Source organism: Rana temporaria, chromosome 1 (genome assembly GCF_905171775.1).
Source record: "Rana temporaria chromosome 1, aRanTem1.1, whole genome shotgun sequence".
Classification (NCBI taxonomy): domain Eukaryota; kingdom Metazoa; phylum Chordata; class Amphibia; order Anura; family Ranidae; genus Rana; species Rana temporaria.
This window is the reverse complement of record NC_053489.1, coordinates 10,309,255-10,597,612: the sequence shown is the minus strand read 5'-3', so window position 1 is coordinate 10,597,612 and position 288,358 is coordinate 10,309,255. Positions and strand designations below refer to the sequence as shown.

Here is a 288,358-nt window from a genome sequence, read left to right as displayed (position 1 = left end):
TATAGGTAGATTCAGGTAGAGTTAGGCCGACTTATCAGTAGATAAGCCGGCCTAATTTAGAATCTACGCTGACCTATGTTTAGGCGTATGCTCAAACAGAGATACGCTTAAACATATCTAAGATACGACGGCTTGCGCCGTCCTATCTTAGATTGCAATATTTTGGATGGCCGCTAGGTGGCGCTTCCATTGCGGTCGGCGTAGAATATGTAAATGAGTTGATACACCGATTCCCGAACGTACGCCCGGCCGCCACAGTCGATTTACGCCGTTTCCGTAGGGCATTAGCAGGCCTAAAGTTATTCCACCTATTAGGTGGAATAACAATGTTAAAGTATGGCCGCCGTTCCCGCCGCGAGATTCGAATTTTTTACGTCGTTTGCGTAAGTCGTCCGCGAATCGGGATTTACGTTGTTTACGTCCACGTCTAAATCAATAGGCCCGTGCGGCGTACGTAGCCGCAATGCACACTGGGAAATGTAGGCGCCCGGCGCATGCGCAGTATAATAAAAAACGTGAGGTCAAGCCTCATTAACATTAAACACGCGCCCCCAACGCATTTGAATTAGGCGCCCTTACGCCCGCCCGCTTTAGGCTACGCCGCCGTATATTAGCAGGCAAGTATATTGAGAATCATTACTAGCCTAGCTAATTTACGGCGGCGTAGCCTAAACACGCTAAGCTACGCCGCCGTAACTTTAATCCAATGTACCTGAATCTACCTACTAATCTCTAAACCTACAATACGACTGATCGGCACTTCTCTCCCCTTTTTTTTTTTACTTTCCAGGCTCAGCGGATGAAGGAGGAGCTATCTTCCCTACCGCTACTGCATGTGCCTAAACTGACCCTCCCCAAAGACCGCCAGCGGGAGGAGATCATGTCTGGGACGCTCTACCGCAAGACCAGTCAGCTGTTGGATACCCTCCATCAAATGAGCGCCAACGCCAAGGTGGTTGACATCACACACAAGAAAGGAGGTCTGTTCTATCATCACGGTAAACAACATATAGAGCCTTTTAGAGGGAACCTGTTGTGAATACCCTGTGGTTGTTGCCTCCACTCATCTCCCTCTAGAAATGATGCTTGCTTGGCTTAGAGCTTAACCAAGGCTAGTCCAGTGGCTGTGGTACTTCGAGTCGTGGACTCACTACTGCTGATCAGGAGTACTGATATCACTTTTTTGTTTGTGATATTGTTCAATATAAGAAAGTCCAGCAGTTACCTTTTTAACACCTTTGTGCCCGGCCTATAGTAGATTGACAGCCGGTCGGGACTTTCCTCCTCTTGAGTGGACATCATATGACCTCCTCTCAGAAGGTGCCACACAGCAGCACGATCTGTCACCGCCTGTGTCCATCGGATTCAGCCGATGACTGATCAGTGTACTGGCTCGCTGCTGGTATCATGTGACCACTGTGACCAATCACGCAGGTCACATGACTGTTGTAAATCATGGATGCCTTTCCTTTCATGCCAACCATTGTTTACAAGTGATTGGTCACATGGTACTTGCAGCAAGCCGGTACACCCATCAGTGTGATCACATGGTACAGATGCCCATGTGATCACACTGATCGGTGTACCGGTTCAGTACCAGTACCATGTGACCGCTGTGACAAATCACAGCTAGCAACACATGGTACAGCCCATCTGTACCATGTGATTGGCTCTGGACAATCACAGCTAATCGAAACAAAACAATGGCCCGTATTCTTAAAGCACTTACGCCAACGTATCTACTGATACGCCGCGTAAGTGCACGGATGCGCCGTCGTATCTATGTGCCTGATTCTTAACGCTAGATACGCCTGAATTGTGGCTTCATCCGACCGACGTAAGTTTCCTACGCCGTCAGAGCCTGGGCACATATTTACACTGGCCGCAAGGGTTGCTTCCATTGATTTACGCGTTGAATATGCAAATTACCGAGATACGCCGATTCACGAACGTACTTGCGCCCGTCACTGTAATCTACGCCATTTACGTAAGGCGTACGTCCGGCGTAAAATTATTCCACCTATAGGAGGCGCATCCCATGCAAAGGTATGGACGACGGAACAGCCGTCGTATTTTACGTCGTTTACGTAAGGCGTACGTGAATGGGGCTGGGCGTAGGTTACGTTCACGTCGTAGCCATTGAGCCGTCGTATCTTAGGGAGAGTATGTTCGACGTGATTCTGAGCATGCGCCGTTCGTTCGGACCATCATTTGCATGGGGTCACGGTTCATTTAAATGAATCACGCCCACCGTCTACCTACTTTGAATTACGTTGGCTTACGCCGAAAGATTTACGTTACGCTGGCGCAACGTAGGGAGCGAGTGCTTTGTGAATACTCAGCTTGCCTCTCTGGGATACGTCGGCGTAGCGCATATGAGATGCACTACGCCGGAACAAAGATGTGCCGATCTACCTGAATCCGGGCCAATCAGTTTCATTCTGTAAAATGCTTGCTTATTTTAAACTCTTTTTATTAAATAAAAATAAAAAAAAACATGACATTCTAAATCACTTGTATATGTAGCATTCCTAGAATATGCATACTACCAAACATTCTAAATACCCCATAATATACATTTAATTCCTATATTCTCTCGCTCTTCCTCCTCATATTAAAAAAAAAAAAAAAAATCACCAAACTTCTCTGTCAAAGAAACTCCTCCCCCAATGGGGGGGGGGGGAGTTAAAAGTGAAGGTAATATTTACTAGTTCTGGAAGGGAGAGCCAGGGGGCTACCTATCAATTCCCATTACCCCCCCCCCCTTTTTTTTAAATTACAAATAATTGTGACAAAAAAAGTTCAAAAAATTTGCCATGCTTCTTACTACATACCTCAGACTGTCTACTTTCTAAAAAAAGGGGACGTTTCGGGGGTATTTCTATTGTTCTGGCTTTTTGGGGCCTCAAGAAATGAGATAGTCCATCAGGAAACTGATTTGTTTTGTTTAGCTGTGACTGGCCCTGTCTGTACCATGTGATCACACCGATCAGTGTACCGGTTGGCTGACGGTACCATGTGACCACAGTGACCGATCACAGCTAGCAACACATTTGTAAACAATGGATGGCGGGAAAGGAAGCCATTCATGGTTTACAACAGTCATGTGACCTGCTGTGATTGGTCAGATCGATCACATGGTGCCAGCAGCGAGGAAATGCAGAATTTTGCACACGTGTGTGTGTTTGTATATAATATATATATATATATATATAATATTCCCTTTCACGCCGACGGAACGCATATATGCGTCCTCGGCTTTTGGGGGTTATACCGGGATGATGATATGCAGCCGCAGGCATCATCCCGGTACCGTTGTTTAGAGCCGGCGATCGGCTATCCAAACATAACAACCGATGCGGCTAAAAGCTGCTCGGTTGTTATGTCGGGGGAGCGGGATAGGACATCCCACCACCTCTCACCGCTCTGACCGGGCCTCCCGTCCCACCGGGAGACACGATCCTGCGCCTCCATCGTACAGGCGCGCTCTGAAACAAAGCCGTAAACGGCTTTGATTCAGTGTCCGCATTGAAAACACGGAAGCGACGTTATGACGTCACTTCCGGGTTTCTCGGCTGCCAATGGCGCCGGATTTAAAAAAGTACACAGTATTCAGAATCGCCATTTTCGGCGATCTGAATACTTTGAAGTGCAAAGGAGGGTTCAGGGGTCTTTTAGACCCCCGATCCCTCCATAAAGAGTACCTGTCACCACCTATTACTGTCACAAGGGATGTTTACATTCCTTGTGACAGCAATAAAAGTGATCAAAATGTAAAAAAAAAAAACACAATTTAATATTATAAAAAAAAAAAAAAAAGAATAAGAAAAAAAATATATATTTTTTTAAAGCGCCCCCCTCCCCGCGAGCTTGTGCAACAAAGAAAACGCATACGGTTGCGCCCGCATATGAAAACGGTGTTCAAATCACACATGTGAGGTATCGCCGCGATCGTCAGAGCGAGAGCAATAATTCTAGCCCTAGACCTCCTCTGTAACTCTAACCTGGTAACCGTAAAAAAAGTTTAAAGCGTCGCCTATGGAGATTTTTAGGTACCGTAGTTTGTCGCAATTCCACGAGTTGCGTGCGATTATAAAGCGTGACATGCTTGGTATCTATTTACTCGGCGTAACATTCATCTTTCACATTATGCAAAAAAATTGGGCTAATTTTACTTTTTCATTTTTTTTTAATTCATGAAAGTACATTTTTCCCAAAAAGTTGTGTTTAAAACACCGCTGCACAAATACCGTGTGACATAAAATATTGCAAAAATCGCCATTTTATTCTCTAGATTCTCTGCTAAAAAAATATATATAATGTTTGGGGGTTCTAAGTAATTTTCTAGCCAAAAATATGGATTTTAACTCGTAAACACCAAATGTCCTAAATAGGCTTAGGCATGAAAGGGTTAATATATATATATATATATATGATTCTGCATAGCCGGTTCGCACTGTCGCAGTATATGTACAATGCGCGGAAGGCTAATAAATAAAAAAAAAGGTTTACTTTTGTCTTTACAAATCAATATTCTAATCTCTGGCTGTAATATATCTGTACACAGGGACTCCATCAGCGCAGCTCCTTGAACAGGCCGCTCGCCTCAAGTCACTCAGCGAGACGATCGACAAACTGAAGGTAAATCAGAGTGACGGCCACCAAAATCCGTACAGATGTGGCGTTTTCTTCTCATCAGTTGCAAAGCAACATCTGATAATTTGTCATTTTTGTGAAAGTTATTTCAAGGGAAGGAAATCAAAGCGGAGTTCCGCCCCAAAAGTGGAACTTCCACTTTAACCACTTAAGGACCGGACCAAAATGCTGCCTAAAGACCCAAGGGGTTTTTACAGTTCGGGACTGCGTCGCTTTAACAGACAATTGCGCGGTCGTGCGACGTGGCTCCCAAACAAAATTGGCGTCTTTTTTTCCCCCACAAATAGAGCTTTCTTTTGGTGGTATTTGATCACCTCTGCGGTTTTTATTTTTTGCGCTATAAACAAAAATAGAGCAACAATTTTGAAAAAAATGCAATATTTTTTACTTTTTGCTGTAATAAATATCCCCCAAAAACATATATAACAATTTTTTTTTTCCTCAGTTTAGGCCGATACGTATTCTTCTACCTATTTTTGGTAAAAAAAATCGCAATAATCGTTTATAGGTTGGTTTGCGCAAAATTTATAGCGTTTACAAAATAGGGGATAGTTTTTTTTTGCATTTTTATTTATTATTTTTTTTTTTACTACTAATGGCGGCGATCAGCGATTTTTTTCGTGACTGCGACATTATGGCGGACACTTCGGACAATTTTGACACATTTTTGGGACAATTGTCATTTTTACAGCAAAAAATGCATTTAAATTGCATTGTTTATTGTGAAAATTACAGTTGCAGTTTGGGAGTTAAACACAGGGGGCGCTGTAGGAGTTAGGGATCACTGTGTATGTGTTTACTAGTGTAGGGGTGTGTGGCTGTAGGAATGACGTCATTGATTGTGTCTCCCCTATAAAGGGAATGACGCGATCGATGCGCCGACACAGTGAAGCACGGGGAAGCCGTGTTTACACACGGCTCTCCCCGTTCTTCAGCTCCGGGGAGCGATCGCGACGGAGCGGCTATAAACAAATAGCCGCGCCGTCGTCCCGGATCGCTCCCCGAGCAGACCCGACCTCCGCATGTACCGGGGGGGGGGGGGGGGGCCCGATCGGACCCCCCACCCACGTCTAGCAGAGGACGTACAGGTACGTGATTGTGCCTGTCCGTGCCATTCTGCCGACGTAAATGTACATGAGGAGGTCGGGAAGTGGTTAAATACTCCTTCGCCACATTTGGCATGTAATATTTTTACCTTCGAATTAGTGGGACTTCCTGTCCCACTTCCTGCTTCCTCTTTTTGGCCGCATAGGCGGCGACTCCTCTCGCCCCTCCCTGCACAGCTCGACTAAGCCGTAAGCTGTCACGGGCAGATGACCACAGTTGCTATGACCATGCCGAGGTGAGGAGGGGGAGAGGAGCGAGCCTCCGGGTGGCCGCACCGATGCACCGTGGGGGCAGGTAAGCGTTGGTTTATTAAAAGTCAGCAGCTATGCTTTTTGTAGCTGCTGACTTTGAAAGGGCTAAAAAAAAAAAATGGTGGAGCTTCGCTTTAGATAAAACTTTCAGGTCTCAAGGAATCCCTGCTTGATAGATATATCTACAGCTTATGGGACATTGGCCTGAACGGAAAGTTGTTAATATAATAATAGGAAAAATAAAGAATTTTGTGGTTGTAAAGGTAAAAAAAACAAATCCCCTAAATAGCTTCCTTTACCTTAGTGCCGTCCTCCTTCACTTACCTCATCCTTCCATTTTGCTTTTAAATGTCCTTATTTCTCCTGAGAAATCCTCACTTCCTGTTCTTCTGTCTGTAACTCCACACAGTAATGCAAGGCTTTCTCCTTGGTGTGGAGTGTCGTGCTCGACCCCCCCCCCCCTTAGACTACAGGAGAGTCAGGACGCCCACTGATACACAGCTCCTTTCTCTATCTGCAACATAGAGAGTGTCCTGACTCTCCTGTAGTCCAAGGGAGGGGTCGAGCACAACACTCCACACCAGGGAGAAAGCCTTGCATTACTGTGTGGAGTTACAGACAGAAGAACAGGAAGTGAGGATTTCTCAGAAGAAATAAGGACATTTAAAAGCAAAATGGAAGGATGAGGTAAGTGGAGGAGGACTGCACTAAGGGAAAGGAAGATATTTAGGGAAAAAAAAATTATACCTTTACAACCCCTTTAAAGCAGTTCCAGTCATTTTTTATTTTTGTTTATTGAAAGTCAGCAGCTACAAAAAGTGTAGCTGCTGACTTTTAATAAACACACTCGTCTGTCCCACGATGCAGCGGTGCACTCACCCCATTCGTGTTCTCACCTTTTTCCTCTCTCTGCGGTACCGGCACCTTCACTATGGGCACCCGGCTGTGACAGCTTGCAGCTTCACAGCCGGGTGCCTACTGCGCTCTCTGATTGGTCCTGAAGTCTTCTAGGACCTGTCGTGTTCCAGAAGACTTCAGGAGGGGAGGTGGGGGAAGGAACACTTCTGCTTCCAAACGCCTAAGGTGACCAGAACGGAAGTGGGAGCGGGTACCTGTCAAAATCGGGTACTTGCTCCCTCTCCTCCCCAAAAGCTCCATTTTACAAACGGGAGCCGGGGGGGGGGGGGAGGCCCTAAAGGGGAACATCCACTTTTGGGTGGAACGCCGCTTTAAGAGTATTGAAATAAATGATAATAATAATGACGGGAGAAGAAATGCAGACCATAAGAGATGTACTGATCCCCGCACATTGGTGTTTAGTGGAAGAGTTCACCTTTTGTATATTAAAAAATCACAATAAATGCACATCTTTTTGCAAGAAAAAAATGTGCATTTATTATTTCACTCTGCAGTCTGTAAAGCATTGCACCCCCTCATCAGCAGATCTCTGGTGCAATGCCAGGAACCTTCTGTACGGGCAGACCGTTGAAATGTAGGAAGAATCCATAAACGACAAGCGTGCTTGCATAACGCCCTTGTAGTCCATTGAGAAGTACAAGCTCTCTGCAGCAATGGAAGACGTTGGTTGTAGTTCATTCACATGAAACTGTGAATGAATGCTGCGGCCATTTTGGGTGGAGCGTGCTTTTTTGAATTGTGACAGATGGTGTGGGGAGAAGATCCCCCACTTGTTGTCACAATGAGGGATCAAGGGGGGTGCAGCCAGGTGATCTTTGGTAACCTGTTATTCTTTAACATTAGTGGACAGTGTATGGCCCCCTTACATTGGTGGTCTTTGTGGTGCCCTTCTACATTGAAGGTCAGGGTAGTCCTCCCTTTGCATTGGTGGTCACTGTACTGCCCCTTTGCATTGGCGGTCATGGTAGGTCCTCTTTGCGTTGGCGGTCATGGTAGGTCCCCTTTGCATTGGCGGTCACGGTAGTGTCCCTTTGCATTGGCGGTCACGGCGGTGCCCCTTTGCATTGGCGGTCACGGCAGTGCCCCCCTTTGCATTGGCGGTCACGCTAAGTGCCCCCTTTGCATTGGCGGTCACGCTAAGTGCCCCCTTTGCATTGGCGGTCACGCTAAGTGCCCCCTTTGCATTGGCGGTCACGCTAAGTGCCCCCTTTGCATTGGCGGTCACGCTAAGTGCCCCTTTGCATTGGCGCTCACCATAGTGCCCTCTTATGTTGGTCGCCAATGAAGTGCCCCCCCTACGTTGGTGGTTAGTGAAGTACTACGTTTTATTGGTGGTCAAAGTAACAGTCTCTTTAAAGTAACTAGATTGTTTTAGTTAATTGACCATATTGTCTTTCTACACCCTGGTCTGTTGTCTGTTCACAGGATGAAGTCCTGAAGGAGACGGTATTGCAGTTCCCTGGTGCAAACGTCCCAACAGATTTTGCCACCTTCCCATCATTAGACTTTATAAAGGTGAGTCTGTAGGCTTTGTGGATACTTGTAGATGGCACGTCTGTGTTCACCCTGTGACAAGTAACAGCCAACATCTGCAGCAATCAGTCTGGACTGGCACCAACGGCACATAAATCGGAAACCACTCTCATTGTGATGACACAATATTCATATGAAGGCTGGAGGTTTATTCACAAATATAAGCCTACTGCAACTTAATGCTGTAATTGTCAGATACAATTACCATATTAAAAAAAGTTATATAGCTTGATAGAGATCTACTGTATATAAAGATGGAGAAATGGATCCTTTTTTTCTAAATATGCCCATACATACACATTTTTTGTGTCAAATAGCCTAGTTTTTGCCAGAGTTTTATAGCCAATGAACAGCTGATATATAATTTGGCCTGAGCATTTAACCATTCTCCATTTCTTTTCAACAGGCCAAAGAAGAGAAGAGAGAAGACACCGTTTACATCGGCAAGGTGATGCTCCCCTGTCAGGCCGGGGAGGGACAGATCCATCGCCTGGTGCTGACCCCGGAACAACTAAGCGAACTGCATGGTCGCCTCATCAGCTAGAGAGAAGTGGGCTCTGCAGGTTGGGGGGAGGGGGGGAGGGGTCACCCACTATATACAGGGACGGATCAGAAGCGCCAGGTGGGGTCAGTACACACGCCTGCCTCGCAAGCACTGGCCTGCTGCTTTTCTCCATTACCACTGAGTACCTGGAGTGCCGATAACTGCATAATGACACGACAGGTAGTAGTTGTCCCTCTCCTCCATCGCAGACCAAATAGTAAAGCATGGCTAAGGAGTCGCCAATCTGGCAAACGTAAGCAGGAAATTTAAAGGTGTTTTCTAGCTCCTTTCACTGCAGGAGGCTTCTCTGCCACTTCGCCTGCTTTACTGGCGAGGTCATCAAGGACCCCGCTGCCCTGAAGATAACCTGTCACCTACTATTATGTAGCAGGCATATGAGCATCCAGATAGATGCCTTATCTGCCTGGATATGAGCATCCAGATGCCTCATCTACCTGTATATGAGCATTCAGATGCCCATCTACCTGGATATGAGCATCCAGATGCCTCATCTACCTGGATATGAGCATCCAGATGCCTCATCTACCTGGATATGAGCATCCAGATGCCTCATCTACCTGGATATGAGCATCCAGATGCCTCATCTGCCTGGATATGAGCATCCAGATGCCTCATCTGCCTGGATATGAGCATCCAGATGCCTCATCTGCCTGGATATGAGCATCCAGATGCCTCATCTGCCTGGATATGAGCATCCAGATGCCTCATCTGCCTGGATATGAGCATCCAGATGCCTCATCTGCCTGGATATGAGCATCTAGATGCCTCATCTACCTGCTTTAAACTTGAATGTCCTCTGACAATATGTCTTCCCCTATGTCTGGCACTATTGCAAAAGTTGTCAAACCTGCAAAAAGTATTTACATATGCCATCCCCTTATGTCTTTACAGGCTCTTTATTAAGCCCACTGAGAAATGCTCTTGTTTTTGCTCAGGGCACCAGTGTATAGAACACGTGATCAGATGCATCATTCAATGGGGGGCATTTATCAAGCAAATTAGTGACACGGTTAACCCCGGATTCACACTACAACTTGCATGTCAATCGCACAGGAAACGCAGCGCATTCCTGTGGAATTCACAAGTGATTCAGTGCGGTGTGATTTAAGCATGGTCATTTTGTATTATGCCACCAAGTGTGGGCAAACCACACAGCGTTGGCGATCCTTTTGCGGCTGTTATTGCCTTTTTTGTGTTGACACCTGCAGCGGATCGCAATGCAGTGTGGGAAATACACAGGGATCGCTGCGTTTTCCCGCACTGCATATGTGTGAACTCGGGCTTAGCCGCAAACCAGGCGGTGGCTCCTTCAACAAAGTCTTTGCAACAAGTTTACAGAACTGTGTGTTTGTATTCCTGGGCAGCCAAGCGTGACAGTTTGCAAAGATTTCCACTCAGAATGAAGACGTGGTCAGGGTCAGGTTTACCTCAGGAGCTTATGACTCCAGCTGAGACATTGTAGTCTGTGTCACAATGCATTTTACTGCTCCTGTTTAGCATCGCTATGCCTTGTGACAGGATTAATGTCCTCCCCATGTGTCTACAGTTTCTTTGTGACCTCAAAATAAAAGAAAAATTAGAAGAAGAATTTTCTACAAATTATATTCCAAGAACCTGTACAGCCATAAGGAATCGGACACATCAATGTTTTACAAAGATGTTGTTTTTTTTTTTGTTTTTTGTTTTTTTATTTTACCGCTTACCAAAATTGTCAGGTTACACTTGAGAAGAGAACCACTTAATGAATGACAGCACTCAAATTCAACACTAACGGTGTAGCTTTGTTCCCTATTGCTTGGATCATGCAGACTTGTTTAATGACGTCACTGAATTGGGTGTCCCGTGTCCTGGATGGGCGGGGGGGGGGTCCCGTGTCCTGGATGGGCGAGGGGGGGGTCCCGTGTCCTGGATGGGCGGATGAGTCCCGTGTCCTGGATGGGCAGGGGTCCCCATGTCCTCCTTTGGATTCTGTCTTCGGTGTGCCTACACTGCACAGCTGTGGTTCTTACATACTATATTTATCAGCGTTGGCTTTTTCTGTATGCACTCTAAATAAACTGAAAGATATAAAGTGAAATCGGTTGGTGGTCACTTCTTACTGCTAAGGCTGACAGATCTAGGGTTACTAAACACTTTTATATACCCTAGAGCAGTGGTGGTCAACTTACTTTGATATAAAGGAGTGCAGCTCCTAAAACCTACAGAAGGAGCAGACATTCTGTTCTGTAAATGCAGTGCTACAGAGAGTTGTCAGACTGCAGACATGCTAGGGGCAGGGGTCGGAGACCGCAGACATCCTAGGGTCAGGGGTCGGAGACTGCAGACATGCTAGGGTCAGGGGTCGGAGACTGCAGACATGCTAGGGTCAGGGAGACTGCAGACATGCTAGGGTCAGGGAGACTGCAGACATGCTAGGGTCAGGGAGACTGCAGACATGCTAGGGTCAGGGAGACTGCAGACATGCTAGGGTCAGGGAGACTGCAGACATGCTAGGGTCAGGGAGACTGCAGACATGCTAGGGTCAGGGAGACTGCAGACATGCTAGGGTCAGGGAGACTGCAGACATGCTAGGGTCAGGGAGACTGCAGACATGCTAGGGTCAGGGAGACTGCAGACATGCTAGGGGCAGGGGTCGGAGACTGCAGACATGCTAGGGGCAGGGGTCGGAGACTGCAGACATGCTAGGGGCAGGGGTCGGAGACGGCAGACATGCTAGGGTCAGGGAGACTGCAGACATGCTAGGGTCAGGGGTCGGAGACTGCAGACATGCTAGGGTCAGGGGTCGGAGACTGCAGACATGCTAGGGGCAGGGGTCGGAGACTGCAGACATGCTAGGGGCAGGGGTCGGAGACGGCAGACATGCTAGGGGCAGGGGTCGGAGACGGCAGACATGCTAGGGGACGGAGACGGCAGACATGCTAGGGGCAGGGGTCGGAGACTGCATACATGCTAGGGGCAGGGGTCGGAGACTGCAGACATGCTAGGGGCAGGGGTCGGAGACTGCAGACATGCTAGGGGCAGGGGTCGGAGACTGCAGACATGCTAGGGGCAGGGGTCGGAGACTGCAGACATGCTAGGGGCAGGGGTCGGAGACTGCATACATGCTAGGGGCAGGGGTCGGAGACTGCAGACGTGCTAGGGGCAGGGGTCGGAGACTGCAGACGTGCTAGGGGCAGGGGTCGGAGACTGCAGACGTGCTAGGGGCAGGGGTCGGAGACTGCAGACGTGCTAGGGGCAGGGGTCGGAGACTGCAGACGTGCTAGGGGCAGGGGTCGGAGACTGCAGACATGCTAGGGGCAGGGGTCGGAGACTGCAGACATGCTAGGGGCAGGGGTCGGAGACTGCAGACATGCTAGGGGCAGGGGTCGGAGACTGCAGACATGCTAGGGGCAGGGGTCGGAGACTGCATACATGCTAGGGGCAGGGGTCGGAGACTGCATACATGCTAGGGGCAGGGGTCGGAGACTGCAGACATGCTAGGGGCAGGGGTCGGAGACGGCAGACATGCTAGGGTTGGAGACGGCAGACGTGCTAGGGGCAGGGGTCAGTGGTGTAAGAGATTTGTAGCATGGCCCCCTAAGGGGCTGCTTGGATTTACCTGCTCATCTGCACCGCCATGGCCTGATGGACATTCCAACCCACCTGACACTCTGGGTTCAGACATCTTTGCACCACCTTAAAGTAATAAGTGCGACAACTCTGTGGGTTTATATTCTGATAATGTTTACTAGAACAGTTCAAAGAAGATGAGTTTTAGGCAACAGGGCCAACTCGGCAAAAGAATTCTTCTCAATAACCCAAGTCAAGATATTTGCAGGTGAAAGTCTCTTATGTACAGTGGAGATCTGCTTGCACCTGAAAGGATAAACAAAGATAAATGGTTATACTGCCAAACGTCTAAAGGGGAAACCTCGGCCAGCCTAGAAACCTTTAACCCTAATGAGGTCGCACTTCATGGCATAAGGACTTTTGTAGCAATGACAGCTATATCCCCGTTGCAGATCTGATGGTCTTCACCGGCACGTAGGAGCTCATTAATTGTATCCAATAAGGTGTAACCAATAAGGTTTCTTGGAATGGTAGAAGATAAAGATGTCAATGTACAGTGTTCAAGATAGGTTCAGTAAAGTATTGCCTAAGTAAAGATATCTGTGCAAAGTGTCCTTAGTGAAACCCTAAAAGGATTTGTAAAGGTGGGCGACTGCCCTTTCACCAACGACCAGGCCGATTCAATGCCCTCCAGACAGCAGCCCCCTAGGGTGCCCACGTGTCCCGGATTGCCCGGGACTGTCCCGCAATTGACATGTCTGTCCCGGGTCCCGGGCACCTTCATTCTGGGACAATACAATGTCCCGGGAATGAAATGGAGGACACAGTCACCCCCTACTAACTAATAACTACATTTCTGGAACTGGTTGCAAGGGCCAGGGCTGCCTGGCGTCTTGCAACCAGTGACAATTTACTCTCAAACAGTGAGAACGGGAGCGAGGCCTGCACCTAGTGCAGCACTGCTGTCCCCACCCACCTCGGCACTTCCTCCCGCACCCAGCGGCAAGCAGCAGGGACTGGTGTGATCTTCCAGATAGCGACTCCCCTCCTTTCCTTCAATGCACGCGGCTCATGCAGAGGGAGTGACAGCAGCACTGCATCTGGTGGCAGGCTACGGGTGGCAAGCGGCACATTCACCTGACAACCCGCCGCCAAATTCCCCATCAACCCCAAGACTACATTTCCCCCCGCCCACCCATCTTTTTTTGGGGAAGGTGAACAGGGGGGGGGGCAGGGTGTCCCTGAATGGCAGTTTGGAAATATGGTCACCCTACAGCCCCCCCTGTAGTGACACATCTGCAGCAAATCCGCCGTATCGATCCTGATGTGAAGCTCAGAACACAGGTTGGCAGGCGGCCGGAATTATGCTGGATCGGTGTCTGATGAACAGCAAGCAGTGCTAGGCCCCTCTCATTCAGGTTGGAATGTTTTTTACACCGCGTGGTAGGCCACGACCTCTCTCTCCAGGCACGGGGGGGGGGGGGGGGGCCGTCTTGCGTCAGGCCCAGGAGGAAGAGAGCTCAGGGGGCAGGCCTTTGGCTTCTTATATAGTTCCTCCCAGCAATCTCTCCGATGGTAGCAAAGAACCCTGGGATGTGTAGTCCAGGCGAAGCAATTATCAGTCTGTGGAACTATTCGTCCCACAATCCCTTTAGCTTGGCTCACTAATATGATGTCAATTGATAACACTGAGCACTAGAGGGACACTGTACTTTATAATTGTAGTCCACATTGCTACAGATATAAACAAAAATCTGTTGACTACTAGAAGCCAGTCTACAGGATATTTTTCTTTCACTGGCCTGAGGAAGCACCAAAGCATAAAATACTATCCGCAGGTATCTGGAAAGCTGCGCAATAATTTTCAAAAGGCTGCATGTGAACCCCCCCCCGGGGCCTAGCTGCAGGGTGGGCTCTGGGGGGATGGAGGGAGATGTGCAAAGATGAGTGCACAGTGAATCAGGTAACTCTACAGTCTGTGATTTAAAGGTAAACCCCCATGTTCCAGTGAGGCCCCTCAACCTCCCATCCATGTATGTTATGGTATTTTTATACATACAGTGGAACCTCGGATTGTGAGCATAATCCGTTCCAGGAGAATGCTTGCTATCCAAAGCACTCGCATATCAAAGCGAGTTTCCCCAGTCAATGGAAACGAAAATATTTTGTTCCGCATTGACTTCTATGGCATGCAATACCGCATGTGGCCAGAAGTGGGGGGGGGGGGGCGCCGGAGAGACTAGGAAATAGATCATTCGGCTGCCATCGGAAACCCCCGCAAAGGGAACAGAGCATTTACGAACAGCTCCTGCGCTGATCGCCGCCATTTCTAGTAAAAAAAACAAAAAGTTAAATCTACCCCTAATTTTGTAGACACTATGGGCTAGATTCAGCATTGATTTACGCCAGGGTATCTATAGATGCGCCTCGTAAATTCAAAGCTGCGCCGGCGTATCTTCTTTCTGTATTCAGAAAGCTAGATACGCCGACACTAGCCTAAGATCCGACTGGCGTAAGTCTCTTACACCATCGTATCTTAGGGTGCATATTATTTACGCTGGCCGCTAGGTGGCGCTTCCGTTTTCGGCGTAGAATATGCAAATGGCCTAGATACGCCGATTCACAAACGTACGTGCACCCGGGGGAATTTTTTACGTCGTTTGCGTAAAGGCTTTCCCGGCGTAACGTTGGTCCTGCTTCTATAAGGCGCACGCAATGTTAAGTATGGACGTCGTTCCCGCGTCAAATTTTGAATTTTTTACGTCGTTTGCGTAAGTCGTTTGCGAATAGGGCTGGACGTAATTTACGTTCACGTCGAAACCAATGACGTCCTTGCGGCGTACTTTGGAGCAATGCACACTGGGAAATTCCACGGGCGGCGCATGCGCCGTTCTGGAAAAACGTCAATCACGTCGGGTCACCAAGAATTAACATAAAACACGCCCCCTCATCCTCATTTGAATTGCGAGCGCTTACGCTGACCCCATTTACGCTACGCCGCCGTAACTTTGGAGGCAAGTGCTTTGTGAATACAGCACTTGCCTCTCTAACTTACGGCGGCGTAGCGTAAATACGATACGCTGTGCCGCCGTAACAATGCGCGCCCCGACCTGAATCTAGCCCTATAACTTTTACGCAAACCAATCACTATACGCTTATTGTGTGTTTTTATTTTTTTAAATATGTAGGAGAATACGTATCGGCCTAAACCCGAATTTTTTTTAATTTTTTTATATATATGTTTTTTTTGGGGGGATATTTATTATAGCAAAAAGTAAAAAATATTGCTTTTCTTTTTTTTTAATTGTCGCTCTATTTTTGTTAATAGCGCAAGAAATAAAAACCGCAGAGGTGATCAAATCCCACCAAAAGAAATCTCTACTTGTGGGGAAAAAAAGAACGTAAATTTGATTTGGGTACAACGTCGCACGACCGCGCAATTGTCAGTTAAAGCGGCGCAGTGCCTTTAACGCAAAAAATGGCAAGGTCATTCAGCAGCCAATTCTTTTCCGAGGCTGAAGTGGTTAAGGGGGGTAAATCCTTCCGGGGCTGGAGTGGTTAAGGGGGGTAAATCCTTCCGGGGCTGAAGTGGTTAAACAAATCCTTGCTGGAAGCTTTGGAGGAGTAAAGGAATCTTCTCTTCAGTTCCCAATTTACATTTGTATTCATGTTGCCTCCACCCCCCCCCCCCCCCTTTTTTTAATTTAGTCAACAAATTTTCTTGAATTTTCTTAATGAATTGAATAATAATTGAAGAAATTCTATCGCGCTTTCCTAATCATTGTTAAATCCGTAGACGATTGTGCGGAGAGACGGTACGATGAGATTTTAAGGTGTGGCCAGGTTTCAGATACGATTTGGCGTGAGTGTAATACTTCTTCTGACCACTAGAGGGGAGTGTGGGGGTTGGAAAGAAAAGCAAATTAAGTCACTCTCTACTAATTACAAGCAGCTGTGTCTTGGCATCGGAGGGATCTGCACCGCCTGTCCTCCTCCTCCTCTAATAGAAAACATGTGTTTGTGGATTAAACTGCAATTCTAGTCTTTCAAATATTGTATAGAAGAACAGCTGAAACAAAAGTCTGTTTAGGACAGTTTCACACGGAGGCGGTTTTAGAAACGGCCTCAAAATAACGCCTGAAAACCGCCTCCCATTCATTTCAGGGTGACTTCTCACACTGGGGTAGTGTGCTTGTGGGACGTTAGGCCAAGTCCGGCAAGTAGCATCTTTGGGGCGATTTGGAAGCGCTCCCAAAATGCCCTGCCCATTGAAATGAATCGGCAGCGCTTCCAAAGCGTTTCAGAAACGCTGCAACACGGGCGCTTTCAGCACACAATAGGGAAGAGGGAACAAATGTAATAAGGGTGTGTTCCAATAATGTACACAGCTTCAAGTCCCACTGTTACCAATACCGAACTACAAGGCCCACTGTTACTGAAGGCAGCCAATACTGAACTACGAGTCCCACTGTTACTGATGGCAGCCAATACCGAACTACGAGGCCCACTGTTACTGAAGGCAGCCAATACCGAACTACGAGTCCCACCGTTACTGATGGCAGCCAATACCGACCTACGAGGCCCACTGTTACTGATGGCAGCCAATACCGACCTACGAGGCCCACTGTTACTGATGGCAGCCAATACCGAACTACGAGGCCCACTGTTACTGAAGGCAGCCAATACCGAACTACGAGTCCCACTGTTACTGATGGCAGCCAATACCGACCTACGAGGCCCACTGTTACTGATGGCAGCCAATACCGACCCTACGAGTCCCACTGTTACTGATGGCAGCCAATACCGACCTACGAATCCCACCGTTACTGATGGCAGCCAATACCGAACTACGAGTCCCACTGTTACTGATGGCAGCCAATACCGACCTACGAGGCCCACTGTTGCTGATGGCAGCCAATACCGAACTACGAGTCCCACTGTTACTGATGGCAGCCAATACCGACCTACGAGTCCCACTGTTACTGATGGCAGCCAATACCGACCTACGAGTCCCACTGTTACTGATGGTAGCCAATACCGAACTACGAGTCCCACTGTTACCGATGGCAGCCAATACCGACCTACAAGTCCCACTGTTACTGATGGCAGCCAATACCGACCTACGAGTCCCACTGTTACTGATGGCAGCCAATACCGACCTACGAGTCCCACTGTTACTGATGGCAGCCAATACCGACCTACGCGTCCCACTGTTACTGATGGCAGCCAATACCGAACTACGAGTCCCTCTATTACTGATGGCAGCCAACACCGAACTACGCGTCCCACTGTTACTGATGGCAGCCAACACTGAACTACGAGTCGCACTGTTACTAATGGCAGCCAACACCGAACTACGAGTCCCACTGTTACTGGTGGCAGCCAATACTGAACTACGAGTCCCACTGTTACTGATGGCAGCCAATACTGAACTACGAGTCTCACTGTTACTGATGGCAGCCATCACCGAACTACGAGTCCCACTGTTACTGATGGCAGCCAATACCGAACTACGAGTCTCACTGTTACTGATGGCAGCCAATACCGGCCTACGAGTCCCACTGTTACTGATGGCAGCCAATACCGACCTATGAGTCCCACTGTTACTGATGGCAGCCAATACCGAACTACGAGTCCCACTGTTACTGATGGCAGCCAATACCGAACTACCAGTCCCACTGTTACTGATGGCAGCAAATACAGAACTACGAGTCCCACTGTTACTGATGGCAGCCAATACCAAAACTACAAGTCCCACTGTTAGGCAGACCATACATGGGTCGAGTTTCGAAAGAATTTTCTTTAGAAATTTTATCTAAGAATTTTCGTTTGTATTTCGCACCATTAGTGGGCTGCAGCAACAGCCGATTTCTCATGCGCCCACTGAATTTTAATAATCAGACATGTTGGAAAGTTTTTGAAAAACTAACGATTTTTCTAATCAATGATGGTAGAATCGTAGAATCAAGCAAGAAATGTAATCGAAAAAAATGTGAATGTGCAAGAAATGAAACTTCCTGGAAAGAAAAGAAGATTCCCAGACACAATTTTTTTTTTCTGTAGGAACATGAGGTGAAATTGAAGATTTAATTGGTCGAATTTCAAAATCAATGGTGGCACCATCGGATTACAAAACACACAAATTTTCTGATTTTTCAAAAGAAAATTATTTCGAAATCCGACCATGTATGCCTTACTAATGGCAGCCAATACCAAACTACGAGTCCCACTGTTACTGATGGCAGCCAACACCGAACTACGAGTCCCACTGTTACTGATGGCAGCCAACACCGACCTACGAGTCCCACTGTTACTGATGGCAGCCAACACCGACCTACGAGTCCCACTGTTACTGATGGCAGCCAACACCGACCTACGAGTCCCACTGTTACTGATGGCAGCCAACCCCGAACTACGAGTCCCACTGTTACTGATGGCAGCCAACACCGAACTACTAGTCCCACTGTTACTGATAGCAGCCAATACTGAACTACGAGTCCCACTGTTACTGATGGCAGCCAACCCCGAACTACGAGTCCCACTGTTACTGATAGCAGCCAATACTGAACTACGAGTCTCACTGTTACTGATAGCAGCCAATACCGAACTACGAGTCCCACTGTTACTGATGGCAGCTAATGCCGAACTAGGAGTCCCACTGTTACTGATGGCAGCCAATACCGAACTAGGAGTCCCACTGTTGCTGATGGCAGCCAATGCCGAACTACGAGTCCCACTGTTACTGATGGCAGCCGATACCAAAATACAAGTCCCACTGTTACTGATGGCAGCCAATACCGAACTACGAGTCCCACTGTGTTACTGATAGCAGCCAATACCGAACTACGAGGCCCACTGTGTTACTGATAGCAGCCAATACCGAACTACGAGTCCCACTGTTACTGATGGCAGCCAAAACCCACCTACGAGTCCCACTATTACTGATGGCAGCCAATACCGAACTACAAGTCCCACTGTTACTGATGGCAGCCAATACCGAACTACAAGTCCCACTGTTATTGATGGCAGCCGATAACGAAATACAAGTCCCACTGTTAGGCAGACCATACATGGGTCGAATTTCAAAAGAATTTTCTTTCGAAAATCTTATCTAAGAATTTTCGTTCATATTTCGCACCATTAGTGGGCTGCAGCAACAGCCGATTTTTATGCGGCCACTGAATTTTAATAATCAGACATGTTGGACATTTTTTGAAAAATTATCGATTTTCTAATCAATGATGGTAGAATCGTAGAATCAAGCAAGAAATGTAATCGAAAAAAAATGCGAATGTGCAAGAAATGAAACTTCCTGGAAAGAAAAGAAGATTCCCAGACACAATTTTTTTTTTCTGTAGGAACATGAGGTGAAATTGAAGGTTTAATTGGTCGAATTTCAAAATCAGTGGTGGCACCATCGGATTACAAAACACACAAATTTTCTGATTTTTCAAAAGAAAATTATTTCGAAATTCGACCATGTATGCCTTACTAATGGCAGCCAATACCAAACTACGAGTCCCATTGTTACTGATGGCAGCCAATACCGACCTACGAGTCCCACTGTTACTGATGGCAGCCAACACCGAACTACGAGTCCCACTGTTACTGATGGCAGCCAATACCGAACTACGAGTCCCACTGTTACTGATGGTAGCAAACACCGAACTACGAGTCCCACTGTTACCGATGGTAGCAAACACCGAACTATGCGTCCCACTGTTACTGATGGCAGCCAATACCGACCTACCAGTCCCACTGTTACTGATGGTAGCCAACACCGAACTATGCGTCCCACTGTTACTGATGGCAGCCAATACCGACCTACGAGTTCCACTGTTACTGATGGCAGCCAATACCGAACTATGAGTTCCACTGTTACTGATGGCAGCCAATACCGAACTACGAGTCCCACTGTTACTGATGATGGGCAATAAGGAAATACGAGTCCCACTGTTACTGATGGCAGCCAACACCGAACTACAAGTCCCACTGTTACTGATGGCAGCCAATACCGACCTACGAGTCCCACTGTTACTGATGGCAGCCAATACTGAACTACGAGTCCCACTGTTACTCATGGCAGCCAATACCGACCTACGAGTCCCACTGTTACTGATAGCAGCCAACACCGACCTACGAGTCCCACTGTTACTGATGGCAGCCAATACAGAACTACGCGTCCCACTGTTACTGATGGCAGCCAAAACCCACCTACGAGTCCCACTATTACTGATGGCAGCCAATACCAATATACAAGTCCCAATGTGTTACTGATGGCAGCCAATACCGACCTATGAGTCCCACTGTTACTGATGGCAGCCAATACCGACCTACAAGTTCCACTGTTACTGATGGTATCCAATACCGACCTACGAGTACCACGGTTACTGATGGTAGCTAATACTGAAATACAAGTCCCACTGTTACTGATGGTACCCAATACCGACCTACGAGTACCACTGTTACTGATGGTAGCCAGTACCGACCTACGAGTCCCACTGTTACTGATGGTAGCCAGTACCGACCTACGAGTCCCACTGTTACTGATAGCAGCCAAAACCCACCTACGAGTCCCACCATTACTGATGGCAGCCAATACCAATATACAAGTCCCAATGTGTTACTGATGGCAGCCAATACAGAACTACAAGTTCCACTGTTACTGATGGTATCCAATACCGACCTACGAGTCCCACTGTTACTGATGGTAGCCAGTACCGACCTACGAGTCCACTGTTACTGATGGTAGCCAATACCGAACTACAATTTCCAGCAGTTCTTAGCTGCTTCTCCTTTTAGTGTCCTGCTAGCAAGACTGGGCAGCTATGAGTTTCTCCATGTCTACCACTGGGATTAGGCCTCATTGGCACGGGGCTAATTAATGCATACTCTGTGCATGGCTGTGTATACCTGCACCGGTTGTACAGGCATGGGGGGGATAGAGGCACTTCAACATCAGCGCTAACTCTGTGCCTCACGTTCTGGCATTCCTACCTGATTGGTCTCGGCCAGAATTTTGGCCTTAAGCACTGGAGAGGTCTTGGCTTGTCCATTCTCTTTCAATGACCTCTGGCTTCACTCTCCCTTTTAAAGACTTTTCTCCAAGGTGTATCTTGCATTAATCTCCCATTTGCAGTACACTGTGCCTCCCTGTGATCTCAACTGTGTTCTCTCTGCCCTGCAGAACCCCCCCCACCACCCTTTTGACCCCATCAGGGATATTCCTTTGGATGACTTTTCCTGTAAAGTAGCCTTCTTGGTTGCCATCGCATCTGTTAGACATGTCTCTGAGTTGGTGGCTCTTTCCTCTAAGGCAGGCATGTCCAAAGTCCGGCCCGGGGGCCAATTGCGGCTCCCGCTCCAGTTTAATGTGGCCCCCCTGGTAATTTGAATATATACTGTATTTATCGGCGCTGCCTCGGAGGGCAAAGGGAGGGGGGAACGAGTGCTGTCAAATTACATACAGGAGAATCTCCTGTTTACTCGGTGGCATCTGTAATAGGAAGTCCCGTCTCCTGGGCTGCCATTGGACGACTCCTCTGTCTATCATAGGAGGCGGGACATTGTATTAAAGAGGCTGCTGTGTAAACAGGAGATTCTCCTGAATGTAATCTGTTGGCGCTCGTCCAGCCCTCCGAGGCTGCAGATGGGCATCGATCAGGCTGCTTTCGTGGCAATGGAAAGGCTGCATTCATGGCAATGGCGAGGCTGCAGATGGGCTCTGATTAGGCTGCATTGATGGGCAATGACCCTTATTTTGCTTCACAGTTCTTTTATTTACATTTTTTTTCCCCTGAAACTTCCTTCCTAAAGTGAAGGTGCGTGTTATACACTGATAAATACGGTATATCCAAAAAACACGCCCAAGCTCATCTCTTGACCACACACAGCCACAAAGGCAAGAGAATTCTTGTTGGGCCGTGTATTAGTTGCTCGGACAAACACACTTAGACCAAATTTTATTGGTTCAAAGAATGTCGGGCAAAATGGTCGGCCCTTACGCATGTTCAATTCATCAAAGCTGGCCCTCTTTGAAAAAACTTTGGGCACCCCTGCTCGAAGGAACAATTCCTTATACAAAGTCGAGGTTGTTTTACAACCAAGACCATCCTTCCTTCCAAAGGTGGTATCGGTATTCCTCGTTCCCTGCACCAAAGGAAATCTCTTCAGTGCCTGGACATTGAGCCATTGGAGTCTACCTCTTAACCACTTAACGCCCGCCGCACAACTATTTACGTCCGCAAAATGGCACGGACAGGCAGATGGGCGTATATATACGTCCTTGCCTTCTAGCGGGTGGGGGGTCCGATCGAGACACTCCCCGCTGCGTGCGGCGGGCGGATTCCCTTGGGGAGCGATCCGGGACGACGGCGCGGCTATTCGTTTATAGCCGCTCCGTCGCGATCGCTCCCCGGAGCTGAAGAACGGGGAGAGCCGTATGTAAACACGCTTCCCCGTGCTTCACTGTGGCGGCGCATCGATCGTGTCATCCCCTTTTATAGGGAGACTCGATCGATGACATCAGACCTACAGCCACACCCCCCTACAGTTGTAAACACACACTAGGTGAACCCTAACTCCTACAGCGCCCCCTGTGGTTAACTCCCAAACTGCAACTGTCATTTTCACAATAAACAATGCAATTTAAATGCATTTTTTGCTGTGAAAATGACAATGGTCCTCAAAATTGTCCGAAGTGTCCGCCCTAATGTCGCAGTCACGAAAAAAAATCGCTGATCGCTGCCATTAGTAGTAAAAAAAAAATAATTAATAAAAATGCAATAAAACTATCCCCTATTTTGTAAACGCTATAAATTCTGCGCAAACCAATCGATAAACGCTTGCGATTTTTTTTAACCAAAAATAGGTAGAAGAATACGTATCGGCCTAAACTGAAGGGAAAAAAAATTTATATATGTTTTTGGGGGGATATTTATTATAGCAAAAAGTAAAAAATATTGCATTTTTTTCAAAATTTACGCTCTATTTTTGTTTATAGCGCAAAAAATAAAAACCGCAGAGGTGTTCAAATACCACCAAAAGAAAGCTTTATTTGTGGGGAAAAAAGGACGCCCTGCTTCTAAGTCCACTATGGTGAGATGGATAAGAAATCTGATCAGCCATTCCACCAGATTGGATGGGAGTTGTCTGGGCATTTCAGCCACAGGCCTCTGTAGCCCAGCTTTGTAAGGCAGCTACCTGGTCCTCCGTTCAACCCATTGCAAAGTTCTACTAGGTGGATGTCCAAATCTGAATTTGGGTCTGTTGACCCTTGTTGTACTTATTGGCACAGTTCCACTTGCCTAGTTGTTGACCACTAGTGTTGGGCGAACGGTTCAGCCCGAGCATGAGTTTGGGCCGAACATTTGCCTGTTCGCTGAACACCCGAATTTGCAGGTTGTTTGTCGGGTGTTCACCCCGCCAAACACCCTGCAAATGCACTGTGTGCGGCACAGCGTTGGTCGGAGAGTTGGGTGCAGGCAGGGCCGTCTTTAATATTGATTGGACCCTGGGCAAACTTTTTTTTTTTTTTTTTTTTATGTAGCTATTTACATATGAATGCCGCCACTACTTACCGGCGTATACCGCGCACTTTTTTCCCCCCTTAAAATCAGGGGAAAATCGTGGGTGCGCGATATATACGCCGATCCCCGCTGTCTCTGAGCCACTAGCCTAGAGCCGAGCCGAGCAAAGCCGAGTGTACTGCGCACTTGGCTAGGCTCGGCTCCGCCCGCAGGAGCCGAGAGGAGCCGAATACCCAGGAAATCCGGCTCCTCTCGGCTCGCGCCAAATCCAAAAACAAACACCGCAGCAACCCCGGGCAAGGTGCGGACGGACTCGCAGATGGACACGCTGGACGGAGACGGACACCTGGGTGGAGGCCGGAGACGGACACCTGGGTGGAGGCCGGAGACGGACACCTGGTTGGAGGCCGGAGACGGACACCTGGGTGGAGGCCGGAGACGGACACCTGGGTGGAGGCCGGAGACGGACACCTGGGTGGAGGCCGGAGACGGACACCTGGGTGGAGGCCGGGGACGGACACCTGGGTGGAGGCCGGAGACGGACACCTGGGTGGAGGCCGGAGACGGACACCTGGGTGGAGGCCGGAGACGGACACCTGGGTGGAGGCCGGAGACGGACACCTGGGTGGAGGCCGGAGACGGACACCTGGTTGGAGGCCGGAGACGGACACCTGGTTGGAGGCCGGAGACGGACACCTGGTTGGAGGCCGGAGACGGACACCTGGTTGGAGGCCGGAGACGGACACCTGGGTGGAGGCCGGAGACGGACACCTGGGTGGAGGCCGGAGACGGACACCTGGGTGGAGGCCGGAGACGGACACCTGGGTGGAGGCCGGAGACGGACACCTGGGTGGAGGCTGGAGACGGACACCTGCTTGGAGGCCGCAGACGGACACCTCCAAAGCCGCAGACGGACCCAATGCAAGGAAGCCGCAGACGGACACCCACAAGCAGGGCCGATCCTCCCTATAGGTTCACTATGCAAGCCGCTTAGGGCCCCGCAAAGCTGCAAAGGGCCCCCCAAATTACTAGAGGCCCCGCCTGGTGAGAAGTCATTTTCGCCCCCTCACCCCGCTTCTAAACTGGCTGGCTGAGTCATTTCCGACAGCAGAACGCCCCCTCCCCCCGCTTCTCAACTTTCTTTAATGTGACATGTCACTGTCGTCAGCGCCCCCTGCTTCTCATTTTTAATGTGCCATGTCATTTTGCTTAGGGCCCCAGGGAGGTCAGGATCAGCACTGCCCACAAGGCTGGACAGATCCTGCGCCAGGCTAGACGGACGCCGGACAAGGCCGCCGATGGACGCAGGGCAAAAATGTAAGTTTTCTTTTTTTTTTCCTTAACCACTTAAGCCCCGGACCTTTAGGCAGCTAAATGCCCAGGCCAGGTTTTGCGATTCGGCACTGCGTCGCTTTAACTGACAATTGGGCGCTCGTGCGACGTGGCTCCCAAACAAAATTGGCGTCCTTTTTTCCCCACAAATAGAACTTTCTTTTGGTGGTATTTGAACACCTCTGCGGTTTTTATTTGTGGCGATCAGCGATTTTTTCCGTGACTGCGACATTATGGCGGACACTTCGGACAATTTTGACACATTTTTGGGACCATTGTAATTTTCACAGCAAAAAATGCATTTAAATTGCATTCTTTATTGTGAAAATGACAGTTGCAGTTTGGGAGTTAACCACAGGGGGCGCTGAAGGAGTTAGGGTTCACTTAGTGTGTGTTTACAACTGTAGGGGGGTGTGGCTGTAGGACGGACATCATCGATTGTGTCTCCCCTATAAAAGGGATCACTCGATCGATGCAGCGCCACAGTGAAGCACGGGGAAGCCGTGTTTACATACGGCTCTCCCCGTTCTTCAGCTCCGGGGAGCGATCGCAACGGAGCGGCTAGAAACGAATGGCCGCGCCCTCGTCCCGGATCGCTCCCCGAAGTAAGCCGCCCGCCGCACGATTGGACCCCCCACCCGCTAGAAGGCAAGGACGTATATATACGCCCATCTGCCTGTACGTGCCATTGTGTGGACGTAAATAGGCGTGCGGCGGGCGTTAAGTGGTTAAACTACCTTTCTAAGCTTGGGGTGCGCGTTATACGCCGGCACGCGGTATACCCCGATAAATACGGTACATATGATTGCTGGTTATTTACATGTAAACACAGGGTCTGCAGGTGAGTCATCTGTACACAACAATAATGCAGAGCTAAGCAGCATTAGTAGCAGCACTTCACACTGAGATATCAGGACACAGCACAGGACTAAAACTTCAAGGAACAAGGGAAGTTAAACTGGGATAGTTGGCAAATATGAGGCAGCTGCTTTGGGCCCCATAACAATGACAGGGCCCAGGGCAGCTGCCCCTTTTGCCCTGCCTTAAAGACGGCCCTGGGTGCAGGATATATTTAAAAACAATGGCCCAGATTCAGTAAGCAATTGCGCCTGCGTAACCATAGGTTACGCAGCGCAATTGCTGACTTCCGCCGGCGTAACGTGTTCTCCTAAATTAAGAGAATTGGTACGCCGACTGCAGCCTAAAATCTGCGTGGCATAAGGCTCCTATGCCACGCAGATTTTAGGCTGCATTCTTGCGTTGAGCGCTAGGGGGCGCTCCCATTGTGGTCAGTGTATAGTATGCAAATTGCATACTAACACCGATTCACAATGTTGCACGGGCCCTGCGTACGCAAGGTACGGAGTTTCCGTACGGCATCTTTAGCATTGGCTGCCCCTACTATTAGAAGGGGCAGCCTTACGCTAAAGTATAGCCGCCGTTCCCGCCACGTGAAATTTGAATTTCACGTTGTTTGCGTAAGTGATTCGCGAATGTCGCTGGACGCCATTCACGTTCACTTTGAAGCAAATGACGTCCTTGCGACGTCATTTGCCGCAATGCACGTCGGGAAAGTTTCCCGACGGAGCATGCGCTCTACGCTCGGCGCGGGAGCGCGCCTAATTTAAATGATTTCCTACTGCTCCGTGAATCGAGGGCAGCGCAAAATATTTGCGTGGGCGCAGGGCAAAATCGTTGCCCTGCGCCTCCGCAAATATAGCGCAGATCTCTTTGAATCTGGGCCAATTTAATCAAGGCCACTACCGCAAAGCTCCCCCCCCCCCCCCACTGCTGTCAGATCCAGTATTATAGATTTCTATTCCACAAAGAAATAAGCGCACTTGCTTCATGTAAACACTTAAGTAACTTTGGGCGCACAATGGGACAGAAAACAAATGGCCGATCCCGAGGCCGGGATAATCACATGTTGGCTGCCGTACCTGAGGAGAAGCAGATGAGGAAAACGTTCCCCCGGCATCTCTCCAAGGCTGCAGATATAAATATTTACCCAGCCGGGAACCTTTCCGCAGAATCCCCCCCCCCCCCCTCCGGGGAAATGTCGGAAGTCATCTATCCTCCGCGTGCTTCCTGTCCTTCCGAGAGGGCTGCGGCCGGCCGACGCTTTATCCCCGACTGCCGTTCACCTAGGGTGACCACATTTCCAAACTACCAATCGGGGACACCCCTCCCTTCCCAAAAATCAGCTTGTGCTGTAACGAATCACAGCACAGTGATTGGACACAAGGGGCGGGATTTTCATGGTTTCTCCAATCACAAGCAGGGGGCGGGGATTGTGCTCCTGCAGGCATTCCCGGGCTTTTTTGGGGGCATCAGATTGGCCCGGGGGGGGGGGGGGGGTGGCTGTGTCAGTTTCATTCCGGGACACTGTATTGTCCTGGAATGAAGGTGCCCGGGACAGACCTGCAAAATGCGGGACTGTCCCGGGCAATACGTGGTCACCCTACGTCCGCATGAGGACAAATCTAGGAAAAAGTTGAGAACGCAGAGGCAGAAAATAGTGTATGGGGAAAAAGGGGGTACAACCGGGGCCCCCAGCCTTCCCTTCAGTCTCTCACCCTGCACCATTTGTATCCCCCTTTCCTAATCTAGGATGATTGTCTGGTGAAGGGAATCCGCGGCCGATTACAGACAAAAGGAAGGATCTGGAAGTTGTTCTCTTTGGGCCGGATTCAGAGAGATCAGAGGATCTTTAGATCCGCGTAACCTATCTGATTTACGATCCGCCGCCGCAAGTTTGAGAGGCTAGTGCTGTATTCAGAAAGCACTTACCTCAAAACTTGCGGCGCCGTATCGTAAATCCCCCGGCGGAATTCAAATTCCGCGGCTAGGGGGGAGTGTAGTATTTAAATCAGGCGCGTCCCCCACGCCGATTTAACGGCGCATGCGTCGCCCGCGAATCTTCCCGGCGTGCATTGCTCCCAATGACGTCGCTAGGACGTCATTGGTTTCGGCGTGAGCGTGACTTGCGTCCAGCGCTTTTCCGAATCGACGTAAAAATTCAAAACTCGGCGTGGGAACGACAGCCATACTTAACATCGGATACGCCTCACATAGCAGGGGTAACTATATGCCGGAAAAAGCTGAACGCAAGCGACGTAAAAAAAAAACGACGGGCGGGCGTTTCTGAATCGGCGGTAATCGGCATTTGCATATTTGTCGCGTAAAAAAACGAAGCGCCACCTAGCGGCCGGCGGGTAATTGCAGCCTAAGATCCGACGGTGTAATCATTCATAGAAAATGACCCCCACCCCCCCCCCCCCCGCCAGGCGAGTGAGAAGAAATTACTTTTTTGGCGCATGTCCTCTATGGCAATCAAACCCCCCACGTTCCATTTGTTTAGGGGGAGGAATAGTGCCCCATTATTATTAAGGGACGGAATGGTGTTCCATCATTGGTGCCTCATCGCTGGTGTCAGTGGGAGGAATGGTGCCTCATTGTTGGTTTAATTGAGAGGAATAGTGTATCGGTGTCAGTGAGCGGAATGGTGTCTCGTTGTTGGTGTCGGTGAGAGGAATGATGCCCCATTGTTGGTGTTTGTGGTTGGAATGGTGCCTCATTGGTGTCTGTGGTTGGAATGGTGCCTCATTGGTGTCTGTGGTTGGAATGGTGCCTCATTGGTGTCCGTGGTTGGAATGGTGCCTCATTGGTGTCAGTGGAGGAAATGGTGCCTCATTGTTGGTGTCCGTGGTTGGAATAGTGCCTTGTTGGTGTCCGTGGTTGGAATGGTGCCTCGTTGTTGGTGTCATTGAGAGGAATGGTGTCTCATTGTTGGTGTCCTTGGTTGGAATGGTGCCTCATTGTTGGTGTTGGTGTCGGTGAAAGGAATGGTGTCTCATTGTTGGTGTCGGTGAAAGGAATGGTGTCTCATTGTTAGTGTCCTTGGTTGGAATGGTGCCTCATTGTTGGTGTCCTTGGTTGGAATGGTGCCTCATTGTTGGTGTCGGTGAAAGGAATGGTGTCTCATTGTTGGTGTCAGTGGGAGGTATGGTCTTCGGGACTGGGCGTTCCTATTTGATTGATAGCTAAATGCCCGTGACTCGGGGCTTTACGGGGACCCATTCGGGGGGCTCCAGCCTCCTAAGCCCGGGTCTAACCACGCCCCTGCCTAAGGCCTCACAAAGTCTAGAGCCGCCACTGCACTGCTGCAAGCACAATTCTCCAGCAGGACCGCTCTTCAGAAGTCGATCGATGGATCAGCTTCTCACCAACAGGGAACGGCCATAGATGGATTGAAGCTTGTCCAGTTCCTGCCGCCATCTTTGACCAGCTTCGCATTCTCCCCTCCCGGCGCCTCAGATTGCGGGAACCTCCCACTCTCCCGACAAGCGGCCGTATTCTTGCCTAAGTCTTTAAAGGGGCGGAGCTCCACCACAACCAATTATCTTCCTCTACTGGAACTTCAATAAACTAACATCTGTTGCTCCTTGCATCACCCTCTTTAAATAACCGCAAATACGCCAAAATTTCTGTAGAAAGTTGTGGAAGTGGCGGAAGTTACACACTGGGTGTTCTGTACACACATTGCACAACGTTTCTGTTACCACATGATGTAACTCTGTTTATTATGTACTGTATTGCGCTTATTTTCCTGGCCATGTTATGTGCTGATATTATTACGCTTTTGTTCTGAAAGCCTTTAGTAATGGATAGCGGGAGGAAGAGTTCAAATGTTGTCCCCCCCCCCCCCCCCCCCCCCCCCCCCCCCCGTTTATGGAGATTCCCCTCACTTCCTGTCCCTGTGCCCTAAAATAAAATCCCCCCCTGAAGTACACAGCATATGTCCTGTGCTCTCCGGCACCTTTTGTCGGCAATTCCCGGCCGTCAAAATGACAGCCTGAACTAGAACTGCTGTGTAATGTAGCAGCTACTACTGTGGCCGATGTCAATGGTGGCCTATTGAACAGTGTTTATAAACAATTAGCCAGATTCAGGTAGCTTTACCCCCGGCGTATCAGTATATACGCCGTCGTAACTCTGAATCTACGCCCTCCTAAATTTAAGCGTATTTTGGAAAACAGATACGCTTAAATTAGGCTAAGATACGAGCGGCGTAAGTCTCCTACGTCGTCGTATCTTAGGGTGCAATATTTAGGCTGGCCGCTAGGTGGCGCTTCCGTTGAGTTTGGCGTAGAATATGTAAATGACTAGATACGCCGATTCAGAAATGTACGTGCACCCGGCGCATTTTTTTTTACGACGTTTGCGTACGGCTTTTTCCGGCGTAAAGTTAGTCGAACAAATAGCTGGCCTAGTCAATGTTAAGTATGGCCGTCGTTCCCGCGTCGAAATTTTACATTTTTACGTCGTTTGCGTAAGTCGTCCGTGAATGGGGCTGGACGTAATTTACGTCCACGTCGAAACCAATACGTCCTTGCGGCGTACTTTGGAGCAATGCACACTGGGATATGTACACGGACGGCGCATGCGCCGTTCGTAAAAAACGTCAATCACGTCGGGTCACCACCCATTTACAAAAAACACGCCCCCTCATCCTCATTTTGAATTAAGCATGCTTATGCCGGCCCCATTTACGCTACGCCGCCGTAACTTAGGAGGCAAGTGCTTTGTGAATACAGCACTTGCCTCTCTGACTTACGGCGGCGTAGCGTAAATACGCTACGCCGCCTGAAAGATGCGCTGCCGTACCTGAATCTGGAATAATTCTTCCCCAAGTACACGACGACTGACGCAAACGACGTAACTTTTTAAAATTCGACGCAGGATCGACGGCCATACTTAACATAGGATACGCCTCATATAGCAGGGGTAACTATACACCGGGAAAAGCCTTACGGAAACGTCGTAAATGTACTGCGTCGGCCGGGCGTACGTTCGTGAATTTGCGTATCTAGATGATTTACATATTCTAGGCGTAAATCAGCGTACACGCCCCTAGAGGCCAGCGTAAATATGCAGTTAAGATCCGACGGCGTAAGAGACTTACGTCGGTCGGGTCTTAGTCAAATCTAGGCGTATCTGATTCTATGAATCGGGCGCATCGATACGACCGGCCGGACTCAAAGATACAACGGCGTATCAGGAGATACGCCGTTGTATCTTCTCTCTGAATCTACCCCATTGCATTTTTTTCAAAATTGTCGCTCTATTTTTGTTTATAGCGCAAAAAATAAAAACGCAGAGGTGATCAAATACCACCAAAAGAACGCTCTATTTGTGGGGGGAAAAAAGACGTCAATTTTGTTTGGGTGCCACGTCGCACGACCGCGCCATTGTCATTCAAAGTGTGACAGCGCTGAAAACTAAAAATTGGTCTGGGCAGGAAGGGGGTGAAAATGCCCCGGTATGGAAGTGAGTGAGTAACTTGTATAGCGCAACAAATGCAGACTTAATCGCCTCAAGGCGCTTGCATCCAGCGTTGTCCTCATCCTTCAGAAGAGGTGGGTCTTTAGTTTTTTCCTAAAAGCCCGATGGTTTTCTTCCAATCGGATGGTCGTGGGTAGAGCATTCCAAAGCCGGGGTCCTTGGACTGCAAATCTACGTTCTCCCTTAGATTTGTAGCGGGATTTAGGGATTTGGAGAAGGTTTTGGTTGGTTGGCCGGAGCACGCGCTTGGTGACGTAGGCTTTTATTTTCTTGCTTAAGTATTGAGGAGTGTTACCCTGTGTACATTTGTGGGTGAGGCAGAGCGTCTTGAAAGTCACCCGGTCCTGTATGGGCAGCCATTGGAGGGACCTCAAGAAGTGGTTAAGGGATTAGTTAATTAGCTCATGTTAATTAGGTTTCTGGTCACAGGTGTATTTTCAGACTAATATGAGCAGGAGTTATGCACCTCCTCTGTTACTGTATATATTTTGTTTGGGAGCCACGTCGCACGACCGCGCAATTGTCAGTTAAAGCGACGCAGTGCCGAATCGATAAAAGTGGCCTGGTCATTATGCAGCAATGTGGTCCGGGGCTGAAGTGGTTAATTAACCTTCGCCGTTGGCTGAAAACCTCTGTTCTCGGTCTTGCGTGCAGATCTGCAGGAAACGCCAGAAAATAAAAAGAAAAGCTTGCAGACAGCAATGAGAGCTCCCCCAGCTCTGTGCACGGCCGTCCACACGAAATAATGCTGATGGCGGGATATAACCGGAGCTGTGACCTCATGCGTTTTCCTCCAGTCACAGTTTATTATAAGAAGTGAGAGCGAGGTGTCGGCTCCCTGATGGGGAAGTTAAAACAATGAAACAATATAGAGAATTGTATTCTAGAAGAGGAAATAACAAACAGGTCTTAGCCACTTGCTACAGGGGTTCCAGAACTAAAAATGTAACGTGGTTTAGAATGTTCACCCCGACCCCACAGACACACAGAGAATCGGCGGCAGGGATGGACTGGCCATTGGGACTACAGGGAGTTTCCCAGTGGGCCGATGGCTCGGTGGGCCTTCTTCAGTGACAGCGGACTGCCGCCTCCCTCCGCTCCTCTGTCTCTCCCTCCCCGCATCGCTCACCTTGGGGGAACAAAGAAGCAGGAGGAGGACCAGAGGAGCAGGGGGGACGAAAGAGGAGCATGGGGGGAGGGGACAGACAGCTGACTCAACAGCTATGGTCTGGGAGTTTCTCACTTCTGCCTAATCTTGTCCCATAAGGTGGGGGGCACCGAACTAATTCTTTGCTCCGGGTAAAATAATGTCTAGCTTCCCCACTGGTACAGCCTACAAGAGTACCAGTACCAGCCGTTCTACTCTAATAAAGTAGAACGGCTAGTGAAGGGGGAGTGGGGGTGCGGGTGGCCCTGAGTTGTCCGGCCGCCATTGGAAGAGACCTGTCAAAGTGGGCCAGTCTGGATGAAGTCCAGGGCCAAATTTCTGTCCCAGTCCAGCCCTGATCGGTGGTGGAGTCTAGGTGTTGGTGGGTTGTCTCCACTGTACAGTAGAAGCCAGCACAAGTCTAATGACTCCAACCTTGATGTCCGGAGCTGGATAATCCACTTGGTAACCGAGGGAAGAACCTTGGGCTCTTTGGATATTCAGGGGGCCCAGCTGCAACCTTAATTCTCCTCCAGTAGAAGCCAGCACAGGTCTATTGACTCCAAAATTGCTGGCCGGAGCTGCATAATTCACACTCTCTAACCTAGGCAAGAGCCTTGGGCCCTGTGGGTGTTCAGGGGGCCCTGCTACAACCTTCGATCTCCTCCAGTAGAAGCCAGCACAAGCATATTGACTCCAACCTTGTTGGCCGGAGCTGTATAATCCACTTGGTAACATGGGCAAGAGGCTTGAGCTCTGTGGATGTTCAGGGGGCCCAGCTACAACCTTCATTCTCATACAGCAGAAGCCATCACAGGGCTAATGACTTCAACCTTGATGGCCGGAGCTGGATAATCCACTTGTTAACCTAGGGAAGAACCTTGGGCTCTTTGGATATTCAGGGGGTCCAGCTGCAACCTTAATTCTCCTACAGTAGAAGCCAATACAGGTCTAATGACTCCAACCTTGATGGCCGGAGCTGTATTATCCACTTGGTAACATGGGCAAGAGGCTTGAGCCCTGTGGCTGTTTGGGGAGGCCAGCTACAACCTTCAATTTCCTCCAGTAGAAGCCATCACAGGTCTAATGACTCAAACCTTGATGGCCATAGCTGGATAATTCACGCTGTAACCTAGGCAGGACCCCGGGGCCCCGTGAATGTTCAGGGGGCCCAGCTACAACCTTCATTATCTTCCAGTAAATCGGGGGGGGGGATTGAGGAGCACCCTTCATCCTCCAATGTTATGAAGCTGCAGAGAGCGAAACACGTTCTGTAGTGCTGTCCTCGGGGGGCGATGCTGCTCCTCCATAGATACGCACTGTATCTATGGAGGAGCAGCATCGTCACCCGAGGACAGCACTACAGAACGTGAGTGAGCGTTGTCATCCTGGAATAGATCTGTTACTGGCAGGATCACCAGGAGAAAATAAAGGGGCTTCAATCTATCTCCGTTCTCTGGCACATTCAGCACATTATTTTTTTCTCTCTGTAAAAATGAGATTGTAGGTGTAGATTTCGGATTTGATTGAGGTTTGGATCTCTGAGGAGTGGGTGGGGTTTCCAGGGTGCGACGCAGTGCAGAGGATGTGGTGGGGGAGCTGCGGTAAATGGTTGGGTTCTTCAAGGTGATGGGGGGTGGGGACACACAGATGGCTTGTCTGACATCTATTATTTCCGGTGATGCAGAACCCGCGACTGAAATCTCTGAGCGGGAATCCCGGGAGGGCCAGAATCCTCCGACAATGCAACAAAATTCCAACCTATGGGAGGCGAGTACGGCGTCTTTCCAGTGAGCACAGCGTCTTACAGCTTTCTATTGGGCTTGTTTAACCACCTCAATGCCGGGGGGGGGGGGGATTTCACCCCCTTTTCCTACCCAGGCCAATGTTCAGCTTTCAGCGCTGTCACACTTCGACAATTGCGCGATCGTGCTACGCTGTACCCAAATAAAAGCGTTCTCATATTTTCCACGCCAATAGAGTTTTCTTTTGATGGTATTTAATCATTGCTGAGTTGTTTATTTTTTGCTAAACAAATGAAAAAAGACTGAAGGAAAAAAAATACAGTTTCTGTTATAAAATTTTGCAAAAAAGTTATTCTTCTTTTTCACTGATGGGCACTGATGAGGCTGCACTGATGGGCACTGATGAGGCTGCACTGATAGGTACTCATGAGGTGGCATCAATAGGCTGCACTGATGGGTACTGATAAAGCTGCACTGATGGGTACTTATGAGGAAGCACTGATAGGCTGCACTGATGGGCACTCATGAGGTGGCACTAATAGGCTGCACTGATGGGCACTCATGAGGCAGCACTGGTAAGGCTGCACTGATGAGGTGGCACGGATGAGGCAGCACTGGTAAGGCTGCACTGATGGGTACTTATGAGGCAGCACCAATAGTCTGCACTGATAGGCTGCTCTGTTGGGCACTTATGTGGTGGCATTAATAGGCTGCACTGATGGGTACTGTTAGGCTACAATGATGGGCACTCATGAGGCGGCACTAATAGGCTGCACTAATGGGCACTTTTGAGGCGGCGCTAATAGGCTGCACTGATGAGTCTGCACTGATGGGTACTCATGAGGCAGCACTAATGGGCTGCACTGATCGGCACTCATGAGGCAGCACTGATGGACACTCATGAGGCAGCACTGATGGACACTCATGAGGCAGCACTAATGGGCTGCACTGATGGACACTTATGAGGCAGCACTGATGGGTACTCATGAGGCAGCACTAATGGGCTGCACTGATCGGCACTCATGAGGCAGCACTGATGGACACTCATGAGGCAGCACTGATGGACACTCATGAGGCAGCACTAATGGGCTGCACTGATGGACACTCATGAGGCAGCACTGATGGACACTCATGAGGCACCACTGATGGGTACTCATGAGGCAGCACTAATGGGCTGCACTGATCGGCACTCATGAGGCAGCACTGATGAACACTCATGAGGCAGCACTGATAGGCTGCAGTGATGGGCATTAATGAGGCTGCACTGATGGGCACTTATGAGGCTGTACTGATAGGCTGCACTGATGGATACTGATGTGGCTGTACTTATAGGCTGCACTGATCGGCACTCATGAGGCAGCACTGATGAGGCTGGATTGATGGGCACTGATGGGAAATTATGAGGCGACACTAGTAGGCTGCACTGATGGGCACTGATAGGCTACACTGATGGGCGTTGATTGGCACTGATTATTATACAGGAATTACACTGCGCTTTACAATATAGAAGGGAGACAATACAGTAATAATGCAATAAAATACAAGAGTGTTAAGAGGGTCCGGCTCAGAAGAGCTTACAATCTAATAGGGTGGGGCCGGTGGTACAAAAGTTTGTAACTGTGGGGGGATGAGCTGATTGGAGGAAAGGACTGCTGATAACCGGCAAGTCTGTTTACATGTGATCGGCTGTGATTGGACACAACTGATCACATGGTAAAGGGCCGCTGTAATTGGCCCTTTACCCCAATCTGTGATCAGCTGTGTCTGAAGGATGCAGCAGACACAGAGCGCTCCTAATGCACGCCAACCGGAGGACCGCGCCCGATGTGCCCCGCAGGGAAGCTTCTATCAAATTCTCCCAGATCTAGCCAATTGCGCTGTAGCCATCTTTTGGCTATAGTGCAGTTGGTAAGTGGTTAAAAGGGTGGCCCCCGGGGGGGGGTAGCAAAAGCAAGAGATTGAGCTGTGGTTTTACCGCCCACCTAAACACAGCAATGCAGCCACAATACTTAGAGTTGCGGCAAAAATTAAACTGCTGTTGATTGCGACGTATCCAAGCGAGTGGGGCCGTGCCAAAACCACCCTGCAGATGTGCAGAGAGAGTTGGCATTTTGAAGGTTAAAGCTGAATTCCAGAAATTCAGCTACTTTGTGGAAAGTGCCGGCACACTATGGATTAAATCCAAGGAGGTGCATGGCATCTCCTGGGCTTGGCTTTATTACTTCTATCTGAAGTTTATGGCGTTTTCACAGCTTACACCGGCACTTGGGGCTGTGAGAGGGGATCGAGAGGCACGCCGAGCAGCTGTGCCCACCCTTCTGCCCATTCAGTGAAGCCTTTGTATTTTGTGAATGATTTTACATAATACAAAGGCTTCTGTGATTGGGCAGGAGGAAGAGAGGGGCAGACGATGCAGCTGCACTGACTCTAATGTTGAAGATGCTTACACCGACACTTGGGGCTGTAAGAGGGGATCGAGAGGCACTTCGAGCAGCTGTGCCCACCCTTCTGCCCATTCAGTGAAGCCTTTGTATTTTGTGAATGATTTTACATAATACAAAGGCTTCTGTGATTGGGCAGGAGGAAGAGAGGGGCAGACCATGCAGCTGCACTGACTCTAATGTTGAAGATGCTTACACCGACACTTGGGGCTGTGAGAGGGGATCGAGAGGCACGCCGAGCAGCTGTGCCCACCCTTCTGCCCATTCAGTGAAGCCTTTGTATTTTGTGAATGATTTTACAATAATACAAAGGCTTCTGTGATTGGGCAGGAGGAAGAGAGGGGCAGACAATGCAGCTGCACTGACTCTAATGTTGAAGATGCTTAGACCTGAAGCATCTGCGTTGGGCAATAAATCTGTCGCGTGAATAATAGAGCCAAGTGCAGGAGATGTCATTCACCTCCTTGGACTTCATCGTGTGCCTTCGCTTTTTCCAAATGGTCAATTCCAGGAATTCAGTTTTTTAAACAGGTGGTGAGGAGGTGATCTATCCTACATTGGCTCCTCCCCCCCAGTCAAATACCCTCTTAAAAGCGACCCAGCGCAGATTCCTTTTCAGAAGGGGCGCAATAATAGCCACACGCGTGGACCAGCACCTTGCAAAGTCCCACAAATACCTTTTGGATTCTGCCAGTGAACGCAACTTCCTGCGACGGGGGTGACAACAATGCTGCACTGCTTCTGAATTCAGAGCAGAGTTGTCGCTCTCATATAGGCGGTGGGAGGCAGGAGGTGTGGCTATCGGCGCTGTCACTGCTGATTCACAAGCCGAGGTTGTCAATCATCACCTGGCCACGCCCAGTCCAGCCCACCGCTTTCTAGATCAGCAGCACTTCCAAAACCCTCCCACTGTGAGCTGCAGTGTCTGGAAAGGAGAGCGTGTGAGACACAGAGGAGGATGTGGCTCAGGGTCAGGGAAAGTGACGTTTTTGTTTTCTTTATGAGGCTTTAGTTGCACTTTAACCACCTAAGGCCCGGACCAAAATGCAGCTAAAGGACCCGGCCAGGTTTTGCGATTCGGTACTGCGTCGCTTTAACAGACAATTGCGCGGTCGTGTGACGTGGCTCCCAAACAAAATTGGCGTCCTTTTTTTCCCCACAAATAGAGCTTTCTTTTGGTGGTATTTGATCACCTCTGCGGTTTTTATTTTTTGCGTTATAAACAAAAATAGAGCGACAATTTTTGTGATCAGGAGGGTGCGTGTGATCAGGAGGACTATGGTGTTCTCGGGAAGGATTCTGGGTTAGGATTGGGTGGGCTCATCTACTGTCTGTACAGGAACTCCGGTGATCTATATCTATATTGTGTGATCTGTACAATATTCCTCTTATGTCACGTTTTCTGCTGCTTTTTACAATTCTTCTATAAGGAGAAGTGAGAGAGGAAGACGTGGCGTGCCAGAGAACCCACCAAAGATCATCCCTCTCCTTCCGTCTATGTGAGTGTGTGGGCCCCGCCACAGACCCGTGTGGTCACTATGAGTGCAGAACTGAGCCACAGATCCTCACCAATGTCCACAACTTCTATCTATACAGGGGAATTTTGGATTACGAGCCTAATCCATTCCAGGAGAATGCTCATAATCCAAAGCACTTGCATATCAAAGCGAGTTTCCCCATAGAAGCCAATGGAGACGAAGATAATTTGTTCCACATTGACTTCTATGGCATGCAATACCACATGTGGCCAGAAGTGGGGGGCGCCGAAGAGCCTCGGAAATACTCAGGAACAGCTTGGCTGATCTCGAAAACCCTCAGAAAGATTCTGCGTTTGCTTGGCCAACAGTAAGATCTATCTATCTATCTATCTATCTATCTATCTATCTATCTATCTATCTATCTATCTATCTATCTATCTATCTATCTATCTCTCTATCTATCTATCTATCTCTCTATCTATCTATCTATCTATCTCTCTATTTATCTATCTATCTATCTATCTCTCTATTTATCTATCATCAATTAATCTTTTATCTATCCTTCCCTTCTCAGATTCTCAATTTGCTTGGCCAACAGTAAGATCTGTCTATTTATCTATCTATCTATCTATCTATCTATCTATCTATCTATCTATCTATCTATCTATCTATCTATCTATCTCTCTATTTATCTATCTATCTATCTCTCTATTTATCTATCTATCTATCTATCTATCTCTCTATTTATCTATCATCAATTAATCTTTTATCTATCCTTCCCTTCTCAGATTCTCCATTTGCTTGGTCAACAGTAAGATCTATCTATCTATCTATCTATCTATCTATCTATCTATCTATCTATCTATCTATCTATCTATCTATCTATCTATCTATCTATCTATCTATCTATCTACTCAGATTCTCTGTTTGCTTGGCCAACAGTAAGATCTTTCTATCTATCTATTTATCTATCTATCTATCAATTAATCTTTTATCTATCCTTCCCTTCTCAGATTCTCCATTTGCTTCGTCAACAGTAAGATCTATCTATCTATCTATCTAGTGGAACCTTGGCTAACGAGCATAATCCATTCCAGGAGAATGCTTGTAATCCAAAGCACTTGCATATCAAAGCGAGTTTCCCCATAGAATTCAAGGGAGACAGAGATAATTTGTTCCACATTGATTTCTATGGCATGCAATACCGCATGTGGCCAAGAGGTGGGGGGAGCTGAAGAGCCTGGGAAATACTCAGGAACAGCTCTTCCGATCTCAAAAACCCTCGGAAAAAATCTGCGTTTGCTTGGCCAACAGTAAGATCTATCTATCTATCTATCTATCAATTAATCTTTTATCTATCATTCCCTTCTCAGATTCTCCATTTGCTTGGTCAACAGTAAGAACTATCTATCTATCTATCTATCTATCTATCTATCTATCTATACGGGGGAATTTTGGATTACGAGCCTAATCCATTCCAGGAGAATGCTCGTAATCCAAAGCACTTGCATATCAAAGCGAGTTTTCCCATAGAAGTCAATGCAAACGAAGATAATTTGTTCCACATTGACTTCTATGGCATGCAATACCGCATGTGGCCAGAGGAGGGGGAGGGAGAGTGGAGGGTGTCGTGAAGGTTCTGGGGGAGCAGAGTGGAGGGTGTCGTGAAGGTTCTGGGGGAGCAGAGTGGAGGGTGTTGAGGAGGTTCAGGGGGAGCAGAGTGGAGGGTGTTGAGGAGGTTCAGGGGGAGCAGAGTGGAGGGTGCTGAGGAGGTTCAGGGGGAGCAGAGTGGAGGGTGTTGGGGAAGGTTCGGGGGGAGCAGAGTGGAGGGTGTCGTGAAGGTTCTGGGGGAGCAAAGTGGAGGGTGTCGTGAATGTTCTGGGGGAGCAGAGTGGAGGGTGTCGTGAAGGTTCTGGGGGAGCAGAGTGGAGGGTGTCGGGAAGGTTCAGGGGGAGCAGAGTGGAGGGTGTTGGGAAGGTTCAGGGGGAGCAGAGTGGAGGGTGTTGTGAAGGTTCAGGGAGAGCAGAGTGGAGGGTGTCGGGAAGGTTCAGGGGGAGCAGAGTGGAGGGTGTCGGGAAGGTTCAGGAGGAGCAGAGTGGAGGGTGTCGGGAAGGTTCAGGGGGAGCAGAGTGGAGGGTGATGGGAAGGTTCAAGGGGAGCAGAGTGGAGGGTGTCGTGAAGGTTCAGGGAGAGCAGAGTGGAGGGTGTCGGGAAGGTTCAGGGGGAGCAGAGTGGAGGGTGTCGGGAAGGTTCAGGGGGAGCAGAGTGGAGGGTGTCGGGAAGGTTCAGGGGGAGCAGAGTGGAGGGTGTCGGGAAGGTTCAGGGGGAGCAGAGTGGAGGGTGTCGGGAAGGTTCAGGGGGAGCAGAGTGGAGGGTGTCGGGAAGGTTCAGGGGGAGCAGAGTGGAGGGTGTCGGGAAGGTTCAGGGGGAGCAGAGTGGAGGGTGTCGGGAAGGTTCAGGGGGAGCAGAGTGGAGGGTGTCGGGAAGGTTCAGGGGGAGCAGAGTGGAGGGTGTCGGGAAGGTTCAGGGGGAGCAGAGTGGAGGGTGTCGGGAAGGTTCAGGGGGAGCAGAGTGGAGGGTGTCGGGAAGGTTTAGGGGGAGCAGAGTGGAGGGTGTCGGGAAGGTTCAGGGGGAGCAGAGTGGAGGGTGTCGGGAAGGTTCAAGAGGAGCAGAGTGGAGGGTGTCGTGAAGGTTCTGGGGGAGCAAAGTGGAGGGTGTCGTGAATGTTCTGGGGGAGCAGAGTGGAGGGTGTCGTGAAGGTTCTGGGGGAGCAGAGTGGAGGGTGTCGGGAAGGTTCAGGGGGAGCAGAGTGGAGGGTGTCGGGAAGGTTCAGGGGGAGCAGAGTGGAGGGTGTCGGGAAGGTTCAGGGGGAGCAGAGTGGAGGGTGTCGGGAAGGTTCAAGAGGAGCAGAGTGGAGGGTGTCGTGAAGGTTCTGGGGGAGCAAAGTGGAGGGTGTCGTGAATGTTCTGGGGGAGCAGAGTGGAGGGTGTCGTGAAGGTTCTGGGGGAGCAGAGTGGAGGGTGTCGGGAAGGTTCTGGGGGAGCAGAGTGGAGGGTGTCGGGAAGGTTCAGGGGGAGCAGAGTGGAGGGTGTCGGGAAGGTTCAGGGGGAGCAGAGTGGAGGGTGTCGGGAAGGTTCAGGGGGAGCAGAGTGGAGGGTGTCGGGAAGGTTCAGGGGGAGCAGAGTGGAGGGTGTCGTGAAGGTTCTGGGGGAGCAGAGTGGAGGGTGTCGGGAAGGTTCAGGGGGAGTAGAGTGGAGGGTGTCGGGAAGGTTCAGGGGGAGCAGAGTGGAGGGTGTCGGGAAGGTTCAGGGGGAGCAGAGTGGAGGGTGTCGGGAAGGTTCAGGGGGAGCAGAGTGGAGGGTGTCGGGAAGGTTCAGGGGGAGCAGAGTGGAGGGTGTCGGGAAGGTTCAAGAGGAGCAGAGTGGAGGGTGTCGGGAAGGTTCAAGAGGAGCAGAGTGGAGGGTGTCGGGAAGGTTCAGGGGGAGCAGAGTGGAGGGTGTCGGGAGGTTCAGGGGGAGCAGAGAGGAAGGTGTCCGGGAGGTTCAGGGGGAGCAGAGTGGAGGGTGTCGAGGAGGTTCAGGGGGAGCAGAGTGGAGGGTGTCGGGAAGGTTCAGGGGGAGCAGAGAGGAAGGTGTCCGGGAGGTTCAGGGGGAGCAGAGTGGAGGGTGTCGAGGAGGTTCAGGGGGAGCAAAGTGGAGGGTGTCGGGGTGGTTCAGAGGGAGCAGAGTGGAGGGTGTCGAGGAGGTTCAGGGGGAGCAGAGTGGAGGGTGTCGTGAAGGTTTAGGGTGAGCAGAGTGGAGGGTGTTGGGAAGTTTCAGGGGAAGCAGAGTGGAGGGTGTTGGGAAGGTTCAGAGGGAGCAGAGTGGAGGGTGTTGAGGAGGTTCAGGGGGAGCAGAGTGGAGGGTGTTGAGGAGGTTCAGGGGGAGCAGAGTGGAGGGTGTTGAGGAGGTTCAGGGGGAGCAGAGTGGAGGGTGTCGGGAAGGTTCAGGGGGAGCAGAGTGGAGGGTGTTGGGAAGGTTCAGGGGGAGCAGAGTGGAGGGTGTTGGGAAGGTTCAGGGGGAGCAGAGTGGAGGGTGTCGTGAAGGTTCAGGGAGAGCAGAGTGGAGGGTGTCGGGAAGGTTCAGGGGGAGCAGAGAGGAAGGTGTCCGGGAGGTTCAGGGGGAGCAGAGTGGAGGGTGTCGGGAAGGTTCAGGGGGAGCAGAGTGGAGGGTGTTGGGAAGGTTCAGGGGGAGCAGAGTGGAGGGTGTCGGGGAGGTTCAGCGGGAGCAGAGTGGAGGGTGTCGGGAAGGTTCAGGGGGAGCAGAGTGGAGGGTGTTGAGGAGGTTCAGGGGGAGCAGAGTGGAGGGTGTCGGGAAGGTTCAGGGGGAGCAGAGTGGAGGGTGTCGGGAAGGTTCAGGGGGAGCAGAGTGGAGGGTGTTGGGGAGGTTCAGGGGGAGCAGAGTGAAGGGTGTTGGGAAGGTTCAGGGGGAGCAGAGTGGAGGGTGTCGGGGAGGTTCAGGGGGAGCAGAGTGGAGGGTGTTGGGAAGGTTCAGGGGGAGCAGAGTGGAGGGTGTCGGGGAGGTTCAGCGGGAGCAGAGTGGAGGGTGTCGGGAAGGTTCAGGGGGAGCAGAGTGGAGGGTGTTGAGGAGGTTCAGGGGGAGCAGAGTGGAGGGTGTCGGGAAGGTTCAGGGGGAGCAGAGTGGAGGGTGTCGGGAAGGTTCAGGGGGAGCAGAGTGGAGGGTGTTGGGAAGGTTCAGGGGGAGCAGAGTGGAGGGTGTCGGGGAGGTTCAGCGGGAGCAGAGTGGAGGGTGTCGGGAAGGTTCAGGGGGAGCAGAGTGGAGGGTGTTGAGGAGGTTCAGGGGGAGCAGAGTGGAGGGTGTCGGGAAGGTTCAGGGGGAGCAGAGTGGAGGGTGTCGGGAAGGTTCAGGGGGAGCAGAGTGGAGGGTGTTGGGGAGGTTCAGGGGGAGCAGAGTGAAGGGTGTTGGGAAGGTTCAGGGGGAGCAGAGTGGAGGGTGTCGGGGAGGTTCAGGGGGAGCAGAGTGGAGGGTGTCGGGAAGGTTCAGGGGGAGCAGAGTGGAGGGTGTCGGGAAGGTTCAGGGGGAGCAGAGTGGAGGGTGTCGGGGAGGTTCAGGGAGAGCAGAGTGGAGGGTGTCGGGGAGGTTCAGGGGGAGCAGAGTGGAGGGTGTCGAGGAGGTTCAGGGGGAGCAGAGTGGAGGGTGTCGGGAAGGTTCAGGGGGAGCAGAGTGGAGGGTGTTGGGGTGGTTCAGGGGGAGCAGAGTGGAGGGTGTCGAGGAGGTTCAGGGGGAGCAGAGTGGAGGGTGTTACGGTGGTTCAGGGGGAGCAGAGTGGAGGGTGTCGGGAAGGTTCAGGGGGAGCAGAGTGGAGGACAAGAAAACCCTGACTACTACCATGGGGGCGGCAGAGACGCGCCACATCAAGAAAGTGACTATAGGATTCTGCCACGGAAGACCACCATAGAGGAGCGCAGATTATTTCTACCACCAGCCCATTCTATGTAAAGCTCAACAATGACAGGTTCTCTTTTCTTCCTGATTTTCATTAGTGACCACAGCCCTTCCTAGGATGTGAGGAGCGGCGGCGCCACAGCTGGAGTTCTAATGTATTACATGTGTTATTATTATTGACACAACTTCTTCCCCAAAGTGATACATTGTGTTCTACATGTCTAATGATTGCGGTGAGGACCACACGGCTTTGCAGCCAATAGAATCTTCCCCTCCAGCACTGTCTACTGTGCAAAAGTATGAGAGGGTGCTGAAAACCCCCGCCGCCGCCCTCACCCGATTTCCAAAATCTGAGCATAATTCTGTTATTGTAGATGGGAGAGGTCTTTTATATCAGCCGTATTTACTTAAAGATTAAGAAGGTCCAGCCAGTAAAATGTTCTCCTAGCAAAGAGCTAAATCTTACACAAAGTGTCCCCATCACTGTGCCCCCTTACATCCAGTGCCCACATCACTGTGCCCCTATACATCAGTTGTCCCCATCACTGTGTCCCCTTACATCCAGTGCCCACATCACTGTGCCCCTATACATCAGTTGTCCCTACCACAGTGCCCCCTTACATCAAGTGCCTCCTTACATCAGGTCTCCTCATCACAGCTCCTCCTTACATCATGTGTCCCCATCACAGCGCCCCCTTACATCAGGTGTGCCCATCACAGCGCCCCCTTACATCAGGTGCCCTCATCACTGTGCCCCCATACATCAGTTGTCCCCATGATGACAGTGCCGCTTTACATCGGGTACCCCATCACAGTGTACCATTACATAAGGTGTAACGGTTCAGAGTGAAAAGAGTGGAGGGTGTTGGGAAGATTCAGGGGGAGCAGAGTGGAGGGTGTTGGGAAGGTTCAGGGGGAGCAGAGAGGAAGGTGTCTGGGGGGTTCAGGGGGAGCAGAGTGGAGGGTGTTGGGAAGATTCAGGGGGAGCAGAGTGGAGGGTGTTGGGAAGGTTCAGGGGGAGAAGAGAGGAAGGTGTCCGGGGGGTTCAGGGGGAGCAGAGTGGAGGGTGTTGGGAAGGTTCAGGGGGAGCAGAGAGGAAGGTGTCTGAGAGGTTCAGGGGGAGCAGAGTGGAGGGTGTTGGGAAGGTCCAGGGGAAGCAGAGTGGAGGGTGTTGGGAAGGTTCAGGGGGAGCAGAGTGTAGGGTGTCGAGGAGGTTCAGGGGGAGCAGAGTGGAGGGTGTTGAAGAGGTTCAGGGGGAGCAGAGTGGAGGGTGTTGGGAAGGTTCAGGGGGAGCAGAGTGGAGGGTGTCGAGGAGGTTCAGGGGGAGCAGAGTGGAGGGTGTTGAGGAGATTCAGGGGGAGCAGAGTGGAGGGTGTCGGGAAGATTCAGGGGGAGCAGAGTGGAGGGTGTTGGGAAGGTTCAGGGGGAGCAGAGTGGAGGGTGTCGGGAAGGTTCAGGGGGAGCAGAGTGGAGGGTGTCGGGAAGGTTCAGGGGGAGCAGAGTGGAGGGTGTCGAGGAGGTTCAGGGAGAGCAGAGTGGAGGGTGTTGTGAAGGTTCAGGGGGAGCAGAGTGGAGGGTGTCGGGGAGGTTCAGGGGGAGCAGAGAGGAGGGTGTCGAGGAGGTTCAGGGGCCGCAGTGGAGGGTGTTGAGGAGGTTCAGGGGGAGCAGAGTGGAGGGTGTTGGGAAGGTTCAGGGGGAGCAGAGTGGAGGGTGTCGAGGAGGTTCAGGGGGAGCAGAGTGGAGGGTGTTGAGGGGGAGCAGAGTGGAGGGTGTTGGGAAGGTTCAGGGGGAGCAGAGTGGAGGGTGTCGAGTGTAGTGAAGTCATATATAGTGGAGTCCGGTTAGATAATTGATATTTAGGTGTTAGTATGATGACTATAAGTTATGTTGTTCCGCAGCAACCTCAAGTTCTCCAGAGAGTGCATTTATTTGACTTCCAATACAGAATAAAATCCAACTTCCACAGATGATACAAATCCAACAGAGTAATTCAAAGTCCCATTTGACTAGATCAGTTCTAGACCTGTGCCATATTCAGAGAATATACAGAGAATATTCTGAGTAACAAGATTTACCTCCAGAATTATATTCCCTATCCACTGAATAGCTGAGCAATTTGATTGGCCATCTTTGATCTACATCCTGTCTTTCAGAGTGACAGATAATGACCCCCAACCAAATGTTTCTCATGAATGAATACCCCCTCAAGTCTAATTACCATCAATAAATACTTCCTAACGTATGTAAACAATATAACCTGTGAGGTTAACGGGCCATACCTCACACACACCTAGGTAGTCTTGCATAAGATTAACACATCTAAGGGTCTTCTGTACCTTTGATATGTTAGAATTCAGCTGGCTTGGACAGTTCAAATGAATTCCTGGTCAATATGGTAATGCAATACAATATATTGTGCCATACATACCTACACATATATATTAATATTACAATATCGAGGAGGTTCAGGGGGAGCAGAGTGGAGGGTGTTGGGGAAGTTCAGGGGCAGCAGAGTGGAGGGAGGTTCAGGGGAGCAGAGAGGAAGGTGTCCGGGAGGTTCAGGGGGAGCAGAGTGGAGGGTGTTGGGAAGGTTCAGGGAGAGCAGAGTGGAGGGTGTCGAGGAGGTTCAGGGGGAGCAGAGTGGAGGGTGTTGGGAAGGTTCAGGGTTAGCAGAGAGGAGGGTGTCCAGGAGGTTCAGGGGGAGCAGAGTGGAGGGTGTCGGGGAGACTCAGGGGCAGCAGAGTGGAGGGTGTCGGGGAGACTCAGGGGGAGCAGAGTGGAGGGTGTCGGGAAGGTTCAGGGGGAGCAGAGTGGAGGGTGTCGGGAGGTTCAGGGGGAGCAGAGTGGAGGGTGTTGGGAAGGTTCAGGGAGAGCAGAGAGGAGGGTGTCCAGGAGGTTCAGGGGGAGCAGAGTGGAGGGTGTCGGGGAGACTCAGGGGCAGCAGAGTGGAGGGTGTCGGGGAGACTCAGGGGGAGCAGAGTGGAGGGTGTCGGGAAGGTTCAGGGGGAGCAGAGTGGAGGGTGTCGGGAGGTTCAGGGGGAGCAGAGTGGAGGGTGTTGGGAAGGTTCAGGGAGAGCAGAGTGGAGGGTGTCGAGGAGGTTCAGGGGGAGCAGAGTGGAGGGTGTTGTGAAGGTTCAGGGGAAGCAGAGTGGAGGGTGTTGTGAAGGTTCAGGGGGAGCAGAGTGGAGGGTGTCGTGGAGGTTCAGGGGGAGCAGAGTGGAGGGTGTTGAGGAGGTTTAGGGGGAGCAGAGTGGAGGGTGTTGTGAAGGTTCAGGGGGAGCAGAGAGGAGGGTGTTGGGAAGGTTCAGGGGGAGCAGAGTGGAGGGTGTCGAGGAGGTTCAGGGGGAGCAGAGTGGAGGGTGTTGAGGAGATTCAGGGGGAGCAGAGTGGAGGGTGTCGGGAAGATTCAGGGGGAGCAGAGTGGAGGGTGTTGGGAAGGTTCAGGGGGAGCAGAGAGGAAGGTGTCCGGGGGGTTCAGGGGGAGCAGAGTGGAGGGTGTTGGGAAGGTTCAGGGGGAGCAGAGAGGAAGGTGTCCGAGAGGTTCAGGGGGAGCAGAGTGGAGGGTGTTGGGAAGGTTCAGGGCAAGCAGAGTGGAGGGTGTTGGGAAGGTTCAGGGGGAGCAGAGTGGAGGGTGTCGAGGAGGTTCAGGGAGAGCAGAGTGGAGGGTGTTGTGAAGGTTCAGGGGGAGCAGAGTGGAGGGTGTCGGGGAGGTTCAGGGGGAGCAGAGAGGAGGGTGTCGAGGAGGTTCAGGGGCCGCAGTGGAGGGTGTTGAGGAGGTTCAGGGGGAGCAGAGTGGAGGGTGTTGGGAAGGTTCAGGGGGAGCAGAGTGGAGGGTGTCGAGGAGGTTCAGGGGGAGCAGAGTGGAGGGTGTTGAGGGGGAGCAGAGTGGAGGGTGTTGGGAAGGTTCAGGGGGAGCAGAGTGGAGGGTGTCGAGTGTAGTGAAGTCATATATAGTGGAGTCCGGTTAGATAATTGATATTTAGGTGTTAGTATGATGACTATAAGTTATGTTGTTCCGCAGCAACCTCAAGTTCTCCAGAGAGTGCATTTATTTGACTTCCAATACAGAATAAAATCCAACTTCCACAGATGATACAAATCCAACAGAGTAATTCAAAGTCCCATTTGACTAGATCAGTTCTAGACCTGTGCCATATTCAGAGAATATACAGAGAATATTCTGAGTAACAAGATTTACCTCCAGAATTATATTCCCTATCCACTGAATAGCTGAGCAATTTGATTGGCCATCTTTGATCTACATCCTGTCTTTCAGAGTGACAGATAATGACCCCCAACCAAATGTTTCTCATGAATGAATACCCCCTCAAGTCTAATTACCATCAATAAATACTTCCTAACGTATGTAAACAATATAACCTGTGAGGTTAACGGGCCATACCTCACACACACCTAGGTAGTCTTGCATAAGATTAACACATCTAAGGGTCTTCTGTACCTTTGATATGTTAGAATTCAGCTGGCTTGGACAGTTCAAATGAATTCCTGGTCAATATGGTAATGCAATACAATATATTGTGCCATACATACCTACACATATATATTAATATTACAATATCGAGGAGGTTCAGGGGAGCAGAGTGGAGGGTGTTGGGGAAGTTCAGGGGCAGCAGAGTGGAGGGAGGTTCAGGGGAGCAGAGAGGAAGGTGTCCGGGAGGTTCAGGGGGAGCAGAGTGGAGGGTGTTGGGAAGGTTCAGGGAGAGCAGAGTGGAGGGTGTCGAGGAGGTTCAGGGGGAGCAGAGTGGAGGGTGTTGGGAAGGTTCAGGGTTAGCAGAGAGGAGGGTGTCCAGGAGGTTCAGGGGGAGCAGAGTGGAGGGTGTCGGGGAGACTCAGGGGCAGCAGAGTGGAGGGTGTCGGGGAGACTCAGGGGGAGCAGAGTGGAGGGTGTCGGGAAGGTTCAGGGGGAGCAGAGTGGAGGGTGTCGGGAGGTTCAGGGGGAGCAGAGTGGAGGGTGTTGGGAAGGTTCAGGGAGAGCAGAGTGGAGGGTGTCGAGGAGGTTCAGGGGGAGCAGAGTGGAGGGTGTTGTGAAGGTTCAGGGGAAGCAGAGTGGAGGGTGTTGTGAAGGTTCAGGGGGAGCAGAGTGGAGGGTGTTGTGGAGGTTCAGGGGGAGCAGAGTGGAGGGTGTTGAGGAGGTTTAGGGGGAGCAGAGTGGAGGGTGTTGTGAAGGTTCAGGGGGAGCAGAGAGGAGGGTGTTGGGGAGGTTCAGGGGGAGCAGAGTGGAGGGTGTTGAGGAGGTTCAGGGGGAGCAGAGTAGAGGGTGTTGGGAAGGTTCAGGGGGAGCAGAGTGGAGGGTGTTGGGAAGGTTCAGGGGGAGCAGAGTGGAGGGTGTCGAGTGTAGTGAAGTCATATATAGTGGAGTCCGGTTAGATAATTGATATTTAGGTATTAGTATGATGACTATAAGTTATGTTGTTCCGCAGCAACCTCAAGTTCTCCAGAGTGCATTTATTTGACTTCCAATACAGAATAAAGTCTAACTTCCACAGATGATACAAATCCAACAGAGTAATTCAAAGTCCCATTTGACTAGATAAGCTCTAGACCTGTGCCATATTCAGAGAATATTCTGAGTAACAAGATTGACCTCCAGAATTATATTCCCTATCCACTGAATAGCTGAGCAATTTGATTGGCCGTCTTTGATCTACACCCTGTCTTTCAGAGTGACAGATAATGACCCCAACCAAATGTTTCTCATGAATGAATACCCCCTCAAGTCTAATTACCATCAATAAATACTTCCTAACGTATGTAAACAATATAACCTGTGAGGTTAACGGGCCATACCTCACACACACCTAGGTAGTCTTGCATAAGATTAACACATCTAAGGGTCTTCTGTACCTTTGATATGTTAGAATTCAGCTGGTTTGGACAGTTCAACTGAATTCCTGGTCAATATGGTAATGGAATACAATATATTGTGCCATACATACCTGCAGATATATATTAATATTACAACATCGAGGAGGTTCAGGGGGAGCAGAGTGGAGGGTGTCGGGAAGGTTCAGGGGACGCAGAGTGGAGGGTGTCAGGGAGGTTCAGGGGGAGCAGAGTGGAGGGTGTCTGGAAGGTTCAGGGAGAGCAGAGTGGAGGGTGTCGAGGAGGTTCAGGGGGAGCAGAGTGGAGGGTGTTGGGAAGGTTCAGGGGGAGCAGAGAGGAGGGTGTCCAGGAGGTTCAGGGGGAGCAGAGTGGAGGGTGTTGGGGAGACTCAGGGGGAGCAGAGTGGAGGGTGTCGGGGAGACTCAGGGGGAGCAGAATGGAGGGTGTCGGGAAGGTTCAGGGGAAGCAGAGTGGAGGGTGTTGGGGAGGTTCAGGGGGAGCAGAGTGGAGGGTGTTGGGGAGGTTCAGGGGGAGCAGAGTGGAGGGTGGCAGGGAGACTCAGGGGGAGCAGAGTGTGTCGGGGAAGTTCAGGGGGAGCAGAGTGGAGGGTGTTGGGGGGGATCAGGTCGGAGGGTTACATGGATGATACACTGGCATAGAGGAATAGTGGAAGGAGATTATTATAGCAGAGCTGGGATGGAGGTTGGAGGTGGAATCACAGCGGGGTTGGAATCAGAGTGGAGGTACAGTAGCTGAGCTCCGGCATTTCTCACATTCCACAGAGATTATTACAGAGAGCCGGAGGACAGAAATACTTTATCAGCTGTGTAATGCTGGGTGATAATGTGTGGCCCCTATATGTGGCCCTTATATGTGGTGGACAGACAGACGGCCTGCCCTCCGGGTGTCATTGAAAGGAGAAGACGAGGCTGATAACATTACTTATTCCTAACCATCCAAAAGTCGTATTTCACTTACTGGTGGGAATTACCCGCTGACTGCTCGTCTATTGGGGAGACCAGTAATGAGCTGCCATTGTGGTCGGGTTCTGTCCCCAGTTATACTGGGACCTTCTGCCCCCTCTCGTCATACTGGGATCTTCTGCCCCCTCTCGTTATACTGGGACCTTCTGCCCCCTCTTGTTATACTGGGACCTTCTGCCCCCTCTCGTTATACTGGGACCTTCTGCCCCCTCTCGTTATACTGGGACGTTCTGCCCCCTCTCGTTATACTGGGACCTTCTGCCCCCTCTCGTTATACTGGGACCTTCTGCCCCCTCTCGTTATACTGGGACCTTCTGCCCCCTCTCGTTATACTGGGATCTTCTGCCCCCTCTCGTTACACTGGGACGTTCTGCCCCCTCTCGTTACACTGGGACGTTCTGCCCCCTCTCGTTACATTGGCGATGTATTTTTGCCTGGTAAGACGCATATAACACATTTTAGTATTGCTGTGCTTTAAACTGTATACAACATTTGTATAAAGAGTTTGTGATGCGGTGCCCAAGCCCCCCCCCTTTGAGACCACGTGCGCAACAAGTAAGCCACACCTACCAGTGGTCCGTCCGTGGTCGGGATTCAAACCAGCGACCCTTTTGCTGCTAGGTGAACGTGCTAACCACTACACCACCGCGCTGCCCTCATGGAAGATCTTTCACAAGACTTATTTTTAGATGTTTAGATCTAAATCTTCGATTTCTTCAGAACTTTTTTCCGCAACGGCGGTTTTCTTCTGAACAGACCTTTCGTAACATCTTCTGAGGAAACCTCCGACTGCACCCTGTGAAATCTGCATCTGAACTGCAGCAAGTAGACTGTTTGTGCGCCAATGAACGCACAGCAAACAGCTTCATTACCCAATGGAGGAGGAGATTAAATGTTCACCAATTTGGTGGATGCAAATGAGTAATCATATAAAAGTGCAGAATGGAAGAATACTAATTTCACACTGGGGACATGCTATGGGTGTTGTGTGGAGACTGGGGACATACTATGGGTGTTGTGTGGAGACTGGGGACATGCTATGGGTGTTGTGTGGAGACTGGGGACATACTATAGGTGTTGTGTGGAGACTGGGGACATGCTATGGGTGTTGTGTGGAGACTGGGGACATACTATGGGTGTTGTTGGAGACTGGGGACATGCTATATGTGTTATTGGAGACTGGGGACATGCTATAGGTGTTGTTGGAGACTGGGGACATACTATGGGTGTTGTGTGGAGACTGGGGACATGCTATATGTGTTATTGGAGACTGGGGACATGCTATAGGTGTTGTGTGGAGACTGGGGACATACTATAGGTGTTGTGTGGAGACTGGGGACATGCTATGGGTGTTGTGTGGAGACTGGGGACATGCTATAGGTGTTGTGTGGAGACTGGGGACATGCTATGGGTGTTGTGTGGAGACTGGGGACATGCTATGGGTGTTGTGTGGAGACTGGGGACATGCTATGGGTGTTGTGTGGAGACTGGGGACATACTATGGGTGTTGTGTGGAGACTGGGGACATGCTATGGGTGTTGTGTGGAGACTGGGGACATGCTATGGGTGTTGTTGGAGACTGGGGACATGCTATGGGTGTTGTGTGGAGACTGGGGACATGCTATGGGTGTTGTGTGGAGATTGGGGACATACTATGGGTGTTGTGTGGAGACTGGGGACATGCTATGGGTGTTGGAGACTGGGGACATACTATGGGTGTTGTGTGGAGACTGGGGACATACTATGGGTGTTGTGTGGAGACTGGGGACATACTATGGGTGTTGTGTGGAGAGTGAGGACATATTATAGGTGTTGTGTGGAGACTGGGGACATACTATGGGTGTTGTGTGGAGACTGAGGACATATTATAGGTGTTGTGTGGAGACTGGGGACATACTATAGGTGTTGTGTGGAGACTGGGGACATACTATAGGTGTTGTGTGGAGACTGGGGACATGCTATGGGTGTTGTGTGGAGACTGGGGACATGCTATAGGTGTTGTGTGGAGACTGGGGACATGCTATGGGTGTTGTGTGGAGACTGGGGACATGCTATGGGTGTTGTGTGGAGACTGGGGACATGCTATGGGTGTTGTGTGGAGACTGGGGACATACTATGGGTGTTGTGTGGAGACTGGGGACATGCTATGGGTGTTGTGTGGAGACTGGGGACATGCTATGGGTGTTGTTGGAGACTGGGGACATGCTATGGGTGTTGTGTGGAGACTGGGGACATGCTATGGGTGTTGTGTGGAGATTGGGGACATACTATGGGTGTTGTGTGGAGACTGGGGACATGCTATGGGTGTTGGAGACTGGGGACATACTATGGGTGTTGTGTGGAGACTGGGGACATACTATGGGTGTTGTGTGGAGACTGGGGACATACTATGGGTGTTGTGTGGAGAGTGAGGACATATTATAGGTGTTGTGTGGAGACTGGGGACATACTATGGGTGTTGTGTGGAGACTGAGGACATATTATAGGTGTTGTGTGGAGACTGGGGACATACTATAGGTGTTGTGTGGAGACTGGGGACATACTATAGGTGTTGTGTGGAGACTGGGGACATACTATAGGTGTTGTGTGGAGACTGAGGACATACTATGGGTGTTGGAGACTGGGGACATACTATAGGTGTTGTTGGAGACTGGGGACATACTATGGGTGTTGTTGGAGACTGGGGACATACTATAGGTGTTGTTGGAGACTGGGGACATACTATGGGTGTTGTTGGAGACTGGGGACATACTATAGGTGTTGTTGGAGACTGGGGACATACTATGGGTGTTGGAGACTGGGGACATACTATAGGTGTTGTGTGGAGACTGGGGACATACTATAGGGTGTTGTTGGAGACTGGGGACATACTATGGGTGTTGGAGACTGGGGACATACTATAGGTGTTGTTGGAGACTGGGGACATACTATGGCTGTTGTTGGAGACTGGGGACATACTATGGATGTTGGAGACTGGGGACATGCTATGGGTGTTGTTGGAGACTGGGGACATACTATGGGTGTTGTTGGAGACTGGGGACATACTATGGGTGTTGTGTGGAGGCTGGGGACATGCTATGGGTGTTGTGTGGAGACTGGGGACATGCTATAGGTGTTGTGTGGAGACTGGGCACATACTATGGGTGTTATTGGAGACTGGGGACATACTATAGGTGTTGTTGGAGACTGGGGACATACTAGAGGTGTTGTGTGGAGACTGGGGACATGCTATGGGTGTTGTGTGGAGACTGGGGACATGCTATAGGTGTTGTGTGGAGACTGGGGACATACTATAGGTGTTGTGTGGAGACTGGGGACATACTATGGGTGTTGTGTGGAGACTGGGGACATACTATAGTTGTTGTGTGGAGACTGGGGACATACTATGGGTGTTGTTGGAGACTGGGGACATACTATGGGTGTTGTGTGGAGACTGGGGACATACTATTGGTGTTGTGTGGAGACTGGGGACATACTATATGTGTTGTGTGGAGACTGGGGACATACTATAGGTGGTGTTGGAGACTGGGGACATACTATAGGTGTTGTGTGGAGACTGGGGACATACTATAGGTGGTGTGTGGAGACTGGGGACATACTATAGGTGTTGTTGGATACTGGGGACATACTATAGGTGTTGTTGGAGACTGGGGACATACTATGGGTGTTGGAGACTGGGGACATACTATTGGTGTTGTTGGAGACTGGGGACATACTATAGGTGTTGTTGGAGACTGGGGACATTCTATAGGTATTGTTGGAGACTGGGGACATACTATGGGTGTTGGAGACTGGGGACATACTTTAGGTGTTGTTGGAGACTGGGGACATGCTATGAGTGTTGGAGACTTGGGACATAATATGAGTGTTGTGTGGAGACTGGGGACATACTATGAGTGTTGGAGACTGGAGATATGCTATGAGTGTTGGAGACTGGGGACATGCTATGAGTGTTGTGTGGAGACTGGGGACATCCTATTGGTGTTGTTGGAGATTGGGGACATACTATGAGTGTCGGAGACTGGGGACATACTATGAGTGTTGGAGACTGGGGACATACTTTAGGTGGTGTGTGGAGACTGGGGACATACTATAGGTGTTGTTGGAGACTGGGGACATACTATGGGTGTTGTGTGGAGACTGGAGACATGCTATGGGTGTTGTTGGAGACTGGGGACATACTATAGGTGTTGTTGGAGACTGGGGACATACTATGGGTGCTGTTGGAGACTGGGGACATACTATAGGTGTTGTTGGAGACTGGGGACATACTATAGGTGTTGTTGGAGACTGGGGACATACTATAGGTGTTGTTGGAGACTGGGGACATACTATGGGTGTTGGAGACTGGGGACATACTATTGGTGTTGGAGACTGGGGACATACTATAGGTGTTGTTGGAGACTGGGGACATACTATGGGTGTTGGAGACTGGGGACATACTATTGGTGTTGGAGACTGGGGACATACTATGAGTGTTGGAGACTGGGGACATACTTTAGGTGTTGTTGGAGACTGGGGACATGCTATGAGTGTTGGAGACTGGGGACATACTATGGGTGTTGGAGACTGGGGACATACTATGGGTGTTGGAGACTGGGGACATACTATGGGTGTTGGAGACTGGGGACATACTATGGGTGTTGGAGACTGGGGACATACTATGGGTGTTGGAGACTGGGGACATACTATGGGTGTTGGAGACTGGGGACATACTATAGGTGTTGTTGGAGACTGGGGACATACTATAGGTGTTGTTGGAGACTGGGGACATACTATAGGTGTTGTTGGAGACTGGGGACATACTATGGGTGTTGGAGACTGGGGGCATACTATTGGTGTTGGAGACTGGGGACATACTATAGGTGTTGTTGGAGACTGGGGACATACTATGGGTGTTGGAGACTGGGGACATACTATGGGTGTTGTTGGAGACTGGGGACATACTATGGGTGTTGTTGGAGACTGGGGACATACTATAGGTGTTGTTGGAGACTGGGGACATACTATAGGTGTTGGAGACTGGGGACATACTATGGGTGTTGTTGGAGACTGGGGACATACTATGGGTGTTGTTGGAGACTGGGGACATACTATAGGTGTTGTTGGAGACTGGGGACATACTATGGGTGTTGGAGACTGGGGACATACTATGAGTGTTGGAGACTGGGGACATACTATAGGTGTTGTGTGGAGACTGGGGACATGCTATGGGTGTTGTGTGGAGACTGGGGACATGCTATGGGTGTTGTGTGGAGACTGGGGACATACTATAGGTGTTGTGTGGAGACTGGGGACATACTATAGGTGTTGTGTGGAGACTGGGGACATACTATGGGTGTTGTTGGAGACTGGGGACATACTATAGGAGTTGTTGGAGACTGGGGACATACTATGGGTGTTGTTGGAGACTGGGGACATACTATAGGTGTTGTTGGAGACTGGGGACATACTATGGGTGTTATTGGAGACTTGGGACATACTATGGGTGTTATTGGAGACTGGGGACATACTATGGCTGTTGTTGGAGACTGGGGACATACTATGGATGTTGGAGACTGGGGACATGCTATGGGTGTTGTTGGAGACTGGGGACATACTATGGGTGTTGTTGGAGACTGGGGACATACTATGGGTGTTGTGTGGAGGCTGGGGACATGCTATGGGTGTTGTGTGTAGACTGGGGACATGCTATAGGTGTTGTGTGGAGACTGGGCACATACTATGGGTGTTATTGGAGACTGGGGACATACTATAGGTGTTGTTGGAGACTGGGGACATACTAGAGGTGTTGTGTGGAGACTGGGGACATGCTATGGGTGTTGTGCGGAGACTGGGGACATGCTATAGGTGTTGTGTGGAGACTGGGGACATACTATAGGTGTTGTGTGGAGACTGGGGACATACTATGGGTGTTGTGTGGAGACTGGGGACATACTATAGGTGTTGTGTGGAGACTGGGGACATACTATGGGTGTTGTTGGAGACTGGGGACATACTATGGGTGTTGTGTGGAGACTGGGGACATACTATTGGTGTTGTGTGGAGACTGGGGACATACTATATGTGTTGTGTGGAGACTGGGGACATACTATAGGTGGTGTTGGAGACTGGGGACATACTATAGGTGTTGTGTGGAGACTGGGAGCGGAAGGCGCACCGACCTCGTGTGATACTGATAAAAAATGTATTTATTCCAATAGTAAAATCAATGGTTATACTCACAAATTTGGAGTTAAAAACAGGCTTTAAAAATGAATACAGCAGATATCCAGCATCGTCAGTGGAACACGAATAATCGTTTGAACCAATCAGTAGAAATAAAAGCTGACGCGTTTCGGGGGCGTACCCCTTTCCTCAGAGCTGACGTGGCACTGCAGACCACGTCAGCTCTGAGGAAAGGGGTACGCCCCCGAAACGCGTCAGCTTTTATTTCTACTGATTGGTTCAAACGATTATTCGTGTTCCACTGACGATGCTGGATATCTGCTGTATTCATTTTTAAAGCCTGTTTTTAACTCCAAATTTGTGAGTATAACCATTGATTTTACTATTGGAATAAATACATTTTTTATCAGTATCACACGAGGTCGGTGCGCCTTCCGCTCTTTTTCTTCTCTTTTATAGTTTCATGAATACCCACGATTCTGAGGAGGGCTGCAAGACTCTAGATGATAACTTTTAATTGAACTGCACCACTGCATAGTATTCCCTTCAAAATATCAGAGCGCAGGAGACTTGTTCTTGTGTGGAGACTGGGGACATACTATAGGTGGTGTGTGGAGACTGGGGACATACTATAGGTGTTGTTGGATACTGGGGACATACTATAGGTGTTGTTGGAGACTGGGGACATACTATGGGTGTTGGAGACTGGGGACATACTATTGGTGTTGTTGGAGACTGGGGACATACTATAGGTGTTGTTGGAGACTGGGGACATTCTATAGGTATTGTTGGAGACTGGGGACATACTATGGGTGTTGGAGACTGGGGACATACTTTAGGTGTTGTTGGAGACTGGGGACATGCTATGAGTGTTGGAGACTTGGGACATAATATGAGTGTTGTGTGGAGACTGGGGACATACTATGAGTGTTGGAGACTGGAGATATGCTATGAGTGTTGGAGACTGGGGACATGCTATGAGTGTTGTGTGGAGACTGGGGACATCCTATTGGTGTTGTTGGAGATTGGGGACATACTATGAGTGTCGGAGACTGGGGACATACTATGAGTGTTGGAGACTGGGGACATACTTTAGGTGTTGTTGGAGACTGGGGACATACTTTAGGTGGTGTGTGGAGACTGGGGACATACTATAGGTGTTGTTGGAGACTGGGGACATACTATGGGTGTTGTGTGGAGACTGGAGACATGCTATGGGTGTTGTTGGAGACTGGGGACATACTATAGGTGTTGTTGGAGACTGGGGACATACTATGGGTGTTGTTGGAGACTGGGGACATACTATAGGTGTTGTTGGAGACTGGGGACATACTATAGGTGTTGTTGGAGACTGGGGACATACTATAGGTGTTGTTGGAGACTGGGGACATGCTATGAGTGTTGGAGACTTGAGACATAATATGAGTGTTGTGTGGAGACTGGGGACATACTATGGGTGTTGGAGACTGGGGACATACTATGGGTGTTGGAGACTGGGGACATACTATGGGTGTTGGAGACTGGGGACATACTATGGGTGTTGGAGACTGGGGACATACTATGGGTGTTGTTGGAGACTGGGGACATACTATAGGTGTTGTTGGAGACTGGGGACATACTATAGGTGTTATTGGAGACTGGGGACATACTATGGGTGTTGTTGGAGACTGGGGACATACTATGGGTGTTGTGCGGAGACTGGGGACATACTATGGGTGTTGTTGGAGACTGGGGACATACTATGGGTGTTGTGCGGAGACTGGGGACATACTATAGGTGTTATTGGAGACTGGGGACATGCTATGGGTGTTGTGCGGAGACTGGGGACATACTATGAGTGTTGGAGTCTGGGGACATACTATAGGTGTTGTGCGGAGACTGGGGACATACTATAGGTGTTGTTGGAGACTGGGGACATACTATAGGTGTTATTGGAGACTGGGGACATACTATGTTGAAGAGCAGGGGCATGCTACAACTGTTGTTGGAGACTGGGGACATACTATGAGTGTTGGAGACTGGGGACATACTATAGGTGTTGTGTGGAGACTGGGGACATACTATGAGTGTTGGAGACTGGGGACATACTATAGGTGTTGTGTGGAGACTGGGGACATACTATAGGTGTTGTGTGGAGACTGGGGACATGCTATGAGTGTTGGAGACTGGGGACATACTATAGGTGTTATTGGAGACTGGGGACATACTATGTTGAAGAGCAGGGGCATGCTACAACTGTTGTTGGAAACTGGGGACATAGTATAGGTGTTGTGTGGAGACTGGGGACATACTATGGGTGTTGTGTGGAGACTGGGGACATACTATGGGTGTTGTGTGGAGACTGGGGACATACTATGGGTGTTGTTGGAGACTGGGGACATACTATGGGTGTTATTGGAGACTGGGGACATACTATAGGTGTTGTGTGGAGACTGGGGACATACTATGGGTGTTGTTGGAGACTGGGGACATACTATGGGTGTTATTGGAGACTGGGGACATACTATGTTGAAGAGCAGGGGCATGCTACAACTGTTGTTGGAAACTGGGGACATAGTATAGGTGTTGTTGGAGACTCTGGGTGTATTACAGGTGTTGTTGAAGTCTGGGGACATGCTACAGATGTTGTTGGAGACCAGGGGCCTAGTGTTGTTGGAGATTGAGGACCTACAGCAGAAGATAATCAGAGATTGGAGACATGAGACTGCTAGAGATCACTGCCATCAATGCCCTCACTCCCTTTACTGGGGTCTACAAAGGGCCACACAGCAAGTACCAAAGGGCTGTTTGTAGATCTTGGGCAACAGGTTGATCACAAGGCCCTAAAGTGTCAGGGAAAAAAATAAATAAAAAATCTGTAGCACATCCCTGAAATACATGCACAGTCCCCAATGTTTTGACCAATGAAAGTAATAAAAATGAATAGTTAAACCACCAGAAATCCAGTAAGCTCCTAGTTTCCTGTAGTAGAATAACAGCCCTGCCTCTGCTTCACTGGGATCCCAAGCAATGTTGGCGGCTTTGCCCAGTTCTCTGCTCGACTACAGACCACAATATACCAGCCAAGGCATTGTGTTGTATTTGTTTGAGAAGTGAGAATACAAATCTTTTGTTCCCACCAGAAATATCGCAGTGTTCTGCGCACGTTCCCTGTGTTATTTTAAAGACTCTAATTAGCCCTCCTAGTTCTCTTCTTGGGACTATAGAATGACGAGTCTCTGCAGTGGAGAATAGGATATGGGGAGGGTTTAACAAAGGACAACTGGGCAGAGCTGACACCATTTATACCACAAAAATGCCATGTGCTGTCGGGAGTTCACTTCTGGACGATCATCGAGTATTTTTCTGGACTTGCAGAATCTTTAAAGGGACAAATCATAGAACAATGCGCCTGTATTTTTTGGATGCACAGCATTTTTTTTATCCTTGTTATAAACACATCACTAGTGTGTGTGTGTGTGTGTGTATGTATGTGTGTGAGTGTATGTGTGTATGTGTGTGTGAGTGTATGTGTGTATGTGTGTGTATGTGTATGTGTGTATGTGTATGTGTGTATGTGTGTGTGTGTATGTATGTGTATGATTCACAGACACTGGCGCATATTTATGCCGCCGTAACGTATCTCCTTTACGCTACGCCGACGTATCGCAGAGAGGCAAGCACTGGATTCACAAAGCACTTCCTCCCAAATCTGCACTGGGTTTCTCAGGCGTAAGTCGGTGGAAGTGGGCGTGAGCCATGCTAATGAGGCGTGACCCCATGCAAATGATGGGCCGAGCGCCACACAGATACGTATTGCCAACTGCGCATGCGCCGTCCCGTGGGCGCATCTCAGTGCGCATGCTCAAAATCACGTCGGAACAACTGCCTAAGATACGCCGGATCACTGCCTACGGCGTGAACGTAACCTACGCCCAGCCATATTCACGTACAACGTAAACTACGTAAAATACGCCGGCTTGTATTCCCTGGTGCAGCCCTTTGCATAGATGCTGCTGTTACACCTCCTTTATGGGGCATGACTTTACGATGGACGTACGACTTACGCGCACCAGTCGTAGCCTGTCGTCGGGCGCAAGTACGATCGTGAATCAGCGTATCTCCCTCATTTGCATATTTGAATAGAAAATCAATGGGAGCGCCACATGCGTCCAGCGTAAATATGCGCCCACGATACGCCGGCGTAGGCAAGTTACGTCGGTCGGATGAAGCCTATTTTTAGGCGTATCTTAGTTTGTGGGTCGGCGCATAGATACGACGGCGCACATTTGTACTTACGACGGCGTATCTTGAGATACGTCGGCGCAAGTGCTTTGTGAATCCAGGCCTATGCCGGCAGGGAAACCTCACACACATGCAAACATGCACATACGTGTGCGCACATACACACACACATACATACACATACACACACACACACATACATACACACATACACACACATATACACACACACACACATACACACACACATACATACACACATACACACACATATACACACACACACACATACACACACACATACACACACACACACACACACACACACACACACACATATATACACACACACACTGATCTGGACTCCTATCATTTATAATCATTACAATAACCATCAGTGAAGTTGGTGCCCCATGGGATATCCAGAATAATTGTGTTATTTCTGTAGCAGTGCTGGTTTGAATGGGAGATATGATGAAATTCTTATCTTGGATTCTTTTCTCCACACTCATCACATAAATATCCTGAGATAACACCCCCGTCACCGCTTGTCTCCTCTCCTACAACTAGATATGACCCCTCTATACAGAGCCAACATATCACACAGGACTGATTGAGAACTACTTACATATTTCTAAATCGACTATTCCAGGGAGCACCCCCTGTCCTGTCCCCGGATCCCCCTATTCCAGACCGAAGACTGAGCCCAGATAATAAGAGGAAGGGAGCACCCCCTGTCCTGTCCCCGGATCCCCCTATTCCAGACCGAAGACTGAGCCCAGATAATAAGAGGAAGGGAGCACCCCCTGTCCTGTCCCCGGATCCCCCTATTCCAGACCGAAGACTGAGCCCAGATAATAAGAGGAAGGGAGCACCCCCTGTCCTGTCCCCGGATCCCCCTATTCCAGACCGAAGACTGAGCCCAGATAATAAGAGGAAGGGAGCACCCCCTGTCCTGTCCCCGGATCCCCCTATTCCAGACTGAAGACTGAGCCCAGATAATGGGAGGAAGGGAGCACCCCCTGTCCTGTTCCCTGATCCCCCAATTCCAGACCGAAGACTGAGCCCAGATAATGGGAGGAAAGGAGCACCCCCTGTCCTGTCCCCGGTTCCCCCAATTCCAGACCGAAGACTGAGCCCAGATAATGGGAGGAAAGGAGCACCCCCTGTCCTGTCCCCGGTTCCCCCTATTCCAGACTGAAGACTGAGCCCAGATAATGGGAGGAAGGGAGCACCCCCTGTCCTGTCCCCCGGATCCCCCTATTCCAGACCGAAGACTGAGCCCAGATAATGGGAGGAAGGGAGCACCCCCTGTCCTGTCCCCGGATCCCCCTATTCCAGACCGAAGACTGAGCCCAGATAATGGGAGGAAAGGAGCACCCCCTGTCCTGTCCCCGGATCCCCCTATTCCAGACTGAAGACTGAGCCCAGATAATGGGAGGAAGGGAGCACCCCCTGTCCTGTCCCCGGATCCCCCTATTCCAGACTGAAGACTGAGCCCAGATAATGGGAGGAAGGGAGCACCCCCTGTCCTGTTCCCTGATCCCCCAATTCCAGACCGAAGACTGAGCCCAGATAATGGGAGGAAAGGAGCACCCCCTGTCCTGTTCCCTGATCCCCCAATTCCAGACCGAAGACTGAGCCCAGATAATGGGAGGAAAGGAGCACCCCCTGTCCTGTCCCCGGATCCCCCAATTCCAGACCGAAGACTGAGCCCAGATAATGGGAGGAAAGGAGCACCCCCTGTCCTGTCCCCGGATCCCCCTATTCCAGACTGAAGACTGAGCCCAGATAATGGGAGGAAAGGAGCACCCCCTGTCCTGTCCCCGGATCCCCCTATTCCAGACCGAAGACTGAGCCCAGATAATGGGAGGAAGGGAGCACCCCCTGTCCTGTCCCCGGATCCCCCTATTCCAGACTGAAGACTGAGCCCAGATAATGGGAGAAAGGAGCACCCCCTGTCCTGTCCCCGGTTCCCCCTATTCCAGACTGAAGACTGAGCCCAGATAATGGGTGGATAGGAGCACCCCCTGTCCTGTCCCCGGTTCCCCCAATTCCAGACCGAAGACTGAGCCCAGATAATGGGAGGAAGGGAGCACCCCCTGTCCTGTCCCCGGATCCCCCTATTCCAGACTGAAGACTGAGCCCAGATAATGGGAGAAAGGAGCACCCCCTGTCCTGTCCCCGGTTCCCCCTATTCCAGACTGAAGACTGAGCCCAGATAATGGGAGGAAGGGAGCACCCCCTGTCCTGTTCCCTGATCCCCCAATTCCAGACCGAAGACTGAGCCCAGATAATGGGAGGAAAGGAGCACCCCCTGTCCTGTCCCCGGTTCCCCCAATTCCAGACCGAAGACTGAGCCCAGATAATGGGAGGAAGGGAGCACCCCCTGTCCTGTCCCCGGATCCCCCTATTCCAGACTGAAGACTGAGCCCAGATAATGGGAGGAAAGGAGCACCCCCTGTCCTGTCCCCGGATCCCCCTATTCCAGACCGAAGACTGAGCCCAGATAATGGGAGGAAGGGAGCACCCCCTGTCCTGTCCCCGGATCCCCCTATTCCAGACTGAAGACTGAGCCCAGATAATGGGAGAAAGGAGCACCCCCTGTCCTGTCCCCGGTTCCCCCTATTCCAGACCGAAGACTGAGCCCAGATAATGGGAGGAAGGGAGCACCCCCTGTCCTGTCCCCGGATCCCCCTATTCCAGACCGAAGACTGAGCCCAGATAATGGGAGGAAGGGAGCACCCCCTGTCCTGTCCCCGGATCCCCCTATTCCAGACTGAAGACTGAGCCCAGATAATGGGAGAAAGGAGCACCCCCTGTCCTGTCCCCGGTTCCCCCTATTCCAGACTGAAGACTGAGCCCAGATAATGGGAGGAAAGGAGCACCCCCTGTCCTGTCCCCGGATCCCCCTATTCCAGACTGAAGACTGAGCCCAGATAATGGGAGGAAAGGAGCACCCCCTGTCCTGTCCCCGGTTCCCCCTATTCCAGACCGAAGACTGAGCCCAGATAATGGGAGGAAGGGAGCACCCCCTGTCCTGTCCCCGGATCCCCCTATTCCAGACCGAAGACTGAGCCCAGATAATGGGAGGAAGGGAGCACCCCCTGTCCTGTCCCCGGATCCCCCTATTCCAGACTGAAGACTGAGCCCAGATAATGGGAGGAAGGGAGCACCCCCTGTCCTGTCCCCGGATCCCCCTATTCCAGACCGAAGACTGAGCCCAGATAATGGGAGGAAGGGAGCACCCCCTGTCCTGTCCCCGGATCACCCTATTCCAGACTGAAGACTGAGCCCAGATAATGGGAGGAAGGGAGCACCCCCTGTCCTGTCCCCAGATCCCCCTATTCCAGACTGAAGACTGAGCCCAGATAATGGGAGGAAGGGAGCACCCCCTGTCCTGTCCCCGGATCCCCCTATTCCAGACTGAAGACTGAGCCCAGATAATGGGAGGAAGGGAGCACCCCCTGTCCTGTCCCCGGATCACCCTATTCCAGACTGAAGACTGAGCCCAGATAATGGGAGGAAGGGAGCACCCCCTGTCCTGTCCCCGGATCCCCCTATTCCAGACTGAAGACTGAGCCCAGATAATGGGAGGAAAGGAGCACCCCCTGTCCTGTCCCCGGTTCCCCCTATTCCAGACCGAAGACTGAGCCCAGATAATGGGAGGGAGGGAGCACCCCCTGTCCTGTCCCCGGATCCCCCTATTCCAGACTGAAGACTGAGCCCAGATAATGGGAGGAAAGGAGCACCCCCTGTCCTGTCCCCGGTTCCCCCTATTCCAGACCGAAGACTGAGCCCAGATAATGGGAGGAAGGGAGCACCCCCTGTCCTGTCCCCGGATCCCCCTATTCCAGACTGAAGACTGAGCCCAGATAATGGGAGGAAAGGAGCACCCCCTGTCCTGTCCCCGGTTCCCCCTATTCCAGACCGAAGACTGAGCCCAGATAATGGGAGGAAGGGAGCACCCCCTGTCCTGTCCCCGGATCCCCCTATTCCAGACCGAAGACTGAGCCCAGATAATGGGAGGAAGGGAGCACCCCCTGTCCTGTCCCCGGATCCCCCTATTCTAGACTGAAGACTGAGCCCAGATAATGGGAGGAAGGGAGCACCCCCTGTCCTGTCCCCGGATCCCCCTATTCCAGACCGAAGACTGAGCCCAGATAATGGGAGGAAGGGAGCACCCCCTGTCCTGTCCCCGGATCACCCTATTCCAGACTGAAGACTGAGCCCAGATAATGGGAGGAAGGGAGCACCCCCTGTCCTGTCCCCAGATCCCCCTATTCCAGACCGAAGACTGAGCCCAGATAATGGGAGGAAGGGAGCACCCCCTGTCCTGTCCCCGGATCCCCCTATTCCAGACTGAAGACTGAGCCCAGATAATGGGAGGAAGGGAGCACCCCCTGTCCTGTCCCCGGATCCCCCTATTCCAGACTGAAGACTGAGCCCAGATAATGGGAGGAAGGGAGCACCCCCTGTCCTGTCCCCGGATCCCTTTATTCCAGACTGAAGACTGAGCCCAGATAATGGGAGGAAGGGAGCACCCCCTGTCCTGTCCCCGGATCCCCCTATTCCAGACTGAAGACTGAGCCCAGATAATGGGAGGAAAGGAGCACCCCCTGTCCTGTCCCCGGTTCCCCCTATTCCAGACCGAAGACTGAGCCCAGATAATTGGAGGAAGGGAGCACCCCCTGTCCTGTCCCCGGATCCCCCTATTCCAGACTGAAGACTGAGCCCAGATAATGGGAGGAAGGGAGCACCCCCTGTCCTGTCCCCGGTTCCCCCTATTCCAGACCGAAGACTGAGCCCAGATAATTGGAGGAAGGGAGCACCCCCTGTCCTGTCCCCGGATCCCCCTATTCCAGACTGAAGACTGAGCCCAGATAATGGGAGGAAGGGAGCACCCCCTGTCCTGTCCCCGGATCCCCCTATTCCAGACTGAAGACTGAGCCCAGATAATGGGAGGAAGGGAGCACCCCCTGTCCTGTCCCCGGATCCCCCTATTCCAGACCGAAGACTGAGCCCAGATAATGGGAGGAAGGGAGCACCCCCTGTCCTGTCCCCGGATCCCCCTATTCCAGACTGAAGACTGAGCCCAGATAATGGGAGGAAGGGAGCACCCCCTGTCCTGTCCCCCGGATCCCCCTATTCCAGACCGAAGACTGAGCCCAGATAATGGGAGGAAGGGAGCACCCCCTGTCCTGTCCCCGGTTCCCCCTATTCCAGACCGAAGACTGAGCCCAGATAATGGGAGGAAGGGAGCACCCCCTGTCCTGTCCCCGGATCCCCCTATTCCAGACCGAAGACTGAGCCCAGATAATGGGAGGAAGGGAGCACCCCCTGTCCTGTCCCCGGTTCCCCCTATTCCAGACTGAAGACTGAGCCCAGATAATGGGAGGAAAGGAGCACCCCCTGTCCTGTCCCCTGATCCCCCAATTCCAGACTGAAGACTGAGCCCAGATAATGGGAGGAAGGGAGCACCCCCTGTCCTTTCCCCGGATCCCCCTATTCCAGACTGAAGACTGAGCCCGAGAAAATGGGAGGAAAGGAGCACCCCCTGTCCTGTCCCCGGATCCCCCTATTCCAGACCGAAGACTGAGCCCAGATAATGGGAGGAAGGGAGCACCCCCTGTCCTGTCCCCGGATCCCCCTATTCCAGACTGAAGACTGAGCCCAGATAATGGGAGGAAGGGAGCACCCCCTGTCCTGTCCCCGGATCCCCCTATTCCAGACTGAAGACTGAGCCCAGATAATGGGAGGAAGGGAGCACCCCCTGTCCTGTCCCCGGATCCCTTTATTCCAGACTGAAGACTGAGCCCAGATAATGGGAGGAAGGGAGCACCCCCTGTCCTGTCCCCGGATCCCTTTATTCCAGACTGAAGACTGAGCCCAGATAATGGGAGGAAAGGAGCACCCCCTGTCCTGTCCCCGGTTCCCCCCCTATTCCAGACCGAAGACTGAGCCCAGATAATTGGAGGAAGGGAGCACCCCCTGTCCTGTCCCCGGATCCCCCTATTCCAGACTGAAGACTGAGCCCAGATAATGGGAGGAAGGGAGCACCCCCTGTCCTGTCCCCGGTTCCCCCTATTCCAGACCGAAGACTGAGCCCAGATAATTGGAGGAAGGGAGCACCCCCTGTCCTGTCCCCGGATCCCCCTATTCCAGACGGAAGACTGAGCCCAGATAATGGGAGGAAGGGAGCACCCCCTGTCCTGTCCCCGGATCCCCCTATTCCAGACTGAAGACTGAGCCCAGATAATGGGAGGAAGGGAGCACCCCCTGTCCTGTCCCCGGATCCCCCTATTCCAGACCGAAGACTGAGCCCAGATAATGGGAGGAAGGGAGCACCCCCTGTCCTGTCCCCGGATCCCCCTATTCCAGACTGAAGACTGAGCCCAGATAATGGGAGGAAGGGAGCACCCCCTGTCCTGTCCCCCGGATCCCCCTATTCCAGACCGAAGACTGAGCCCAGATAATGGGAGGAAGGGAGCACCCCCTGTCCTGTCCCCGGTTCCCCCTATTCCAGACCGAAGACTGAGCCCAGATAATGGGAGGAAGGGAGCACCCCCTGTCCTGTCCCCGGATCCCCCTATTCCAGACCGAAGACTGAGCCCAGATAATGGGAGGAAGGGAGCACCCCCTGTCCTGTCCCCGGTTCCCCCTATTCCAGACTGAAGACTGAGCCCAGATAATGGGAGGAAAGGAGCACCCCCTGTCCTGTCCCCTGATCCCCCAATTCCAGACTGAAGACTGAGCCCAGATAATGGGAGGAAGGGAGCACCCCCTGTCCTTTCCCCGGATCCCCCTATTCCAGACTGAAGACTGAGCCCGAGAAAATGGGAGGAAAGGAGCACCCCCTGTCCTGTCCCCGGATCCCCCTATTCCAGACCGAAGACTGAGCCCAGATAATGGGAGGAAGGGAGCACCCCCTGTCCTGTCCCCGGATCCCCCTATTCCAGACCGAAGACTGAGCCCAGATAATGGGAGGAAGGGAGCACCCCCTGTCTGGGCCCATCATACAGAAATTTCCCCTATTACTCAGCACTGGGTTCACATGCTATCACATTCTCAGAGTTTGTGTAATGGAAGGGAGGGGGGAAGAGAAGAGTGAGGGAAGGAAGGAAGAAAGGAGTGAAGGGGAGGGAAGAAAATGAAAAAAAGGAGGAAGGAAGAATGGGAGGAGAGCATGAAGGAAGTAAAAAAGAAAAGAAAGAAAAGAAGGAAGGGAATGGAAGAGAGGGAAGAAAGAAAGGAAGGAAGGGAAAGGATGGAAGAGAGGGAAGAAAGAAAGGAAGTAAGGGAAAGGGTGGAAGAGAGGGAAGAAAGAAAGGAAGGAAGGGAAAGGGTGGAAGAGAGGGACGGAAGAAAGAAATGAAGGAAGGAAGGAAGGGAAAGGGTGGAAGAGAGGGAAGAAAGAAAGGAAGGTAAAGGATGGAAGAGAGGGAAGAAAGAAAGAAAGGAAGAGAAAGGGTGGAAGAGAGGGAAGAAAGAAAGAAAGGAAGAGAAAGGGTGGAAGAGAGGGAAGAAAGAAAGGAAGGAAGAGAAAGGGTGGAAGAGAGGGAAGAAAGGAAGGAAGGAAAAGGATGGAAGAGAGGGAAGAAAGGGAGGAAGGGAAAGGGTGGAAGAGAGGGAAGAAAGGAAGGAAGGAAAGGATGGAAGAGAGGGAAGAAAGAAAGAAAGGAAGAGAAAGGGTGGAAGAGAGGGAAGAAAGAAAGGAAGGAAGAGAAAGGGTGGAAGAGAGGGAAGAAAGGAAGGAAGGAAAAGGATGGAAGAGAGGGAAGAAAGGGAGGAAGGGAAAGGGTGGAAGAGAGGGAAGAAAGGAAGGAAGGAAGGAAAGGATGGAAGAGAGGGAAGAAAGAAATGAAGGAAGGAAAAGGATGGAAGAGAGGGAAGAAAGAAAGGAAGGAAGGAGAAAAGGGAAAGGATGGAAGAGAGGGAAGAAAAAAAGGATGGGTTGAAGAGAGGGAAGAAAGAAAGGAAGGGTGGAAGAGAGGGATGGAACAGAGGGAAGAAAGGAAGGAAGGGAAGGGAAGGAAGGGAAAGGAAGGAAGAGAGGGAAGAAAGAAAGGAAGGAAGGGAAAGGATGGAAGAGAGGGAAGAAAGAAAGGATAGAAGAGAGGGAAGAAAGAAAGGAAGGGAAAGGATGGAAGAGAGGGAAAAAAGAAAGGAAGGGAAAGGATGGAAGACAGGGAATTAAAGGGGAGTTCCACCCACAATTTCACTTTTTAAATATAAATACCCCTGTAATACACAAGCTTAATGTATTCTAGTAAAGTTAGTCTGTAAACTAAGGTCCGTTTTGTTAGGTTGTTAGAGCATTTAGATAGTTTATAATCTAGAAATAGACCGTGGCCATCTTAAGTGTGGGCATCATGAAGCCAGACTGTATGACTTCCTGGATTTCAGCTTTGCATATCTCGCACATGCTCAGTGCACAAGCAATGTAATAGGTTTCAGTCAGGTTTGCAAGGACTACTGGGAAACATGATGCCTATCCCAGAAACCCTTGCAAATAGCCATGTGACCTTATTAGCCTAGGCAAATAAGGAGGAGGAAGTAATGAAGGACTACAAAATAAAGGTATTTACAAGCAACAAATTAAATAAAAATTGTCCATTCTGAACACTATGAGATTAGGGCATGCATCACAGACAAACATAAAAAAATGGGTGGAACTCCACTTTAAGAAAGGAAGGGAGGGGGAGGGGATTTGGAAATGATTGACAGCTCCGCCTCCACCCCTGCAGACATGGTACACCCAGGGAGGGCAGGTTTACAGCACACGCTGTATAGAGGATGCAGTGCAATCTAGAGGCACTGTAAAAGCTCTGCTCAGTCTTTCTCCAAAGGATCCAAGGAAGCTCTGTATTTATCAGATACAGAGTGAAGTAGACCAAGTCGCCTTCCACACGGCGGTTTTCATTTCTGGATGCCATTAGCAGCATGAGCAATACTGGCTTGTTCTGAAAGGGGAAATCTGATTGGATGCCCTGGATTGGGGTTCCTTTTTCCCTCATTTAACAAATCGGAGAATGTAGAAAGCTCTTTGGGAAATCCCGGGGGGGGGGGGATACCTCCTGGTTGAGTGACGCACAAGGTCATTGGAGGGTTAATCCTGGCGGCCCCCTGGAAGGACAGGAGACACCAGAGCTGCTCTCTTCTCTCTTCTGCAGAATTCTCCTTCAGGGCTTCTCCTCCGATTTCAAAGGGAAAGAGGAGAATTCCAGCCGAGCGGAGTATGATCTCACCTCTCCAGTCCCTGATTGTTTGTAACAAAATCCCAGTCCGTTTGTTTTACTTTAAATCATGTAATTCCAATCGGTGAAATCTTCCATAAGTCATTGCAGCTTTCATTAAACTAAATCCCTGGTGATCCTGCCATGACGGTGCTTATCCAGGCAGTTCCTGTAACAGGGTGACAACGCTCCGTCCCTGTCTCCCAATTGTGCTCCTGTGTTGTCACCTCCATCACACAGGCATCCATAGGCTAGTAATGGCCGGTTCCACTGTGGTCACCATCAGGAAACCCACCCTGAGCAATGCCATGCTGCCATCACTGGAGTGCATGTAGACAGGAAGATAGGGTTAGAAAGGTTAAAAAAACAAAAACTTGATTTTATTTTCCAGTTACACTTTAAAGTAGAATTAAAGACAAAGGTGCAGATCCACAAAGAAATTACGCCGGCGTATCTATTGATACGGCGCGTAATTTCAAAGTTCCCGCGTCCTATCTTTGTTTTGTATCCTCAAAACAAGATACTGAATGAGGGATCGATCCGACAGGCGTACGTCTTAGTACGCCGTCGGATCGTAGGTGTATATTTACGCTGGCCGCTAGGTGGCGTTTCCGTCGAATTCCGCGTCGAGTATGCAAATTAGCTAGATACGGCGATCCACGAACGTACGTCCGGGCGGCGCATTTTTTTACGTCGTTTGCCTTCGGCTTTTTCCGGCGTATAGTTAAAGCTGCTACATGGTGGCGTACTCAATGTTAAGTATGGCCGTCGTTCCTGCGTCGAAATTTGAATTTTTTAAGTCGCGAATAGTGATTTGCGTAGAATGACGTTACCGTCGTAAGCATTGTTTTTTTTCCGGTTTAATTTCGAGCATGCGCACTGGCATACCCCCACGGATGGCGCATGCGCCGTTAAAAAAAAACGTTGTCTACGTCGGGTCACAACGTATTTACATAAAACACGCCCCCATCACATTGTTTTGAATTGCGCGCCCTTACGCCGCCAAAGATACACTACGCCCCCGTAACTTACGGCGCGCATTCTTTGAGGATTTGAATAAATAAAAATACGTTACGGCGGCGTAGTGTATCTTAGATACGCTACGCCCGGCGAGAATATGCGCCGCGCTACGTGGATCCGCCCCAAAACATTTAAGACTGGGCTTAAGGGGGGGGGGATAGAATCACTGGTGTTTTTTTTTTGCTACCTGTGTCCCCATTGGTGTGATTTCCCTATACTTCCTGTCCCATAGCCAAAAGAGGAAGTGCCTGCATTGCATATTGAAGCACTGACACCCAGTGATGACATCATTTGGTCTAATATAATGGGACAGGAAGTGAAGATAAACCTCCCCAATGGGACACAGAAAACTGACATGGGATATAATCCTCCTTTACACCTCCTGTGCACATTATGAGGGGTTTCCACCATCCCTGTGCCGAGTTCCCAGGTCTATACACCCGCTGTAACTAAAAGTCAGAGCGTCTGCAAACTATGGGAAAGATTTATGGCATTTCTTTTACTAGCAATGGCGGTGATCTGTAATTTTTAGTGGGACTGCGACATTGTGGCGGACAGATCGGACACTTTTGACACATTTTTGGGAACACTGGCATTTATACAGCAATCAGTGCTATAAAAATGCACTGATTACTGTGTAAATGTCACTGGTAAGGAAGGGGTTAACACTAGGGGGCGAGCACGAGTGTCGGTGCCCCCGCTGTGCAGAGGCTCTTAAAGTGGAATACATACCAGTACGCGGTATTGCGCAGCCATGCCATTTTGTTGCAGTATATATGCGTGAGGCGGTTGGCACGTGGTTAAATGATGTGAATGGAGCGTCCCTTTAAATGGTGTGAATGGAGCGTCCCTTTAAATGATGTGAATGGAGCGTCCCTTTAAATGATGTGAATGGAGTGTCCCTTTAAATGATGTGAATGGAGTGTCCCTTTAAATGATGTGAATGGAGCGTCCCTTTAAATGATGTGAATGGAGCGTCCCTTTAAATGATGTGAATGGAGTGTCCCTTTAAATGGTGTGAATGGGGCGTCCCTTTAAATGATGTGAATGGAGTGTCCCTTTAAATGATGTGAATGGAGCGTCCCTTTAAATGATGTGAATGGAGTGTCCCTTTAAATGATGTGAATGGAGTGTCCCTTTAAATGATGTGAATGGAGTGTCCCTTTAAATGGTGTGAATGGAGTGTCCCTTTAAATGGTGTGAATGGAGTGTCCCTTTAAATAATGGTGTGAATGGACTATCCCTTTAAATGATGCGAATGGAGTGTCCCTTTAAATGGTGTGAATGTAGTGTCCCTTTAAATGATGCGAATGGAGTGTCCCTTTAAATGGTGTGAATGTAGTGTCCCTTTAAATGATGTGAATGAAGTGTCCCTTTAAATGGTGTGAATGGAGTGTCCCTTTAAATGATGTGAATGGAGCATCCCTTTAAATGATGTGAATGGAGCGTCCCTTTAAATGGTGTGAATGGAGCGTCCCTTTAAATGGTGTGAATGGAGCGTCCCTTTAAATGATGTGAATGTAGTGTCCCTTTAAATGATGTGAATGGAGTGTCCCTTTAAATGGTGTGAATGGGGTGTCCCTTTAAATGGTGTGAATGGAGCGTCCCTTTAAATGGTGTGAATGGAGCGTCCCTTTAAATGATGTGAATGTAGTGTCCCTTTAAATGGTGTGAATGGGGTGTCCCTTTAAATGATGTGAATGGAGTGTCCCTTTAAATGGTGTGAATGGAGTGTCCCTTTAAATGGTGTGAATGGAGTGTCCCTTTAAATGGTGTGAATGGAGTGTCCCTTTAAATGGTGTGAATGGGGTGTCCCTTTAAATGATGTGAATGGAGTGTCCCTTTAAATGGTGTGAATGGAGTGTCCCTTTAAATGGTGTGAATGGAGTGTCCCTTTAAATGGTGTGAATGGAGTGTCCCTTTAAATGGTGCGAATGGAGTGTCCCTTTAAATGGTGTGAATGGAGGGTCCCTTTAAATGATGTGAATGGAGTGTCCCTTTAAATTATGTGAATGGAGTGTCCCTTTAAATGGTGTGAATGGAGTGTCCCTTTAAATGGTGCGAATGGAGTGTCCCTTTAAATGGTGTGAATGGAGTGTCCCTTTAAATGGTGCGAATGGAGTGTCCCTTTAAACGGTATGAATGGAGTGTCCCTTTAAATAATGATGTGAATGGAGTGTCCCTTTAAATGATGTGAATGGAGTGTCCCTTTAAATGGTATGAATGGAGTGTCCCTTTAAATGATGTGAATGGAGTGTCCCTTTAAATGATGTGAATGGAGTGTCCCTTTAAATGGTATGAATGGAGTGTCCCTTTAAATGATGTGAATGGAGTGTCCCTTTAAATGATGTGAATGGAGTGTCCCTTTAAATGATGTGAATGGAGTGTCCCTTTAAATGGTGCGAATGGAGTGTCCCTTTAAATGATGTGAATGGAGCGTCCCTTTAAATGGTATGAATGGAGTGTCCCTTTAAATGATGTGAATGGAGTGTCCCTTTAAATGGTGTGAATGGAGCGTCCCTTTAAATGGTGTGAATGGAGTGTCCCTTTAAATGATGTGAATGGAGTGTCCCTTTAAATGGTGTGAATGGAGTGTCCCTTTAAATGATGTGAATGGAGTGTCCCTTTAAATGATGCATAGATAGATCGTATTGCTGACAAAGACACATCTGGATGTGTAATCCCTGGAGGGGGGGGAGGGGGGGTGGACTCTTGTTACAGATGAGGGGCGGGGCCAGCGTACGTAGAGAGGATGGGGGAGGGGCCGGAGGAACCACAGCTGGAAATATATATATATAGAGAGGGGGAAGGCAGGCCGGGTGATGAGTGGAACAAAAGTCCTGGGATGGGGACAAGTTGGGAGTTTGGCCCGCACACAGGAGTTCGGTGGTCTTGGATATGTACCCTTTTCCTGCTGGCGGCACCTTTAACCGCCCCACAGCTGGCTGTCGGTGAGTAAGGGGGTGACCCCCCCCCCATTCCAGGGGCGAGGGGGGGAGGGGGACCTTCTATTCTTTCTGCTGCTTTTCTAATGCAAAGACCTCCAGAGATGGATAAACTTTGGCCCCTGTGACTGATGAGGGGTAATGAGTGGGGAATGCTGAGAGTTGTAGTCCCTCGCCCAGCCAGAGGGCAGAAGTCTCATCTACATCGTCCCGCCCGCTGCGGATGCATGGCAGTGCCAGTTGTTGTGTGCCGGGGAAGCTGATTGAACAGCTGCTGAAGATGTTTATAAAACTTGATACAAAGTTTATTTTTTAAATATTTGTTTTATTTATCCAGAAAGTATAAAAAGTTTGCAAAACACGATATTGATCGCTGAGGGATGGATTGTGGTCGGCTCCGCGTGTACTGCGCCCTCTGCCTGGGGGGTGCCAGGGGAGGAAAGGGTTCGTGATGAATGGAGATAAATAATTGTATCTGATAAAAAAAAACAATTAGATCTTAAGAATGTATGAGAAGAGACGAGTGGGGGCTTGTCCCGTGTGCTGACAATCCGCAGGCTGCGGGTACACGGGGGGGGGGCAGTGATTGGTGGCTGTGATTTACAGAGTGCAAACCCAATATAGAGGGGCCCCAATCAGAAGACATAGCATTATAATTCCATATACTGGGACCATGTGCATGCATAGACAGAGCGGAGGAAGAGGGGCGGGCACGGGGCCCATCCACAGCTAAGGGGTTTATTGCAGTATTTATGACGGGCATCAATGTGCCATGCTTTAAGACAGTCCATTCATTCTGAATAGTCTGCCAATGGATTGAAAAAATGTGCATGGCATTATTGTTTGTTTACAACACTGAACTGCAACATGCAGAACATGCGGTACGTGCGGAACATGCGGAACATGCGGTGCATGCGTTGTGATATGCCGGGGTGCGTTGGTCTCTACCAGACGGTGCATTGGGGTAACATTCAAAATGATTGGCGCTGCCGTATTTCTGGAATGGTGCGGCTTTGTCTTGTCTTTTGGGTCACTTAAAAAAAAAAAATAGAATGGCACTGCGATGTACTGATGTGCATAGAGCCGATGTGTTGCCTTGCGATGTGATAACATTCGTTTTAGCGCTTGTTGCCTTAAGTGTGATGGCCCAGGAGAGAATGAGAGCAATGAGGAGGAGGATAGAGAGAGAAAAGAGAAAAGAGGACAAGAATTGAGAGAGAAATGAGAGAAGGATAGAGAGAAAATTAGAGGAGGATAGAGAGAGAATGAGAGAAGGATAAAGAGAGAATGAGAGGATAGAGAGAGAAATGAGAGAAGGATAGAGAGAGAAATGAGAGAAGGATAGAGAGAGAATGATAGGAGGATAGAGAGAGAGAATGAGAGAAGGATAGAGAGAGAAAAGAGAAATGAGAGGAGAAGAATAGAGAGAGAATGAGAGAAGGATAGAGAGAGAGAATGAGAGGAGGATAGAGGGAGAATGAGAGGAGGATAGAGAGAGAATGAGAGAAGGATAGAGAGAGAATGAGAGGAGGATAGAGAGAGAGAATGAGAGAAGGATAGAGAGAGAATGAGAGAAGGATAGAGAGAGAATGAGAGGAGGATAGAGAGAGAGAATGAGAGAAGGATAGAGAGAGAATGAGAGAAGGATAGAGAGAGAATGAGAGAAGGATAGAGAGAGAAATGAGAGAAGGATAGAGAGAGAATGAGAGGAGGATAGAGAGAGAATGAGAGGAGGATAGAGAGAGAGAAATGAGAGAATGATAGAGAGAGAAATGAGAGAAGGATAGAGAGAGAATGAGAGAAGGATAGAGAGAGAAATGAGAGAAGGATAGAGAGAGAAATGAGAGAAGGATAGAGAGAGAGAATGAGAGGAGGATAGAGGGAGAATGAGAGGAGGATAGAGAGAGAAATGAGAGAAGGATAGAGAGAGAATGAGAGGAGGATAGAGAGAGAGAATGAGAGAAGGATAGAGAGAGAATGAGAGGAGGATAGAGAGAGAATGAGAGAAGGATAGAGAGAGAATGAGAGAAGGATAGAGAGAGAAATGAGAGAAGGATAGAGAGAGAATGAGAGGAGGATAGAGAGAGAATGAGAGAAGGATAGAGAGAGAAATGAGAGAAGGATAGAGAGAGAATGAGAGAAGGATAGAGAGAGAATGAGAGAAGGATAGAGAGAGAATGAGAGAAGGATAGAGAGAGAATGAGAGGAGGATACAGAGAGAAATGAAAGAAGGATAGAGAGAGAAATGAGAGGAGAATAGAGAGAAATGAGAGAAGGATAGAGAGAGAAATGAGAGAAGGATAGAGAGAGAATGAGAGAAGGGTAGAGAGAGACATGAGAGAAGGATAGAGAGAGAATGAGAGAAGGATAGAGAGAGACATGAGAGAAGGATAGAGAGAGAATGAGAGAAGGATAGAGAGAGAATGAGAGAAGGATAGAGAGAGAAATGAGAGAAGGATAGAGAGAGAATGAGAGAAGGATAGAGAGAGAATGAGAGAAGGATAGAGAGAGAATGAGAGAAGGATAGAGAGAGAAATGAGAGAAGGATAGAGAGAGAATGAGAGAAGGTTAGAGAGAGAAATGAGAGAGGAATAGAGAGAGAATGAGAGAAGGATAGAGAGAGAATGAGAGAAGGTTAGAGAGAGAAATGAGAGAGGAATAGAGAGAGAATGAGAGAAGGATAGAGAGAGAAATGAGAGAAGGATAAAGAGAGAATGAGAGAAGGATAGAGAGAGAATGAGAGAAGGATAGAGAGAGAATGAGAGAAGGATAGAGAGAGAAATGAGAGGATAGAGAAATGAGAGAAGGATAGAGAGAGAAATGAGAGAAGGATAGAGAGAGAAATGAGAGAAGGATAGAGAGAGAAATTAGAGAAGGATAGAGAGAGAAATGAGAGAAGGATAGAGAGAGAAATGAGAGAGGGATAGAGAGAGAAATGAGAGGATAGAGAAATGAGAGAAGGATAGAGAGAGAATGAGAGAAGGATAGAGAGAGAATGAGAGAAGGATAGAGAGAGAATGAGAGGAGGATAGAGAGAGAAATGAGAGAAGGATAGAGAGAGAATGAGAGAAGGATAGAGAGAGAAATGAGAGAAGGATAGAGAGAGAATGAGAGGAGGATAGAGAGAGAAATGAGAGAAGGATAGAGAGAGAAATGAGAGAAGGATAAAGAGAGAAATGAGAGAAGGATAGAGAGAGAAATGAGAGAAGGATAGAGAGAGAAATGAGAGAAGGATAGAGAGAGAAATGAGAGAGAGAAATGAGAGAAGGATAGAGAGAGAAATGAGAGAAGGATAGAGAGAGAAATGAGAGAAGGATAGAGAGAGAAATGAGAGAAGGATAAAGAGAGAAATGAGAGAAGGATAGAGAGAGAAATGAGAGAGAGAAATGAGAGAAGGATAGAGAGAGAATGAGAGAAGGATAGAGAGAGAATGAGAGAAATGAGAGGAGAAGGATAAAGAGAGAAAAGAGAAATGAGAAGAGAGGGATAAAGAGAGAAAAGAGAAATGAGAAGAGCGGGATAGAGAGAGTGAAGGAGGAAAAACATGATAGAGAGATACAGAAAGACAAAAGAAAGAGGTGGAGAGAAAACAGAGTGAGAAAGAAAAAGAGAAGATAGATAAAGTATTAAAGTGCAGAAGAAGAAGAAATGATAGAAGACACATAGAGACAGAGAGAGAAATATAAGTGAGTGATGGAAAAAGAAAGAAGAAAGAGAGAGGACAGAGACAAAGAGAAGAGAGTGATAACGAGGACAGAGACAGAAAAAAGAGAAAGAGAGAAATAAAGAGAGAGTAGAGAGATGACAGAGACAAGAGAGAGACAGAGAGGAAATAAAGAGAAGAGAGAGAGAGAGAAGAGAGAGGACATAGAGAGAAGTGAGAGGACATAGAGAGAAAAGAGAGGACATAGAGAGAAGTGAGAGGACATAGAGAGAAAAGAGAGGACATAGAGAGAAGTGAGAGGACATAGAGAGAAAAGAGAGGACATAGAGAGAAGTGAGAGAAAGAAGGAAAGACAGAAAGAAGAGAGAGAGAAAGAAGAGAGAGAGAAAGAAGAGAGAGAGAAAGAAGAAAGAGAAAAAAAGAGAAGAGAGAAAGAAGAGAGAGAGAGAGAGAAGAAAGAAAGAAAGAGAAGAGAATAAGAAAGAAGAGAGAGGAAGAGGAGAGAGGACATAGACTGAGAGAAAGAAAAAAGGCAGAGGATAGAGAGAAAGAAGAGAGAGGGCAGAGAGAAGAGAGACAGAGAAAAGAGAGGACAGAGAGAAGAGATAGAAAAAAGAGAGAAGAGAGAGAGGAGAAAACAAAGAGAGATGACAGAGAAAAGAGATAGATAGAAGAGATGAAGAGGAGATAGATAGGAAGCAGAAATAGAGAGCAGATAGACAGAGAAAAGATAGAGATAAGAGAGAGAAAGAAGAGACAGAGAGAGATAAAGAAAAGAGAGGGAGAAGAGACAAAGAGAGTTAGTGACGTCGCACGACCGCGCAATTGTCTGTTAAAGCGACGCAGTGCCGAATCGCAAAACCTGGCCTGGGCATTTAGCAACAAAATGGTCCGGGGCTTAAATGGTTAAGCTGCAAAAAACGCTCAGAATAGTGGCTGTAAAAACGTCCACGGAAATGAAGCCTTAATCTGAACTTGCGATTGGCTCTATATATATATTTGATCGCGCGGAAGCAATCAACAAAATTCCATGGCAGCTGATAGTCTTGGCACATCTGGAACTATTGGAAAAGCTCACTAAGCCTCGGTTCACACCGCTGCGACCCAATGCGATTTCCAGTGCAGAGGCTCCTAAATGGCAAGCAAGTCGCGTCAAAGTATCACAGGAACCATTTTTGAAAGTCACTGGGAAACATTGATTGAAACGTCCGTCTTTGAAATAAATGTCTTTTCACCGGTCATGCGACTTTTATGCGTCTCAAGTCGCCAGCAGTGTGAACCAGGGCTAAACCGATCGGATCTTTGGTTTGCGTTTTTCATTCCATTTGATCGTTTTTGGTGTCATTGATGGATCGGTTGTATGATGGTATTGGTATGTATTTGGTATGTGTGTGTGTGTGATGATTGCGCAAACATCTAAATAACAAATCAGTATTTTTAGGACGTTCTATTTAATTGCAAGCTCTTTAGTTCAGCTCCTCAGCAGCATGCGTTGTCTGGATCCTCCTGTGACGAATGGGTGAGGGGATATAGAGTCACCATATAAAGTCAAGGCCTGGCAGCTGGGGGCGGCGACGAAGGGGTTAACGGTTGGGTTTACTTTCAAAGCGGAGACGTTGCCTTGTTTCCGTCGCTGGCGGTTGTGCGTGTAGAGAAGATGCGTGAGATTCTCCGGATAGTCCAGACTGCTCCGCCGTCACAATGTATCCCTATTTTATTATATAGTGCCGACAGCGGGCTAGATTCAGATAGGTCAGCGGACCTTTAGATCCGCGTAACCTATCCAATTTACGATCCGCCGCCGCAAGTTTTTGAGGCAAGTGCTTTATTCAGAAAGCACTTGCCTCTAAAAGTTGTGGCGGCGTATCGGAAATCCCCCGGCGGAATTCAAATTCCGCGGCTAGGGGGCGTGTAGAATTTAAATCAGGCGCGTTCCCGCGCCAAACGAACTGCGCGTGCGCCGTCCGATAAATTTCCCAGCGTGCATCGCTCCAAATGACGTCGCTAGGACGTCATTGGTTTCGACGTGAGTGTAAATTACGTCCATCCGTATTCGCGACCGACTTACGCAAAAGATTCAAAATTTGACCCGGGAACGACGGCCATACTTAACATAGGATACGCCGCATATAGCAGGGGTAACTATACGCCGGAAAAAGCCGAACGCAAACGACGTAAAAAAAACAAAAAAGCGCCGGGCGGTCGTTCGTTTCTGAATCGGCGTAACTCCCCGTTTGCATATTTGTCGCGTATACAAACGGAAGCGCCACCTAGCGTACTTGCCTGCTAATATACGGCCGCGTAGCCTAAAGCGGACGGGCGTAAGGGCGCCGAATTCAAATGTGTTGGAGGGGGGGAGTGTTTTATGGTAATGAGGCTTGACCTCACGTTTTTTACGTTTTTTTTTAATGCGCATGCGACAGGCGCCTACATTTCCCAGTGTGCATTGCGGCTACGTACGCCGCACGGGCCTATTGATTTCGACGTGGATGTAAACGACGTAAAGCCCGATAAGCGGACGGCTTACGCAAACGACGTAAAAAATTCGAATCTCGCGGCGGGAGATACATTGTTATTCCACCTAATAGATGGAATAACTTTAGGCCTGCTAATGCCTTACGGAAACGGCGTTAATCTACTGCGGCGGCCGGGCGTACGTTTGGGAATCGGCGTATCAACTAATTTACATATTCTACGCCGACCGCAATGGAAGCGCCACCTAGCGGCCATCCAAAAAATTGCAATCTAAGATAGAATGGCGCAAGCCGTCGTATCTTAGATATGTTTAAGCGTATCTCTGTTTGAGAATACGCTTAAACATAAGTCGGTGTAGATTCTGAGTTAGGTCGGCTTATCTACTGATAAGTCGGCCTAACTCTACCTGAATCTACCTATTTGGGCTAGATTCACATAGATTTCGGCGGGCGTAGCGTATCTCAGACTTTTTCCGTGAAATGTATATTATTATTATTATTGTTACATAATATATATATAATATAAAGCAGAATGTACTGTAATTATTATTTTTCTGTAAATGAGATCTGGCAGCGCTGACTCTGGCGGCAGAGAGACATCTGCTTGTCTGGGGAGGACAGAGACGTTATTTTCTGGGCTCTCTGACTCATTTCGGAGTCTCAGAATGAGATTTATTAGTAGTAAAGGGAGGAGAAGGGGGGGGGAGCGTCCATTTTTATGCTTATTAGATATAAAAAGAGAGGGGGGGGGGGGGGGGATGAGCGATGCCAACGTCTGTCTGTCTCTCTGATTCACCGCTAACTGTCACCTGTCCATTCAGGGTGTTTTCAGTCAGCCCGGGTATAAACTATCTCTCCTGGGTATAGACTGTCACTCCCGGGTATAGACTGTCTCTCCCGGGTATAGACTGTCTCTCCCGGGTATAGACTGTCTCTCCTGGGTATAGACTATCTCTCCTGGGTATAGACTATCTCTCCTGGGTATAGACTATCTCTCCTGGGTATAGACTATCTCTCCCGGGTATAGACTATCTCTCCCGGGTATAGACTATCTCTCCCGGGTATAGACTATCTCTCCCGGGTATAGACTGTCTCTCCAGGGTATAGACTGTCTCTCCCGGGTACAGACTATCTCTCCTGGGTATAGACTGTCTCTCCAGGGTATAGACTGTCTCTCCAGGGTATAGACTGTCTCTCCAGGGTATAGACTGTCTCTCCTGGGTATAGACTATCTCTCCAGGGTATAGACTATCTCTCCTGGGTATAGACTGTCTCTTCAGGGTATAGACTGTCTCTCCAGGGTACAGACTATCTCTCCCGGGTACAGACTATCTCTCCTGGGTATAGACTGTCTCTCCAGGGTATAGACTGTCTCTCCAGGGTGTAGACTGTCTCTCCTGGGTATAGACTATCTCTCCAGGGTATAGACTATCTCTCCTGGGTATAGACTGTCTCTCCTGGGTATAGACTGTCTCTCCAGGGTATAGACTGTCTCTCCTGGGTATAGACTGTCTATCCAGGGTATAGACTGTCTCTCCTGGGTATAGACTATCTCTCCTGGGTATAGACTATCTCTCCAGGGTATAGACTGTCTCTCCTGGGTATAGACTATCTCTCCAGGGTATAGACTGTCTCTCCCGGGTACAGACTGTCTCTCCTGGGTATAGACTATCTCTCCAGGGTATAGACTGTCTCTCCTGGGTATAGACTTTCTCTCCTGGGTATAGACTATCTCTCCTGGGTATAGACTGTCTCTCCTGGGTATAGACTGTCTCTCCCGGGTATAGACTGTCTCTCCTGGGTATAGACTGTCTCTCCCGGGTACAGACTATCTCTCCTGGGTATAGACTATCTCTCCCGGGTATAGACTATCTCTCCCGGGTATAGACTATCTCTCCTGGGTATAGACTGTCTCTCCCGGGTACAGACTATCTCTCCCGGGTATAGACTATCTCTCCCGGGTATAGACTATCTCTCCCGGGTACAGAATATCTCTCCTGGGTATAGACTATCTCTCCCGGGTACAGACTATCTCTCCCGGGTATAGACTGTCTCTCCTGGGTATAGACTATCTCTCCTGGGTATAGACTATCTCTCCCGGGTATAGACTATCTCTCCCGGGTATAGACTGTCTCTCCTGGGTACAGACTATCTCTCCCGGGTACAGACTATCTCTCCCGGGTATTGAATATCTCTCCCGGGTATTGACTATCTCTCCTGGGTATAGACTGTCACTCCCGGGTATAGACTATCTCTCCTGGGTATAGACTGTCTCTCCCGGGTATAGACTATCTCTCCCGGGTATAGACTGTCACTCCTGGGTATAGGCTATCTCTCCTGGGAATAGATTGTCTCTCCTGGGTATAGACTGTCTCTCCTGGGTACAGACTGTCTCTCCTGGGTATAGACGATCTCTCCTGGGTATAGACTATCTCTCCTGGGTATAGACTGTCACTCTTAGGAGTATAAACTGTCTCTCCTGGGTATAGACTGTCACTCTTGGGAGTATAGACTGTCTCTCCCGGGTATAGACGATCTCTCCTGGGTATAGACTATCTCTCCTGGGTATAGACTGTCTCTCCTGGGTATAGACTATCTCTCCTGGGTATAGACTATCTCTCCTGGGTATAGACTATCTCTCCCGGGTATAGACTATCTCTCCTGGGTATAGACTATCTCTCCTGGGTATAGACTGTCTCTCCTGGGTATAGACTATAGACTGTCTCTCCAGGGTATAGACTGTCTCTCCTGGGTATAGACTATCTCTCCAGGGTATAGACTGTCTCTCCTGGGTATAGACTATCTCTCCAGGGTATAGACTGTCTCTCCTGGGTATAGACTATCTCTCCAGGGTATAGACTTTCTCTCCTGGGTATAGACTATCTCTCCTGGGTATAGACGATCTCTCCTGGGTATAGACTGTCTCTCCTGGGTATAGACTGTCTCTCCCGGGTATAGACTGTCTCTCCTGGGTATAGACTGTCTCTCCCGGGTACAGACTATCTCTCCTGGGTATAGACTGTCTCTCCTGGGTATTGAATATCTCTCCCGGGTATTGACTATCTCTCCCGGGTATTGACTATCTCTCCTGGGTATAGACTATCTCTCCTGGGTATAGTCTATCTCTCCTGGGAATAGATTGTCTCTCCTGGGTATAGACTATCTCTCCCGGGTATAGACTGTCACTCCTCGGTATAGACTATCTCTCCTGGGAATAGATTGTCTCTCCTGGGTATAGACTGTCTCTCCCGGGTATAGACTATCTCTCCAGGGTATAGACTGTCTCTCCTGGGTATAGACTGTCACTCTTGGGAGTATAGACTGTCTCTCCCGGGTATAGACGATCTCTCCTGGGTATAGACTATCTCTCCTGGGTATAGACTATCTCTCCTGGGTATAGACTGTCTCTCCTGGGTATAGACTATCTCTCCTGGGTATAGACTATAGACTGTCTCTCCAGGGTATAGACGATCTCTCCTGGGTATAGACTATCTCTCCTGGGTATAGACTGTCTCTCCCGGGTATAGACTATCTCTCCTGGGTATAGACTATCTCTCCCGGGTATAGACTATCTCTCCTGGGTATAGACTATCTCTCCTGGGTATAGACTGTCTCTCCTGGGTATAGACTATAGACTGTCTCTCCAGGGTATAGACTGTCTCTCCTGGGTATAGACTATCTCTCCAGGGTATAGACTGTCTCTCCTGGGTATAGACTGTCTCTCCAGGGTATAGACTTTCTCTTCTGGGTATAGACTATCTCTCCTGGGTATAGACGATCTCTCCTGGGTATAGACTGTCTCTCCTGGGTATAGACTGTCTCTCCCGGGTATAGACTGTCTCTCCTGGGTATAGACTGTCTCTCCCGGGTACAGACTATCTCTCCTGGGTATAGACTGTCTCTCCTGGGTATTGAATATCTCTCCCGGGTATTGACTATCTCTCCTGGGTATAGACTGTCTCTCCTGGGTATAGTCTATCTCTCCTGGGAATAGATTGTCTCTCCTGGGTATAGACTATCTCTCCCGGGTATAGACTGTCACTCCTCGGTATAGACTATCTCTCCTGGGAATAGATTGTCTCTCCTGGGTATAGACTGTCTCTTCTGGCTATAGACTGTCTCTCCTGGGTATAGACTATCTCTCCTGGGTATAGACTGTCACTCTTGGGAGTATAGACTGTCTCTCCCGGGTATAGACTGTCTCTCCCGGGTATAGACTGTCTCTCCTGGGTATAGACTGTCACTCTTGGGAGTATAGACTGTCTCTCCCGGGTATAGACGATCTCTCCTGGGTATAGACTATCTCTCCTGGGTATAGACTGTCACTCCTGGGTATAGACTATCTCTCCTGGGAATAGATTGTCTCTCCTGGGTATAGACTGTCTCTCCTGGGTATAGACTGTCTCTCCCGGTTATAGACGATCTCTCCTGGGTATAGACTGTCACTCTTGGGAGTATAGACTGTCTCTCCTGGGTATAGACTGTCACTCTTGGGAGTATAGACTATCTCTCCTGGCTATAGACTGTCTCTCCCGGTTATAGACGATCTCTCCTGGGTATAGACTGTCACTCTTGGGAGTATAAACTGTCTCTCCTGGGTATAGACTGTCACTCTTGGGAGTATAAACTGTCTCTCCTGGGTATAGACTGTCACTCTTGGGAGTATAGACTATCTCTCCCGGGTATAGACTGTCTCTCCTGGGTACAGACTATCTCTCCTGGGTACAGACTATCTCTCCTGGGTATAGACTGTCTCTCCTGGGTATAGACTGTCTCTCCTGGGTATAGACTGTCTCTCCTGGGTATAGACTATCTCGCCTGGGTATAGACTGTCTCTCCTGGGTATAGACTGTCTCTCCTGGGTACAGACTATCTCTCCTGGGTATAGACTATCTCTCCCGGGTATAGACTGTCTCTCCTGGTCATAGACTGTCTCTCCTGGGTACAGACTATCTCTCCTGCGTATAGACTGTCTCTCCTGGGTATAGACTGTCACTCTTGGGAGTATAGAATGTCTCTCCTGGGTATAGACAATCTCTCCTGGGTATAGACTGTCACTCTTGGGAGTATAGACTGTCTCTCCCGGGTATAGACTATCTCTCCCGGGTATAGACTGTCTCTCCTGGGTATAGACTGTCTCTCCTGGGTACAGACTATCTCTCCTGGGTATAGACTGTCTCTCCTGGGTATAGACTGTCTCTCCTGGGTATAGACTGTCTCTTCCGGGTATAGACTATCTCGCCTGGGTATAGACTGTCTCTCCTGGGTATAGACTGTCTCTCCTGGGTATAGACGATCTCTCCTGCGTATAGACTGTCTCTCCTGGGTATAGACTGTCACTCTTGGGAGTATAGAATGTCTCTCCTGGGTATAGACAATCTCTCCCGGGTATAGACTGTCTCTCCTGGGTATAGACTATCTCTCCCGGGTATAGACTGTCTCTCCCGGGTATAGACTGTCTCTCCTGGGTATAGACTATCTCTCCTGGGTATAGACTGTCTCTCCTGGGTATAGACTGTCTCTCCTGGGTACAGACTATCTCTCCTGGGTATAGATTGTCTCTCCTGGGTATAGACTGTCTCTCCTGGGTATAGACTATCTCTCCTGGGTATAGACTGTCACTCTTGGGAGTATAGAATGTCTCTCCTGGGTATAGACAATCTCTCCTGGGTATAGACTGTCTCTCCTGGGTATAGACTATCTCTCCCGGGTATAGACTGTCTCTCCCGGGTATAGACTATCTCTCCCGGGAATAGACTGTCTCTCCTGGGTATAGACTGTCTCTTCCGGGTATAGACTGACTCTCCTGGGTATAGACTGTCTCTCCTGGGTATAGACTGTCTCTCCCGGGTACAGACTATCTCTCCCGGGTATAGACTATCTCTCCCGGGTATAGACTATCTCTCCCGGGAATAGACTGTCTCTCCTGGGTATAGACTGTCTCTTCCGGGTATAGACTGACTCTCCTGGGTATAGACTGTCTCTCCTGGGTATAGACTGTCTCTCCCGGGTATAGACTGTCTCTCCCGGGTATAGACTGTCTCTCCCGGGTACAGACTATCTCTCCCGGGTATAGACTATCTCTCCCGGGTATAGACTATCTCTCCCGGGAATAGACTGTCTCTCCTGGGTATAGACTGTCTCTTCCGGGTATAGACTGACTCTCCTGGGTATAGACTGTCTCTCCTGGGTATAGACTGTCTCTCCTGGGTATAGACTGTCTCTTCCGGGTATAGACTGTCTCTCCTGGGTATAGACTGTCTCTTCCGGGTATAGACTGACTCTCCTGGGTATAGACTGTCTCTCCTGGGTATAGACTGTCTCTCCCGGGTATAGACTGTCTCTCCCGGGTATAGACTGTCTCTCCCGGGTACAGACTATCTCTCCCGGGTATAGACTATCTCTCCCGGGTATAGACTATCTCTCCCGGGTATAGACTATCTCTCCCGGGAATAGACTGTCTCTCCTGGGTATAGACTGTCTCTTCCGGGTATAGACTGACTCTCCTGGGTATAGACTGTCTCTCCTGGGTATAGACTGTCTCTCCTGGGTATAGACTGTCTCTTCCGGGTATAGACTGTCTCTCCTGGGTATAGACTGTCTCTTCCGGGTATAGACTGTCTCTCCTGGGTATAGACTGTCTCTCCTGGGTATAGACTGACTCTCCTGGGTATAGACTGTCTCTCCTGGGTATAGACTGTCTCTCCTGGGTATAGACTGTCTCTCCTAGGTATAGACTGTCTCTTCTGGGTATAGACGGTCTCTCCTGGGTATAGACTGTCCCTCCCGGGTATAGACTGTCCCTCCCGGGTATAGACTGTCTCTCCTGGGTATAGACTGTTACTCTTGGGAGTATAGACTGTCTCTCCCGGGTATAGACGATCTCTCCTGGCCCTGAACACAGAGCGGCGTCACCACGTGTCCTTTCTATGTGGAGTTGAGTGTTAGTCCCGTGACCCCCCATTACCATTTCCCTCTCGTAGAGAACAGGGGGACGGCTGTGTCCGCAGAGCGTCTCGCCCTCACAGCGTCCAATCATGTGACTCTCCCGAAGGCCGGGTTGTTGGTTTGGGGAATAATGATGAGTGGTCTCGGCCCCCCCCCCTCCTCCGAGGTCAGCGGCCGCGGCGTGTAACAATGTTGTGTTTGTTATTGTGTGCTTTCGGCGAATTATTTACCGCGGGACAGACGGCGCTCTGTTGTGAGGAAACCCGCGGCGGCGGGGGGCGTTTCTGAGAGAGAGAGCTTGGCCCGGATTCAGGTAGATTTGCCCCTTATTTACGGAGGCGCAGGGCAGCGTTTTTGCCCTGCGCCCCCGCAAAATTTACTGCGCTACCCGCGATTCACGGAGCAGTAGCTCCGTAAATTGCGTGTGCGCTGTGTAAACTTGCCCTGCGTAAGGGCGCCTAATGTAAATGATCCCGTAGGGGGCGGGAATCATTTAAATTAGGCGCACTCCCGTGCCGAGCGTAGAGCGCATGCTCCGTCGGGAAACTTTCCCGACGTGCATTGCGGCAAATGACGTCACAAGGACGTCATTTGCTTCAAAGTGAACATGAATGGCGTCCAGCGCCATTCACGAATCACTTACGCAAATTACGCAAAATTCGACTAAAGACTATAGACTGTCTCTCCAGGGTATGGACTGTCTCTCCTGGGTATAGACTATCTCTCCTGGGTATAGACTATCTCTCCAGGGTATAGACTGTCTCTCCTGGGTATAGACTATCTCTCCTGGGTATAGACGATCTCTCCTGGGTATAGACTGTCTCTCCTGGGTATAGACTGTCTCTCCCGGGTATAGACTGTCTCTCCTGGGTCTCTCCTGGGTATAGACTGTCTCTCCCGGGTACAGACTATCTCTCCTGGGTATAGACTGTCTCTCCTGGGTATTGAATATCTCTCCCGGGTATTGACTATCTCTCCCGGGTATTGACTATCTCTCCTGGGAATAGATTGTCTCTCCTGGGTATAGACTATCTCTCCCGGGTATAGACTGTCACTCCTCGGTATAGACTATCTCTCCTGGGAATAGATTGTCTCTCCTGGGTATAGACTGTCTCTTCTGGCTATAGACTGTCTCTCCTGGGTATAGACTATCTCTCCTGGGTATAGACTGTCACTCTTGGGAGTATAGACTGTCTCTCCCGGGTATAGACTATCTCTCCAGGGTATAGACTGTCTCTCCTGGGTATAGACTGTCACTCTTGGGAGTATAGACTGTCTCTCCCGGGTATAGACGATCTCTCCTGGGTATAGACTATCTCTCCTGGGTATAGACTATCTCTCCTGGGTATAGACTGTCTCTCCTGGGTATAGACTATCTCTCCTGGGTATAGACTATAGACTGTCTCTCCAGGGTATAGACGATCTCTCCTGGGTATAGACTATCTCTCCTGGGTATAGACTGTCTCTCCCGGGTATAGACTATCTCTCCTGGGTATAGACTATCTCTCCCGGGTATAGACTATCTCTCCTGGGTATAGACTATCTCTCCTGGGTATAGACTGTCTCTCCTGGGTATAGACTATAGACTGTCTCTCCAGGGTATAGACTGTCTCTCCTGGGTATAGACTGTCTCTCCAGGGTATAGACTGTCTCTCCAGGGTATAGACTGTCTCTCCTGGGTATAGACTATCTCTCCAGGGTATAGACTGTCTCTCCTGGGTATAGACTGTCTCTCCAGGGTATAGACTGTCTCTCCTGGGTATAGACTATCTCTCCAGGGTATAGACTTTCTCTCCTGGGTATAGACGATCTCTCCTGGGTATAGACTGTCTCTCCTGGGTATAGACTGTCTCTCCCGGGTATAGTCTATCTCTCCTGGGAATAGATTGTCTCTCCTGGGTATAGACTATCTCTCCCGGGTATAGACTGTCACTCCTTGGTATAGACTATCTCTCCTGGGAATAGATTGTCTCTCCTGGGTATAGACTGTCTCTTCTGGCTATAGACTGTCTCTCCTGGGTATAGACTATCTCTCCTGGGTATAGACTGTCACTCTTGGGAGTATAGACTGTCTCTCCCGGGTATAGACTGTCTCTCCCGGGTATAGACTGTCTCTCCTGGGTATAGACTGTCACTCTTGGGAGTATAGACTGTCTCTCCCGGGTATAGACGATCTCTCCTGGGTATAGACTATCTCTCCTGGGTATAGACTATCTCTCCTGGGTATAGACTGTCACTCCTGGGTATAGACTATCTCTCCTGGGAATAGATTGTCTCTCCTGGGTATAGACTGTCTCTCCTGGGTATAGACTGTCTCTCCCGGTTATAGACGATCTCTCCTGGGTATAGACTGTCACTCTTGGGAGTATAAACTGTCTCTCCTGGGTATAGACTGTCACTCTTGGGAGTATAGGCTGTCTCTCCTGGGTATAGACTATCTCTCCTGGGTACAGACTATCTCTCCTGGGTACAGACTATCTCTCCTGGGTATAGACTGTCTCTCCTGGGTATAGACTGTCTCTCCTGGGTATAGACTGTCTCTCCTGGGTATAGACTATCTCGCCTGGGTATAGACTGTCTCTCCTGGGTATAGACTGTCTCTCCTGGGTACAGACTATCTCTCCTGGGTATAGACTATCTCTCCCGGGTATAGACTGTCTCTCCTGGTCATAGACTGTCTCTCCTGGGTACAGACTATCTCTCCTGCGTATAGACTGTCTCTCCTGGGTATAGACTGTCACTCTTGGGAGTATAGAATGTCTCTCCTGGGTATAGACAATCTCTCCTGGGTATAGACTGTCACTCTTGGGAGTATAGACTGTCTCTCCCGGGTATAGACTATCTCTCCCGGGTATAGACTGTCTCTCCTGGGTACAGACTATCTCTCCTGGGTACAGACTATCTCTCCTGGGTATAGACTGTCTCTCCTGGGTATAGACTGTCTCTCCTGGGTATAGACTGTCTCTTCCGGGTATAGACTATCTCGCCTGGGTATAGACTGTCTCTCCTGGGTATAGACTGTCTCTCCTGGGTATAGACGATCTCTCCTGCGTATAGACTGTCTCTCCTGGGTATAGACTGTCACTCTTGGGAGTATAGAATGTCTCTCCTGGGTATAGACAATCTCTCCCGGGTATAGACTGTCTCTCCTGGGTATAGACTATCTCTCCCGGGTATAGACTGTCTCTCCCGGGTATAGACTGTCTCTCCTGGGTATAGACTATCTCTCCTGGGTATAGACTGTCTCTCCTGGGTATAGACTGTCTCTCCTGGGTACAGACTATCTCTCCTGGGTATAGATTGTCTCTCCTGGGTATAGACTGTCTCTCCTGGGTATAGACTATCTCTCCTGGGTATAGACTGTCACTCTTGGGAGTATAGAATGTCTCTCCTGGGTATAGACAATCTCTCCTGGGTATAGACTGTCTCTCCTGGGTATAGACTATCTCTCCCGGGTATAGACTGTCTCTCCCGGGTATAGACTATCTCTCCCGGGAATAGACTGTCTCTCCTGGGTATAGACTGTCTCTTCCGGGTATAGACTGACTCTCCTGGGTATAGACTGTCTCTCCTGGGTATAGACTGTCTCTCCCGGGTACAGACTATCTCTCCCGGGTATAGACTATCTCTCCCGGGTATAGACTATCTCTCCTGGGTATAGACTATCTCTCCTGGGTATAGACTGTCTCTCCTGGGTATAGACTATCTCTCCTGGGTATAGACTATAGACTGTCTCTCCAGGGTATAGACGATCTCTCCTGGGTATAGACTATCTCTCCTGGGTATAGACTGTCTCTCCCGGGTATAGACTATCTCTCCTGGGTATAGACTATCTCTCCCGGGTATAGACTATCTCTCCTGGGTATAGACTATCTCTCCTGGGTATAGACTGTCTCTCCTGGGTATAGACTATAGACTGTCTCTCCAGGGTATAGACTGTCTCTCCTGGGTATAGACTATCTCTCCAGGGTATAGACTGTCTCTCCTGGGTATAGACTGTCTCTCCAGGGTATAGACTGTCTCTCCTGGGTATAGACTATCTCTCCAGGGTATAGACTTTCTCTCCTGGGTATAGACGATCTCTCCTGGGTATAGACTGTCTCTCCTGGGTATAGACTGTCTCTCCCGGGTATAGTCTATCTCTCCTGGGAATAGATTGTCTCTCCTGGGTATAGACTATCTCTCCCGGGTATAGACTGTCACTCCTTGGTATAGACTATCTCTCCTGGGAATAGATTGTCTCTCCTGGGTATAGACTGTCTCTTCTGGCTATAGACTGTCTCTCCTGGGTATAGACTATCTCTCCTGGGTATAGACTGTCACTCTTGGGAGTATAGACTGTCTCTCCCGGGTATAGACTGTCTCTCCCGGGTATAGACTGTCTCTCCTGGGTATAGACTGTCACTCTTGGGAGTATAGACTGTCTCTCCCGGGTATAGACGATCTCTCCTGGGTATAGACTATCTCTCCTGGGTATAGACTATCTCTCCTGGGTATAGACTGTCACTCCTGGGTATAGACTATCTCTCCTGGGAATAGATTGTCTCTCCTGGGTATAGACTGTCTCTCCTGGGTATAGACTGTCTCTCCCGGTTATAGACTGTCTCTCCCGGTTATAGACGATCTCTCCTGGGTATAGACTGTCACTCTTGGGAGTATAAACTGTCTCTCCTGGGTATAGACTGTCACTCTTGGGAGTATAGACTATCTCTCCCGGGTATAGACTGTCTCTCCTGGGTACAGACTATCTCTCCTGGGTACAGACTATCTCTCCTGGGTATAGACTGTCTCTCCTGGGTATAGACTGTCTCTCCTGGGTATAGACTGTCTCTCCTGGGTATAGACTATCTCGCCTGGGTATAGACTGTCTCTCCTGGGTATAGACTGTCTCTCCTGGGTACAGACTATCTCTCCTGGGTATAGACTATCTCTCCCGGGTATAGACTGTCTCTCCTGGTCATAGACTGTCTCTCCTGGGTACAGACTATCTCTCCTGCGTATAGACTGTCTCTCCTGGGTATAGACTGTCACTCTTGGGAGTATAGAATGTCTCTCCTGGGTATAGACAATCTCTCCTGGGTATAGACTGTCACTCTTGGGAGTATAGACTGTCTCTCCCGGGTATAGACTATCTCTCCCGGGTATAGACTGTCTCTCCTGGGTACAGACTATCTCTCCTGGGTACAGACTATCTCTCCTGGGCATAGACTGTCTCTCCTGGGTATAGACTGTCTCTCCTGGGTATAGACTGTCTCTCCTGGGTATAGACTGTCTCTTCCGGGTATAGACTATCTCGCCTGGGTATAGACTGTCTCTCCTGGGTATAGACTGTCTCTCCTGGGTATAGACGATCTCTCCTGCGTATAGACTGTCTCTCCTGGGTATAGACTGTCACTCTTGGGAGTATAGAATGTCTCTCCTGGGTATAGACAATCTCTCCCGGGTATAGACTGTCTCTCCTGGGTATAGACTATCTCTCCCGGGTATAGACTGTCTCTCCCGGGTATAGACTGTCTCTCCTGGGTATAGACTATCTCTCCTGGGTATAGACTGTCTCTCCTGGGTATAGACTGTCTCTCCTGGGTACAGACTATCTCTCCTGGGTATAGATTGTCTCTCCTGGGTATAGACTGTCTCTCCTGGGTATAGACTATCTCTCCTGGGTATAGACTGTCACTCTTGGGAGTATAGAATGTCTCTCCTGGGTATAGACAATCTCTCCTGGGTATAGACTGTCTCTCCTGGGTATAGACTATCTCTCCCGGGTATAGACTGTCTCTCCCGGGTATAGACTATCTCTCCCGGGAATAGACTGTCTCTCCTGGGTATAGACTGTCTCTTCCGGGTATAGACTGACTCTCCTGGGTATAGACTGTCTCTCCTGGGTATAGACTGTCTCTCCCGGGTACAGACTATCTCTCCCGGGTATAGACTATCTCTCCCGGGAATAGACTGTCTCTCCTGGGTATAGACTGTCTCTTCCGGGTATAGACTGACTCTCCTGGGTATAGACTGTCTCTCCTGGGTATAGACTGTCTCTCCCGGGTATAGACTGTCTCTCCCGGGTATAGACTGTCTCTCCCGGGTACAGACTATCTCTCCCGGGTATAGACTATCTCTCCCGGGTATAGACTATCTCTCCCGGGAATAGACTGTCTCTCCTGGGTATAGACTGTCTCTTCCGGGTATAGACTGACTCTCCTGGGTATAGACTGTCTCTCCTGGGTATAGACTGTCTCTCCTGGGTATAGACTGTCTCTTCCGGGTATAGACTGTCTCTCCTGGGTATAGACTGTCTCTTCCGGGTATAGACTGACTCTCCTGGGTATAGACTGTCTCTCCTGGGTATAGACTGTCTCTCCCGGGTATAGACTGTCTCTCCCGGGTATAGACTGTCTCTCCCGGGTACAGACTATCTCTCCCGGGTATAGACTATCTCTCCCGGGTATAGACTATCTCTCCCGGGAATAGACTGTCTCTCCTGGGTATAGACTGTCTCTTCCAGGGATAGACTGACTCTCCTGGGTATAGACTGTCTCTCCTGGGTATAGACTGTCTCTCCTGGGTATAGACTGTCTCTCCTGGGTGTAGACGGTCTCTCCTGGGTATAGACTGTCTCTCCTGGGTATAGACTGTCTCTCCTGGGTATAGACTGTCTCTCCTGGGTATAGACGGTCTCTCCCGGGTATAGACTGTCTCTCCTGGGTATAGACTGTCTCTCCCGGGTATAGACGATCTCTCCTGGCCCTGAACACAGAGCGGCGTCACCACGTGTCCTTTCTATGTGGAGTTGAGTGTTAGTCCCGTGACCCCCCATTACCATTTCCCTCTCGTAGAGAACAGGGGGACGGCTGTGTCCGCAGAGCGTCTCGCCCTCACAGCGTCCAATCATGTGACTCTCCCGAAGGCCGGATTGTTGGTTTGGGGGAATAATGATGAGTGGTCTCGGCCCCCCCCCTCCTCCGAGGTCAGCGGCCGCGTCGTGTAACAATGTTGTGTTTGTTATTGTGTGCTTTCGGCGAATTATTTACCGCGGGACAGACGGCGCTCTGTTCTGAGGAAACCCACGGCGGGGGGGGGGGGCGTTTCTGAGAGAGAGAGCTTGGCCCGGATTCAGGTAGATTTGCCCCTTATTTACGGAGGCGCAGGGCAGCGTTTTTGCCCTGCGCCCCCGCAAAATTTACTGCGCTACCCGCGATTCACGGAGCAGTAGCTCCGTAAATTGCGTGTGCGCTGTGTAAACTTGCCCTGCGTAAGGGCGCCTAATGTAAATGATCCCGTAGGGGGCGGGAATCATTTAAATTAGGCGCACTCCCGTGCCGAGCGTAGAGCGCATGCTCCGTCGGGAAACTTTCCCGACGTGCATTGCGGCAAATGACGTCACAAGGACGTCATTTGCTTCAAAGTGAACATGAATGGCGTCCAGCGCCATTCACGAATCACTTACGCAAATTACGCAAAATTCGAACGTCGCGACGCGGGAACGACGGGTATACTTTAGCATTGGCTGCCCCTGCTATTAGAAGGGGCAGCCTTACGCTAAACACGCCGTACGGAAACGACGTAAATTGCGTACGCAGGGCTCGCGCAACGTTGTAAATCGGCGTTAGTATGCAATTTGCATACTATACGCTGAGCACAATGGGAGCGCCCCCTAGCGGTCATCGCAAGAATGCAGCCTAGATATACGGGCATAAGAGCCTTATGCCACGCAGATCTTAGGCTGCAGTCGGCGTTACGAGGTTCCTGAATCAGGAGCATTCGTAACGCCGGGGCAAGTAAGCAATTGCGCTGTGTAACTATGGTTACGCAGGCGCAATTGCTTCTTGAATCTGGGCCCGAGTGTTCGTATCCCGGATCCAGAGCGTCCCATTATCCGGGAGGGATGAGATATTCCCGGCCACACAGGGGCAGGGAAATGAGATTATCGACAATTAGCAGCCGATTGCATCCTGCGCCGCGGCCAGTCCTCCGGATCCGCCACCAGAGAGCTTCGTGTTCTGGGACCCAGCCGGAGGAACTCCGCTCATTGGATTCATTGGATTGGTCTTTGTTTTTCAGCAAAATCCCCCCCCCCCCCCAAAAAAAATCAAGCATGCTAACCCCCTAAGCATAAATCCCCCTCCTCCCAGTACAAATCCCCCCCCCTGCTGAAATCACCCCTGCCAGCACAAATCTTGGCCCCCATCCCCCCCCCTCCAAGCTCAAATCCTCCCTCTCTCCAAATCCCCCCCCCCCCCAGAATAAACTCACCCTTCCTAGCAGAAATCCTTTACCCCTCAAATTCCCCCCCCCCCCAAGCAGAAATCCTCTCCTCCCACTCCGAATGCCGCCGCTAAAATGATCCCCCCATTCTTATTACAACCCCCCCCCCCAAAAAATGTTTCCCCTCCTAGCATAAATAAATACACCTCTATCATCCCTACTAGCACAAATACCACCCCCCCTCTCACCCAAATTTCTCCTCCTATCATAAATAAATACATCCCAATCATCCCGACTAGCACGACCCCCCCCCAAAAAAATCACCCTTAATAGCACAGATCCTCTACCCCTCAAATCCCCCCCCCCAAGCAGAAATCCTCTCCTCTCACTCCGAATGCCCCCTCCCAGCACAAATTATTCACCCAATTCCCCTTCTTAGCACAAACCCGCCCCCCTTCCCCCCAAAAAAATGTTTCCCTCCTAGCATAAATAAACACACCTCAATCATCCCTACTAGCACAAATACCCCCCCCCCCCCAAAAAAAAATCACCCCCCTAGCACAAATCCTCTACCCCTCAAATCCCCCCAAGCATAAATCTTCTCCTCTCACTCCGAATGCCCCCTCCCAGCACAAAATATTCCCCCAATTCCCCTTCTTAGCACAAACCCGCCCCCCCCCCCCCAAAAAAATGTTTCCCTCCTAGCATAAATAAATACACCAATCATCCCTACTAGCACAAATACCCCCCCCCCCCCAAAAAAAAACACCCTTCCTAGCACAAATCCTCTACCCCTCAAATTTCCCCCAAGCAGACATTCTCTCCTCCCACTGTGAATGCCCCCTCCAGCACAAATTATCCCCCTAAATCCCCCCTCCTAGCACAAATAAATACACCACAATCATCCCTACTAGCACACCCCCCCCCCCCAAAAAAATCACCCTTCCTAACACAAAGTCCCCCATCAGATTCCCCCCAAGCAGAAATCCTCTCCCCTCACCCCGAATGCCCCCCTCCCTGCACAAATTCTCCCCCCAATCGACTTTCTTAGCACAAATCCCCCCCCCCCCAATTTCCCCTCCAAGCATAAATAAATACACCCCAATCATCCCTACTAGCACAACAACCCCCCAAAAAAAAATCTAGCACAAATCCTCTACCCCTCAAATTTCCCCCCAAGCAGAAATCCTCTCTTCCCACTCCGAATGCCCCCTCCCAGCACAAGTCCTCCCCCAATCCCCCTTCTTAGCACAAATCCCCCTCCCAAGTTCCCCTTTACCATATCACTTCTCTCACAGAACCCTTCATCCCCCCTCCCAACACAAATTCCCCAAATCACCATTCCTAGCACACACCCCTAGTTTCCCCTCCTAGAACAATTCTTATCCCCATCCAACATAAATCCCTCCGCCCCTTGCCCTGGGGTGCCCCCCCCCCCCCAAGCTCACATGATACCATAGTGCCCAGGGCAGCCTCCCCTTATGCCCCCCCCCTGTCCGGCCCAGGAGTTCTAACAGCCAAATCTTTGTTTGTCTGCTCGCCATACCACAAATAGGCGGAGTTTGAGTCACACTCGTGTCCAATCCAAATACAGAGCTTAAACAATACATTTATTATTGTGGTGTGTCGTCACTGTAGAGATGAGCAGATTAGCCAATAGAGGGAGCTCTCAGCTATTTGGTGCAACTACTCAGTCTATGATTTTTTTTTTGTGGTTTGTGTTGGATAGAGTATGGAAGGGTTGGAAACTCTGGCAGGTTTTTATTGCCATATAGTGTCCCCATCGAGGAGATTCAACCTCATTATGTGTCCAAATCATCATGGTGGTCACCGGGGCTAAAAGTGATTGGAAAATCCCAAATTTCTGGGTGGTCACCAGAACAAGAATCGAGGGGAAATCTTCCAATGGGGACGATTGTCTAAAAAGGGAACTTGCCTGCCACCCCCTGGTCACCCAGCCGCAGGTTACCATAGCCAATGGCCATGTTGGTACTACTGCCAAACGCACCCCATTCAAGGGAATGGGGCCAATCTGCAACCACGTGTGATGGAGGGAACGATAAGAATTGGGTGTTGAGGTGCAGTTCTACCACCCCCCCCCCCCCCAATCGCCCAGCCACAAGTTAACAGTATACACAGTTCACAGTCGGTGGGCACTATCTGGGCCGCCATCAGGGGGGTACAGGCAGTACACCTGTAAGGGGCCCGGTGGTCCCCAGGGGCCCGGATGGCATCACCCCCCCCTTTTTATTTATTTTTCGTCAGCACCCAAAGCACCCCCCCCCCCCAACCTCTAAGGGGCCCGGTGGTCCCCAGTAGTCCCCTGGGCTATGGATGGCATCCCCCTCTTTTTTTTTTGTGTTCTTCAGCACCCAAAGCCCCCCCCCTGACCTCTAAGGGGCCCGGTGGTCCCCAGGTGCCTGGATGGCATCCCCCTTTTTTTTTCTTTTTTTTTCCCCAGTAGTCCCCTGGGACTTGGATGGCATCCCCCTCTTTTTTTTGTGTGTTTGTCAGCACCCAAAGCCCCCCCAACCTTTAAGGGGCCCGGTGGTCCCCAGGTGCCTAAATGGCACCCCCCTTTTTTTATCTTTTTTTTTTCGTCAGCACCCAAAGCACCCACCCCCCAAAACCTCTAAGGGGCCCGGTGGTCCCCAGTAGTCCCCTGGGCCTTGGATGGCATCCCTTCTTTTTTTTTTTGTTCGTCAGCACCCAAAGCCCCCCCCCTGACCATAATTTGCGACAGCAGCCCCCATTCTCAATTCGCGCTCCCCCCCCCGCGCTTCTCAACTTGCGACACTCCCCCCCCCCCCCGCGCTTCTCAACTTGCGACACTCCCTCCTTCCCGCTTCTCAATCTGCAGCGGCAGCACATCCCCCCACCCCCGGTTCTCTGCTTCAGGCCCATGCCTGAAGCTGTGTAAGGGGCCCCAAAATTCATGATGGTGGCGGCCCTGGGCACCATCTTTGCCAAATTTGACCCATTCAACTGCCCTAAAATAACCTGTAATGAGGGGGGGGGGGTCAACAGGCGGTTTTCCCAAGGTTTAACCACCACCCAGCCACAAGTTAGCATGACCACCGGCCATGGATACAGTACTGCGGCATTGGCAATATTTGTACCACAGATCACGGTTGGTGGGCACTATCTTTGTGTATCTAGTGCCCTGCAATAATCTGTAATTGGGGGGGGGGGGGGTGGGTTTAACAAACAGTTGCGCCACAGTTTAACCACCGTCCAGCTGTCAATTAACACGGCATCTGGCCATGTTAAAACACATGAGCGCGGTCATGCTGCGGTGTGGCAAAAATTGTAACACAGGTCTATGAGTTCCGAAACAAACAAAAACTTTTCTTTAAATTTGGGGTATTGGGCATTGGGGCAGTTCTGGTGATTGCTGCGCAATCCCTCCGCACCGAACATGGAAAGCCCCTTTAAATAGAAACTCTTGGGGTGACCTTCCCTCCGCCTCTCCTCTCGTTATTAATTACGGGGATCCTAGCCGGCTCGTGAGAGATTGAGGAAAGGGTTAAAGTTCAGGCCGGGGCTCCGCCCACTTCTATAGGGCCTCCCGGCCTCACATATGAGACTCCTAACTGCCGATAAATGATTCCAACACTCGGGAGTCATGGGAAAAAAGAGCAGGATTCCCATCCCCCCCACCCCAACCCCCGGACCGCGTCTGCCAACACCACCATGATATCATTCGTTTTAGTCGTATTTATATTGGGGCGACTCCAACCATTTACAGCCTGCCGGGGTCACCGGAATGTCTGGGTGCAAAAAACGGTTCTCACTTGTGGGAGAGTCAGATCCCCGGAAATGGAAGAAGAATCTGAGATACGGCCGGGAAGATCATTGGAATATTTGGAATGGTGTCATGATACATATTTATCTCTGTCAGCAGACACTTCGGGAGCTCTAAATATAATGTGGCCTCTAGGTGGCGCTCTGTCTCATATGAATTTCCTATAATAATTAACCCCATCTAGTGGCCAAATGTGTTATTTTCATTTTAAATCAATGAAAACGTTCTTCTGTTATCAGATACTTAGGGGCCTTCTAGGTGGTGCTATGTCTCATTTGGCCTCCAGGTGGTGCTATGTCTCATTTGGCCTCCAGGTGGTGCTATGTCTCATTTGGCCTCCAGGTGGTGCTATGTCTCATTTGGCCTCCAGGTGGTGCTATGTCTCATTTGGCCTCCAGGTGGGGCTATGTCTCATAGGAATTTTCTATAATAATTAGCTCCATCTAGTGGCCAAACGCTGTACCTTCCATTTTAAATCAATAAAATTAATTCTTCTGTTATCAAGACACTTAGGGGCCTTCTAGGTGGCGTTATGTCTCATTTGGCCTCCAGGTGGTGCTATGTCTCATTTGGCCTCCAGGTGGTGCTATGTCTCATAGGAATTTTCTATAATAATTAACTCCATCTAGTGGCCAAATGCTGTATTTTCATTTTAAATCAATAAAAAACATTCTTCCGTTATCAGATACTTAGGGGCCTTCTAGGTGGTGCTATGTCTCATTTGGCCTCTAGGTGGTGCTATGTCTCATTTGGCCTCCAGGTGGTGCTATGTCTCATTTGGCCTCCAGGTGGTGCTATGTCTCATTTTGCCTCCAGGTGGTGCTATGTCTCATTTGGCCTCCAGGTGGTGCTATGTCTCATTTTGCCTCCAGGTGGTGCTATGTCTCATTTGGCCTCCAGGTGGTGCTATGTCTCATTTTGCCTCCAGGTGGTGCTATGTCTCATTTGGCCTCCAGGTGGGGCTATGTCTCATAGGAATTTTCTATAATAATTAGCTCCATCTAGTGGCCAAACGCTGTACCTTCCATTTTAAATCAATAAAATTAATTCTTCTGTTATCAAGACACTTAGGGGCCTTCTAGGTGGCGTTATGTCTCATTTGGCCTCCAGGTGGTGCTATGTCTCATTTGGCCTCCAGGTGGTGCTATGTCTCATAGGAATTTTCTATAATAATTAACTCCATCTAGTGGCCAAATGCTGTATTTTCATTTTAAATCAATAAAAAACATTCTTCCGTTATCAGATACTTAGGGGCCTTCTAGGTGGTGCTATGTCTCATTTGGCCTCCAGGTGGCGCTATGTCTCATTTGGCCTCCAGGTGGTGCTATGTCTCATTTGGCCTCCAGGTGGTGCTATGTCTCATTTGGGCTCTAGGTGGTGCTATGTCTCATTTGGCCTCCAGGTGGTGCTATGTCTCATTTGGCCTCCAGGTGTTGCTATGTCTCATTTGGCCTCCAGGTGGTGCTATGGCTCATTTGGCCTCCAGGTGGTGCTATGGCTCATTTGGCCTCCAGGTGGTGCTATGTCTCATTTGGCCTCCAGGTGGTGCTATGTCTCATTTGGCCTCTAGGTGGTCCTATGTCTCATAGGAATTTTCTATAAAAATTAGCCCCATCTAGTGGCCAAACGCTGTACCTTCCATTTTAAATCAATAAAAAACATTCTTCTGTTATCAGACACTTTGGGGCTTTCTAGGTGGCGCTATGTCTCATAGGAATTTTCTATAACATTTGGCTCCATCTAGTGGCCAAATGCTGTATTTTCCATTTTAAATCAATAAAAAAAATGTCTGTTAAGACACTTTGGGGCCTTCTAGGTGGCGCTATATCTCATTTGGCCTCCAGGTGGTGCTATGTCTCATTTGGCCTCCAGGTGGTGCTATATCTCATTTGGCCTCCAGGTGGTGCTATGTCTCATTTGGCCTCCAGGTGGTGCTATGTCTCATTTGGCCTCCAGGTGGTGCTATGGCTCATTTGGCCTCCAGGTGTTGCTATGTCTCATTTGGCCTCCAGGTGGTGCTATGTCTCATTTGGCCTCCAGGTGGTGCTATGTCTCATTTGGCCTCCAGGTGGTGCTATGTCTCATTTGGCCTCCAGGTGGTGCTATGTCTCATTTGGCCTCCAGGTGGTGCTATGTCTCATTTGGCCTTTAGGTGGCGCTATGTCTCGTAGGAATTTCCTATAATAATTAGCCCAGACACTTCTGGACCTCTAAGTATCATAGGTGGCGCTAGTCTCAATGAAATTTCATATAATAATTAGCTCCATCTAGTGGCCAGATGCTGTATTTTCCATTTTAAATCAATAAAAAACATTCTTCCATTATCATATACTTGGGGGACGTCTAGGTGGCGCTAAGTATCATTTGGCCTCCAGGTGGCGCTATATCTCATTTGGCCTCTAGGTGGCACTAAGTCTCATACAAATTTCCTATAATGATTAGCTCCATCTAGTGGCCAAATGTGTTATTTTCCATTTTAAATCAATGAAAACGTTCTTCTGTTATCAGATACTTAGGGGCCTTCTAGGTGGCGCTATGTCTCATTTGGCCTCCAGGTGGTGCTATGTCTCATTTGGCCTCTAGGTGGTGCTATGTCTCGTAGGAATTTCCTATAATAATTAGCTCCATCTAGTGGCCAAATGTGTTTTTTTCCATTTTAAATCAATGAAAAACATTCTTCTGTTATCAGATACTTAGGGACCTCTAGGTGGCGCTAAGTATCATTTGGCCTCTAGGTTGCGCTATGTCTCAGAGAAATAGCCTAATAACATTTTATTTTGCCCCAATTGGCACAGAACAAATGCATACCTGGTATCCCTGTGATCACCAGCTCCATCTAGCGGCCACAATGCTGTATTTTTCTGATTCCTAGAAATTAGTAACATTCGACTAGAGAGAAAATAGCCTAATAACATTAGTTTTTTCACCCCATTCGAACAGGACTTTCACAGGAAGAATAGCTGTGAATTTTTTATACACCCGTTATTGTCATCCATTTGGGGCTTGGGTCTGCCCATGTTGTAGATGTGGGGGGACATTAGAGTGTAAGCTCCTCTGGTGCACATGCTCAGTGATCTCTGTACAACACTGCGGTATATGTCAGAGCTATAATGTATAATAATAATAGTGTGGCTGTGTGGGGGGACATTAGAGTGTAAGCTCCTCTGGTGCCCAGGCTCAGTGTTCTCTGTAGAGCATGGCGGTAAGAAGTTCCGTGTTCTGGAGGGAAGGTTGGTTGGATGCTCATGCTGGGACTTGTTATAAGTGGTGGTGGGTGGTGGGTGGGGGGGGGGGGGGGTTGATCGGTGTTATCCGGCAGACATGTGGACTGCAGATGGACCCGGGGAGGGAATTCGGGAAACGTTTGGACATTTCGGAGAACTCTTCCATGGGGTCTCATCCTTCCAGCAGTCATTGCACATTGGTGGGGTCATGGCGGTAATGTAAAGGACAGACCATTGACCATGTGACCTCCCTTCGGGCCTATAAACTGACCCCTTCGCAGGGCTGGACTGGGACAAAAATTTGGCCCTGGACTTCATCCAGACTGGCCCACTTTGACAGGTCTCTCCCATGGCGGCCGGACAACTCCCTCACCCCCCCAGCCACCCAAGCCCCCTCTCCCCCTTCACTAGCCACTAGCCGTTCTATTTATTAGAGTAGAACGGCTGGTACTGGTACTCTTATAGGCAGTACCAGTGGGGAAGCTAGACATTATTTCACCCGGGGCAAAGAATTAGTTTGGTGCCCCCCCCCCATGGGACAAGATTAGGCAGAAGTGAGAAACTCCCAGGCCATAGCTGTTGAGTCAGCTGTCTGTCCCCCCCCCCATGCTCCTTCTGGTCCCCCCCATGCTCCTCGGTCGTCCCTCCTGCTCCTCTGGTCCTCCCCCTGCTCTCCAGGTGAGCACTGCGGGGAGGGAGAGGAGGTGAGCGCTGCGGGAAGAGAGAGACAGAGGAGCGGAGGGGGGCAGGGGCCCGCTGTCACTGAAGTCAGCCCACTGAGCCATCGGCCCACCGGGAAACTCCCGGTAGTACCAATAGCCAGTCCATCACTGCCTCTCTGTTGTCTGTACTTGCTATGTTCAGTGCACACTGTCCCAGTCCCTCTCTGCCCTGGGGGAGCCCGGTCACCCCCCCCATGTTTTCCTTCCCTCTCCTTCCACATTGAGCCATTACCATGTAGGAGGGGTCTGCATGGCAGCGGCCGCCGTCCCAAGCGGGACTATCACTTGATTGGGAGGATTACAGCAATCGAAAGAATCTGAATATCTAATAATATAACACAAATATGGAATTAGATGTAAAAAAGAAAAGAAGTAACACTGTGCAATAATGACTCTATATTGTTCGCTGGGAATACGCCGTACTTACAACCTCCTAATACTTATCCTCAGCTGTTCCTAACCCCATTTTATCACTCGGGGGTGGGGGGGGGGGGGCTCAGCGCTCCATGAAAAGAGGGGGGAATTCATCTGAACTGGATTTTTATCTGGAATGTGCGTGTAGTTACAGGAAAATCCTGAATGCAGCATTCTTTGATAGAACATTTCCGATATTTCACGGGACATGTGATGCCACATGCTCATAACGTGTCTTATAGTCCGGAACGACATGTGACTTAGAGGGGGGTGTAGAAGAAGACAACTTAAGGCTGGGTTCACATTGTGTGCAGAGCGGCTCGCAGCAGGGGGTTTGGTGCATTTAAACATTTAAAAAAAATCCATGCAAGACCCTTAGACCCTTATCCGAGCATGCAGCCTGGCAGGTCAGGAAAGGGAGGAGACGAGCGAGCGCCCCCCCCCCCTCCTGAACCATACCAGGTCACATGACCTCAACATGGTAGGGGTGGTGGGTGCTTTGGGGCACCTTGCCCCCATGTTAATTGGGACAATGGCCTCTTCCCGACAACTCTGGCCAGTGGTTGCCGGGGTCTGTGGGTGGGGGGCTTATCGGAATCCAAGGGGGCCCCCTGATCCCGGCCTCCCCCCTATGTGAATGAGTATGGGGTACATTGTACCCCTACTTATTCATTGTACGAAAACTTATTCGTTGTACGAAAATAGACACTTGTTGACAAGTCCTTTTTTTAAAATGTTTTCTTCTTCCCCGCTTCTTCCTTCGTCTTCTCCTTCCCCGCTTCTTCCTCCTCCGTCTTCTTCCCCGCTTCTTCCTCCTCCGTCTTCTCCTTTCCCGATTCTTCCTCCTCCGTCTTCTCCTTCCCCGCTTCTTCCTCCTCCGTCTTCTCCTTTCCCGCTTCTTCCTCCTCCGTCTTCTCCTTCCCCGCTTCTTCCTCCTCCGTCTTTTCCTTCCCCGCTTCTTCCTCCTCCGTCTTCTTCCCCGCTTCTTCCTCCTCCGTCTTCTCCTTTCCCGCTTCTTCCTCCTCCGTCTTCTCCTTCCCCGCTTCTTCCTCCTCCGTCTTCTCCTTTCCCGCTTCTTCCTCCTCCGTCTTCTCCTTCCCCGCTTCTTCCTTCTCCGTCTTTTCCTTCCCCGCTTCTTCCTCCGTCTTCTCCTTCCCCGCTTCTTCTTCCTCCTCCGTCTTCTCCTTCCCCGCTTCTTCCTCCTCCGGTCTTCTCCTTCTTCCGCTTCCTCCTCCGTCTTCTCCTTCCCTGCTTCTTCTTCCTCCTCCGTCTTCTCCTTCCCCGCTTCTTCCTCCGTCTTCTCCTTCCCTGCTTCTTCCTCCTCCGGTCTTCTCCTTCCCCACTTCTTCCTCCTCAGTCTTCTCCTTCCCCGCTTCTTCCTCCTCCGTCTTCTCCACTTCTTTCTCCTTCTTCCTCCATCTTCTCCTTCCCCGCTTCTTCCTCCTCCGTCTTCTTCCCCGCTTCTTCCTCCTCCGTCTTCTCCTTTCCCGATTCTTCCTCCTCCGTCTTCTCCTTCCCCGCTTCTTCCTCCTCCGTCTTCTCCTTTCCCGCTTCTTCCTCCTCCGTCTTCTCCTTCCCCGCTTCTTCCTTCTCCGTCTTTTCCTTCCCCGCTTCTTCCTCCTCCGTCTTCTTCCCCGCTTCTTCCTCCTCCGTCTTCTCCTTTCCCGCTTCTTCCTCCTCCGTCTTCTCCTTCCCCGCTTCTTCCTCCTCCGTCTTCTCCTTTCCCGCTTCTTCCTCCTCCGTCTTCTCCTTCCCCGCTTCTTCCTTCTCCGTCTTTTCCTTCCCCGCTTCTTCCTCCGTCTTCTCCTTCCCCGCTTCTTCTTCCTCCTCCGTCTTCTCCTTCCCCGCTTCTTCCTCCTCCGGTCTTCTCCTTCTTCCGCTTCCTCCTCCGTCTTCTCCTTCCCTGCTTCTTCTTCCTCCTCCGTCTTCTCCTTCCCCGCTTCTTCCTCCGTCTTCTCCTTCCCTGCTTCTTCCTCCTCCGGTCTTCTCCTTCCCCACTTCTTCCTCCTCAGTCTTCTCCTTCCCCGCTTCTTCCTCCTCCGTCCTCTCCTTCCCCGCTTCTTCCTCCTCCGGTCTTCTCCTTCCCCGCTTCTTCCTCCTCCGGTCTTCTCCTTCTCCCGCTTCCTCCTCCTCCGGTCTTCTCCTTCTCCCGCTTCTTCCTGCGGTCTTCTCCTTCTCCCATTTCTTCTTCTGGTCTTCTTTCTTCTGTCTTCTTTGTCTGGTGTTCTTCTTTCTCTCCCGCCAACGACCCTCCTGCGATACTGCGTCCCGCTGATCTGTCCACGCCAATGTCAAGCATTTGTTAGATAACGATGGGGCATGGCCATCGGTTGACATCATCCGGAGACCCCACCCCCTTGTAATGTCACAGACCCATCATGCCCCGGGCGGTGATGTCACAAGGGGCGAAGCCTCCAGATGACATCATCTGATGGCCATGCCGTTATCTAAGAAATGCTTGACATCGGCGCAGACAGATCAGCGGGACGCAGCATTGGAGGAGGGTCGTCAGTGGGAGCGGTAGCAGAGGAAGAAGAACAACGGACAAAGAAGACAGGAGAAAGAAGAAGACCGGAAGAAGAAGCGGAAGAAGGAGAGGAGGAAGAAGAGGGGAAGAAGACCTTTTTAACAAAGGACTTGTCAAATACTGTCTTTTGTCACATTAAATTTTTTTGGTGAATGGGTCCCCCTACCCATTCACCAAAAAAAAAGTAGTGCAATGTGCCAAAAGACAATAGACTTACTCATTCACATAGGGGGGAGGCAGAGTTCTTGTTAAAGGGGGCTTCTGGATTCCGATAAGCCCCTCACCTGCAGACCTCGACAACCACCGGCCAGGGTTGTCGGGAAGAGGCCCTTGTCCCCATCAACATGGGGGCAAGGTTCTTTGGGGGGGCACAGACCCCTTTGCCCCAAAGCCCCCCCCCCATGTTAAGGGCATGCAGTCTGGTATGGTTCAGGAGGGGAGCGGCGCTCGCTAGTACCCTTCCTTTCCTGACCTGCTGGGCTGCATGCTTGGATATCGGGTCTGGTACAGATTTTAGGGGGGGGGACCCAGCGCCAATTTTTTTTAATTTTGGCATGGGGGGGGGGTCACCTTCGAATTCATACTAGACCCAAGAACCTGGTATGGACCTGGGGACCCCACCCTGTTTTTTTTCACGATTTTTTTTTACATTCAGCTGTCAGTGGTGAAGCCCGCTGACAGCTGATGACTCATCAGTCGTTAAGGATGCGACTGCAGGCTTCCCGACCTGCTCCTTAGCAACCAGCTATATACAGCAAAAAAATAAATAAAAACCGCAAATTGCAGCAAAATCGTGGTTAAAAACATGGTACTAATCTGATAATGTGATCGAACCCATGAATTATTCAAAAGACCTGTACTGTGTCCTCCCAACGATTTTAACAAAACCAATTAAATTTACCAAAATTAATTCTCATGGTTCTAGCCTGAAAGAGGAATTGTAGAAAATTAGATCGACGGATAGGATTGTGTATGGAGCATCGAATGATCTTTTTCGATCTTAGGATTCTATTTTTTAGGATCGTATATGAGATAGTTGTGGGTATGGCCACCATTGGCCCCTCGGTCTGGCCCTCTCACCCTACATTTGGAGAGATTGAGGGTTCAGATGTACTTTAGATAACGGAGCTCAGACAGAGTTTGCAGACAGTCGTCCTCGTGTAATGAGCTGAGCAGATGGCGATCGGCATCCTCTGGTTGGATTATATTACCAGCCGAGGATGAACAATCCACCAGAGAGAAGGGCTTCCTACCCGTCCTCTGTGAACTTCCAGCCTGTCTGGGGCCCCCTCCACTCCGACAATAAGAATCCTTCCATGTGCAGGGACAGGTGTGCGCCGTTTTTTCTGCTGACTTTGACCCTCATTGTCCAGCCACTGGGAGGACGTGTTTTCAGTGCATCACTAAAATCTCATGTAACCTTTAACATGTTATTGCCATTTCAAAAGTTGTTTTCATTCTTTTACTATCTGTGACTTTCAATAAACGAATTCCTGGTGATCCTGCCATGAAGCTCCTTGCTCAGGCACTTCCTGTTTTTTACGGTGACAACTGTTTCCGAAATGTACTCCAGCCAGTGCCGGCCCAAGACATTGTGCTGCCTGGGACCAAGAATGAAATGCTGCCCCCCCCCCCCCCAGAAAAAAATCACGACAACCAAAAGGCCCCCACATTCATTATTTTATATCATGATAACTAAAGGGGACCCGTCATGGCTCTATACATGTATAGGAGTATAAAGAGGACCTGTCATGGCTCTATACATGTATAAAGAAGTATAAAGAGGACCTGTCATGGCTCTATACATGTATAAAGGAGTATAACGAGGGCCTGTCATGGCTCTATACATGTATAGGAGTATAAAGAGGACCTGTCATGGCTCTATACATGTATATAGAACTATAAAGAGGACCTGCCATTGCTCTATACATGTATAAAGGAGTATAAAGAGGACCTGTCATGGCTCTATACATGTATAGGAGTATAAAGAGGACCTGTCATGGCTCTATACATGTATAGGAGTATAAAGAGGACCTGTCATGGCTCTATACATGTATATAGGACTATAAAGAGTACTTGACATGGCTCTATACATGTATAAAGGAGTATAATGAGGGCCTGTCATGGTTCTATAGATGTATAAAGAGGACCTGTCATGGCTCTATACATGTATATAGAGGACCTGTCATGGCTCTATACATGTATAAATAAGTATAAAGAGGACCTGTCATGGCTCTATACATGTATATAGAGGACCTGTCGAGACTCTTTACATGTAAAGGAATATAAAGAGGACCTGCCATGGCTCTATACATGTATGTAGGAGTATAAAGAGGGCCTGTCATGGCTCTATACATGCATATAGGCGTATAAAAGGACCTGTCAGGGCTCTATACAAGTATCCAGGAGTATAAAGGGACCTGTGAATTGCCGGCCACAATGTCTTTTGCGCAAACTAATCAATGTACGCTAATTGTATTTTTTTTTTTTGGTACCAAAAATATGTAGAAGAATACATATTGGCCTAAACTGAAGAAAATAGTTTATTTTTCAAAATTTTGGGGATATTTATTATAGCAAAAAGTTAAAAAAATATATATATATTTATAGCACAAAAAATAAAAACCGCAGAGGTGATCAAATATCACCAAAAGAAAGCTCTATTTGTGGGGAAAAAAGGACGTCAATTTTATTTGGGTAGCGGAGCTGGCGGAACGGGCTGGCGGGCATCAGTATGCTGCCCCCCTAAAAGTGCTGCCTGGTTCCCATGGTACCACCCGGTCCCATCATAGGGCCGGCCCTAACTCCAGCGCTGTCAGCCTGTCAGGATGTGCCCCCTAGTGGCGACTACATGAGGCCATACTGACGCACATTTCACAGGCAAGGTCAGCCTTTTTCTATCAGGACATTGTCTATAAACCAGAGGCTCTGGATGGACAGTTGGATACATGGCTCTATATTTAGGATATATCCAGTCTATATACCATAGGCTCTGGATGGACAGTTGGATAAATGGTTCTATATATAGGATGTATCTGGTCTATAAACCAGAGGCTCTGGATGGACAGTTGGATAAATGGTTCTATATTTAGGATGTATCCGGTCTATAAACCAGAGGCTCTGGATGGGCCGTTGAATAAATGGTTCTATATTTAGGATGTATCCGGTCTATAAACCAGAGGCTCTGGATGGACAGTTGGATAAATGGCTCTATATTTAGGATGTATCCGGTCTATAAACCAGAGGCTCTGGATGGACAGTTGGATAAATGGCTCTATATTTACGATGTATCTGGTCTATAAACCAGAGGCTCTGGAGGAACAGTTGGATAAATGACCCTAGATCCAGGTTGTATCCGGTCTATAAACCAGAGGCTCTGGATGGACAGTTGGATACATTTTGTCGATTTTGTTTTTGGAGCCACGTCGCACGACCGCGCAATTGTCAGTTAAAGTGACGCAGCGCCAAATCGCAAAAAAAGGGGCCGGTCCTTTAGCTGCATAATGGTCCGGGGCTGAAGTGGTTAAAATCCGAAATCCTTTTTTTTTTTTACATTGTATCCTAGACATAAGGTGATGAATTTGGGTCGTAGTTGGCATTGCTGGTTTGGCATTGTAGTAGGAGGACACAGTGGTCTACATACCAGGGTGGCTACAGGTGTTGGTGGTAGAGTGTCTCCTACCAACCATAAAGCTTCCACCAATCACCAAGCTCACCATAAATCTCTTTAGACTGGTGGAATATAAAAAAAAAAGAGTGATTTGTAACTTCTCAAGGAAAAATAAACGTATTAAACTATATCGTATTTTTATATATCTGCTAGAAGTTCCTCTTTAGAGTTTTAGTATTGCTTTACCTACATAGAGTATTCCTTTCTTAGAGATGGTAAACCGCACTACACCCCAAAAATAAAATCTCATTTGTTTTCGTTTTACTGTTAAACCACATCGACTTCCCGGCCTTATATCTTGTTTCTGGTAAGAACCCCCCACGGTTATCTTTGACTCCATCCTGCAATCTGCGCTCTCTGCACAGCCATGTGACACTTCTTCTCACTTCATTATCGGAACATCTGCCCTTATTTGGATCGAAAGGACACAACAACTAACAAGTATTAGACTTTGGCTCCTACAAACAGGGCTGCTGATAGGTGGGGACCACCAGCCCTCCTGTAGTGGGCCCGGCACACAGAGGGGCCCAGACAGCAGGAGGGTTGGTGGAGAACAATGCCCCCCTGTGTTGGTGGTGAACAATTCCCTTCATGTTGGTGGAGAACAATGCCCCCCATGTTGGTGAAGAACAATGCCCCCCGTGTTGGTGGAGAACAATGCCCCCCGTGTTGGTGGAGAACAATGCCCCCCGTGTTGGTGGTGAACAATGCCCCCCGTGTTGGTGGTGAACAATGCCCCCCATATTGGTGGAGAACAATGCCCCCCCCCCGTGTTGGTGGTGAATAATACAGGCAGTGTAATAACCTCTGCAACCAGACCCCGGACGAAACATGTTAGGGGGTTCGAGGCTGAAACGACGGGGGCCAAGGCCACATTCATCTACATACTAATGCACTGGGTTGGTGGGCAGCCCCTTTTCTTATCTTTGATAATACAGGCAGTGTAATAACCTCTGCGACCAAACCCCGGACGAAACATGTTAGGAGGTTACGAATGCTGAAACGACAGGGGCCTAGGCCACATTTCATCTACATACTAAAGCCCTGGGTTGGTGGGCAGCACCTTTTCTTATCCTTGATAATACAGGCAGTGTAATAACCTCTGCGACCAAACCCCCGGACGAAACATGTTAGGAGGTTACGAAGGCTGAAGCGACGGGGGCCGAGGCCACATTCATCTACATACTAAAGCCCTGGGTTGGTGGGCAGCACCTTTTCTTATCTTTGATAATGCAGGAAGTGTGGGCTTTCCATTTTTAAGAAAAAGGCTAACATCAGCTCTATGGTTTTTCTATTTCTTATATAGTGACGTAATAATTAAAGAGAGATCGAAACGTCAGTTTATGGACTTTTTAGCTTGGAAAACCAATTCATTAAAGTATAGTATGCATTTAACACCAGTGAAGCTGCCCCCCCAGTGTGTGGCGCCCGGGGGTGAGCCCGCCCCCCCCCCCCGCCCCCACTTAGTACGCCACTGGAAGCTGGTAAGATTTCCTAGGAATTGGTAATATGCAATGCTGGCAGCTATAATCCTGGGCCTCCTCCATGTGCTCCTGATGGGTCCCGGGCCAGGCGGTGGATGATTGACAGGTGGCAGAGGGATCCCAGCCACGGCCGGAATACGGGACTGGTACAGACAATGCGCTCTTGTTACTCAGCAGCTGTAGCACAGAGGGAAATATAAAGCGTTTTACAGCAGAAGACGTTTCCTGACCCCCCCCCCCCCCCCCACTAGACATGTATGGAGATCCAACCCTCATTCCCACACTGCGGTCTATATGTCTAATCCATGTGTCACGTCACGTGACCGGCCCTGCCAGAGATCATTGTATGTACACTCCCAGGCTATGCAATGCCGAGCACATGGGGGCCACATGGAATCTTTTCCTGTGTGATGTCGGGAAAAGCCGCAGTGACCCAAATACATCAACAGCAGGGATAAGAAAGTGATTCTCTACGAAGATTGCAACAATGTATTCAAATTTCACAGTTTGGACAGTTTAGGGGAAAATCTGCTTGTAGAAAAAATGAATCAAAGTGATGTTTAGTAAATACCGACAAAGCGATCAATGACTTTGTGGACATCCAAAGCCAATGCTAATCCTAGCGCTCACCTTAATGCTCTTCCTAATCCTGAACTCGAAAGTTGACCCTAATGCTGACCCTAACGCTGACACTAACGTTAAACGTAATGCTTATTCTATTGCTGACCTTAGCGCTGACCCTACTACTAACCATTGCTAACCCCAATGCTGATCTTAACACTGACCCTAATGTTGACCCTAATGCTGATCCCAATGCTGTCCCTAATACTGATCCCAATGCTGGCCCTAATACTGATCCCAATGCTGGTCCTAATGCTGATCCCAATGCTGGCCCTAATGCTGATCCCAATGCTGTCCCTAATGCTGATCCCAATGCTGGCCCTAATACTGATCCCAATGCTGGTCCTAATACTGATCCCAATGCTGGCCCTAATACTGATCCCAATGCTGGCCCTAATACTGATCCCAATGCTGGCCCTAATGCTGATCCCAATGCTGGCCCTAATGCTGATCCCAATGCTGGCCCTGATGCTGGTCCTAATGCTGATCCCAATGCTGGCCCTAATGCTGATCCCAATGCTGTCCCTAATGCTGATCCCAATGCTGGCCCTAATACTGATCCCAATGCTGGTCCTAATACTGATCCCAATGCTGGCCCTAATACTGATCCCAATGCTGGCCCTAATGCTGATCCCAATGCTGGCCCTAATGCTGATCCCAATGCTGGCCCTGATGCTGGCCCTAATGCTAATCCCAATGCTGGCCCTAATGCTGATCCCAATGCTGGCCCCTAATACTGATCCTAATGCTGGCCCTAATGCTGATTCCAATGCTGGCCCTAATGCTGATCCCAATGCTGGCCCTAATACCAATCCCAATGTTGGCCCTAATGCCGATCTCAATGCTGGCCCTAATGCTGATCCCAATGCTGGCCCTAATGCTGATCCCAATGCTGGCCCTAATACCAATCCCAATGTTGGCCCTAATGCCGATCTCAATGCTGGCCCTAATGCTGACCCCAATGCTAGCCCTAATGCTGATCCCAATACTGGCCCTAATACTGATCCCAATGCTGGCCCCAATGCTGGCCCTAATGCTGATCCCAATGCTGGCCCTAATGCTGATCCCAATGCTGTCCCTAATGCTGATCCCAATACTGGCCCTAATACTGATCCCAATGCTGGCCCCAATGCTGGCCCTAATGCTGATCCCAATGCTGGCCCTAATGCTGATCCCAATGCTGGTCCTAATACTGATCCCAATGCTGGCCCTAATACTGATCTCAATGCTGGCCCTAATACTGATCCCAATGCTGGCCCTAATGCCGATCCCAATGCTGGCCCTAATGCTGATCCCAATACTGGCCCTAATGCTGATCCCAATGCTGGCCCTAATGCTGATCCCAATGCTGGCCCTAATGCTGATCCCAATGCCGGCCCTAATGCTGATCCCACGGCTGGTCCTAATACTGATCCTAATGCTGGCCCTAATGTTGATCCCAATGCTGGCCCTAATGCTGATCCCAATGCTGGCCCTAATGCTGATCCCAATACTGGTCCTAATGCTGATCCCAATGCTGACCCTAATGCTGATCCCAATGCTGGCCCTAATACTGATCCCAATGCTGGCCCTAATGCTGATCCCAATGCTGGTCCTAATGCTGATCCCAATGCTAGTCCTAATACTGATCCCAATGCTGGCCCTAATGCTGATCCCAATGCTGGCTCTAATGCTGATCCCAATGCTGGCCCTAATGCTGATCCCAATGCTGGCCCTAATACTGATCCCAATGCTGGCCCTAATGCTGATCCCAATGCTGGCTCTAATACTGATCCCAATGCTGGCCCTAATGCTGATCCCAATGCTGACCCTAATACTGATCTTAATGCTGGCCCTAATGCTGGCCCTAATACTGATCCCAATGCTGATCCTAATACGTATCCCAATGCTGGCCCTAATGATGATCCCAATGCTAGTCCTAATGCTGGTCCCAATGCTGGCCCTAATGCTGATCCCAATGCTGACCCTAATACTGATCTTAATGCTGGCCCTAATGCTGGCCCTAATGCTGGTCCCAATGCTCATCCTAATACTGATCCCAATGCTGGCCCTAATGCTGATCCCAATGCTAGTCCTAATGCTGATCCCAATGCTAGTCCTAATGCTGATCCCAATGCTGGCCCTAATGCTGATCCCAATGCTGGCCCTAATGCTGATCCCAATGCTGGCCCTAATGCTGATCCCAATGCTGGCCCTAATGCTGATCCCAATGCTGCTGATCCCAATGCTGGCCCTAATGCTGATCCCAATGCTGGCCCTAATGCTGACCCCAATGCTGGCCCTAATGCTGATCCAATGCTGGCCCTAATACTGATCCCAATGCTGGCCCTAATGCTCATCCCAATGCTGGCCCTAATGCTCATCCCAATGCTGGCCCTAATGCTGATCCCAATGCTGGCCCTAATGCTGATCCCAATGCTGGCCCTAATACTGATCCCAATGCTGGCCCTAATACTGATCCCAATGCTGGCCCTAATGCTCATCCCAATGCTGGCCCTAATGCTCATCCCAATGCTGGCCCTAATGCTCATCCCAATGCTGGCCCTAATACTCACTCAGCTTTAGGTGTATGTGAACAATAAACAAAAGATTATTAATATTTCATACTAGTATTTTTGATTAATTAACATTGTTCATCTTATACAAGCATGGCAAATCCCAGTTCGAAAAAACTTTCTTAATAAATATTTTGTATATTTTTATATCAACTTTCTATATGATGCACCTTTAAAGTCCTTTAAAGTTCTATATCTCCAACAAAAATTGCTCTATAACTTTTTATACCAGACCTTTGAGGTCTGTAATGAATGGGACCCCGCACAAGAAAAAAACAAAAACAAATGGTGTTAGGTCTCCCCAAAATTCTGACGGTCCCTGGTATGGATTTTAATGGTGGAAACCCAGTCAAAAATCAAGAAAAAAAAGGAATAGAGTAAGGTCATCATGGCCCCCCCCCCCTAAATTCATACCGGACTCCCTCATGGGAGGGGCGGTCTCTGGAGGCCCACTTATTTTTAAATAGGGTTTCCAGATTCCGATAAGCAGATTTCCACAATCACCAGGCCAGGGTTATGGGAAGGAGACCCTTGTGCTCATCAAGAGAGGACCCCCTCTGATGTTTTGGGCATGAGGTCTAGTATGAATTCAAGGGGGGGGGGGGGCTTAAACATGTTTACCAACTCTTCCTTTTCTGGCCTGCTACACAGCATGCTCAGATGAGGGTCTGGTATGGATTTTAGGGAGAGGGGGGGGGCGGTTCGAAAAGCACGAGGCCCTCCAAAAATCCATAGCTGTGTCTAGAGGGTTCACATACCCATACAATGAGGAGGAAATCATCAGAAAAAAATCTTTTTTTTTCTTTGGGTCTGGTATGGATTTTAGGGAGGGGGGGCGGCTCGAAAAGCACGAGGCCCCCCAAAAATCCATACCAGACCTAAAGAAAGAAATGACTTTTTTTTCTGATGATCTCCTCCTCATTGTATGGGTATCTGAACCCTCTAGACACATCTGAACCCCCTCCTTCCCCAGCATAGCAGGCAGATATGGAGCAGCTGACAGCCCGTGGACAACCATCGGCAGCTGTGGAGATGACAGACGGGCCGTGTGTTCCTGTGGTTGTGGTTTTGTGTCCTGCTGCAAGCTATGTCCTGTGATAACATGGGTGGCTGGCAGGTGTCCCTTGGCCATGAAGAGATCATGAATGTATTTGTTTAGTGAAAAACCTAACAGTGGGGCTCAGAGATGTTATTTATGTTGAAACTATTTAAAGTGGACCTAGCATCAGAAACATTTGTCCATGTAAAGTCCATGCATGAGTAGGACCCCCTTACCCCTAGGACTCGGAGGTGGTTAGGAACCCCCAGAGTGGAATTATCAATTCTTTTTTATGGGGTGAAAAAAATTGGGCGCCAATCATTCTAAAGAAACCTTCTAAAGTGATCGGCGCTCAAAGAAACTCTAGTAAACCTCCTAGAGTGATCGGCACCCAATTCAGTCTGAAGAGTACAGAGTGCCGGTTTCTTCTGTAATGACTTTGGATAGGACCTGGAGGTCCTTGTTTGGTAGAACTCAGGGAGAGAGGAGCAGGGGCACAGGAGACCCAAAAGCCACCCAACAAGGACCTCCAGGTCCTATCCACAGTCATTACAGAAGAAACCGGCGCAGGAGGTACAATGGCACAGGAATTGGGGTGATCTGAGGTGTGAAGGTGCAGGAATTGTGGTGATCTGAGGTGTGAAGATGCAGGAATTGGGGTGATCTGAGGTGTGAAGGTGCAGGAATTGGGGTGATCTGAGGTGTGAAGGTGCAGGAATTGGGGTGATCTGAGGTATGAAGGTGCAGGAATTGGGGTGATGTGAGGTGTGAAGGAATATGGGTGATCTGAGGTGTGAAGGTGCAGGAATTAGGGTGATCTGAGGTACGAAGGTGCAGGAATTGGGGTGATCTAAGGTATGAAGGTGCAGGAATTGGGGTGATCTGAGGGGTGAAGGTGCAGGAATTGGGGTGATCTGAGGGGTGAAGGTGCAGGAATTGGGGTGATCTGAGGGGTGAAGGTGCAGGAATTGGGGTGATCTGAGGTGTAAAGGTGCAGGAATTGGGGTGATCTGAGGGGTGAAGAGGCAGGAATTGGGGTGATCTGAGGTGTAAAGGTGCAGGAATTGGGGTGATCTGAGGGGTGAAGGTGCAGGAATTGGGGTGATCTGAGGTATGATGGTGCAGGAATTGGGGGTGATCTGAGGGGTGAAGGTGCAGGAATTGGGGTGATCTGAGGGGTGAAGGTGCAGGAATTGGGGTGATCTGAGGTATGATGGTGCAGGAATTGGGGTGATCTGAGGGGTGAAGGTGCAGGAATTGGGGTGATCTGAGCAGTAAAGGTGCAGGAATTTGGGTGATCTGAGGTGTAAAGGTGCAGGAATTGGGGTGATCTGAGGTATGATGGTGCAGGAATTGGGGTGATCTGAGGTGAAAAGGTGCAGGAATTGGGGTGATCTGAGGTGTAAAGGTGCAGGAATTGGGGTGATCTGAGCAGTAAAGGTGCAGGAATTTGGGGTGATCTGAGGTGTAAAGGTGCAGGAATTGGGGTGATCTGAGGGGTGAAGGTGCAGGAATTGGGGTGATCTGAGGGGTGAAGGTGCAGGAATTGAGGTGATCTGAGGGGTGAAGGTGCAGGAATTGGGGTGATCTGAGGGGTGAAGGTGCAGGAATTGGGGTGATCTGAGGGGTGAAGGTGCAGGAATTGGGGGGATCTGAGGTGTAAAGGTGCAGGAATTGGGGTCATCTGAGGTGTAAAGGTGCAGGAATTGGGGTGATCTGAGGGGTGAAGGTGCAGGAATTGGGGTGATCTGAGGGGTGAAGGTGCAGGAATTGGGGTGATCTGAGGTGTGAAGGTGCAGGAATTGGGGTGATCTGAGGGGTGAAGAGGCAGGAATTGGGGTGATCTGAGGTGTAAAGGTGCAGGAATTGGGGTGATCTGAGGGGTGAAGGTGCGGGAATTGGGGTGATCTGAGGTATGATGGTGCAGGAATTGGGGTGATCTGAGGGGTGAAGGTGCAGGAATTGGGGTGATCTGAGGGGTGAAGGTGCAGGAATTGGGGTGATCTGAGGTATGATGGTGCAGGAATTGGGGTGATCTGAGGGGTGAAGGTGCAGGAATTGGGGTGATCTGAGCAGTAAAGGTGCAGGAATTTGGGTGATCTGAGGTGTAAAGGTGCAGGAATTGGGGTGATCTGAGGTATGATGGTGCAGGAATTGGGGTGATCTGAGGTGAAAAGGTGCAGGAATTGGGGTGATCTGAGGTGTAAAGGTGCAGGAATTGGGGTGATCTGAGCAGTAAAGGTGCAGGAATTTGGGGTGATCTGAGGTGTAAAGGTGCAGGAATTGGGGTGATCTGAGGGGTGAAGGTGCAGGAATTGGGGTGATCTGAGGGGTGAAGGTGCAGGAATTGAGGTGATCTGAGGGGTGAAGGTGCAGGAATTGGGGTGATCTGAGGGGTGAAGGTGCAGGAATTGGGGTGATCTGAGGGGTGAAGGTGCAGGAATTGGGGGGATCTGAGGTGTAAAGGTGCAGGAATTGGGGTCATCTGAGGTGTAAAGGTGCAGGAATTGGGGTGATCTGAGGGGTGAAGGTGCAGGAATTGGGGTGATCTGAGGGGTGAAGGTGCAGGAATTGGGGTGATCTGAGGGGTGAAGGTGCAGGAATTGGGGTGATCTGAGGTGTAAAGGTGCAGGAATTGGGGTGATCTGAGGGGTGAAGGTACAGGAATTGGGGTGATCTGAGGGGTGAAGGTGCGGGAATTGGGGTGATCTGAGGGGTGAAGGTACAGGAATTGGGTGATCTGAGGGGTGAAGGTGCAGGAATTGGGGTGATCTGAGGGGTGAAGGTACAGGAATTGGGTGATCTGAGGGGTGAAGGTACAGGAATTGGGGTGATCTGAGGTATGATGGTGCAGGAATTGGGGTGATCTGAGGGGTGAAGGTGCGGGAATTGGGGTGATCTGAGGGGTGAAGGTACAGGAATTGGGTGATCTGAGGGGTGAAGGTGCAGGAATTGGGGTGATCTGAGGGGTGAAGGTGCGGGAATTGGGGTGATCTGAGGTGTAAAGGTGCAGGAATTGGGGTCATCTGAGATCTATGACCCGCTATTGTTTAGTGACACTCAGCTTGGCCAATGCTGGTAAATGGACCCCCCGGCTATGGAAAGGTATCTGACCTATTCTTACCCTCCCCCTCTGTACAAAACTAATAAATAATATTACATAAAGTCATTTTGCGGTTTATCATTTGTGACTTTTATTCTGAGACACAAATTAGTTGCATAATTATTGTTTGCATCCCCCATGGGCGCCATTTACAATGGGAAGCTTGTATTGTTAGACCTGGCTACTTTCTCTGGCACATAACAAGTTAATCCTGTGTTATGAAGTTGTGGGATCTGTGGAGTTCCTCTATGAAGTCATCATCTTCCTGACCCCCGCACATGACAGCTGCTTCCTCACCCCCTCCCTTCCCCCACCTGCCATATATTCATCTTCTGCTTTCTGCTTCCTCCCATCCCGTGCTGTGTGTGTTCTGCTGAGGGAAGACACGGGGCCCTCGCCTGACCATCTTCCTGTGTACAATGCCAAGTGAGGACACGGGGCCCTGGGGCCACTTACTTTCTCTTAATCATGTTAAGGGAGAGAACACTGGGGCCCTTTCCTCACCAACTTCCTGTGAATCCTATGAAGGGAGAACACGGGCCCTTGCCTCACAAACTTCCTGTGAATACTGTCGAGGAAGATCACGGGGCCCTTGTCCCACCAACTTCCTGTGAATCCAGTGAAGGGAGAACACGGGGCCTTGTCCCACCAACTTCCTGTGAATCCTGTGAAGAGAGAACACGGGGCCCTTGCCTCACCAACTTCCTGTGAAGAGAGAACACGGGGCCCTTGTCCCACCAACTTCCTGTGAATCCAGTGAAGGGAGAACACGGGGCCTTGTCCCACCAACTTCCTGTGAATCCTGTGGAGGGAGAACACTGGGCCCTTGCCTTACCAACTTCCTGTGAAGAGAGAACACGGGGCCCTTGCCTCACCAACTTCCTGTGAATCCTGTGAAGGGAGAACACGGGGCCCTTGCCTCACCAACTTCTTGTGAATCCTGTGGAGGGAGAACACTGGGCCCTTGCCTTACCAACTTCCTGTGGAGGGAGAACACAGGGCCCTTGCCTCACCAACTTTCTGTAAATCCTGTGGAGGGAGAACACGGGGCCCTTGCCTCACCAACTTCCTGTGGAGGGAGAACACAGGGCCCTTGCCTCACCAACTTCCTGTGGAGGGAGAACACGGGCCCTTGCCTTACCAACTTCCTGTGAATCCTGTGAGGGGAGAACACGGGGGCCCTTTCCTCACCAACTTCCTGTGAATCCAGTGAAGGGAGAACACGGGGCCTTGTCCCACCAACTTCCTGTGAATCCTGTGGAGGGAGAACACGGGGCCCTTGCCTCACCAACTTCCTGTGAATCCTGTGGAGGGAGAACACGGGGCCCTTGCCTCACCAACTTCCTGTGAATCCTGTGAAGGGAGAACACGGGGCCCTTGCCTCACCAACTTCCTGTGAATCCTGTGGAGGGAGAACACGGGGCCCTTGCCTCACCAACTTCCTGTGAATCCTGTGGAGGGAGAATACAGGGCCCTTGCCTCACCAACGTCCTGTGAATCCTGTGAAGGGAGAACACGGGGCCCTTGCCTCACCAACTTCCTGTGAATCCTGTGGAGGGAGAACAGGGGGCCCTTGCCTCACCAACTCCTGTGAATCCTGTGGAGGGAGAACAGGGGGCCCTTGCCTCACCAACTCCTGTGAATCCTGTGGAGGGAGAACACGGGGCCCTTGCCTCACCAACTCCTGTGAATCCTGTGGAGGGAGAACACGGGGCCCTTGCCTTACCAACTTCCTGTGAAGGGAGAACACGGGGCCCTTGCCTCACCAACTTCCTGTGAATCCTGTGGAGGGAGAACACGGGGCCCTTGCCTCACCAACTTCCTGTGAATCCTGTGGAGGGAGAATACAGGGCCCTTGCCCCACCAACTTCCTGTGAATCCTGTGGAGGGAGAATACAGGGCCCTTGCCCCACCAACTTCCTGTGAATCCTGTGAAGGGAGAACACGGGGCCCTTGCCTCACCAACTTCCTGTGAATCCTGTGGAGGGAGAATACAGGGCCCTTGCCTCACCAACGTCCTGTGAATCCTGTGAAGGGAGAACACGGGGCCCTTGCCTCACCAACTTCCTGTGAATCCTGTGGAGGGAGAACAGGGGGCCCTTGCCTCACCAACTTCCTGTGGAGGGAGAACATGGGGCCCTTGCCCCACCAACTTCCTGTGAATCCTGTGGAGGGAGAACAGGGGGCCCTTGCCTCACCAACTTCCTGTGAATCCTGTGAAGGGAGAACACGGGGCCCTTGCCTCACCTACTTCCTGTGAATCCTGTGGAGGGAGAACACGGGGCCCTTGTCTCACCAACTTCCTGTGAATCCTGTGGAGGGAGAACACGGGGCCCTTGCCTCACCAACTTCCTGTGAATCCTGTGAAGGGAGAACACGGGGCCCTTGCCTCACCAACTTCCTGTGAATCCTGTGAAGGGAGAACACGGGGCCCTTGCCTCACCTACTTCCTGTGAATCCTGTGGAGGGAGAACACGGGGCCCTTGCCTTACCAACTTCCTGTGAAGGGAGAACACGGGGCCCTTGCCTCACCAACTTCCTGTGAATCCTGTGGAGGGAGAACACGGGGCCCTTGCCCCACCAACTTCCTGTGAATCCTGTGAAGGGAGAACACGGGGCCCTTGCCTCACCAACTTCCTGTGAATCCTGTGAAGGGAGAACACGGGGCCCTTGCCTCACCTACTTCCTGTGAATCCTGTGGAGGGAGAACACGGGGCCCTTGCCTCACCAACTTCCTGTGAATCCTGTGAAGGGAGAACACGGGGCCCTTGCCCCACCAACTTCCTGTGAATCCTGTGGAGGGAGAACACGGGGCCCTTGCCTCACCAACTTCCTGTGAATCCTGTGGAGGGAGAATACAGGGCCCTTGCCTCACCAACGTCCTGTGAATCCTGTGAAGGGAGAACACGGGGCCCTTGCCTCACCAACTTCCTGTGAATCCTGTGGAGGGAGAACACGGGGCCCTTGCCTCACCTACTTCCTGTGAATCCTGTGGAGGGAGAACACGGGGCCCTTGCCTCACCAACTTCCTGTGAATCCTGTGAAGGGAGAACACGGGGCCCTTGCCTCACCTACTTCCTGTGAATCCTGTGGAGGGAGAACACGGGGGCCCTTTCCTCACCAACTTCCTGTGAATCCTGTGAAGGGAGAACACAGGGCCCTTGCCTCACCAACTTCCTGTGGAGGGAGAACACGGGGCCCTTGCCTCACCAACTTCCTGTGAATCCTGTGAAGGGAGAACACGGGGGCCCTTGCCTCACCTACTTCCTGCGTGCTAATAAGTGACCTGATGACATCTGTGTGACCACACCGACCCCCCCATAATCTCCACATCTGTGTGTTGGGCCTGGTTAAGCAATAAACCCCGATGTGTTTATCTCTCCCATACCACAAAGTGAGCTCCATGCTTCCAGATCTATCAGATAGGAATACCTCACCCAACAGGCAAAGTTTCCTCCACTAGATAACATTTAGATAAGACCCTTACAAATAGGAGCCGTACCATCACCCCAAGTGAATATATGAAGGGAAATGATGTAGAAATATACGGGACTTTCAGCGGTACCAAAATATAACACATGAAATAAATCTATAAAAAAAAAAAACACAATATTTTATTTTGGAATCAATAACAAGTTCTCACTAAAAGCACCAATGTGATAGAATGCGTGCCAGTTTCTGAGTTCATGTCCTCAACTGGGGTTGGCACCAAACTCGAATACTTGAGTGGCACACGGCAACTCTGATGTAAGGGTGATCTGAGGTGTGAAGATGCAGGAACTGCAGTGATCTGAGTTAAGGGTGCAGGAGTTAGGGTAGTCTGTGGTGTGAGGGTGCAGGAGTTAGGGTGGTCTGAGGTGTGAGGGTGCAGGAGTTAGGGTGGTCTGAGGTGTGAGGGTGCAGGAGTTAGGGTGGTCTGAGGGTGCAGGAGTTAGGGTGGTCTGAGGTGAAGGTGCAGGAGTTAGGGTGGTCTGAGGTGTGAGGGTGCAGGAGTTAGGGTGGTCTGAGATGAAAGTGCAGGAGTTAGAGTGGTCTGAGGTGTGAGGGTGCAGGAGTTAGGGTGGTCTGAGGTGTGAGGGTGCAGGAGTTAGGGTGGTCTGAGGTGTGAGGGTGCAGGAGTTAGGGTGGTCTGAGGTGAAGGTGCAGGAGTTAGGGTGGTCTGAGGTGTGAGGGTGCAGGAGTTAGGGTGGTCTGAGGTGTGAGGGTGCAGGAGTTAGGGTAGTCTGAGGTGAAGGTGCAGGAGTTAGGGTGGTCTGAGGTGAAGGTGCAGGAGTTAGGGTGGTCTGAGGTATGAGGGTGCAAGAGTTAGGGTGGTCTGAGGTGAAGGTGCAGGAGTTAGGGTGGTCTGAGGTGTGAGGGTGCAGGAGTTAGGGTGGTCTGAGGTGAAGGTGCAGGAGTTAGGGTGGTCTGAGGTGTGAGGGTGCAGGAGTTAGGGTGGTCTGAGGTGTGAGGGTGCAGGAGTTAGGGTGGTCTGAGGTGAAGGTGCAGGAGTTAGGGTGGTCTGAGGTGTGAGGGTGCAGGAGTTAGGGTGGTCTGAGGTGTGAGGGTGCAGGAGTTAGGGTAGTCTGAGGTGAAGGTGCAGGAGTTAGGGTGGTCTGAGGTGAAGGTGCAGGAGTTAGGGTGGTCTGAGGTATGAGGGTGCAAGAGTTAGGGTGGTCTGAGGTGAAGGTGCAGGAGTTAGGGTGGTCTGAGGTGTGATGGTGCAGGAGTTAGGGTGGTCTGAGGTGTGAGGGTGCAGGAGTTAGGGTGGTCTGAGGTGAAGGTGCAGGAGTTAGGGTGGTCTGAGATGTGAGGGTGCAGGAGTTAGGGTGGTCTGAGGTGTGAGGGTGCAGGAGTTAGGGTGGTCTGAGGTGTGAGGTTGCAGGAGTTAGGGTGGTCTGAGGTGAAGGTACAGGAGTTAGGGTGGTCTGAGGTGAGGGTGCAGGAGTTAGGGTGGTCTGAGGTGTGAGGGTGCAGGATTTGGGGTGATCTGAGGTGTGAGGATGCAGGAGTTAGGGTGGTCTGAAGTGTAAAGGTGGAGATACTGGGGTGATCTGAGTTGAAGGTGCAGGAATTGGACTCCGCCCTACGCGCTTCATCACTCTGACGTCATGTGGAGCACCCAGATGATGTCAGAGCTCATACCCATACTCCACCTAGGTGGCAGTAATTTGTAGGGGCAGCAGTCCTCCTCCAGTACTTTTCCTGTAGCGCGGAATCACTCAAATCTCTTTCCACGATGGGATTAAGACAAGCCGGGAGCGGGACTGTCAGTGCTGTTTGGACTGGGAGGGGACTGAAGGGACCACCTGTCGCTGTGACTCAGGAGGGGGGCGCTTTGTGTCGGTGATCTGTGCCGCTGCACACTTCTTGGCTGTGCCAGTAAATTTGGGGTTTTGTGTCAGTAAATTTCAATCTGGTAGGTTGAAAATGACCAAAAATTGGAGGAGAGGTAGAGATGTGAACGATATTTGTGGCGCCTCTGAAAAGGAGAGGTAGAGATGTGAACGAGAGGCGCAAGAAAAAGCCCCAGAACGAGGGTTGAGTCTCCTCTCCGATGTCTTGGCAGGGGTCGGAGTTTTTTTATCATGTCTGACGGGAAGTGTGCCGTGCCAAAGCTCCTTCTAGCTGGAGGAATATTAATCCCCAGCGCCTTGTTGTAGTTCCAGATTGTAAACACACTGCGAGAGTCCGCCGTCCCGTCAGCCAATAGGACTCATCTGATATGTCTGCGCTCTGCAGCTTAAAGGGACATCGCGCTTCAAACCCTTTCCTCAGCTTAAAGGAAACTCCCAGCAGGAGCGAACTATACAGATACAATACCACTACATCTGAATCTGCAGAGTTCCCCTTTTATATCTGAATCTGCAGAGTTCCCCTTTTACATCTGAATCCACAGAGTTCTCCTTTTACATCTGAATCCGCAGAGTTCCCTTATACCTCTGAATCCGCAGAGTTCCCCTTTTACATCTGAATCCGCAGAGTTCCCTTATACCTCTGAATCCGCAGAGTTCCCCTTTTACATCTGAATCCGCAGAGTTCCCCTTTTACATCTGAATCCGCAGAGTTCCCCTTTTACATCTGAATCCGCAGAGTTCCCATTTTACATCTGAATCCACGGAGTTCCCCTTTTACATCTGAATCCGCAGAGTTCCCCTTTTACATCTGGATCCGCAGAGTTCCCCTTTTACATCTGAATCCGCAGAGTTCCCCTTTTATATCTGAATCCGCAGAGTTCTCCTTTTACATCTGAATCCGCAGAGTTCCCCTTTTACATCTGGATCCGCAGAGTTCCCATTTTACATCTGAATCCACGGAGTTCCCCTTTTACATCTGAATCCGCAGAGTTCCCCTTTTACATCTGGATCCGCAGAGTTCCCCTTTTACATCTGAATCCGCAGAGTTCCCCTTTTACATCTGAACCCTCAGAGTTCCCCTTTTACATCTGAATCCTCAGAGTTCCCCTTTTACATCTGAACCCTCAGAGTTCCCCTTTTATATCTGAATCCGCAGAGTTCCCCTTTTACATCTGAACCCTCAGAGTTCCCCTTTTACATCTGAACCCTCAGAGTTCCCCTTTTACATCTGAACCCTCAGAGTTCCCCTTTTATATCTGAATCCGCAGAGTTCCCCTTTTACATCTGAACCCTCAGAGTTCCCCTTTTACATCTGAATCCGCAGAGTTCCCCTTTTACATCTGAATCCGCAGAGTTCCCCTTTTATATCTGAATCTGCAGAGTTCCCCTTTTACATCTGAATCCGCAGAGTTCCCCTTTTATATCTGAATCTGCAGAGTTCCCCTTTTACATCTGAATCCGCAAAGTTCCCCTTTTACATCTCAGGATTCTGATGTAAGAAAGAACTCTGGGGATTCTAATGTAAGGAAGAACGTTGGGGACTCTGATGTAAAGGAGAACTCTGGGGACTCTGATTTAAGAAGTAACACTGGAAATACTGCAGGAACACTAGTCTAAGGGGTAACTCTCTGATATAAGAGGATCTCTGGTAACCAGAGCCCCCACTTACATCATAGTTCCCAGCTTTCCCTTTTAATTTGTGTTCCCAGAGCTTCCCTTACATGAGAGTTCCCCTTTACACCAGAGTCCACAGCGTTCCGCCTTACATCAGAGTCCCCCTGGTGTAAAGGGGAACCCTGATTTAGGAGAGGGGGGGGCTCTGATGTAAGGGGGAATGCTGTGGACTCTGGTGTAAGGGGTGCTCTGGGAACCCTGATTTAGGAGGGGGGGATCTGATGTAAGGTGGAATGCTGTGGACTCTGGTGTAAGGGGTGCTCCCTAATTTAGGAGGGGGGTCTCTGATGTAAGGGGGAATGCTGCGGACTCTGGTGTAAGGGGTGTTCTAGGAACCCTGATTTAGGAGGGGGGGCTCTGATGTAAGGGGGAATGCTGCGGACTCTGATTTAAGGGGTGTTCTAGGAACCCTGATTTAGGAGGGGGGCTCTGATGTAAGGGGGAATGCTTTGGACTCTGGAGTAAGGGGTTCTCTGGGAACTCTGATTTAGGAGGGGGGGGCTCTGATGTAAGGGGGAATGCTGTGGACTCTGGTGTAAGGGGTGCTCTGGGAACCCTGATTTAGGAGGGGGGGTCTCTGATGTAAGGGGGAATGCTGTGGACTCTAGTGTAAGGGGTGCTCTGAGAACCCTGATTTAGGAAGGGGGGATCTGATGTAAGGGGGAATGCTGTGGACTCTGGTGTAGGGGTTCTCTGGGAACCCTGATTTAGGAGGGGGGGCTCTGATATAAGGGGGAATTCTGTGGACTCTGGTGTAGGGGTTCTCTGGGAACCCTGATTTAGGAGGGGGGCTCTGATGTAAGGGGAAATACTCTGGAGTATGGGATTCTCTGGGAACCCTGATTTAGGAGGGGGGGCTCTGATGTAAGGGGGAATGCTGTGGACTCTGGTGTAAGGGGTGCTCTAGGAACCCTGATTTAGGAGGGGAGGGCTCTGATGTAAGGTGGAATGCTATGGACTCTGGTGTAAGGGGTGCTCTGGGAACCCTGATTTAGGAGGGGGGGCTCTGATGTAAGGGGGAATGCTGTGGACTCTGGTGTAAGGGGTGCTCTGGGAACCCTGCTTTAGGAGGTGTGGGTCTGATGTAAGGGGGAATTCTGTGGACTCTGGTGTAAGGGGTGTTCTGGGAACCCTGATTTACAGACAGAGTTGCCTATCCCTTGGCAGATCAAGCCCATGTTTTCCTGGAGTCCGGTGATATTTCTGCAGCTGTTTTCCATCGTTCTCTCGGAATGGGAAACCCGCTGTGAATTCCATCCCAGAGATCCCCTGCCGCCCCCGCAAGCCCCCCCCCCCGCCGCCGCCAGGTGCTGAGCAAGCGCCATGGTTAGGTCATCGCACGGCGAGCGCTGAAAGATCGACGCAAAGGTTGCATCATAAACCTTCCTCGCCAGATCTTACTCGCCATTAATTGAATCGTCCAACAAATCGCGCCCGAAATACGAAGCGGCTGAGATTCCCGCCGCCGCCGCCGCCTCCTGCGAGCGTTCTGGATTTATAAAGTTTCATAAAAAAAAAAAATGGGGGGGTTGGATTTACTAATGGCAAACAGACTGAACACTTTGCACTCATTTTCCTTAGTAAATGTAAAACGTGGTGAAGCTTTACTTTTTTTAAACCACTTCAATACCAGCCGCGGGCACTTACGCACCTTACTGCCCAGACCAATTTTCAGCTTTCTGCGCTGTCGCAATTTGAATGACAATTGCGCGGTCGTGCTACGCTGTACCGTATGAACGTTTTTTTTTATTATCATTTTGTCCTCACAAATAGAGATTCCTTTTGGTGGTATTTGATCATCTCTGCGTTTTTTTTTGTTTTTTTTGCGCAACAAATACAAAAAAGACAGACATTTTTGGAAAAAAATAAGTTTTTATTTTTTTCTGTTTTTTTTGTTGTAAATAAGTAAGTTTTCTTCTTCAATTACGGGCACTGATAAGGCCGCACTGATGGGCACCGATGAGGTGGCACTGATGAGATGGCACTGATAGGCACTGATGATGGTCACTGATAGGCGGCACTGATGGGCACTCATAGTCGGCACTGATGGGCACTTACAGGTGGCACTGATGGGTACTTATGGGTGCCACTGACAGGTGGCACAGATGGGCACTGATAGGTTGGCACTGATGGGCATGGGTGGGCACAGAGAGGTGGCACTGATGGACACTGAGGGGTGGCACTGATGGTGGCATTGCTGGGCATCACTTGTTTTATATTTTTGACAGTAAAGAGCCGGAGGCTCTTTACCGAGATCGGTGTAGCGGGGTGTCAGACTGACACGCCGCACCGCCGATCGCCGCGATGTGCGCCCCCCCCCCCCCGGGCGCGTGTCGGCTGTTATCCTGCTGGACGTCAATAGACGTCCAGTCAGGATAACAGAACCACTTCCCGGACATCAATCTGCTATTGACCGGGTGGGAAGTGGTTAAAGAATACCCTATTTTTTTTTTTTTTTTGCTTGCCCGTGATTGGATGATGGAAATCAGCAGTTTCATCACATTTACTGAACTCTGCGGAAAAAAATGAGTGCAACTTCACTTCACTTCAAGTCTATTTGCCTTTAGTAAATCATCACCCCCCTACTGAATTACATTTAAACTTTAAATGAACCCTTGTAAAAGAGTACCTGTTGTAAAAGATCACCTGATGAAGCCGTAAAAGGCGAAACATGTAGAGAGAAATCAGATGTGGACCTGTTGTTGGGATATTTCACGGATCCAATTTGTGAATATTTTTATGTATTCAATTTATGAATTTTATCTATTATTAAAAAAAAAAATATATATATATATGTATATATATATATATATATATATATATATATATATATATATATATATATATGTTTCTATTTTTGGTGTATGCATGCTTTAAAAGTCCCAACAAACCTATCTATATTCTATTGGCCAGATTCAGAAACAGTTACGCCGGCGTATCAGTAGATACGCCGTCGTAACTCTGAATCTGCGCCGTCGTAAATTTAAGGGTATTCTGGAAACCAGATACACTTAAATTAGGCTAAGATACGAGCGGCGTAAGTCTCCTACGCCGTAATGATGCGACACATGCGTGGAAGTCCTTATATCACAGCGTCGCGCACGTCGCCGCGTCATCATCGCGGCGACTGCGCGACACGTCACCGCGGACGGAATTCCGCGGGGATTTTGATCTCATGGTTAGTACAACCATGAGATCAAAATCCGCCAGAGGATTTACCCGCGGAAACGGACCTCCAGGCCGTTTCCGCGGATAAATCCTCCCGTGTGTACCCGGCCTTCGGGTGCAATATTTAGGCCGGCCGCTAGGTGGCGCTTCCGTTGAGTTCGGCGTAGAATAAGCAAATGCCTAGATACGCCGATTCACGAACGTATGTGCGCCCGTCGCAGTTAAGATACGCCGTTTACGTAAGGCATTTTCCAACGTAAAGTTATTCCAACAAAAAGCTGGCCTAGTCAATATTACGTCGTTCCCGCGTTGAAATTTGAAATTTTTACGTCGTTTGCGCAAGTCGTCCGTGAATGGGGCTGGACGTAATTTACGTCCGCGTCGAAACCAATACGTCCTTACGGCGTACTTTGGAGCAATGCACACTGGGATATGTACACGGACGGTCGCATGCGCCGTTCGTAAAAAACGTCAATCACGGCGGGTCACCATCCATTTGCATAAAACACGCCCCCTCATCCTCATTTAAATTAGGCGCGCTTACGCCGGCCCCATTCACGCTACGCCGCCGTAACTCAAGGGGGCAAGTGCTTTGAGAATACAGCACTTGCCTCTCTGACTTACGGCGGCGTAGCGTAAATACGATACGCTACGCCGCCGCAAAGATACACACATGTACCTGAATCCAGCTATATGTATTTAATAGGGATGTGGCTCCTTTAAATGATATGAGGTCTACCGTTTCTTCTGAAAATGCCGGTGTCCTGGCTGCCCCTGGCTTGAGTTCTTTCTGGAACTGATCTGGAAAAAGCATGCAGCCAGTAAAGTCTATTACTACATGCTTGTCCCGGGTTCCATGAGATTGTTTGACAAACCGCGTGATTGACATGTGGATGAAGCTCGGGGGCGTGGCCAGGACAAGGGGTGGGGATTTGGGGGGGTTGTGCTAGAAGGTGTAATTTGGAGGGGGGGGGGTGTTTGTACTAGAAGGGTGGATCTCTGTTAGGAAGGGGGATGTGAGGGGAGGAGTATTTGTGCTAGTAGGGATGATTGGGGGGATTTGTGCTAGGAGGGGAAATTTGAGGGAAGGGGATTTGGGGGGGGGGGATTTTTGCTGGGAGAGGAGATTGGGAGGGGGGTGTATTTGTGCTAGTAGGGATGATTGGGAGATTTGTGCTAGGAGGGGAAATTTGAGGGAAGGGGATTTGGGGGGGGGGGATTTTTGCTGGGAGAGGAGATTGGGAGGGGGGTGTATTTGTGCTAGTAGGGATGATTGGGGGGATTTGTGCTATGAGGGGAAATTTGAGGGAAGGGGATTTTGGGGGTATTTGTGCTGGGAGAGGAGATTGGGAAGAGGGGGGGGGGGGTATTTGTGCTAGTAGGGATGATTGGGGGGATTTGTGCTATGAGGGGAAATTTGAGGGAAGGGGATTTTGGGGGTATTTGTGCTGGGAGAGGAGATTGGGAAGAGGGGGGGGGGGGGGTATTTGTGCTAGTAGGGATGATTGGGGGGATTTGTGCTATGAGGGGAAAATTGAGGGAAGGGGATTTGGGGGGTATTTGTGCTGGGAGAGGAGATGTGGGGGGGGGTTGGGGTGGGGGGGGGGATTTGTGCTAGGAGAGGAGATTTGGGAGGTATTTGTTCTGGGAGAGGCGATTTTGGGGGGGATTTATGCCGGGAGAGGAGATTGAAGAGGGGGAGGATATTTGTGCTAGTAGAGAAAATTTGAGGGTAGGGGATTTTTGCTAGGAGAGGAGATTTGGGGGGATTTGTGAAGAGAGAGGAGATGTGAGAAGGTATTTTTGATGAGAGAGGAGGTGGGGGTATTTGTGCTAGTAGGGATAGTTATGGGGATTTGTGCTAGGAGAGGAGATTTGGGGGTATTTGTGAAGAGAGAGGAGACGTGGGGGGGGGGATTTTTGCTGGGAGAGGATGTTGGGGGGGGGAGTTGTGCTGGGAGAGGAGATTTGGGGGTATTTGTGAAGAGAGAGGAGGTTGGGGGGGGGGAAGTTGTGCTGGGAGAGGAGATTTGAGGGGGGAAGGGGGGGGTATTTGTGCTAGTAGGGATAATTGGGGGATAATTGGGAAGAAGTGACGGCTGATTGGCTGCTCAATGTGCTGGAAGAGGAGATGTGGGGGGGATTGTGCCGGGAGAGGAGGTTGGGGTGGGGGGGGATTTGTTCCGGGAGAGGAGATTTGGGGGGGGGGTATTTGTGCTAGTAGGGATAGTTATGGGGACTTGTGCTAGGAGAGGAGATTTGGGGAAGGGGGGAATTTGTGCCGGGAGGGGAGATTGAAGGGGGGGGGGTATTTGTACTAGTAGGGAAAATTTGGGAATTTGTGCTAGGAGAGGAGATTTGGGGGGGGGATTTGTGCCGGGAGAGGAGATTTGGGGGGGGATTTGTGCTGGGAGAGGAGATTTGGGGGGGGATTTGTTCCGGGAGAGGAGATTTGGGGGGGGGGGTATTTGTGCTAGTAGGGATAATTGGGGGACTTGTGCTAGGAGAGGAGATTTGGGGAAGGGGGGAATTTGTGCCGGGAGGGGAGATTGAAGGGGGGGGGGGTATTTGTACTAGTAGGGAAAATTTGGGAATTTGTGCTAGGAGAGGAGATTTGGGGGGGGGGATTTGTGCCGGGAGAGGAGATTTGGGGGGGGATTTGTGCTGGGAGAGGAGATTTCGGGGGGGATTTGTGCTGGGAGAGGAGATTTCGGGGGGGATTTGTGCTAGGAGAGGAGATTTCGGGGGGGATTTGTGCTAGGAGAGGAGATTTCGGGGGGGATTTGTGCTGGGAGAGGAGATTTCGGGGGGGATTTGTGCTAGGAGAGGAGATTTCGGGGGGGATTTGTGCTGGGAGAGGAGATTTCGGGGGGGATTTGTGCTGGGAGAGGAGATTTCGGGGGGGATTTGTGCTGGGAGAGGAGATTTCGGGGGGGGATTTGTGCTAGGAGAGGAGATTTCGGGGGGGAATTTGTGCTAGGAGAGGAGATTTGGGGGGGGGATTTGTGCCGGGAGAGGAGATTTGGGGGGGGATTTGTGCCAGGAGAGGAGATTTCGGGGGGGATTTGTGCTAGGAGAGGAGATTTCGGGGGGGATTTGTGCTAGGAGAGGAGATTTCGGGGGGGATTTGTGCTAGGAGAGGAGATTTCGGGGGGGGATTTGTGCTAGGAGAGGAGATTTGGGGGGGGGATTTGTGCCGGGAGAGGAGATTTGGGGGGGGATTTGTGCCAGGAGAGGAGATTTCGGGGGGGATTTGTGCTAGGAGAGGAGATTTCGGGGGGGATTTGTGCTAGGAGAGGAGATTTCGGGGGGATTTGTGCTAGGAGAGGAGATTTCGGGGGGGGATTTGTGCTAGGAGAGGAGATTTGGGGGGGGGGTTTGTGCCGGGAGAGGAGATTTCGGGGGGGGATTTGTGCTAGGAGAGGAGATTTGGGGGGGGGATTTGTGCCGGGAGAGGAGATTTCGGGGGGGATTTGTGCTAGGAGAGGAGATTTCGGGGGGGGATTTGTGCTAGGAGAGGAGATTTCGGGGGGGATTTGTGCTAGGAGAGGAGATTTCGGGGGGGATTTGTGCTGGGAGAGGAGATTTCGGGGGGGATTTGTGCTAGGAGAGGAGATTTCGGGGGGGATTTGTGCTGGGAGAGGAGATTTCGGGGGGGATTTGTGCTGGGAGAGGAGATTTCGGGGGGGATTTGTGCTGGGAGAGGAGATTTCGGGGGGGATTTGTGCTGGGAGAGGAGATTTCGGGGGGGGATTTGTGCTAGGAGAGGAGATTTGGGGGGGGATTTGTGCCGGGAGAGGAGATTTCGGGGGGGATTTGTGCTGGGAGAGGAGGTTTCGGGGGGGATTTGTGCTGGGAGAGGAGATTTCGGGGGGGATTTGTGCCAGGAGAGGAGATTTCGGGGGGGATTTGTGCTGGGAGAGGAGATTTCGGGGGGGATTTGTGCCAGGAGAGGAGATTTCGGGGGGGATTTGTGCTAGGAGAGGAGATTTCGGGGGGGGATTTGTGCTAGGAGAGGAGATTTGGGGGGGGGATTTGTGCTGGGAGAGGAGATTTCGGGGGGGGATTTGTGCTGGGAGAGGAGATTTCGGGGGGGATTTGTGCTAGGAGAGGAGATTTCGGGGGGGGTTTGTGCTGGGAGAGGAGATTTCGGGGGGGTTTGTGCTGGGAGAGGAGATTTCGGGGGGGATTTGTGCTAGGAGAGGAGATTTGGGGGGGGGATTTGTGCCGGGAGAGGAGATTTGGGGGGGATTTGTGCCAGGAGAGGAGATTTCGGGGGGGGTTTGTGCTAGGAGAGGAGATTTCGGGGGGGATTTGTGCTAGGAGAGGAGATTTCGGGGGGATTTGTGCTAGGAGAGGAGATTTCGGGGGGGGATTTGTGCTAGGAGAGGAGATTTGGGGGGGGGTTTTGTGCGGGAGAGGAGATTTCGGGGGGGGATTTGTGCTAGGAGAGGAGATTTGGGGGGGGGATTTGTGCCGGGAGAGGAGATTTCGGGGGGGATTTGTGCTAGGAGAGGAGATTTCGGGGGGGATTTGTGCTAGGAGAGGAGATTTCGGGGGGGATTTGTGCTAGGAGAGGAGATTTCGGGGGGGATTTGTGCTGGGAGAGGAGATTTCGGGGGGATTTGTGCTAGGAGAGGAGATTTCGGGGGGGATTTGTGCTGGGAGTGGGGGGATTTGGAGAAAGGAAAGGATTTTGGGAGGGAGAGGATTTCAGCTAGGAGGGGGAATTTCTACTGGAAAAGAGTGAGTTTTTTTGGTGGAGGGGGGGAGTATTTTGGCTTGCAAGGGGAGTTTTATCTCAGCTTGAGCTATAGAGCTCTGTAAAGAAGCCTTTCTAAGACGCTACTTCCCCAGTGATTCCTCCATACATGTAAATCAGAACACAAGAAGCCTCCCTGCGCGGTGTGGCGGCACTATGGCACACTCTCAGGGACACCATTTTTTCTGGCGTTGGCCGCAGTTGCCCGATGACTGGCAGGGCCGGGCGTCATTTTACTCGAAGTGGGGGACTTACTGACGGCCTTGTATCCAGAAACAAAAGCCGTGTGTTATTTCTGGTTCTGAGCATTTACCAATCAGAATACATCTTTGTTTCCATCTCAGGGGCGACACACGGGGAAGAAGTGACGGCTGATTGGCTGCTCAATGGGCGTGTCAGAAGGTCGGTGACCCTGAAGGACAAGGTAGGTGATATCTATAGATATTATTTTTTTCTTAAACTAATCAACATGTCATACTTACCTGCTCTGTTCAATGGTTTTGCACAGAGGGGGGCCCCCGAACCTCCTCTTCTGGGGTTCCCCATTGGCCGCTCTGTGCTCCTCCTCTTCTCTGAGTGCCCCCATAGCAAGGAGTAGGATGGATTGATCACCCCTTTTGGGGGGAGGTGATGGGAACCTAATTGGGGTTTCTGGTGGTGGTCTTGAGCTTGGAGACCCCCCATGGACTTGTAGCCGTCAATTATTGACTTACTGCCGTTTATGGATTGCTGGCAATCATGATCTGCACTACCTCTTTGGTAGACATGTGCACTGCCGAAAAATGTGTTAATTTACGTCTTCGCTTCTTTCGTTTTTAATAATTTTTTTCGGAAAATTCGAATGATTCGGAATTCGGGAATTTAAAAAAATTCGGAATTCGAACATTCAGAAATAAAAAAAATCGGAAAATTCGTAATTCGGAAATGCAAAAATTTTCGAATTCCGAGTTCCAAATTTTCAAATTTTCGAATTCAGAATTTTCAAATTTTCGAATTTCAAAATTTTAGAAATTTTAGAAATTAAACATTTCTGAAATTACAATTTTTTTTTGAATTTCAGAAATTAAAATTTTCGATTTTTCCGAAATTACAATTTTCCAATTCCAGAAATAATTTTTTTCCAAAGTTTCCGAAATTACAAATTTCCGAATTTTCCAATTTCCGAAATTAACATTTTCGAATATCCAAAGTTTCGAATCATAATTTCGGAAAATCCGGAAATTCGAAAATTTGGAAATTCGTCATTTCGGAAATTTGAAATTTGGGAAAATGAAAAATTCGGAAATCCGAAATTTTGGAAATTTTTAAATTCGTAATTAAGGAATTTGTCAAAATTCGGAATTAACTAATTTGACAAAATTCGGAAATTAACAAATTTGTCAAAATTCGGATATTAACAAATTTGTCAAAATTCGGAATTAACAAATTTGTCATAATTGTCACCAGCCCCGCACTTACCCCATCTAGGTCGTGGGCAGCACTTCCTATGGGCGGCGAGCAGAGGCTTCACCTCCTCCTGGTGCTTCACAGCAGCTCCCCCTGTGTCTCCTCCCTCCTCCTCGGCAGCCAATAGGATCGCTTCTCCTCTCGGCCAATCAGCTGACAGATCTCAGGACCCGCATCCTGGTTGGCCGGGAGGAGAATCAGGAAGGCAATAGCGAACGTAATTTTGCTGTTGTCACACAACTGGGTGGGCATGGGGCGCAGTGCTCTGCGCCCCAAGCCCACCCTTTTTTTAAGCCTATTAGAGCCTCTGGCTTTAATCATGTGCTTCAAAAAGAAAAAAAACATTGAAATCCATGTGTCCGGTGCCCCACATGTAGATTAGGGAACCGGACGCATGGATTAGGGGGGCGGCGCCCCTGCGCCCCGTATAGATGGGCCACCACTGTGGGGATCTGTGAACGAGACGACTACAAGTCCCATCTTCCACCATGGCACAGGGATTCACAGATCGCGCCGCGCACAGGGCAGTGACATCACCGCACTTGTAGTACATTGTTTAATTCCTTTAGCCCCATAACAGAAGGTCCATACCATAATACAGACCTGGGGATGGGGGGTAAACCATCCAAGAACTAGGCATTGAACCCATGATGGATGGATCTCCATGCAATGCTCTGCAGGCTTGAATGCAAATATTTCAAAAAGGAAAAACATTTTGTGTTATTAACAGGGGCGTTGCATTTTTTGAATTTTTTAATAAAAGGTGGGCGTTGCCTTTAAGGACACCGAGGAATGTGTGAAGAGGACCTGTATAACGCATGGATGTTTATTTTACATGTTTGTGGCTGTTTTGTGTTTTCAGTTCTGGAGAATTCCGTCTGAAATCCTTTCCCCCCTCCGGAGAGGGAGAGGAATGTTTATAAGAAGCCGGACACTCCCAGCATGTAATGAGACACAGACGGGAGAGCGTGATATATTCTCCGACTCCGGCGCCAGCGCGCTGACTAGAGTGTCAGTGGATGTTCTTCTCAATGCTGTCCAACTAAGAGCCCTCGAGGGCCAATATCCCCGCACTGTCCGGGTGGCAGGACAAGCCAAGTGTGCATGGTAAAGCGCAAGTCATTCAACATTGCATACTTGCCAACAGTGGCAGCTGGTGCTTTTTTTTGGGTGGGGGGGGGGGCAAACAAACTAAAAAAAAAACATCAATTGCCGCCACTGTGCCCATCAAACGCCGCCAGTTTCCACCCCAAATGCAGCCAGTTTCCCCTCAAATGCAGCCAGTTTCCCCCCAAATGCAGCAAGTTTTACCCTCAAATGCAGCCAGTTTGTCCCCAAATGCAGCCAGTTTCCCCCCAAATGCAGTCAGTTTCCCCCCAAATGCAGCCAGTTTCCCCCCAAATGTCGCCAGTTTCCCCATTAAATGCAGCCAGTTTCCCCATCAAATGCAGCCAGTTTCCCCATTAAATGCAGCCAGTTTCCCCTCAAATGCAGCCAGTTTCCCCTCAAATACAGCCAGTTTCCCCCCAAATGCAGCCAGTTTCCCCCCAAATGCAGCCAGTTTCCCCCCAAATGCAGCCAGTTTCCCGCTTTAAATGCAGCCAGTTTGTCCCCAAATGCAGCCAGTTTCCCACTCAAATGCAGCCAGTTTCCCCCCCAAATGCAGCCAGTTTGTCCCCAAATGCAGCCAGTTTCCCCCCCAAATGCAGCCAGTTTCCCCCCCAAATGCAGCCAGTTTCCCGCTCAAATGCAGCCAGTTTTCCCCCAAATGCAGCCAGTTTCCCCCCAAATGCAGCCAGTTTCCCCCTCAAATGCAGCCAGTTTGTCCCCAAATGCAGCCAGTTTCCCCATCAAATGCAGCCAGTTTGTCCCCAAATGCAGCCAGTTTCCTCCTCAAATGCAGCCAGTTTCCCCATCAAATGCAGCCAGTTTCCCCCCAAATGCAGTCAGTTTCCCCCTCAAATGCAGCCAGTTTCTCCATCAAATGCGGCCAGTTTGTCCCCAAATATAGCCAGTTTCCCCCCAAATGCAGCCAGTTTCCCCCCAAATGCAGCCAGTTTCCCCTCAAATGCAGCCAGTTTGTCCCCAAATACAGCCAGTTCCCCCCCAAATGCAGCCAGTTTCCCCCCAAATGCAGCCAGTTTGTCCCCCAAATATAGCCAGTTTCCCACTCAAATGCAGCCAGTTTGTCCCCAAATGCAACCAGTTTCCCCCCAAATGCAGCCAGTTTTCCAAGCAAATGCAGCCAGTTTCCCCTCAAATGCAGCCAGTGTTCCTCCCAAATGCAGCCAGTTTGTCCCCAAATGCAGCCAGTTTGTCCCCAAATGCAGCCAGTTTGTCCCCAAATGCAGCCAGTTTGTCCCCAAATTCAGCCAGTTTCTCCTCAAATGCAGCAAGTTTCCCCATCAAATGCAGCCAGTTTCCCCCCAAATGCAGCCAGTTTCCCACGCAAATGCAGCCAGTCCCCCCCCCCAAATGCAGCCAGTTTCCCCCCCCCAAATGTAGCCAGTTTCCTCTCAAATGCAGCCAGTTTCCCCCCAAATGCAGCCAGTTTCCCCCCCAAATGCAGCCAGTTTGCTCTTAAATGTAGCCAGTTTCCTCTCAAATGCAGCCAGTTTCCCCCCAAATGCAGCCAGTTTCCCCCCAAATGCAGCCAGTTCCCCCCCAAATGCAGCCAGTTTCCTCCCAAATGCAGCCAGTTTCCCACTCAAATGCAGCCATTTCCCCCCCAAATGTAGCCAGTTTTCCACTCAAATGCAGCCAGTTTGCTCTTAAATGTAGCCAGTTTCCTCTCAAATGCAGCCAGTTTCCCCCCAAATGCAGCCAGTTTCCCCCCCAAATGCAGCCAGTTTGCTCTTAAATGTAGCCAGTTTCCTCTCAAATGCAGCCAGTTTCCCCCCAAATGCAGCCAGTTCCCCCCCAAATGCAGCCAGTTTCCTCCCAAATGCAGCCAGTTTCCCACTCAAATGCAGCCATTTCCCCCCCAAATGTAGCCAGTTTTCTCTGAAATGCAGCCAGTTTGTCCCCAAATGCAGCCAGTTTCCCTCCCAAATTCAGCCAGTTTCCCCCCCAAATGCAGCCAGTTTCCCCCCCAAATGCAGCCAGTCCCCCCCAAATGCAGCCAGTTTCCTCCTAAATGCAGCCAGTTTCCCCCAAATGCAGCCAGTTTCCCCCTCAAATGCTGCCAGTTTCCCCTCAAATGCTGCCAGTTTCCCCCCCAAATGTAGCCAGTTTCCTCTCAAATGCAGCCAGTTTCCCCCCAAATGCAGCCAGTTTCCCCCCCAAATGCAGCCAGTTTGCTCTTAAATGCAGCCAGTTCCCCCCAAATGCAGCCAGTTTCCTCCCAAATGCAGCCAGTTTCCCACTCAAATGCAGCCAGTTTCCCCCCAAATGTAGCCAGTTTTCTCTGAAATGCAGCCAGTTTGTCCCCAAATGCAGCCAGTTTCCCTCCCAAATTCAGCCAGTTTCCACCCCAAATGCAGCCAGTTTCCCCCCCAAATGCAGCCAGTTTCCCCCCCAAATGCAGCCAGTTCCCCCCCCAAATGCAGCCAGTTTCCTCCTAAATGCAGCCAGTTTCCCCCAAATGCAGCCATCCCCCCCAAATGCAGCCAGTTTCCCCCTCAAATGCAGCCAGTTCCCCCCCAAATGCAGCCAGTTTGCCCCTCAAATGCAGCCAGTTTCCCACTCAAATGCAGCCAGTCTCCCCTCAAATGTAGCCAGTTTCCTCTGAAATGCAGCCAGTTTCCCCTCAAATGCAGCCAGTTTCCCCCCCAAATGCAGCCAGTTTCCCCCCAAATGCAGCCAGTTACCCCCCCCCCAAAGCAGCCAGTTACCCCCCCAAATGCAGCCAGTCCCCCCCCCCCCAAATGCATCCAGTTTCCTCTCAAATGCAGCCAGTTGTCGCTTCAGCTAATCAGGTGACCAGTAACCAGACCCGGTGCACCTGATTGGCTGAGAGGCGGGTCAGTGTTAGGGAAGTCATTCCCTAACACAGCACTGTTTAACCAGGGAACGCACAACCTGCGCGCCTGCTGTTTAACCACTTGGAAGCCGATTTGAGCCCACAGGCTGTACTCGGGAAGCCTATTAGAGCCTACGGCTCTAATCAGGCACTTCCATAACACCCCCACCGCTGTTATTCAGATGTCCGGTGCTCAATAGGGGGCCGGACACCTGAATAGAGGGCGGCAGCAGCGACAATATATATATTTATGTAATGCATGAATATATCTATTGTTGAGTGACGGGTGCGTGCAGGAGAGAGGGGGCGGCGCTCCTGCGCCCACTATGGACGCACCGCCACCACTGCATGGCGGCTGTGATTGGACACAGCCGTCATGTGTCCGGGTGACACGAGCGCATTGGGATCGCGCCGATGCGTGGGAGCACGCGCGCACGTGCGCACGCGCGATCCCCCTCTTTCTGAGGGACGTTCCTGAACGTCCACTCAGAAGGAGGAAGCTACCCCCAGGCTTTTGTTAATGGCCGAGGCTTTAAAATGGGACGTCCAACAAGCTCATGTAGGTGTGATGGTCAGGCGTTCACCGACATTCAGCCACGTAGTGATTCTACGCCTGACGCTGGCTCCCTCTGCGCACATTCCAGATGGTGGAGAGAAAGGCGCGATGGTTCTCACAGATAATAACATGTTTGTTTATCTTGCATGTCTGATCGCAGCTTGTTCATGCGGTTACGCCCAGCTCCACGCAGCGCACCTGTGTATGTTGGCGCTCTCTCATTAAGAATAACACAAAGTGAGGGGAGAGGGCCCATATCTCGGGGGAGGGGGTGGGGTTCAAGGCCCGTCCCTGGCAGCACCTCTCTTGTCAGATGTGCCGGAGGGAGCACTGAGGGTGAGGACTGTTATTAGAAGTCGGAGTTCTGGCAGAAAGGACCATTCTTACTATCAGCTCCCCTCCAGGGGATACGTCCCCCCGTCCCCCCCCCCCCGCCCCTCACCGCCTGCTGTTATTACATTCGTTCCATAGACTATAACCCTTTCATGCCGCTGACCGCAGCCCATCTCTCCCAAATGTTTCCAGCTTCTGAAACCGCACAGCCCTTTACTGCAATGCCGCGTACACACGGTTGGAATTTCTGACGAGGAATTAAACAATGGACTACAAGTGCAGTGATGTCACTACCCTGTGCGCGCGATGATCTGTGAATCCCTGTGCCATGGTGGAAGATGGGACTTGTAGTCGTCTCATTCACAGATCCCGACAGTGGTGGACCGTCCATACGGGGCGCAGGGGCGACAATTGACGTCCGGGAAGTGGTTGTGAAATCCTGACTGGACTTCAATTGACGTCCTGCAGGATTTCATGCCAGTGCGGGGCGTGGGGGCGCGCAGCGCGGCGATCGGTGATGCGGGGTGTCAGTCTGACGTCCTGCATCTCCGATCTCGGTAAAGAGCCTCCGGCGGAGGCTCTTTACCACGTGATCAGCCGTGTCCAACCACGGCTGATCACGATGTAAACAGGAAGAGCCGTTGATCGGCTCTTCCTCACTCGCGTCTGACAGACGCGAGTAGAGGAGAGCCGATCGACGGCTCTCCTGACAGGGGGGGTTCGCGATGATTGTTTATCAGCGCAGCCCTGCCTCGTATGCCCACACTGGACCACCAGGGAGTGCCCCCCGGCAAAAAAAAAAAACAATAAAAAAAAAATGGGCACTGATTGGCAACATGGGCACTGGCTGTAATGATGCCCAGCAATGCCATCAGTGCCACCCCTCAGTGTCCATCAGTGCCACCCAGTGTCCATCAGTGCCAACTCTTAGTACCCATCTATGCCCAGTGCCCACCTATCAGTGCCCATCTGTGCCACCCATAAGTACCCATCAATGCCACCCATGAGTGCCCATCAGTGCCGCCTATGAGTGCCCATCAGTGCCACCTATGAGTGCCCATCAGTGCCACCTATGAGTGCCCATCAGTGCCACCTATGAGTGCCCATCAGTGCCGCCAATGAGTGCCCATCAGTGCCGCCTATGAATGCCCATCAGTGCAGCATACCAGCGCCGCCTATCGGTGCCCATCAGTGCCGCCTATCGGTGCCCATCAGTGCCACCTCATCGGTGCCCATCAGTGTCGCCATATCAGTGCCCATAATTGAAGAAGAAAACGTACTTATTTACAAGAAAAATTAACAGAAAAAAATAAAAACTATTTTTTTTTCAAGTTTTTCGGTCTTTTTTTAGTTGTTGCGCAAAAAATAAAAATCGCAGAGGTAATCAAATACCACCAAAAGAAAGCTCTATTTGTGGGGAAAAAATGATAAAAATTTCATTTGGGTACAGTGTAGCACGACCGCGCAATTGTCATTTAAAGTGCGACAGCGCAGTAAGCTGAAAATTGGCTTCGGCAGGAAGCTGCGTAAGTGCCCGGTATGGAAGGGGTTAAAGCACATGATTAAAGCCAGAGGCTCTAATAGGCTTAAAAAAAAGGGTGGGCTTGGGGCGCAGCCCACCCGGTTGTGTGCTAACAGCCAAATGATGTTCACTATTGCCTTATGCCCCGTACACACGATCGTAAATTCCAAAGTCCGATGTGAGCTTTTGAACGGAAATTCCGACCGTGCGTAGGCTCCATCGGACTTTTTCTGTCGGGAATTTCCGACAGCAAAAATTGGAGAGCCGGTTCTCTATTTTTCCGACGGGAAAAGTTCTTATCGGAAATTCCGATCATCTGTATGCGATTCCAACGCGCAAAAAAACATGCATGCTCGGAATTAATTCGACGCATGCTTGAAATCAATTTGACGCATGCTCAGAAGCATTGAACTTAATTTTTCTCGGCTCGTCGTTGTGTTGTACGTCACCGCGTTCTTGACGGTCGGAATTTGGTGTGACCGTGCGTATGCAGCACAGGTTTGAGCCAAAATTAAGTCGGAAAAAAATCCACGGCCTTCTTGTCGGGATTTCCGATCGTGTGTACGCGGCATTACACATTGGGGGGTTATTTACGAAAGGCAAATTCACTTTGCACTACAAGTGCAGATTACAAGTGCAAAGTGCACTTGAAATTGCACTGAAAGTGTAGTGCAGTCGCTGTAAATCCGAGGGGGACATGCAAGGAAAATAAAAACAAGATTTTAGCTTGCACATGATTGGATGATAAAATCAGCAGAGCTTCCCCTCATTTCAGATCTACCCAGGGCCGCCATCAGAGGGGTACAGGCCGTACACCTGTAAGGGGCCCGGATGGCAACCCCCCTTTTTTTTTGTAAGGAGCCCAGAGGGCCCGGGTGGCCACCCCCCTTTTTTTATAAAAAAAAATATATATTTGTGTTTTTTGTTTTTATTAAAGGGCCCAGAGGTCCCCAGGGCCCCGGATGGCAACCCCCCTTTTTTTTCTTTTATAAAAACATTTTTTTTTTTATATATATATATTTTTTATTTCTTTTTTCTTTTTATTATCCACTTAAGACCCCGGACCAAAATGCAGCTAAAGGACCATGCCCCTTTTTGCGATTCGGCACTGCGTCGCTTTAACTGACAATTGCGCGGTCGTGCGACGTGGCTCCCAAACAAAATTGCAAAAAATGCAATATTTTTTACTTTTTGCTATAATAAATATCCCCCCAAAAAATATATATATATATATAAAAAAAAAATGTCCTCAGTTTAGGGCGATACGTATTCTTCTACATATTTTTGGTTTGCGCAAAATTTATAGCGTTTACAAAATAGGGGGGGGGGCTTCTCAAGGGGGGGGCTTCTCAATTCACGCCCCCCCCCCCCGCTTCTCAATTAGCGGCGGCACCCCCCCTCGCTTCTCAATTTGAGGTTGCAGCACCCCTCCCCCGGTTCTCTACTCCAGGGGGCCCATGTCTGAAGCTGTGTAAGGGGCCCCCTAATTCCTGATGGGGGCCCTGGATCTACCCCTCGGGTTTACAGAAACTGCAGTTCTAAGTGTACTTTCAGTGCAATTTCAAGTGCATTTTTCACTTGTAGTGCAAAGTGGATTTGCCTTTTGTAAATAACCCCCCCAATGTGTTACTTAGTCACACTCAGGGAGGGGAACAGCAAAATGCAATCACCGCGCAGCACTGAAAAGCCAGCCGCACGATTCCCATATGTAATGAATAATCATGGATGCCTCCGGGTACATTGGTGATTGTAAACTACTAATAACACGTTTTTCACATAATTTATCCCACTTTATAAGACAGTAAATTATTGGATTGCGAGGACAACCTGTTCCAGAAACACGCTTGTAATCCAAAGCGCTTGTATATCAAAGCATTTTTTTTACAGGGTATAAAAGAGAAGAGAGGCGCCTCTAAGTGTAGCAATACGTTGCTAAATGTTGTATCTTTATTAAATGTAACCCAGATTGCTACACTGAGCCCTCATTCACACCTAGGCGACAAAACGCCTGAAGCGCGACGCCCGTGCCGCTGGAGGGGAGAATTTCCATTGATGTCTATGAGATGGTTCACATCTCATAGACGCCGTATGCCTGCCGCCTGAAAAAAAGTCCCGGACCCTTTTTTTCTTGCGGCATTGACGTTCGGCCATAGACATCAATGTAAATTATTTGAGAAAAAAAAAAAAAAAAAAAAAGTTAACTAATCGCCGCAAAATACGCCGCGTACGCGGCGTTACAATGTGATTGGAGCCTTAGGCTGCATTCACACCTGAGCGTCGGTCGTTCGGTCGTTTTTTTTCGGCGTTTTGTCGCGCGTATTCATGCTTATTTGCGCGTTTGCATACAGCGTCGTGCGACGTTTTTGTACTTCGACGTTTTTTATTTTAGCCAATAGGAAAAATTATCATCTTTTCATCACTTGTTGCTATGTTGGTAGATTTTTTTAATCTTCTGCCTGGGTGAAATGTTCTATTGATTAAAGCGACGAAACGCCCGTAGCAAACGCCCGTTGTCGCGCAAGTCGCTTGAATCGAGCGTTTCCATTACTTTCTATGAGAAATGGAAACGCTCAAATACGCCCAAACCGCCCGATACGCGCGACAAAAAAGGGTCCAGGACTTGTTTGAGCTTCAGGCGATCGTCGTTTCAGCGTTCGGCGTTGAGATGTGAACGGTCTCCATAGAGAATAATGTAATTTCGACCCTCCGGCGTATTGTAGCGTCGCGCTTCAGGCGTAAAACGCCTAGGTGTGAATGGAGCCTTAGCCCCCATTCACACCTAGGCGTTTTGTCGCCTGTAGTGTGACGCCGCTGCCGCCAGAGGGATGAAAACACATTTCCCTCTATGGAGATGGTTCACATCTCCACGCCGAACGCCGGACGCCTGACGCCTGCCGCCTGAAAAAAGGTCCCGGACCATCTCCATAGAGGGTGTAATCTTGGGGCACATCTAGGCGGACAATACCGGCGTTTTGTCGCCGTAAATCGCGGTACAAAATGCTGCTATTTGTACCGCAATTTGCGGCAACAAAACGCCGCACATTTGTCTGCCTAGGTGTGAATGGGCTCTTAGAGGCGCCTCTCTTCTCTTTTATACTCAGTTGTGACATGACGCTGCTCTTATATCAAGACATCGCTTGTATATCAAGGCAAAATGTATTAAAACATTTTGCTTGTCTTGCAAAACGCTCTCAAACCAAGTTACTCTCAAACCAAAGTTTAAATAGTAAAATATGAATGCGTTGTGCATAGTAACAGTGAAGTTGGTTTCCTGTTTCCTGATTCATCAGAACTCATCTGACTCATTCTGAATTCCCCGAACGGGAAGAAGAAGAGGGACTATTGTTTTCTATTTCTTTTTTATACTTTAAAGGGTCCGTCCTCTTAAAAAAATATTTTTCAGTTGTAAGTAATTTGTGTAGCGAGTAGTAGACATTGGCCCGGATTCACAGACATCGGCGCATATTTATGCCGCCGTAGCGTATCTCTTTTACGCTACGCCGGCGCAGCGCACAGAGGCAAGCACTGGATTCACAAAGCACTCGCTCCCACTCGCTGTTAAAGATACGTTGGGTTTCCTCGGCGTAAGTCATCGTAGGTGGAAGTGGGCGTGGGCCATGCTAATGAGGCGTGACCCCATGCAAATGATGGGCCGAGCGCCATAGAAGTACTTAAAACGAACGGCGCATGCACCGTCCCGTGGGCGCATCCCAGTGCGCATGCTCAGAATCACGTCGGAACTACTCCCTAAGATACGACGGATCACTGCCTACGACGTGAACGTAACCTACGCCCAGCCCTATTCACGTACTACAAAAACGACGTAAAATACGCCGGCTTGTGTTCCCTGGTCTATACCTTAGCATGAGTTGCGCCTCATATATGGGGAATAACTTTACGCCGGACGTACGACTTACACAAACCGTGTATATGATCCGCCGGGCGCAACTACGTTTGTGAATCGGCGTATCTCCCTCATTTGCGTATGTGCATAGAAAATCTATGGGAGCGGCAAATGCGCCTGGCGTAAATATGCGCCCATGATACGATGGCGTAGGAAAGTTACGTCGGTCGTAGGAAGCCTATTTTCAGGCGTATCTAGTTTTGTAGGCACGGCGCACATATACGACGGCGCATAGTTACACTTGCGCGGCGTATCTCGAGATACGTCGGCGTAAGTGCTTTGTGAATCCCGGCCGTTGACTTCCCCAATTTGAAGCCCTCGGGATATCATTAGCAATTAACCACTTCCAGTGTTGCCAACCGTTCGTATTTTTACGGACAGTTCGTAAAAACTGGCACTTTTTTCCCCCCGTTCGTAAATTCCAGTGGTTGCGGGAATGTGCCAGTAAAAATAGCCGAGATCGGTTCGGCTTGGAACCCCCCCTTTTTTTTTTTTTTTTTTTTTTTAAATGTTTATAAATGTTTATTTTTTTATTTATTTTTTTGTTTTTATTAAAGGGCCCAGAGGTCAGTTTTTTTATATATATTTTCTTTCTTTTTTTTTTATTAAAGGGCCCAGAGGTCCCAGGGCCCCCGGGTGGCATCCCACCCTCCCCCCTTTTTTTTTTAAATCTTTTTTTTTTTATATATTTTTTTTCTTTTTTTTTTTATTAAAGGGCCCAGAGGTCCCCAGGGCCCCGGGTGGCTACCCCAATTGGCTTCTCAATTTATGCCCCCCCCTTCTCAATTTTGTCAATTAGCGGCGGCACCCCCCCACTTCTCAATTCGCAGCAGCCCCCTCGCTTCTCAATTTGAGGTGCAGCACCCCCCTCCCGGTTCTCTGCTCCAGGGGGCCCATGCCTGAAGCTGTGTAAGGGGCCGCATAATTCCTGATGGCGGCCCTGTCTACAATACACAGTTACGGCTGAACTCGACTCTGTGTGATTTCTGCACTTAACCCACAAAGAGGTGATAAAAACCTGGAAGTGTTACACTGACACACTACTGAGCATGCGTTGCACCTAACATGGAACCATATATCTGCTGCTAGACTTCTTTAAATAAACAAAGTTGTAATTGAAGTTTAATGACCGTTCTGATGAAGCTCAGCTGTTTTTAGTCTGGAAGCTTTTCCCATAGTGAGTAGGGTACAAAATATTTTAATTTTGGCAGTAATTATTTCCTGGCCAGACTCGGCGATCTTATCTCAATCTCTGTCCTGTAATCATCTGGCTCCATGGAGGGGGCCACGTCTGCCGCCCACTTGCTGATCCAGATAAAGTGCCACATTCTCCAGACTGCCATGTGTGTGCAAGGTCCATCATGGTGGTGCCACCTTCTCCATTATATACTGCCATGTGTGTACAGGGTCCTCTGTAGTGGTGCCACCACCTCCAGTATATACCACCGTGGCCATACAGGGTCAACCGTAGTGGTCCCACCTTCTCCAGTAAATACTGCCATGTGTGCACAGGGTCCCACCATCTCTAGTACATACTGCCATGTGTGCACAGGGTCCTCTGTGGTGCCACCATCTCTAGTACATACTGCTATGTGTGTACAGGGTTCTCTGTGGTGGTGCCACCACCTCCAGTATATACCACCGTGGCCATACAGGGTCAACCGTGGTGGTGCCACCTTCTCCAGTAAATACTGCCAGGTGTGCACAGGGTCCACCATGGTGGTGCCACCTTTTTCAGTACATCCTGCCAAGTGCATTTAGGATCCCCTGCAGTGGTGCCACCTTCTTCAGTACATACTGCCATGTGTGCACAGGGTCTATCACGGTGATGCCACCTTCTCCTGTACGTACTGCCATGTGTGTACAGAGTCATCATGGTGGTGCCACCTTCTCCAGTACATACTCCCATGTGTACACATGGTCTATCACGATGATGCCACCTATGATGCAGGGCTGTCCCCGGCAATCCTGGACACGTGGTCACACTATGGCCACCACTACTGAAAGGCGTCCTTTTTTGCCATGCCATGAAATTGCCTGGCCCTTCTACAAGCTCCCAATAGACAGACCAATCACTGAGAGAGCCATCATTGTGGTCTATCACCCCGACTGCTGAAAGGTGTCCTCTTTTGTCATGCCGGAAAAAAAAATTGGAAGCCATGCCAGTTGACCATTCTCCGAGCGCCCAATAGATACTGATACAGAATAATCCAACAAACGTTGGTGTTGCTGTGACCTCTTCCACTTTTTTATGTGGAATATTAGTCATCCTCAGTGGTCATTGTTATCTCTATATTGCAGCTTCAGATTGCGCCTTCCTCTGGTATCGGAACAGGGCGGCGCTGAAAGGACGGCCAAATCCAATTTTCCAGCTCAGTCAGCAAACTGTAGAAATACTTTGCTCTCTTCTGCGGCCAAAAGCCGTCCATCGCTTTCATAATGATGCTGTTTTTTTTTTATGGATTTTATCACCCTAGCTGTGTCCAATCCGAACTCACACCTGTGTTCTGGCGACCTGCGTTTCCTGCGCTTTCTCATGAAAGGATCACCTCCCTTCCTGCCATGTGTGTGGCAGCCCATGGATTTTTTCCATGGAAGGCGGTGATATCAAGTTGATGGTATCAACTGTCCGTAGAACGTTACCTCCTCCCATAGCCGTCTTAATAGCATCATGGGCCCCTGGGCAATAGGGTGACCGCGTGTCCCGGATTGCCCGGGACAGTCCCGCATTTTGCAGGTCTGTCCCGGGGCACCTTCATTCCAGAACAATACAGTGTCCCGGAATGAAACTGACACAGCCACCCCCCCAAGCCAAACTAATGCCCCCAAAAAAGGGTGCCACATCAACGCTTTACTTACTGACAGTACTTGTCATGGCCGGGAATGCCTGGAGGAGCACAATCCCCGCCCCCTGCTTGTGATTGGAGAAATCATAAATCCCGCCTCTTGTGTTCAATCACTGTGCTGTGATTCGTTACACCAGAAGGTGATTTTTGGGATGGGGGGTGTCCCTGAATGGTAGTTTGGAAATGTGGTCACCCTACTGGGCAAAGTAATGCTCTGGGACCCCTACAAGGTAGGAGCCAGCACCCTGACCCCTCTACACCTAAAGGTATCCCCCCAGTACTCTGACCCCTCTACACCCCAGATATCCCCCAGAACTGTAACCATAAGCTACCCCTTGTATTGTGACCCCACTACATCCCTAAAACCCCCTACACTGTGGCCTCCCTGTTTTTCTGATACCTCTAGCACTATAGCCACCCAAGCGACCCCAACCATTTCTACCCCCTATACACCCCAGATCCCCCATCAGCATTGCTTTCCCCTCTACACCTTTGATATCCCCCAGCATCATTATTCCAGCCATGTAGTACCCCCTTTTCCAGTGGAGATACAGTGCATGCAGGGGCGGACTGACCATTGGGTCTCTCGGGCACTGCCCGAGGGCCCCATGCCACTGGGGGGCCCCCATCAGGGTTGCCAGGCTCAACAAAACCAGGGGCAGTATGTAAAAATCTGTCCCTGATATGTCCGAAACCGACATGCTTTTGATTTTAGCTGCCCTGCCTCTGCACTGCCTCCTGACGTGGTGGCATCTGTAAGCCCGGGGGCCCCATAATCTTCTGTTGCCCAGGGGCCCCATGAGTTGTCAGTCCACCCCTGAGTGCATGTAAACTTTTGGCTCTGTGCCAACCTCCAGCACTGCACCCACCTATACCAATCAAGCAGGCAGAAGTATGGGCGGAGGAGGGAGCATCCCTCTGGGCATTCCAAGCTTTTCGGTGCAAACAGTGCTGGACAGCTGGGCTCACCATGACACCATCCACAATGCCACTTCCGCAGGTGGGCTGGCTGCCCTGCATATGATTGTTGAGATCAATAAAATTTATACTTTTTTACAAACCTTATTCTTCTTATTTCCTTCATCCATTGCTGCAACTCCGAGCCCCTAGGGGTAATTTTTCCTTATTCAAAAGTCTAATCAGGGGTGTGCAGCACCTTTGTCCGCAGTTGGTATCGCTTTTCCTCTGAAAACATCTGTCCCCCAGGCCTCAGTTTGGAGACCACTGATCGATACCAACAGGTATGTATTTGGATGGCAGGAGGACATTGTGGCACCCCTACATAAACTGAAGCCAGGTCCCCAGAGCTAGAAGACAATCATGCTAACCTCACTGTCTTTCCATACTCCCAGCTGAATCTCATACAGTGTGATGGACATCTCTGCATCCTTTGTTTCTTTCCGTATATACATTGTGCCGTCCATCCCTTGGGATGATGTTTGTTTTGATTCCCAGCTAATCATGGGAACGCGGGGACTTTGAAGGGACGTTATGTGGAAAAGTCTCACTCTCCTTATTAGGAGAACATGGGATATTCATCATCCGGCTCCGGTAATAGCTTACAATTGCTGCAAAAGATTGCTATGAAATGACTAAAACCGCTGGAAAAATCCCAAGATTACTACAGGCCGATTCATTCCGCGCTCCAAGAAAGACTTAACTCTTCGCAGCGCCAAATACGGCGTTCCTGGAGGTCGCAGCCAGCAAAGGGGGAACGTTTTCTGGAGGGGTTTCGCCAACATCAAATAACAAGATTCTATTCTCAGACTCATGGGTGGCGGATCATAAATAACACTTCATGAGGTCACCATACATAGGTCTACACTCCTACGGTTTACATACGTGATCGGTCAGATCGTTAAAGTTACTGTAAACCCAACCGCTGAAGTCTCATGTCATTTCAAAAGTCGTTTTCAATAGATTTATACCTCCACTTTCATTCAAATAACCCTGGGGGGATCCTGCCACGAGCGGTCCATTATCAGACACCTCCTGTTTTAGGGTGATGACGCCATTCTATTAAAAAAAAAAAAAAGGATCCTGCGATGATAAAAGTTGCAAACAATGAATAAAAAACCCTTACCTGACAGCAGCACCCACCAATAACCCCACACATAATAATATCATACAAAAAAAGGAAAAGATTGTGTTTTGCGCCTCCCTACGGGTTTCGTCCAAACAGACGTCGTCACAGGGTTCACAATTCTATTTCTGTTTACCGATTATCTACCCATATATTCACCCTGTCATGTGAGCTTCTATTAGACTAGCCTGGTTACTTCTAAGAACCGGTGCTAATTCAAATTTAGAGGGGGGGACAGAGAGCTAGTTAGCTCTGACCAGGCTGATTTGTTTAAATCTGGGTCTCTGTCTCAGCTTGGCTGTGCTGTGGGCTCATTCTGTCGCTTCTGGGGTGCTGATCTCACCCCAGGACGACAGGTGGCAGCAGTGGAGTCGAGGTTTGGGTGCTTTTCCCCCAGCAGCCTATCAGGAGGGGGTTTTCCTCCCTGTGCATGCTGGGGGAGGGTATTTAGGAGACAGACGCCATTGGTCTGGGTCTTCTTCCAGTGTGGCGCCCACCTTCAGGGTGACCATACCACGGCACCCTGGCGAAATGGGGGGTGCGCGTGCCATGCGGTGTTCCTGGTTCCGGGACCACGTTGGTCCGGAACATTTGAGTTGTGGCTGGGCCCCAGTAATAAACTGGGTCCCCAATACTGAGAAGATCCCAAGCGTTGTTCCTTCGAGAGGAAGCTGTTCGGTGGGGAGTCCACCTGAGGAGAACCAAGAGAGGCTGGCAATCCAATAGGGTCTCGACCTCGACTTTTTTCATTTATAGCACCCTTGGAACTTATGAAAACTCTTGAGGCACCCAGTCTAAAATGGGGTCATCTTTCACATCCACAGTGCCCCCCCCCTCCCCCATTTCACATCAGAGTATTTAGTCCCCTTCTTTCACATCAGAGTATTCAGTCTCCACCCCTCACCATCACATTAGAGTCCTCAGTCCCCTCCTTTCACATCAGAGTAATCAGTCTCCTCCCCCCATCATCACATTAGAGTCCTCAGTCCCCTCCTTTCACATCAGAGTATTCAGTCACCTCCCCTCACCATCACATTAGAGTCCTCAGTCCTCTCCTTTCACATCAGAGTATTAAGTCTCCTCCCCTCACCATCACATTAGAGTCCTCAGTCCCCTCCTTTCACATCAGAGTATTCAGTCTCCTCCCCTCACCATCACATTAGAGTCCTCAGTCCCCTCCTTTCACATCAGAGTATTCAGTCTCCTCCCCTCACCATCACATTCGAGTCCTCAGTCCCCTCCTTTCACATCAAAGTATTCAGTCCCCTACTCCCACCATCACATTAGAGTCCTCAGTCCCCTCCTTTCACATCAGAGTACTCAGTCTCCTCCCCTCACCATCACATTAGAGTCCTCAGTCCCCTCCTTTCACATCAGAGTATTCAGTCTCCTCCCCTCACCATCACATTAGAGTCCTCAGTCCCCTCCTTTCACATCAGAGTATTCAGTCTCCTCCCCTCACCATCACATTCGAGTCCTCAGTCCCCTCCTTTCACATCAAAGTATTCAGTCCCCTACTCCCACCATCACATTAGAGTCCTCAGTCCCCTCCTTTCACATCAGAGTTTTCAGTCTCCTCCCCCCCACCATCACATTAGAGTCCTCAGTCCCCTCCTTTCACATCAGAGTACTCAGTCTCCTCCCCTCACCATCACATTAGAGTCCTCAGTCCCCTCCTTTCACATCAGAGTATTCAGTCTCCTCCCCCCACCATCACATTAGAGTCCTCAGTCCCCTCCTTTCACATCAGAGTATTCAGTCTCCTCCCCTCACCATCACATTAGAGTCCTCAGTCCCCTCCTTTCACATCAGAGTATTCAGTCTCCTCCCCTCACCATCACATTAGAGTCCTCAGTCCTCTCCTTTCACATCAGAGTATTCAGTCTCCTCCCCCCACCATCACATTAGAGTCCTCAGTCCCCTCCTTTCACATCAGAGTATTCAGTCTTCTCCACTCACCCTCACATTAGAGTCCTCAGTCCCCTCCTTTCACATCAGAGTATTCAGTCTTCTCCACTCACCCTCACATTGGAGTCCTCAGTCCCCTCCTTTCCCATCAGAGTATTCAGTCTCCTCCCCTCACCCTCACATTAGAGTCCTCAGTCCCCTCCTTTCACATCAGAGTATTCAGTGCCCTACTCCCACCATCACATTAGAGTCCTCAGTTCCCTCCTTTCACATCAGAGTATTCAGTCTCCTCCCCCCACCATCACATTAGAGTCCTCAGTCCCCTCCTTTCACATCAGAGTATTCAGTCTCCTCCCCTCACCATCACATTAGAGTCCTCAGTCCCCTCCTTTCACATCAGAGTATTCAGTCTCCCCCCCCCCCCACCATCACATTAGAGTCCTCAGTCCCCTCCTTTCACATCAGAGTATTCAGTCTCCTCCCCTCACCCTCACATTAGAGTCCTCAGTCCCCTCCTTTCACATCAGAGTATTCAGTCTCCTCCCCTCACCATCACATTAGAGTCCTCAGTCCCCTCCTTTCACATCAGAGTATTCTGTCTCCCCCCCCCCCACCATCACATTAGAGTCCTCAGTCCCCTCCTTTCACATCAGAGTATTCAGTCTCCTCCCCTCACCCTCACATTAGAGTCCTCAGTCCCCTCCTTTCACATCAGAGTATTCAGTCTCCTCCCCTCACCATCACATTAGAGTCCTCAGTCCCCTCCTTTCACATCAGAGTATTCAGTCTCCTCCCCCCACCATCACATTAGAGTCCTCGGTCCCCTCCTTTCACATCAGAGTATTCAGTCTCCTCCCCTCACCATCACATTAGAGTCCTCAGTCCCCTCCTTTCACATCAGAGTATTCAGTCTCCTCCCCCCACCATCACATTAGAGTCCTCGGTCCCCTCCTTTCACATCAGAGTATTCAGTCTCCTCCCCTCACCATCACATTAGAGTCCTCAGTCCCCTCCTTTCACATCAGAGTATTCAGTCCCCTACTCTCACCATCACATTAGAGTTTTCAGCCCCCTCCTTTCACATCAGAGTATTCAGTCTCCTCCCCTCAATTCTGAAGATTATATCAGTGGAGCCCCCTTCTAACATGGTGCCCAAGGCAGGTGCCTCTTCTGCTTCTTCTGCTTCCTTTTGGCCCCCTAACCATGTTGGTTTTCTAATGCCAAAATGGAATGTTTACTATTCATTAGATTGGCTGAGGCTTACAAGCACCCAACTGGACACCATGTAATTCTCAGGTACAATGACTGGTTCTCTTTAAGGTGAATCTAGCTATCTGAGTTTATAATAGGGGCTGACGTCCCATATTTTTACCAGCTAAGTATAACATGGAGGAAATCACAGGCTGCTGGACTCGTAAACGGCGATTATTAAACCTTCGCTGGAGCGGCAGGAAGTCAGGGTGATAATTAGGACGCCGCAGAAACGAGTCTGTTTTTAGCTGGTCAAACACACAGGATAATTCCTGCCTTCCGTCTGGTGTATCATTAAGACCTCCGGGCTGGAAATTACTACTTTCCTGCTTTGTGGTCTCCAGGCCAAGCAGCGGGAATCAGGGGCCCAGATTCAAGAAGCAATTGCGTCTGCGTAACCATAGTTACGCAGCGCAATTGCTTACTTGCGCCGGCGTAACGACTTCTCCTGATTCAGAGAGCTTGTTACGCCGACTGCAGCCTAAGATATGCGTGGCATAAGGCTCTTATGCCTGCATATCTTAGGCTGCATTCTTACGCAGGCCGCTAGGTGGCGTTCCCGTTGTGGTCAGCGTATAGTATGCAAATTGCATACTAACACCGATTCACAACGTTACGCGAGCCCTGCGTACGCAGTTTACGTCGTTTGCGTACGTCGGGTTTCGCGTAAGGCTGCACATGCTAAAAGCAGGGGCAGCCAATGCTAAGGATACCCGTCGTTCCCGCGTCGCGAAATTTGAAATTTACGTAGTTTGCGTAAGTGAATCGTGAATGGCGCTGGACGCCATTCACGTTCACTTTGAAGCAAATGACGTCCTTGCGACGTCATTTACCGCAATGCACGTCGGGAAGGTTTCCCGACGGAGCATGCGCTCTACGCTCGGTGCGGGAACGCGCCTGATTTAAATGATTCCCGCCCCCTACGGGATCATTTACATTAGGCGCCCTTACGCAGGGCATTTTTGAGGAGCGCCCATGCAAATTACGTGGCTACTGCTTCATGAATGAAGCGTAGCGCAAATAATTTGCGTAGGCGCAGGGTAAAAAGGGTACACTGCGCCTCCGTAAGGAGCGCGCAGCTGTACCTGAATCTACCCCAGGATCTCTAAATAATGCTGATCAGAAGATAGAGGATTCTGAGTGGAAGATTAAGGTAGAACTCCACCAAATATTTTTTTTTTAGCTTTGGGTGCATTGAGTGAAAGGTCCGATCCCCACCAGAGTCATGTCTATATCATCCCAACCTTGACTACCATGGACTTCCTGTAGGACTTCCTGTACCATGGATCTTCTTCTCTCCATAGGGCCTCCAGAGGGCGGGTGCCACCGCTTTATGGCTTGTGTACCCAGGCAGTACATTTCCCACCCCTTTCTCAACTCTCTGTAATTTGGTGACATCTGCTGGTTATCCTGTGAAAAAAAGGACTGCTGAGTAGGGATGAGCCGAACCCCCAAGAACCCCCCCCCCCTCGTTCGGTTCGCACCAGAACCTTCGAACGGACCGACCGTTCGCGCGAACATTTAGAACCCCATTGACGTCTATGGGACTCGAACGTTCGAATTCAAAAGTGCTCATTTTAAAGCCCAATATGCAAGTTATTGTCGTAAAACGTATTTGAGAACCCGGGTCTTGCCCCAGGGAACACGTATCAATGGAAATGTTTTTTTCAAAACTGTGTTTTTTTCTGGAGCAGTGATTTTAATGATGCTTAAATAAAAAAAACAAAAAAAATGAAAAATTCCTTTAAATATTGTACCTGCTGGGTGTCTATAGTATGCCTGTGAGGTGGCACGTGTTTAGAACTGTCCCTGCACAAAATGAGATTACTATAAGAAAAAAGTAATTTAATACTGCTTGCGGCTTTAATGTAATGTCTGGTCCCTGCAATATGGATGAAAATCATTGAGAAAAATAGCACAGACACAGACAGTACACACACCACGTAGCTTTAGGTGCAAACTGCAGAGCACACGGGCAGTACACCACGTAAGAATACTGCAGCTAGCACAATCACCTGCCAGTAAATTAGGAAGAACTGATCTAGCTAAACTATACAGTGTATAAATATATGTACAACACCTGGAATGTATATATATCCTCTACACACTGTAACATTAACTGACCCCAGGATTTGATGCTGACCCCGGGATTTGATGCTGACCCCAGGATTTGATGCTGACCCCGGGATTTGATGCTGACCCCAGGATTTGATGCTGACCCCGGGATTTGATGCTGACCCCGGGATTTGATGCTGACTCCAGGATTTGATGCTGACCCCAGGATTTGATGCTGACTTCAGGATTTGATGTTGACTCCAGGATTTGATGCCGACCCCAAAATTTGTTGCTGACTCCGGGATTTGATGCTGACTCCAGGATTTGATGCTGACCCCAGGATTTGATGCCGACTCCAGGATTTGATGCTGACCCCAGGATTTGATGCCGACTCCAGGATTTGATGCTGACTCCAGGATTTGTTGCTGACCCCGGGATTTGATGCCGACTCCGGGATTTGATGCTGACTCCGGGATTTGATGCTGACTCCGGGATTTGATGCTGACTCCAGGATTTGATGCTGACTCCGGGATTTGATGCTGACTCCAGAATTTGTTGCTGACTCCGGGATTTGATGCTGACTCCAGGATTTGATGCTGATCCCAGGATTTGATGCTGACTCCAGGATTTGATGCTGACCCCAGGATTTGATGCCGACTCCAGGATTTGATGCTGACCCCGGGATTTGATGCCGACTCCAGAATTTTTTGCTGACTCCGAGATTTGATGCTGACTCCAGGATTTGATGCTGACCCCAGGATTTGATGCCGACTCCAGGATTTGATTCCGACTGGCAGGGCTGGACTGGGACAAAAATTTGGCCCTGGACTTCATCCAGACTGGCCCACTTTGACAGGTCTCTCCCATGGTGGCCGGACAACTCCCGCACCCCCCGGCCACCCAAGCCCCGTCTCCCCCTTCACTAGCCACTAGCCTTTCTACTTTATTAGAGTAGAACGACTGGTAATGGTACTCTTATAGGCAGTACCAGTGGGAAAGCTAGACATTATTTCACCCGGGGCAAAGAATCAGTTCCGTGCCCCCCCTTATGGGACCAGATTAGGCAGAAGTGAGAAACTCCCAGTCCATAGCTGTTGAGTCAGCTGTCTGTCCCCTCCCCCATGCTCCTCTGGTCCTCCCCCTGCTTCTTTGTTCCCCCCAGGTGAGAGCTGTGGGCAGGGAGAGGAGGTGAGCGCTGCGGGAAGGGAGAGACAGAGGAGCGGAGGGGGGCAGCGGTCCACTGTCACTGAAGCCGGCCCACTGAGCCATCGGCCCACCGGGAAACTCCCTGTAGTCCCAATGGCCAGTCCATCCCTGCCGACTGGCCAGCCTGCCATGTTGTTGTGGCCTAAATGTTTTTTTAATAAGCAAGCAGTGTAAAATCTAGCCCAGTATTTGGTACACCACTTCTCAGTTTCTATCGTGACTCATAGCGAAAATGTGTTTACAGGAAGACACTTTATTTTGCACACTTGCGGTTTTCAAAAAGAAAAATAGAACACCGCCGATTCTTCAAAAAGATTTCGGGGAAGTATATTCAGGCAGTTTATGATGTGGTGGATTTAAAATGTATCTAAACTCAATCACAAAACTGAAATATATTGTAACTCCCTCATTCTAAAGCCTCATACACACGATTGGACTTCCATCCGACTTTTCCGTGGATTCACCAAACTACGTGTTTTTTAAGCTCTTTACCGCCACCCTTTGGGCAACTTCTGCTATTGTTGTCTGATGTTTAGCATTGGTTCTGAGCATCTTTCTTTCTCCCTCTCTCCCTCTCTCCCTCCCTCCATCTTTCTTTCTCTCTCCCTCCCTCTTTCTTTCTCTCTCCATCCCTCTTTCTTTCTTTCTCTCTCCCTCCATCTTTCTTTCTTTCTTTCTTTCTTTCTTTCTTTCTTTCTTTCTTTCTTTCTTTCTTTCTTTCTTTCTTTCTCTCTCCCTCCCTCTTTCTTTCTCTCTCCCTCCATCTTTCTTTCTCTCTCCATCCCTCTTTCTTTCTCTCTCCATCCCTCTTTCTTTCTCCCTCCATCTTTCTTTCTCTCTCCCTCCATCTTTCTTTCTCTCTCCATCCCTCTTTATTTCTCTCTCCCTCCATCTTTCTTTCTTTCTTTCTTTCTTTCTTTCTTTCTTTCTTTCTTTCTTTCTTTCTTTCTTTCGCTCTCCCTCTATCCCTCTTTCTTTCTCTCTCCCTCCCTCTTTCTTTCTCTCTCCCTCCCTCTTTCTTTCTTTCTTCCTTTCTTTCTTTCTTTCTTTCTGTCTCTCTCCCTCTTTCTTTCTTTCTTTCTGTCTCTCTCCCTCCCTCTTTCTTTCTCTCTCCCTCCCTCTTTCTTTCTCTCTCCCTCCCTCTTTCTTTCTCTCTCCCTCCATCTTTCTTTCTCTCTCCCTCCATCTTTCTTTCTTTCTTTCTCTCTCCCTCCATCTTTCTTTCTCTCTCCATCCCTCTTTCTTTCTCTCTCCATCCCTCTTTCTTTCTCTCTCCCTCCATCTTTCTTTCTCTCTCTCTCTCTCCCTCCATCTTTCTTTCTTTCTCCCTCCATCCCTCTTTCTTTCTCTCTCCCTCCATCCCTCTTTCTTTCTCTCTCCATCCCTCTTTCTTTCTCTCTCCCTCCATCCCTCTTTCTTTCTCTCTCCATCCCTCTTTCTTTCTCTCTCCCTCCATCTTTCTTTCTCCCTCCATCTTTCTTTCTCTCTCTCTCTCTCTCTCCCTCCATCTTTCTTTCTTTCTCCCTCCATCCCTCTTTCTTTCTCTCTCCCTCCATCCCTCTTTCTTTCTTTCTCTCTCCCTCCCTCTTTCATTCTTTCATTTTTTTCCTTTCTCTCTTCACAGTCTGTTCTATGTAAGTCATCTCAGACTCTATTTAACCACACCCCTTTACGCCACGCCCATTTAGCATACATAAAACCATGCCCATTTTTCACCGTGGCGCGCTTCGTGCCCTGCATTTTTCACTCCTGCTAGACCACGCCTACAAAGGAATGCCCCACCCCAATTTAAAATTTTAAATAATACCCCGCCTACAGATAAAAAAGTGTCCTTACATTTTTTTTAGATTGTCGTCATCTATGCTATATGTATTGCTACTGTGAGTTGCTGTTTTTATTGAATGGCGTCCCATAGTGCCATAGTGCATAATAGTGTGTTGCCTTACAAGTTTTGTAACACTTTTTGGGACATTCTGGTCTATCGGCAGCCCATTTTTTCCAACGGCATGGTAAGGCGCGACGTAACGCACAATAATACATGTGTTTTGGCGCATAACAAATGTAAATGGACCCTTAAGGCCTGATGGCTTGAAGACGTCAGCTTCATTATAGCGATATGAGCGTGACCCTGCCCCCAGGGAACCCCCTGTGGCCCCCAGACCCCTCACAGAAACCGGCACGTTTCCCGTGGCGTATCTCAGACCATCCCGGGTTCTTGTCTGTGTGGAAGTCTCGTATTACAGGTGGTGGTGGGGGGGGACCTGGATATGAGCGTGACCCTGCCCCCAGGGAACCCCCTGTGGCCCCCAGACCCCTCACAGAAACCGGCACGTTTCCCGTGGCGTATCTCAGACCATCCCGGGTTCTTGTCTGTGTGGAAGTCTCGTATTACAGGTGGTGGTGGGGGGGGGGACCTGGATATGAGCGTGACCCTGCCCCCAGGGAACCCCCTGTGGCCCCCAGACCCCTCACAGAAACTGGCACGTTTCCCGTGGCGTATCTCAGACCATCCCGGGTTCTTGTCTGTGTGGAAGTCTCGTATTACAGGTGGTGGTGGGGGGGGACCTGGATATGAGCGTGACCCTGCCCCCAGGGAACCCCCTGTGGCCCCCAGACCCCTCACAGAAACCGGCACGTTTCCCGTGGCGTATCTCAGACCATCCCGGGTTCTTGTCTGTGTGGAAGTCTCGTATTACAGGTGGTGGGGGGGGGGGGGACCTGGATATGAGCATGACACTGCCCCCAGGGAACCCCCTGTGGCCCCCAGACCCCTCACAGAAACCGGCACGTTTCCCGTGGCGTATCTCAGACCATCCCGGGTTCTTGTCTGTGTGGAAGTCTCGTATTACAGGTGGTGGGGGGGGGGGGCCTGGATATTGTCACACAGCCCAGCCAGACTGGATAATCTCTGCCATCTGGTGCCCAGAATAGTACAGAAAACAAGACGCTCTCTGAATAGCGAGAGAGAGAGAGAGCGAGACGTGTTTATTTTTACCGCGGGATTGTGGGAAGACGCTGTTATTCCTGCATTTCATTCACACTTCAATGTATAAATAGTCACAGATCTCTAAAAATACGAACAAGGGGTGGCAGATGGCCTCAGGGGGGAACTGTGGCGTAACATTTTGGAAAATCGGTGGCCGGGCCCTTGTATGGCCGCAGTCTGGCCAGTGGCCGCACCCCTTAGTCATTGTATGGACGAGGTCTGGTCAGTGGCCGCACCCCTTAGTCATTGTATGGACGAGGTCTGGTCAGTGGCCGCACCCCTCGGTCATTGTACAGATGAGGTCTGGTCAGTGGTGGCACCCCTCAGTCATTGTACAGATGAGGGCTGCTCATTGGTCGCACCCCTTAGTCATTGTATGGACGAGGTCTGGTCAGTGGTGGCACCCCTCAGTCATTGTACGGACGAGGTCTGGTCAGTGGCCGCACCCCTTAGTCATTGTATGGACGAGGTCTGGTCAGTGGCCGCACCCCTCAGTCATTGTACAGACGAGGTCTGGTCAGTGGCCGCACCCCTTAGTCATGGTACGGACGAGGTCTGGTCAGTGGCCGCACCCCTTAGTCATTGTACGGATGAGGTCTGGTCAGTGGCCGCACCCCTTAGTCATTGAACAGACGAGGTCTGGTCAGTGGCCGCACCCCTTAGTCATTGTACGGACGAGGTCTGGTCAGTGGCCGCACCCCTTAGTCATTGTACGGACAAGGTCTGGTCAGTGGCCGCACCCCTTAGTCATTGTACAGACGAGGTCTGGTCAGTGGCCGCACCCCTAAGTCAATGAACAGACGAGGTCTGGTCAGTGGCCGCACCCCTTAGTCATTGTACGGACAAGGTCTGGTCAGTGGTGGCACCCCTCAGTCATTGTACAGACAAAATCTGGTCAGTGGCCTCCCCCCTCAGTCATTGTACAAAAGAGGTCTGGTCAGTGGTCACACCCCTTAGTCATTGTACAGACGTGGTCTGGTCAGTGGTCACACCCCTTAGTCATTGTACAGATGAGGTCTGGTGAGTGGTCACACCCCTTAGTCATTGTACAGACGTGGTCTGCTCAGTGGTCACACCCCTCAGTCATTGTACAAATGAGGTCTGGTGAGTGGTCACACCCCTTAGTCATTGTACAGACGTGGTCTGGTCAGTGGCCTCACCCCTCAGTAATTGTACAGATGATGTCTGGCCAGTGGCCTCCCCCCTCAGTCATTGTACAGAAGAGGTCTGGTCAGTGGTCCACTGGTCGCACCCCTCACTCATTGTACAGATTTTTTGATGCATTTTAGTGTAAATATGAGATGTGAGGTATTTTTGACCCCCAGATCTCATATTTAAGAGGACCTGTCGAGCGCCCCATCCCGACGAGCTCGCGTGCAGAAGCGAACGCATACGTAAGTCGCGCCCACATATAAAAACGACGTTCAAACCACACATGTGAGGTGTCGCCGCGATCGGTAGAGCGAGAGCAATAATTCTAGCCCTGGACCTTGTCTGTCACTCAAAACATGCAACCTGTAAAAAAAAATTAAACATCGCCTATGGAGATTTTTAAGGGTAAAAGTTTGTCGCTATTCCACAAGCGGGCGCAACTCTTTGAAGCGTGACATGTTGGGTGTCAATTTACTCGGCGTAACAACATCTTTCACAATAAAAAAAAAATTAAGATAACTTTTATTTTATTTTTTTTCCAAAATAGGACCGCTGCGCAAATACGATGTGACATAAAGTATTGCAACGACCGCCATTTTATTCTCTAGGCAGGGTTTGACAAATTTGCTTGGAATCTAGGAGCCAGCTAAAAAAGTTAGGAGCCAGAAAACGCGCCCCGTCCTGCCGAGCTCGAACGCAGAAACGAACACATACGTGAGCAGCGCCCGCATATGTAAACGGTGTTCAAACCACACATGTGAGGTATCGCCGCGATCGTTAGAGCGAGAGCAATAATTCTAGCCCTAGACCTCCTCTGTAACTCAAAACATGCAACCTGTAGATTTTTTTAAACGTCGCCTATGGAGATTTTAAAGGGTAAAAGTTTGTCGGCATTCCACGAGCGGACGCAATTTTGAAGCGTGACATGTTAGGTATGAATTTACTCGGCGTAACATTATCTTTCACAATATAAAAAAAATGGGATAACTTTACTGTTGTCTTATTTTTTTATTTAAAAAAGTGTACTTTTTCCCCAAAAATACGTGCGCTTGTAAGACCGCTGCGCAAATACGGCGTGACAGAAAGTATTGCAATGATCGCCATTTTATTCTCTAGGGTGTTAGAATAAAAAATATATATAATGTTTGGGGGTTCTAATTAGAGGGAAGGAGATGGCAGTACAAAATTACACATTAGGAGGCAGATCCACAAAAGATTTTTAAATTTCCCGCGTCGTATCTTTGTTTTGTATCTACAAAACAAGATACGACAGCATCTGGGCTCGATCCGACAGGCGTACGTCTTAGTACGCCGTCGGATCGTAGATGCATTTTTTCCGCCGGCCGCTAGGTGTCGTTTCCGTCGAATTCCGCGTCGAGTATGCAAATTAGCTAGTTACGGCGATCCACGAACGTACGTCCGGCCGGCGCATTTTTTTACGTCGTTTGCGTTCGGCTTTTTCCGGGGTATAGTTACCCCTGCTATTATGAGGCTTACTCAATGTTAAGTATGGCCGTCGTTCCCGCGTCAAATTTTGAATTTTTTACGTCGTTTGCGTAAGTCGTTCGTGAATAGGGATTTGCGTACAATGACGTCACCGTCGGAAGCATTGGCTTGTTCCCGTTTATTTTCGAGCATGCGCACTGGGATACCCCCATGGACGGCGCATGCGTCCCCATCACATACATTTGAATTCCGCGCCCTTACGCCGCCAAAGATACACTACGCCGCCGTAACTTACGGCGCAAATTCTTTGAGGATTCAAAAAAAAAAAAAGTTACGGCGGCATAGTGTATCTTAGATACGCTACGCCCGGCGGATTTATGCGCCGATCTACGTGGATCTGCCCCTAGATCTGCTGTTTTACTTGTATTGCCAACGGCCACCACCAGATGGCGCCAGGTCACAGAAGGAAGCTTCACAAGGCCGCAAAGCCGTGGCCTCAATTACTTGCAGGCGCCAGGTCACAATTTCTTGTCGCGACCTGGCACCCGGATTTTGTCAAGCCCTGCTCTAGGGAGTTAGAAAAAAATGTATAATGTTTGGAGGTTTTAAGTAATTTTTTCGCAAAAAAAAAAAAAAATGTTTTTAACGTGTAAACAACAAATCTCAGAAAGAGGCTCGGGGCTTAAGTGGTTAAAATATAAAAAATAAAACGGATCCCAAATAATATATATATATATATATATATATATATATATATATATATATATATATTATTTGGGATCCGTTTTATTTTTTATATATATTTATAATATTTATAATTTATATATATAACATATATATATATATATATATGTTATATATATATAAAATATAAATATAAAAATTAAAACGGATCTATATAATATATATATTATTTGGGATCCGTTTCAATTTTTATATTTATATTTATAATTTATATATATATATATATATATATATATATATATATATATATATATATATAATTTTTTATATCTATTGTTTAATGACTTTCAGCCTTGTTGTGGATTTGATTGGAATTCTCTTCTCTCGGCAGCTGAGTCCGGAGCGGGGAGAGATCCTGGTCTCATCGGAAGGAAGGAGACTCATCCTGGAAGTGGAACGCAACCGGTAAGTTGTCTTCATCGCTGACTCCGGACAGAACTTTGGGCCAGATTCAGGTACATCTGCGGCGGCGTAACGTATCACATTTACGTTACGCCGCCGCAAGTTTTACGGGCAAGTGCTTGATTCACAAAGCACTTGCCTGTAAAGTTGTGGCGGCGTAGCGTAAATCCCTCCGGCGCAAACCCGCCTAATTCAAATGATCCGGGTAGGGGGCGTGGATCATTTTTGAAGAGCGCCCACGCAAATTACGTGGCTACTGCTTCATGAATGAAGCGTAGCGCAAATAATTTGCGTAGGCGCAGGGTAAAAAGGGTACACTGCGCCTCCGTAAGGAGCGCGCAGCTGTACCTGAATCTACCCCTCTGTGTCCTGAGCCGACTGTAATGGATCCGTCTCCCTCCCGGCTGTTTCTTGGAGCGAGGCCTAGACAGGACGTGGGGGGAGGGGATCGCGCTGTCCGCGCACTGCGAGATCGGAATGATTATTGGAGAGACACAAGAACAATAAATATTTGACTTTTATTGAATTTCACCGACACGGGGGAAAATCTGCCCGCCGGAGCGACCCTGAAGGTGTCAGACAGAGGGAGAGGTTGTTTCTTTTTTGTTCCATAGAATTGCATGGAAACGCTTGATTTACGCCTTTTTGATCGTTTTATCAGCCATTTTTCTGCTCAAATGCAATCAATTGAATAAAAATAAATAATAATAAATAAATAATAAAATGCATAAAAATATTAATCATAAATAAATTATAATGATGATAAATAAAATAAGTTAAATAAACCAAACTCAACCCCTAATATTAACCCCTGACCCTAATCCTAACCCTAATATTAACCCCTGACCCTAATCCTAACCCTAATATTAACCCCTGACCCTAATCCTAACCCTAATATTAACCCCTGACCCTAATCCTAACCCTAATATTAACCCCTGACCCTAATCCTAACCCTAATATTAACCCCTGACCCTAATCCTAACCCTAATATTAACCCCTGACCTTAATCCTAACCCTAATATTAACCCCTGACCCTAATCCTAACCCTAATATTAACCCCTGACCCTAATCCTAACCCTAATATTAACCCCTGACCTTAATATTATCCCCTAACCCCAACCCCTAGCCCTAATATTAACCTCTAACCCTAATAACCCCTAAACACTGACCCTAATATTAACCCCTAACCCTAATCCTAACCCCCAATATTATCCTAACCCAACAAAATAAATAAAAAGTAATAAATAATAGAATACATAAACAATATTAATCATAAATAAATACATAATAATGATGATAATCATAATAATAATAATAATAATAATAATAATAATAATAAATATATATAAATAAATAAATAAAATAAATGAAATAACCCGAGTCCAAACACCTAACCTTAATATTTACCCCTAACCTAACAAAATAAATAAATAATAATAGGTAAATAAATAATAGTTAAAAAATAAATAAATGAAGCCTTAACCATAACCTTTAACCCTTAACCCCTTACAAATAAATCAATGATATATAACAGCGAATTAAATGGCTAAAAAACATAGCAACAAATGATGAAACAGATGATATTTTTCTCTGTTGACTAATAAAACACCAAAGCTCAAAAACGTTTTCGAAATGTTGTACAAAAACGCTACAAACACCAGAAAAAACGCTCAAAAGCACGCATACAAACACCAGAAAAAAACGCTCAAAAGCACGCATACAAACACCAAATAAAATGCTCAAAAGCACGCAAACAAACACCAGATAAAATGCTCAAAAGCACGTATACAAACACCAGATAAAATGCTCAAAAGCATGTATACAAACACAAGAAAAAATGCTCAAAAGCACGTATTAAAAACACCAGATAAAATGCTCAAAAGCACGCATACAAACACCAGAAAAAACACTCAAAAGCATGCATACAAACACCAGAAAAAAAGCTCAAAAGCACGCATACAAACACCAGAAAAAACACTCAAAAGCATGCATACAAACACCAGAAAAAAAGCTCAAAAGCACGCATACAAACACCAGAAAAAACGCTCAAAAGCATGCATACAAACACCAGAAAAAAGCTCAAAAGCACGCATACAAACACCATAAAAACACTCAAAAGCATGCATACAAACACCAGAAAAAAAGCTCAAAACCCAGCCATTATTGATTCCACTATCCCACCAAAACCTGCACCAATATCACAATGAAATGTGCTCACACTTAACACAACAAATGTGTGTCAAAAAAAGGAGAACTGAAAACTTGTGTCCCAGATATGACCGATGTGAGCAGATGTGGTTTCCGTTACATTGTAATTTGCAGTTCTGGAACCACACAAATAAATGGCAGAACTCTAACGTCTGGTATGAGTGAAGCCAGAGGTGTATCTACCGTCAGGCAAACAAGGCGTTTCCCTTGGGCGGCACTTTTTCAGGAGGCAGGGCCGCCCCCACCCCACCCCCCCAAGGTAGAAGGAGCATGGCCATGTCCAGTAGCTTGGGGTAGGTGGCATCATCGTCCTGTTCCCTGGGCAGTCGGTGGATCTGGCTGAGAATGTGTCCATCCACTTGGTTCGGTTGATATGATTTGCCCAACTTTGCACAAGTTTTGAGAGAGGAGTTGCCATCCGGAGCCATGGGGACCTCTGTGCCCTTTAATAAAAAAAAAAAAAGAAAGAAAAAACAAATATATATAAAAAAAATTACAAACACCAGAAAAAACGCTCAAAAGCATGCATACAAACACCAGAAAAAACACTCAAAAGCACGCATACAAACACCAGAAAAAACACTCAAAAGCATGCATACAAACACCAGAAAAAACACTCAAAAGCACGCATACAAACACCAGAAAAAACACTCAAAAGCATGCATACAAACACCAGAAAAAACACTCAAAAGCATGCATGCAAACACCAGAAAAACACTCAAAAGCATACATGCAAACACCAGAAAAAACGCTCAAAAGCACGCATACAAACACCAGAAAAAATGCTCAAAAGCACGCATACAAACACCAGAAAAAAAGCTCAAGCACGCATACAAACACCAGAAAAAATGCTCAAAAGCATGCATGCAAACACCAGAAAAAACGCTCAAAAGCATGCATACAAACACCAGAAAAAACACTCAAAAGCATGCATACAATCAGCAGAAAAAACGCTTAAAAGCACGCATACAAACACCCGAAAAAATGCTCAAAAGCACGCATACAAACACCAGAAAAAAAGCTCAAGCACGCATACAAACACCAGAAAAAATGCTCAAAAGCACGCATACAAACACCAGAAAAAAGCTCAAAAGCACGCATACAAACACCAGAAAAAAAGCTCAAGCACGCATACAAACACCAGAAAAAATGCTCAAAAGCACGCATACAAACACCAGAAAAAAGCTCAAAAGCACGCATACAAACACCCGAAAAAATGCTCAAAAGCACGCATACAAACACCAGAAAAAAAGCTCAAGCACGCATACAAACACCAGAAAAAATGCTCAAAAGCACGCATACAAACACCAGAAAAAAGCTCAAAAGCACGCATACAAACACCAGAAAAAATGCTCAAAAGCACGCATACAAACACCAGAAAAAACGAAAAAAGGGGGGTTGCCATCTGGGCCCCTTACAAAAAAAAGAAGGGGTGTTGCCATCCAGGTCCCATACAGGTGTACTGCCTGTACCCCCCTGATGGCGGCCCTTGTTTAGATTTCCTTTGTCAATAGGAGGCCAGGATGGTCGGGCACATTGATGTTGTCTTCAGCGAAACCAGCTAAACATGAATAATTTGGTGAACATCAAAACTGATGAGGCATCCAGCCCAATCACCTGTATAGGGTGACCACATTTCCAAACTGCCATTCAGGGACACACCCCCTCTCTCACCTTCCCCCAAAAAAAGATGAGGGGGGTGGGGGGGGGGGGGGAAATTTAGTCTCGGGGTTGATGGGGAATTTGGTGGCGGGTTATTTGTCAGGTGCATTTCCACTTGCCACCAGATGCAGTGCCGCTTGCCACCCATAGCCTGCCACCAGATGCAGTGCTGCTGTCACTCCCTCTGCATGAGCCCCGTGCGTAGAAGGAAAGGAGCGGCGTCACTATCTGGAGAGTGAAGATCACACCAGTCCCTGCTGCTTGCCGCTGGGCGCCGGGGAAGGAGGAGGTGCCGAGGTGGGTGGGGACAGCAGTGCTGCACTAGGCGCAGGCCTCGCTCCCGGTCTCACTGTCCTAAGAGTAAATTGTCACTGGTTGCAAGATGCCAGGCAACGCTGGTCCTAGCCACCAGTTCCGGACATGTAGTTATTAGTTAGCAGGGGGTGGCTGTGTCCTCTATTTCATTCGGGACATTGTATTGTCCCTGAATGAAGTTGCCCGGGACAGACATGTCAATTGCGGGACAGTCCCGGGCAATCCGGGACACCCTACACCTGTAGCCTCCTCCGTACCCAAGGTCTGCATGTCACATTCTGTTTCTTTCTGCTGGTGTAGTCAGAGAGTGCTTTGTTGTTCCCAGGACCATAAACCTCCATTAATAGTAAGATCTGGGCCTCCAGTCTGTGCAGACTTTGCAGAATCCTCTTCTCCGCAGAGTGTTGTGGGTCTGGAGGTGCCCATCGCAGGCCGGATCGTATTTCTGTCTGGGAGAAGAGACGCTTTGGCTTAAACAAAACCATCTGTGCGAAGCTTACGTGGGCCGCGCAATAATGAGACTTTTGTTGCAAGGTCCCCTGAGCCCCAGCGTTTGTCTCTGAAGGCCGCCTAAACCTGACTGGTCCGGTGACCAAGTCTCATCAGGACAATTTTTAAAATTGGTGGCCAAAGCCCTTCATTGTTTTAATTTATTCTACTATAATTTCCAGCAGTGGCGGCTGGTGCTCAAATTTTTTTGGGGGGGGGGGCGCAAACGGAAAAAAAAATTGCAACCTCACTGTGCCCATCAAATGCAGCCACTGTGCTATCAATTTTTACCACTGTGCCATGCCATCAAACGCAGCCACTGTGCCATGCCATCAAACGCAGCCACTGTGCCATCAATTGTCACCACTGTGCCATGCAACGCAGCCACTGTGCCATAAATTGTCACCAGTGTGCCATGCCATCAAACGCAGCCACTGTGCCATCAATTATCACCACTGTGCCATGCCATCAAATGCAGTCACTATGCCATCAATTTGCACCACTGTGCCATGCCATCAAACGCAGTCACTGTGCCATGCCATCAAACGCAGTCACTGTGCCATGCCATCAAACGCAGCCACTGTGCCATGCCATCAAACACAGCCACTGTGCCATCAATTGTCACCACTGTGCCATGCCATCAAACGCAGCCACTGTGCCCCTCAATTGTCGCCACTGTGCCAATTGTCGCCACTGTGCCCTTTAATTGTCGCCACTGTGCACATTGTTGCCACTGTGCATGTCACTGTGCCCTTTAATTGTTTCCACTGTGCCAATTGTCACCACTGTGCCCTTTGTCACCACTGTGCCCTTTGTCATCACTGTGCCCATTGATGCCACTGTGCCCATTGATGCCACTGTGCCCTTTGTCACCACTGTGCCCATTGATGCCACTGTGCCCTTTGTCACCTCTGTGCCCATTGTCGCCGCTGTGCCCTGTAAAATGCACTTACCTTACTCCTTCCACGTCCCTCGATGACGTCTTCTCCCGCCTTGGTGACGCTTCAGCCAATCAGGTTACCGATAACCAGAATTGGGGAACCTGATTGGCTGAGATGGCCGTCAGTCTTATCCAAGGGACGCACCGCACCCCCGTGCGTTTCGAGGATAAGACATCCGGGAGCCGAGGGCTGTACTCGGAAAGCCTATCAGAGCCAACGGCAGCCAACCAGCTGCCGTTATTCAGGTGGCCGGCGCTCAAGTTCCGGCCATCTCTGAATAGACCAGCGGCAGCTGGCAACAATAACATACATTCATGCAATGCATGAATGTATGTTATTAGACTCAGTGGCGGGCGAGAGCCAGAGGGGGCGGCGCTCCAGCGCCCTCTATGGACGAACCGCCACTGATTTCCAGGGGAGGTTTGATGCTGAGCAAGAAAATAAGGACCAGTGGCAAATCACGACCTTTCCTGTCCTTCAACAGCTCCCCAGTCGTTTGTTACATCCAATATTATATCTTAAAGTTTATTTTTTTTTATTTTTTGGGGATCAGAACAAGAAACTGAGAGGTGTCCTTTGTGCTGGGGGCTGCTGTCATGGGCCCCATGTACACTGAGTGTGAAGACCCGGTGCATGGGGCTCTGGTGTTTAGGTGGAGGGCACAGGTGCAATGTTCAGCCTGTCAAACTCAATGTTTCCGCCAGATGGGGCTTGACGGCACACCTACAATACTAACATTTGTTTCCCCAGGGAAAAGTGCCCTGAAATACAAGCAGTCTGCCTTCCGGACATTCGTCGTAAAACCTAAACACCATCTAGCCGCAGCCAGTGCCAGCCTCTTATAGAGTTTAGTGATGAGCCGAACAAAAGTACGGACCGGAGCCGCGGACTCTATTTTGAAGGATTATATGCAAGTTATTGGCCCTAAAAAGGGTATGGGGCCCGGCCCCACTTCACGATCGCCGGGCTTGCCCGGGAATGGCACGGGCATGCCCGCCACTTGCCTCGGTAGTGTGCTCGTGGGCCCCAGGAACTCGATGTTCGCCGGCGGCCCGTGATGGCAGAACGGAGAGATGTCTATGCAAACAAGGCATTTCCCCGGTTCTGCCTAGTGACAGGACAGAGATCTACTGCTCCCTGTGATCGGGAACTGTGATCGCTGTCATGTCAGTGGTAGCCCATCCCCCTAACAGTTAGAATCACTCTTTTTTTGGGGGGCGGCAAACAGTAACACCCAACCCCAGTCGGTCGGAGGTCGAGTGGGTTTGTTGCACTTACCCCATCTATGGTGGGCAGTGCTTCACCTGGGCTTCACCAGCGGCTTCTCTTCCCCTGCTCTCCACGGGCATCGGGGCGACTTCCGTTTCCTCCCTACTCCTTGGCAGCCAATTGAGACTCTTCTCTTTTCGGCCAATCGAAAAACGGTTCTTAGACTTGCTTCTGATTGGCTCGGATTGAGGATATATTAATTCGCTGTTGTAGCACCTGGGTGGGCTCTTGGCGCAATGCTCTGTGTCCTGAACCCACCCTATTTTTAAGCCGATTAGAGCCTCAGGTGCTTCAAAAAAACACCCCCCGCCACGGTAATTCACTCGCCTGGCGTCCTGAAAGGGGCCAGACGAATGAATAGGGGGTGGCGGTGTGTCCTGTCAGAATAGCTGCCGTGGATAGAGCATGGGGGTGGAGGCTGTGGGTAGAGGGGGCGGAGCTTCAGCGCCCCTAATGGATGGGCCACCACTGATGTGACAGCTGGAGAGCCACAGGTTGAGCACCCAGGCTATAGTTGATAGGGTCTTGTAGGTGAAATCCAAAGTTCTTCATCTACAAAAACTGAACTGGGTAGATTGAGATTCGGGGGGCGCCTTGAGAACCCCCCCAACATGGAACAAGTTCTGAACCACTTGAGAACATCATCTACCACAAATTGGGGTCAATTGGAAGCAAAGTCAATCTCATGAAGATTTTGAAAAATTAAAGAAACGACCAAAAAATTAAAAAATTCAACCCCAGAAAGGGCCAGCTGAACTGGGTAGAGTGAGATTTGGAGGGGCGCTTTGAGAACCCCCCAACATGGAACTAGAAGTTCTGAACCACTTGAGAACATCATCTACCACAAATTGGGGTCAATTGAAGGCAAAGTCAATCTCGTGAAAGTTGAGAAGATTAAAAATTAAAAAGTTTGAAAAATTACCAAAAAACACAAAAATTAAACCCCGGAAAGGGCAAGCTGAGCACGGTAGAGTGAGATTTGGGGGGGGGGCATGCCTTGAGAACCCCCCAACATGAAACTAGAAGTTCTGTACCACTTGAGAACATCATCTACCACAAATTGGGGTCAATTGGAGGCAAAGTCAATCTCGTGAAAATTGAGAAAATCAAAATGTCAAAATTTGAAAAACGACTACATTTTTTTAAAATACCACCCCAGAAAGGGCAAACTGAACAGTGAGATTTGGGGGGGAGCATGCCTTGAGAACCCCCCAACATGGAACTAGAAGTTCTGAACCACTTGAGAACATCATCTGCCATAAATTGGATCAATTGAAGGCAAAGTCAATCTTGTGAAAATTGAGAAGATTAAAAATTAAAAAAATTGAAAAATTACCAAAAAACACAAAAATTAAACCCCAGAAAGGGCCAGCTGAGCACGGTAGAGTGAGATTGGGGGGGGCATGCCTTGAGAACCCCCCAACATAGAACTAGAAGTTCTGAACCACTTGAGAACATCATCTACCACAAATTGTGGTCAATTGGAGGCAAAGCCAATCTCGTGACTTTTTTACGCTCATCACTGAGGAAAATTGAGAAAATAAAATGTTTTAATAATTAGAAAAATGACCAAAAAATTTTACAATCTCAACCCCAGAAAGGGCCAACTGAACTGGGTAGAGTGAGATTCGGGGGGCGCCTTGAGAACCCCCCCAACATGGAACAAGTTCTGAACCACTTGAGAACATCATCTACCACAAATTGGGGTCAATTGGAGGCAAAGTCAATCTCGCTAAAATTTGGAAAATAAAAAATTTAAAAAACGACCAAAAAAAATAAAAAATTCAACCCCAGAAAAGGCCAGCTGAACTGGGTAGAGTGAGATTTGGAGGGGCGCCTTGAGAACCCCCCAACATGGAACTAGAAGTTCTGAACCACTTGAGAACATCATCTACTACAAATTGGGGTCAATTGAAGGCAAAGTCAATCTGGTGAAAATTGAGAAGATTAAAAATTTAAAAATTTGAAAAATTACCAAAAGACACAAAAATTAAACCCCAGAAAGGGCCAGCTGAGCATGGTAGAGTGAGATTGGGGGGGGGGGCATGCCTTGAGAACCCCCCAACATAGAACTAGAAGTTCTGAACCACTTGAGAACATCATCTACCACAAATTGGGGTCAATTGGAGGCAAAGTCAATCTTGTGAAATTTTGACGCTCATCACTGAGGAAAATTGAGAATATAAAACATTTTAATAAATTAAAAAATGACCACAAAATTTCAAAATCTCAACCACAGAAAGGGCCAACTGAACTGGGTAGGGTAAGATTCGGGGGGCGCCTTGAGAACCCCCCAACATGGAACAAGTTCTGAACCACTTGAGAACATCATCTCCCACACATTGGGGTCAATTGGAGGCAAAGCCAATCTTGTGAAGATTGAGAAACTCAAAATGTAAAAAATTTGAAAAATTACTATTTTTAAAAAAAATTCAACCCCAGAAAGGGCAAACTGAACAGTGAGATTTGGGGGGGGGGCATGCCTTGAGAACCCCCCAACATGGAACTAGAAGGTCTGAACCACTTAAGAACATCATCTACCACAAATTGGGGTCAATTGAAGGCAAAGCCAATCTCGTGAAAATTGAGAAAATAAGAAATTAAAAAATTAGAAAAATTACCAAAAAACACAAAAATGAAATCCCAGAAAGGGCCAGCTGAGCTAGGTAGAGTGAGATTCAGGTAGGCATGCCTTAAGAACCCCCCAACATGGAACTAGAAGCTCTGAACCACTTGAGAACATCATCTACTACAAATTGGGGTCAATTGGAGGCAAAGTCAATCTCGTGAAATTTTGACGCTCATCACTGAGGAAAATTGAGATTTTTTTTTAATTACCAAAAACAAAAAACAGAAAGGGCGAGCCGAGCTGAGTAGAGTAAGATTTGGGGTGCAGGCCTTGAGAACCCCCCAATATGAACTACTTGAGAACATCATCTAGCACAAATTGGGGTCAATTGGAGGCAAAGTCAATCTCGTAAAAATTGAGAAAATCAAAATGTAAAATTGTGAAAAACGACCAACAAATTTAAAAATTCAACCCCAGAAAGTGCCAGCTGAACTGTGTAGAGTGAGATTCGGGGGGGGGGGGGCACACCTTGAGAACCCCCCAACATGAAACTAGAATTTCTGAACCACTTGAGAACATCATCTACTACAAATTGGGGTCAATTGGAGGCAAAGTCAATCTCGTGAAAATTGAGAAAATCAAAATGTAAAAATGTAAAAAACGACCAAAAAATGTAAAAATTCAACCCCAGAAAGTGCCAGCTGAACTGGGTAGAGTGAGATTCGGGGGGGGGGCACACCTTGAGAACCCCCCAACATGAAACTAGAAGTTCTGAACCACTTGAGAACATCATCTACCGCAAATTGGGGTCAAACTCGTGAAATTTTGACGCTTAGCTAGCTGAGCTAGAGTAGAGTAGAGTAAGATTTGGGGTGCATGCCTTGAGAACCCCCCAATATGAACCACTTGAGAACATCATCTAGCACAAATTGGGGTCAATTGGAGGCAGAGTCAATCTCGTAAAAATTTAGAAAATCAAAATGTGAAAATGTGAAAATGTGAAAAACGACCAAAAAATTTAAAGATTCAACCCCAGAAAGTGCCAGCTGAACTGGGTAAAGTGAGAACCCCCCAATATGGAACTAGAAGTTCTGAACCACCTGAGAACATCATCTACCACGAATTGGGGTCAATTGGAGGCAAAGTCAATCTTGTGAAAATTGAGAAAATAAGAAAGAAAAAAATTAGAAAAATTACCAAAAAAACACAAAAATTAAACCCCAGAAAGGGCCAGCTGAGCATGATAGAGTGAGATTCGGGGGGGGGCATGCCCTGAGAACCCCCCAACATGGAACTAAAAGTTCTGAACCACTTGAGAACATCATCTACCACAAGTGTTTGGATTGAAGAGGTTAAATGCGGCAGTCTCGGGGGGGGGGGGGGGTCCAGAGCTGCGTTTTCTCTGGTTGAAGTCATGTCTTTGGCGCCGATGCATCCAGCAACACATTCGCTAAATACAAATCCTCCTTTTACTGCTGCAACACCCCATAAATTGAACCCTCCCGATACTCGGCACCCAACATCTCCTTCTTCCCTCCGACAGATGACAGTCTGTCAGCTCTCCGCCGTCTTATAGAATGATGTCATCTGATTGGACGTGTGCCCGGAGTAGACGTGCTTAGAGATTCCTATACATGTGTCTGATCTTCATCTTACATTGTTTTTTCTTTTTTTAGGAGTACAATCCGTCTCTGCTCCAGGCCCCGTTCACCTCTCTGCATTTACAATCGCATGGCAAAAACGCACGCTGAGCTGCACATTTCGGAGATGCGCCACAAACGCGCATCGCCATTAAATGTTAATGGCACCCCCAAGCGTGCGTGTTTTATGAACTGCACAGCCACAGGGATTCACATGGTTGCGTCACCCGTACTCACTCACTAGATAGATGGGGCCAGATTCATAAAGACTAACGACGGGCGTATCAGTAGATACGCCGTTGTAAGTCCGAATCCGCGCAACTTTAAGCGTATGCTCAAACTGAGATACGCTTAAATGTTGCTAAGATACGACCGGCGTTAGGCTGCATTCACACCTGAGCGTCGGTCGTTTTTTTCAGCGTTTTTTTCCGGCGTTTTGGCGCACGTATTCATGCTTAGTTGCGCGTTTGCATACAGCGTTGTCCGACGTTTTTGTACTTCAACGTTTTTTATTTTAGCCAATAGGAAAAATTATCATCTTTTCATCACTTGTTGCTATGTTGGTAGATTTTTTTAATCTTCTGCCTGGGTGAAAAGTTCTATTGATTAAAGCGACAAAACGCCCGTATCAAACGCTCGTTGTCGCGCTAGTCGCTTGAATCGAGCGTTTCCATTACTTTCTATGGGAAATGGAAACGCTCAAATACGCCCAAACCGCCCGATACGCGCGACAAAAAAGGGTCCGGAACTTGTTTGAGCTACAGGCATTCGGCGTTTCGGCGTTCGGCGTGGAGATGTGAAACATCTCCATAGAGAATAATGTTATTTTTCCCCTCTAGCGTCTTTGAGCGTCGCGCTTCAGGCGACAAAACGCCTAGGTGTGAATGCAGCCTCAGTCTCCTATGCTGTCGTATCTTAACTGCATATTTACGCTGGCCGCTAGGGGCGTGTACATCGATTTACGCCGAGAATATGTAAATGATGTGGATACGCCTATTCACGAACGTACGCTCGCCCGTCGCATGTAAGATACTCCGTTTACGTAAGGGTTTTTTCAGGCGTAAAGATAAACCACCAAAAAGATGGCGCAGCCAATGTTAAGTATGGACGTCGGAACCGCGTCACATTTTTCAAATTTTATGTCGTTTGCGTAAGTCGTCCGTGAATGGGGCTGGACGAAATTTACGTTCACGTCGAAACCAATAAGTCCTTGCGGCGTACTTTGGAGCAATGCACACTGGGACGCCGTTCGTTAAAAACGTCAAATACGTGGGGTCACAAGTATTTTGCATAGAACACGCCCCCAACCAGCCTATTTTGAATTAGGCGGGCTTATGCCGGCCCAGTTACACTGCGCCGCTGTAAGTTACAGCGCAACTTCTTTGTAAATACATGACCTGCTGCTCTAACTTACGGCGGCGCAGTGTATCTGAGATACGCTACGCCCGCCAAAATCTATCTGAATCTAGCCTCGGATGTCTAAACAAAGATGGCGCTGTCCTTCTAAAGAGAGAATCCTCTGAAGGCACAGTCACGAGGAGTACTGCGAGAGTTAATACATACCTGAAGTTGTCACACTGACACGTTGCTTGTGCTTCTTTTAAATGATATCTGATGCTGGGTCATTGTTAACCTGTTGCCATCCAATGATAGCTACAGCGCGGGCTTACATTGCCAGGAGGGCGTCTATTGACCAGCAGTGTGCTTTATCTTTTCTGATTAGGGAAGGTGTGCACCACAGAGAACTAAACTGTATTGTCATGGGAAGCAAAGGCTCAAGGCTGATCGTCACTATGTATGACTTATCAACAGGGATGGACTGGCCATTGGGACTACAGAGAGTTTCCCGGTGGGCCGATGGCTCAGTGGGCTGGCTTCAGTGACAGCAGACGGCCGCCCCCCTCCGCTCCTCTGTCTCTCCCTTCCCGCAGCCATTGGAACTACAGGGAGTTTCCTGGTGGGCCGATGGCTCAGTGGGCCGGCTTCAGTGACAGCAGATGGCCGCCCCCTCCGCTCCTCTGTCTCTCCCTCCCCGCATCGCTCACCTGGGGGGGAACAGAGAAGCAGGGGGAGGACCAGAGAAGCATGGGGGGAGGGGACAGACAGCTGACTCAGCAGCTATGGCCTGGGAGTTTCTCACTTCTGCCTAATCTTGTCCCATAAGAGGGGGGGGGCACCAAACTCATTATTTTCCCCGGGTGAAATAATGTCTAGCTTCCCCACTGGTACTGCCTATAAGAGTACCAGTACCAACCGTTCTACTCTAATAAAGTAGAACGGCTAGTGGCTAGTGAAGGGGGAGAGGGGGCTTGGGTGGCCGGGGGGGGGGGGCTGCGAGAGTGGTCCGGCCGCCATGGGAGAGACCTGTCAAAGTGGGCCAGTCTGGATGAAGTCCAGGGCCAAATTTTTGTCCCAGTCCAGCCCTGCTTATCAAACAATATTGAATAATTGAATCTAGCCGACACATTAACACATTGATTAAGCACAAGATGAATGTCTAGCAGTGTATTTTACCCTTTCTGATTAGGGCAGGTGTGCGCCGCAGAGAACTAAGCTGCATGGTCATGAAAAGCAAATGGCAAAGGCTCAAGGCTGATCGTCACTATGTATGACTAAGGCTGGGTTCACACTACTACACTACTTTCATCCTACTTTGCTCTGCTACATCGGTCCTACATCCATCCTACTTTCATGAACAGGATACTACTTTGGTCCGACTTCAATGATATTCAATGGGCCTGAAGTAGGATCAATGTAGGACCAAAAGTAGTACAGGGAGCATTTTCAAAGTCGGACCGACTTGTGTAGGACGCTACAAGACGCTCTCATAGGGAAACATTGAATACAGAGCAAAGTAGGATGAAAGTAGTGTAGTAGTGTGAACCCAGCCTTAGGCTGGGTTCACACTTGTCCTACAACGGTCCTACATTGGGAGCTCATGTAGCATGACGTGTGAAAATCAATGTTTCCCTATGAGAGCTGTCTTAACTGGTCCTACACAAGTCGGTCCGACTTTGAAACTACTCCCTGTACTACTTTGGTCCTACTTTGATCCTACATCAGCCCATTGAATATCATTAACCACTTAAGCCCCGGACCAATATGCAGCCTAAAGACCCAAGGTGTTTTTACAGTTCGGGACTGCGTCGCTTTAACAGACAATTGCGCGGTCGTGCGACGTGGCTCCCAAACAAAATTGGCGTCCTTTTTTCCCCACAAATAGAGCTTTCTTTTGGTGGTATTTGATCACATCTGCGGTTTTTAGTTTTTGCGCTATAAACAAAAATAGAGCGACAATTTTGAAAAAAAAGCAATATTTTTTACTTTTTGCTGTAATAAATATCCCCCAAAAACATATATAAAAACATTTTTTTTCCTCAGTTTAGGCCGATACGTATTCTTCTACCTATTTTTAGTAAAAAAAATCGCAATAAGCGTTTATCGATTGGTTTGCGCAAAATTTATAGTGTTTACAAAATAGGGGATAGTTTTATTGCATTTTTATTATTTTTTTTTTTTTTACTACTAATGGCGGCGATCAGCAATTTTTTTTGTGACTGCGACATTATGGCGGACACTTCGGACAATTTTGACACATTTTTGGGACCATTGTCATTTTCACAGCAAGAAATGCATTTAAATTGCATTCTTTATTGTGAAAATGACAGTTGCAGTTTGGGAGTTAACCACAGGGGGCGCTGTAGGAGTTAGGGTGCACCTAGTATGTGTTTAAAACTGTTTGGGGGTGTGGCTGTAGGAATGACGTCATCGATCGTGTCTTCCCTATAAAGGGAATGACGCGATCGATGCGCCGCCATAGTGAAGGACGGGGAAGCCGTGTTTACATACGGCTCTCCCCGTTCTTCAGCTCCGGGGAGCGATCGCGACGGAGCGGCTATAAACAAATAGCCGCGCCGTGGTCCCGGATCGCTCCCCGAGCGGACCGACCTCCGCATGTAGTGGGGGGGGGTCCCGATCGGACCCCCCACCCGCTAATAGGCGAGGACGTACGTGTACGCCCATGTGCCTGTACGTGCCATATTGTGGACGTATATGTACATGCGGGGGTCGGGAACTGGTTAAAGTAGGATCAAAGTAGGAGCCTTGTCCTAACCATCTGACTTTTGACATCCGACTTGTGATTACAGCAGCAGTAAAAGGAATTTATCTCACTCTGGGATTGTTTTGATTGGTCAAAGAACAAGTCAGACTATCACAAAGTCGGATCAAAGTAGTATCCTGTTCATGAAAGTAGGATGGATGTAGGACCAATGTAGGATCAGTGTAGGACCAATGTAGCAGAGCAAAGTAGGATCAAAGTAGTGTAGTAGTGTGAACCCAGCCTCAGGCTGGGTTCACACTACTACACTACTTTCATCCTACTTTGCTCAGCTACATTGGTCCTACATCCATCCTACTTTCATGAACAGGATACTACTTTGGTCCGACTTCAATGATATTCAATGGGCCTGAAGTAGGATCAATGTAGGACCAAAAGTAGTACAGGGAGCATTTTCAAAGTCAAACCGACTTGTGTAGGACGCTACAAGACGCTCTCATAGGGAAACATTGAACACAGAGCAAAGTAGGATGAAAGTAGTGTAGTAGTGTGAACCCAGCCTTATCAAACAATAATGATTACTTGAATCTAGCTGACACTTTAACCCATTGATTAGGCACAATATGAATGTCCAGCAGTGTGCTTTACCTTTTCTGATTAGGGAAGGTGTGCACTGCAGAGAACTAAACTGTATTGTCATGGGAAGCAAAGGCTCAAGGCTGATCGTCACTATGTATGACTTATCAAACAATATTGATTACTTGAATCCAGCTGACAGCCGACAATTTAACCTATTGATTAGGTACAAGATAAATGTCCAGCAGTGTATTTTACCTTTTCTGATTAGGGCAGGTGTGCACTGCAGAGAATTAAGCCACATGGCCATGGGAAGCAAATGGCAAAAGCTTAAAGCTGATCATTACTATGTATGTTTTTTAAAACAATATTGATTACTTGAATACAGCCGACTCTTTAACCCATTGATTAGGCACAAGATGAATGTCCAGCAGTGTATTTTACCTTTTCTGATTAGGGCAGGTGTGCACTGCAGAGAACTAAGCTGCATGGTCATGGGAAGCAAATGGCAAAGGCTCAAGGCTGAAGGCTGATTATTACTATGTATGACTTATCAAACAATATTGATCAATTGAATCTAGCCGACACATTTACCCATTGATTAGGCACAAGGTAAATGTCCAGCAGTGTATTTTACCTTTTCTGATTAGGGCAGGTGTGCACTGCAGAGAACTAAGCTGCATTGATAGGAAGCTTTGTACAGCACCCTGCCGGCCCCTCCCGCCAGCCATGATCTGCTTGCATCGCATTGTATAAAATAAGATGTGTAATGAAACACCAGGGGGCGCTAATCTGGTGGTGTAGTAAAGAATAAAATCTGTGTGGCAACGCATTTCAAAGCCCCTTGACAAAAGGGGCTGGGTGGCTCCAACACATGCAGCCACACCCCCCCCCCCCCTGTCCGGCCCCCGCAGTGAAGATCTGTATAATATCCTATGGTCTTGTCATTGTCTCTCAGCCCGGTTTTGCTGAAATATGGGACAGCATTGATCCGTTGGGGGGGGGCGGGGCTTAAGGTTCTTGTAAATGAGCCCACTTGCTGACTTTTGTCGTCCTTCCTTCCCGCAGCCTCCTGCTATCTCCCGAATTCACCGAGACGCATTACACCGCAGAGGGCGAGAGGGTGACGGTGACCCCCAACCACACGGTGAGAACTATAAAGACTTTTTTTAGGTTTTGAGCTGGTTGTTGTTTTTTTTTTGTTTTTTTACTGATCTGAGGCTAAATAATAAGTGAATATTTAAAAATATTAATGCAAATAATATATTTATAATGCATATAAAAAGACAAAAAATAATCATATTTATTATGCATATAAAATATTTTAAAACATAAAACCAAAAATAATAGAAAAACAACAAAATGCTAAATAATAGAAAAATAATAAAATGAAAAATAATAGAAAAATAATAAAATGCTAAATAATAGAAAAATAAAAACATGCTAAATAATAGAAAAATAATAAAATGCTAAATAATAAAATGCTAAATAATAAAAAAATAATAAAATGCAAAATAATAGAAACATAATAACATGCTAAATAATAGAAAAATAATAAAATGCTAAATAATAAAATGCTAAATAATAGAAAAATAATAAAATGCAAAATAATAAAATGCAAAATAATAGAAAAATAATAAAATGCAAAATAATAGAAAAATAATAACATGCTAAATAATAGAAACATAATAAAATGCTAAATAATAGAAAAATAATAAAATGCTAAATAATAGAAAAATAATAATGTAGGAAAAGACAAACCCTTTACCAGAAACGGGGGGGGGGGGGGTACAGATTGTGCTTGATTAGCTGCCTTCTCAGCTACTGTAGCCAGGGAATGGCAGCTGTGAACCCAGGAGTGATGTGATACTTGTTGCTTCCGGGTTCATACATTGCAAGGAGGGGGTGGAGGGTTGGACCTCCTTTGTCTCTCCTGCCCTCCACTGCAGCTAATAAAGCAGAGATTGTCCTTGATTAGCAGCATTCTCTGCTACAGTATCCAGGCAATGACAGCTGTGAACCCAGAAGTGAAGTAATACTTGTTGCTTCCGGGTTTACTAGCTGCAAGGAGAAAATGGGGGTTGATAGAGAAATTGGGGGTCTATTAGGCCTCCTTTTCTCCCCTGCCCTCCACTGCAGCTAATTGAGTACAGATTGTGCTTTATTAGCTGTCTTTTCAGATACAGTAGCCAGGAAATGACAGCTGCGAACCCGGAAGTGACGTAATGCTTGTTGTTTCCGGGTTCACTAGTTGCAAGGAGGGAATGGGGGTTGATGGAGACATTAAGGGTTCTATTAGACCTCCAATGTCTCTCCTGCCCTCCACTGTAGCTAATCAAGTACAGATTGTGCTTGATTAGCTGCCTTCTCAGCTACAGTAGCCTGGGAATGGCAGCTGCGAACCTGTGTTGCTTGTGATCTAGGGACTAGGTTGTTCAATGTATTGTAAAAACGACTGGACACTTCTACGGCCACCCAGATCACTTTTACATGACAGCTGAGAGCGGTCTGAATAAAATCAATACCCAAACTCGCTTTACCCCCTCGACCAGCGGGTCGTTTATAAATTTACCCTGGTAGACAAGGGGTCAAGGTGGTTTTCAAGGGTGCAGGTCAGATCCTTTGAATGTATTCCTGTCTCCTGGCTCCATCTAGTGGCCAAAATCAGAGGCGTTGCTAGGGGGGTGCGGGGGGTGCGGTCCGCACCGGGTGACACCCGCTAGAGGGGTGACACCATCCCGTTTTTTTTTAGCTGACATGCCCAGCCTGCCCTGTGCAATCCCAGCCTGCCCTGTACCACCCCAGCCTGCTCTGTGCCATCCCAGCCTGCTCTGTGCCATCCCAACCTGCCCTGTATCACCCAGCCTGCCCTGTACCACCCCAGCCTGCTCTGTGCCATCCCAGCCTGCTCTGTGCCATCCCAACCTGCCCTGTATCACCCAGCCTGCCCTGTACCACCCCAGCCTGCCCTGTACCACCCCAAACAGCCCTATACCACCCCAAACAGCCCTATACCACCCCAGCCTGCCCTGTACCCCCCCCCCCAAACAGCCCTGTACCACCCAGCCTGCCCTGTACCACCCCAGCCTGCCCTGTACCACCCAGTCTGCCCTGTGCCACCACAGCCTGCCCTGTACCACCCCAGCCTGCCCTGTACCACCCCAAACTTTCCCATGCCACCCCAACTTGCCCTGTGCCACCCTAACTTGCCCTGTACCACCCCAATCTGCCCTATGCCACCATAACTTGCCCTGTACCACCCCAACCCTTCCCATGCCATCCCAACTTGCCCTATGCCACCCTAACTTGCACTATACCACCCCAACCTGCCCTGTACCACCCTAACTTGCCCTGTACCACCCCAACCTGCCCTTTGCAACCCTAACTTGCCTTATACCACCCCAAACTACCCTATATCACCCCAACATGCCCTATACCACCTTAACCTGTCCTATACCACCCCACTATACCAACCTGCCACTATACCACTCTATACTACCCTAACCTGCCACTATACTGCCCTATACTATCATTTACAGGGGCTGGTTTGGGGTGCGCCCCGTGCCCGTGCGCTGCCTGATTGGTGCTGGCAGCCTAGACATGGGGGGGGGGGGGGGGTGACACCATGTTTTACCGCACAGGGTGACGCCACTGGCCAAAATGCGGTATATTTCCTCACTGTGGTATTCCAGAAAACTGTACCACATTTTGGCCACTAGATATAGCTCACCGATCACAGAAATCGATCTATCACTGAAATGATGGGCAAAATTTGAGCAAATGTGTGTGACGGAGGGTTTATAAGTAGACCCCCCCTTAATAAAATAAACCAAACTATCCTAAATAGCCCACCCCATCAAAAGAAACACCCTTTAAATAAAGAAAAGCTCTTTGTGCTGGCCCAGCTCCCCTGCCCCTCCCAGCCTCAGAGCACTGGAGGATGATGGGATTTGTAGTTCTTTTTTTGACATGTGATACTGGTATTGTGCTGACACTTTGTTCTGTACTCGACAGGAGCATTGCTACTACCACGGCCGGGTGTGGGGGAGCGAGGAGTCCTCCGTGGCTCTCAGCACCTGTGAAGGAATCAGGTAATTTGGTGTCCCCCCCCCTCCCCCCAGGGATATTCTACTGGTTCTATAATTAGGAGATGTAACAAGTAAAGAATATATATATATTTAGTGCTTCCTAAGTGTGAGTGTGCAGCACGCCGGAGAGCCGGACCGCTGCTTTCCCTCCACAAGTACAGAGGTGTGACTCCCCCTCCGCACGCCCTCCAATCAGAAATACGACTCGGGGTGAGGAGTAATGTTTATTGGAGCACCGGACAGTTACTATGACTGAACCAATCTCTGCGCAGTATATTCTGTGACCCCAGAGCCCTCTAAACATCCCGTGCCACCCCTGTGACTCCAGAGCCCCCTGTGCCACTCTGTGACTCCAGAGCACCCTGTGACTCCAGAGCACCCTATGTCACCCTGTGACTCCAGAGCGCCCTGTGACTCCAGAGCACCCTGTGTCACCCTGTGACTCCAGAGCACCCTGTGACTCCAGAGCACCCTGTGTCACCCTGTGACTCCAGAGCACCCTGTGACTCCAGAGCACCCTGTGTCACCCTGTGACTCCAGAGCACCCTGTGACTCCAGAGCACCCTGTGTCACCCTGTGACTCCAGAGCACCCTGTGACTCCAGAGAACCCTGTGTCACCCTGTGACTCCAGAGCACCCTGTAACTACAGAGCGCTCTGTGACTCCAGAGCACCCTGTGACTCCAGAGCACCCTTTGTTACCCTATGACTCCAGAACACCCTGTGACTCCTGAGCACCCTATGTCACCCTATGACACCTGAGCACCCTGTGACTCCAGAGCACCCTGTGTCACCCTGTGACTCCAGAGCACCCTGTGACTCCAGAGAACCCTGTGTCACCCTGTGACTCCAGAGCACCCTGTAACTACAGAGCGCTCTGTGACTCCAGAGCACCCTGTGACTCCAGAGCACCCTTTGTTACCCTATGACTCCAGAACACCCTGTGACTCCTGAGCACCCTATGTCACCCTATGACACCTGAGCGCCCTGTGACTCAAGAGCGCCCTGTATCACCCTGTAACTACAGAGCGCCCTGTGACTCCAAAACACCCTGTGACTCCAAAGCACCCTGTGACTCCAGAGCACCCTGTGACTCCAGAGCGCCCTGTGACTCCAAAGCACCCTGTGACTCCAGAGCACCCTGTGACTCCAGAGCGCCCTGTGACTCCAAAGCACCCTGTGACTACAGAGCACCCTGTGTCACCCTGTCACTCCAGAGCACCCTGTAACTACAGAGCGCTCTGTGACTCCAGAGCACCCTTTGTTACCCTATGACTCCAGAACACCCTGTGACTCCTGAGCACCCTATGTCACCCTATGACACCTGAGCGCCCTGTGACTCAAGAGCACCCTATCACTCCAGAGCAAACTGTGACTCCAGAGCAAACTATGACTCCAGAGCACCCTGTGACTCCAGAGCACCCTGTGACTCCAGAGCACCTGTGTCACCCTGTCACTCCAGAGCGCCCTATGACTCCAGAGCACCCTGTCACTCCAGAGCACCCTGTGTAACTCTGTGACTCCAGAGCACCCTGTGACTCCAGAGCACCCTATGACTCCAGAGCACTCTGTGACTCCAGATCACCCTGTGACTTCAGAGCACCCTGTGTCACCTTATGACTCCAGAGCACCCTGTGACTCCAGAGCGCCCTGTGACTCCAGAGCGCCCTGTGACTCCAGAGCACCCTGTGACTCCAGAGCGCCCTGTATCACCCTGTGACTCCAGAGCACCCTGTGACTCCAGAGCACCCTGTGTCTCCCTGTGACTCCAGAGCGCCCTGTGACTCCAGAGCACCCTGTGACTCCAGAGCGCCCTGTGTCACCCTATGACTCCAGAGCACCCTATGACTCCAGAGCACCCTGTAACTACAGAGCGCCCTGTGACTCCAGAACGCCCTGTGACTCCTGAGCACCCTGTGTCACCCTATTACTCCAGAGCACCCTGTGTCACCCTATGACTCCAGAGCACCCCCCGGATACCCGTGCCCCATGTACCCTCTGGCATGCTCCTGTAATCTTCTGCACAGACTCTCTCCCTATGGATACAGACCGGTGTCTATGACATACAGTATATCTCTTCAGATCCTCCAGTCCAACCAGTTAGGCCCAAAGATGTTTCCACCCGTGTCAAAATCTCAAAATTCATTTTTTTTAACACCTAGGACCATAAACAATGGAATTATGACCGGTCACATTTAGGAAAACCGCCTGTGGAAATGACCAGCCCATTCCGAGATATGAGCAGCTAAAGTTCTATGAAAATCTCCACTTTTCCTGCACACGCCCAGCTTAGCCCCTCCTCCGCCAACCTTCTCAGATTCCCATTGGTCACTGAACCCTTCATCACAAAGCAAGGGCGAGGCCAAGCTGGATTTTACAAGAAATTTTCGAGATTTGCTTATAACTTCAGCTGCAGATATCTCTCTGGATTTTACTCACCAGAAGGGACCTCTGCTGCTTTTTTTTTTTTTTGTGTGTGCTCCATCTGAATCTCCCAGCTTTATTTATAAATGTGAACATTTTTCCTTTTCCCAGTGGCCTGATTGTCCTGGACGCCAACAACAGCTTCTACCTCCAGCCGCTGGCAGCGCCGGGCTCTGGCAGCCACGTGTTGTACCGCACAGAAGATCTGCCCATTAAAGGTGGGGGCTGCGGCCATGGGGACCCCTCATCAACTGCCACCTCTCACCTCAATGAACTTCTATCCCAGGCTGGCCATCACAGGGTAAGACTGCCCCCTCTCAGCCACTGGTGGTAACGACATAGGGCCAGTATGAGCAATGGGGAGAATTTTCCTGGGCCAGGACCGGAGAGAAACCGTGATATGTGTAAGAATGTAAAATTAATAACTAATATTCTCATAGCTTCAAGGGCGTATCTGAATGAAGATCATTCATAGTCAGGTTGATTTGAAAATAACGTGTGAGTTTATTGTCACACAGGTGGCATCACAAACACAATGAAAAATAGTATAAAGTTCAGTTTAGCGTAGATGAAAAGTATCTGGAATTGGATCGATAGTATAGTAGCAAGCTTATGAAAGCATGTGAGCAGCCTCAGGCATGTTGTCTTCTGAGATTTTCCAAAGTGATGCCGGAAGAAACAGGAAATGACGTTTGACTTCTGGCTTCAGCTGTTCTCCTAGTCTATATGTCAGTGTTGTCTTTCAAAGAGGGTGTGAATTAGTGTGTCTTAGTTTAAGTGTGTATCAGTGTGTCATGCAAGTGTGTGGTGCAAATGTGTCCAGCCTTCTTTAAAGCAAAGCTTAAATATATGTTACAAGTGAACGTCATGACCTCATACGGCCCAGGCTTAGACCCTTGTATGGCAAATATTAATATCTGCTAGGTTCAGCAATATGAAGATCTTAGCACAGAGTCGTATGGAGTTTGATTGACAGGCACACATGTGACACTCTATACTTAGAGTAGTGTGCTTGATGATGCAATGTCATAGAACATATATTATCAGCTATAAAGCTATAACTTCATTAAGTAACTATATACTAATACATATCAGTATGACTAAGACTTCACTTAAACTAGCTCTAAATAATTAAACAACAATATCAAATAAATAGCTAAGTTATGGATAATCTGTGATTTTAACTTTAAAGCATGTAAAAACATGTCAGCTCTGACACATGAACTCTATGTGTATACTTATCTGTTAGCCTGCTGACCTCCTGAACTCATGTCAACTTTGGACATAGTAGAACAACTGCCTGACAGTCAAATCTTATGTCATTCTCAAATCGGTTGACCAGTAATGCTCAGTTTTGGATAGAAGAATTATGTCATATCAATTGATCAAGGTCATTCATTCATACCTAATTATTATGATTAATCATAAATCAAAATATGTTTTGCAAGCTTGCCATGAATTGCCGAATTATGAATTTGCAATAATATTCTAACAATATGGTGGAGCAGACCTAGACCCAAATGTTTACTACACAGGCGCTGGACAGCTGGAACCTAGTGGGAGGACTAAAAGAAAGGGTGTGATGGGAGGAGTCACAAGACTCTCTTAAACTCCCATAACATGCTGGGGAATGCATAACACTCAGGAGCAGAGCCAGGAAATGTGGGGAGGAGCTATTATGGTCATCCCTACCAGACATGAGGGTGACTTAGCACACTGGACTCCGTTTAAAACTGAAAAGGGGTGGAGCCCGTACAAATAGGCTTCCCCAGCATGACCTGGAGAAAGAGCCTCGGGGGTGGGGCTTTTCAAGGTCCTTCAGAAGCAGCTTCATCTGTGCTAAAGAAATAAAAACAGAGGATGTCATTATTTCCCTTGTGGATATACAATGGATTTCATTCTGATCCCCTGGCTTCAGTATTTTCTTTTTTTAGTCTTCAGACCAGGAGCTCCAACCACACCCTGGCTCTGTACTTTTTCAAAGTTAGTGACAAATAGGTAGATTCAGGTACGTTCGCGTAACTTTGCGGCGGCGTAGCTTAACCACTTAAGCCCCGGACCAATACGCTGTCTAAAGACCCAAGGTGTTTTTACAATTTGTCACTGCGCTGCTTTAACTGGTAATTGCGCGGTCATGCAATGTTGTACCGAAACGAAATTTGCGTCCTTTTCTTCCCACAAATAGAGCTTTCTTTTGATGGTATTTGATTGCCTATGCGATTTTTATTTTTTGCGATATAAACGGAAAAAGACCGAAAATTTTGAAAACAAAAGATTTTTCTTATAACAAAAAGTAAAAAATATCGAATAAACTAAATTTTAGTCAAACATTTAGGCCAAAATGTATTCAGCCACATGTCTTTTGTAAAAAAAATCGCAATAAGCGTATATTTATTGGTTTTCGCAAAAATTATAGCGTCTACAAACTAGGGTACATTTTCTGGAATTTACACAACTTTTATTTTATGACTGCCTATCTCATTTCTTGAGGTGCTAAAATGGCAAGGCAGTACAAAACCCCCCCAAATGACCCCATTTTGGAAAGTAGACTGTGATACATTTGCCTATATGTCTCAGTTTACTGCTCCCTGCTAGCCCGGTTATTGATGTGCTAATGTCCCCTCACTATTTCTAAAGGTTAATTGATCTATTGTGTTGTGTGAAGGAGAGCTGGGTTTAAGTGGCTTGTGTTAATTATTCTGATTGCTTCATTGTGGTAATTATCTCCCTATATGCGGGGTCGAGCGGTCTAGTTAATGTATTCAGTACAGCTAGTGCTCAGCGTCATTGATGTCATTGTCTAAAGAAAATGTGTTTTCAGCATCGGCCCCGTCGTGTCTACCTATAATCTGTATGGAAGCCCCAGTGTGAGGGGGGCGGAGATTTGTCATTGTAACAGTTTTGGAAATGACATATAAGCTGTGTGTGATAACATTAAACTCTGTGTTGTTCAAGCAGTAAGCTGGTCTCATGTGTGGCTTTCTGGGCGATTCCAGGGATATCCCTCCTCGTGGAATATTGGGGTGATTTTTGTTATGGGAAGAAGGGAACGTTGACGGGGATATCATACCGATACCGTCACAATTGGTTGGTAGCAGTGGGATTTTTCCCTTCTATTCCCCTTCACACCCGGATTCCAAGCAGACACTGGAAGAACTACTGGAAGTTCGTGGAAGGATTGCTAGCAACAAAACCAAGCGGGTCATCATAGCAGAATCAATGGAGCTAGACCAGGAGGACGGGATTGCAGCAACGCCAGCAGTACAAGAGATGGAGACACCAGTGATTCAGGAGGAGGAATCGCCAGCCAACAAGCTAATGAGAGAGAAGCTAGCGTGGTTCGGCCCGAACCCAACGCCAGATGTGGTACTGAAAGTGATGGACCTGTTAGCGAAGGAGGCTAAAGAAATAAGGGACGCAGAACTACAGAAGGATAAACAAATAAGAGACGCAGAGCTACAGAAGGCTAAAGAAATAAGAGACGCGGAGCTACAGAAGGATAAACAAATAAGGGACGCAGAACTACAGAAGGATAAACAAATAAGGGACGCAGAACTACAGAAGGATAAACAAATAAGGGACGCAGAACTACAGAAGGATAAACAAATAAGGGACGCAGAACTACAGTTAAAACTGGCAGCAGTCCAACAAGCAGCCGCACATTCTCCAAACAGTGAGTACAGCACAGCAGACGCAAGGAAGATTCCGTTTAGCGCTTTTAAAGCTTTTGATGAAAAGGACTGTGAGATTGATAACTACCTGGCAGATTTTGAGCGACAATGTAACCTGCACCGAATAGCTAGAAGAGAGTGGGTTGCAATATTGTCAGGCAAACTGTCAGGCAAAGCTTCTGATGCTTTCCGGACCGTGCCAGATCAGGATATCCATAGCTACGCCCGGGTTAAAGAAGTGCTCCTGGCTCGTTATGCAGTAACCCCAGAGTCCCACCGACAGAAGTTCAGGGACTCACGCAAAACCACGAAAGACTCTTATGCGGAATGGGCATGCCAATTGTCCCGGTCGGCCTCTAACTGGGCTAACAGCAGCCAGGCCACCACCGCAGAGGACATTTTGCAACTAATGCTCCTGGAGCAATTTTACAATCACATCCAGACGGACGTCAAAGATTGGGTGAGAGATCGCAGGCCCATGACTCTACCAGAGGCCGCGAAGTTGGCGGATGAATATGCAGATACTCGCAAGACGAACCAGGTCACACCACAGGAACAACCTCCACCACAAACGGTGCCCTCACACCCACCAACCGCTAGATACCAACCTCCTAACAGACCGGTGACATCTAGCCCTCGCTATCCACGCCAGGAGGACAACGAACAACGCTGCTTCCGGTGCAAACAGCTGGGTCACTTCAAGCAGAATTGCCCCATGAATGACAACACCAGGTCAAATTGGTCTCAACCTGGGTACCGCCCACCAGCAGCAGCCCATTGTTTAGACTCGGCTTGGGATCCAAAGGAGCTGGGTCAGGAAGAACCATTGGGCACCCCTTACGAAGCCCTCATGGTACAATCTGTTATTACGGACAACAGGGAACACCATTGTCAGCTGGTCATGGGCGACAGCCCTGAGCCGGAGGGGCCCTGGAGGGAGCTGGGCAGAAAGAGGCACCGCCGGCCACCCTTCAAGAAGAAGAGGTCCTGGAAGCCGTATAACAAGCTGACCTGGGAGGAGAAGAAGCGACTGGAGGAGAGGGAGTCGCAGCGGGCGTCCCAGATGCGTGCCGAGATGTTCGCCAAGGGCCCGCCGGTGGCCCCTTACACCACCACCCAGTTCCTGATGATGAAGGACCACGTGGAGAGCCTGCAGGACATGAGCAAGCAGGAGCTGATCCGTGAGTACATAGAGCTGGAGGAGTGCATAAGCCGCATGGAGGAGGAGAACAACCACCTGAGGTCACAGCAGCATGAACTGGAGATGGAGCTGGAGAAGCTCCAAGAGGAGAACCGGCGGCTGCGGAGGGAGCAGGGGGTGGCTGACCTTATGGGGCTCTGATTCCCCTCCCCCCCCCCCCGGACTCTGAGCACCAGTGCTACAGCATTTCAACAAATATAACTTTTTCTTTTTATGAATCTCCTGGGATTGTCACTTCAGAGCCATAACCTGCCCCCTCCCATAGCGGGACACCTAGACGGCGGCGCACAGACCCATTCGCTGTCTTCACACTGACTTCTGGTGACTTTGCAGATCGCACAAAGACTTGGGGACTGACCGGCGTGTGATCTGACGACCCGGTGACATACCTGAGTCTGAAGCAGTTGCCAAGGGAGGTCAGTCATGCCAAACGGAGTTAACCTCTGACTAAAAGCTCTGAACCCGTCAACCCTACTGGACCAGGAAAGGTCCAACCGGGTTTGCCGGAGCAGGGAGCAAAAGGGGGGCCATTGTGATACATTTGCCTATATGTCTCAGTTTACTGCTCCCTGCTAGCCAGGTTATTGATGTGCTAATGTCCCCTCACTATTTCTAAAGGTTAATTGATCTATTGTGTTGTGTGAAGGAGAGCTGGGTTTAAGTGGCTTGTGTTAATTATTCTGATTGCTTCATTGTGGTAATTATCTCTCTATATGCGGGGCCGAGCGGTCTAGTTAATGTATTCAGTACAGCTAGTGCTCAGCGTCATTGATGTCATTGTCTAAAGAAAATGTGTTTTCAGCATCGGCCCCGTCGTGTCTACCTATAATCTGTATGGAAGCCCCAGTGTGAGGGGGGCGGAGATTTGTCATTGTAACAGTTTTGGAAATGACATATAAGCTGTGTGTTATAACATTAAACTCTGTGTTGTTCAAGCAGTAAGCTGGTCTCATGTGTGGCTTTCTGGGCGACTCCAGGGATATCCCTCCTCGTGGAATATTGGGGTGATTTTTGTTATGGGAAGAAGGGAACGTTGACGGGGATATCATACCGATACCGTCACATAGACACCCCAAGGAAACTGCTGAGAGGCATGTTGAGTCCATTGAATATTTTTTTTTTTTGTCCCAAGTGATTGAATAATGACAAAAAAATAAAAATAAAAAAAAAATTACAAAAAGTTGTCACTAAATGATATATTGCTCACACATGCCATGGTTATATGTGGAATTGCACCCCAAAATACATTCTGCTGCTTCTCCTGAGTACGGGGATACCACATGTGTGGGACTTTTTGGGAGCCTAGCCGCGTACGGGACCCCGAAAACCAAGCACCGCCTTCAGCATTTCTAAGGGCGCAAATTTTTGATTTCACTCCTCACTACCTATCACAGTTTCGAAGGCCATAAAATGCCAAAATAGCACAAAACCCCCCCAAATGACCCCATTTTGGAAAGTAGACACCCCAAGCTATTTGCTGAGAGGCATGTCGAGTCCATGGAATATTTTATATTTTGACACAAGTTGCGGGAATATGACAAACTGATTTTTTTTTGCACAAAGTTGTCACTAAATGATATATTTCTCACACATGCCATGGTTATATGTGGAATTGCACCCCAAAATACATTCTGCTGCTTCTCCTGAGTACGGGGATACCACATGTGTGGGACTTTTTGGGAGCCTAGCCGCGTACGGGGCCCCGAAAACCAATCACCACCTTCAAGATTTCTAAGGGCATACATTTTTGATTTCACTCCTCACTACCTATCATAGTTTTGAAGGCCATACAATGCCAAGATGGCACACAACCCCCCCAAATGACCCCATTTTGGAAAGAAGACACCCCAAGCTATTTGCTGAGAGGCATGTTGAGTCCATGGAATATTTAATTTTTTTTGCCCCAAGTGATTGAATATTGACCAAAAAAAAGTTACAAAACGTTGTCACTAAATGATATATTTCTCACACATGCCATGGTTATATGTGGTATTGCACCCCAAAATACATTCTGCTGCTTCTCCTGAGTACGGGGATACCACATGTGTGGGACTTTTTTGGAGCTTAGCCGCGTACGGGACCCCGAAAACCAATCACCACCTTCAAGATTTCTAAGGACATAAATTTTTGATTTCACTCACACAAATCTTGAAGGTGGTGATTGGTTTTCGGGGGCCCGTACGCGGCTAAGCTCCCAAAAAGTCCCACACATGTGGTATCTCCGTACTCAGGAGAAGCAGCAGAATGTATTTTGGGGTGCAATACCACATATAACCATGGCATGTGTGAGAAATATATCATTTAGTGACAACGTTTTGTAATTTTTTTTTGTTTTGTTTTTTGGTCAATATTCAATCACTTGGGGCAAAACAGTTAAATATTCCATGGACTCAACATGCCTCTCAGCAAATAGCTTGGGGTGTCTTCTTTACAAAATGGGGTCATTTGGGGGGGTTGTGTGCCATCTTGGCATTTTATGGCCTTCAAAACTATGATAGGTAGTGAGGAGTGAAATCAAAAATGTATGCCCTTAGAAATCTTGAAGATGGTGATTGGTTTTCGGGGCCCCGTACGTGGCTAGGCTCCCAAAAAGTCCCACACATGTGGTATCCCCATACTCAGGAGAAGCAGCAGAATGTATTTTGGGGTGCAATTCCACATATAACCATGGCATGTGTGAGAAATATATCATTTAGTGACAACTTTGTGCAAAAAAAAATCAGTTTATCATATTCCCGCAACTTGTGTCAAAATATAAAATATTCCATGGACTCGACATCCCTCTCAGAAAATAGCTTGGGGTGTCTACTTTCCAAAATGGGGTCATTTGGGGGGGTTTTGTGCTATTTTGGCATTTTATGGCCTTCGAAACTGTGATAGGTAGTGAGGAGTGAAATCAAAAATTTACACCCTTAGAAAGCCTGAAGGCGGTGATTGTTTTTTGGGGTCCCGTACGCGGCTAGGCTCCCAAAAAGTCTCACACATGTGGTATCCCCGTACTCAGGAGAAGCAGCAGAATGTATTTTGGGGTGTAATTCCACATATGGGGGGAGTATGTTTTGCGCGTGGGTGTAAGCGTTACTGGCACTAACTAGCTACCTAGCGGCACCAGCGACACTAATACAGCGATCAGAAAAATGATCGCTTAGTGATGCTGGCAATAGGGGGGTGAAAGGGTTAACTCTAGGGGCAATCAGGGGTTAAAACCTTTATTAGAAAATGTATGGGGGTACCTAACGCTATAAAAACCTAGCGGGCGAACCTCAAAAAATAACTAGCTACCTAGCGGCACTAATACAGCGATCAGAAAAACGATCGCTTAGTGACGCTGGCAATAGGTGGTGAAAGGGTTAACTCTAGGGGCAATCAGGGGTTAAAACCTTTATTAGAAAATGTATGGGGGTACCTAACGCTATAAAAACCTGGCGGGCGAACCTCAAAAAATAACTAGCTACCTAGCGGCACCAGCGACACTAATACAGCGATCAGAAAAAAACGATCGCTTAGTGACGCTGGCAATAGGGGGTGAAAGGGCTAACTCTAGGGGCAATCAGGGGTTAAAAACCTTTATTAGAAAATGTATGGGGGTACCTAACGCTATAAAAACCTGGCGGGCGAACCTCAAAAAATAACTAGCTACCTAGCGGCACCAGCGACACTAATACAGCGATCAGAAAAACGATCGCTTAGTGACGCTGGCAGTAGGGGGTGAAAGGGTTAACTCTAGGGGCAATCAGGGGTTAAAACCTTTATTAGAAAATGTATGGGGGTACCTAACGCTATAAAAACCTGGCGGGCGAACCTCAAAAATAACTAGCTACCTAGCGGCACGAGCGACACTAATACAGCGATCAGAAAAACGATCGCTTAGTGACGCTGGCAAAAGGGGGGTGAAAGGGTTAACTAGGGGGTGATCAAGGGGTTAAAAGTGTTAGGTCCAGTGTAGCCCCCTACCCCCCCCCCAATAAAGGTTTTAACCCCTTGATCACCCCCTAGTTAACCCTTTCACCCCCCTTTTGCCAGCGTCACTAAGCGATCGTTTTTTTGATCGCTGTATTAGTGTCTCTCGTGCCGCTAGGTAGCTAGTTTTTTTTGAGGTTCGCCGCCATGTTTTTATAGCGTTAGGTACCCCCATAAATTTTCTAACGCTATAAAAACATGGCGGCGAACCTCAAAAAAAAACTAGCTACCTAGTGGCACGAGCGACACTAATACAGCGATCAGAAAAACGATCGCTTAGTGACGCTGGAAAAAGGGGGGTGAAAGGGTTAACTAGGGGGTGATCAAGGGGTTAAAACCTTTATTGGGGGGGGGGGGGGCTATCCTGGACCTAACACTAACTGCCTGACACTAACTGCCTGTCACACTGAAACTAAATGCAGTGATCAGTAAATGATCACTGCAATTTAGTGACGGTGTGACAGGGGGGGGCTGGTGGGGGCGATCGGGGGGTGACCGGGGGGGGGATCGTAAGCCTATGTGTCTGTGTGTCAGTGTAGTGCTTGTGTACTCACTGTGTGATGTCTCCGCTCCTCCGCCGGACGAAAATACCGGCGGGAGGAGCGGTGACATCACTTCCTCCTCTGCCTGTGTTTACAATGCAGGCAGAGGAGGGCGGGGGAGGAAGCTGATTGGCTGGGGAGCGATCCGGAGGGGGCGGACAAAAACGAACTGCCGCCCCCGCATCCCGGATCGCTCCTGAAGATTACCGACCCGCGCCATGTACCGGGGGGGGGGGGTCCCGATCGGACCCCCGACCCCCGTCAAGCAGGGCACGTACAGGTACGTTGATGTGCCTGTCCGTGCCATTCTGCTGACGTATATGTACATGAGGCGGTCGGGAACTGGTTAAGGAATTTAAGCTACGCCGCCGTAAGTTAGCGAGGCAAGTACATGATTCACAATGTACTTGCCTGCTAAGTTACGTCGGCGTAGCCTGAATCGGCGGGCGTAAGGGCGTCTAATTCAAATGTGTTGGAGGGGGGCGTGTTTTATGGTAATGAGGCTTGACCTCACGTTTTTTCCGTTTCTTTTTAACTGCGCATGCGCCGGGCGCCTACATTTCCCAGTGTGCATTGCGGCTAAGTACGCCGTACGGGCATATTGATTTTGACGTGGACGTAAACAAAGTAAATCCCAATTCACGGACGACTTACGCAAATGACGAAAAAAATTAGAATTTCGACGCGGGAACGGCGGCCATACTTGACATTACTATTCCACTAGGGCCTAGCTCTAACTTTACGCGGCCTGTCTCTTACGTAAACGGCGTAAAAGTACTGCGTCGGCTGGGCGTACGTTCGTGAATCAGCGTATCTCCTCATTTACATATACTACGCCGACCGCAATGGAAGCGCCACCTAGCGGCCATCCAAAATATTGCAATCTAAGATAGGACGGCGACAGCGTATCTCTGTTTGAGCATACGCCTAAACAAAAGTCGGCGTAGATTCTGAGTTAGGTCGGCTTATCTACTGATAAGCCGGCCTAACTCTTTCTGAATCTACCTAAAAGTAATTATTCGGAGCCAGAGGATCCAAATAACAGCCAGGCAGCTAGCATTTTCAGAAGAAGGTGAGCAATAGCCGCTTTGTACCCTAAGTGCTATGGAGCTATTCACAGTTATAAGGGATGCTGGGAAGACACCGTCGCCATCTAGTGGTCAATTTAGTGCAGCACACTGGCTGAGAGATGCTGGAAGCATATATGCAGTATATAATGGTGGGAATGCTTTGTATGTGATAGGAGGAGAGAGCGCTCTTATCTCTTACTTGTCTCTGTTCTCTGTCCTACAGATGAAGAGGAATGTGTGGGGAGCGCAGAAGTTTATGGAGCTGTATATAGTCGCTGACCATTCAATGGTGAGTGTGTACAGAGCTACAGAGGAGGACATGGATCTTATTATATCACTATCTCTATTCTTTATCCCCTCCTATGTCTTCTCCTCTGATTTCCTCCCTACTTCCACCGTTCACTTTTTCCCCCCCCCCCCCCCCCGACACCCACTTCTCTCCTCCTTTCTCTCTCTTCTCCTCCCTATTCTCTCTTTTATTCTTATCCTCCTCCTCATTTTCTTTCTCGCTTCTTCTTTCTTTTCCTTCTTCTCTTCCTCTTCTCTCTCTCTCTCTCTCTCTCTCTCTCTCTCTCTCTCCCCCTCTCTCCCCCTCTCTCCTCCTTATTCTCTGTATCCTTTCTCCCTCTCTCTCCTCCTTCTTCTCCCCCTCTCTCTCTTCTCCTCATTTTTCTCGTTGTCTCCTCTCACTCCTCCTTATTCTCTTCATCGTTTCTCTCTCTTCTCCTTCTTCCATTCCTCCTACCTCTCTCTTTTTTTGTCTCTCTTCTCCTTCTTCTCTCCCTCCTCCATCTCTCTTCTCCTTCTCTCCCTCCTCTTTCTCTCTTCTCCTTCTCTTCCTCCTCTTTCTCTCTCTTCTCCTTCTCTCCCTCCTCCCTCTCTCTTCTCCTTCTCTCCCTCCTCTTTCTCTCTTCTCCTTCTCTTCCTCCTCTTTCTCTCTCTTCTCCTTCTCTCCCTCCTCCCTCTCTCTTCTCCTTCTCTCCCTCCTCTTTCTCTCTTCTCCTTCTCTTCCTCCTCTTTCTCTCTCTTCTCCTTCTCTTCCTCCTCTTTCTCTCTCTTCTCCTTCTCTTTCTCCTCTTTCTCTCTCTCCTTCTTATTTCTCCTTCTTTTCTCCCTCTTCTTCTCATCCTCCTCACTCTTCTTCTCTTCCTCCTCTTTCTCTCTCTTCTTCTTCTCTTCCTCCTGTTTCTTTCCCCATTGTTCTCTTCCCCTCTCTTTCTCTCTCCTTTTCTCTTCCTCCCTCTTATTATCTTCCTCCTCTTTCTCTCTTGTTTTCTTCTCTTCCTCCTCCCTCTCTCCCTCTTCTTTTCTTCCTCCCCTTTCTTTCTCCTCCTACTTCTCTTCCTCCCCTTTCTTTCTCCAACTTCTATTCCTCCTCTTTCTCTCTCTTCTCCTTCTCTTCCTCCTCTTTCTCTCTCAACTTCTTCTTTCTCCTTCTTTTCTCCCACTTCTTCTCATCCTCCTCCCTCTTCTTCCTCTTTCTCTCTTCTTCTTCTCTTCTACTCTTCCTCCTCTTTCTCTCTCTCTCCTTCTTCTCTTCCCCCTCCCTCTCTCCCTCTTCTTCTCTTCCTCCTCTTTCTCTCTCCTTTTCTTCTCTTCCTCCTCCCTCTCTCCCTCTTCTTCTCTTCCTCTCCTTTCTTTCTCCATCTTCTATTCATCCTATTTCTCTCTCTTCTTCTCTTCCTCCTTCTTCTCTTCCTCCCCTTTCTTTCTCCTCCTTATATTCCTTCTTCTCTCCCTCTTCTTCTCCTACTCCTTTTTTTTCTTCTTCTCTTCCTCTTCTTTCTCTCTTATTCTTCTCTTCCTCCTCCCTCGTCTTCTTTTTTTCTTCCCTCTCTCGCTCATCTTCTCTTCCTCCTCTTTCTCTCTCTTCATCTTCTATTCCTCCCTTTTCTCTCTCTTCTACTTATCCTCCTCCCTCTTCTTCTTCTCCTCTTCCTCCTCTTTCTCTCTCTTTTCCTCTTCCTCCTCTTTCTCTCTCTTTTTCTTCTCTTCCTCCTCCCTCTCTCCCTCTTCTTCTCTTCCTCCTCTTTCTCTCTCCTTTTCTTCTCTTCCTCCTCCCTCTCTCCCTCTTCTTCTCTTCCTCTCCTTTCTTTCTCCATCTTCTATTCCTCCTATTTCTCTCTCTTCTTCTCTTCCTCCTTCTTCTCTTCCTCCCCTTTTTTTCTCCTCCTTCTATTCCTTCTTCTCTCCCTCTTCTTCTCCTACTCCTTTTTTTTCTTCTTCTCTTCCTCCTCTTTCTCTCTTATTCTTCTCTTCCTCCTCCCTCGTCTTCTTTTTTTCTTCCCTCTCTCGCTCATCTTCTCTTCCTCCTCTTTCTCTCTCTTCATCTTCTATTCCTCCCTTTTCTCTCTCTTCTACTTATCCTCCTCCCTCTTCTTCTCCTCTTCCTCTCTCTTCTTCTCTTCCTCCTCTTTCTCTCTCTTCTTTTCATCCTCCTCCCTCTCCCTCTCTTCCTCCTCCCTCTCTCCTCTTCTTCTCTTCCTCCTCTCTCTCTTCTTCTCATCCTCCTCCATCTCTCCATCTTCTTCTCTTCCTCCTCCCTCTCTCCCTCTTTTGCTTCTCTTCCTCCTCCCTCTCTCCCTCTTCTTCTTCTCTTCCTCCCCTTTTTTTCTCCTCCTACTTCTTTTCCTCCCCTTTCTTTCTCCATCTTCTATTCCTCCTCGTTCTGTCTCTTCTTCTCTTCCTCCTCCCACTCTCCCTCGTCTTCTCTTCCTCCCCTTTCTTTTTCCTCCTTCTTCTCTTCCTCCTCTTTCTCTCTCTTCTTCTTCTCTTCCTTCGCTTTCTTTATCCTCCTTCTATTCCTTCTCCTTCTCTCCCTCTTCTTCTCCTACTCCTCTTTTCTTCTTCTCTTCCTCCTCTTTCTCTCTCTCTTCTTCTTCTTCTTCTTCTTCTCTTCCTCCTCTTTCTCTCTCTCTCTCTTCTTCTTCTTCTCTTCCTCCTCTTTCTCTCTTCTTCTTCTCTTCCTCCTCTTTCTCTCTCTCTCTCTCTTCTTTTTCTTCTCTTCCTCCTCTTTCTCTCTCTCTCTCTCTCTCTCTCTCTCTCTCTCTCTCTCTCTCTCTCTCTCTCTCTCTCTCTCTCCCTCTCCTTCTTCTTCTTCTTCTTCTTCTTCTTCTTCTTCTTCTTCTCTTCCTCCTCTTTTTCTCTCTCTCTCTCTCTCTCTTCTTCTTCTCTTCCTCCTCTTTCTCTCTCTTCTTCTCTTCCTCCTCCCTCTCTCCCTCTTCTTCTCTTCCTCATCTTTCTCTCTCTTCTTCTTCTTCTTCTCTTCCTCCTCTCTCTCTCCCTCTTCTCTTCCTCCTCCCTCTCTCCCTCTTCTTCTCTTCCTCATCTTTCTCTCTCTTCTTCTTCTCTTCCTCCTCTCTCTCCCTCTTCTTCTCTTCCTCCTCTTTCTCTCTCTTCTTCTTCTCTTCCTCCTCTCTCTCCCTCTTCTTCTCTTCCTCCTCTTTCTCTCTCTTCTTCTTCTCTTCCTTCTCTTTCTCTCTCTTCTTCTTCTTTTCCTCCACCCACTTTCTCTCTGTCTCTCTAATGCTGGCCATACATAAAGCAATTTTACAGACAATTTAAACAAGGTTTTAAGGTTTTGTGAGTGAAAAAATGTAGACCCCCCCCCCCCCATGCATAGATGTGATTGACTAAAAACCTTAAATGTGACAGACTAGAAAGTGAACCCCCCCATCAAGCAGGAGATGGAGCAGCTTGTTCCTTTCACTCCCTGAATACATTTCAATGTCCCTGGATGGCATCTGATAATTGTCCTAACTGTTATTTCTCTGGCTGACAGTACATAAAACAGAACATGGACCTGGGGAAGACCAAACAGCGCGTCATGGAGATCGCCAACTTCGTAGACAAGGTGAGATTGGCGATGTCAGCCGTGAAAGGGTCGGCTTTCCTGAAGGACGGGCCATTCATTTAATAGCAGACAATTCTGTGTACTGCGGAGATGGTAAACTTTGACCAAGTGGAACAACCGTAATGATTTAGAACTTAATAAATTACAAAACTTCTCCAACGTGTCAAGACAGGGAGTGAAATATATCGCACAACTATATTGTGGAGGCGTACTCCGGGACTTTCTTTTTTTTTAAATTCAATACTTTTTTTTATTGTTTCCATACATATATAGCAGAGAGAGAAAAAATACAAATCCATATTCTATATTCAGTGCATTATATGTGCATACAAAAAATTAATTGCATAGGTTAAAAATTTCCTTCAATCCCATTCCCACCCCTCCCTCCCTCCCTCATATCTTACTTTTAAAGTGCATACACGTTTTTTGGTTCTGTTTCTTTCCTTAGATTATTCTTTACCTAACTTTCCCTGATTAAAGTGAGCGGCCTATTTTACATAACCAGTGCTCCCATATTGCATTAAATTTTTTGAGGTTACCCCTTCTAATCCATGTTCCCCTTTCCTTCCCAATTGTGCTATTCATTACGTTAAACCATTCCTCTACTGTGGGTGGATTTTGTGCTTGCCATTTTAGTGCGATCGATTTCCTCGCCTGAAACAGGCATCTTATAACTGCTACTAATATATCCCTCTGCCCCATTCTCTCTTCAATGCATCCTAATAGACAAACCCTGGCTTCAAGTTCCAGAGTAGTTCCAAAGGTTGCATTTATAATGTCCAGAATCTTAGCCCAATATCTATGCAGTTTTGGGCATTTCCACATCATGTGGATGAGATCCCCTGTATTTTGACATCTAGGACATTTGTCATCTGACTTCCATCCAAATCCATATAATTTCTTTTTTTTGTTTACAAAAGTTTTATTGTATAGATTAGTATGAATACAAACATAGTCAATAAGTATGAAAACGTCTCAAGAGGTACAAAAAAAAAAAAAAATAGACATCCAATTAACATTGTATGCAGATCTTACACGAGGTACAGTAATTTAGTGAGTCCGTTGGAGAGGAAATAATGAATAAGGAAAGAGAGGAATTAATATTTTGGTCATATAGAAACTAGTGAGTGAGATTGAGATTATTGTGTTATAGACCAGTATGACCATTTATCATCAAATGTGTGTAGGGTATCATTTAGTGTGTGGTAGATCTTTTCAGAGAGTTTTAGCAATTCCATCCTATCTAGAACCTGTGACCATTGTAGGGTATTTGACCTCCAGTTGAGAGCTATCATCCATTGGATGGAGCTACAGAGAGAATGAAACAATCTGCTACATGGGGGAGGAACATCAGGGATACTAAAATACAATAGACATATTTGTGGGGTAAGATTAAGTTTTTGTTTAGAGGAACTTTCAAATCTGTGTAGTGCGGCTTTCCAGATTGGAGTTAGGTGGGGGCAGCTCCAGAAGATATGCAATAATGTGCCCTCTGTAGGGCAGCCCCTAAAACAATTAGGGGAGACTGAGGGATAATACTTATGAATTTTGGAGGGAGTTAGATACCATCTGCAAAAAAGTTTAATCGGGGTCTCTCTAAAGGAGGCCGCCCTATTACTTTTCCGGAGGTTTTCAGACATCGATTTCCAGGTATCAGGGGTAAGGTTCGACCCTATATCCGCCTCCCAGAGCAACATTGGTTGTGATTTGTCAGGAGTGGAGATGTCATTGAGGTGTTGATAAATTCTTGAGATCATCCCTTTGTCTCTAGAAGTGGAGAGGCAAATTTTCTCAAATAGTGTGTTTGTAGGTTGGGTGGAGAGGGAGAAGTGGGAGGAGAAGAATTCTTTTATCATAAGATACCTTTCATGTTCGACTAGGGGGAATCCGTCAACTCTCTGGAGAGCGTCGAAGGACTTGAATTGCCATTTGTGTTGAAGAGATCCTAGTGTGGTCTTATTGGAGTTTATCCAGCATGAGAATGTGGATCTATCGTCAAGTGCTGAAACTAATCTGGGGTCTCCAAGGAAGGATGTGAGTGGCGAGATGGGGGAGGATAGTCCGAATGTGTCCTTGACTTTAAGCCATAGTTGAAGCATATGTGCCACTATCATATTACATTTGCGGAGTTTACTGTATAGGACTAGGTCGGACCATAATATCCCCTGGAGATGATAAGGGAGGATGGAGGATGTTTCAAATCTAATCCAGGGGATATCCTGAGAGGGGGAGAACCATTGTGAAATTTGTGAGAGTCTGGCAGCCAGAAAATACTTCCAAAGGTTAGGGAGGCCTAGTCCACCATTGGAGAGGGTTCTGTGTAATAGGGCGTAACTATATCTGGGTTTTTTGTTGGAGAATATGAATTTATTAATAAGTCTTTGAATGGATTCTAATTTGGATTTGGGGATGTTGATAGGAAGGGTACGGAAAAAGTATAACATTTTGGGTATAATGTTCATTTTAATAGCACAAATTCTTCCAAGGAAAGAAATGTTGTAAGTGGACCAGGTGTCTAGGAGGGAGCTAATATGGTTAAAGAGGGGAACGTAATTAAGTTTGTATAAGTCATTATGATTAGGAGTAATATTGACCCCTAAGTATCTCACAGAGCGTGAGTTCCAAGAAAAAGGGAAGTTGGCTTGAAGTAGGGAGAGGGTGTTTTGTGGGATGTTAATGGGCAAGGCTGAACATTTATTTAGATTTATTTTGAGACCTGAAATGTCATGAAACATGTTTAGTTCTTTTAGGAGGACCGGGATAGAGATATGGGGGTCTGTGATATATAATAATGCATCGTCAGCATAGAGGCTGACTTTATATTCCGATTGATCTTTAGAGTATCCCCTAATATCAGGATTAGCTCTTATGGCTTGTGCAAGGGGTTCAATGGCCAGAGCAAAAAGGAGTGGGGATAGGGGGCAGCCCTGTCTGGTGCCTCTACCAAGAGGGAAGAAATCCGAATTATAACCCGGGATCCTAATGCGGGTTTGTGGGGCATGGTATAGAGCGTTAAAGCCTTGCAGGAATTGGCCTGAGATTCCAAATCTAGGTAGGAGATTGTTCAAGTATGCCCAACTGACACTATCAAAGGCCTTATGTATGTCTAGGCTGAGTAGGCATGCTTGGCGCGAATGTAAGTTGGCGTCCTGTAAAATGTTGGTCACTAGTCTAATATTATCGGTTATCTGTCTATGGGGGATGAAGCCTGATTGGTCAATATGTATTAGTGGGGAGATCACCTTAGCTAGCCTATCCGCAAGAATCCGTCCAAATAATTTAAGGTCATTGTTTAATACTGATATTGGTCTGAAATTTTGTGGGAGGGTATGGTCTTTGTCTGGTTTGGGAATGAGAGATAAATTTGCCAAAAGCATCTCGTTAGGAAAGTTGTTACCTTCGAGTATGTGGTTAAACAACCTCACAAGATTGGGGGCTAGGAGAGGAGCAAACTTTTTGTAATATGACGATGTAAAACCGTCCGGGCCAGGGGCCGTAGAGGTTTTGAGGGATTTGATGATATTTGTTATTTCTTCGACTGTGCAGGGGGAGTTGAGGTAGTCAGTTTGTTGTTGCGTTAAGGAGGGGACCGAAAGAGACTCCAACCACAATTTGGACGCGTCTCCCGAATCTCCATCAGGGCCTGCCATGAGCTCTTTATAGAAGGAACTAAAAATTTCAAGAACCTTTTGTGGGTGGGTGACCAAGTCTCCCTTACTGTTCCTTAATTTATAAATATGAGTGGGTTTACAGTCCTGATTTAGTTTCCTGGCAAACATCGCCGAGGTAGTGTTGCTGTAAAGCATGAACTTGGCCCTGGAGAATCTAAGGGATTTCTCTGCATTAGATGATAATATCAGGTCAAGGGCCTGCCTTTTTTCCTGAATCTGTTGGGTAATAAGTGGTGTGGTAGAGTGTTGTAGCTTGTTATATAGGTGGTGTAGGTCTCTAGTGAGTCTCCTAATGTCCGCTTGTCTTTCTTTGTTTTTGGTGGAAGCTATATTAATTATATGTCCTCTCAGGACCGCTTTATGGGCAACCCATATTGAGGTAGGCGCAGTTTCGTCATTTATGTTTTCAGTGAAATAATTGTCAATATGGTTGGAGATTTTCGCAATGATTGTAGGGTCTGTAAGTAAAGAGTCATTAAGACGCCAGTTAAAAGTGGAAGGGGCAAGGCCAATATAAGAGATGTCAAAGGAGGTGATGCTGTGGTCTGACCACGAGCAGGGGTGGATTTGTGCTTGGGCGGAGTTTGCCATGAGGGTTGGGGTGCAGTATATATAGTCAAGCCTTGCGTAGCAATCGTGTGGATGCGAGTAATGAGTATATGCTTTCACTCCTGTGTTGTGGGCCCTCCAAGAGTCAATTAGTTGCATCTTATTAATAAGTCTACTGATTGTCTTAGTGAAAGATTTAGTGTGAGGGGAGATCTTACTCCTATCTAGAACCGGGTGAGCTGCCAGATTGAAATCCCCTCCAATCACCAAATGTGGAGAGTGGTATTTGTCTATGGAGTCGAAGAATTTCGTGAAAAAGGATGTATGGGTGTCATTTGGGGCATATACGGATGCAATTGTGATATCTCTGTTATTTATTTTTCCTTTAAGGATGATGTATCTACTTTCGGGATCTTTAAAAGTGTGGTGGATGTCAAAGATTATTGAGTTGCGAATAAATATCGCCACTCCTCTGGTTTTATTAGTGAAGGTGGTGAAATATGCCTGATTGTAAGATCTGTGAAAATATTTAGGATGAGCTGAGGTGGCGAAATGTGTTTCTTGGAGCAGTATTATATCAGCTCCTAGCTTTTTATATTGTTGGAATGCTTTTTTGCGTTTATTAGGGGAGTTAAAGCCATTTGTGTTGTGGGATATTATTTTAAGGCCCATATTGTATCTTTCCTAGAACTATCGACTGAATATCGTACAAAACTATTCCTATTATAACCCTACAATGAGGGAATGGCACCCTTCTGTGTCTAGAGACAAAATCGCCTATAGGTATAAAAAGGGGTGTAAAGGTGATTTCCTCAATGTGTGAGGGAAGTCTGGTGATATTACCATAAATCAAGTAGTATGGACACAAATCTGTAGGAGCATACATATCATTAGGAACCAATGAGATTGCAAATTTATATTCAAAGATTGCTATGTAAAGGTAAACAATGCTGAAGCATACTAGCATCAGTGGGACAGGGGAAAGTCTGTCAAAATAAACCTGTAAAGAACACAATAACGTGTGAAGGACCAAAAAGGGGTCCATTTCCTGCAGTAGACTCGGGTGCTGCAGAGTATGATGTGCAGCAGACGAGTCTCTGAGCAGGAGTGGGGTCAATCCAGCAACGGCAGATGCCCCCGGTCATTGGAACAATAAAATGCAGAAAAAATAAACATATATAATAATATATTTAGTTAGCTTGGTGCATGGAGTTTGTATGCATATTCATAAACATATGAGCTGTTAAGAAGGAAGTATAGATATGCCTCTAAGTTATAGATTATTACATGTTCTACTTTAAATCAGCTATATCATGTATGAGCAATAGGAGATTAGTCTAATCTTGTCAAGTTATAGAATGACACATTCCTATAGGAAGGTGGTTAGTGGGGTTGTCACACCTCACTCAGTGGATGAGCATGTATGATGATTGGGTTATTAGATACTCTGCCCTGATGAGGGTATCGAGACAGGGAGAGGTAGATACGTGACCCAGGGTAGGTTGTTATAACCTGGAAAGCTGGAGAGGGGTGGGGGGGAGGCCTATGATGCAAACCCTGGACAAAAACCACTATCACATTAATCAGAGAAAAAATCTCCCCTTCCCTGCTATTCAGCATAAACATATGACCTGTGGAAGGAAGGTAAATAATTAGAGCTGTCCAAGGGTTGTAAGTCACTATGCATATTCTCCGAGAAAGTTACAAGTCCTGTATATACCAGAAACACTACTGGGCATATTAGACAACTTTGTAGTATGTTTTGGAGGATAGTGGTTAAGGTATAAAAGACTTCAGGAGCAGGGGGGGGGGGGGGTCTGTGGGGCAAGGCCAGGACAGAGGTGTCAGCCTCATTTCTCAGGGAGGATTCGTTCCTCAGGGGCTACTGAAAAAAAAAAAAAAAAAAAAAAAAAAAAAAAAAAAAAAAAAAAAAGAAAAAAAAAAAAAAAAAAATTATATCCAAAAGTAAAGGTTTAGGGGACCCAGGAGGGAGTGGTAATAATCCAATCGCAGTAAGTGCAGCTCCAAGCGATTCCAATGTAGCTGGGATTATCAATTATGTTGATTTTGAAAGGAATTGATCAGTCTCCTTTGGTCCCTCTGGTTGCGCCTGTTAGGGGGGGTGGACCAGATGGGTGAGGGTCTTGGAGTGGATGGAGGACGGGCGTGAGGATCTTGTGTCAGCAGGCCCAATTTAATCAGAAGCTCCTTGCCTTCGATCACATTAAAAACAGTGTATGTGGATCCATTGTGGGGTACTGTGAGCTTAAATGGGAATCCCCAGCGATATCTTATTCTGGCTGATTGTAGAACTGAGGTGACCTCCTTCATCCGACGTCTTCTATCTAGCGTGGCAGGGGAGATATCTGGGTATATCTGGATTCTTTTCCCTTCATGTGAAATATTGGGAGTGTTTCTGGATGCCCTCATGATGTCCTCTTTGACCAAGAAGTCCTTCATACACATGATAATGTCCCTGGGGGGGTTATCAGCTGTGGGTTTTGGACGAAGGGCTCTGTGAATCCTGTCACATGCAAAAGCAGTTACTGGCTTGTCTGGGAGGAGACCATGAAAGATTTTAGACACTGCAGGCATTAGCTCTGTGACAGTCTCAGGGACCCCACGCAGCCGAATATTTTGGCGACGATTTCTGTTGTCCAAATCTTCAACCTGTGCCTGCATAAAGGCAAAATTATCTGCCAGATTCTCATAGTCTTTTCTCAGGTCGTTATGGGCCAGTGAGAGCTCGTCATGTTTAGTCTCTAAGAGATCTGTGCGTGTGCCTATGGTGGCTATCTCATGCGAGAGGGCTGTAGTAGATTTGTGCACCTCTCTCTCTATTTTCTCCACAAGCTTGACATATATGGAGGTGAGACTCTCATCCAGGTCTGCCTTTGACAGAGGGGAGTTGTACTCACGATTTTCCTGGGTGCTGGGCTGTAGTGAGGCCTGCTCTCCCCCTCCCCACGTGAGGCCGCCGGCGCCATCTTGGGATGCCTTGCTGCTCCTCTGCTCCATGTCCAGGAGAAAGTTAGTGAGGCAGTGCTGGGGTCTTTTAAACCTGTTCTTCCTCGCTGATGGCATGCACCCTTTGTTCCCACGGGGGTGCTCGGTGTTTTCGCCGCGATTTGTGCTGTATAGCCCCGGGGAAATGAGCCAAGAGGACCGGGTACGACGGAGCTGTGCTCAGGCGAGTCCCGTCAGCATCGCGCCGCGCATGCGCCCCTCTCCATATAATTTCTTGGGGGTATAGTAGACCCTGTGGAGGAGAAACAAATGAGAAACCCGTTGTGAGGGGGCTAATGAAACCACTGTCCCCAGTTCCAGTATCCTGTCCCATTGGTCATTTGTTATGAGTCCAATATCCTCCTCCCACCTCTGTTTCTTCTTGCTCAGCTTCTCTTTTCCTATTAACTGATCGCTGATCCGTTCGTACAATTCTGATATAAGACCTTTCAAGACCCCCGTCTTGATTAGTCTTTGGAAATGCGTGAGCTTTTGCCATCTTACCGGCTGTAATTTAAATTGGGCTTGTAATGCGTGTCTAACCTGCAAATAGGCAAAAAACATAGAATTTGGGATGCCATATTCCCGACTTAACTCTGAGAAGGGTTTTAATGTGCAGTCTGTATAAAGTTGTGCCACTCTGGTTATCCCACGTTTATCCCATTCTTTTAATTTTCCCATGGCCAAAATTTCTTTTAAGTTATTATTTTCCCATAATGGGGAGTATTCTGTTAATCCTTTATAGCCCAAGGCAAGTTTTCCCACTTGCCATATTCTTACCATCATCTTTACTGTTGGACTTTTTACCGAGAAAGAGTTGGCCTCTAAGGTCTCTATTACCGATCTATGAGGAGACCCTCTTAGTATCATTTTCCCACTTGCATTACCTCCCCCCTCTATGCTACACCCCCCCAAATGCTGCAGCTGCGCCGCCAAAAAATAGCTATACGGATGCGGGACCGATAGCCCTCCTCTGTCTGTTGGCAGCTGCAGTGTTCGGAGACTGATCCTTGCCTTTCCCTTTTTCCAGATTAGGGTCCTAAAGAGGGTCTCTATCTTTTTAAACCATCGGTTATCAATCCACACTGGGGAGTTGTGAAGTATATAGAGCAATTGTGGCATCCAGATCATTTTAATAAGGTTGCTACGTCCGGCCACCGACAGTGGCAAGTGTCCCCATACATCCGCTTTGCGTTTAAGTTTGCCCAAAAGTGGCACTAAATTATTATTTATAAATTGTTCTGGGTTACGTGTTACCACGATGCCCAAATACTCCATCTTCTCCCCAATTTTTAATTGCGGGATTCCTATCCCATCCATATTGCTTACCGGATCCACTGGTAAGAGTGTTGATTTTTCCCAGTTTATCACTAGGCCCGAGAATCGTCCAAACGCTTCTACTGTTTGAACTGCAGTTTTAAGGGAGGTTGTAGAGTTGCCCAAGAAAAGGAGGATATCGTCCGCATAAAGCGCGACTTTTTCCTCCTCTGCTCCTCTCTGGAACCCCTGTATTTCCTGTCTAGCTCTAATAGCAGTTGCCAAGGGCTCAATTGCCAAGGCGAAAAGGAGAGGGGACAATGGACATCCCTGTCTCGTTCCCCTCTCCAATTCAAACGACTGTGAAACTTCATTATTTATTTTTATTTTAGCCTTTGGGGAATTATACAGTAGCTTTATCCATTTAATAAAGGATGGACCAAACCCAAACCTCTCCAGAGTGTACCAGAGATAGTCCCACTCCAGACTATCAAAGGCCTTGGTGGCATCTAATGATAGGATAGATCTATCTCCCGCATTCTCCGTCGGGGTCTGTAGGTTGAGGTACAGCCTTCTTATGTTTATACTTGTGGACCGGTTTGGAATAAATCCAGACTGGTCTGGGTGTATTAATTTCTGAATAAATTTGTTTATTCTCGTTGCCAGTACCTTAGCCAAGATTTTTACATCTGAGCAGAGCAAAGATATCGGTCTATAAGATGATGTATCTAGTTGGTCCTTTCCTTCCTTCTGGAGCACTATAATAATTGCTTCTAGCATTCTATCGCCCAATTCAGCGTTTTTAGCAATTCCGGGAGCAGCACCTCACCATATTGCTTATAAATCTCTGCTGGTAGGCCATCCGGCCCTGGGGACTTTTGATTAGACAGTCCTTTAACTGCCTGTTGTAATTCCAGTAATGTAATTGGGGATTCCATAGCATTTCTATCCTCCTCTGATAGAACTGGGGTTCCTATTTCTCTAAAGAATTCTTCCATTTGCACTTTAGCTTCCCCCTTTTTTGATCTATATAGCTCTTTATAATATACTGCAAACGTGTCCACTATTACCGATGTTTCAGATGATATCCCACCTCCTACCGTCCTAACTGCGGGAATGTTAGAGGGCGCCGTATTAGTTTTCGCTAGGAGGGCCAGAGTATGGCCCACACTTTCCCCTTCAGAGAAAGCGCTCTGCTCCTGGAATAGGCGCTTATTTTCAACTTTCTTGTTGATCACCAGCTTATATTCCTGTTGCTTCTCCAACCATAACCGTTGTTTAGTCAATGTTGGATTTTCCACATATTGCTTTTCTGCCTCTAGAACCTCTCCCCTGATTTTCTCCTCCCATTCCCTAGAGTTCCTCTTAATCTTAGTTACCTGCTGGATCAATATACCCCTGAGGAACGCCTTCAGGGCGTCCCACACCACTCCCTCTGGTGCTGTCCCTGTGTTGAAATCCAGGAATTCCCTTAATTTGATACTAATTTCTTCTGATTTCCCTATCACTTCTAGCCAGAAGGGACTTATTTTCCAATTACTTGGAGGACGTTTTTTCCCTGTACTCAGTGACAGCACCAGAGGAGAGTGATCAGAAACCCCTCTTGGGTAGTAGGATATCTTACTAACTGCCTGTAGACTTGCACAATTTCCCAGGGCCATGTCTATTCTTGATAATGTAGAATATGTACTTGAAAAGCAGGAGTACTGCCGCATATCTGGATATTTCACCCTCCAAATATCCCACCACCCAACCTCTTTCAAAAATTGACTTAGATGCCCTTCTCCTTCCCCTGGGCTCTGTGTCCCCGGTGGAAATCTATCCATTGTTCTATTTAACACGTACTCCGGGACTTTCAGTCCCTGCGTGCGGAATTTGACTTGCCCAACACGTCGTTTTTCCAGTACTTGCAACTCAGACATGCCATTGCGACCTCCATATGGGAGCTCACTAGACCGGTGGTGCTTGCGCAGCTGGCTATGTCGTCGTCCAGGAAGGGACACATTTCGTCTTTGCATAGCTCCCTTCTCTGTCATGTCTCTAAGGCGATGACTTTGAGGTGCAGGGCTGGATGGGGGGATGATATAGGACGTATTTCTGATGAGGAGTGGGAGTCGGTACGCAATACTGGGTAATGTTCTCAAGGCGTCGCTCTCCTCGGCTCAGAAGCTTACCCAACTCTTCATTATTCACCGTACATACCGCACCCCTGATAAGTTACACAAGTGGCACAGAAGAGATGATCCGCTCTGCCCCCGTTGTTCGGTTGACAACGGGACACTTGTACATATGCTGCGGCGGTGCCCGAAATTGCAACGATATTGGGCTGCGGTGATGGCCACTGTTAAAGTGGAGGTTCACCCGGAAATGAAAATTTTTAACATTAGATTGATGCTCATTTTGTCAAGGGGAATCGGGTAGTTTTTTTAAAATCGAAGCAGTACTTACCGTTTTAGAGAGCGATCTTCTCCGCCGCTTCCGGGTATGGGCTGCGGGACTGGGCGTTCCTATTTGATTGACAGGCTTCCGACGGTCGCATACATCGCGTCACGATTTTCCGAAAGTAGCCGAACGTCGGTGCGCAGGCGCCGTATAGAGCCGCACCGACGTTCGGCTTCTTTCGGCTACTCGTGACGCGATGTATGCGACGGTCGGAAGCCTGTCAATCAAATAGGAACGCCCAGTCCCGAAGACCATACCCGGAAGCGGCGGAGAAGATCTCTCTCTAAAACGGTAAGTACTGCTTCAATGTTAAAAAAAACTACCCGATTCCTTCTAGACAAAATGAGCCTCAATCTAATGTTAAAAAAAAAATTTCGGGTGAACTCCCGCTTTAAGACTGACCCTAAACTCTGCCTATTGGGCTGGCTAGACGAGGAAGTATAGGAAGTATATATACCACACACGTTCATCGCCATTGTTAGGGTCCTGTTTCTGGCTAGGAAACTCATTGCCAGAATGAATAGCCCCCACACACTCAGAATGGATTGCTTCTGTAAATGATTCTTTTATTAGGGAACAACTCACATACAAACACCGCGGTAGTCCGGGTAAATTTGAAAATATCTGGGATCCCTGGTTGGACGTCCCGGGCTTGGCACCATTTAGACTGGTGCAAAATATAATTCTGGGGGGTAGACCAACACCAGCTACTACATCATCTTAGCTGGTCATGTTAGATGGGAACCAACGGAGCTAGTGAGAAGGAGAGGAGCCAACAATACTCCCACACTGGCTTTCAATGGGAGGCCAATATATGTTTACAGGGCCCTGCGGAGATAGATCGTTTTTTGTAGGTTTTTACTAGGGTTGTCCCGATACCACTTTTTTAGGACCGAGTACAAGTACCGATACTTTTTTTCGTGTACTCGCCGATACCGAATATCGATACTTTTTTTAAATGTGTCCCCAAATGCAATGTCCCCCACAAATGCAGCCATGTCCCCCCCATATATGCAGATAACAACAAAAACCTGGGGAATGCCCAGGGAAAAACCAAGCCTACTTACCGACCAGCTTGCAGAAAACCAATTAACCTGTCTACAGTATGTGTTAAAAACAGGGGTTCAGTCCGCACGCATTTGCAAACGCATGCGTGAGCCACAGAGCCGCGCCAAGGCACCCTGTAATATCTGTGGTCCTAACACTAAACAATGAGCGTCCCCACAGTGGAGGCACATGCATTTTAATGGATAGACAGGGGCAGGTGAACTGAAGGGGAGCCACCCCTCCTTTAAAGGTACAAGAGCACACCAAGCACCCAGCATGTAGCACAATGGCTGCAAAGGTGTTGGTGCACTGATGGACCAATATAAACACCACAGGTGAAGCATAAACATGTCCACTGCCCCCGTCTATAGCTGGCCATAACAGTAAGTAGCCACATATGCAGCCATGTCCCCCACATATGCAGCCATGTCCCCCACATATGCAGCCATGTCCCCCACATATGCAGCCATGTCCCCCATATATGCAGCCATGTCCCCCATATATGCAGCCATGTCCCCCATATATGCAGCCATGTCCCCCATAAATGCAGCCATGTCCCCCATATATGCAGCCATGTCCCCCATATATGCAGCCATGTCCCCCCACATATGCAGCCATGTCCCCCCACATATGCAGCCATGTCCCCCACATATGCAGCCATGTCCCCCACAGACATGTCCCGCTCGCCCGGCGCCATCTTGGAAGAGGGCAGAGGGGACAGGCGTGCATGCGCAGACCGGCGTGGAGGACGCGGCGGTGACCCAGAAGTATGGGGGTGCCAAGGAACCACAGGGCTCAGCAAAAGCTGAACCAACAACAAAAAGGTACCAATAAGAGCAGCAGAGCGGCTGAATAACCCTGATGGTAAATCAGCAACCCAACACATACACAACGCAAAAATGTGGCAAAAAACTTTGCTTTAAACATGTGTAGTTTTACATCACATATAAGCATGTGGGTAGGATGTGAGTGGTGGATGAGCAGGATGAGTGCATAAGCCCACAATACATTCATGACAGCACATACTGGAGAGGAAAGAGAAGGAAAGTGGAGGCCACTGCGAGGATTGAAGCTTCTTTAAAGCTTGCTACAAATGTGCCAGTATATTCCCATGTGCCCCTGAGACCACCAGAACGGGGTTCCCACCATAAAGCTCATTTAGAGACTGTACAGGAGGGACTTCCAAACAGGAGAGGCATGAACCTGCTGGGGCGATGTGTGGTAAGAGGCATTACTTGCGTCACCGTGTCCCTCCAATCCGTCAGGTGAGGATAAAAAAAGAGAATGGTGCAGGGCATCTCCCCTTCAAATTTATAGCTAACCAATCCTGTCAGGTTGTGGGGGCGGAGTCACAACCCAGTGTGTGCTTCCATGAATGCGTCAGTAAAATAAAAATCGCAGAGGTGATCAAATACCACCAAAAGAAAGCTCCTATTTGTGGGAACAAAATGATAAAAAAATTGTTTGGGTACAATGTAGCAGACCGCGCAATTGTCATTCAAATTGCGACAGCGCAGAAAGCTGAAAATCGGCCTGGGCAGGAAGGTGCGTAAGTGCCTGGCATTGAAGTGGTTAATAGATGAAAAGATGAAAAAATGTGCCACTTTAACATGTTGATTTTTTTATAATAGTCGGCTCCATCTAGTGGCCATGGTGAGGTGTTGTTCCTGAAATACCTCCATTGGGAGAAATACAGCATCACGTTCGCTAGATGGCGCAGACGATTACAGGAAACCGTGGAATTTAGCAAAATATGGGCAGAATTTGCGATGACTGGGCAAATGGGGGGGGGGGTACAGGGGTGAGAACTGAAAAAAATAAAGTCTTGTCAGACGTTAAACTAAAGATCGTCCTCTGTCCTCAGTTCTACATGTCGGTGAACATCAAGGTGGCTCTGATTGGCCTGGAGGTGTGGACGGCGGGCGACCAGTGTGTCATTCGGAACGACGCCAACGAAAGCCTGCGCAACTTCCTGGCGTGGAAACAGAAGCTGAGGAGCAGAAAGAAGCACGACAACGCCCAACTCATCACGTCAGTATAAGGACTCCTTCTAAGTAAATGAGAAGTCATGGAAAATAGGTCCTTTGTTTTTACAGCTTACTTCATCTACTAAAAAAAAAAGGCGTTTCAGTTAGAGGCGGAGTCTAGAGATCTACCGTATTTATCGGGGTATTGCGCGCTCCGGCGTATAGCGCGCACCCCTAAAGTGGACCCGCATTCCTGTGGAAAAAAGATTTTTGTACTTAGAGTTTTGGTGTCTTGCGCGGCGTCCATCGGCGGCCTCGTCGGGTCCGGCGTCCGTCTGCGGCTTCGGGTGTCCTCCTCGTCGGGTCTGGCGTCGTTCTGCGGCGTCCTCCCCGCTCGTTTCCCGCGCCGAGTTTGAATACTGCGCCGGCATATACCGAGCGCAGTACACTCGTGTATAGTCGGGCAGGCTCGGCTACTCTCGCGCTCACGTCCTGTACGTCTAGGACGTGAGCGCGAGAGGAGCCGAGACTGCCCGACTATACACGAGTTTACTGCGCTCGGTATATGCCGGGGCAGTATTCAAACTCGGCGCGGGTATCGGCGTATATCGCGCACCCACGATTTTGCCCTGATTTTCAGGGCAAAAAAGTGCGCGGTATACGCCGATAAATACGGTAATTCAACTTTCCTGCGTCTTCCAGAAACTGAAATTTCCCTTTTTTTTGATGAAGTGATCTTCATATGAGAATATTGATTGTTTTTTTGTTTTTTATTGTGTTTTAGTGGAGCGACGTTCCAAGGAACCACCATTGGGATGGCCCCGCTGGAAGGGATGTGCACAGCGGAGAACTCGGGGGGCGTCAGTATGGTGAGTGGACGATAGTACATGGCGTCGTAGGATAGTGCTGGTATGTGAGGAATATTCTCAACATTATAAAATGAATAATGTTATTCCCATTACTTTTTTTTCTTTGATGCTTTAGTGACTCGACTACTGGATGCATGGTTGGGCACAGGATGTTAAATACCGAACTCCACTCATGAAATATGTAGCACCCTGGAGTTTAGTCAGGATACTCCTCTCAAATTTACTTGCAATCTTGGTCGATTGATAGGGCTCTATTGATTTCTCCCTAAGCTTGACCTTGTTGCCCTTTTCTCTTCTACCACTAGGTGGCCAGGTACTTGATTGTACTAGATACGAGAAGGGCAATCCAAGGTCAGGTTATGGGCATATGGGGTACCTCAGCCAATGGGAAGGGGTTTTCTTTAATCCCTTGGCCTGCTGGGAGAGCCTATATATTCGGGTGAGGTCAGGTGATCTGTGTTGCCCGAACTGCTGGACGTGTGTCGTCAGGTGGACGCGTGTCGTCTTCCCTGGGCTGCTAGATTGGGCCTATCCTGGGGGGTAGGGATGAGCTTCGAGTTCGAGTCAAACTCATGTTCGACTTGATCATTGCCTGTTCGCCTGTTCGGTGAACAACGAACAATTAGGGGTGTTCGCGGCAAATTCGAAAAGCCACGGAACACCCTGTTAAAGTATATGGGAGAAATCTAAAGTGTTAATTTTAAAGGCTAATATGCAAGTTATTGTCCTAAAAAGTGTTTGGGGACCTGGGTCCCAGGAAACATGTGTCAATGCAAAAAAAAGTTTTAAAAACGGCCATTTTTTCAGAAGCAGTGAAATTAATACCGGTCTTTCCCAGTGACGTACGAGGGTGCGTCAGAGGGGGCGGGGTCACGTGACGGGTGGCCGCTTCCCCTATATAAGAAATGTCACAGCTCCAGCGCATCATTCCGCTGGGCTGTGTCCAGCGGAGAGTGGAGCTCGCCTGCTGCGCTCTGGACGGATGGATCTTCTCATCGCTGGACTGGACCGCTGATCACTCGTCGCTGGAGAGATCATCCGTCGCAGGATAGAAGACAACGTTGAAGCAGGGAGCCGCATCGACAGTGGATTACCACCGCTGGATTTTTTTTTTTTTATTAATAAAGGAATTTTTTCTACGGTGTCTGTGTGTATTTTTTTTTAACTATTTACACTTCCTTTGTGAAATGGTAGAGGTACAGTGTACCCCATTACCAATTCACATAGGGGGGGCAGGATCTGGGTGTCCCCTTTGTTAAAGGGGTCTTCCAGATTCTGATAAGCCCCCCGCCCGCAGACCCCCACAACCACCGGGCAAGGGTTGTGGGGATGAGGCCCTTGTCCCCATTAACATGGGGACATCCTCCCCATGTTGAAGGCATGTGGCCTGGTGCGGTTCAGGAGAAAGGGGGGCCGCACTCTGTCCCCCCCTCTTTTCTGCGGCCGGCCAGGTTAACGTGCTCGGATAAGGGTCTGGTGTGGATTTTTGGGGGAACTCCATGCCATTTTTTTTTTAAATTTGGGGGGGAGTTCCCCTTAAAATCCACACCAGACCTGAAGGGTCTGGTATGGATATTTGGGGGGAACCCCACGTCATTTTTTTTTAAATTGACGGCGGGGTTCCCCTTAATATCCTTTCCAGACCTGAAGGGCCTGGTAATGGAATTTGGGGGGACCCCCAGCTTTTTATTTTTTATGAATGAATCATCTCTGTAATTGCCAGAGCCGACAATTCATTAGAGCCGCAAGTCCGGTTTTAAATGCCTTTTTTCCTTTCAGAAATGACACTTTGTGCAGGGACAGTTCTATGTACGGGAAACATGCGCTTTTTCACATGCTAACTTTACACCCCCTCTAGGTACGAAATTTAAAATTCCCCCAAATTCAATTCCTCTCTCACTGGCTGCTAGAGGTTACAGCACACATTATAGCTCACTTATTATTTGCTAGAGGTTACAGCACATAACTTCTGCTTGTTGATTGGTTGCTAGAGAATACTGTACATCAATACTGCTCACTGATTGGTTGCTAGAGGTTACTGGACATCCTTACCACTCACCAATTGGTTGCTAAAGGTTACTGCACATTATCACAGCTTACTAATTGGTTGCTAGAGGTTACTGCATATCCTTACCCCTCACTGATTGGTTGCTGAAGGTTACAGCACATTATCTCCTCACTGCCTGCACACCATGAACTGGGAAGGGGAGGAGACCCATCAATAGACAGAAAACTCCAATGTAATGGGGATTTACACTGACCACTAATGTAATAGGGATTTACACTGACCACCTATGTAATGGAGATTTACACTGACCACTAATGTAATAGGGATTTACACTGACCACAAATTTAATGGGGATTTACACCTTCCACTAATGTAATGGGGATTTACACCTTCCACTAATGTAATGGGGATTTACACTGACCACCTATGTAATGGGGATTTACACTGACCACTAATGTAATAGGGATTTACACTGACCACCTATGTAATGGAGATTTACACTGACCACTAATGTAATAGGGATTTACACTGACCACAAATTTAATGGGGATTTACACCTTCCACTAATGTAATGGGGATTTACACTGACCACAAATTTAATGGGGATTTACACCTTCCACTAATGTAATGGGGATTTACACGGATCACTAATGTAATGGGGATTTACACTGACCACTAATGTAATGGGGATTTACACTGACCACTAATGTAATGGGGATTTACACGGATCACTAATGTAATGGGGATTTACACGGATCACTAATGTAATGGGGATTTACACTGACCACTAATGTAATGGGGATTTACACTGACCACTAATGTAATGGGGATTTACACTGACCACTAATGTAATGGGGGGGGGGGGGGGTTTGGCCACCACTGTACATGAAGATTTTTACACAGTGACTTCCAATGAATTGGCCATTCTTAACCAGGGTTCGGTGGAAGCGTAGGGTTCCTCCAGAGATTTATAGGGATTCCTTAAGCTTGTGGTTGGATGACCTCCCATTTGATGGTGCTGGCATAGTTCCAGGGCCAACGCCACTTGTCAGAGCCAACTGCATGACACCAACTTTTTGGCTGCCTGAAAGGGGGGGCATTTTTTTTTCCTCAGAAAAAGGGGGGGGATTTTGACCACCATTGTACATGGGGAATTTTTCCCAGTGACTTCCAATGAATTGGCCATTCTCAACCAGGGTTCGGTGGAAGCGTAGGGTTCCTCCAGAGATTTCTAGGGGTTTCTTAAGCTTGTGGTTGGATGACCTCCCATTTGATGGTGCTGGCATAGTTCCAGGGCCAATGCCACTTGTCAGAGCCAACTGCACGACATCAACTTTTTGGCTGCCTTTAAGGGGGGCATTTTGACCACCACTGTACATGGGGAATTTTACTCAGTGACTTCCAATGAACTGGCCATTCTCAACCAGGGTTCGGTGGAAGCGTAGGGTTCCTCCAGAGATTTCTAGGGGTTCCTTAAGCTTGTGGTTGGATGGCCTCCCATTTGATGGTGCTGGCATAGTTCCAGGGCCAACGCCACTTGTCAGAGCCAACTGCATGACGTCAAATTTTTGGCTGCCTGAAAGAGGGGGCATTTTTTTTCCCTCAGAAAAAGGGGGGGGGGGGTTTTGACCACCATTGTACATGGGGAATATTTCCCAGTGACTTCCAATGAACCGGCCATTCTCAACCAGGGTTCGGTGGAAGCGTAGGGTTCCTCTAGAGATTTCTACGGGTTCCTTGTGCTTTTTAATGGATGACCTTCCTTAATAATATTGCTGGCATAGTTCCAGGGCCAACACCACTTGTCAGAGCCAACTGCATGACGTCAACTTTTTGGCTGCCTTTAAGGGGGGGCATTTTGACCACCACTGTACATGGGGAATTTTACCCAGTGACTTCCAATGAACCGGTCATTCTCAACCAGGGCTCGGTGGAAGCGTAGGGTTCCTCTAGAGATTTCTAGGGGTTCCTTAAGCTTGTGGTTGGATGACCTCCCATTTGATGGTGCTGGCATAGTTGCAGGGCCAACACCACTTGTCAGAGCCAACTGCATGACGTCAACTTTTTGGCTCCCTGAAAGGGGGGGGGGCATTTTTCTTCCTCAGAAAAAGGGGGAGGGGGATTTTGACCACCATTGTACATGGGGAATTTTTCCCAGTGACTTCCAATGAATTGGCCCTTCTCAACCAGGGTTCAGTTGAAGCGTAGGGTTCCTCCAGAGATTTCTAGGGGTTCCTTAAGCTTGTGGTTGGATGACCTCCCATTTGATGGTGCTGGCATAGTTCCAGGGCCAACGCCACTTGTCAGAGCCAACTGCATGACGTCAACTTTTTGGCTGCCTTTAAGGGGGGGCATTTTGACCACCATTGTACATGGGGAATTTTTCCCAGTGACTTCCAATGAACCGGTCATTCTCAACCAGGGTTCGGTGGAAGCGTAGGGTTCCTCCAGAGATTTCTAGGGGTTCCTTAAGCTTGTGGTTGGACGACCTCCCATTTGATGGTGCTGGCATAGTTCCAGGGCCAACACCACTTGGCAGAGCCAACTGCATGACATCAACTTTTTGGCTGCCTTTAAGGGGGGGCATTTTGACCACCATTGTACATGGGGAATTTTACCCAGTGACTTCCAATGAACCGGACATTCTCAACCAGGGTTCGGTGGAAGCGTAGGGTTCCTCCAGAGATTTCTAGGGGTTCCTTAAGCTTGTGGTTGGATGACCTCCCATTTGATGGTGCTGGCATAGTTCCAGGGCCAACGCCACTTGTCAAAGCCAACTGCATGACACCAACTTTTAAGCTGTCTGTAAGGGGGTGACTTCCAATAAATTTGGTTGAATCACAGGTTCCCCGACATCTGTAAAGTATTTTAAGGGTTCCCCAAAAAAAAAGGTTGAGAAAGGCTGCTCTGTAGCGTGTGGAGCATTGTGGGGTTGTTGGTAATGGCAACATTTCGTTTTTGTTGGTCAATGCAGGATCACTCCGAACTGGCCATCGGTGCGGCGGCCACAATGGCTCACGAAATTGGACATAATTTCGGGATGAGTCACGACAAAGACTACTGCTGTAAGGAAGCCACCCCGGATCAAGGCGGGTGCATCATGGCCGCTGCTACAGGGTAAGACAAAGGGTCTTAAGAGGCAATTAGCACATACTGTATATATGTGTGTGTGTGTGTGTACAGTATAATGTCAGATGTCCTCTCGAAGTTTCATTGGTTCCTCTTCTGTTCTTCATGCCGCAGACATCCCTTCCCACGTAAGTTCAGCTCATGCAGCCAGCAGCAGCTGCGCAATTACTTCGCCAAAGGCGGAGGGATGTGCCTGTTCAACATGCCCAACACAGACGATCTGGTGATGGGGAAGAAGTGCGGAAATGGCTTCCTGGAGGAGGGAGAGCAATGCGACTGCGGAGAGCCAGAGGTGGGTCCCGTCACGCTCCGCATTAAATTTATCGTGGTCAGGACTAAATAAATACAACTTTGTAAAATGTGTACAGTAAAACCTTGGTTTGAGAGTAACTTGGTTTGAGAGCGTTTTGCAAGACAAGCAAAATGGGCAAAGATCCCTCAAACAAGAATTGAAAGACTCTTGGCTGGTTACAAAACAAAGCGTTTACAAGCTGTGATACTTGCCAAAGGGGGCAGTACAAGATATTAACTCTGCAGGGTGCCCAAACTTTTGCAGACGCCATTTTTTGGTTTTCTGTAATTTTGAAAGTGTAAATGATGGAAATAAAATCTAACTTTTTTTGACATATTATACGAATGTCTAATCTGTAATTTGATGCCTTTTGGAGATTTTTCCATCTTTCCTTGGCTTCGTTATGCACATTAATACAAATTTTTACCTGGGGTGCCCAAACTTTCGATCCCCACTGTATATATATATATATATATATATATATATATATATATATATATATATATATATATATATATATATATATATATATCTCTATATCTATCTATCTATCTATCTATCTATCTATCTATCTATCTATCTATCTACCTATCTACCTATCTACCTACCTATCTATCTATCTATCTATCTATCTACTGTATCTATCAAGAGAGAGAGAGAGAGAGAGAGAGAGAGAGATAATAATTCTCCAGAATCCCTCTAGTGTTGCTCACGTGGCCAAATTTTAGGCATTTTTAGGCAAATCTTTGTTTCATCTAAATCTGAGGTCAATAATCTCATGAGCCACTTTTTCTTCTGTGCAGGAATGTACCAATCCTTGCTGCAATGCCAAAGACTGCACCTTAAAGGAGGGGGCTCAGTGCGCACATGGGGAATGCTGCTACAACTGTAAGGTAAGGATCGGATACAAAGCATGACCAATAGAGCGGAACCTCGGATTACGAGTATGATCCGTTCCAGGAGTATGCTCGTGTTTCCAAAACACTCGCCTATCAAAGCGAGTTTCCCCATAGAAGCCAATGGAAACTAAAATAATTTGTTCCGCATTGACTTCAATGTCATGTAATACCGCATGTGGCCAGAGGTGGGGGGGGGGGCGCCGGAGAGCCTTCGGAAACAGCCGGGACACCTCGGCGCTGACCTCGGAACGGAGTATCTCTGTGTCTTTCCGAGCATTTCTGAACGGCGCTGATCGCCTTTTATTGGCGCCGTTCGGCCCCCCACCTCAGGCCAAATGCGGTACTGCATACCGCGTTGGCCTGAATCCTGCCAACACTCGCAAACCGAGTTATGATCCTTAAAAATACAGGGCTCGTATTGCGAAACGCTCGTTAACCGCGTTACTCGCAATCCGAGGTTCCACTGTATAGTCTTGAAGGACCACCTTGCAGGAGATAATATGCGCCAACTCTACCGATGGTTGTAAACTTATGAGGTATACAGAGGCCTGCAGAAAAGATCCGTGGACTTACGCGGCGTATAAGAAGATACGTCGGCGTAAGTCCTACGTGAATCTGGCTCTATATACACATATGTAATTGGGACTTGCCTCGGATAGTGAATACGCAAAACAGTCAACAAACCTCCAATAGAAATACTGTACATAAAAATAGCTGAAGGGCATATCTAGAATTGGAACAATAAAATACAATACGATGAGCAGGGCCGCTGATAAGGCAGTACAGCCAGTCCTTCTGTACTGGGCCCAGGCACCATCAGTTCAAAAGGGGGGCCCCAGGCACCATCAGTTCAAAAGGGGGGCCCCAGGCACCATCAGTTCAAAAGGGGGGCCCGGGCACCATCAGTTCAAAAGGGGGCCCCAGGCACCATCAGTTCAAAAGGGGAACCCGGGCACCATCAGTTCAAAAGGGGGGCCCGGGCACCATCAGTTCAAAAGGGGGGCCCGGGCACCATCAGTTCAAAAGGGGGGCCCGGGCACCATCAGTTCAAAAGGGGGGCCCGGGCACCATCAGTTCAAAAGGGGAACCCAGGCACCATCAGTTCAAAAGGGGAACCCGGGCACCATCAGTTCAAAAGGGGAACCCAGGCACCATCAGTTCAAAAGGGGGGCCCGGGCACCATCAGTTCAAAAGGGGAACCCGGGCACCATCAGTTCAAAAGGGGAACCCGGGCACCATCAGTTCAAAAGGGGAACCCAGGCACCATCAGTTCTGCCATTTTTAGAAATTCAAGAATTCAGAAATTTTGGAAAATTCGATAATTTAGAAATTAACACATTTTTCTAAATTTGTTAAAAAACGAATTCGGAACTAAACTAATTGCAGATGTCCAAAATTTTCTAATTTCTGTTATTTTTAAATTTCGGATTTTCGAATCTTGGAATTTAGAATTTTCAAAATTGTGAATTTCCCTAATATCGAATTTTCAAATTTCTGAAATTTCCAAACTCCTGAAATTTTAGAATTTCCAAAAGTTTCCTTGTGAAATTTCGATTTCCCGAAATTTCGAAATCCCGAAATTTCGGGAATTCGAAATTTTGGAAATTCAAAAATTCAGAAACTTCAGAAATTCAAGAATTCTGAAATTTTGGAAAATACGAAAATTCCGAAAATCTACTAAACTGCCCACAGTTGTCCCAGGGAGCTCTGCTATATGGTGTAACCCAGGGTTGACAAATTTGCTTGGAATCTAGGAGCCAGCTAAAAAAGTTAGGAGTCAGAAAACGCGCCCCGTCCCGACGAGCTTGCGCGCAGAAGCGAACACATACGTGAGCAGCGCCCGCATATGTAAACGGTGTTCAAACCACACATGTGAGGTATCGCCGCGATTGGTAGAGCGAGAGCAATAATTGTAGCTCTAGACCTCCTCTGTAACTCAAAACATGCAACCTGTAGAGTTTTTTTAAACGTCGCCTATGGAGATTTTAAAGGGTAAAAGTTTGACGCCATTCCACGAGCGGACGCAATTTTGAAGCGTGACATGTTGGGTATCAATTTACTCGGCGTAACATTATCCTTCATAATATTAAAAAAAATGGGGATAACTTTACTGTTGTCTTATTTTTTAATTAAAAAAAGTGTAATTTTTTCCCCAAAAAAGTGCGCTTGCAAGACCGCTGCGCAAATACGGCATGACAGAAAGTATTGCAACGATCGCCATTTTATTCTCTAGGGTGTTAGGATAAAAAATATATATAATGTTTGGGGGTTCTAATTAGAGGGAAGAAGATGGCAGTGAAAATAGTGAAAAATTACATTAGAATTGCTGTTTAACTTGTAATGCCAACGGCCACCACCAGATGGCGCCAGCTTACACATCTGGTGGTAATAACTTGTAATACCAACGGCTCACCACCAGATGGTGCCAGCTCACAAAAAAGCCCCCCCTTCCAAGCCAAGTCGCCAGGACCCTATTTCTAGTTGCCATGGCGACCTGGCGCCCGGGATTTGTCGAGCCCTGGTGTAACCTATGAGACCTTTACCCTGGGCCCACCCATGAGGTGTCTTGTTATTTGGATGATTCTACAACATGGAACATTATTTCCAAGAACTGTAAAATAAGTCTGTAAATCCTCTTCTTCAGCTAAAGACAGCTGGGACTCAGTGCCGAGATAAGTCGGGTGGCTGTGACCTGCCGGAATTCTGCCGTGGGGACAACGCCTTCTGCCCGGCCAATGTCTACATGATGGACGGCTCTTCCTGTGCCTATGGAGAGGCGTACTGTATGAACGGCATGTGTCTGACCCACCAGCAGCAGTGCGTTCACCTGTGGGGCTCAGGTAGGTCAATTTCTAAGATAATAGAGCAACTAATATTATACAATTAGAACTTACCGGACAAGTACTTACTACTATTTTTGTATTAAACATTAGAAAATTCATAATTTGAAAATCGGAAATTCAGAATTAGAAAATTTCCAAATATCCGCATTTCCAAATTCAAAATTTAATTTTTTTCCAGTTTTTGAATTTCCGAATTCAGAATTTTCGAATTTCCGAGAAATGCTAAAAAACAAATGAAACTAAAAGGAAAATAAAGACAATGTGTCACAGAGTAGTCACTTTTACTAAAAAGAACCCTTTCCGTATAACGTTGTAAAAAAAATCTTCTTTGCTCCTTATCCAGCTGATGGGCCCTTGTCCTCTGTACAGTCCTCGGTGTAAGAAAAAGAAAAGTGCAATTTGTTTAGTTCCAAATTTGTTTTTTAACAAATTTTGACAAATTTGTTAGGTCCGAAATTTCCGAATTTTCGAACTTTTCGAATTCTGAATTTTTGAATTTCAGAAATTTTAAATTTCCGAAATTTCGAATTTCCAAAATGTTGGAAATTCCGAAATGTGAGAATTTGGAAATTTCTCAAATTTTGAAAATCGGAAATTTGAAAATCGGAAAATCAAAAATTCTAAATTAGAAAATTTTTAATTTGAACATTCGAAAATTCGAAATGAGAAAATCCTGAATATGAATAAATTGAAATGAAATTGAATAAAATGAATACAATTTCGAAAATCAAAAAATTTGATAATCGGAAATTCGAAAAATTTGAAATTTGGAAATTCAAAATTCAAAAATTCGGAATTTGTAAATTCGAAAATAAGAAATTCGAAAATAAGAAATTCAAAAACAAAGAATTTGAAATTTTGAAAATTCGAAAATTCTGAATTTTGAAAATCGGAAATTTGAAAAATCTAAATTTTCAAAAAATCTAAAATCAGAAATTCGAAAATTCTGAATTTGAAAATTCGAAAATTCTGAATTTGAAAATTCAAAATTCTGAATTTGAAAATTCAAAATTCTGAATTTGAAAATTCAAAATTCTGAATTTGAAAATTCAAAATTCTGAATTTCGGAAATCAAAAATTAGATAGTCGGAAATTCGAAAAATGGGAAATTCGGAAATTCTAAATTCAAAAATTCAGAATTTGTAAATTCGAAATCTCAAAAATCAAAAATACGTTAATCGGAAATTCGAATATTCGAAAATCGGAAAATCGAAAATAGGAAATTAAAAAAAAAAGAATTTGAAATTTTGAAAATTCGAAAATTCTGAATTTTGAAAATCGGATATTTGGAAATTTGAAAAATCTAAAATTTCGAAAGTTCAAAAATCAGAAATTCGAAAATTCTGAATTTGGAAATTTGAAATTTAGAAAATTCGTAAATTCGAACATTCAGAATTTGAAAATTCATAATTTTGAAAATCGGAAATTCAGAATTCGAAAATTTCAAAATATCCGCATTTCCGAATTCAAAATTAATATTTTTTCCAGTTTCTGAATTTCCGAATTCCGAATTTTCGAATTTCCGAGAAATGCTAAAAAACGAATGAAACTAAAAGGAAAATGAAGCCATTGTTTGGCAGTGCACATGTCTAGTAAGAAAAATAATTTACCGGACCTGAAGTAACCGTCTTATTCTTGGGTGTGTTTCCAGGAGCCCAACCGGCCCCCGACATTTGCTTCGTTGATGTGAACAAGGCCGGAGACCGATATGGAAACTGCGGGAAAGACGCGCAGGGCGGCAACTTTATTAAGTGCAAACCCCAGTAAGTTTTGATTGGACGCTGATCTAAGTCTGCCTATACCGGCTCTTCATTGGACGAAGAAACATTTTGTGCTATTCTTGCCAGTTGTTCCACACTCCTGCACCCATAGGTTCACACTACGCATATAAGTTGCATGCGTCCACTTGTCACGTCACCTGCCACGTCACCTGCCACAAGTTGTGAATTGTCCACTTGTCACGTCACCTGCCACAAGTTTTGAATTGTCCACTGGTCACGTCACCTGCCACAAGTTGTGAAATGTCCACTTGTCACGTCACCTGCCACGTCACCTGCCACAAGTTGTGAATTGTCCACTTGTCACGTCACCTGCCACAAGTTGTGAATTGTCCACTTGTCACGTCACCTGCCACAAGTTGTGAATTGTCCACTTGTCACGTCACCTGCCACAAGTTGTGGATTGTCCACTTGTCACGTCACCTGCCACAAGTTGTGAATTGTCCACTTGTCACGTCACCTGCCACAAGTTGTGAATTGTCCACTTGTCACGTCACCTGCCACAAGTTGTGGATTGTCCACTTGTCACGTCATCTGCCACAAGTTGTGAATTGTCCACTTGTCACATCACCTGCAACAAGTTGTGAATTGTCCACTTGTCACGTCACCTGCAACAAGTTGTGAATTGTCCACTTGTCACGTCACCTGCCACAAGTTGTGGATTGTCCACAATGCAATGCAAGCAATTACAGTTTTTTTTATATTTTAATGGTTTTTCATCATTTGCCATAATTTTGGAGATTTCTAATGTAAAAAAATAGGTCACATTTAAAAACGGCTAAAGAAAAAAAAAATCACGGCAAAACGCCGGTATCGCGTTTTGCCGTGTTTTGCTTCTGAAACGTGGAAAAAGTTTGCGTCTGAACCCATTTTTTTTCTTCCGGAAAAACAAGGTTTTAACGCAACTGCCTAAAAACGGCAATAAACAAGACTGTGTGCATGGACACATAGGATAACATTGAATGTGTTCAAGGGCAGTTGAAAAAAAGTGTCCAACTGCCTCTGAACTCGCGTTTAACAGCGTCTCGTGTGCATGGGGCCTTAACGTGAACATAAACAAACCCCAAAAGACAAATAACAAAGGAACCTAACTACTAACTACATATACAAAAACCATTTAAGGGACAAGGGTACAGGGAATGCAAGGTTGCAAGGAAGAGGGATCTCAACGAGGTACTCGAATAAAAGCAAGGCAGGGGGAGGTACAGACTGGATCAAGCTAGGCATCAGGAACAGACAGCAAGGAAGGGATCAGAATCGTGACACACCCGGGGGAAGGGAGGAGAAGCCTTAAGTAGCCCCCCAGCAGCTGAACACTAATTTGCCTGATTACACCAGCCTGCTGGCTCCTGGGAGACACCTGCTGGTGGACACTGGAACTGCAGCAAACAGCCCAGAGCAGGATAGTGCCACCAGCTGGTGAACTTAATCCTAACAATATGGCTGCAGTTTCAAAAAAGGATCGGGACTTTTTCCCCGTGTTTTGCACATGTACAGCAACCCATCCAAAATAAAGAGCTCTGCCCGCACAAACGCACCCTGCAGCAGACGCACAGATGGGAACCTGGACTGGGAGCTCATTTGAGGGCTGTCATCAATGGTTCCCTCAGTTTAGATCTCCTTCCATATACACTACCTTATCTTTCGAGGTTGCTGGAGATGTGTACAGAGTTAAGTGAAACAAGGCAGACTGGCATCCCTATAGATCAGACTTTCTCAACCTTTTCAAGATAGAGAAACCCTTGAAATAACTGTATGGTCTCAGGGAACCCTCTGCTAATAATAACTAGATCTTCATCTCATGATACATTAGTGTGATGGTCGGTGGGAAGAATGTTCCTCACACTTGTGGTCATTGGGAGGAATTACCTTACAGATAGCTAAAAAGATCAAAGGTGTCAGTCAGGACTTATCTGAGAGGCAGGAATTGCTCATTGCTCAAGGAACCCCTATCAGCCTCTGGAGGAACCCCTATCAGCCTCTGGAGGAACCCCTAGCAGCCTCTGGAGGAACCCCTAGCAGTCTCTGGAGGAACCCCTAGCAACCTCTGGAGGAACCCCTAGCAGCCTCTAAACTCTAGAGGCTGCTAGGGGTTCCTCCAGAGGTTGCTAGGGGTTCCTCCAGAGGCTGCTAGGGGTTCCTCTAGAGGCTGCTAGGGTTTCCTCTAGAGTCTAGAGGAACCCCTAGCAGCCTCTAGAGGAACCCCTAGCAGCCTCTAGAGGAACCCCTAGCAGCCTCTGGAGGAACCCCTAGCAGCCTCTGTAGGAACCCCTAGCAGCCTCTGGAGGAACCCCTATCAGCCTCTGGAGGAACCCCTATCAGCCTCTGGAGGAACCCCTATCAGCCTCTGTAGGAACCCCTAGCAACCTCTGGAGGAACCCCTAGCAGCCTCTGGAGGAAACCCTAGCAACCTCTGGAGGAACCCCTAGCAACCTCCGTAGGAACCCCTAGCAGCCTCCGGAGGAACCCCTAGCAGCCTCCGGAGGAACCCCTGGCAGCCTCTGGAGGAACCCCTAGTAACCTCTGGAGGAACCCTTAGTAACCTCTGGAGGAACCCCTAGCAACCTCTGGAGGAACCCCTAGCAGCCTCTGGAGTAACCCCTAGTAACCTCTGGAGGAACCCCTAGCAACCTCTGGAGGAACCCCTAGCAGGCTCTGGAGGAACCCATAGCAATCTCTGGAGGAACCCTAAGGCCCCATACATACGAGAGGATTTATCCGCGGATACGGTCCACCGGACCGTTTCCGCGGATAAATCCTCTCGAGGATTTGCGAGGATTTTGATCCGATGGAGTGTACTCACCATCGGATCAAAATCCGCGCCGAAATCCCATCGCGATGACGTGTCGCGCCATCGCCGCGATGATGACGCGGCGACGTGCGCGACGCTGTCATATAAGGAATTCCACGCATGCGTCGAATCATTACGACGCATGCGGGGATTGATTCGGACGGATTGATCCGGTGAGTCTGTACAGACCAGCGGATCAATCCGTTGGGATGGATTCAAGCGGATAGATTTGAAAGCATGTCTTCAAATTTTTATCCGCTGGAAATCCATCCCAGGGGATAAAAATCCTCGGAAACAGATCCGCTGGATTGTACACACCAGGGGATCTATCCACTGGAGCCGGTCCGCGGATCAATTCCAGCGGATGGATCCTCTCGTGTGTATGGTTCCTTAGACTTCCATGGAACCCTGGTTGGGAAACCCTCCTTTAGATACACCTTGTTATTTCATCAAAGTCATCTAGGTCAAAGCCCAGGTTGCTGGAAAAAAATATCAGGGCCTCGCTTCATTACACACATCTTGTATACTAGAATGTGGTGCATTTAGCAATGGTGGGTAATATTTGGTTATATTGTTATTAATTTGTTATAATATTATTGCAACTGTCCTTGACAGAGATGCCAAATGTGGCAAAATCCAGTGCCAAAGCAGCGCTGACAAACCCAAGCAGGACAACACGGTCTCCATGGACACCACCATTAACATTGATGGGTACGAGGTGAAGTGTCGAGGTGCACATTCCTATTCGATGCAGGAAGACGAAGGAGACTCCTCCGATCCGGGCCTTGTAATGACAGGAACCAAGTGTGGAGACGGCATGGTAAGCATGGAGGTCCATGTCTGGACAGATCCGAATATGGGGGGGTTGTCTGGATAGACTTGTTGGACATACGGCAATTAGACATGTGCACTGCCAAAAAATGTGTTTGTTTTAGTTTTCGTCACATTCGTTTTTTTTGCATTTTTCGGAAATTCGGGATCCGGAATTTCAGAAATTCAACAATCCAAATTTTCCGATTTTCACATTTCTGAATTTCGAATTTCGGAATTTTCGAATTTCAGAAATTTGAATTTCTGAATTTCAAATTTCAGAATTTTAGAATTTGGATAGTCTAAATTTCGCAAATTCAAAATTCATATTTTCTAATCTCTGATTTTCGAATTTTCGAAATTTAGAATTTCCTAATTTCCAATTTTTTTATTTTAAGTATTCCGAAATTCTGAATTTCTGAAATTTCGAAGTTTGAACGGCATTTACATATGTGGGTGGGACTTATGTGTGTGTTCGCTTCTGAGCAGGAGCTACCAGGGACAGGGACGTTTTAAAAAAAAACAAAACTTTTTTTACACTTTTTTTTTTTTGATCACTTTTATTCCTATTACAAGGAATGTAAACATCCCTTGTAATAGGAATAGTGTGTGACAGGTCCTCTTTATGGAGAGATGCGGTGATCAATAAGACCCTCACATCTCTCCTCCAGGCTGGAAAGCATGAGATCAAGGGAAAAAATTCACAGATCTCATGCTGACAACCGCGATCACGGCTTTGTTTACTTCCGGGTACCTGGGCGTGACGTCATAACGTCACGCCCGGGCTCCGACGGTCATAGAGATGACCAGTGGCCATCTGGTCACCTGGAAATCTCTATCATCGTCATCTGGCTCCGGCCGATTCGTTCTCCGGGCCCCCGATGGCATGGGAGAGCCCGGAGAAGCACCGGATGGTGGTTGAAGGGGGGCCTCCCCTCCCGTCGCCTATAAGAACGATCAAGCGGTGGAAATGCCGCTTTGATCATTCTTATGGTGCACAGAATCTCCGCCTGAAAAGAAAGATATCTGAATGATGCCTGTAGCTGCCCCCATGATTCAGATTTTCCCCACTGAAGTCCAGGACGTCATATCACGTCCAGTGGTTTGTACTGACTGCATCTTTGAGATGAAAAACTTCAATAATGCCACTGGAGTTCCACGAATTATAAGAACCTAGTAGGTCATTCAATTTGTCAGCCTGTGCTATCTTTTGGGCATGGTTGACCATTGAAGACAAATGGAGACAGCATGATTTTTTTTGGTATCAGTCGACCAAAGAAACAATACAACATTACCATTATGGACCATGGATGGAGATATGACCCTTCTATGGACCTTCATGGCTTCACATTACATATAGACAACAACAGTCCACGGTGAGACTACATCTTCATGTACTAGGGTCTTGGGGTGGTGATCCTAGCTGTATGAAACTAGAACGCCTTTCAATTCCATTTTCAAAGGTTTTCCACCACTCATCTAAAAGGCTTCCTCAGATCAGGGACTGATAAAGCCACTAGGGCGAGTAGAAATATGTCCTTCAGCTTTATAGAACAAGTCTGAATAAATTCATGAATCTGGAATGCCATGTCATTTCCCATTTGCTTTTCGAACCCCTAACACTTGAAATATATGCAGGAGACCGCGTGTCGAAACTCCCTCTTCTCTTCTGGTTTCAGGTGTGTGAAGATCGCCAGTGTAAGAATGCCTCCTTCATCGAACTGGAGCAGTGTTTGTCTCAATGTAATGGACATGGGGTGAGATATGCAGTAGTACCATGCATTAAAGAGGTTGTGGGCTGTTGCTGTGGGTTGAAGCTAAGTTGTGAAGGATATTAGGTTGATGGTTGAAGATAAAGTTGTGGAGGACATAAAGGTCGATTGGTGGAGTTAATGTTGTGGAGAACATTAGGTTTAAGGTTGTTACTTTGGGTGGACACTAGGGGGTGATTTTGTCATTGGGGGGCAGTAAAGTATAATTAACAAGTACAACCACCAGGTGTTACTGTTGGAGAACCTCTGCAGATATGATCCTTACCGGTCAAGACAGTGCTGGACCAATGGCAGCTGGTGCTCAAAAATTTGGGGGGGGGGGCAAAGAAACTGAAAAATAACCTTATCAAGCGCAGCTAATGTGCCCATAAATTGCCGCCACTGTGCCATCAAACTCAGCTACTGTACTCATCAATTGCTGCCAGTGTTCCCATCAATTGCCACCACTGTGCCCAATCAATTGCCACCATTGTGCCCAATCAATTGCTGCCAGTGAGCCCCATCAATTGCCGCCAGTGTGCCCTATCAATTGCTGCCAGTGTGCCCCATCAATTGCCACCACTGTGCCCCATCAATTGCTGCCAGTGTGCCCATCAATTGCCACCACCAAGGGGCCGGACACCTGAATAGGGGGTGGCAGCCGCGACAATAGATAGATTCATACAATGCATGAATCAATCTTTTGGTGATAGAGCGGTGCAAGAGAGAGGGAGGGGGGTGGCACACTGCCACTGTGCTGGACACATGGCTGAGCCAGAGCCAGGGCCCCGGATGGAACCCCCCCCTTTTTTTATTTTATTTTTTATAAAAAAAATGTTTTTATATATATATATATATATATATATATATATATATATATATATATATATATATATATATATATATATTTGTTGTTATTATTAAAGGGCCCAGAGGTCCCCAGAGGATGGAAACTCCCTTTTTTTATAATTTTTTTTTTAAAAAAATTTTCTTTTATATATTTTTTTCTTTTATATATGTATTAAAGGGTCCAGAGGTCCCCAGGGCCCCGGATGGCTACCCCCCTTTTATTTTATATATTTTTTTTATTTATTTTTTTCTTGTAAGGGGCCCAGAGGTCCCCAGGGCAACCCCCCCTTTTTTTTGTTCGTCAGCACCCAAAGCCCCCCTACCTCAATCTGCACCCCCCAGGCTTCTCAATTTTCTCAATTAGTGGCGGCACCCCCCCGCTTCTCAATTCGCAGCACCCCACCCCGGTTCTCTGCTCCAGGGGGCCCATGCCTGAAGCTGTCTAAGGGGCCCCATAATTCCTAATGGCGGCCCTGACACTGAGGGGCTAAAAGTGATGTTGTGGGTCAATGTTTGGAGCTGAGGTTGTGGAGGGCATTTAGGGTTGTTGATGTGGGTTGGTACAGGAGGGGCAATTAGTTGTGGACAGACACCCAACAAATACAACCACCAGGTTTTACACTTGGAAATGGCAGCTACTTTGTGTGCCAATTTGGGCCGGTCCACCAAATAGTGATACTTAAGTGATAGGTGAGGTAGGTTGGGCTGAGCAAGCACCTGGTTATACTTTAATCAAGTGAAATATTGTTTCTTCTACTGTATTAGAGATGCTCACCCATAGGGAAGGGATAGGTGTTTTATCCTGTACAGAATGGGATTCACCAATGTGTGTTGCGCACTAACTCCGTTCCTTCATTATGTTTCAGGTGTGCAATAGTAACAAGCACTGTCACTGTCACGCTGGTTGGGCGCCCCCCTACTGTGACAAGTCTGGCCAAGGTGGCAGCGAGGACAGTGGACCCGTACCAGACGACTGTGAGTTTTCCCTCCCTTGGTGTTTGATGGAGTCCATCTGTTATAGCATACTCTGGGGGACAGGGGTCTCCAAACAAAGAGCCAGTTTACTGCCCTTCAAACTTTACAGGGGGCTGGGCAGTGGCCCGTGGAAGTAATACACACAATGATATAGGCTTGGTGGTCAGTGGGAGTTAAAAAAAAATACATCATTGGAGTCAGAGGGAGGAATAATGCCACATCTCTGGTGTCAGTGGGAGGAATAGTTCCCCATCTCTGGGGTAAATGGGAGGAATAGTACCCCATTGTTGGTGTTAATGGGAGGCATAGTGCTCTCTTTGGTGTCAGTGGAGGAATAGTGCCCCATCTTTGGTGTCAGTGGGAGAATTAGTTCCCCATCTCTGGTGTCAATGTGAGGAATAGTACCCCATTGTTGGTGTTAATGGGAGGCATAGTGCTCTCTTTGGTGTCAGTAGAGGAATAGCGCCCCATCTTTGGTGTCAGTGGGAGGAATAGTTCCCCATTGTTGGTGTCAGTGGGAGAATTAGTTCCCCATCTCTGGGGTCAATGTGAGGAATAGTACCCCATTGTTGGTGTTAATGGGAGGCATAGTGTTCTCTTTGGTGTCAGTGGAGGAATAGTGCCCCATCTTTGGTGTCAGTGGGAGAATTAGTTCCCCATCTCTGGTGTCAATGTGAGGAATAGTACCCCATTGTTGGTGTTAATGGGAGGCATAGTGTTCTCTTTGGTGTCAGTAGAGGAATAGCGCCCCATCTTTGGTGTCAGTGGGAGGAATAGTTCCCCATTGTTGGTGTCAGTGGGAGAATTAGTTCCCCATCTCTGGTGTCAATGTGAGGAATAGTTCCCCATTGTTGGTGTCAGTGGGAGAATTAGTTCCCCATCTCTGGTGTCAATGGGAGGAATAGTTCCCCATTGTTGGTGTCAGTGGGAGATCTAGTTCCCCATCTCTGGTGTCAATGGGAGGAATAGTACCCCATTGTTGGTGTTAATGGGAGAAATAGTGTTCTCTTCGGTGTCAGTGGAGGAATAGTGCCCCATCTTTGGTGTCACTGGAATAAATGGTTCCCCATCTCTGGTGTCAATGGGAGGAAAAGTACCCCATTGTTGGTGTCAATTGGAGAATTAGTTCCCCGTCTCTGGTGTCAATAGAATAGTACCCCATTGTTGGTGTTAATGGGAGGCATAGTGCTCTCTTTGGTGTCAATAGAGGAATAGTGCCCCATCTTTGGTGTCAGTGGAAGAATTAGTTCCCCATCTCTGGTGTCAATGTGAGGAATAGTACCCCATTGTTGGTGTTAAAGGGAGGCATAGTGCTCTCTTTGGTGTCAGTGGAGGAATAGCACCCCATTGTTGGTGTTAAAGAAAGGCATGGTGCTCTCTTTAGTGTCAGTCGAGGCATTGTGCTCCATCTTTGGTGTCAGAAGAAGGAATAGTGGCTTGTATCAGTGGAAAGAACAGTTCCCCAAGGGCCAGATAAAGGGCCACATTTGGCCCACGGGCTGCAGTTTGGAAACCCTGCTCTGGGAGTGTCACGCCCCTGACGGTAAGAGCCTGATGTGCGGAAGACGGCCTCCCTTGCAGCTCCTGGTAAAGTGGACAGGAGACTCCAAAGTACAAAGTCGCACGAGTGCCTTGCAGGATCGCTGGTGAATCACTGAGCTGGAGTTGCTGAGCAGGTAGCGGAGAGGCACAGGTGCAGGTGGTAGTCCCAGGCAGCTGTCAGCGGGTAGAGGAAGTGGTCAAGCCGGGTCATGCACTATCGGATACGTCTAGAACATAGGCGGAAGCCGGAAGAGAGGTCACGGTGCAGGCTGGGTCGGTATTGGGCTGGCAGCAGAGTAGCAGAATCAGTAGGCGAAAGCAGGGTCCAAAACAAGCCGGGTCGGTGCAGGCGGAGAGCAGGGGTATCAAAGGCAAGCCGGGTCGGTTCAACGGTACAGGAAACAGGATACAGGTTACTAGGTAGGTTCGCTAAACGCTATAGAACGGACAGCACCTGAGTCCAAGAAGAGGCCAGCCTAAATAGCCTGTCTGGCGCCAAAAACACTCAGAGAGTGCACGCCACGGCGCCCGCTCGTGCACGCGCATGTGCGCGCACGCGCGCGCGCACATGCGCGCGCACGGGAGCGCACACGCGCTAACGGCGCTCCCGTGGAAGCTGAAGACCCAGCTCGACCTCCATGGTCGCCATTTTGGGTGCTGGCATGCCCTTCCTGACAGGGAGATAAAAAAAATTGGGAGAGTGGGTGGGGGAATAGTTGCTGAAGCTAGACCCAATATGACCCACTCAGTGTGTTGGGGGGGACTGTCTTGGTACTGATAAAATGCAATAAACAATGATGGTATAAAAAAGATTTATTTGATTAAAAATGCAAAACAATTGTACAAATCCAGGATTGGTCGGCGTCTACTAGTTTCGCGGGTTTTCCGCTTCATCAGGACAGCCAATCTAAACAATAAGTAATATAATAAGACATATAACATACATCAGCAAAGCACTATGCAATAAAAGAAAATTAAAAATACATATAGACTTACCCCGTGGGTCAATTGTTAATGTGCGGGACCAGGTGAACGGGGGGAGTTCCCCCAGTGGCGAACAGGGGGATAATAAACCGTGGAAATCTAAGTGTAAACAGAGATATATATATGGTACTAACAATGTGTATAAATGTATGATATATACCATATTACAATTGCGTTAAGCTCGGGATCAACACATGAGGGCGGGGTAAGGGAGAGAAAGGCTGAAGGAGGGGAAGGGAAAGGATAGGAAGGGGAAGGGAAAGGCAGGGAGGGAAGGACTAGGGAAGGATGGGAGGGGGGAGAAAAGAAGAGAAAAGAAAGAAAAAAAGGGTGAAAAGGATTGGGGGGGGGGAAAGGGGGGGGGAGGAGAGAAAGGGGGGGGCCGGGGGAAAGACAGGGGAAAAGAGGAGGGAAGAGGGAAGGGGGAAGGAAAGCATGGGGGAGGGGGGGAAATGGGGGGGGAGGGTGGTAGAAGGGGTAGGTGAGCTTACCATAATAACGGTTATTGGGTGGTTTGACCAGGTCATGACAGAGAAAGATCCTGGTGGCATAGGCAGGTGAGGAGGAAGGGACCATGGAATGGAGCATCCAGACGGGGAATAACATGGGTGCATGGTTCAAGGTGTCCAACATTGCTGGTGAAGGCAGCAGCGCGTCACAGAACAGAGGTATGTGTATGTGTGACAATTGCAGTGTACTGCAAGGACTGGGGGTAAGGAGAACTGCACCGGTGGGAACCCCAATTGGCTACCAAACGGAGTCCCGAGCTAGTGCCAGCCATCCGCCTGACCGCCAAGCAACAGATCCACGCTGCTGAATCAGGGGCTGGAGGGCTCCTAATAAGCTATCCCAACCCGGAAATGCCAAAAACGCCGCGGGAAGCCGCGTCATGACATCACCGGGTCAGTCTCCCTGCACAACGCAGGCGTGCGTGCGCACCAGTCTGCGTGCGCGCTCAGCCCCAGCCAAGGGGCGGGAAGCCCCAAGTCGAGGACAAACAAGGAGGGGCGTGACTGGTTAGAGACACCCCCCAGGGGAGACACAAGTCCGCCATAGAGAGGGAATGATGGTCACCGGGACCGCACCAATTGACCCACGGGCCACCTATAAAAAGGGGAATAGAATCAATGTTAATAAAGTAAAAAGGAACACATAAAGGATAATGATAATACGTGGGGATATATATCCCACTAAATGATTGCTAATAGGTGGTGACATGTATTACTGTTACCTCACTAGTAACTGCAAAACGGACAGTAAGGAAGAGAAAGGATCATATCAGTCCAGGAAGAAGTTGAAACTAATAAAGGGGCGCATGTCTATGATCAGGTCGGTGATCGTGAAATAAGTGTAGCCGCGTGGGAAATAAAAAGTGTAGTGCTGAAAGCAGGAGGTGGGTCAGACAGGGGACACCAGAGGGTGTACCCCCTAGCACCGAACCTGCGTTCAGGTAAGCAAAAACAGAAAAAACTGTGAAGGGGGAGTAAGAAAAGGGCTGCGAAATAAACAGCCGGGAGGTGCAAAAAGTGAGGGAATGATAAGGTGAAAAGGTGAAATAGTGCGTGGTGAGGACATATAGTCTATTAAGTAAAACATGAACCCGGAATTGGGCCAAGGCGGTGCAGTTATGTGGATGCAAAGTATGCAGGAATAAGGAAGAAAGGACAGGTGAGATAATAAGATAGTTTGCATAAGTAATTAGTTTACCTAAAAGTATGCCACTGGAGAATGTGACCACATATTCTCAAGGCCATAAAGCGTGGAGAAATAAATGATTTGATCTGCCATAGCAGGATAAATTGTGTGGGTAACACAAATTAATACCAAAACGGCTTGGGATATTCAGTCCGTATAGGCACCAAAGGCCCTTAATAAAGGTCAATGGGTCTAGGGTCAATCCCCCAAGGGTACACTTTTAATTTCATTATTGCATTTTAAATGAGGCTATACTTGCCCTTCTGCTCTGGGAGATGCACAAATGCCCAGCATATGACAGAGATTCTTCACACTTTGCAGACATGTACAGTCAGATTGTTGGGCGGTTGCTTTAATTATTGTGTGTTGGAAAGCCCTGACTAAATACCTGGTGATCCTGCCAGTCCTCCCCACAATCCATGCCTTCCTGTCCCTTTTTCTGACCACGTTATCCACAAAGGCAGGTCTGTGGTGTTGTGGTCAGTTTGTACCCTTGCCCTTGGGACCTAGAGAATGCTGTGCCCATGCTCAGCGTCTTTGGTGCCATAGTCAGCCTGTCACAGGCCGACATGTCCCCCCCCCCCACATCCCCCAGCCCTGTATGGCCTGCTTGATAGGCAGGGAGTGGCTTTATTGGCCCTTTTTTCATATCTCAGTGCTGCCAATCTCCTCCGACCTTCCTGTCTTCATGCACTCGCTCCATTGTTGGCTGCACAAGATTGCTGTAGACCAATGGTAGGCAACCTTTGGGAGGTGGAGATCTACCTGGGCAACAGGAAAGAGATCAAAGATTATCGGGTTCAGAGCCAGGACTATCTAAATAGTAAGGGAAACGGAAAAATATACAATAACGTAAATATCACTGTAAAAATATAAACCTAGCTTGCCTTAAAGGTGGACAGTGTCAGTCAGTAGAGCAGTGGATGCTATCAGTAGGGCAGAGGACGGTGTCAGTAGAGCAGTGGATGGTGTCAGTAGAGCAGTGGACGGTGTCAGTAGAGCAGTGGACAGTGTCAGTAGAGCAGAGGACGGTGTCAGTAGAGCAGAGGACGGTGTCAGTAGAGCAGAGGACGGTGTCAGTAGAGCAGTGGACGGTGTCAGTAGAGCAGTGGACGGTGTCAGTAGAGCAGTGGACGGTGTCAGTAGAGCAGAGGACGGTGTCAGTAGAGCAGTGGACGGTGTCAGTAGAGCAGTGGACGGTGTCAGTAGAGCAGTGGACTGTGTCAATAGGGCAGTGGATGGTGTCAGTAGAGCAGTGGACGGTGTCAGTAGAGCAGTGGACGGTGTCAGTAGAGCAGTGGACTGTGTCAATAGGGCAGTGGATGGTGTCAGTAGAGCAGAGGACGGTGTCAGTAGAGCAGTGGACGGTGTCAGTAGAGCAGAGGTTGGTGTCAGTAGAGCAGAGGTTGGTGTCAGTAGAGCAGAGGACGGTGTCAGTAGAGCAGTGGACGGTGTCAGTAGAGCAGTGGACGGTGTCAGTAGGGCAGTGGACGGTGTCAGTAGAGCAGTGGACGGTGTCAGTAGAGCAGTGGACGGTGTCAGTAGAGCAGAGGACGGTGTCAGTAGAGCAGTGGACGGTGTCAGTAGAGCAGTGGACGGTGTCAGTAGAGCAGTGGACGGTGTCAGTAGAGCAGTGGACGGTGTCAGTAGGGCAGTGGACGGTGTCAGTAGAGAAGTGGACGGTGTCAGTAGGGCAGTGGACGGTGTCAGTAGAGAAGTGGACGGTGTCAGTAGGGCAGTGGACGGTGTCAGTAGAGCAGTGGAGGGTGTCAGTAGAGCAGAGGACGGTGTCAGTAGGGCAGTGGACGGTGTCAGTAGGGCAGTGGATGGTGTCAGTAGAGCAGTGGACGGTGTCAGTAGGGCAGTGGATGGTGTCAGTAGAGCAGTGGATGGTGTCAGTAGAGCAGTGGACGGTGTCAGTAGAGAAGTGGACAGTGTCAGTAGGGCAGTGGATGGTGTCAGTAGAGCAGTGGACGGTGTCAGTAGAGAAGTGGACGGTGTCAGTAGGGCAGTGGACGGTGTCAGTAGAGCAGTGGAGGGTGTCAGTAGAGCAGAGGATGGTGTCAGTAGAGCAAGGGAAGTAATCTGCCTGTGACCAACAGTGTAGGCACGGCCACTTGTGCTCTCCACCAGAGGCGAATGTAACAAGATGACAACGCATAATCAGAATTGAGAGAGAGGCAGCACGTTGTCACCCTATAACAGGAAGTTCCTTCACCAGGGACCTTCTAACAGGATCACCAGGGAAAGCTATAAGACAGAAAACAACGTTTGTAAACATTGTGCAATGTTAAAGCTTTTATGAAATGTTAGTGGCCGAGTTATGCAGATCCACATTCCAAAAACTAGACACTCCTTTAAATCAGCGACCACCAATAAAATGTCTCCGATCTTCAGTTACAGATGGCCTCATCGTCTTCCTGCTGCTTCTCTTTCTGGTTGTCCTCCCGTTGGTGGCCTATGGCTTTTATTACTGGTACCGAAAGCCCAATTCTCAGCTCAGCAAGTGGCTGAAGAAGAGCAAAGCCAAGTGCAGGTGAGGAGGGGGAGGGGTTATAAATTCCCTGCATGTATGATGTCATCAGTGTAAAGTCAGAGCTTGAAGCTTCACTCCTGAAGGTATTTGGCAAATATGATTAGATGGCGCCCTGCTAAAAACAGATAAAAAAAAATTGCTCAAAAAATTATGAAGTCATCAGCAATTCTATCACATATTTTATTGTGAAGGCGGAGTCACGTAAGTCGAAGAATACCACCATTAGACATGCCGAAAAGCTCGTTCATTTTTGTTTTCGTTTCATTTGTTTTTAAGCTTTTTTTTGGAAATTTGGAAAATTAAAAAACTCGAAATTTGAAAATTTCCGAATTCTGAATTTTAGGATTTCCGATTTTCCAATTTTCGATTTTCAAATTTCCGATTTTTGAATTTCGAATTTCCAAATTTTCGATTTAAGAATTCAGAATTTTGAATTTCTGAAATTTTGAATTTCTGAAATTTTGAATCTCCGAATTGTGGATTTTAGAATTTCTGATTTTCCAATTTTCCAATTTCCGAAATAAAAAAAATTGAATTTCCGAAATAAAAAATGTCTAAATTTTTCGAAATTACGATTTTTTTCGAAATCTAGAATTTTCACATTTCGGAAATTCCGAATTTCAAAATTTTGGAAATTCCGAATTTCAAAATTTTGGAAATTCAGAATTTCAAAATTTTGGAAATTCAGAATTTCGAAAATCTTAAAATTCGTAAATTTTCAATTTTCAAATTTACGATTTTTGAATTTCGAATTTCCAAATTTTCGATTTTAGAATTCAGAATTTCTGAAATCTTGAATTTCCGAAATTTTTAATTTCCGAAATTCTGAATTTCCGAATTCTGAATTTTCGAATTCCCGATTTTTGAATTTTCGAATTTTCGAAATAAAAAAAATAGAATTTCCGAAATAAAAAATGTCTGAATTTACGAAACTCTGAATTTACGAAATCTCGAATTTTCACATTTCAGGAATTTCGAAATTTCGGAAATTCCGAATTTTGAAAATCCTAAAATTCGGACATTTTCAAATTTTCGATTTTCAAATTTCCGAGGACAGCTCAGGTGACCTCAGCAAACCTTGGTAACGGAAAATTTCAGAGTCTTTCCGAATGGCTCCACTCGGCCCTGGCGCCCCCCCCACCTCAGGCCAAACGCGGTACTGCACACCTCTTTGGCTTGGATGCTGCTCGTTTTGCGAGACAATTCGCAAACCGAGTCAGGATTTTTTTTAAATACAGCGCTCGTATTGCGAAACGCTCGTTAACCGCGTTATTCGCAATCCGAGGTTCCCCTGTACAAGAATACTAACATTTCAGGACCTTGCATGATCCCACAAATCCAAGAGCACTGGTGTTTTGGGGCCTTGCAGGGTCCCTTCCTCAAAGCAAGTTCAAGATTACCAAAGTTTCGAGGCCTTGCAAGGTCCCTTCCTGAACGTTACGGATGGTGCCCTGCAAAAAACTGATGAAGAAGGTATAAGAAGTCGTCGGCACTTCTATCAAATTCATATCATATATTTCATTGTGAAGATGGTGTCACATAGGTCCAAGAATACCACCATTTTAGGGCCTCTCAAAGTCCAAGGGTACCAATGTTTCTGGGCCACGTGGAGTCCAAAAAGTCCAAGAATGCCAACAGAGTCCATTCCTGAAGGCAAGTCCAAGAATATTAACATTTCAGGACCTTGCCCAAAGGTGTTCTACCGGGTTGAGGTCAGGCCAGTCAAGTTCCTCCACCCCAAACTCACTCGTCCATGTCTTTATGGACCTTGCTTTGTGCACCGGTCCAAATCATTGGGTGGGGGAGGGGGGTATCAGAAATCAAGAATCAGACCGAGACAGAAGCACAGTTAAGTCACACTTGTTTAACAGAGTAAAGCGTAGTCAAAACATAGCCATAGTTCAGTAACCGGATCGGGTAGTCAGCCAAGCCAAGGTCAGAGATCCAGAGGTAAATGTAGTAGCACAGCAAGCAGGATCAGGAGCCAGAAGGAACGTCAGCCAAGCAAAGCCTTCAACAGGAACGCAGGAGGAAGTCTCTGTGATGTTGACCAAAGGCGAAGGCAGAGATGAAGTGAGCTGGACGGCTTTAAGTAGGCAGGACTGATGAGCAGGATCAGGAGCCAGAAGAAACGTCAGCCAAGCAAAGCCTTCAAAAGGAACGCAGGAGAAAGTCTCTGTGATGTTGACCAAAGGCGAAGGCAGAGATGAAGTGAGCTGGACGGCTTTAAGTAGGCAAGACTGATGAGCAGGATCATTACTGTGGAGAGATAGGAGCTGGCAATTAGCCGACAGCTGAGCTGCCAGCTCAGAGAAGGAAGGGCTGAGCCCAGCCCTGACAGGGGGATTATGGTCTTGGGTTGCTTTTCAGGGGTGGGGCTTGGCCCATTAGTTCCAGTGAAGGGAACTCTTAAGGCGTCAGCATACCAAGACATTTTGGACAATTTCATGCTCCCAACTTTGTGGGAAGAGTTTGGGGACGGCCCCTTCCTGTTCCAACATGACTGCGCACCAGAGCACAAAGCAAGGACATGGATGAGCGAGTTTGGGGTGGAGGAACTTGACTGGCCTGACCTCAACCCAATAGAACACCTTTGGGATAACTTAGAGTGGAGACTGCGAGCCAGGCCTTCTTGTCCAACATCAGTGCCTGACCTCACAAATGCTCTTCTGGAAGAATGGTCAAACATTCCCATAGACACCCTCCTAAACTTTGTGGACGGCCTTCCCAGAAGAGGTGAAGCTGTTATAGCTGCAAAGAGCGGGGCCAACTCAACATTGAACCCTACAGACTAAGACTGGGATGCCATTAAAGTTCATGTGCGTGTAAAGGGAGGTGTCCCAATACTTTTGATAATACAGTGTACATATAAAAGAAGGCTCACCTTTATAGAAAGATATAAAACTGGACCCTCAGCAGCTGGTGGGCCCCCCGGAGTAGTCAGAACCCCCCCTAGCTAGTTCTACGTGGATCTACTAAACTCCATATAATGGTGATTTGTCTCCTTTGCAGGATGGGTAACGCTCCTCGGCAGCAGCCGCCCCGCGCTCAGACCAAAACGATCTTCACACAGCGCAGTGTTCCCCCGCCCCCGGCCCCGCCGGCCACACAGAAGGTAATACAAACCGCTCAACGCCATGAATGTGAATGTTATCATGTATAGAGGCAGATTTATGTTTTTTCGGTTCTCAACGGGTCGGTTTACAGGAAGTCCCCGAGTTACGAACAGGCTAGGGACTGTAGGCAGGGATGGACTGGCCATTGGGACTACAGGGAGTTTCCCGGTGTGCCGATGGCTCAGTGGGCCGGCTTCAGTGACAGCGGCCTGGGAGTTTCTCACTTCTGCCTAATCTTGTCCCATAAGGGGGGGGGGGCACCAAACTGATTCTTTGCCCCGGGTGAAATAATGTCTAGCTTCCCCACTGGTACTGCCTATAAGAATACCAGTACCAGCCGTTCTACTCTAATAAAGAGTGGCTAGTGAAGGGGGAGAGGGGGCTTGGGTGGCCGGGGGGGGGGGGGGGGGGGGGAGTTGTCCGGCCGCTGTGGGAGAGACCTGTCAAAGTGGGCCAGTCTGGATGAAGTCCAGGGCCAAATTTTTGTCCCAGTCCAGCCCTGACTGTAGGTCTGTTCTTAAGTCGAATGTGTTCGTAAGTCGGAACAGTACCCTGTCGCGCCATGTCCTAGCAACACAGCGAGGCTACGATCACCCCGGGGGGCGCGTGCGAGAGCGGCCGTTCTGGGCGCCGTCATATGATGTCCACCCAGAATGAGAGCCGCACCGCCCCGCTGTCTTTTGACAGCGGGGCGGGCGGCAAGTGGTAAATGGGCGCGGCTTATCATGTCTCAAGTATACAAAAGCAGGTGGGTTGGACCATCTCTGCCCACCAATCAGATACAAATATAATGCGTATTATCAGAAGTGCATTCGATGACATATTTCCTTTACTATACGGAGGAGAAAACCCTTTCATGACCAGGCCTATTTCTAATATTTGGTGTTTACAAGATAAAATCCGCTAGAAAATTACTTAGAACCCCCAAACAGTATATATATATTTTTATCAGAGAATCTAGAGAATAAAATGGCGATTGTTGCAATATTTTATGTCACACAGTATTTGTGCGGCGGTGTTTTAAACGCAACTTTTTGGGAAAAATAAACTTTCATGAATTAAAAAAAAAAATATGAAAAAGTAAAGTTTGACCCCAATTCTTTTATATAATGTGAAAGACGATGTTACGCCGAGTAAATAGATACAAAACATGTCACGCTTTATAATCGCGCGCACTCGTGGAATGGCGGCAAACTACGGTACCTAAAAATCTCCATAGGCGACGCTTTAATTTTTTAGGGTTACTAGGTTAGAGTTACAGAGGAGGTCTAGCGCTACAATTATTGCTCTCGCTCTGACGATCGCGGCGACACCTCACATGTGCGATTTAAACGCCGTTCACATATGCGGGCGCGACTTTTCTTTCCTGCGCGAGCTCGCGGGGATGGGGGCGCTTGAAATTTTTTTTTTTTTAGAATATAAAATTGTGTTAAAAAAAAAATACTTTTTGATGACTTTTATTGCTGTCACAAGGAATGTAAACATCCCTTGTGACAGTAATAGGTGGTGACAGGTACACTTTATGGAGGGATCGGGGGGGTCTAAAAGACCCCCCGATCCCTCCTTTGCACTTCAAAGTATTGAGATCGGCGAAAACGGCGATTCTGAATACTGGGGTAGATTCAGGTACGAATTGCGCCCTCTTACGGAGGCGCAGCGTACCGTTTTAACACTGCGCCTCCGTAAATTAACTGCGCTACGCTTCATTCATGAAGCAGTAGCTACGTAATTTGCGCGGGCGCTCCTTAAAACTGCCCGGCGTAAGGGCGCGTAATTTAAATGATCCCGTAGGGGGCGTGGATCATTTAAATTAGGCGCGTTCCCGTGCCGAACGTAGTGCGCATGCTCCGTCGGGAAACTTTCCCGACGTGCATTGCGGCAAATGACGTCGCAAGGACGTTATTTGCTTTAACGTGAACGTAAATGGCGTCCAGCGCCATTCACGATTCATTTACGCAAACGACGTAATTTTCAAACATCGCAACGCGGGAACGACGGGTATACTTAGCATTGGCTGCCCCTGCTAATAGCAGGAGCAGCCTTACGCGGAACCCGACGAACGCAAACGACGTAAAATGCGTACGCAGGGCGCGCGTACGGTTGTGAATCGGCGTTAGTATGCAATTTGCATACTCTACGCTGACCACTACGGGAACGCCACCTAGCGGCCATCGTAAGAATGCAGCCTACGATACGACGGCATAAGAGCCTTATGCCAGTCATATCTTAGGCTGCAGTCGGCGTATCGACCTTTCTGAATCAGGAGCAGTCGATACGCCGGCGCAACTAAGCAATTGCGCTGCGTAACTATGGTTACACAGGCGCAATTGCTTCTTGAATCCAGCCCACTGTGTATTTTTTTTTTTTTAAACGGGCGCAATTGGCAGCCGAGTAAACCGGAAGTGACGTTGTGACGTCGCTTCCATGTTTACATTGAAGAGACTGGATCGAAGCCATCGGCGGCTAGGCACTGGAGGCGGCGGTGAGTAGATCGGGTCTCCCGGTGGGACGGGAGGCCCGGTAAGAGCGGCGGAGGTGGCGGGAGGGGGGGTGTCCCCTCCCGCTCCTCCCGCTCCTCGGGGATAACAACGAGCGTCTTTTAGCCACATCGGTTGTTATCCCTGGAAAGCCGATCGCTGGCTCTAAAAAATGCGGGCATCATCCCGGTATAACCCCCGAGAGACGAGGGCGCATATCTGCGTACGCTCGGCGGCAAGGGGTTAACCAATCATAATAATGCACATATTATAACATATTAATTATTCGTGATTTATAGAAGAGCCTTGACCTAAAATTTTCCATCAGACGGCTTCCTCTGGTCGTCTCGCTGCTCGGCTATTCTTGAATTTATAACTTCCCCATTGAAGTTTCACTTTTACTATATACTGTAACTTTCCCAAATACAGTAAATCCTTGGATTGCGAGCATAATTGGCTCCAGAAACGTGCTTGTAATCCAAAGCGCTTGTATATCAAAGCATTTTTTTACAGGGTATAAAAGAGAAGAGAGGCGCCTCTAAGTGTAGCAATAAGTTGCTAAATGTTGTACCTTCATTACATGTAACCAGATTGCTACACTTGGAGGCTCCTCTCTTCTTTTTTTATACTCAGTGGTGACATGACGCTACTCTTATATCAAGACATCGCTTGTATATCAAGGCAAAATGTATTAAAACATTTTGCTTGTCTTGCAAAACGCTCTCAAACCAAGTTACTCTCAAACCAAGGTTTTGCTGTATGCCTAAAACAAACAGCTTCCACACAAACCCTAAAGTAGCACTCTACAGCATGAAATATTATTCACATATTATATTAACCACTTGCCGACCAGCCGCCGTCATTATACTGCGGCAGATCGGCACTATCCCGCAAATCGCCGTAGCTGTACGTCGGCACCTTTAAGGGCTGATGCAGGCTTTTTTTTGGGCTGGGCCGTGACCTACATACACTGACCTACCCGTCCTACATACACTGACCTATCTGACATACACTGACCTACATACACTGACCTACCCGACCTACATACACTTACCTACCTGACATACACTGACCTACATACACTGACCTACCCGACCTACATACACTTACCTACCTGACATACACTGACCTACATACACTGACCTACCCGACCTACATACACTTACCTACCTGACATACACTGGCCTACATACACTGATGGTAGTGTCCTACATACACTGACCTACCCGTCCTACATACACTGACCTATCTGACATACACTGACCTACATACACTGACCTACCCGTCCTACATACACTGACCTATCTGACATACACTGACCTACATACACTGACCTACCCGACCTACATACACTTACCTACCTGACATACACTGACCTACATACACTGATGGTAGTGTCCTACATACACTGACTTACCCGACCTATATACACTGACCTACCTGACATACACTGACCTACATACACTGACCTACATGACATATACTGACCTACATACACTGACCTACATACACTGACCTACCTGACATACACTGACCTACATACACTGACCTACCTGACATACACTGACCTACATACACTGACCTACCTGACCTACATACACTGACCTACCTGACCTACATACACTGACCAACATACACTGACCTACATACACTGACCTACCTGACCTACATACACTGACCTACCTGACATACACTGACCTACATACACTGACCTACCCGACCTACATACACTTACCTACCTGACATACACTGGCCTACATACACTGATGGTAGTGTCCTACATACACTGACCTACATACACTGACTTACCCGACCTATATACACTGACCTACCTGACATACACTGACCTACATACACTGACCTACATGACATATACTGACCTACCCGACCTACATACACTGACCTACATACTCTGACCTACCTGACATACACTGACCTACATACACTGACCTACATACTCTGACCTACCTGACATACACTGACCTACATACACTGACCTACCTGACCTACATACACTGACCTACATACACTGACCTACCTGACCTACATACACTGACCTACCTGACCTACATACACTGACCAACATACACTGACCTACATACACTGACCTACCTGACCTACATACACTGACCTACCTGACCTACATACACTGACCTACCCGACCTACATACACTGACCTACCCGACCTACATACACTGACCTACACTGACCTTCATACACTGACCTACCCGATCTACCTACACTGACAGTAGTGACCTACATACACTGACCTGCATACTCTGACCTAGATACACTTACCTACCTGACATACACTGACCTACATACACTGACCTACCTGACCTACATACACTGACCTACATACACTGATGGTAGTGTCCTACATACACTGACTTACCCGACCTATATACACTGACCTACCTGACATACACTGACCTACATACACTGACCTACATGACATATACTGACCTACATACACTGACCTACATACACTGACCTACCTGACATACACTGACCTACATACACTGACCTACCTGACCTACATACACTGACCTACCTGACATACATACACTGACCTACATACACTGACCTACCCGACCTACATACACTTACCTACCTGACATACACTGACCTACATACACTGATGGTAGTGTCCTACATACACTGACCTACATACACTGACTTACCCGACCTATATACACTGACCTACCTGACATACACTGACGGTAGTGACCTACATACACTGGCCAAATACACTGACCTACCTGACCTACATACACTGACCTACATACACTGACCTACATACACTGACCTACCTGACATACACTGACCTACATACACTGACCTACCTGACCTACATACACTGACCTACATACACTGACCTACCTGACCTACATACACTGACCAACATACACTGACCTACATACACTGACCTACCTGACCTACATACACTGACCTACCTGACATACACTGACCTACATACACTGACCTACCCGACCTACCTACACTGACAGTAGTGACCTACATACACTGACCTGCATACTCTGACCTAGATACACTTACCTACCTGACATACACTGGCCTACATACACTGACCTACCTGACCTACATACACTGACCTACATACACTGACCTACATACACTGACCTACATACACTGACATTTACATACACTGTCTCTGACCTACCTCAGCTCAGCCATGGTGTGCGGTGTCACTGCAGGCAGTCAGTCATTCCGCCAGTCGTCCGAGGAGGAGAGGAGAGCCAAGGAGGAGAGGAAAGCTTAGGAGGAGAGGAGAGCCGAGGAGCCTGAAGGGGAGGAGAGCCGAGAAGGGGAGGAGAGCCGAGGAGCCTGGAGAGGAGGAGAGCCGAGGAGGGGAGGAGAGCTGAGGAGCCTGGAGGGGAGGAGAGCCGAGGAGCCTGGAGAGGAGGAGAGCCGAGGAGGGGAGGAGAGCTGAGGAGCCTGGAGGGGAGGAGAGCCGAGGAGGGGAGGAGAGCCGAGGAGGGGAGGAGAGCCGAGGAGCCTGAAGGGGAGGAGAGCCGAGAAGGGGAGGAGAGCCGATGAGCCTGGAGAGGAGGAGAGCCGAGGAGGGGAGGAGAGCTGAGGAGCCTGGAGGGGAGGAGAGCCGAGGAGGGGAGGAGAGCTGAGGAGCCTGGAGAGGAGGAGAGCCGAGGAGGGGAGGAGAGATGAGGAGCCTGGAGGGGAGGAGAGCCGAGGAGGGGAGGAGAGCCGAGGAGCCTGGAGGGGAGGAGAGCTGAGGACGAGAGGAGAGCTGGAGGAGGGGAGGAGAGGAGGAGAGGAGAGCGGCGGCCGCATTGTAATTCCCACCTTCTGGAGCCTGCAACGCCTATGATGGACGTCGCACGTCCCGCGGTCCCGGCATTGTACCAGTGGGACGTCCATTATAGGCGCTGCGCAGGCTTCAGAAGGAGGGACCTGCTATGGCACTCGGCTGCACTCGGCCACATTCGGCAATGCTCGGGATCAGATCAGTCCCAGCGTTTGCCGATCACTCTGGGCTGACAATGCAGACTGGCCAGCGTGAGACTCTGGGCTTTTCGGGGTCACATTCGGGGCTCCAGCCCCCCCTAGCCACCCCCTCCCGACGCCCCTGGTCAGCTGTCATATTGACGGCCGGTAATTGCATTGGGTGGTTGGGGCGGCAGAGGGACAGGAGCTGGACAATTTTTTTTAGGATTTATCTCTTACATTTAAAATCCTCATGTTGTTAAACTTTCTAAATTTTTGCAACTTCAACAATTTCCTCAAGGTCTCTAATAAAGATACAAAGTAGACATTCGGTGACGTTTTACGCATGAAGATAGATTGCATTTGATCGGAGAAGGCGGGGTGGTGTCTGTAAAATGTGAGATGAAAAACAGACAGAATTTCCTCATGGATTTGATTTTTCTGGATACATATTAGCGGAAAATATGCAGAGAAACGGAGCAAAGCCGCTTTTGTTCTCTTCTTGCGTCCCTCGGCGGTTTAAGAATGTCATTTGAACGAGGCACCAGCTGATCTCCGCTCCATAAAGGCTACACTTTTTTTTTATTTTTTTTTGCAGCTTAATAATTCAGAAAATGTGGCATTTTTGTTTTGTGGCGTCGCCTCTTGGATAGAATATTATAAGTTGCTATTGGTGTGGGGATGTCTTTAGTGCTCATCGTTAACCCCTTCCATGGAAGGATTTTTCTAACTTTTATTTTATCCTCCATATAGCGTATAGCGGTTGGTCCTGTTCTCAACGGCGGCCCGTTGTGGGTTAAAAGCCCCTCTTTATTGATGTCAATGCTGGCTGTGGTCCCTCCCCAGTCTGAAGCCCAATTTATAGGCAGCGGTTGGCCTTCCATAGAGGGTGCTGGAGCGCCGCCCACTCTGGCTCCGCACCGCCACTGAAAATAACATACATTCATGCATTGCATTGCATGAATGTATATTATTGTTGCCAGCTGCCGCTGGTCTATTCAGGTGGCCAGACATTGAGCGCCGACCACCTGAATAATGGCAGCTGGTTGGCTGTGCAGAAGTGCCTATCAGAGCCAGCGGCTCTGATAGGTTTTCCGAGTACAGCCCTCGTCTCCCGGATGTCTTATCCTCGGAACGTACGCGGTGTGTTCCTTGGATAAGACTGATGGCGGTCTCAATCAATCAGGTTCACCGATTCTGGTTATCTGGTAACCTGATTGGCTGAAGCGTCACCAAGGCGGGAGAAGACATCGAGGGACGTGGAAGGAGTAAGGTAAGTGCATTTTACAGGGCACAGCAGCGACAATGGGCACAGAGGCATCAAAGGGCACAGTGGCATCAATGGGCACAGTAGTGACAATGGGCACAGTGGCATCAATGGGCACAGTGGCATCAATGGGCTTAGTGGCGACAATTAAAGGGCACAGTGGTGACAATTGGCACAGTGGAGACAATTGAGGGGCAAAGTGGTGACAATTGGCACAGTGGCGACAATTGAGGGGCACAGTGGCTGCGTTTGATGGCATGGCACAGTGGTGACAAGTGATGGCACAGTGGCTGTGTTTGATGGCATGGCACAGTGACTGCGTTTGATGGCATGGCACATTTGGCATGGCACAGCGACTGCGTTTGATGGCATGGCACAGTGACTGCGTTTGATGGCATGGCACAGTGACTGCGTTTGATGGCATGGCACAGTGACTGCGTTTGATAGCATGGCACATCGGCTGCGTTTGATGGCATGGCACAGTGACTGAGTTTGATTGCATGGCACAGCGGCTACGTTTGATGGCATGGCACAGTGACTGCGTTTGATGGCATGGCACAGTGGTGCGAATTGATGGCATAGTGACTGCATTTGATGGCATGGCACAGTGGTGACAATTGATGGCACAGTGGCTGCGTTTGATGGCATGGCACAGTGGTGACAATTGATGGCACAGTGGCTGCGTTTGATGGCATGGCACAGTGGTCACAATTGATGGCACAGTGGCTGCGTTTGATGGCATGGCACAGTGACTGCGTTTGATGGCATGGCACAGTGGTGCCAATTGATGGCATAGTGACTGCATTTGATGGCATGGCACAGTGGTGACAATTGATGGCACAGTGGCTGCGTTTGATGGCATGGCACAGTGGTGACAATTGATGGCACAGTGGCTGCGTTTGATGGCATGGCACAGTGGTGACAATTGATGGCACAGTGGCTGCGTTTGATGGCATGGCACAGTGGTGACAATTGATGGCACAGTGGCTGCATTTGATGGGCACAGTGAGGCTGCAATTTCTTTCCTTTTTTTTTTTTTTACGTTTGCGCCCCCAAAAAAATTTGAGCACCAGCCGCCACTGTTTATAGGTGTTCCTATGAGTAGAGGTACAGCCAGCACTGAGCTCCTGCCCCCTTTAAGATGAACGTTCTTTTACTATATTCAATGAAAACAGGTGCTTCTCTAAATGCACTGCAATTACTTTATAATAGTAAAAGATCACTTGGCACTGCGGAGCTGTGTGATCCATCTGCACGTGCCCTGGAGGTTTTCAAGCAGCCGCAGATAAATGGAAGCATACAAGGGAGAAATGGAAGTGCACACCGAGGGGAGCTGCTCAATTGCAAATGTCACAGGAAGGCTTCAGTTCCATCCCCTCCCCCGAACCATGCCCACTAATGCATTTCACCGGTCTTGGGCTTCAGGGCCGCCATCATAAATCATTAAATTATGGGGCCCCTTACACAGCTTCAGGGGGGGGGGGGTGCTGTCGCCTGAAATTGAGAAGCGGGGGGGGGGCCTTTACAAAAAAAAGAAGAAATAAAGAAAAATATATATAAAAAAAGGGGGGGTAGCAATCCAGGCCTCAGGACCTCTGGGCCCTTTAATAAAAATAAATATATATATATATTTTTATTTTTTTTAAAAAGGGGGGTTGCCATCTGGGGACCTCTGGGCACTTTAATAATATATATATATATATATATATATATATATATAAAATGAAATAAAAAAATATATAAATATATAAAAAATTTAAAAAGGGGGATCTCCGGGCCCCTGGGGACCTCCGGACCTCTAAAAAAAAAAAAAAAAAAAATTGGCCCTTTAATAAAAAAATTTATAAAAAATATTTAAAAAATATATATTTTTTTATAAAAAATAAATAAAAAAAAGGGGGATTGTCATCTGGGGCCCTGGGGATCTTTGGGCCCCCAGGGACCTCCGGACCTCTAAAAATAAAAACATTTGTCCCTTTAATAAAAAATGAAAATATAAAAAAATATATATTTTTTTTATAAAAAATAAATTAAAAAAAGGGGGGGGTTGCCATCTGGGGCCCTGGGGGCCTCTGGGCCCCTTACAGGTGTACTGCCTGTACCCCCCTGATGGCGGCCCTGTTGGGCTTAATTGTAGTCCCCTACGATTGAGCCCATGACGGGTGAAATGCGTTACCAGTGCATGGTTCAGGAAGGTATGGAGCTGAAGCCTTTCTGTGACATTTGCAACTAAGCAGCTCTCAGTGTGAACTTCCATCTCTCCCTTGTGATTGAATCACTGGGTGACTGAACCAGTGGAGTGAGTCAGTGAGTGAGTGAGTAACTTATAGCGCTACAAATGCAAACTAAATCGCCTCAAGGCGCTTTTTGCATCCACTGTCGTCCTGATCCTTTAGAAGAGGTTGGTCTTAAGTTTTTTCCTGAAGGCCCGATGGTTTTCTTCCATGCAGATTTTTGTGGGTAGGGCCTTCCATAGCCGTGGTCCTTGGACTGCAAAACCTTGTTCTCCCTTAGATTTGTAGCGGGATGTGGAGGAGATTTGTAGTTGATCGGAGGGCGCGATTCGGGTTGTAGTGTTTTATTTTCTTGCATAAGTATTGAGGAGCATTTCCTTGTGTGCATTTCTGAGTGAGGCAGAGGGTCTTGAATGTAACCCCGATCCTTTACGGCTAACCAATGGAGGGCCCTCAGGGACGGTGTGATTGACTCCCAGGTTTTTTTTCCCTGGAGCTCAGAAAAGACCTACATACAGTATTTGCTACATATTTGATTGGGGTTCAGTCGCAGATAAATTACACAGCCCCACGGCACTAGGTGATCTTTCACTTTTCTAAATAAACAATTGGCACTGCCAGGGCTGCTACCTTGAATGACGCTGGCTGTTTATTCATGAAAAGCGAGCGCTATGGGGCTGCGTGATCCATCTGCAGGTTCCCTAGATGTTTACAAGCAGCTGCAGATACGTAACACAGCCCCACGGTACTAAGTGATCTCTCACTTTTCTCAATGAACAATCAGCACTGCCGGGGCTGGTCTCGTGATTAACACTGCCTGTTTATTCATAAAAGTGAGCGCTATGGGCCTGTGTGATCCATTTGGATGTTTATAAGAAGCCGCAGATAGATCACACAGCCCACAGTACTAAGGCCCCGTTCACACTGAGGAGTTTCTCAGGCGGTTTAGCGCTGACAATAGCGTCTAAATACCGCCTGAGAAACTCCTGCCCTGCAGTCTCAATGTGAAAGCCTGAGGGCTTTCACACTGAGGCGATGCGCTGGCGGGACCGCTCCAAAAGTCCTGCCAGCAGCATCTTTGGAGCGGTGAGAGGAGCGGTGTGTTTACCGCTCCTTCCCATTGAAAGCATTGGGAAACCGCGGTAATACGGCCGGAAATGCGCCTCTGCAGAGGCGCATTGCCGGCGAAATTAACCCTTTTTCGGCCGTTAGCAGGGTTAATACCGCACCACTAGCGGCCGAATACCGCCACAATTCCGCGGCAATTCAGACGGTATAGCGCCGCTAAAAATAACGGCGCTATACCGCCACCGCACATCCCGCCCCAGTGTGAAAGTGGCCTAAGTGATCTTTCACTTTTCTGAATGAACAATTTGCACTGCCGGGGCTGGTACTATGAATGATACTGTCTGCTCATTCATAAAAAGAGAGCACTATGGGGCTGTGTGATCCATCTGCCAAGGCTTTTGTAAATGGCAGCCCTACTCTCCAAAGTGGCCCTTTCCACCAGAGACCAGAGCTGTCACTCGCAAATCCATCTCCTTTCTGCTCATGTTTTTGGACAGTGGGGGGCAAACTGGGGTGGGAGTCCCCTGTTGGGTTAAATAAAAGATCAAAAAGTTTAGTTGACCTTCTTTTTTAAAGGCAGCCACTGATCCAAACCACCGGGTAGCTCCTGATGCTTAGCCTGTTTGGTCTACTCACTTAGAAAATCTTCAGAGACGGTGGAACCTGAACCTGGAAAGTGTTCCACAGCTAACTTGGAACCAGAACAAGGACTGGCAAGTGCCTTACGTGGAACCCAGTGCTCACTACCAGGCTATCCCCTCAATGTCCAATCTAGTTACATTTCAAAGGCTGCTCTAGTAAGCTACTACCATAGTGACCGGCTCAAGCAATAATGTCCTGATTAAAGAACAATGTTGGGGAAAAGGCCTTTTCCCAGCAGAGCTAAAGTTGAGACGTCCGACTAGGACAGGGGTCTCCAAACTTTCTAAACAAAGTGCCAGTTTTACTGTTTTTCAGACTTTAGGGGGGCCTGGAATGGTGCCAGCGGGAGGAGTAGCGCCCCATCACTGGTGCCAGCGGGAGGAGTGGCGCCCCATCACTGGTGCCAGCGGGAGGAGTAGCGCCCCATCACTGGTGCCAGTGGGAGGAGTAGCGCCCCATCACTGGTGCCAGCGGGAGGAGTGGCACCCCATCACTGGTGCCAGCGGGAGGAGTGGCGCCCCATCACTGGTGCCAGCGGGAGGAGTAGCGCCCCATCTTTGGTGCCAGCGGGAGGAGTAGCGTCCCATCACTGGTGCCAGCGGGAGGAATAGCGCCCCATCACTGGTGTCAGTGGCCCTCATTGTTGGTGTCATTGGGAGGAAATAGTGACTCGAGGGCTGGATAAAAGCAAACAAAGGGCCACATCTGGCCCCCGGCAGAGCTGTTTTAATGAGAGGGCACACCTGGGCACTTCCCAGGGGCCCTAGCTGCATGGGGGGCCCCTGCACTTTCCCCAAAGCAGCTGGTCCTTGAGCCCACGCTGCCCCATAATTGGGGGCCCCATGATGGCTTGAGAGTGATAGATACACAGGGGAGGCAGTCTGCCTCCTACCTACTTGATGTCTGTTTACCTGCACTGTCATCATTGTAGGGCCCCCAGAGCATTACTTTGCCCAGGGGCCCATGATGCTATTAAGACGGCCCTGGCCCCCGGGCCGCAGTTTGGAGACCACTGACCTAGAACAATAGCAAAATACTTAGACATGTTCAGTTATCCTTGGAGGGGATATCCTGGGTTGGCCTACAATTTCTTCATTTTCCAATGTCCAATCCTTCTGTAGGCAGCAGTATAACATCAAGGTTACAGTCTTCCTCTTCTCCTCGATGGATGACAAAGAAAGAAAATTAGATCTGAGCTTCAGGCAAAGCATTAAATACGGGGCTAAAACACATGGAATTAAAGCAGCCCCCGGATACATACCGTAACAGGACCCTTGAAGATCAATTTAAATTAATTGAGTCACTGCCTCATTTGCATTTGACCTGCCTGCTATATAGAGAGGGATGAGTACATTATTTCACACTTAATTATTTTTATTATTGTTACTCTCCATCCACACAGAGCTCCTGGAGCGTCTTCAATGGAAAAAGCAATGTGTCAACAAGCAGTTCGCAACCGGTCAACATCGTGCGCCCTCTACACCCGCCCTCCAGCCAGACCACCAAATCCTTCATACAGCTGAAGCCATCCAGACCACCTCCACCAGCCAAATCATCTCCCATCATTCAAGGAAAACATGAGAGCCAGCTCAGCAAGCTTCTACCTCCAAAGAAACCACTCCCCACCTGCCCTGTCCGCACTCCGCAGGTACTTTCAGCTTTCCATCCACTGAGAAAAAGTCTATGGCCTGGATTCAGAGAGATCGGCGCATCTTTAGATAGGCGTAGCGCATCTCATATGCGCTACGCCGACGTAACATTGAGAGGCAAGCTGAGTATTCACAAAGCACTTGCTCCCATATTTACGCCGGCGTAACGTAAATGGGCCGGTGTAAAACCGCGTAATTCAAAGTAGCAAGGCAGTGGGCGTGTTGTATTATAATGAAGCGTGACCCCATGTAAATGCATGGCCGAACAAACGGCGCATGCGCACACGCGTGCTCAGAATCACGTCGAATTTACTCCCTAAGATACGCCGGGTCCATTCATGCGACGTGAACGTAACCTACGCCCAGTTCCATTCACGTACGACTTACGCAAACGACGTAAAATACGACGGCTGTTTCGACGTTTCCGACGTCCATACCTTAACATGACTTACCCCTGGTTTATGAGGGGTAAACTTACGCCGGACGTACGCCTTACGTAAACGGCGTAGCTTACTGCGACGGGCGCAAGTACGTTTGTGAATCGGCGTATTTAGCTCATTTACATATTCAATGCGTAAATCAACGGAAGCACCCCTTGCGTCCAGCGTAAATATGCACCCAAGATACGACGGCGTAGGAGACTTACATGGGTGTATCTTGCCAAAATTCAGGCTTATCTGTTTTTCTGAATAAGCGTATAGATACGACGGCGCACATTTTGACTTACGACGGCGTATCTGGAGATACGTCGTCGTAAGTCCTTTCTGAATCCGGGCCAAAGAGTCCATCAACCCAAAAAGTTGTAATTTAAGTAGAGGGGGCTTAGTCTCTTGTTAGCTTCTTTTACTTCTTGATGACTCCAGCAGTGATAACTTTAAGACCAGGGCCTGATTCACCACTAGGCCGCATGGGCACACAGGACTGCCAAGGGCAGCACCAGCAATTCTAATTAAAATTTTGCTCAATTTCTATCTGTTTAATTTCTCTAAATCTGCTGTTCTGTCTCCAGCTGAATCCTCCTCGGAAGCCATTGCCTGGAAACCCAATCCAGAAGAAGGACTGTTTACTTGTGATGACACCAGCCAACACCAGACCCCACATCACTGAATCCACCACCCAACCTAAAGGACACCACCGGTAGGTATTGAATTTCCTGAAACCATACACCCTACTTAGCTGTAGTTTTGTTAAAGGTACACATGTACTTTAAGTGCAACTTGATCAGTCCCGTTATCTCTTGCTGTGTTCTTAGGCCAAAGCCAGGAAGCAAAGTTCAAGCAGCGGCAGCAGCGTTCCTCCAGAAACAATGACATGCGAGGTTCTTGTAGTGATTTGCTCCACCAAGGGCCAGGAGGAACAACGTCCTGACATTTGCACTATTAGGATGAGATTACCCCTTCAGATCCTTGAATGACATGTTCTCAGACTGGGTGGACATTGCTGAGAGAATAGAGAAGAAGTGACTACCTTCAGACAGCTAAGCCCACGATGTGGTTCACCGCACTGAGAGGAACCTCACAAGCCCGTGGTCTTCCTGGCTTTCTCAGTCACCTCTGTAATAATAGCACTGAACCCTGGGATAATGTCTTCAGACCTGACTTATGGAAGGATATCGTGATGGGTTGTCTGTCGTACTGGACGTTTTCTAGGAGGAAACATCTCCTTCTTCTGCGAAAAAGTTTTGTTCCCGATAATCAACCTAGACTTATGGGATCACTGATGAGATCTTACAGAATTCTTGGCGTGTCCTTGTGACCAAGAAAATGAACATTCCCTTCTTTCATAAGGCCTTATTTCAGAATACACATTATTGAATGCCAGTTATGCCTTGCAACCATTGACCATGGTTATTGTCTTGTTTAATACCTTCATCATTTCCTATTAGAATTATACTCTGGTCTGGTCATGGTATAGCTAGTAGTAGTCACTCACGCTCTACTAAACTTCTGTCATCCTGAAGATGTTTCACGACTCGTACATACAAGCTTTGTTGGATGAGTAGCTAAATGTCCTCAACATTTCAGAACAAGTCTAGTTGTATGTGACTAACTACTACTAGGTGTCCCTCAAAACTTCACCCCATTGCCCAACAAACCCTGCAGAAATGGTATCTTTTTAAGTGGACGTCCTCATTATGACTGCGCAGACTACAGGTAAAGGATATAAAACATCTCAAATGGTCCATCTCGCCAATGGATATGACCTAAAGCATAAAGACGAAGATGTGTCTTATGTCCTGTTGACCCAATTTGATCTTTATTGGTGTGTCTCAAGCATTCTACGTAGTTCAATCATGAGTCCTTGATGAACCAGCCAGCTGGGTACATGGTTTCCAGACTTTTAAAAATGGTATCTGAGTGAACCCCCTCATTATGACTGCCAAAGCTACACGTAAAGGCCATGAAACATCTCAAATGGTCCATCTAGCCAATGGAATGCGAGGTCACGCACAAAGACGAAGACGTGCCTTATGTCCTGTTGACCCAATATGATCTTTAATGGTGTGTCTCAAGAATCCTATGTAGTTGAACCATGAGTCCTTCACATACATGGTTTCCAGTCTTTCATGGATTAGTTTAATATTAGACATTATGAATGCGGAGATTCTTTGGTATTGAAGATGTTGGCAACTTGACAACTTGAAGTTAACCTGCTTTGCCCATAGAGACTAAAGTAGGAGTGGTGGAATAAGAGGTCTAGGTATAAAAATGTTTTCATACAACGTTCACCCACGTTTCACACAATTTTCTATTTGAAAACTATTGAAAAATTTGTGTGAATCCTGGGTGAAGGTTGTATGAATCCTCCTCCAACTGCCAAGGCTACACGTTAAGGCCCCGTACACACGAGGAGACATGTCCGATGAAAACGGTCCGCGGACCATTTTCATCGGACATGTCTCCTGGGAGCTTTTGGTCTGATGTGTGTACACACCATCAGACCAAAATCCCCGCGGACAGAGAACGCGGTGACGTAGAAGACACCGACGTTCTCAAACACGGAAGTGCAATGCTTCCACGCATGCGTCAAATCAATTTGACGCATGCGCGGGATTTCGGGACGCTGGTTACACGTCATAACCAGCGGACATGTCCGATTAGGTGTACTAACCATCGGACATGTCTGACGGACATGTTTCCAGCGGACAAGTTTCTTAGCTTGCTAAGAAACTTTTGTCCGCTGGAAACCTGTCCGCTAGGCCGTACACACGGTCGGACATGTCCGCGGAAACTGGTCGGCGGACCAGTTTCAGCGGACATGTTCGACCGTGTGTACGCGGCCTAAAGGATATAAAACATCTGAAATGGTCCATCTAGCCAATGGATGTGAGGTCACGCACAAAGACGAAGACGTGCCTTATGTCCTGTTGACCCAATATGATCTTTAATGGTGTGTTTCAAGCATTCTATGTATTTGAACCATGAGTCCTTCATGAACCAGCCAATTGGATACATGGTTTCCAGTGTTTCAAGGATTAGGTTAATATTAGACATTATGAATGAGGAGATTCTTTGGTATTGAAGATGTTGGCAACTTGACAACTTGAAGTTAACCTGCTTTGCCGATAGAGACTAAAGTAATGCCCTGTACACACGATCAGTTCGTCTGATGAAAACGAACCAATGGGATTTTTTCATCAGATATCCGATGAAGCTGACTTTCATCAGTCTTGCCTACACACCATCGGTTAAAAATCCGATCGTGTCCAACGCGGTGACGTAAAACACAACGACGTGCACAGAAAAATGAAGTTCAATGCTTCCGAGCAGGCGTCGACTTGATTTTGAGCATGCGTGGATTTTTGACCACAGACGATCGTTTTTTTCTATCGGTTTTTTAACCATACGAAAATGTTAAAACAGGTTTCCGATGGGAAAAAAAAACTGATGGGGCTCACACACGATCGGTTGGTCCGATGAAAACGGTCCATCGGTCCGTTTTCATCAGACGAACCGATCGTGTGTACAGGGCATAAAAGAGTGGTGGCATAAGAGGTCGAGTTATAAAATGTTTTGATACAACGTTCACCCACATTTCACACAATTGAAGTCTATTGAAAAATGGGTGAAGGTTGCGTGAATCCTCCTACAACTGCCAAGGCTACACGTAAAGGATATGAAACATCTCAAATGGTCCATCCAGCCAATGGATGTGAGGTCACGCACAAAGACGAAGACGTGCCTTATGTCCTGTTGACCCAATATGATCTTTAATGGTGTGTCTCAAGAATCCGATGTAGTTGAATCATGAGTCCTTCATGAACCAGCCAATTGGATACTTGGGGCCAAATTCACAGAAGAAGTACGCCGGCGTATCTACTGATATCTACTGATACTCCGGCGTACTTTCAAATTTGCTGCGTCGTATCTTTAGTTTGAATCCTCAAACCAAGATACGACGGCTTCTGGGTTCGATCCGACAGGCGTACGGCTTTGTACGCCTTCGGATCGTAGGTGCAATACTTCGGCGCCCGCTGGGTGGAGTTTGTGACGTTTTCCGCGTCGGGTATGCTAATTAGCATTTTCCGTCGATCCACGAAGGTACGCGCGGCTGTCGCATTCTCTTACGTCGTCGCTAGTCGGCTTTTCCCGGCGTATAGTTAAAGCTGCTATTTTGTGGCCTATATATAGACTTGCCATGTTAAAGTATGGCCGTCGTTCCCGCGTCGAATTTCAATTTTTTTTTTTTGCGTAAGTCGTCCGTGAATAGGAAAGGACGTAACGCACGTCGAAGTTAAAAAAATGACGTCGATGCGACGTCATTTCGCGCAAAGCACGGCGGGAAATTTCAAAACGGAGCATGCGCGGTACGTTCGGCGCGGGAACGCGCCTAATTTAAATGATCCACACCCCCTACCCGGATCATTTGAATTAGGCGGGCTTGCGCCGGAGGGATTTACGCTACGCCGCCGCAACTTTACAGGCAAGTGCTTTGTGAATCAAGCACTTGCCCGTAAAACTTGCGGCGGTGTAACGTAAATGCGATACGTTACGCCGCCGCAAATGTACCTGAATCTGGCCCTTGGTTTCCAGTCTTTCATGGATTATGTTAATATTAGACATTATGAATGCGGAGATTCTTTGGTATTGAAGATGTTGGCAACTTGACAGCTTGAAGTTAACCTGCTTTGCCCATAGAGACTAAAGTAGAAGGGGTGGTATAAGAGGTCTAGGTATAAAATGTTTTCATACAACGTTCACCTACGTTTCACACAATTTCCTAGTTGAAGTCTATTGAAAGATTTGTGTGAATCCTGGGTGAAGGTTGTATGAATCTTGTGTGTGAATTTTTTTTAAATTGACCCCTAAGTGGATCTATAGCCCAAACTGGTTACTTCGCATTTAAGTTGAGTAGGATATAATGACCAAAAAAATGATGGGAATTTATAACCCTCATTCACTCTATTCAAAGTTAAACAAAAAGTTTTTCCTTTAACCACTTAAGACCCGGACCTTTAGGCAGGTAAAGGACCCGGCCAGTTTTTGCGATTCGGCACTGCGTCGCTTTAACTGACAATTGCGCGGTCGTACGACGTGGCTCCCAAAAAAATTGGCGTCCTTTTTCTCCCCACAAATAGAGCTTTCTTTTGGTGGTATTTGATCACCTCTGCGGGTTTTATTTTTTTTGCGCTAAAAACAAAAATAGAGCGACAATTTTAAAAAAAATGCAATATTTTTTACTTTTTGCTATAATAAATATCCCCCAAAAATATATATATAAAAAAAATGTTTTTCCTCAGTTTAGGCCGATACGTATTATTCTATCTATTTTTGGTAAAGAAAAAATCGCAATAAGCGTTTATCTATTGGTTTGCGCAAAATGTATAGCGTTTACAAAATAGGGGATAGTTTTATTGCATTTTTATTCATTTTTTTTACTAGTAATGGCGGCGATCAGCAATTTTTTTCGTGACTGCGACATTATGGCGGACACTTCGGACAATTTTGACACATTTTTGGGACCATTGCCATTTTCACAGCAAAAAAATGCATTAAAAATGCAGGCCCGGATTCAGAAAGAAATGCCTATCTTTAGGCGGGCGTAGCGTATCTCAGATACACTACGTCGCCATAACTTAGAGCGGCAGGTCCCGTATTCAGAAACAACTTGCGTTGTAAGTTACGGCGGCGTAGTGTATTTGACACGGCGTAAGCCCGCCTAATTCAAACTAGGCTGGTAGGGGGCGTGTTGTATGTAAATCTTTCGTGACCCCATGTAAATGATGCTGTTATTGAACGGCGCATGCGTGCGCATGCTCAGTATCACGTTGAATTTTCAAAGTAAATTACGCCCGCTCAATGCTTAGTCGACGTGAACGTAACCTACTCCCAGCCCCATTCACGGACGACTTACGCAAACGACGTAAAATACGACGCTGTTCGTACGTTTCCGACGTCCATACCTAACATGACTTACCCCTGCTTTATGAGGGGTAACTTTACGCCGGTCCGACGCCTTACCTAAACGACGTATCTTGATACGCCGGGCGCACGTACGTTCGTGAATCGGCGTATCCAGCTCATTTGCATATTCAACGCGGAAATCTACGGAATCGCCACCTAGCGGCCAGCGTAAATATGCACCCTACGATACGACGGCGTAGGAGACTTACGCCGCTCGTATCTAGGCAACGTTGAGGCGTATCTGATTCTATGAATCAGGCGCCAAGATGCGACGGCCCTCATTCGGAGTTACGACGGCGTATCTGGAGATACGCCGACGTAACTCCTTTCTGAATCCGGGCCCGCATTGTTTACTGTGAAAATGACAATGGCAGTTTGGGAGTTAACCACAAGGGGGCGCTGAAGGGGTTAAGTGTGACCTCATTTGTGTTTCTAACTGTAAGGGGGGTGTGGCTGTAGGTGTGAGGTCATTGATTGCGGTTCCCTATATTAGGGAACACGCGATCGATGACGGCGCCACAGTGAAGAACGGGGAAGCTCTCCCCGTTCTTCAGCTCCGGGGGCCGATCGCGGGACTCCAGCGGCGATCGGGTCCCGCGGTCACGGAGCTTCGGACCCACGGCTGGGCACTTAAAGAGGAAGTACCTGTACGTGCTTGTGCCCAGCCGTGCCATTCTGCCGACGTATATGTACAGGAGGCGGTCCTTAAGCGGTTAAGGCGGTAGTAAAGCCCGCTTTGTTATTTTTACCTACAGGTAAGCCTATAATAAGGCCTATAATAAGGCTTACCGGTAGGGAAAATGAATATCTCCTAAACGTGCACCGCCTAGGAGATATTCACCCTCCATGCAAGCTCTGACATCACCGGCGCATGCGCTCTGAAGGTCCAGCATACCATGCCGAACCTTCAAAACTTCTTCCCGCGTGCACGAGCTTCCGCGTGCACGTCATCGCGGCTCCGGCCACTCACAGCGGAACCTGGAAGATAGGCAGAGGGAAGATGTCAGACCTAGAAAAGCCTGTGCCCTACCAGCATAATACCACTGTGTGAAAGCAGTGATCTCTCTGCAGAGGTCTATCATGCCCCATGCTATAGCAGACGGTCTACGTCTTTAGAGAAGTGTATACTCACATACAACCATATCCTCTAATAATGAATTGTAGTGATTTGCTCCACCAATGACACTCTGTATGCAGTACCAATGGCTCTCAGGGGCCAAAATACGGACATATTTTTACGTAATTCGTTCCAATATGTCTATGTGCAAGAGCCCTAATGGTGGCCATACACACTTCGGGGTAGATCCACGTAGAATGGCGCAACTTTGTGCGGGCGTAACGTATCCTATTTACGTTACGCCTCCGCAACTTTTACAGGCAAGTGCCGTGTTCTCCAAAAAAAGTTGCGGCGGCGTAGCGTAAATAGGCCGGCGTAAGCCCGCCTAATTCAAAATGTGAAGAGGTGGGCGTGTGTTATGGAAATCAGGCTTGACCCGACGTGATTGACGTTTTTCCCGAACGGCGCATGCGCCGTCCGTGGAATTTCCCAGTGTACGCCGCAAGGACGTCATTGGTTTCGACGTGAACGTAAATTACGTCCAGCCCTATTCGCGAACGACTTACGCAAACGGCGTAAAATTTTCAAATTTCGTCACGGTGAACGACGGCCATACTTAACATTGGTGCGCCGCATATACGCCTCATATAGCAGGGGTAACTTTACGCCGGGAAAAGCCTAACGTAAACGGCGTAAATGTACTGCGTCGGCAGGGGCGTACGTTCGTGAATTCGCGTATCTAGCTGATTTACATATTCGACGCGTAAATATGTAGTTAAGATCCGACGGCGTAAGAGACTTGCGCCTGTCGGATCTAATAGATATCTATGCGTAACTGATTCTAAGAATCAGGCGCATGGATACGACGGCTCGGACTCAGAGATACGACGGCGTAATTGGAGATACGCCGTTGTATCTCTTTTGTGGATCTGGCCCTTCTTCTTTTATTTTTTTTATCCTATTCAATAAAAATGATTCAATCCGCAAACAGTCAAATAGAGAAAGCAACCACAGAGTAGAAAAGTCTGTCCCCCCCCCCCCCGCCAGCATGCTCGCCCTACGAAAGCAGTGGTCTCTCCGCAGAGGTCTGAATGCTCCCAAAACACACAAGGACTGAAACAAAACTTTTTTTTATATCATTTATAATAATTACTTAATATGACCCTTTATACAAAAATGTTTTTATCTAAAATTATTTATTTACTTATTAAAAAATGAAATATGAATGCCAATATATATAAAAAAAAAAAAAAAGTATCATACATAATAGGTTAAGAGACTGAGACGTGATTGGTTGTGGCAGATAATGCGTCTCTCAGGCCATATTATTGTGTGTCCCATCATACCCGGATAGTAGAGACCAGGGGTGTCAAACTGGCGGCCCTCCAGCTGTTGCAAAACTACAAGTCCCATGAGGCATTGCAAGGCTAACCGTTACAAGCATGACTCTCACAGGCAGAGGCATGATGGGACTTGTAGTTTCGGAACAGCTGGAGGGCCGCCAGTTTGACACCCCTGGTATAGACTGTAGGTCTGTTATGTGTATCCTGCACTGATATCCTCAGCCCGATCATAGGAAGCCCCACCCCCTCCTTCCCGGAATCCGACCCCAGCCTGTTGCCCCAGGACTGCCAGGTACCCCCCCCCCCCCACCCCAATATTAAGAGATGTTTACAAGGCTTGCGCTCTGCCTGAGCCAAATCTTCATGGGAAGTGCAAAGACTTTTTGTACTGCTATTTAATTGCTTGGTACTGAGAATTTTACTTTTATTAAAAAATAAAGTTTTTTTATATATATATGTACAGCCGCTGTGTGACGCGTTTCATTTCGGACACTTGTATTGATTTACGTGGGACTTCTATGCTGCTGGGATCGGAATTTAGGCATTCTCTTTATTATCTTCTTACAGTGGAACCTCGGTTTAAGAGTAACTTGGTTTGAGAGCGTTTTGATTTGCGAGCAACTTTTTTTTTTTTTTTAATCTGACTCGGTTTGTGAGGGTTGAGTCGAAAACGAGCAGATTTCAAGCTAAATATGCCTGCAGTACCTCATTTGGCCTGAGGTATGGGGGGCGCAGGACCCGAGCAGAGCCAAAAATAGGCCTGTAGTACCTCATTTGGCCTGAGGTACGGGGGCGCAGGAGACGAACATTGGCCTGCAGTACCTCATTTGGCCTGCAGTACCTCCGCATTCGTTATTGCATCCCATTAAAGTCAATGTGGAACAATTTTTTTTTTTTTCCATTGACTTCAATGGAAAAACTAGCTTTGATATGTGAGTACTTTGGATTCCGAGCATTCTCCTGGAATGGATTATGCTCGTAATTAGGGTTGTCCCGATACCGATACCAGTATCGGTATCGGGACCGATACCGAGTATTTGCAGGAGTACTTGTACTCGCGCAAATACCCCCGATACCTAAATAGAATACTTTCCCCCCCCGCCGCATCGCGCCGCCGCATCGAAAGCCGCCGCATGGGTTAAATGGCGTGCGGGAACATCACAGCTTTCATTTGAATAGCTGTAGTGTTCCCGCGCGTATAGACACTCCCCCTTGCTCGGGATTGGATGGGTGATCGTGATCTGTCCAATCCCGAGCAAGGGGGAGTGTCTATACGCGCGGGCAAAACAGCTATTCAAATGAATGCTGTGATTTTCTCCATGCGGCGGCGGCGGCTTTTGGCGGCAAAGGTATGGGGGAAATGGCTGGAGGGACATGGCTGCATATGTGAGGGACATGGCTAGAGGGACATGGCTGCATATGTGAGGGACATGGCTAGAGGGACATGGCTGCATATGTGAGGGACATGGCTGCATATGTGAGGGACATGGCTAGAGGGACATGGCTGCATATGTGAGGGACATGACAAGAGGGACATTGCTGCATATGTGAGGGACATGGCTAGAGGGACATGGCTGCATATGTGAGGGACATGGCTAGAGGGAAATGGCTGCATATGTGAGGGACATGGCTAGAGGGACATGGCTGCATATGTGAGGGACATGGCTAGAGGGAAATGGCTGTCATGACCCGGGTTGTATTCGAACCGGGATCTTCCTGGTCTCTTAAACCATAGCCTTACCTGTTGTGCTACAGAAGAGATCTAGACTTTGGAAATGTCCTTACTGTGTTCAACACTACATCATACTCTCTAGCTCCACCTGCTGCCAGCTGTGGAGAATTCTCAATCTGGACAGCCTTTAAATAGGAAGTGAGGTCATCACTCAGTGCCCGTTTATTTGGATTTCTTCCCTGGGTGTTTTGACTTCAGTGATCTTCCTTGTATTGAACTCCTGCCTGATATCCCGACTATTCTACAGCCTGCTGATTTTGTACCTTGCCGCCAGATCGTGAATGACCTTAGCCTGCCTGACTCTTCTCCGGATTTTGATTGTGAACTATTTGCCTGACGACGCTTTGCCTGGATCTCAAGCACACTACTTCCACTTCGGACACTACCTTTTACAGGTACCTTACATAATAAACGGGCCCCAATGGCAGTGGACCCTGCTGAGATTGTTAAGGCGATTACACGTCAGGGACAATTGATCGGAGCTCATGAACAGCATCTTTCTTCCCTGGACGCCAAGTTAGATGAACTTTGCACCATGCTCAAATCTTGTTTGCCTGGTTCCTCTGCAACGGTTCAGACTCCGGATCCTACTCCTGCTACGGTCCAACCCGCCTCTTCTGTACCACCAAAACTTCCCTTGCCTGACAAGTTTGGTGGTGATACTGAGGACTGCAGAGGCTTTTTAAATGTTTGCCGTTTGCATTTCCGCAACAACCCTGCGACTTTTAGCACTTTGTCTGCCAAAGTGACTTTTGTAATTTCCTTGTTAAAGGGGAAGGCCCTGGCCTGGGTCTCTCCTTATTTGGAACGCAACGATCCTGTACTCCAAGATGCTGAAAAATTTCTGGCCTCTCTCCAGATTGTATTTGACAAGCCAGGTAGAGTTTCTGCAACTGAGTACTCCCTCTTGGACATACAACAAGACACCAGATCTGTGGCAAAGTATGCTATTGAGTTCCGTACCCTTGCTGCTGAAACAAATTGGGACTCAAGGGCATTACGTGCAGCCTTCCGAAAAGGTCTTACGGATCGCATCAAGGACGAATTAGTCTATAAGGATCTCCCAGAAGACCTTGAGAAATTCATAGAGCTGTGTGTTCGTCTGGATGTCCGGTACCATGAAAGGTGCCAAGAGAGACTTAGAACCCGCAAGTTTCCTAGGCCAGTTTACCGTTTGGCCCCTAACTTCCAAGCACCACCTCAGCCAGAACCTGAAACCTCTGTTGAACCCCAAACACCTGTGGAACCCATGGAGGTGAGCCGTCTCCACCTAACTGAGTCAGAGAAACAAAGGAGGCGTTCATTGGGCCTATGCTTGTACTGCGGACTTAAAGGACATTTAGTATCTGTCTGCCCCTCCCGTCCAGTAAGGCAGGGTCTAACCAGTGTTGGAGGAGCTGGCTTAGACCTTACAGGTAGATCCTCCAAGACCAAGATTACTGTTCCGGCTACTATCCATTTATCTTCTAAGCTTGTTTTCTGTGAGGCTTTTGTGGATTCCGGAGCTGCGGGTATATTCTTGGACTACACTTTTGCAAGAAAGAACAACATCCCATTTGTTCCTAAGTCTAGACCCCTGAACATTACCACCCTGAATGGACAGCCCTTGGGAGATGGTATTGTGAAATTCGAGACTACAACAATCACCCTGCAGGTAGGCCTCCTCCACAAAGAGGAAGTTGTCTTGTCTCTTATTGATTCTCCGCTTCTGCCTATCATCCTTGGTTACCCATGGTTACAACTTCACAACCCCTCTTTTGATTGGGAAAATGGAGAACTAACCTCCTGGGGATCGTCCTGTCGCCTTCGCTGTTTGTCTCAACCCAAAAGACTTTCTGCTTGCATGTTGGCTCCTGTGACTATCCCACCTACCTTGCCTCGTGAATACCATGACTTTGCAGACGTATTTTGCAAACAAAAGGCAGAGGTGTTACCTCCACATCGTCCTTTTGACTGTACAATTAAATTGATTCCCGGAGCACCTCTTCCCAAAGGAAAGACCTACCCCCTGTCTCTGCCCGAACAAAACTCTATGGAGGAATACGTAAGAGACAACTTGGAAAGAGGTTTTATCCGACCCTCTTCTTCTCCAGTAGGAGCAGGTTTCTTCTTCGTTGAAAAGAAAGATGGGGGCCTTCGACCATGCATAGACTATCGGGGGTTAAATCAAATCACCGTAAAGGACTCCTACCCTTTGCCACTCATTCTTGAACTATTTGATCTACTTAAGGGGGCTGTTATATTCTCCAAGCTAGACCTACGAGGGGCTTATAACCTGATTCGAATTAATGAGGGGGACGAGTGGAAGACAGCATTCAACACTCGTAATGGACACTTTGAATATTTGGTCATGCCATTTGGCTTGTGTAACGCACCTGCTGTCTTTCAACGTTTCATGAATGAAATTTTTCATGATTTCAGCAACCGTTTTGTGATCATCTACTTGGACGACATTTTAATCTTTTCCAAGACTCTTCCAGAGCACATCTCGCATGTGAAACAGGTATTACAACGGCTTAGAGAAAACCATCTTTATGCAAAAATCGAGAAATGCAGTTTCCATCAAAGCTGTATTCCTTTCCTTGGGTACATCATAAGTGCTGACGGTTTCCAAATGGACCCTCAAAAACTTTCCGCTGTCTTGCAATGGCCCCAACCGACCACTTTAAGAGGACTCCAAAGCTTTTTAGGATTTGCAAATTACTACAGACGCTTCATTAAGAGTTTTGCCTCCATTGCGGCACCCCTTACTGCCATGACTAAGAAGGGTACAAATTGCAAGGCGTGGTCTTCAGAAGCAAAATCAGCTTTCCAGCGATTAAAGGACATGTTCAGTAAAGCTCCAATTCTTCAGCATCCAAATCCTGACCTCCAGTACATTGTTGAGGTTGATGCCTCTGAGGTTGGAGCAGGTGCCGTACTCTCCCAGAGACAGCCAAAGTCTGGTAGAATCCATCCAGTAGCTTTTTTCTCTAGAAAGTTTTCTCCGGCAGAGATGAATTATGATGTTGGGAATCGAGAACTACTGGCCATCAAATTGGCATTGTCTGAATGGCGACATCTTCTGGAAGGGGCTTCCAAACCTTTTACTATCCTCACTGACCATAAAAACCTACTGTATCTTCAGACTGCTAGACGTCTGAACTCACGTCAGGCTCGATGGGCTCTGTTTTTCTCCCGTTTTAATTTTGTCCTTTCTTACGTTCCAGGGCATAGAAACAAAAAAGCCGATGCTCTTTCCAGACAGTTCGCTTCCTCTGAAGAAGATCAACCAGCCGAGCAGTATATAATCCCACCTCACAAAATTGTCGCACAGATCTCTACGGCCCTTTCCCAACAGCTACAAGAAACCCAGAATCGTGTTCCCCAGGGCTTGAAGATACCACCAGGTCGCCTGTACGTAGCCCCTAGTCTCAGAAAACCTATACTCCTCTGGGCACATGATGGCGTGTTATCCGGTCATCCTGGTGTCACCATCACTCTTAAGACCTTGCAGCGTCATGTCTGGTGGCCTCGTATGAAAAAGGATGTTACTGACTATGTGGCTGCCTGCCCAACTTGTGCTGCTAATAAAGTACCCCGCACATTACCTGCTGGACTGTTACATCCACTTCCGGCACCTCGCCAGCCTTGGACCCATTTGACCATGGACTTCATTGTAGACTTACCCAAGTCCGAGGGCATGACTGCTATATGGGTCACAGTGGATCGCTTTTCCAAAATGTCTCATTTTGTGCCGATTCCGGGATTACCTACAGCGAAAGCACTGTCCACTCTTTTCCTTTCCCATATTGTAAGACATCATGGCATACCTACCAATGTCATCTCAGACCGCGGATCCCAGTTCGTTTCCCGATTCTGGAGAGCATTCTGCAAGAAACTGGGAGTAACGCTCTCACTCTCTACCTCACATCACCCTCAAACTGATGGTCAAACCGAACGCATGAACCAGACCCTAGAAACCTACCTTCGACATTATGTCAATGCCTTACACTCCAACTGGTCTGAGTATTTGCCTTTAGCTGAGTTCGCCCTAAATTCCCGTTGGCACAGTGCTCTTCATACCACACCATTCTACGCAGCCCTAGGCTATCACCCTCAGACTTTTCCCCTACTTCAGCCTTCTTCTGGTGTACCAGCAGCAGATCAGCGGGTGAAAAATATTCTACTACATTGGAAGAAGATTCGTTTATTACTACGGAAGTCAGCAGGCAAGTACAGGCTTTTTTCCAACAGACGAAGACGCCATATACCTCCATATGTGGTGGGGGACAGAGTTTGGCTATCAACCAAGTATGTGAGACTGAAACAACCTTCTACCAAATTGGGCCCTCGATTCATTGGTCCTTACAGGATCATTGCTCGAGTTGGACCAGTTTCCTATCGCTTAAGATTACCTTCTTCTCTCCGGATACATCCCGTGTTCCACGTTTCACTCCTCAAAAAAGCTATTTTCAACCGCTACTCCAGATCACAACAGCTACCTCCTCCTGTTCTTGTTGATGGACAAAATGAGTTTGAAGTCTCCAAGATTCTTGATTCCAGAAGACAGGGCCGTGGCCTTCGGTATCTGGTTCATTGGAAGGGGTATCCTGTCACAGACCGCTCCTGGGTTCCAGCCAAAGATCTGCATGCCCCTTCTCTTATACGAGCCTTCCATACCTCGTTTCCCACTAAGCCCCGCTAGGCCCCCGGAGGGGTCCATTGGGGAGGGGGCCCTGTCATGACCCGGGTTGTATTCGAACCGGGATCTTCCTGGTCTCTTAAACCATAGCCTTACCTGTTGTGCTACAGAAGAGATCTAGACTTTGGAAATGTCCTTACTGTGTTCAACACTACATCATACTCTCTAGCTCCACCTGCTGCCAGCTGTGGACAATTCTCAATCTGGACAGCCTTTAAATAGGAAGTGAGGTCATCACTCAGTGCCCGTTTATTTGGATTTCTTCCCTGGGTGTTTTGACTTCAGTGATCTTCCTTGTATTGAACTCCTGCCTGATATCCCGACTATTCTACAGCCTGCTGATTTTGTACCTTGCCGCCAGATCGTGAATGACCTTAGCCTGCCTGACTCTTCTCCGGATTTTGATTGTGAACTATTTGCCTGACGACGCTTTGCCTGGATCTCAAGCACACTACTTCCACTTCGGACACTACCTTTTACAGGTACCTTACAATGGCTGCATATGTGAGGGACATGGCTAGAGGGACATGGCTGCATATGTGGGGGACATGGCTAGAGGGACATGGCTGCATATGTGAGGGACATGGCTAGAGGGACATGGCTGCATATGTGAGGGACATGGCTAGAGGGACATGGCTGCATATGTGAGGGACATGGTTGGGGGGACATGGCTGCATATGTGGGGGACATGGCTGCATTTGGGGACACATATAAAAAAAGTATCGGTATTTGGTATCGGCGAGTACTTGAAAAAAAGTATCGGTACTTGTACTCGGTCCTAAAAAAGTGGTATCGGGACAACCCTACTCGTAATCCGAGGTTCAACTGTATATTGCATAGTGCAGGTCTGTAACTCTCCTCCAACTGTGTGCAAAACCATTGTACAGAGCAGGTAAGTTTATTATTTCAAAGAAAGAAAAAAAACAAGGCTTTATAACCATTTTTACCGGTTCCCGCCCGGCCTATGGGCGAATGACGCCAGGCTGGCCTCTCGTCAACCATGGGTGGACATCCTATGGTGACCTCCAGGATCGTGCCTTGCTCACAGCCAGGGGCACCACCCAGTGGCGCGATCTGTCACCGGTTGCGTCCACCAGACACAGCCGATGTCTGATCACTGTACCGGCCCACTGCTGGTATCATGTGACCCACCTGTAACCAATCACAGCAGGTCACATGACAGTTGTAAACAGTGAATGGCTTCCTTTCATGCCATCCATTGTATTGCTAGCTGTGATTGGTCACAGTGATCACATGGTACAGACAGGGCCAATCACATCTGATCAGCCGTGGCCAATCACATCTAATCACAACAAAACAAATGAATACATTTCATTTGGTAAAATGCTTGCATATTTATTTATCTATTTATTTATTTATATCAGGTATTTATATAGCGCCGTCAGTTTACGCAACGCTTTACATATACATTGTATATTCACATTGGTCCCTACCCTCAAGGAGCTTACACTCTAACGTTAACTCACATTAATACTAGACATGTGCACTGCCGAAAAATTTGTTTGTTTTCGTTTCATTCGTTTTTTTACCTTTTTTTTGGAAATTTGGAATTTTGGGAAATTCGAAAATTCGGAATTTAAAAATTTGGCAATGCAAATTTTCTGATTTTCTAATTTCCACATTTTCTAATTTTCAAATTCAGAGGGGCAGATTCACGTAGATGGGCGTAAATTTGGGCGGGCGTAACGTATCTGATTTACGTTACGCCGCCGCAAGTTTTTCAGGCAAGTGCTTTATTCACAAAGCACTTGCGTGTAAAAGTTGCAGCGGCGCAACGTAAATCACCCGGCGGAATTCAAATCCGGCGTGTATCATTTAAATGAAGCGCGTCCCCGCGCCGAACGAACTGCGCATGCGCCGTCCCTAAAATATCCCAGCGTGCATTGCTCTAAATGACGTCGCAAGGACGTCATTGGTTTTGACGTGGACGTAAACTACGTCCAGCCCCATTCACGGACGACTTACGCAAACGACAAAACTTTTAAAATTGTCGACGCGGGAACGACAGCCATACTTAACATTGACTGCGCCTCATAGACCCAGGGGCAACTTTACACCGGGAAAAGAAAGCCTAACGTAAACGTTGTAACTTTACTGCGTCGGCCGCGCGTACGTTCGGGAATTCGCGTATCTAGCTAATTTGCATACTCGACGGGGAAATCGACGGAAGCGCCACCTAGCGGGCAAAAAAAAAATTGCAGTTAAGATCCGACGGCATAAGAGACTTACGACTGTGGGATCTAATGGATATCTATGCGTAACTGATTATAAGAATCAGTCGCATAGATACGACGGCACAACGCTGAGATACGACAGTGTATCTGGAGATACGCCTTCGTATCTCCGATGTGAATCTGGGCCAGAATTTTCAAATTTCAGATTTTTCGAATTTCAGATTTTCAAATCTTCGGAAACTCTAAATTTCGGAAACTCTAAATTTCGGAAACTCTACATTTCGGAAACTCTACATTTCGGAAACTCGGCATTTCGGAAACTCGGCATTTCGGAAACTCTGGATTTCGGAAACTCGGCATTTCGGAAACTCTACATTTCGGAAACTCTACATTTCGGAAAATCTAAATTTCGGAAACTCGGCATTTCGGAAACTCTGCATTTCGGAAACTCGGCATTTCGGAAACTCTGGATTTCGGAAACTCTGGATTTCGGAAACTCTGGATTTCGGAAACTCTACATTTCGGAAACTCTACATTTCGGAAACTCTAAATTTTCGGAAACTCTACATTTCGGAAATTCTACATTTCGGAAACTCTGGATTTTGGAAACTCTGGATTTCGGAAACTCTGGATTTCGGAAACTCTGGATTTCGGAAACTCTGGATTTCGGAAACTCTGGATTTCGGAAACTCTACATTTCGGAAAATCTGGATTTCGGAAACTCTGGATTTCGGAAACTCTGGATTTCGGAAACTCTGGAATTTGAAAACTCTGGATTTAGGAAACTCTAAATTTCGGAAACTCTAAACTTCGGAAACTGTAAATTTCGGAAACTCTAAATTTCGGAAACTCTACATTTCAGAAAATCCACATTTCAGAAAATCTACATTTCAGAAAATCTACATTTTTGGAAACTCTGGATTTCGGAAAGTCTGGATTTCGGAAAGTCTGGATTTCGGAAACTCTGGCTTTCGAAAACCCTTGATTTCGAAAAACCCTGGATTTCGGCAACTCTGGCTTTCGAAAACCCTGGATTTCGAAAACTCTGGATTTCGGAAACTCTACATTTCGGAAACCCTGGATTTCGGAAACCCTGGATTTCGAAAACCCTGGATTTCGGAAACTCTGGATTTCGGAAACTCTACATTTTGAAAACTCTGGATTTCGGACACTCTACATTTCGGAAACTCTACATTTCGGAAACTCTAATGCCGCGTACACACCATCACTTTATGTGATGAAAAAAAACGACACTTTCTGTGAAGTAAAAAATGACGTTTTTGAAACTTCAATTTTCAAAGACGAAGTTGCCTACACACCATCGTTTTCTCACAATGATCTTGCAAAGTGAGGTTACGTTCCACCACGTTTTACCATTGAAGCTTGCTTCATAAGTAGCTTCTGGGCATGCGTGGATGAAAAAACGTCTTAGAAAACGACGTTTTTTGCTACACACGGTCAATTTCTGTGAAGTAAAAAGTGCTGTTTTGAAAAACGACACATAAAATTGAAGCATGCTTCAATTTTTTTTGGTCGTTTTTTACAAGACATAAAACAACGTTTTCCCCCACACACAGTCAATTAAAGTGACGTTTTTAAAAACGTCATTTTTTTTCATCACATAAAGTGATGGTGTGTACGCGGCATAAATTTCGGAAACTCTAAATTTCGGAAACTCTAAATTTCGGAAACTCTAAATTTCGGAAACTCTAAATTTCGGAAACTCTAAATTTCGGAAACTCTACATTTCGGAAATTCGAAAATTGAAAAATTCGGAACTAACTAGTTTGTAAAAATGTGTTAAACGAATTCGGAACTAATACATACACATACTAGGGACAATTTAGACAGGATACAATTAGCCTCCCAGAATGTCTTTGTAGTAATGATATTCATTCCTATAAGCAAACAATGTGTAAAAAAAATAAAAATACTGGTCACTTCCCCAGTACAGTGTTACTATGGTAGCATTATATTGCCCTGGTCAAAGTGTGTTAAAAAAAATTGTGAAAAAAATATAATAAAAATTTGAAAAAAATAAAATAAATTCGTACTATCACCAGTCAGTGTCCCTGATCACCACCACACCAATTATATGATGACACTGTACTGCACTGGTGACGGTATTAAAAGAAAATTAAGTATTAATGGACTTTGCCTGATTATATATATATTTATATGTGTTATCATTTTTGTACCCACTAGAGGTCACTGGTTGCACATATCACTTTCATTGTGACATATATAATATATTTTTGGTGTAATACTCCCACTAGGGGTCACTATTTTATTTTATTTATTTTGTATTTACATCACATAGTGTTTTTTGGGGAAAAAGAGGGAGCGCGTCACATATTTTTCTTTTTACCCTGGACTGTCTACTTTCCAAAAAATGGGTCATTTGGGGGGGTATTTGTACTGTCCTGGCATTTCCGGGCCTCAAGATTGGCCGTCAGTACATCAGGATTGATCGATTTTCACATATACTTTATACAGTGGAACCTCGGATTACGAGCATAATCTGTTCCAGGAGAATGCTCGTAACCCAAAGTAGTCGCATATCAAAGCGAGTTTCCCCATAGAATTCAATGGAAACTAAATTAATTGACTTCAATGGCATGCAATACCGCATGTTGCCAGAGGTTGGGGGGGGGGTGGCGCCGGAGAGCCTCGGAAAGGCCAGAGGACAGCTCGGCTGAACTCGGAAAACCTCTGGAATGGAGTATTTCCTAACGGCTCCGATCGGATAGTGTGTGGGTGGGGCTTGCACCTGATCAGGGACACTGGAAACATTGATCGGTAATGCTTCCCTAAGCAGGCGGAGACCGCACCCATAAGGCGGTACTCCGATTTAGAAGCGAGTAAAGCTACTGGCACAGAACGTTGGGGGGTTATTTACGAAAGGCAAATCCACTTTGCACTATAAGTGCAACGTTCCCCTTAAAATTGCACTGAACACCAGTGCACAAAGCAAAGTCCATAAAGACATGGGGGTAGATTCAGGTACAGCTGCGTGCTCCTGACGGAGGCGCAGTGTACCCTTTTTACCCTGCGCCTACGCAAATTATCTGCGCTACGCTTCATTCATGAAGCAGTAGCCACGTAATTTGCGTGGGCGCTCCTCAAAAATGCCCGGCGTAAGGGCGCCTAATGTAAATGATCCCTTAGGGGGCGGGAATCATTTAAATTAGGCACATTCCCGCGCCGATCGTAGAGCGAATGCTCCGTCGGGAAACTTTCCCGACGTGCATTGCGGCAAATGACGTCGCAAGGACGTCATTTGCTTCAAAGTGAAGGTGAATGGCGTCCAGCGCCATTCACGATTCACTTACGCAAACTACGTAAAATTTAAACTTTGCGACGCGGGAACGACGGGTATACGTAACATTGGCTGCCCCTGCTATTAGCAGGAGCAGCCTTACGCGAAACCCGACAGACGGAAACGACGTAAACTGCGTACGCAGGGCTCGCGTAACGTTGTGAATCGGCATTAGTATGCAATTTGCATACTATACGCTGACCACAACGGGAACGCCACCTAGCGGCCACCGCAAGAATGCAGCCTAAGATATGCAGGCATAAGAGCCTTATGCCGCGCAGATCTTAGGCTGCAGTCGGCGTAACAAGGTTCCTGAATCAGGAGAACTCGTTACGCCGGGGCAAGTAAGCAATTGCGCTGTGTAACCTATGGTTACACAGGCGCAATTGCTTCTTGAATCTACCCCATGGATGAGATAGTTTCTGTGTATCCAGAAAGCCTACAGCAGCTTTCTGGACACACAGGGGCAGATCCACAGAGATCTGCACGGGCGCAGCGTATGGGAGATACGCTACGCCGCTGTAACTTACGGCGGCGTAGTGTATCTCTCGGCGCGTAATTCAAATCGGCGGGTAGGGGGCGTGTTTTATTTAAATGAAGCGCGTCCCCGCGCCGAATGAACTGCGCAATGCGCTAAATGACGTCGCAACGACGTAATATTTTTTAACTTAGACGTCAATTACGTCCATCCCTAAATTAAAAAATTCAAATTTCGACGCGGGAACGACGGCCATACTTAACATGGCAAGTCTATCTATACACCGCAAAATACCAGCTTTAACTATACGCCGGAAAAAGCCGACTAGAGACGACGTAAGAGAATGTGACGGCCGCACGTACGTTGGTGGATCGTCGGAAATAGCTAATTTGCATACCCGACGCGGAAAACGATGCGAGCTCCACCCAGCGGACGCCGAAGTATTGCATCTACGATCCGAAGGCGTACGACGCCGTACGCCTGTCGGATCGAACCCAGATGCCGTTGTATCTTGGTTTGAGGATTCAAACTAAAGATACAACGCGGGAAATTTGAAAGTACGCCGGCGTATCAGTAGATAATCCGACGTACTCGCTCTGTGGATCTGGACACACAGAGAAAAAAGATGTCCCTAAAAATGTTCTTGAAATGTTGGCAACTATGTAGCTGAATGTGTGACTGAGCCCCATGAATTCCGGGGAAAGTCCGATATGTTGTATCTTGTTTTTCCCCTGTAGGTGGCAGCAGAGTGTAGACAATGTCATACACAGGGATATGTCCTGGCATGTCAGGAAATATATTATTAAAGCGGAGTACCGTCTGGGTGGAAAAAAAAAAATGAAAGTCATCGGGCCAGATTCACAAAGAGATACGACGGTGTATCTACAGATCCCCCATCGTATCTCTGACTTACACTGGTCCTATCTATGCGCCTGATTCATAGAATCAGATACGCATAGATAGGGCTGAGATCTGACAGTGTTACACTGTGTTACACTGTCGGATCTTTTTTTCAATTTAAAAATGGCGCCGGGGGCGTTCCCGCTGATTTACGATAAATAATATGTAAATCAGCGAGATACGCAAATTCACGAACGTATGCGGACCCGTCGCAGTGTTCTTACGTCGTTTCCGTAGCGTTTTTCCGTCGTATACTTACCCCTTCTTTTATCAGGCGCAGCCAATGTTAAGTATAGCCGGCGTTCCCGCGTCAAATTTGAATTTTCCTACGTCGTTTGCGTACGCCGATTCACGAACACGCGCGTCGCAAGTCCCGCTCACGTCGCAACCACTGACGTCCTAGTGACGTCAGTGGGAGCAATGCACGCCGGGAAATTCCCTGGACGCCGCATGCGCATTTAAATCGGCGCGGGAACGCGCCTGATTTAAATATGACACTCCCCTAGCCGCGGAATTTGAATTCCGCCGGGGGATTTAGGATCCGCCGTCGCAAGTTTGGAGGTAAGTGGTTTGTGAATTAGCCACTTGCCTCCTAAACTTGCGGGAGCGGATCTTAATTCACGTAGATCGAGCGGATCTATAGATCCGCTGAGCTACGTGAATCTGGCCCATCATCTACAAATACTGCAGCTGCTGACTTTTAATATAAAAGGACACTTACCTGTCCAGGGAGCCCGCAATGTCTGCACCCGAAGCCGACCCCGTCCATCAGCTCCCAGGGCAGGCCCCCGGCATCCTTATTAGGGCAAACAGGAAGTGAAGCCTTGCGGGTTCACACCCAGTTTCCTACTGCGCAAGCGCGAGTCGCGTTGCGCGGTGCTTTTTTTAAAATGGTCACGCAGTTTTCTGGGACACACACACACAGGTCCCAGAAGGCAGTGGGCGGGGGGATGAGGAGCGCAGAAGAAAAAAAATTCGGGAAATGGCGCTCCTCGCCACGGCGCCGTGCAACGGAAGTCCCGAAGAAAACATACCAAGAAGGTATGAAAAAAATATCCAAAATTGATAGGGGGGGGGGGAAGTGGACTTATGTTTTAGAAGGAGTTACATTTTTGCCTGGAACTAAAGCAGAGAATTAAAAAAAAAAAGTGGGTGTTTTACAAGTTAAAATCAGTATTCTTTGCTACAAAATTACTTAGAACAGGGGTCTCAAACTGGCGGCCCTCCAGATGTTGCGAAACTACAAGTCCCATGAGGCATTGCAAGGCTGACAGTTACAAGCATGACTCCCACAGGCAGAGGCATGATGGGACTTGTAGTTTCGCAACAGCTGGAGGGCCGCCAGTTTGAGACCCCTGACTTAGAACCCCCAAACATTATATATATATATATATATATAAAAATATATTTTTTTGTAAATTAAATAATATCTCTATATCTATCTATCTATATATATAGAGAGAGAGATAATATCTCCATATTATTTTAATTTTTAAATCTTTCATATATATTATATATATTTATTTATTTTATATATATATATATATATAAAAAATAGATAGATAGATAGATAAATAGCTAGATATATAAAAAAAATTGTGTTAAATAATATAGAGATATTATATATATATATCACCCCCCATTAACATAAAACACGCCCCCTCATCCTCATTTGAATTAGGCGCGTTTACGCTACGCCGCCGTAAGTTAGGAGGCAAGTGCTTTGTGAATACAGTACTTGCCTCTCTCACTTAAGGCGGCGTAGCGTAAATACGATACGCTACGTTGCCTTAAAGATGCGCGCCCGTACCTGAATCTAGCTAATAATGTTTGGGGGACCGCGGGACCCGATCGCCGCTGGAGTCCCGCGATCGATCCCCGGAGCTGAAGAACGGGGAGAGCTGTGAGTAAACACGCCTTCCCCGTTCTTCACTGTGGCACCGTCATCGATCGCGGGTTCCCTTCTATAGGGGGACACAATCGATGACGTCACACCTACAGCCACACCCCCCTACAGTTAGAAACAGACATGAGGTCACACTTAACCCCTTCAGCGCCCCCTGTGGTTAACTCCCAAACTGCATTTGTCATTTTCACAGTAAACAGTGCATTTTAAATGCATTTTTTGCTGTGAAAATGACAATGGTCCCAAAAATGTGTCAAAATTGTCCGAAGTGTCCGCCATAATGTCGCAGTCACGAAAAAAAACCGCTGATCGCCGCCATTAGTAGTAAAAAAAATAATAATAATAAAAATGCAATAAAACTATCCCCTATTTTGTAAACGCTATAAATTTTGTGCAAACCAATCGATAAACGCTTATTGCAATTTTTTTTTTTACCAAAAATATGTAGAAGAATACGTATCGGCTTAAACTGAGGAAAAAAATAAATGTAATATGTTTTTGGGGATATTTATTATAGCAAAAAGTAAAAAATATTGAATTTTTTTCAAAATTGTCGCTCTATTATTGCTTATAGCGCAAAAAATCAAAACCGCAGAGGCGATCAAATACCACCAAAAGAAAGCTCTATTTGTGGCGAAAAAAGGACGCCAATTTTGTTTGGGAGCCACGTCGCACGACCGCGCAGTTGTCTGTTAAAGCGACGCAGTGCCGATTTGCAAAAACTGTCCGGGTCCTTTAGCTGCATTTTGGTCCGGGTCTTAAGTGGTTAATGAAGACGGATTTCCCTGTTCTGCCGGTTGTACCCGCCTGACTGGACGCAGGTTTCTTTTTTCCTTTCCTCCTTTTTTTTTCTTATCTTAACATTTTGTTTATTTTTTTAACTCCTTTTATTTGTTCTGCTTTTATGTTTTCTCACTTTGGTGGAATTGGGAAGACTAACAAGAGACGGGAAGGGGGAGGGGTCTATTCTCAGTGGAATGTTTGTTGTGTTCCTATTTATCTTGCTTGATGTGTTATCTGCTGACTTTCATTTGCCGGCCCCTCCTCTGTACCTCCAGGCAGGCCGTAGGCGGCGTGAATTTCTTTCCGGCAACAATTTCCCCATCAACACAGACAGTGCTGGCGGGGAAATCCTCCTGCTGAGACATTGAGCACAGAGACTACGATTGATGGCATGGCACAGTGGCTGCGTTTGATGGCATGGCACAGTAGTGCGAATTAATGGCACAGTGGCTGCATTTGATGGCATGGCACAGTGGTGACAATTGATGGCACAGTGGCTGCATTTGATGGCATGGCACAGTGGTGACAATTGATGGCACAGTGGCTGCATTTGATGGGCACAGTGAGGCTGCAATTTTTTTCTTTTTTCTTTTTTTTTTTACGTTTGCGCCCCCCCAAAAATTTTGAGCACCAGCCGCCACTGTCAGGTCCCCCTGAAAAACTGACAGGCGCACCTGATCGGACATCCCATGTGAAAGGGGCCTTTGCCATTTTCTTTTCCTGACCATGCAGCTTATCTCTCTGCGGGGCACACCTGCCCTAATCAGAAAAGTTCAAATATACTGCTGGACATTTATTTTGTGCCTTATCAATGGGTTTATGTGTCGGCGGGATTCAAGTCTATCTTAGGCAGGTCCCAGATTATGCAATTTTCTTTTCCTTCCATCCATGGGTAAAAGGAAGGAAAAAGTACTCAGTTTGTCTACGCCTATCCTTCTCATTGGCCTGTTATCTCCACCAGGGCCGCCATCAGGAATTATGGGGCCCCTTACACAGCATCAGGCATGGGCCCCCTGGAGCAGAGAACCGGGGGCCCTGGGGACCTCTGGGCCCTTTAATAAAAAGAAAAAAAGAAAAAAAAATATATATACATATATATATATATATATATATATATTTTTTTTTTTTTTTTTTTTTTTTTAAAGGGGGGTTGTCACCTGGGGCCCTGGGGACCTCTGGGCCCATATATATATATATATATATATATATATATATATATATATATACACAAATTATTATTATTTTTTATAAAAAGAAATTACAAAAAAAGGGGGGTTGCCATCTGGGACCTCTGGTGGACCCTTTAACCACTTGACAACTGGGCACTTAAACACCCTTAATAACCAGACCAATTTTCAGCTTTCGGTGCTCTCACATTTTGAATGACAATAACTCAGTCATACAACACTGTACCCAAATGAAATTGTTGTCCTTTTTTTCCCACAAATAGAGCTTTCTTTTGGTGGTATTTGATCACCTCTGCGGTTTTTATTTTTTCCGCTATAAATGAAAAAAGAAAGAAAATTTTGTAAAAAAAATGAATTTTTCTTCATTTCTATTATAACATTTTGCAAAAAAGTAATGTTTTTTCATAAATTTGGCCTAAAATGTATACTGCTACATATCTTTGGTAAAAAAAAAAAAAAAATTGGGTTATTATTTAGTCTGGGTGAAAGTTATACCAATGGTACCAATTACTGAAAATTGATCAATTTGATCACATCTGATGTACTGACAGCCTCTCTCATTTCTTGAGACCCTAACATGCCAGAAAAGTACAAATACCCCCCAAATGACCCCTTTTTGGAAAGAAGACATTCCAAGGTATTTAGAAAGAGGCATGGTGAGTTTTTAGAAGTTGTAATTTTTTCCCACAATTCTTTGCAAAATCAAGATTTTTTTTTTTTCACAAAATGTTCATATTCTCACACACAGCATATGCATACCACAAATTACACCTCAAAACACATTCTGCTATTCCTCCCGAGTATGGCGATACCACATGTGTGAGACTTTTACACAGCATGGCCACATACAGAGGCCCAACATGCAGGGAGCACCTTCACATGTGTGAGGCCTCGTACACACGACAGAGTTTCTCGGCAGAATTCACCGAGAAACTCGGTCAAAACCCGGATTCTGCCGAGAAACTCTGTCGTCTGTACAGTTTTGGCTCGATGGAGCCGCCGAGGAACTCGACGAGAAAATAGAGAACATGTTCTCTATTTTCTCGTTGTCCTCGTTGTTCTATGGGAGAAGGCGGCCCGCCGAGCTCCTCGGCGGCTTCATCCCAAAACTCGACGAGGAACTCGACGTGCCAAGCACGTCGAGTTCCTCTGTCGTGTGTACGGGGCTTGAGACTTTTACACAGCCTGGCCACATAGAGAGGCCCAACATGCAGGGAGCACCATCAGGCGTTCTGGAACACCCAGACCAATTCTGACATTCCTCTCCTACATGGAAAAATCATCATTTATTTGCTAGAAAATTACATAGAACCCCAAAACATTATATATGCTTTTTTAGCAAAAACCCTAGAGAATACAATGGCGGTCGTTGCAACTTTTTATCGCGCACGTTATTTTCGCAGCAATTGTTCGAATGTGTTTTTTTGGAAATAAAACGGTTTTGTGCTTTTAAAAAAAAAAAACATTAAAGTTAGCCCAATGTTTTTGCATAATATGAAAGATGAAGTTACGCCGAGTCAATAGATACCCAACATGTCACCCTTCAAAATTGCACACGCTTGTGGAATGGCGCCAAACTTCGCTACTTAAAAATCCCCATAGGCGACGCTTTAAATATTTTTACTGGTTACATCTTTTTATTTGGAGAAGAGCTCTAGGGCCAAAAGTATTGCTCTCTCTCCAACGTTCGCATCGATACCTCACATGTGTGGTTTGAACACCGTTTTCATATGTGGGCGGGACTTACGTGTGCGGTCGCTTCTGTATACGAGCACGCAGGAACAGGGGCGCTTTAAAAAAAAAAATAATTTTTATTGTTCATTTCACTTTATTTATTTTAGTTTGATACGTTTTTCCCCAAAAATAAATGTTTTGATCACCTTTATTCCTATTACAAGGAATGTAAACATCCCTTGTAATAGGAATATAGCATGACAGGTCCTCTTTACAGTGAGATGTGGGGTCAATAAGACCCCACATCTCACCTCTAGGCTGGGAAGCCTGAAAAAAAATAAAAAAAAATAAAACGATCCTGGTTTCGATCGTAGCGGTGAGTCAGAAGAGGCACCGGAGGGAGAAGGGAGGGGAGACGTCCCCTTTCGCCTCCCGTAAGAACAATCAAGAGGTGGAACAGCCGACATGATTGTTCTTATGGTGTAGGGAATCGCCGGCTGAAAAAAATGATATCTGAATGATGCCTGTAGCTGCGGACATCATTCAGATATCCCTGCACAAAGTCAAGGACGTCATGACGGCCGGTGGGCGGGAAGTGGTTAAAACGCATTTTTTTCCCAGAGTATTTTCTGGGTACTGCAGAGTATTAGCCGGGGTATTGCAGAGTATTGGTGTTGGGGTACTGCAGAGTATTGGTGTTGGAGAATTGCAGAGTATTGGTGCGGGGGTATTGCAGAGTATTAGCCGGGGTATTGCAGAGTATTGGTGTTGGGGAATTGCAGAGTATTGGTGCGGGGGTATTGCAGAGTATTAGCCGGGGTATTGCAGAGTATTGGTGTTGGGGAATTGCAGAGTATTGGTGCGGGGGTACTGCAGAGTATTAGCCGGGGTATTGCAGAGTATTGGTGTTGGGGTATTGCAGAGTATTGGTGTTGGGGAATTGCAGAGTATTGGTGCGGGGGTATTGCAGAGTATTAGCCGGGGTATTGCAGAGTATTGGTGTTGGGGTATTGCAGAGTATTGGTGCGGGGGTATTGCAGAGTATTGGTGCGGGGGTATTGCAGAGTAATTGCGCAGAGTAATTGCGCAGGGGTATTGCAGAGTATTGCCGGGGAGTAATGCAGAGTATTGCCGGGGAGTAATGCAGAGTATTGCCGGGGAGTAATGCAGAGTATTGCCGGGGAGTAGTGCAGAGTATTGCCGGGGAGTAATGCAGAGTATTGCGCAGGGGGATATGCAGAGTATTGCGCAGGGGGGTATGCAGAGTATTGAGCAGGGGGGGTATGCAGAGTATTGCGCAGGGGGTGGTATGCAGAGTATTGCGCAGGGGGGTATGCAGAGTATTGCGCAGGGGGGTATGCAGAGTATTGCGAAGGGGGGTATGCAGAGTATTGCGCAGGGGAGGTATGCAGAGTATTTCGCAGGGGGGTATGCAGAGTATTGCGCAGGGGGGTATGCAGAATATTGCGCAGGGGGGTATGCAGAGTATTGCGCAGAGGGGGGTATGCAGAGTATTTCGCAGGGGGGGTATGCAGAGTATTTCGCAGGGGGGGTATGCAGAGTATTTCGCAGGGGGTATGCAGAGTATTTCGCAGGGGGGGGTATGCAAAGTATTTCGCAGGGGGGGGTATGCAGAGTATTTCGCAGGGGGGTATGCAGAGTATTGCGCAGGGGTATTGCAGAGTAATTGCGCTGGGGTATTGCAGAGTATTGCGCAGGGGAGGTATGCAGAGTATTTCGCAGGGGGGTATGCAGAGTATTGCGCAGGGGGGTATGCAGAGTATTGCGCAGGGGGGTATGCAGAGTATTGCGCAGGGGGGTATGCAGAGTATTGCGCAGGGGGGGTATGCAGAGTATTTCGCAGGGGGGGGGTATGCAGAGTATTTTGCAGGGGGGGGTATGCAGAGTATTTCGCAGGGGGTGGTATGCAGAGTATTGCGCAGGGGGGTATGCAGAGTATTGCGCAGGGGGGTATGCAGAGTATTGCCGGGGGTATGCAGAGTATTGCGCAGGGGGGTATTGCAGAGTATTGCGCAGGGGGTAATGCACAGTATTGCCGGGGGTATGCAGAGTATTGCGCAGGGGGGTATTGCAGAGTATTGCGCAGGGGGGTATGCAGAGTATTGCCGGGGGTATGCAGAGTATTGCGCAGGGGGTAATGCACAGTATTGCAGGGGGTTTCAGGGATGGCTGAGCAGGGATGGATGGATCTGTGACTGCAATAGTCACAGATCCATCCACAGCGCTGCTGACACCCGCGCTCCCCCCTCTCACACTGTACCGCTCGGTACAGAGAGAGGAGGGAGGAACCGGCGTCATCAAAAGACGCCGGTTTGTTTACATGTGATCGCTCCGTCATTGGTCACGGATGTTCCCGTGTGCGCGCCACAGGGGACGCGCGGGAGAGAGACTCTGGGAGGACGTACATTGACGCCCTCCTAGAGTTAACCACCCGCCCTGTAGACGTATATTGTCTATGGGGCGGTTACCAAGTGGTTAATAATAATAATAATAATAATAATAATAATAAAAAAAAGAAACCTCTGGGCCCTTTCATAAAAAAATAAATAAAAACAAATATATATATAAACATTTATAAAAAAAAGGGGGAGTTTCCATAAAAAGTAAACATATAAACAAAAATAAAAAAATAAACATTTATAAAAAAAAAAAAGGGGAGTTTGCTACATGGGGCCCTGGGGACCTCTGAGCTCTTTAAAGCGGGGGTTCACCCATAGAGAACACATTTTCCCCTTAGATTCCTGCTCGTTTTCTCTAGGGGAATCGGCTATTTGTTGTAAAATATGTGCAGTACTTACCCGTTTACGAGATGCATCCTCTCCGTCGCTTCCGGGTATGGGCTTCGGGAATGGGCGTTCCTTCTTGATTGACATTCTTCCGAGAGGCTTCCGACGGTCGCATCCATCGCGTCACGATTTTCCGAAAGAAGCCGAACGTCGGTGCGCAGGCGCAGTATAGAGCCGCACCGACGTTCGGCTTCTTTCGGCTACGAGTGACGCGATGGATGCGACCGTCGGAAGCCTCTCGGAAGACTGTCAATCAAGAAGGAACGCCCGCTCCCGAAGACCCATACCCGGAAGCGACGGAGAAGATGCATCTCGAAAACGGGTAAGTACGGCTCATATTTTAATACAAATAGCCGATTCCCCTAGACCGAACGAGCAGGAAGCTAAGGGGAGAATTTTTTTTTTTTACAAATGGGTGAACTCCCGCTTTAATAATAAATAAATAAATAAATAAATAAATAAATAAATAAATATATATGACCTATAAATATATATATATATATATATATAAAATAAATAAAAAGAAATAAAATAATATTAAAAAACATAAATTTACAAAAAAAAAGAGGGGTTGTCATCCGGGGCCCCTGGGGATCTCCGGGCCCCTAAAAAAAAAAAAAATTGGCCCTTTAATAAAAAATAAAATAAAAATATATTAAAAAATATATATTTTTTTTATGAAAAAAAAAAAAGGGGGGGGGGTTGTCATCCGGGCCCCTGGGGACCTCCGGACCCCTAAAAAAAAAAAAATTGGCCCTTTAATAAAAAATAAAAAAATATATATTAAAAAATATATTTTTTTTTTTATTAAAAAAAAAAAAAAGGGCGGGGGTTGCCATCCGGGGCCCTGGGGACCTCCGGATCTCTAAAAAAAATAAAAAAAATTGGCCCTTTAATAAAATAAAAATATATTAAAAAAAATATATTATTTTTTATAAAAAAAGAAAAAAGGAGGGTTGCCACCTGGGCCCCTGGGGACCTCCGGGCCCCTTACAGGTGTACTGCCTGTACCCCCCTGGTGCCGGCCCTGAATTCTCCACTATGGTCTCTAGGATCCATCTGCCTTCAGCTGATCTGACCATCAGTCGGCTGACTCTTCTGCTGTTTGTTCTGGTTATCTCTGTGAGGACTCACATTGGCTTCTGCCTTTCATGTTGTGGTTCCACCGCCGCACTCTATGACCTAAGGAAAAAAAAATAACAAGAATTTTACCTCTTGACCTTTACTTTTGACTTGAATTTTACCTCCTGCCAAGAAAGAATGAATGAGAAAAAAAGCTTTTTTTTAAAAAATCGCTCCTCGGTGGTAGCAGAACTAGGCAAGGAAGAGGCATAGGGGGGTCACCGCTGTAATACGGACCTCTTATAGACCTCCAGGCATAAGATTTATGCAGAGTTTTCGCAGACGGGGCCGCCATCAGGAATTTTGGGGCCCCTTACACAGCTTCAGGCATGGGCCCCCTGGAGCAGAGAACCGGGGGAGGGGGGGGGGGTGCCGCCTGAAATTGAGAAGCGGGGGGCTCCCGCGACCCGGTCCGAAGCTCTGTGACCACGGCCGCGGGACTCGATCGCCGCTGGAGTCCCGCGAT

General features: G+C 48.1%; 2 protein-coding genes across 8 annotated transcripts in view; both read left to right on the top strand.

The window, feature by feature from the left end:
• DCTN1 (dynactin subunit 1) overlaps window positions 1-11,107 on the top strand; it is an 89,041-nt gene extending 77,934 nt beyond the window's left edge. For 4 of the 6 annotated variants that reach the window (XM_040335700.1, XM_040335683.1, XM_040335668.1 and 1 more), the window contains 4 exons: window positions 791-998; window positions 4,568-4,641; window positions 8,358-8,447; window positions 8,872-11,107. In XM_040335700.1, the coding sequence (XP_040191634.1) occupies window positions 791-998; window positions 4,568-4,641; window positions 8,358-8,447; window positions 8,872-9,009 (510 nt within the window). In that variant the 3' untranslated portion in view covers window positions 9,010-11,107. The remainder of the gene's footprint in view (window positions 1-790; window positions 999-4,567; window positions 4,642-8,357; window positions 8,448-8,871) is intronic. The other 2 variants (XM_040335692.1, XM_040335677.1) reach the window with 1 other exon arrangement.
• A 63,195-nt stretch (window positions 11,108-74,302) lies between these two features.
• LOC120924637 (disintegrin and metalloproteinase domain-containing protein 33-like) lies at window positions 74,303-258,395 on the top strand. 2 transcript variants are annotated; one of them, XM_040335650.1, is made up of 23 exons: window positions 74,303-74,465; window positions 134,199-134,278; window positions 163,585-163,658; window positions 180,453-180,531; window positions 183,399-183,475; window positions 186,007-186,196; window positions 196,563-196,628; window positions 200,121-200,192; window positions 214,029-214,195; window positions 214,916-215,000; window positions 219,983-220,125; window positions 220,252-220,429; window positions 221,233-221,322; window positions 223,973-224,168; window positions 225,823-225,934; window positions 229,356-229,560; window positions 231,230-231,307; window positions 233,017-233,125; window positions 239,750-239,882; window positions 242,895-242,997; window positions 256,055-256,300; window positions 257,311-257,438; window positions 257,554-258,395. In XM_040335650.1, the coding sequence occupies exons 1-23, from the start codon at window positions 74,360-74,362 to the stop codon at window positions 257,609-257,611; spliced, it is 2,775 nt and encodes a 924-aa protein (XP_040191584.1). In that variant the 5' UTR covers window positions 74,303-74,359; the 3' UTR covers window positions 257,612-258,395. The 2 variants fall into 2 exon arrangements, with proteins under 2 accessions (XP_040191584.1, XP_040191576.1); XM_040335642.1 differs by having other exon boundaries at window positions 74,304-74,465; window positions 239,744-239,882.
• The last annotated feature ends 29,963 nt before the right edge of the window (window positions 258,396-288,358 follow it).

Bases quoted from the DNA above. Each gene is read 5' to 3' on its own strand.
- LOC120924637 (XM_040335642.1), top strand. From the start codon at position 74,360: ATGGGGACAAGTTGGGAGTTTGGCCCGCACACAGGAGTTCGGTGGTCT. The intron at 186,197-196,562 runs GTAAGACTGCCC...TCTGTCCTACAG, and splicing joins CCCAGGCTGGCCATCACAGG to ATGAAGAGGAATGTGTGGGG. The intron at 257,439-257,553 runs GTAGGTATTGAA...CTGTGTTCTTAG, and splicing joins CAACCTAAAGGACACCACCG to GCCAAAGCCAGGAAGCAAAG.